Here is a 288,358-nt window from a genome sequence, read left to right as displayed (position 1 = left end):
GCGGAGGCTTCCTGGAAGTTGTTTTTATTGCTCGCACACCGCGGCCGCGTATTCACTACGGATGGCGGGGTTCCACGAAGCCGGACTCCTGTAGCCGTCCTCTCAATTGTAGTTTCATACGTTCTTAGAAATATCAGGTGCTTTTCGCACTCTTCCTCTATCAATGTTGGTTTCCTTAGGCACCACATTTCACTAGATTTTTCGCCACCATGGACGTCTCAGTTGGTTTTATGCGTGTGTGGCGTTTGTGTTCCTCCATATCTTTTCAACAGTCCCCCCCCATTTCGCATACATACACTTTGCCGCAGGCAAAGGTCGTTTCATAGACGCCCGTGGTGTGAAGGTAATCTGGTGCAACTGTTTTCCATCGTAAAAAAACAAAAAAATGTTATTTTGCCTTCACCCACAAGATTTTACTTTAATTATTCTATAACGAGCCACCGGAGACTAAAAGGTTCTTATAGCAAAATATTTTGAAAACATCTCTGAATCACTGCCGAAACTTTCTCTGTGCTACTGTACTGTACTGTACTGTAGACGGAGAAGGAATCCTTCCAACAAATCGCTGAAGCATATGGCACACAATAATCCGTTGGCACTCTACGAGGTCAGTTCAAAAAATTACGGAAAATTTAGTGCCAATAATGTGTTGGAGCGAAATGCGGTTGACATCCCTGCATACGCCTGCGTCTAATGTGTAACTGCTAGAAGTTTCATTGTTGTATGTCTGTTCGTTATTGTTCAGTGCTGTACTGAGTAACACTTTGCGTCGCACAGTTTGCGAATTTTGAGATGGCAGAGTTAGAAGAGCAATGCATCTGCATTAAATTTTGAGTAAAACGTAAGAAAACGTTTACAGAGACCGACCAAATGATGGAGGGAGCCTACGGTGATGAGTGCTTAAGCCGTCCTCGGTGTTACGAATGGTTCAGACGGTTTAAAAATGGGCGGACGGGAGCTAAAGATCACCTTTATTCAGGACGCCCTTCGACATCTACGAAGTTCATCATGAACTAGTGCCACTGTGACAAACTATTAATCAGTGATACTATTGGGACGTGTTGCAACACCTTCGAGGAAATGTGAGAAGGTTCAAATGGCTCTAAGCACTATGGGACTTAACATCTGAGGTCATCAGTCCCCTAGACTTAGAACTACTTAAACCTAACTAACCTAAGGACATCTCACACATTCATGCCCGGGCAGGATTCGAACCTGCGACCGTAGCAGCAGAGCGGTTCCGGACTGAAGCGCGGCCGGCCGAAATGTGAGAAGGAAACGACCTGCAATGCGGCGAGACAATTCATGGCTCTTGCATCACGATAACGCATCCGAACATTCATTCCTGCTGGTGCGTGACTATTGCACAAAAACGAAATAACTGTGCTGGCTCATCCTCCGCACTCCAAAGAATATGCCCCCGCGGACTTCTTTATTTCCGAATTTGAAAGGACGAATATCTGCAACGATAGAAGAGATAAAAGAAAATTCTCAGGCAGTGCCTCACGCGATCCAACAAGATGCATACCAAGACTGCTTCCGGAAGTGGAAACGGTGTTGGGAGTCACGCATCAACTGTGAAGGACGTATTTCGGAGACCAAGCACTGCAAGTAAAAGGTAAGCGCAGAAAAGTTTTGTGGAAAAGTTTAGGAGTTTTTTGAGCTAGCCTTGTATCCACCACAAATTAATACTCACGTCAGTGTGTCTTGGTGGATTTGCGTCTTCATACAATGCTTATACATATATTTTTTGTGACTTTATCAGTGCCGTACGACAAAACTGATAACTTGAACTTTTCATGAGTTTACGCTATCAATTAGGATTTTAATGCTAGCAGCATAGGATACTGCAAATCGTTCTCTTAGGCAATCATAGCTCTCAAGTTTGTATAGAGGCATGGGAGGTAGCCACATGTAAACTTTTATTATACCATCCAATCACTAAATTGTTCTTCCGTTCCCGTAACAGTAAACACACCAGTTGACAAAAAAGTGAAGCAGTCAGAAGACATGTTCGGATGTCAATGTAACTTCGTACATGTACGCTCCATCAACACACATGTTGCAATTCCGTGTGACCGGATGGCCGCCAGAGTAAATTAGTGCCATTTGGCTTTGTATTGGTGCCAGGTCTGTAGGATATATTAGATTAGGGACGTGAACAGCGTCAGATGTCACTACGAAGCACATGGAGCACATGGATGTGCTGTATATCCATGTGATACGGCGTTATCAGCAAATGTTTTAAAGAGACCACTTTGTGGGTTTCCATACTGCTGACTAGTCGAATTGTTTGATGTCCAGATTCTTAGGTCATTTAGATGTGGCAGTGACCCGACGTTGGACAGCGTGGGAACGTGGGAGCAGGCTTACATCAAAGTTCCCCTTGACCACATCTGACTAACACAAGTGAGGATCACTGCACTGTGCACCAAGCACATCCTAACCACTGTACTTCTGCGCCTGCCATCTGCAAACAAGTGATGGGCTCCCTGATTGACTCTCAGCAACATTTCGCGTGGTCCTGAACGACTGGTCAGAGACTAATAAACAGCTGGGTTACGATATTTCAGTCCCAAGCGTAGCTGCCGTTCGCACTGCAACACAAACAGCTGCGTTTGGAGCGGTGCCGTGACCGAAAAGCGAGGAATTCTGCTGAATGGCGTCACACTGTGTCAGGGATAAATCGCGGTTGTGCAATACCTCGGATAAGCATCGTCGGCGAGTATGGCCGGTCCGGGGGCAAGGTCCCGTTCTCATAACGTGAGGTGCAGTCGTCTTACTCCTGGTATCGGGTATGACTTCAGCCCAGGGCTGGAAGTTACTGAGGGAACTCCGACGGACAAGATTACGTCAAGGACATCCCGCGTCCTCGTGTCTTAACTCTCATGCGACAAATTTTCTCCACACATGCTACGTATCTTTATGAACCGTCAGCGTTATGTTAATGTACTCCCGCGGGCAAGAAGATATGTCTCCGATAGAACACATGTGGGATCTACCCGAACGTAAGATCCATGACATCACGCTCCGGTCACAAGAAATGTGATCTGCTTGGCTCGGGAGAGAATACAGTGAATTCATGATATCCTAACCAACAAAATCACTTAATGCAACCAGGGCAAAGCGGGTGCAACGTCTTACTGGTAAGTGGGCTCGTACTGCCAAGTTTTTGTCAACTTCGTTAAGTTTCCTTTTGTTTCCTCCCCCCCCCCCTTTTTAGTGTGTCTCTTTTTTTTGTCAGGCAGTTATGTTTTGCGTTCACCACCGTTAAACTGATAATATAAAAAATCTATGTAAGTTCTTATAATGTAAATAAACTCATACGAGTATTCACGAATAAGTCTGACAACAATGATTGAATGATCCTTAAAACGTATCCCCTTTTGTGGATCGCTGCTCTTCTCCATCTTTCCGTATCTCGTGCTAATCTTTCCATCTCTATGCAACGACGACATCCATTACCTGCAATAACGTGTTGTACATATTGTAGACCCTGTCGACCATTTTTCTTTCTCGTACAATTCACAGCCTTAACTATTCCTACACGTTATGAAGGTAATTACCTAGACCTTCTGTGGTCTCAGAATCCAAATATTCAAGAAAAGAAAAATGAAGTAATCGGTTTGGGTTAAGCACTGAGAATCTGTAGGATACAGCCCGCTCTTTGAATAGCAGTTGATAAATGTTCGCCGTTTTTATTGTTGGCTGAATAGTGGTTCTGGTAAAGACCACTTTCTCATTGTTTTCCTGTTAACTTTCGTTTTAAGCGATTGTAAAGCACTATAAAGAATAGATATGGTTTTTTATTGAACAGAAAGACTTGAGCCGGCCGCAGTGACCGAGCGGTTCTAGGTGCTTCAGTCCGGAACCGCGGGCCTGCTACGGTCGCAGGTTCGAATCCTGCCTCGGGCATGCATGTGTGTGATTTCCTTAGGTTAGTGAGGCTTAAGTAGTTCTAAGTTACAGGGGACTGATGAGCTCAGATGTTAAGTCCCATAGTGCTCAGAGCTTTTTCTTTTTTTTTTTTTTTTTTTTTTTTTTTTTTTTTTTTTTTTTTTTTTTAGTGACTTGTCAGTACTGTGCTGTCACAATCACTATCAGCTTGCACCCGAAGAATATAACTGATGACCAATGCAAGCAGTATAATCTGATGCATGTGGAGCGCATATTGACTGATTTGAATTTTGTTGTAAAGAACGGTAACAGGTACCATGTGTAGCAATGTGGCGATATGTACTTTGACGTTAAATGAGATTTTCACTCTGCAGCGGAGTGTGCGCTGATACGAAACTTCCTGGCAGATTAAAACTGTGTGCCCGACCGAGACTCGAACTCAGGACCATTGCCTTTCGAAATCAAGTGCTCTACCATCTGAGCTACCGAAGCACGACTCACGCCCGATCCTCACAGCTTTACTTCTGCTGTGCGCACCGCGCTCGGCCGTCCACGCCGCTGCGCGCGCGGAGTGTTTTGTTTACTTCCTCGTCACAGCGCTTCTCAGTCGAACACGCTCTAATGGCCAACTCTTACAGGAAGAACGCTCTTAAGTTCACCTTCTCAAATGAATACGCACGACCCAAAGCACTGGCCGTCGAACGCTTCCTACGCGAAGACGTGAAGATCCCGCGTGACGAACTCATCGGCATACACCTATCGATCATTAGCAGCGTCGTTTATGTTAAGATGACATCCGACGCTGCCTGCAACGAGATTATTCAAAGGACGCGACAAGGACTAAAATTTCGGCACTCCGACGGAAACGTCGGGCCTGTGGATGTCGACCATGCAGGACTTGGCCTTCGGACGATTCGTGTATTCGAACTGCCTTTCGAGGTGAATGAAGATGAAGTCATCGCGGCGATAAGCCCGTTCGGAAAAGTCCAGAGCCACGTAGCCGAGACATGGGTACAGTTTACGACGTATCCGGTGCTTAATGGTGTGAGACAAGTCAGAATCGATCTCAAACGGCACGTTCCGTCGTACATTTCTATCGGCGGTTGCCGTGGGGTGGTCATTTACGACGGACAACCTCGAACATGTTCCGGTTGTGGCAAAGAAGGCCACGTCCGTAATGAATCCCAGCAACGCCGCATCACACAACTAAGGCCCGACGATACGAACACCGACAGAGCCGCGACCACCCTTCCAGTCACCTATGCGGCGACACTGCACGTCCAGCCCTCACAAGGCGCCGTTCATGAGCTTCTCTCTGGTCCGATACACCCGGAGGCGTCCCAGCACCTTGACACCGGCGATGCCGCCCGTGAATATGTCCAACAGCCGGACACACCCACGCTAGAAGGTCACAAGGATACCAATGAGAGTGTTCTGGAGAATAAAGACCGCATCATAGCACCCGTGGCTTTTGTACCGGAACGACATGAATCTCTTCCTTCCTCCGACACCGAAACTCATTGCCGAAAGCAGAAGTCGCCCAAAAGACGAAAAAAACGCCGCAAGACATCAGACTCGACCATTGAGCGCCCTCCGCAGGACGAAGAGATGTCACATCACTCCGACGGAGAACACGATAACACTTTCTCCTCTGCCACGGAGACGCGTCATCCACAAGACGGTGAACCGTCCAACAGAGATCGTGTGCAAGCCCCGCGCCCAGAAGCCATGGATCATAGCACGCCTGTTGTCACCGACGCCATTGAGCCGACTCGGCCAGCGCTGCCACCTCTCGCCGATGTCAAACCTGTCGGACACTTTTCATGGGCGGATGACACGGATTTCCCACCTCCATCTGATGCGGAAATAAGATCTGTTTATCCGTTAGACCAAAGCTAAAATGGGGGAAGTTTCTACGGCGACTCTTGCGACTTCTATGGACTTCCAGCATCCACCACAACAATCTTCACCAGCTACGAACCTACCGGCAGCACAGATCTCCCATCAGGCGTACAGAATAGCTACTATCAATACTAATAATATCGGCTCCCACACTAAACTTCAACTGCTCCGTGACACGCTAAGAGCAGCGGACATCGACATCGCCCTGTTACAAGAACTGAGGACAGCGACTTGGACTGGGTGTTATGGATATGAGACGTACGCCGCCCCTGCAGCTATGGAACACACAGGCGCAGCCATCCTCCTCCGAGAAGGAATTGCAGTTTCCGATGTCGCATACCTCCCAACAGCGCGAGGGGTGGCCATAACAGTTGAAGGACTCAAAATCATAAATCTCTACGCCCCATCGGGCACTGATAAACGGAGGGATCGCTCCCAGTTCTACGCAGAAGATATCACGCCTTTATTCCTCGGTCGATACGATCATCTCATCGTAGGTGGAGATTTCAACTGTGTTCTCGAGCGCACAGACCAATACCCCCATTTCACCACAAGTCCCGAACTTCGCTTCCTCGTCCGCCGCCTTCGTCTCCTCGACACTTGGCGAGTGGTACACGGCGACCGTCCGGGGTAAACACACATCACGAGCCACTCCGCCAGCCGACTTGATAGAATATACGTCTCTAACGCTCTAAAATCAGTTCTCCTCGACGCGGAACGTTGGCCGTCTGCCTTTTCGGATCATGACATCTATATCTGTACCACGAACCTACGTCGACAATCTATATGGTGCAGAGCAGGACCTTGGAAACTCAATGTCGCGCTACTGCGGGACCCTGAATGTCGACAACAGGTCACCGACACGTGGCACATCTGTGTTCAACGCATTATGCGTTACGAGACCACACTGCGGTGGTGGTTGCTGTGCGCCAAACCGGCCATCCGACGCACATTGAAACACTATGGCAGAGCCAAAGCCAGGTGGAATCACCATACAACTGATTTCTACTATAGCGCTCCACGTGAACTCATGGATCATCCTCCATCCCCGGATCGCCTCAAAGAAGCTCAACGCATCAAGGCAAAGACTTTATCCTTGAGCAGATGACGTCTAGAGGGAGCCATTGTCCGAGCCCGCAGCCAAGACAGGATTAACGGTGAAGAACCTTCTATGCATCATATTGTCCACAACGTTCGTCGACGCCGACAGGCTTTAATGACAACTTTAGACTTACCTAATGGACGACGGCTGACTTCGCAAGCTACCATTGTGGATGCATTCACAACGCACTATAGACTTTTCTATCAAGAAGTACCTGCCGGTGCAGAGGCCATTGCTGAGGTTGCACGGGAGACACTTGGTACTCTAAACGCAGCAGCTGCAACCCTCCTGACTGCTGAAGTGACCACCGACGACGTCCAAGGCGCTGTGGCCAGGGGGTCTCTGAATCGATCTCCCGGCCCGGATGGTTTACCTCTCGAATTTTACAGAACCTTCCAAGATTTGATGATACCACGATGGAAGGACATGTACTGGGAACTTTCGTCCGGCGCGGCGAACCCGCCACCAATGTTCATGGAAGGCTTACTTGTACCAGTTTCGAAACCCGCAGGAGGAACACGACTCGACAGTTATCGGCCGATCACGTTACTCATTTCGGACTTCAAGATTTTCACACGCCTTCTAGCAGTGCGATTCAAACGTGTCTTACGGGACATTGTTTCCCACGAACAAACATCCTTAGGCGGCGATCGTAATATACAGACAGCCCTCAGTGAAATCGAGATGTGATCGTTGTGGCAACACACTCGCGACTGCATCGATTTCAAACAAGCGTTTGACCGCGTCAATCATGCATTCCTCAACGCAGTGATGGATGAATGACAATTTCCCCGACGTTCACGCAAGTGATTATGCGGCTCCTTCGTGGAGCAACGTCCAGACTTCTCGTCAACGGCAGACTTACAGAACCTATACGGATTGAATGCTCAGTACGGCAGGGTTGCCCTTTGTCGACGGTGCTTTATGCCATTGCGACGGAACCACTCATATGCAGATTACGACGACGTTTGACAGGTATTCCACTCCGGGATCATATGTTCCGCTGCCGAGCTTACGCGGACGACTTGGCCCTCGTCGTACGTTCAGCGGCTGACGTACAAGCTGCGATGCAGTGGATTACCCGTTACAGTGCAGGGGCAGGGAGCGCTATGAACGTGGCAAAATCATGCGCCATGAAGATCGGCCGCGGCCTTCCCGCAGACAGCGTAGTTCCATTTCAACTGGTGGAAACCCTTCATTGTCTCGGATTGGTGTACACGCGAGACATTCGCCGCACCTCGGCGATCAATTTTCGGGCGCTGCTGCAACGCATCCGGGCCAACATACAAAATCACATACTACGCCCGCTGAATATGTGCCAGAGAGTCACCTTCGTCAAAACTCATCTGGCAGCTGGGATACCCCACATAGCGCAGATTCTGCCCATCACTGCGACAATGGCGGCCAGGTTACAGGCGGCATTCGGCTATTTCATTTGTTCTGGACACATCTTCAAAGTCCAGTATGAAGCTCTCACCTTACCGAAGCGGGATGGTGGCCTCGATCTGGTTAATGTGAGAGCCAGGACTACGGCACTTTACACCAATACTATGCTTCGGTTATGGAAAAGCCAAAATGCTAGTTTTACTGGAATGTTGACCACTGAGCTCGCACCTGTTTCGAGACGCCCACCGACGTCTTTGGCACACATCCCACCTCCGATGTCACATATCGGCCGTTTCTTCTTGGAGTACAGCTACATATGCACCGAGCTCCCCAGGACCAGGAAGACGACCAGCCGGGACATCTACCGCCTTCTCCGAAAGTCTCCACCCCGCAACCCCGTCGAAACACGTCACCCCCAGGTTTCATGGCCTACAGTTTGGAAAACGATCCACCAACCATATCACACCACTGACACCACCTCTATGTGGTACCTTCTCGTCAACGGCAAGTGTACTACAAGACAGAAACTGCATCGCATCGCACTGGTGGACTCACCCCTGTGCCTCAAGTGCAATGTCGAAGATACAGATTTACATCGTTTTGAGTGTGGGCCAGCAGCAGCTGTCTGGACCCTCGTACAGAAGATTGTGGCTTTCTACCTCCGAGTACCACCACATCACGTTTCTCCCACTATGATGATATATCCCGACACGACCTACTTTCCATCGGCTAAGTGGCACGCCATCACATGGATCGGTGGCATGGCTGTCAACTACCTCTCGGGACGACATCGTCGATCCGGCGGACTTTTGGACACGCCTCCAAGTACATCACCACACCCTTCGCCGGCATCGACACTATCGGGCCACTTTCGCGAACTATTTACAGAGCATTTTCACCAACCCGCCTCAAAGCTGGAATCTCAACGAACCGTGCCAGCCAAGACTGGACGATCCCACGTTCCCCTTCAATGGTCAATGATAGAATACATTTTGTTCTCCTGGCGCGCCAAAGTGGAGCATGGCGCGGAACGTATTCCTATTTTATTTCACTTCTCTTTTCTTCTCCTCTTCTAAGTTTTTTTTCTCCTTTGACATGTTTATCCTTTTCACACATAGCTCTCTATCTGCAGCCTATTTGTTTTCTTTCTCTTGTGCTCCCAAAAAAAATGCTGCTGATGGTAAGACTGTATACTCATTTATGTTAAAAAAAACATAAAAATACAAAAGAAGGCCGTTGCGGAAATATAGCTACCTTTCATGTTTTACGTTTTCAAAGGATATTGTGTTATTTTATGAAGAACGTCGTCTTTTGTTTTTATACCCAAGAGGTTTTTATTTGTTTTCTTAAAAAAAATTTGTAGAGCACTTATAAAAAAAGCAAAACAAAAAAATAAAAAAAGTCGGTAGAAAAAAATAAAAATAAAAAAAATAAAATAAAATAAAAATAAAAAATAAAGAAAGTTGGTAGAGCACTTGCCCGCAAAAGGCAAAGATCCCGAGTTCGAGTCTCGGCCCGGCATACAGTTTTAATCTGCCAGGAAGTTTCTAGATAAACTAGTTTGACAGTAACTTTAAAGCTCTGCTCACATCATTGGTGCCACATCTATGCTGAAATTTGGGCCTTACATCAATTTCATTGTACCAATTTCAACACATAGCAATAGCCCTTGCAACCTAAATAGTAATAATAATAATAATAATAATGTACAATAATAAGGGAGCCTGAAAGTAGATATAATCTTTTAATACGTAAAACCACCAGCGTTCGACGTAATTAACTGAAGTTTTCTTCGTTTAATTTTAAACAAAGAATTTAATTCACCAACAACAATTTTAAATAGTAAGAAAAGGAGCAAAGAATTAAGTATAATGATAAATTTAATGGCCAGAAGTACCTTGTGCGATACCTGTGCTTTAATCAAAAGTTGCACCGAAAAGCAATAGAAACTGCAAATAACATGTCAGCAATAGCCAATGGATGACACCACACTTTACTATCCACAGTAAACAGGGTTAATGGACAAAACGGAGCAACTGTAACAAGTAGTAAATTAAAATATTTCTATATAGCACCTAAACCACTTGGTGCACTGTCCTGTTTAAAATTAATAAATGGTCGTTTTGTCGCGTTTCTGCGAAAACGCTGAAACAATCACTTATCGGAAAAAAATTGCATCTTGTAACCAGGATTGCTATCCTCACCTAAGAAGACTACAACACGTGTATTTAGAACAAAGCAAATGCTGTCTAACTGTCAAACGCTCACTGCATCCTCCAGTGTTAGTGCAGTTACTCTACTCCCACAGACTGCAACACACATACTTGCCATACAAAGCTGGCCGCGTTCCTCCCAGTAGGGGCAATAACTTCTTTCACAAGCTGCACCTGCAGAGGCGCCTTCAATAGGGAATCACCTGGAATCACATTTACTGAACGCAGCGATTCAGACTTCCAAATAAGCCAAGATAGCCGACAGCGTGTGGCAGACTCGGAGACACTGTGTACTTCGTTCCGCCTGACAGAGCGCAACACCGCATCTACAAGAGGGACTCCTCACTGGACGCAATAAAAAGCTCCACAGCGTTACTGTGAGCGGCTCTTCTCTGCAGGGAAGAGCGTTCAGTAAGCGGTTGCTCCACGCCCACTCCGAGTCCGTGCACTCACTGTTTATCTCCAAGACGCTGGTCTGTCTCTGTCTCCTCTACCTCCTCTAGTAATCAGGGCTCTGGAACTAGTGCGACATTTCGAACAAAGATAACTACACGCACTAAAGAAAAGTCAACTGCGAAACAGCTCAGTCTGTATGCTTCAACTTTCGTTGTTCCGTTACCATGTTGAAACCTGCTAATACCAGTTTAACTAAACTAAAATATCAAATGGAACGATTACCAAATTTGTTGGCCCAAACAATGACAGAGACATTTGTTCGTGATGAACTTAATCAAGCAAGCGGGTGCTTTCCTGCGAACATAACAATGCGTTTTCTGACGCGATACATACAACGCATTTTCTTTTCCTAAATGTAAAGCATGCGTCCTGAAAGTTTTGTTTAAATTTCTGATACATTCTGTACTGTTAAAATTGTATTATAGTTAACATGCCTGTGTTACTGAACTCTCTTAATGCTATAACTTTTTTATTTTACCGCCACGTACAGGATATTGTTTAGTGCATAAATATTCCATTAATAGCCCATTAATAGAAGATCGTTCAGAATGGGAGTGCTACTGTACAATGCCTTACTGAGATGAAGGCGTTCGACATAGTTCCACATTGTCATTTAATGAACAAATCACGGACTTAACGGAGTTATCAGGACAGATTTGTCATCAAATCCAGCGGTTCCTTGCAGATATACCACCGTAGAAGGCTATGCATCATTGTTAATGGAACATGACCGACGTAATTAAAGGACAGACAACGTTCAAATGTGTGAGAAATCGGATGAGACTTAACTGCTAAGGTCATTAGTCCCTTAGCTTACGCAATACTGAACCTAAATCATCCTAAGGACAAACACACGCACCCATGCCCGAGGAGGACTCGAACCTGCGCCGGGACCAGCCGCACAGTCCATGACTGCAGCGCCCAAGACCGCTCGGATAATCCCGCGCGGCCTATTTACAGGACATTTTATAACTACCAGAAGCGAGTGTGACAGAGACATTACTGTTTTCACTATATATTAATGACGTAGTGAATGACGTTGGCCTGCTTGAAGTTTTTCGCTCACGACGTTGCTGTCAATATGATGGTTTCTCTCGAAGATTGCTGTGAAGAGTATGACGGTCTACAAAGGAGCTGCGTTTGGTCGAGGGACTGGCAGTTGAATCTCAAAGCAAATAAGTGGAGCGTATCTTGCTTAGGTTGGTGAAGAGGTTCACCATTCAGTAAACGGCTTCTCCACCTCTCTTTCAGCCTGTTGTACAGTCGTTGTAGATCGTAAGGCTCTATGAATTTGTCTGTGTAGCCGTCTATTTGGAACACCGTCCTCAGATGTTCTAATCCTTCGTAGAGAATCTTTTTGTCAGGAAGGTTGCGAACCCTATGTATCAGTATCTTAATTTTGAGCGCAGGGTGGTGATAGCTATCAACGTGCTGGTATACCACGGTGTGTGTATTTTCGCGTATATGCTGGGGTCCAATGCGTCGTGAGCTCTTCTTTTTTACCCGGTCATACAGAAAGAGAAGCACACCACCATTTCGACCCCCGTGGTAAAACTGATGTTCGGATGTACGGAATTGAAAGGTATTAGGAAATCATTCATTTCATCTCTTCCATATGGTGAAATGACGAAGCTGTTGTCGACATACAAAAAAAACACTTTCCAGGGCTTTTCTCTTGAAATGTTCCACACAGAGGTCGGCGACAAATGGAAAGTGGGTTTTCCTTGGCTACACCTTCCGTCTACTCGTAGGAACCAACGTCAAGACATGCCTAAAAAGATTCATAGCTTCTAGGACCAATTTCTGGGCATAAGCTCCATTACTGTTCAATTACAGTATCGACGATAAATAACTACAAACTGTATTTGTCGTACAATGCTTAGGTGTGACCACATGGAGCGATCTATAGTCACAGTACCCCGTCACATTCGAAACTGTTCATGCTTTTTCTATCCCTATTTCTCTCTTCCTTCGATCTCATCTGCTAATCGCACTCTATTAACTCTCTACCTTCCACTGACGAGTGAACGCCTTCTCCACATAGACTTTTTCTGTATTGCTGACACATATTTTTGTTTGGTTTTCCCGCTCACATTCAAAAACACATATTGCTTAACACAGTGTTAATGAGACTGACATTTCTTAAATTTTGTATATTACCATTTCTATCATTATTATACAGGGTCTAATAATTCGTAACCTGATGTTTTCTACATCTACATTTACATAGACATTCCTCAAGCAATCGCAAGGTGCGTGGCGAAGGGTAACGTGTTCCACTGTTTTCTGCTGTGTCCTAAATGCGCCATAAAATGGACAACTCCTGTCAGTGTAGCCTACCAACTGTCCTTGAGTCCATATTTCGATACCTGACCTGCTGACCAGGGGAAAATAAGTATTAACATCTTGCTGGTACAACTCCACTTGGAGATTCTTAATAAACTAGAAACATACCAGTCGTAGTAACAACTATAATTAGATTGAAAATGAAGTAAATAGTGATTTAATGTTACTCAGCAAACTGGCCTCAGTCATCAATACAAATACCTGCACTTATACTCCTAACATCCACTATACTGCTCATGTACTATACAGATTATAATGTCTGGTTAGATATAAAAGATTGCCTGAAGAAAGTAATCTTGCCAACTGCATAAACAAATAAATAAAGTGTTGTAAACAAAAGAAATATAGGGAAAGGCAGAAACCAGCCCGATATTTTGTAGGAAAATCTCAAGAAAATTTTTTTCATCCACGAAAGAAACTTGCGAAACAAGTTCTTGAGTACTGTTCACCAGACAAAAACTTTGCCAGGCTGGATTAATAGAAGAGTGTAGAAGATCCAACCAAGAGCGACTCGTTTTGCTTATATTCGTTGGGAGAATCACTACGACTTTACTTCATCCGGGAAAGAAATGACTTCTGAAACAAGATCGATCCTTGAGTATTGTTCATCAGCCTGGGACCCTTACGAATTTTGAGAAACAGAAGACATAAGGGAGACCGAACTAAGAATGGCGAGTTTTGCTGAGACTCATTGGGACGATCTGAAGAAAACCTAATTTATTCACGAAAGAAGTAATTTACAAAACAAGTATAGGACCGATTTTTGTGTATTGTTCATCAACCTGAGAGCCCTACGAGTTATGAGTAACAGAAGAACTAAAGAATATCGAACTAAGAACGGCGCCTTTTGCTGAAACTCATTCGGACAATCTGAAGAAAATGTAATTCATTCTTGGGTATTGTTCATGAGTCTGAGAACATTACCAGGTTGGATTAATAGACGGGATAGAGAAGATAAGACCAAGAATGGCTCTTTTTTACACCGGGTTGTGTATTTAACGTGAGACCGATATGAAGCTGCTTTACGAACAGCAGAAGCCGGCGCTACAAGACAGGTGTTTTCCATCGTGGAGAGATTACTGCTGAAATTCCGATATCGTGCTTTCCAGGAAAACCGTGCAAGGTAATAGGGGCTATCTATATGACAACGGTGTGAAAATCAGAGTAAGTAGAGTCCATGCAGAAGTTTACTGATCAATACTCTCCCACGTGCTGTTCGTGAACGTTAGGAAAAAATAGTGAATCTGAAATACCCTCTGCCACAGACCATAATATTGCTTGCAGAATATACTTGCAGAAGATCATAATGGGCTGGGCATTTAATTAGTTGCATGTGAAGTGACGAATAATGCGTAACACTCTGACCAAACATCCATCTTAAGTAATGTTGAGAAACCGAAGCGGCTCTAAATCATGGTGCTTTGGTAGGGTTGTGAACAAATTCTCAGTGCTTCCTCACTCGGTAAACAACCACTGGTTTCCTGCCGCTTGGAGCAGTGTGTTTCCGTTATTTGAGTCCAGCCCCTGCATACTACATAATTGCGAAAGTTTTAATGCCACGCATGTTCGCCTATGATTATGCGTCACGAGTAATTTCCTGTATAAATATTTGTCATGTCTCTGTGGCCGCGAATTGATTTTTGTGCTAATGACGACGCGACGCACCAACATCAAACCTCGTTTCCGTGCGTTTGTTTAGCTTTGCGCTGCAGGTGTAAATGCGTATTTCGTGTCGATGAATAATATGCATGCCCGATACATTCGGTGTGCTTACAAAATCGAATTGCTGGTTAACAGAGAATCAGTGGTTCCAGTACTGTGGACATTTGTTTGGTTGTGGCTCGACACGTATACCTAGATGAGTAAGGAATATCCTTGTGAGTGTATTGCGACATCGATCTTGGAGAGTATGGATAACTTCTGTTCTAGCGGCAGTTGTGAGTAGACATGATATTATTGTCATATAGATTAGCCTCTTATCTCTGCAACGAACAGTATCTAGGGACACTAAATGGAAATCCAAGCCCTTACTCTGTCAGGTACTTTTATTCACAGATCACAGCAATGTGGTAGTCATATTCGTTTGAATTTCACATAATGTAGACACATCACAAGTGAATGTCTTAAATTTAAATTATCCGTCCCTGTACAGACACAGCATGAACGGTGTTCCACTCTCAATTCACAGTACATCTAGTTTTGTAGTTTCGTAGGATTTCTCATCCGGTGTCGATGACTACAAAATTTCTAGGTTGCGCACTGCATAATGTTGCTAAATGGTGCATGAAAGTTAGGGATACTGCGGCAACTGAACTTCGCAGCAGTACTGATACGAGGTAACTTTAAGTATAACAGACTGTCTTCGCTCCTGCCACTACATCCCTACATTTAAGAAAAATTTGCGCAAGTAAAGTTCTTCGTAAGAGTCGATATCGAGAATGGAGAGGAAAGGAGCTGATGCCCTTTTATTAACTCAAATAGTGGTGGCAAAAATTCATCGTCAAGTGTGCATTAAACAGATCTCTCGGAAATACAACAAAATTAGACACATTCTCTTGGTGACAAACTGTATTTTGCGATTTTCGATGACGTTTTTGGTCCTGCTTCAACGACATTTATCACAAGTAACACAGCTCTCATTCGAACCAGCATTTCAGTTCACTAAATAAATACTAAGAGTAATAACGCTCTTCATAAAGATTTTGTCACATATTTTGATACAGAAAAGGTATCCACACTCAAGAACACTTATTTTCAATTAATTGTCACCAAGTATACGAAGTGCAGTTACTAGAATTGTTTAAGAAATCCCTTTGGGATTTATTTTTGTCAAAATCCTCCCGTCCCGTTAACGAATTCCTTAGTTAAATCAGTTATTGTATACGCCAACTCTATCACATTCTACAAATGCGTCTGACGTTATCATAACTGAAGTGCAGTAGTGCGAGTTCTTTCGATTTGATGACGATTGGCTACAACAGTACTTATGCATGTACACTCAAGTCAGGGGTAAGGATCTTAATGTTTAAATTTTCCATACCCGAGAGAAACATTCTACATTCTACATTTATACTCCGCAAACCACCCAACGGTGTGTGGCGGAGGGCACTTTACGTGCCACTGTCATTACCTCCCTTTCCTGTTCCAATCGCGTATGGTTCGCGGGAAGAACGACTGTCTGAAAGCCTCCGTGCGCGCTCTAATCTCTCTAATTTTACATTCGTGATCTCCTCGGGAGGTATACGTAGGGGGAAGCAATATATTCGATACCTCATCCAGAAACGCACCCTCTCGAAACCTGGCGAGCAAGCTACACCGCGATGCAGAGCGCCTGTCTTGCAGAGTCTGCCACTTGAGTTTATTAAACATCTCCGTAACGCTATCACGATTACCAAATAACCCTGTGACGAAACGCACCGCTCTTCTTTGGATCTTCTCTATCTCCTCCGTCAGACCGATCTGGTACGGATCCCACACTGATGAGCAATACTCAAGTCTAGGTCGAACGAGTGTTTTGTAAGCCACCTCGTTTGTTGATGGACTACATTTTCTAAGCACTCTCCCAATGAATCTCAACCTGGTACCCGCCTTACCAACAATTAATTTTATATGATCATTCCACTTCAAATCGTTCCGCACGCATAGTCCCAGATATTTTACAGAAGTAACTGCTACCAGTGTTTGTTCCGCTATCATATAATCATACAATAAAGGATCCTTCTTTCTATGTATTCGCAATACATTACATTTGTCTATGTTAAGGGTCAGTTGCCACTCCCTGCACCAAGTGCCTATCCGCTGCAGATCTTCCTGCATTTCGCTACAATTTTCTAATGCTGCAACTTCTCTGTATACTACAGCATCATCCGCGAAAAGCCGCATGGAACTTCCGACACTATCTACTAGGTCATTTATATATATTGTGAAAAGCAATGGTCCCATAACACTCCCCTGTGGCACGCCAGAGGTTACTTTAACGTCTGTTGACGTCTCAATAGGGTTCTGTGGAGGAAACATTAACAATCAGTCTTTTTTTTTTTAAATCTTCCTTATACTTGGTTATCTCATAGCGACTCTAACAATACACCTAGATACTGACCCTATCGTGACCAAGTAATGAATCACAGCACACACTGTTCTCTGCGTAGTTTGTTGAATTTGCACTCAACTTATAAAAATTATCACAAACTGCAATGTGACAACATGATTATTTGTCATCGGTCTGTGTATCAAAAATGAAAATGTGACTATGAAGAGAATATGAGTTCTGTAAATCTAAAAAGACATTCTGTCGCTCCCCATTGAAATTCTTAGCACACCCATGTTGTCTCTGTATCTGGTGCCGTTATTTAGTCTGTAAGTGCTTGAAGATATTTGCGGCATTAAGTAACCAACAGTGCTGAACGTAAGCGGAAATTATATATGAAACATTGGACGAAACAAGGTGCAAGTCCTCGTCCTTAGCGAATTCATATGGCCCACATCTCGATCGTTGAATCAATATGGAAGATATTTCCGTTGCAAATGGTGCACCCAAAATCCAGTACTAAACTGTGATAAATGACTGATCTCGATCAAACATCTTCTTTTGAACATGAACACGTTCGCTCATGATTTGCTGACACGGCATACGGCGTCTCAATGTGTGTACCGATGTGAAGCTTATATCGCTGTAAAACGAGGGTATCAAATATTCATTTTCAAAATGGCAGATATTTATTAGTAACATTGCATATTTATTTTCCATATTGAGATATAGAAAGTGGTCGTCTCGTAAGGGTTCACATCGTTTGTGTAACGTCAAACATAGAGTCGTTATAAAACGTATTTAGACGAATCATCGTCAACGTCATTTTTTCCGAACATCTAGTTTATAACGATTCAGTCATTTTGAATAATTGGTAGCGTCAAGACCGTCCTGCAATGGTGGTAGACGGTCGTCGATCGAAGCTGTTTGAGACGAGGAACAAAGCAGGAACTTAAAAAAGTGTACTGTGTATTTTTCATTCATTGATTTTCACTTCCGGCAATGATTTGTGTGCGGAAAAATTTCCAATTGCACCGCGGTTCATAGACCACGCCTAACTGTAGATCCACCTGTAAATAACTAGGAATGCCAGTTTGAGGATCAGAGGAAAGGGAGAGAATATCACCTCCATTATAAACTTGGCTAGTAAAACCTTGTGGTGTTCAAATAACCTCCAGAGTGAGGCTTGGTTTGTTTTTATATTTTATGGAAATTTTAGTGACAGATTTGTCTTCCAGTACTTCGTGTTAATTCAAACGAAAATTGTGGCAATTCAGAAAATGAATGCCTGAGGGATATACGTATAGTAAGCATATATCAGTATCTTAAGCCAATACGAACATATAATAGTAATGACCAGTATCAAGTGCCATATTAGATGCCAGTTGGGTAGTGTGGAATTTAGCTGAAAACCACGTTTGTGAGACAATAAATATTAATTTCATTTTTACATTACAAATTATTTCGAAATTGCAATTAGTAATAAATGAAAGTATTAGGTTCGCCAGTTACAGAAATATAAATAGAGTACATTGCATATGTTTCATGTTCGAAAACGTAAATATCTTATCACTTCCATTGAAACAAAAATATCTTAATCTCATTACATTAACGAAGATCTCTGTTTTTTCCCCTAGATTTCTGTTTTGCTATATGACAAACGAAACATTGACAGGTATATTTTGATGGAAGTGCTTAAGTCCATATGAATCGGTCAATACTGAAAGGGCCTCAGTGAAATTGAGTGACTTGTGAATAAAATAACGAAAAGTAGAATTTAATGTCTGCTCCAAGTTTTACAACGCTACCCAATTTTGTAGCCACGAGTGGGCTTAATACTATTTCGTGGCAGTACTTGGCATTCAACCCTTGGCCTAGTTTGGATGATGAAATAAGACAATGGATTCAAAACGTTTCTGGATGACATGTTTTGATACATTTTGTTAACTTTCAGATGTGCTTCCATCACAATAAACAGTTATAAGTCCGAGATCCAGACGCATTGACAGCTATTAGGAAAGAAAACCCAGTGTCATGTATTTCTTATATTTTTTATAATGTCCCAATGCAGCTGACGGCAGTGATCCTCTTCAATTCACATACCATGTATTTGTGATCTTAGGCTTTCCCAGCGAATTAACTGTTTGTACTGTTCTTGGGTCTCCAGACGGGCGCAGTCGTTTTCAAACCATGATATTACGACAGCGTTCCTGGCCGTCATCTGCAGGTGATACCTGCAGACTGTGCGTCTCCGCTTTTTTTTTGTCTTTCTTTTATTGAGTTTCGATTCCCCCCGAAGGGGCGGGCTGGCAGCAGCTCAGTATGCCGCTCTTCGGCCTACAGACATTGTGTTAAAAAGATGAAGATAATAAATAATAAAAACAGGCGATAAAATCGGACACTTAAATGGCAAAATGGCGAAAATATCGTGGAACTTAAAACATAGAACAAAGGGATGATGATGCTAATAAAATACATATGAAGCAGACAGGTAAAATAATAGACAGACAATTAAAAACATACGGCGGCAGCCTGGTTTCTGTTCGCAAAAGACATAAAATTGACACCCAGCGACAGCATGGTTTCTGTTCGCAACACTTTGGAAAGATGAACAACACTGAACATTCACTGGAAACTGTGCTAAAAAGTTGGCAAATATGACGTACCACAGCCGAGAGAAGGTGGAGGTGGGGGAGGGGGGGGGGGAACTGGGCAGATGATGGGAAAATAAAAAGGGGGAAGGAGAGGAAAAGCGAAGAGGGAAGGGGGAGGGAAGGAGCCGATGGAGGATGAGGACCCATAAAAGGGGTGGGGGGTGCAGGGCAGATGCGACAGGGGATGGCAGAGAAGGGGAATACAAAAGGACTCATGGGGGGAGGAAGGTAGGTAGGGAGAGGTTAGGTGGGGGAAAAAACAGGGTGGAAAGGGGGGTTAGAGGGAGCCCAGGGGAAGGCAGAGAAGGGGAATACGAAAGGACTCATGGGGGGGGAGGGAGGTAGGGAGAGGTTAGGTGGGGAAAAAACAGGGTGGAAAAGGGGGGTAGAGGGAGCCCAGGGAAAGGATGGAGGAAAGGGGGGGGATGAGGATTAGAGTTGATAGGAGGGATAAATGGAGGGAGAGAGGGCATCATCCGGGAGGGGGAGTTGATGGAAGCCACCTTGGGAAAGGATATGTAGGGTGTAGAGATGGAGGGTAGGGAGGACACAACAGTGTAGGCGTGGCAGGGGGCGGGGATGGGAGAGGAGAGGAGCAACCAGGGGGTGAGGGGGATCAAGGCGGCGGCAGGTGTAGAGTATGTGGATATGTTCGAGGAATAGGAGCAGATGGGGGACAGGAATGAGGTCATAGAGGATCTGCGTGGGGGATGGAACGTCCTCCCCTTTTTACTCCGATGGCTCCCCACCACTTCCCCCGCGTCATGCCGCACGCGGAGCTGCGTGGAATGGTGGTGGGGAGAGGTGGGCTGGTGGATGCGAACTGTGGACCATCAGATGTCCTGTGGCCTTCGCCAGGCGCGGAAGTCGCTTTGCGTCGGCGCTGTGCTTTTAGTTGGCTGAGTGCTGGGTCCCGGGCTTTGCTGAGGTTGAACCTGGCGTCTCTGTTGATCAGCCCATCAGCTACACATATTTCAATCGCCTCCTTCAGAACACAGTCCCAAAAAGACGAGGACTGCCGTAAAACTTCCGTTTTCGCGTACTCCATAGTATCTCCAGTGCAATGTTCCGCAACCGCAGGTTATGTAGGCTCCTTCAGTTCAGTGTGCCTTCTGCGATCCTGGGCCACGCGGGATTAGCTGAGTGGTCTCCGGCGCTGCAGTCAAGGACAGAATGGCTGGTCACGGTGGAGGTTCGAGTCCTCTCTCGGGCATAGGTGTGTGTGTTTGTCCTTAGGATAATTTAGGTTAAGTAGTGTGTAAGCTTGTTTCACACACATTTGAACATTTTTGTGTTCCTGGCATTTTTCTTCGATTGTCCGTACAGTTTGCCCGATGTATGCCTTACCGCATTTACACGGACTACGGTGAACACCCGGTTTGCGGAGCCCCAGGTCATCATGCAGTCCAAGTTTTCTCACCTCCTGCCTAACCGTCATAGTACTTGCAGTGGATCTTGATGTAGTTTGGAATTCCCGTGTGATGGTCTGGATAGATGTGTGCGTATTACGACCCTCTTCAACTGTCGGCGGTCTCTGTCACTCAACAGACGACGTCGGCGAGTACACTTTTGTGCTGTGCGCTTCCCTTCACGTTTCCACGTAACTATCACATCGGAAACAGTGGACCTATGGATATTTAGGAATGTGAAAACCTCGCGTACAGACGTATGACATAAGTAACACCCACTCACCTAACTACATTCAAAGTGCGTGAGTTCCGCGGAGCTCCCCATTCTGCTTTCTCACTATGTCTAATGAGTACTGAGGTCGCTGATAAGGAGTACCTGGCGGTAGGTGGCAGCACAATACACCTAATACGAGAAACGTATGTTTTTGGGGGTGTCCAGATAGTTTTGATTACATAGTGTACTTTAATTACAGCCCATACTGTTCTTCCGCGTATAGCTGCAATTTAATTATAACTACCCGGTATGTGGAAAAGTGGCAGTATGTAGCTGAAACCGTTCTCTATGTAACCGTGTTATTGTGCTTTCTGAGTCTGTTTCAGCTTCCATTAAAATAAATGGAAAGCATTAGCTTCGTAATTTTTCTAGTAATAAGTATTAATAGAATACCAGGAGGGCAAGACTGCTTTGAAGTGTTGATTAACAAAACTATGGTACCTATGAATTAATATTTCATTACTGCTGTTTATTTTCGCCTGCGTGTTAAAGGCGATGCATATGTACTTTGTTTCCTGATGCTGCCCACGGCATAAATTACGAAACAGATTACTCACTTGTTACACTGGTCAAAACATCGGGATATACCGACCAATAATTGGAATTATGCGAATGTTTGATGTAATAATCAGATGTATACATATGCAGATGTTCTGCATAACTACAGGGTGTATCAAAAAGAATCACCCGCTTTAAAAAAAATCTTAACTATTACGTTATTTGAGATATTTGGGTGAACTACGTACTGTTGGAGAGAGCAAACTCTCCACTTTTACATGGTTCTCGCTAGGTAGCTGCAGTGTGCGCCCACTTCAGTTGTAGTGAAAATAGTGTTGGGACAACACAAAGTATATTGTGTTCTACGTTTTGCTCAGTGCGCGCCAGTAAGAACTGCTCAGCATGACTTTCGTACCAGGTATGGGTATGGTGTGGGTCCTCCCACAACACAGAGCATTAGACAATGGCATGAACAATCCCGAGAAACAGGTTGTTTGCGTAAAAGCAAATCTCTGGGACAGCCACGAATGCCTGACACAGCCGTCGAACGATTCAGCCATAGTTTCACATGGAGTCCGCAGAAATCCGTTCGGAGTGCAGCTCGACAGCTCAACATACCCCCGATGTCTGTCTGGCATGTGTTGCGTAGACGCTTATATATGAAACTACAGCAAGCACATCGTTAAGGCGACACACAACAACCTGTGGAGCTCTGCAGTTTCGTTCGTGGCAAGATGGAGGATGACAGTTTTTTTTTCACGCTTAGTGTTTCTTGAGAGGCAACATTCCATTTAAATCCAAAGGTGAACCGTCGTAGTGTGAGAATATGGGGTATGGAGCAACCACAAAAAGTTGTGCTACAACTCAAGACATGCTCGGTACAGAGTGGGAACAATTTGAGTACCGCATTGACATACGCCGTGCATCTCAAGGGGGGCGTATTAAAAACATATGAAAAGATGTGAAAAATTCTTTTTGAATTTCCCGTTCATTAAGAAACAAAATTCATTGTATATGTTTATTATTCTGAGATATATGGACGTATCAGATCGGGTGATTCTTTTTGATACACCCTGTAATTTATACTTGTGTGTGTGGGGAGGGGGTGGGGGAAGGGAAGGTGTAAACACATTCTGCACCAGTGGAAAAATTCGGAAAGCGGTGACGCGACTGTATTGTCCTTACTATACCACAAACGCTCAACATGTCACAATTCGTGTTGTAGAGCAAGATCGGTCTCTCGTATATTAACTGCACGTACTTCGTTAGTTGAACAGGTCTACCAGCCGAATGTCACACTTTTCTGTAGTGTACAAGCCAATGAATAAGGTATTTGAATGATACTCTCACAAAGCAGCAAGACGTCACTTTCTCTACGCGAATACGTATGTAAATAATTGACAATAACACAAGGCACCAAAGTCTCTGAGCACTGTCAAAGAACATTCTCGAACGTGGTTGTTGTCTTTTGCCCTCACTTCAACTTGGACACACGTTCACGAATGTCGGGTGATTATATATCGTTTAAGAGATTCGAAACAAAGTTGCGAATAACTGAGGGAGCAAAAAAGCACAACCGATGTTACCAAAACGACGCGTCTATTATGCAGAGTGTTTACATAAAGTGTTGTACATTGTTATACACTGAAGCGCCAAAGAAAGTTGTATAGGCATGCGTATTCAAATACAGAAATACGGTTCAAATGGATCTGAGCACTATGGGACTCAACTGCTGAGATCATCAGTCCCCTAGAACCTAGAACTACTTAAACCTAACTAACCTAAGAACATCAGACACATCCATGCCCGAGGCAGGATTCAAACCGGCGACCGTAGCGGTCACGCGGTTCCAGACTGTAGTGCCTAGAACCGCTTAGCCACTCCGGCCGGCACAGAAATATGCAAACAGGCAGAATATGGCGCTGCGCTCGACAACGCCTGTACAAAAGTGTCTGGCGCAGTTGTTAGCATTACTGCTGCTACAATGGCAGGTTATCAAGATGTAAGTGAGTTTTAACGTGGTGCTATAGTCGGCGCACGAGCTATCGGACACAGCATCTCCGAGACAGCGATGAAGTGGGGATTTTCCCGTACGACCATTTCGCGAGAGTACCGTGAATATCAGGAATCCGGTAAAGCATCAAATATCCGACATCGGTGCGGTCGGAAAAGTTCTTGCAAGAACGGGAATAACGACGACTGAAGAGACTCGTTCATCGTGACAGAACTGTAACCCTTCGGCAAATTTCTGCGGATTTCAATGCAGGGCCATCAACAAGTGTCAGCGTGCGAACCGTTCAACGAAACATCACCGATACTGCCTTTTGGAGCCGAAGGCCCACACGCGTATCCTTGATGACTACGCGAAACAAATCTTAACGGCTGGCCTGGACCTGTCAACACCGACATTGGACTCTTGATGACTGGAAACATGTTGCCTGGTCGGAAGAGTCTCGCTTCAAATTGTATAGAGCGGATGAAAGTTTACGGGTATGGAGAATACCTCATGAATCCATGGACCCTGTGAATCAGCAGGGAACTGTTCAAGCTTATGGAGCTCTGTAATGGTGTGGGGCGTGTGCAGTTGGAGTGATACGGGACCCTGATACGTCCAGATACGAATCTGACAGGTGAAACGTACATATGCATCCTGTCTGATCACCTGCATCGATTCACGTCCGTTGGGCACTCCGACGGACTTGGGCAATTCCAGCAGGACATGCGCACCCCATAGGTCCAGGATTGCTATAGAGTGGCTCCAGGAACACTCTTCTGAATTTAAACACTTCCGCTGGCTCCCAGACTCTCGAGACATGAACAATGTTGCGTATATCTGGGATGCTTTGCAACGTTCTTTTCAGAAGAGATCTCCACCACCTCGTACTGTTACGGATCTATGGACAGCCCTGCTGGATTCATGGTGTCAGTTCCCCCCAGCACTACTTCAGACACTTTTTGGTCCATGCCAAGTCCTGTTGCGGCACTTACGCATTCTCTTTTTCCTTACACGATATTAGGCAGGTGCACCAGTTTCTTTGTCTCTTCAATGTAGGTCCTAACAAGCAAAGAATTGTGGTAAACATTTGTCTGGAAAGAAATATTTGTTCAAAAAGGGTATTTTTCTTGTTTCAGGAACTGTCATTATTCGGGTGTGCAGGTTGTCTTCTTGTTGATGTTTATTTCTGTTGATATTTGTATCTGTACGCGCGTTAGTAGCCACGTTGTCCTTACAAAAAAAAGCTATGGATGAGGTACGCCTTGTACTGCTACATCTATGATAATTGTTGATGAGAGATCGACTGCTCATTGAGGTCTACTGTCATGAACTCGAGCCGCGCGGTCTAGTGCGTCTTGTCGCGGTCCGCACGTCTGCCCCGGCAGAGGTTCGAGTCCTCCCTTGGGCATGGATGTATGTGTTGTCCATAGCGTAAGTTAGTTTAAGTTGGATTAAGTAGTGTGTAAGCTTAGGCTCTGAGCACTATGGAACTTCACTGCTGAGGTCAAAAAAATGGTTCAAATGGCTCTGAGCACTATGGGACTCAACTGCTGAGGTCATTAATCCCCTAGAACTTAGAACTACTTAAACCTAACTAACCTAAGGACATCACACACATCCATGCCCGAGGCAGGATTCGAACCTGCGACCGTAGTGGTCTCGCGGTTCCAGACTGCAGCGCCAGAACCGCGCGGCCACTTCGGCCGGCTGCTGAGGTCATCAGTCCCCTTGTAAGCTTATGGACGGATGACCTAAGCAGTTTGGTCCCATGAGATCTTAACACAAATTTACAAATTTTTGACGTAAACTCGACGTTCTCGCGACTTCCTCACCTATTAGATTTCTGGCTACGGAGACGTTTTGTTCTAACCAGTTGTCAGCAAGCATACGTTACAGGCGCGTGTCACCCATGCAGTGATGAAAAGCACGACTTCAAGAATCTTTGAGGAGGGCTGAATAATGTTTGTAAATGAATATTAGCTCCACTTAGGGCCTCAACGGACATGAAGAGTAATTTCAGTTATATAGCAATTAGACCACTCCCTAATGCGTTTAGTTAGCGTGGAAGCGTGCATTGTGTAATCAGACTTACAAGGTATTCGAAACAGTGTCGTGTGGGTATTAATGGCCAAAACTGTATGGCTACCTATGGCTACCACAAGACATAGGCCATATATCAACAAGTATTTCTTTCCGAACAGATCTGTATGGAATCGCCCTAGATACGAGTACTGGTATGTGGATACGCATGCGGTAGCGTAAGCTGTTAATATGTTCCAAACCACCGCGCATAAGAGAGGGATTTTTTCAGGGCTCCTACCTCTTCTGTTGGTGATACAAAAGTATGGGCAAGTGTTTTGGATAGCCCTTGGACTAGGAAACATTTGTATACCCAACAGAAGGATCGTCTTACTGGAACTATCCTACGGTACAGGGTCAGTTTTTGGATGTAACATACGTCCTCCAGATTAGGCAATTTGAGCAAATAGATTCATTCTTTTTGCAGTATATGTAGTCTACGGTAAGCCTTAAGGGGCTTATGGAATCTTCATTTACTTCACGGGAAGGTCCTGAGAAAACCCGAAAAAAAGCGTTTCTCATCCCCATCTTTGCGCCGTCAGCAGTGGGTATCTAAATAACTAACTGCCTGTTCAAATAAGTTCTCAATGAGGTGCAGACTGAGTGTTTACAATATTAAATCCCTTTGAAACACTGTCCCCACTACAGTATTCCTACGGGTATTATCCGTTCTCAATTAAGTGAATGTGTTTTGTTGTAAAGTAAGAAAACTTCGTCTTGTACTACACCTTTTCGTTTTCTTTCGCGCATTTGCGTGACTGGGGTCGCAGACAATTAGGACATATTACACAACACAGCCCTCCATTTTGCGTCTGGTGCTTGGGCACATTGATTACGCTTAGGCATGCTTAAAAACATTGCGAGGCGCGGCCATAGGAGTGTTCTACTCAGAATGTCGGGGACATTCTGCACGACTTAGGTTGAGGCCTTGCATTTGTGCTGGAACTTTTTTCTATAGGTATTACAATACGCCACAGAGCAGTGGCTCACTGTCCGATAAGGGGAAGACGTGACAAAATATGGGCAATTACTGGACAAGACGTCACCGACAAAAGGAAATTAAACAAATGGAGAACTGACACATGGAAGACAGAATGGGACACAACTGACGAGGGAAGAGAGGTCTACTTTTTCTTCCCGTATCCGAGAGCGGATGAATTTGAAGCACATAAACCCAACACGCGGCCTGGTACCCTTTCTCACCTCCCACGGCCACTATCCTGTGCCCCTCCACAGGTTTCGCCTAAAACAGACTCACAGTTGTGACTGTGGTGAGAATGGCGCACATGAACACATCGTGCTCGTCTACGATACCGTAGGACATACAAGACCGAGGTTATGGAACCAACACAAAGGAAAGTTAATACGCAGAGAGGATGAGTGAAACTCTATAAACGATATCGCAGACGAAATATCACAAGAACTGCATGCGGCGTACAAATTCGAGAGACCATGCGGTAGAATAATACAAGCTCCACACCGGACAGATCAGCAGTACATAGTAAACGAGACAGACACGAGCACAGACGATCGGATGCTATACCACTCATAGGAGATGAAGACGAGATACACATACAAACAAAGTGAAAGTAAGCTAAGGTTGTGCCCGCCCGGCTACCAGCGCTGTCTGACGCCCTGCTTCCCCAGCTGGAAGGGTTGCCGGTCCCCGGCACGAATCCGCCCGGCCGATTGTGTCGAGGTCCGGTGTGCCGGCCAGTCTGTGCATGACTTTTAGGCGGCTTTCCATCTGCCTCGGTGAATGTGGGCTGGTTCGCTTTATTCCGCCTCAGTTGCACTAGGTCGGCGATTGCTGCGCAAACACTTTCTCCATGTATGCATAAACCATAATTACTCAACCACGCAAAAATTTGGGGTACATGAGACGCTGCCGTAGGGGAAGGGGGGGGGGAGGGGTTCCATTAGGGGCCGAACCACAAACCACACAATAAGCCTGGGTTCGGTATGGGCGGCGGTGGGGTGGGTGGACTGCGGCCTGTTGTGGGTTGTGAACCATTGAGGGCTAAGGCGGGACGGAGCCTCTCCATTGTTTCTGGGTCCCCGGCTCAATACACAATACACAAGTTAAGGCTTTCCAACACTAAACCGAATCAGTCTGAAAATGTAACTCTCTGTGTAGTTGGATTCATAACACGTAAAAACCATCTGAAGATGTGACATTTCTTCTTCTTTCGCTGCATCAGGTGTAACTGGCTAGAAGTTTTACCGAACCATCGAGCTCGCTGCAGTTATGATATATTAAACCAACTCCCAATTTCCGGTGTTACTTAAGTAACCTAATTGTAACCAAATTAATCAAATACATCATCAGTTATGTATTACCACAGTCAAGACTACATATGTAACACATGTACAGCGAACACATAGAAGGTATAAAGGGAAGAACTGTCACAACGTCTCTAAGTCAAATCAATTGTCATCTCTTAATTCTTCCATTAAATATAATTTTAGTTTTAGCTTAAAATGCATCCACAACCTATTATGTATCTTATTTATTATCATTATATATGTCAGCAATAATGGGAGAAATGATTATCACGATAAAATAAGAGAAATCAGGGCTCTCACAGAAAAAATTAAGTGCTCGTAATTCCCGCGCGCCGTTCGAGAGTGGAACGGTAGAGAGACAGCTTGAAGGTGGTTCATTGAACCCTCTGCCAGGCACTTTATTGTGAATTACAGAGTAATCACGTAGATGTAGATGTAGAAATTTAAAAAATAAATATATACATTTGTACATCTTTCTATACTTCTTTGTTTTTCTTTTGTTTTATCCTTTTGTAGAATTCTAAAAAAAATGTACTAATATAAAACTGAGTTTGTATGATGTAACATATAAAACCAAAAAATGTGCGATCTGCTATATAATAAGAGGCAGCAGGTCTGTTCTTGAGAAATAAATAAATGGGCTCCTACCAGTCGTTTAGGATCACACGGAATGTTACTAGGAGCCCATTACTTGTTGTCAAATGGCAGGCGCAAATGTACAGTTGTTAGGTTGTGGACAGTATAAGATCCTCATTTGTGTTGATCCGAAGTGGTCGACGGGAACTTTGATAACGCGTAAGCTGGCCCTCACGTTTCCATACAATCCATCGTCGGGCAACTGTCACATCTTAATGCCCTAAAAAACTGGACCAGCGACGAAGTCGAAAAGCACAATGAGGCTTCTTTGAAACTCTTCAGTTGATGATAACTCTATGTCACAAGAGTATGGGGCATCTCCGTCTCATTCGCAGTGACCCTTTCCAAGCCCATTAAATAACCAAGCATACCTGGAACCAAGCATCGTCGCTCTACCGTGACCCTCTTTAAGGGGCTCCGGAAACGCTCAAAATCATGAAAAGTTCAATTTTTACTTTTTGCGTTTTCTGAATCTGCAGACTATTACCTTTTAATAGATATATAATTTATTCAATTCCGAAGACTACAACTAGTTTTTAATTTATTTTGAAATGTGTTCTACATGGGCGTGACACACTGTGGCGCTATTAAACTGCTGTCAAATGGTGTTATTATTAACGCCCGTGTTCATCAGGTACATTTTAGTGTTGTGAGATAAAGTATGTGTTGTGGCTAACCTGTGATGGTTCAAATATATATCGCTGGTGTGATTGTCGATTGTTTCATGTTTATTTACTCTGTCGTTATCTCGAAAATATTCGTAATTAATTCTGTTTCTTGAGTCTCTGTTTTGGTTGATTGGTTGATTGGTTTTGGGGAAGGAGACCAGACAGCGTGGTCATCGGTCTCATCGGATTAGGGAAGGATGGGGAAGGAAGTCGGCCGTGCCCTTTCAGAGGAACCATCCCGGCATTTGCCTCGAGTGATTTAGGGAAATCACGGAAAACCTAAATCAGGCTGGCCGGACGCGGGATTGAACCGTCGTCCTCCCGAATGTGAGTCCAGTGTCTAACCACTGCGCCACCTCGCTCGGTGACCCTCTGTTTTGTTGAAGTATAATAATGAGTAAAAGTAAAGTTATTAGAAATCCTCTGAAGGCTTTTAAGAAAAGGAGAAATGTTGGAAAGCCAAAGGTATGTGTTATTACTGTAAACAATAAAGACGATAATCAAGTGAGTGAACCTAACCTCTCAAGTACACCTGCCCATAGCAGTCAAAGTGGGAAAGAAAATACTTCACAGAAGAAGCTTGGTTCAATGAGTGAAAACTATGAATGTTTTATGGGCGAATCGGATGTGAATGAAATATTTGATTTGTCGGTTCTCAAAGGAATTTTTTCAAACTGAGATGTATTCATTGTAGTGAAGTTGGTCTGGAACTCTCCATAATAAAGCACGTAGGACTTGCTAGTGAAATACAACTGAAATGTGATAAGTGTTCATACATGACCACCTTTTGGAACAGTGTTGCAGTAACTGCAACTGAAGAAAATGGTAGCAAAATCTACGAACACAAAAACGAGCGATGCTTGCTTTAGACAAGGAACGCCTTCGGGCTGCAGACAGGGCTGTAAAGAGTCTAGAAATACAAGCAAGAGTAAACAGGAGGAGGAACAAGAGGAAGCTGGAGGAGGAGTTTGCAGAGGATGAAGATAATCCATCCTATGGACCTGGAATGCACTAAAAAGTTAATCCAATCTTTGTCGCTCGATTCCCCAAACTTTTATTTTCTCATACTAATTACATGTTTTCTAAGGATCTTCCAAACATATTTGTTTCAAACTTTCAGTAAATGTTACACAGTACCTTCTGCATAATTTAACACAGCCTTTTTCCAAAAAACTGTATATTTTTGAATATATAAATAAAAAATTGCAAAAAAATGTTGTGAATTTTCATTACAATTGAAAAAAAATCATCTTTAATAACTGAACTAAAATTTTGTAAAATCCCTGTGTTAAGTTGTAGCCCATATCCCAATCAATAACTTCCTACCTCAAATACTTTGTGAAGAAAGATGTAATTTATAAGCGTTATTTTAACATTGCAAGTATAGGGCGTTCCGGTGCCCCTTAACAACAATTGTCGTCCGTCATCCTACAACACCAAAAGCCGCACCGTCCAGCATCAGCTTTGAGGATGAAAGTCGAAACAGAGCTGTTCTCCCTACCAATTCGCTGGGCATATAACTTCGCCACGGTCGACCAGCGTTTGGTGCCAGAGTACACTCGCATGATCCACCGATTGCATCACCTCCCGATGTTGAGGCTGGTATCAAACATGCTCAACTCTCAGGACAGCCATGCCAGTCTGCAATGCCACACCTCTCTTGCAACTGTGCCGCCAGCGGGGCTTGACAACCATGCAAGATAGCTCTTCTCCTGGACCACAATCCGTGGCAACGAATCGCTGACGAGGAGCCCCCTCTACACCGCTCCTCCCCTTCCCCGACCAATACCTGCTGGTGGATGTGCACAAAAGATCTTCATTGTAAACTGAAAGTAAATCAAACTACTGCTCCCAAGCTGAATGTGACTATATTTGTCCTTGACTGCACACTAGAGAACCCAACCCCATTATCTGGAATATAAGAGTTTATTGACAGGAATAAAAAAATTATAGAAAATGTTGATTAAGGATAACTTACTAATTTAGAAACAGTGCGTTTCAATTACGGAATTTAAGGAAATTTACGGGCATGTAGGACGTTGGTGTACAAAAGTTAAGAAAAAAGTAACTTTAGCATGATGTTTCATTGCTAAGTAAGAAAACTTGGACCATACATAGAAAGAAATGCTATATTACACTACAGTACAGCACATCACAGCACAGAAAGTTACTGAAAGAAATGCGCAATGAGACGAACAGAAATTACACTTTTATTCAAGGACGATAATTACATTGATGTGACTGCGATTAATGGTGATCCACTGCACTTTGCACACAGTGGCACATGGTTCTTAATAGTGTGTGTCATCACGATAGATGAAAAGCCATGCCCTGCAGTGATATCCCATGCTAGCTACGAGATTGGTAAGACGTTCTTGTGGTAAGACGTTCCATTCCTCCACCACCATGGTTGACAGCAGGTAGACAGTCATTGTTGCACATGGATTTGCTGCAATATATCCCTTCAACAAATCCCACATGCTATCGATGGGCTTTATGAATAAGTCACTGGAAAGGACAGGCCAGTCTATTCACTAAAATCTACTCATTCGAAGAACTCCACCACTTGGGCTGTTTAATGCGGCCAAAAATTGTCATCCATAACAATGAAGTAAGGGCTGAATGCCACCTTGAATACGTACGTGCGAAACGACTAGAAACTCTAACTGGTGAGTGCATTTTTTTCAAAGAGTTCGATATCAGTACACCCATATAACGTTGTGCCTACCCTTACCCTAACAGTTAGGACACCAGAATTTTCATTTTTGACAGTGTCCCTCGGTGCATTATGTGCTTCCACGTCTCGGATTATGAGGTTAAGCCCAGCATTGTCGACAAGGTGTGACCACAACGAACGAACGGAACGAGATGACAGTCTGCGAATGGGCTAGCCTGCGCATTCCCTCATCCCATTCCCTTTTTTTCCTTTCATTTGTCCACTACTCTCTTTCTCAAAAGCAAGGGTTTATCATGATCTTCCTTGTACACCAGAGCTGCATTAATTTAAAAAAATATCATCTTTTCCAATATTATCTTAAAGTCTATAGTAGGAATATAGAAATGCTCATCATCTTGTAAATTTATGTGCTCAGTGAGCATCAATATCCAACTCAGAACTTCAAAATGCTTATGACTTGTGCTCCAAAACAGATTTAGACAATGTGAGAAGTGGGTGATAAAAGCAGAACACGGGCATAAATCTAAAAATATATCTCCGACACGCAATGCTCATGCTCAGATTAGACCCTTCATTTCAACGAGATTTTTGTGGCAAAAAATGAACTCTACAGGACTGCCAGACAAAATAAGTTAATCACTTCACATGAATATGAAAAATGTTGACGAGACGTAATGCCGCACACCCGCAGGCACCAACGAACGTACAACAGTTCTTAGCTTCACTGGTGGAGGAGTGGAAACCCCTACCACAAGAATTCCTTACTAACCTTGAGGCCAGTTTCGGAAGACATTGCAGAGTGTGCACTGCCGTCTATAGTTAGCAAACACCCTATTAATAACAGAAACCTCACTGGCTTAAATGGGGCACACTGGGTTGGCCAGCAGGAGGTGAGTAGATGGAGTTAGCCATCAGGACATCCTACAGGCTCCAACTGAGTTGAACTTTTTGTGGCTGCTGGTAAATTACTGAAAATTCTTCATCCTGAATATTGGACCTCTAGACCAAAGCAAGTGACTTTAAATCAGTACTAAATTTAATAATATTTTTGATTTTGATTACGTGTCTGTTGGTTTGAAAAACGTGTTTTTAATGACGAATTACATTAAGAAATAAATAAACTGGGAAGCAGCCGTAATAATCTCTAATTCCTCGAATAGACACTGATAGGACGTTCCTGATTTCAAACCGCAAGTTATCCGCATCACATGCTCCTAGACTCGGAAAACTTAAGTTCTGTACACTGTTAGCCCATATGACATCATGTCGTGAAAGCAAGCGAACTACATTGTCTTTATTTTATATCTTTTGAGAATCTGTTTTAAACATCAACGAGACCATAAATGAGAATCGTAATTGTGTGCACACAGAAAACATTTCAAGCAGTCAGAATTCTGGTGCGCGTTTTGCTAACATCACCGCAACGCCGGCCGCGGTGGTCTAGCGGTTCTGGCGCTGCAGTCCGGAACCGCGGGACTGCTACGGTCGCAGGTTCGAATCCTGCCTCGGGCATGGGTGTGTGTGATGTCCTTAGGTTAGTTAGGTTTAAGTAGTTCTAAGTTCTAGGGGACTTATGACCTAAGATGTTGAGTCCCATAGTGCTCAGAGCCATTTGAACCATCACCGCAACATGTGGGGTAAAGCGAATAACAGATTCTTACGGTGAACTGGGTACTAACCGCATTTACCACAGACGAAGTTTTTCTCATTCCTGTTCCGACAGTTGTGGTGCCATCTGCCTCATTTCTCTTCAAATTATCCTAATCGTAAAATCAACTGCCACTTTGTTCAAAGAAGGCGATGCGACAAAATACACAGACATTTGTATAAAAGTTCGTTCGTTCAGGTACCTCATCCTCTTCAGAAGGGTTAGGAAAAACACTGTCTTTGCATGAGCCTAATGTTTTGTATTCTTTGAAGAGCTGCCAATATTCCCGCCTCGTATCTCTTAATTCCACCTCATCGCTTAGTCATATGATCGTTCTCCCTTGAGAGACGGCACTATGCTTCTTACTACATGCGAATCCTCTCTGTTTTCAACTGCCATAGCCAGCTGCAGACGTTGCTCACTGAATGATTCCTGTGCAATTTCAGAAACAAACTTTTCTTCCGGAATTTCCAGCCGATTTAGGGAGAAAATTCCCGTCCCTCTGAATCCTCCTTCGGCGTTCAGGATTGTAGCTGATTTTCCCCTCGCTTCTTTCAAGAGAGAACCAAATTGCGTTATGGTCTCATGTGGGTGCTTAACACTTGTTCATGCCACACGTGAGTGGAGAAGGTGTTCAGTGATTTAAAAACTGCCTTGCCAAAAGGATGGAGTGCATGCATCGTAAGGCTGCGAAAGCAAAAAGCCATAATGTCCACACAAGAACTGACCTATACTGTGTGCGCCAGGTGGCCGTCTTCAAAAGCACTACTGGCTTGAATGTCGAAAAATCTTTATAAAATGCTTCTTCATGCGGAAATCATAACTTGTCAGCATCCACTATATATATCATTTTAGGAAGAATGAACATTAGTGTAGCAATGCAGCAGACCACTATAGTGACATTTTCTCACGTCTCCTCACTCGTTATGCTAATAACGTGCCCTTGCCCTTTAGTAGCAACTCAAGCAAGAGAATAGCTAATGAGAGGAAGGCCAGTCTCATCAACGTAATGCTTTCGCCTTTATCCCACATGTTCTGGTCAACCGACCAATATTGATTACAATATGTCGTACAATACAGAGAGCGTTACCCTTGTCAATCACTGTGAAATACCCGCAGTCGTTCTTAGGAACAGATCCTTGTGTTGACGCTTAACACTCTGCAAAAAGTCTCACCCAGCTATTATCTCTTTTTCGCTGAAACAATTTCGAAGTTTCAGACGTTCTGCGTACTTAAGGCAGAGTGGTTAGAGGAAAACTCCTCTTCGCCACTTCTTGAAGCCTGTGTGCCACAGCACTTTCGTGCTTGTTTGTGAAAACAGATTTTATTTCTATATTTGGCGTCGTTTTGTATTTCTTAGAGCGAAGCACGTGGCGCCGTGGCGTTTCATAAGACGTAGCGCATTGAACACTTACAGTAAGCACGTGGGACATTGGGTCTTTCTCTTACGGCTTCTTCTCCCCTTCAATCCACTCGGGCTCCCATTTGTCTGAGCGAAAACTCTTCTTCTCGTACGTACGTGGCATTTGCAAAAATGGTTGACTTTTATCAGCCACTAATAATTTCTTTGACTTTGCATAACAGTTTTTGTTACCGGCATTACCACATACTGTATTTAAAAAAGAATGTTGTAACCAAGCCGGCGGTGGGGCCGAGTGGTTCTAGGCGCTTCAGTCTTAAACCGCGCGACCGCTACGGCCGCAAGTTCGAATCCTGCCTCGGGCATGGACGTGTATGATTTCCTAAGGTTAGTTAGGTTTAAGTAGTTCTAAGTTCTAGGGGACTGATGTCCTTAGATGTTAAGTCCCATAGTGGTCAGAGCCATTTGAACCAATTTTAACATTTCTTTTTATTTCGTGGAAAATTTGTATTTACAATATGATAGCTACTATAGTGCTAAATTAAAATCCGACATAAGATGAAATATTATTTTCCCTTCCGTAAATTCTACTGTAAATACTCAAAGTAATTGTTTGGTGTTTCCCTTTTTTAAACATCCTTATTTTTATAAAAAGTGTGTGAATGAGCAATGTATTTTTCTTTTTCCAGTTGTTTTTGATGGTTTTGTCTCTTTCTTGGTGCATAATTTGAATTCGGTTACGGATTACCCTTCATCTCTGAAACTTAATTTATAAAGGAATATATAAGCCACGTGATATTCTCACCTTCCAAGCTGGGCACATTATCTTCTTGGTGTTATGTTCAGCCGTTGTTGTCGTTAATATAATTGCACAGTTAGATTTAATCCTCTTTTACAAGCCTAGGATTAGCGTAGAGGCTACTGTTCGGTGCAGCGCTCTGTCAGTCAAGCCACAATGTTCACAGTAAGGGTTTCCCGTGAGTCTCAGGTGGTGTCGCCATGATGCTGTCGGAAACAGATTGTTTAAGTAGTGCAAGCGGCCGAGCACAGTCTTGAACTTGTAGTCGCATCTGAAAAGTTAGATCACACTAGCTTTCTGCTGAGATCTTTGTCTTTTAGCTGGCTGACTGGGGTGTGGACTGATTCTTTCTGTAGTTCTCCCGTAACCTTTATCGTGGTGAAGTTCTTTCATTTGAGAGTTTTTGTACAATTCACCCGTTGTGATTTTAAGATTGTGAGTAATATACGTGGGTGCCCGTCGTTGAGTTCTAATTCTTGTGGTAATTCCCCACAAGGCCTTCCTTAAATCCGACTGACTTGCTGGTTGTTTCAAAATTATAACAGACCTGAGTATTGGTACTACAAACTCTTGTGACTCACCCACTTTGGCATATGTCGTTTCGTATCACAAAATAATCGTTATATTCCCCCCTTGCAGTCTTCAAAGGAGAAAGCAGAATCTCATTCATTCGATGTACATAAAGCCTAAGTTAGTCTCAAATAACAGCCAGCGATCTGTTCACTGGAACGCCCTCTCCCCCACCCCAATACTGACACAGATACATACAGTCCCCGTCGGCTTTTGAGAGAGAGAGAGGGCGGCTGGGGGGTGGAGGGAGAGACGGAGAGAGAGAGAAAGAGAGAGATAGAGAGAGAGAGAGAGAGAGAGAAGAACGACAGGACCATATTGACAGAAGCAATGTCGCATACTGGGACGGAACTCATTTCAGGTAGAGAACTTTACTTCATTCGAAAATGCAACTTTCCGTTATCCTCTAGCAATAAACGGTCCCGTGGAATGGAAACGAGCACAGAGAGACACTGTAAGAGGTCCATAACTAAGGAATGTATTGCTAGCGCACTCGAGCAGATGTAATTTCGATGGATTGCTAACGCACTGCCTGCGATATGTAAGCTATAAGAGAATCTCAGACCAGAGAGCAGTGTTGTATGCAGTAGGAACTGTGTGGCTGTAGGAGTAAGTAGTAGCTAGCAGTCTGGTGTATCGAGTTGGCTGGGCCGGTCGTGGGGAGCGATGTCGGTGCCTGAGTGATGTAGTATAAGGTAAAAGCAGACTCGCGCATATGTACACTCGTTGTATCAAGTCCCATGTAAATGTTTTAAAAAATATCTTAATAATAATTTTTCTTATAAAAATTAACTTTTGACAATCATTCATCTCAATTTAAAGAATTTACTAATTTATCCAATCCATTGTCATCCCGATTTTTGCAAAGAAAAGTCAGTGGTTCCTTTTCATACATGAAAAATCTATCGGCCAACATTGAACTGGGCTGTGCCAGAAAAATTTCTTATAGGAGCAGATATACACGCGTTATCCGGCGACCTTATTGAGGTAAGAATTTTCAGTTTATTCAGTATGATCTTTCAAGGACATGACGCAGCACTGCTGACACCCAAAATTTACCAGTTTAGATTCACAGTCAGTTAATTATTGAAAGGTTATAAGTAACCCACAATTTTATTGTCAGATTAGTCACATTTAGTTATTGATAAGTGACGGAAATTATCTGTTGGTAGGTTACGCTAAATGAGAATTAAATAATTATATTTTACCTGCTGGGAGGTTACACTTGGCGACAACTGGCCAGGATCGTATTTTTGTGAATTTCTGGGAATTAGTCAGTTATTATCTGTTCCTACAAGAAATTTTTCTGGCACAGCCCAGTGCAATGCTGGCCGATAGATTTGTCATGTATAAAAAGGAACCACTGATTCTTCTTTACAAAAATTGGGATGACCATGGATTGGAGAAATTAGTAAATTCTTTAAATTGAGATGAGTGATTGTCAAAAGTTAATTTCTATAAGAAAAAATATTATTAAGATATTTTTAAAACGTTTAAATCGGACTTTATAAAACAATTGTACATATGCGCGAGGGTGCTTTTACCTTATACTACATCGCTCAGGCACCGCCATCGCTCCCCACGACCGGCCCAGCCAACTCGATACACCAGACTGCTAGCTACTACTTACTCCTACAGCCACACAGTTCCTACTGCATACAACAGTGCTCTCTGGTCTTAGATTCTCTTATAGCTTGCATATCCCAGGCAGCGGGTCAGCAATCCATCGAAATTACATCTGCTCGGGTGCTCTAGTAATAAATTCCTTAGTCATGGACCTCTTACAACACATTACATTAGATGGTTTCAGATAAGACTGTAAGACGGTAGCGATATTCCTATACTGCACTTCTGTAGTTTCAATAGCAATATAGTAGTTACCTTTAGAGAACCATCATATACCGACAACGCCGTGACGGAGATGATCGACATAACCTGAGATCTCGTTTTCGCTGACAAATGGACATTCAAAATACATACGACATTTAACTATCGATAAAACATCACTGTACAGCGAACGGAGGGGTAGGTGGCAAACAAGATGCGTGCGCGTTCCGCCTCAGCGAGCCAGCAACAAGCTGTGAGTCAGCAACGGCCGAGGCGCCTAACTGGCAAATCGCCGCCCTGCCACGGGTCGCGTGTTGACTGAGGCCCCCTTGATAACCGGCGGCTCCCGACGCCGCAGAATCGCGCCGATAAACCTCTGACAGGCAAAACGGTGTTTGCGCCTGCGCAATTACAAGGGTCCGGCCGCCTGTGCAAACACGCCGCGTGCCCGGCCGTTCCGAACGACCCCTCCCGCAGCCCCACTGACAAGGGCTGTGGAGTGTTTCCCGAAGAGGAGGCGCGCGCCCCTCCGACTGTGTGCAGATCTATCAGCAACGTCGCGATATGTGGACGGCCCGAATGGCCTTCTGTTTGCTTAATCCTTTGCGTTTCCCCAAAAGAATAACATCGGCCAGAAATTTCACTCTGTCGCCAAACTGCTTTTCTCTCCTTTAACGGCAGAACCTGGCACTACAGAAATGAACAAAATTTTCTGTCGTCTTTTCTGTCATCTCCCTGCCTCAACTAATTTCACACAAGTCGTGACAGTTCTTATCACATCATGGCATGTACACAATCTGATCAAAAATATCGGTACATCCCCATGTAATAAGGAATCTGCCAATATATATTACAAGAGGCGGACCCGCCGACGTACAAGAGGGCTGTGAGTATTTTGTAGTCAGTAGAGAAGCAGTTCGGTGATTTCAAATATGGACTAGGCATTAGATCCCACCTGAGTAATAAATTCATCAGGCAATTTTCAATCCTTCTAATGCTGTCCAAGCTGACTGTTGTTGATGTGACTGTGAAGTGGAAACGTGAAGTAACAATCGCGGCTAAACCGAGACCAGGGAGACGTCATGTACATGGACCGTCCAGCATTGCGTAGGGTAGGCGTAAAAATTCGCTTGAACTCAGTGGAAAGAATCCATTTTGAGTTCGAAAGCACTGCCAGCAGTCTAGCTGGTGCAATGAGTTATACAGAAGAGAATACAGTTTTCGAGTAGCTCCTAACAAGCTACACATTTCCATAGTCTGTGCTAAGCGGCGCTAGGTGGAGTGAGACCCGAGCGACCTGTATCACAGCCTTCTTTGGTTTGTTCTCTTCAGGAAGAAATTGGCTTCCATTCCTCCACAGATATTCGGACACCTCCTTGAAAGTGTCTCCAGCCATCACAAACGTGAAGAGCGGATACACTCTATAATGAAGTCCACTAACAGGTGTCCAGGTTCCTTTAATCAGAAAATGTAGGTATCTAGGTACTAAAATTCCAATTAGAGGAATAAGAAAAAGAGCAAAAGTTTTCAGTGCTGACGTTCGAGCGTGACGTAGCCCTTCTGGCTTCGCGTAAGACTGAGAAGTACTTTTGAGCGAAATACTGAGTTTATTTCGCAAATAATGTGTTGTAAGAATAAAAAAGCGTAGCAGAAGTTCTTGAAAAAGTAGTGGGGACATAGCTTACTTGACATCAGATGTGGGAACGACACAGAATAGGAAAAAATCGAATAATTCTTAGACGAAAAATTGCGCAGAAATTCAGGCGCAAAAAGGTATCATCAGTAGGTGAAACAGCTTTCTTATATCAATGAGTTCTAATGATTACATACTGTATACTGATGTAGAAGAGTGCTCTGAACGTGTGCCTGTTGACCACAGCACTATATAGAGCAGAAAAATCCAACTGCATCTGTTCACGTAGTCCGTAAATCACCACCATAAGGTTCATCAGGTAGGTAGCTTCTACCACTGTTAGTTATTGTCTTTCCTGTTCCACATGCAAAAGGAGCGAGGGAGACGCGACTGTATGTATGCTTCCGTACGAGATCTAACTTCTCTTACCTGTTCCTTACGCGATATGCATGTTATTGGCAGTAGCGAAGTTCTGAAGTATTTCGCAAATACCGATTCCATGAACTTTCTCAACAGTGTTTCGCGAAAAGAACGTCTTCTTCTCTCCAGGGATTCCGTTTTGAGTTCTCGGAGAATTTCCATAGTACTCGCGTGTTGACCAAACGTCCGGTAGCAAATGTAGCAGCAAGTCCCTGAATTGCTTAATTTCAACTGATGGGCATACCAAAGATCCGAGCAGTAATCAAGAATGGGTTGCACAAGTTTTCTCTCCGTCAGCTACACTTTCCAAGAAATCTCCTACTAAACCGAAGTCGAGCTTTCGCCTTCCCTACAAACGACCTTATGCGCTGGTTCTGTTTCATGTTGATTTACTCATTTAATAGTCGTGTATGTTCAAGTAGCACAGTGCTGATGTCGTATTATCACATTAGAGGATTTTTTTTTCTACTTGTCTGCTTTAACTTACATTTTTCCACATTTAGAGCAAACAGTCACTCGTGATACTAAATAGAGAATTTAGCCACGTCATCCTTCATCATCCTTTAATCACCTTAATGTGTCACAGCCCTGTCCACTACAGTGTCATCAGCGAACAATAGCAAATTACAGCTCTTTCTATCCGTCAGATTGTTTAGATATATAAGAACAAGAGCAGACCGATCATACTTTGCTGGATCATTCCCGACGATGCCTTTGTCTCCGATGAACGCTTCCAGGACAATGTTCTAGCTCATACTATTTAAATCTCCGAACCACTCACAAATATGTGAACCTATTCCCTATATTCTCATCTTTGTTAATGGTCTCCAGTGCAGCACTGTGTCACACACTTCTCGTAAACCTAGGAATATCTAATTTGCATGTTTCCCTTCATCTATGGCGTGCAAAACAGAAAGCTGAATATCGAACGAGCTACACCCAATTTTCTTTGCGGATAGAAGTTTTCTCCCTCAAGAAATATATCATATGAGAACTTAAAATATCCTCAAGAACTCTGCAGTATTGGTCTATGATTTGGCAGTCCCGTTCTTTTACCTTTTACCTTACATCCATGCCCGAGGCAGGATTCGAAACTGCAACCGTTGTAGCAGCGCGGTTCCGGACTGAAGCGCCTAGAACCACTCGGCCACAACGGTCGGCTCTGACAATACTGCCGGAGGGATTACATCTGATTTTAACGAAACCAACTTGTAAAGTCAAAATTATCGTATCTTGGCTCTGATACAACGCAGAATATTTTTGCAAGGCATAGAAAACGAATCGTTATGGCAGTCTGCTCAAAAAGAGACTACAAAGCTCTTTTCATCACGTAAGGGATGTCTATTTTAACTTATATACCATGAAAAACAGCCCTCCTACGTCTTATTTTCCTGTCACCATAGTCTTTACAGGACTCTTCCCCTCTCTCCTCTCTATCTTCTGTCAAATGCATGTATTCATTTTGAACCAATATTCCATTTCATACTAAGGAGGAGAACGCGGAAAGTACCGGAAAACGATTTCCCAGAAACTTCGACCGGTGGAAGAGAGGTCTAAATAACCAAGCACATGTCCCAGCTTAATCGTGGATACTCGCCTTATTCTGAGAAAACTACGATCAAAATTTTGGGTGCAGTTTATATGCCATTTAGCGGGCTGTATGTTCCACCGAAGTGGTGGCACGGCGACTAGCGCCGCGGCTTCACGCGTTTGAGGCCCGTGTTCGATACCCGATTATTGCTTTTTTATTTTTTTCGTTTATCTACCCACGTCCGTAGAATATTAGTGCACGAATGTTTCCTGTTAAGTTAGGGAATAGAAGAGCGTTACATTAATTGTAAAATTACAACTTGGTTTCGCAGTAAGTGTCATGCATCTATTAAATACACTATATGGGTGTGGTATTTCAGAAATTACAATATTTTTTAAATTTTCCTATTCTTATATTTTTTCTTATATCATTCGTATGTTAATTCTTATACTTTAGTTTTCTGTTTATTGTTCAGAAATATTTAGTGTATTCATTTACTGTTTCTTCACATTTGTGTAGTAATCTCCTACGGACATAAGTAGATAAACGAAAACAATAACGGGGCGCTAAAGTGGACAACGGCGATGCTAGACACTGTGCCACCACTTCGGTTGAACTTACGGCTCGCTTCTAAGTTACACCTAAAACTTTGGCCGTCTTTTTTTCAGGAACAGTGAATTATTTACGTATAAGCTGAGACATGTATTAGTTTATTTTGACCCCTCTTCCACCAGGTGAAGTTTCTGTGAAATCAGGTTATTGTACTTGCCGTGTTGTCCTCGCAAGTAGAAAACACTTTTCTTACATCCTGTAAAGCATTACGTATTTGGTCACTGTCAGTTTTATGGCTTCTTAGGCAATCGTCGGGTGGGTATTAAATGTCACAAACACAGATAAAATGACGTGCGACTTACACAGACTTAGACAGAAAATACAAAAGACACAAGAAAAGTTGAGACAGCGCGTTTACAAAGGTAAGTAAGTGTTTATTAACATTTCAGATTCATGACGAAAATTACATAAAACTTAAATGTTAATTAAAAAGTGAGAGCCCTCGTGGTAACAAGCAATTCAAAGAAGAGTGAACAAGAATTCGCGAGTCTTGACAGATATGCGAAAATCCCTGAAAAAATTGCATCCAGTACATATTTTCGGTAAAACATGTGTAACAAAGAACGGTTAGCCTGCTATGATGCAATGGCATGCACTTCAAGTATCGTCATTCAGCATCATTTTACTGCGCAGTCCGAGAAATGCAGTGGATAAAGTATTAAGCGACGAGGAGGAGGAGATTTCAGTTCTCGGATGATTAAGTGCTATAGTATGATTATACGGCAGCTGGAGCAGATTTTGTACATTAAAAAAAAAAAAACATTTACGTAATACGAACATAAGAATGATATTACAATCGAATTTTTTCCTTTTTTAATGATGTAGTCTTCCAGCATTAAGTCTGTTTTCGTACGGCATACAGAACTCTTCGATGATTTCTGTTACATTGTCAGAGTCGCTCCCATTCTCAGAATACACAATCCTATCCATGAGACACACCTATCACATATCTCTCGAACCACCTCTTTTATCAAACTCAGATTTTCAAGTTAAGTATACCTTGGTACGACTGATCCCACTAACACTACCCGTCATTCATATCACTTTCATGTCCATTATACTTCCTTACTTAAACTTCAATTGGAAATTGGCAAGCTGCTTGGTTGATGTCGTGTTATCACCATCGTCATATTATAATAAATTATACTTTCCTACATTTATTCTGACAAGAGTAGGCTTTTTGCCGGCCGTTGTGGCCGAGTGATTCTAGGCGCTTCAGTCCGGAACCGCGCTGCTACTACGGTCGCAGGTTCGAATCCTGCCTCGGGCATGGATGTGTGTGATGTCAAAAAAATTGTTCAAATGGCTCTGAGCACTATGGGACTCAACTGCTGAGGTCATTAGTCCCCTTGAACTTAGAACTAGTTGAACCTAACTAACCTAAGGACATGACAAACATCCATGCCCGAGGCAGGATTCGAACCTGCGACCGTAGCGGTCTTGCGGTTCCAGACTGCAGCGCCTTTAACCGCACGGCCACTTCGGCCGGCTGTGTGATGTCCTTAGGTTAGTTAGGTTTAAGTAGTTCTAAGTTCTAGGGGACTAATGACTTCAGCAGTTGAGTCCCATAGTGCTCAGAGCCATTTGAACAATTTTTTTGACATCACACACATCCATGCCCGAGGCAGGATTCGAACCTGCGACCGTAGTAGCAGCGCGGGGGACTGATGACCTCAGATGTTAAGTCCCGTAGTGCTAAGAGCCATTTGAACCATTGAGTCGGCCTTTTCCGCACACATCTCGATGCATTGTCATTACTATTAGTTACGTCACTGGATGTCTGGCAAAATCTCGGCAGTTATTGCTATGAAACCGGCGCACGTAATAGCTGAACCAGTCAGAAGCTGTAGTTTTGGGTAGAATAAGGCAGAATAATAGGAGTTTCTTTGCCTGTCGTACAAGACACATGAAACTGTCCAGTTCTTGACGTCGTTGTCAAGCACATCACACACCTTCGCTGCCGCTATGAGACAACTACGGTCGTTTTGCGTGCGCCTAAAACCACTTGGCCACTGCAGCCGGCCCTACCACTTACAAGTCTTACCTGATAGATGACTGAGCATCAATAACACACTGTTAGAGAGTTATTCTGTCAAGTAGGTTACGCGTGGTAATGTCGACTGTAGACTATAAAATACGAGGGCAGTTCAATAAGTAATGCAACACATTTTTTTTCTCTGCCAATTTTGGTTGAAAAACCGGAAATTTCCTGTGGAATATTTTCAAACATTCCCGCTTCGTCTCGTATAGTTTCATTGACTTCCGACAGGTGGCAGCGCTGTACGAAGCTGTTAAAATGGCGTCTGTAACGGATGTTCGTTGCAAACAACGGGCAGTGATCGAGTTTCTTTTGGCGGAAAACCAGGGCATCTCAGATATTCATAGGCGCTTGCAGAATGTCTACGGTGATCTGGCAGTGGACAAAAGCACGGTGAGTCGTTGGGCAAAGCGTGTGTCATCATCGCCGCAAGGTCAAGCAAGACTATCTGATCTCCCGCGTGCGGGCCGGCCGTGGACAGCTGTGACTCCTGCAATGGCGGAGCGTGCGAATACACTCGTTCGAGATGATCGACGGATCACCATCAAACAACTCAGTGCTCAACTTGACATCTCTGTTGGTAGTGCTGTCACAATTGTTCACCAGTTTGGATATTCAAAGGTTTGTTCCCGCTGGGTCCCTCGTTGTCTAACCGAACCCCATAAAGAGCAAAGGAGAACCATCTGGTCGGAATTGCTTGCTCGTCATGTGGCTGTGGTGACAATTTCTTGTCAAAGATTGTTACTGGCGATGAAACATAGGTTCATCATTTCGAACCTGAGACAAAACGGCAATCAATGGAGTGGCGCCACACCCACTCCCCTACCAAGAAAAAGTTTAAGGCAATACCCTCAGCCGGTAAAGTCATGGTTACAGTCTTCTGGGACGCTGAAGGGGTTATTCTGTTCGATGTCCTTTCCCATGGTCAAACGATCAACTCTGAAGTGTATTGTGCTACTCTTCAGAAATTGAAGAAACGACTTCAGCGTGTTCGTAGGCACAAAAATCTGAACGAACTTCTCCTTCTTCATGACAACACAAGACCTCACACAAGTCTTCGCACCCGAGAGGAGCTCACAAAACTTCAGTGGACGGTTCTTCCTCATGCACCCTACAGCCCCGATCTCGCACCGTCGGATTTCCATATGTTTGGCCCAATGAAGGACGTAATCCGTGGGAGGCACTACGCGGATGATGAAGAAGTTATTGATGCAGTACGACGTTGGCTACGACATCGACCAGTGGAATGGTACCGTGCAGGCATACAGGCCCTCATTTCAAGGTGGCGTAAGGCCGTAGCATTGAATGGAGATTACGTTGAAAAATAGTGTTGTGTAGCTAAAAGATTGGGGAATAACCTGGTGTATTTCAATGCTGCATAAAACAACCCCTGTTTCAGAAAAAAAAATGTGTTGCATTACTTATTGAACTGCCCTCGTATTAATGAAGCACATCTCACCTGGATGCCACTGACATCCCATCAGGCTACTCCCATTTACTTGATTTACTCTAATAAAGCAGCCATTGTCTCCCTCTCAGTGCGCCGAGATAATCTATACCAATCAGTGTTTGCTCATATATCTTTGAACAGGAGTACGCAGCTGCGATATCTAACACACCACCGTCAGAAACGGGATGGTTATATCGGTCAGCGTATTCAGACGGACAACAGACTTCCGTGAATGAAAATTTATCTCTTCAGTTTTAACTAAAACCTGTATGGGAACCTGTCAGGCACCATAAAGGTAAACACTATCTCCCACGTTACAGGATCAAAGGCTATATACTATCTGCATTACTTGCTTAGTGCCATTTTCCATCATGGTTGCTTCAAAACAACACTTCTTGTCAAATGGAAAACATTTGCCACCAAACATTCTGTTTGGTGGCAAATTAAATAAAAAGTTAACAATTAATAAAATGTTCCGGGCTATGATGCAGTGGTCGAATGGATTTAGCTTTAAAACCCAAAGTTCCGTCGTCGACCGCAGAGGGCATTTTCACGGGGGATCGTAGCTTCTTTCAGACCCTGGCTCTCTACTGCCTGCAGCAATAAAAGAAATGGAATTTTACTGCAGTCAATAGCGAGATATGGTATGAAAGAACCTAAGAACCCCGTTGAAAATGTCCGCTGCGGATGGGGAAACCAACTCGACCATGGCATGGGTACCTGAGTGTGTATGTATGTGTGTGTGCGTAAAAGTGAGATATATGGAGAGAGCAAGAGTGCACGAAAGAGAGAGAGAGAGAGAGAGAGAGGGAGAGAGAGAGAGAGAGAGAGAGAGAAAGGAAAGGAAGGTTCGAAACATGGTGATTTATATTCTAATGGAGGTGAGAGTCTCAGAAAAAAAGCATAAGCCTAATGCAGACTGGTCGTTTGATGTTCAGAGGAATATACAGTGCATTCGCTCGCTCTACCTTAAAGTCATCAAATGCTGCACAAGTTTAAATGATACAGCTTAGAATTCACCTCCTGTGACATCATCCAAGAGAACGGGAAAACAATACAACACTCCCTGGAAAACAACCAAGTTGTCAAGACTTTACATCTACATACATACTCTGCAAACCACTGTACGGTGCCTGGCGGAGGGTACCCTGTGCCTCTGCTACTACTCGTCGCCTGTCCTGTTTCTCTCGCAAATAGAACGAGGGAGAAACTATTGTATACAGGGTGAGTCACCTAACGTTACCGCTGGATATATTTCGTAAACCACATCAAATACTGACGAATCGATTCCACAGACCGAACGTGAGGAGAGGGGTTAGTGTAATTGGTTAATACAAACCATTAAAAAAATGCATGGAAGTATGTTTTTTAACACAAACCTACGTTTTTTTAAATGGAACCCCGTTAGTTATGTAAACAAATACGTAATCAGTGCCGTTTGTTGCATTGTAAAATGTTAATTACATCCGGAGATATTGTAACCTAAAGTTGACGCTTGAGTACCACTCCTCCGCTGTTCGATCGTGTGTATCGGAGAGCACCGAATTACGTAGGCATCCAAAGGGAACGGTGATGGACCTTAGGTACAGAAGAGACTGGAACAGCACATTACGTCCACATGCTAACACCTTTTTATTGGTCTTTTTCACTGACCCACATGTACATTACCATGAGGGGTGAGGTAAACGTACACACGTGGTTTCCGTTTTCGATTACGAAGTGGAATAGAGTGTTCGAAATGAGAATATGCTCTCGGGATATTGATGGTCACGTGTGATTCCACAATTGTATATTGGTCCTTAGTCACCCAAATGTCGACAGCTGTGCACATGTATACTGCTTTTCAGTGAAAGGCCTTCATCGCATACACAAGATGTTTCAGACACAACCCGCATTATTTCCCATTTGTAGTAGAAACTTGTAATCGATTCCCATTTAGTCATTTCTGGATATCCGATGGTGTAAGTTGCTGTATTTGTTGAGCTGTAAAGTTCAATCGGGAGAATGGGACTACGCTATCGACACAGAGTATCGTAAAGAGTGTCAGGTTTTTTGGAATGAAGTCGCGATCTGCTGCTCGTAATCTAATGCCGAGTGTAAACTGTCCCACATTGCGGGGCCATGAGTTCGATATCGGTCTGGGATGCAGATTTTCCTCTCTCGGGGACTGAGTGTTTGCGTAGTACTAATTGTTTCATTTCATCTTCATCTCAAAGAGTTCGAAGTCGTCGAAGAGGCATCAGCCAGAAATAGTTGTACCAGGAGGCCGGGAAGGCGCAGATGGGGTCTCTCTGCCAGTAATGCCATAATATTATTTTATTTGGTCCTTAAGGGAGCGTTTACACCTGTGCACCTTGCAGCTAGTCACCGCGCGGCTGTACGTGCCCCACACGCAAGGAGAGGCAGGCACACGGCGGCGGACGCCTTTTCTACTACATGTGCCCACCATTGATTCCATTCACACTTGTGTTCACACTGGGCGCCTCTACTTAACGCGCCGGGCCAGCAAAACCGCACGGCTACTAGACGCAAAGCGCACAGGTGTAAACGCACAAAGTCTTCGTCATATGCAGAACAGCTACTGGTGTCAGAGTTTAGCATGTCTATGAGTCCCCAATTTTTTGCACATGCTTCCGAGCATATATATATATATTTTTAAACAGCTCACCATAGATTTCAGTGACAACGGTAGCATATACTCCGTTTCACGTCGTTCATTTCTGACATTGTAGCTTTAGTCGAGCTTCCTCTCTTGAAGGCAACATATCTTACCGTGAAAGAGAATGTTTCGACAGATAACGCGTACATAAATTTACTCCGCTCGAGGAAAAATCTGACTGCTCAATGTTTGCATTAGCTTTTCTCTAGTAACGCCAACTAGATTACAATAACGATCTGTTCTTCCAAGTATTTCTTTGAAATTGGTTCCATACTACTGGCAACAATTTCCAAGTTACTGTTCCTAAAACGTTTTCAATCTTACTCTTAATTTGTAGCCACTTACTGTTAGGACGTGAAATGTGATATCAGCTTGTAATATCTAACATTACGTAGGTCACACAGACATTTATAATAAAACGTCACAATAAAGCTACAAAATTACAGTATGTGGATGAGGCGCTAACTGCCAAAACTAGTTACGCCAATTTACTTAACTTTCAGTGGCGATACATTACAAACCTACCGATATTATAAGCTTCTGCAAACTATTCAAAAATGTTAGTCAAGTTCCCTGACCGTTTATCTTCCGACTGATGGAATAAATTGACGTCATAGTACAACCAAGTGCATCAACAGTCACGCACTTCCTGAAAACATTGCAAAATTCTAATGAAACATTGGAAAATCGGAATTAATGTAAGTTGGATAAAGGCGTGAACACTTCTACACAAAAATCTAAAATTCGAGAATATTTTTACAATGAGGAACCAACAGTATTTTATATCTATCCACATAATAGTTCTTGAGTGAATGTGAACATATGAAAAGAGCGACAGTAAATTAAGAATTCATTGCACGACACGTCCCATAACTAAACGTTATTAGATAGTGTTGAATCTACGAGTAGAATTTCGGAGCCTGTCATTTGGTTCACAAAACACATACACACACACAGGGAATAAGGATAAAATGTATGAGCCATACTATGTAACAAATTTGATCAAAGGAAGGATTGATGAATTGGACTGTCGAGTAAGACGATATGTCTAACATACATGACATATACGCCTCACTACTATAGCTGTAATTTACGGAGGAGCTATGATTCGAACGGAAATAAAGTTTAATGTAACAAACAAGCAAATTATATTACACACTAGGACATCTGTTTGGAGTAACATACACGCTGAGGTCACAAATGCCATGCGATAGCGGTATGCATCTATACAGATGACGGTAGTACTGCGTACACAAGTTACAAAAGAGCGTGCGTTGATGGAACTCTCTTTTGTACATAGGTATTCATGTGAAAAGGTTTCTGATGTGATTATGGCCGCACGGTAGGAACTAATAAACTTTGAACGCAGAATGATAGTTCGCAGCTAGATGCAATGGACATTCCAATGGAGATTCCATTTCGGGATTCGTTATGGAATCCCAAGTGTCAGATGTGTGCCGAGAATACCACATTTCTGGCACTGCCTCTCATCTTAGACAATGGTGTGGCCAACATACTCCACTTAACGACCGAGAGCAGCGGTGATTGCACAGAGTTGTCAGTGCTAACATACAAGCAGTACAAAGTGAAATAACAGAGAAATCAATATGGGACGTATGACGAATGTATTCGTTACGACACTGCGGCCAAATTTGTGGTTAATGGACTCTGGCAGCAGACGACCTACGCGAGTGCTTTCGCTAACAGCGCAGAATCATCTGCAGTGCCTCTCCAGGAATCGTAACCATATGGGTTGGACGTTATAAAACTGGGAGACTGTAGCCTGGTCAGATGAGTCGAGATTTCAGTTGTTAAGAGCTGATGTTAGGGTTCGAGTGTGGCGCAGACGCCACGAAATCATGTATCCAAGTTTTTAACAAGGCAGATAGCAGCTGGTGGTGGCTCCATAATGATGTAGGCTGTGTTTGCTTGGAATGGACTGCGTCCTCTGGTGCAACTGATCCGGTGACTGTGCTGTGGGATGTGGTTACATGGGATGGACTGGATCCACTGGTCCAACTGCGCATATCGCTGACTGGAAGTGGTTATGTTCGGATATCATTTGCAGCCATTCATGGATTTCATGTTCCCAAACAACAATGTCACGTCGCCGGACAACAATTTTTCGGGAGTGGTCTGAAGAACATTCTGGAAAATTCGTGCTAATGATTTATGGGACACAATCGAGAGAACACTCTGTGTTGAAAATCGTACACTGGCGACGCAGTTATGGACGGCTGTAGATGCAGCTGCGGGGGCACACTGCGGCTTGTTGGGTTTATCCCATGTCGAGTTGCTGTCGCTTTAGTCCTGAACCACGCTGCTGCTACGGTCTGAGGTTCGAATCTTGCCTCGGGCATGGATGTGTGTGATGTCCTTAGGTTAGTTAGGTTTAAGTAGTTATAAGTGTAGGGGGCTGATAACCTGAGATGTTGAGTCCCATAGTGCTTAGAGCCATTTGAGTTGCTGTCCGACGCGATATTAGGAAGTACCTATGACTCTGTTCACTTAATTGTAAAGCACCTACAAGCAAGTAGCAACATATAATGTGTAATTACTCATATACAAACAAAACGTCTTTCGCTTGCTGCAAAATTGGTAATTATTTTTGAAGGTAGATTTCGCCTCTTATGAAATGCATATCCAGTGTTCTAGAACAGTATGTGGTTCTTCAAAATATATCAATCAGAATTAAAAGTGTCTAAAATAAATTTTTTTATGAATAAATTGTGAGTCTACTACTCCAGAAATCATTGTATGGGAAATGGTAAACCAGCATTCCAGCAAACATAAGGCTTTCTGTTCAGAAACGGATATTTATATATTGTAACATTATGTGATTGCCCTACCATTTTAAATCATTCACTAACCGAGCAGTCGCTCGGCAACAGCCACAGTTAGCAAATAACGTCCTGTGACGTCATCTCTTTATTGTGCAAGCGCTTGCAGAGGTACAGTGAGCTATTGACGTTGAAAACCGCTGCGCGGAAGGCGCACAAAAGAAGAACATTTTTTGCACATTCTTTTGATGTACGAGATATTCTCGATGAACAGTTACTCATTCTTCTGTCTCTCGTAATTAGTGTCGGACACGCATTTCGTGCCACCGTATTATTATTGTTTAAAAATATTATTTTAGTGTAATGTGAAAGTGCCATACTGCATAGCAGTAGATTCATGTGAGAAACTATATTGAGCGACGTGTATCTGGAAATGTTAAAAGATGTAAGTTCGTTATATATTGACTGCCATAAATTCAAAGTTAAGTGGAACTTGTGTATGGACTAATTATTTAGTATATGGTAGAACCTATGTCTCACTACTTCATGACCACACGTATTTAATTTTCTTTTATGTCTCTGCAAATTTTGATGGTTCACAGTCACAAATAGTTTCGTCGAAATCGGACGGAAGTTGCATACGGCGGATTAGTTTTTCCGCTCCTTATTCTACTGGTAAATGCGTGATAACCTACGGTCCCCTAGGAAATTCATGTTGATCTATCCAAAAACATTTATGTTTTCAATAGTCATTTAGCCCTGACCAGCAAAAGGTATTCAAAACCACTACAATAACTAGTTATGTCTATTGGCCTAAAATACAATTTATATCATTATGTGCTTTTCTCTGCAAATATATTTCCACCGCCAATTATAAAAATGGTTCAAATGGCTCTGAGCACTATGGGACTTAACTTCTGAGGTCATCAGTTCCCTAGAACTTAGAAGTACTTAAACCTAACTAACCTAAGGACATCACACACATCCATGCCCGAGGCAGGATTCGAACCTGCGACCGTAGCTGTCACGCGGCTCCAGACTGTAGCGCCTAGAACCGCTCGGCCACTCCGGCTATATGTTACCGCACAAAAGTAGATATATTATTATAATATTGACGCTGGAAAATTATGATTTCAATAAAAAAAATTTCTTTTGCGTCTCTGTGTTCTTCGACATAGAAAAAGAATTTTCATGCTTTGGACATTTCAACCAGCCTGGGTCAATTCAGGCCAGCGAGTTTGCGTAATTCCTGAGCATAGTCGAATGTGAATTTGCATTCGGCCTTAAACGGATTCCTTCGAGAGTACGATCACGAAATATCGTTTTCATCGAAACACGGCCGTTTCTCACGATTCGCCCCATCTCCCTGTACGAGAGAACACTATTATCCGCAGCTGCACAGGGGTGCAGACGAGCAAATCCTCGAAGCGACGGATAGAGCCGCCGAGGGAACGGGAAAAGTCAGATACCGGCGAAATATACAGAGCTCAGGAGGCAGCCGAGCAGCGGCGGAGGAAAGGAACGGAAGGATGTTTGCGCGGGGATCAGATCCCCGGGTAATCCTGGTAGCGCGCGGTAAGCGGAAATATGTTATTGGCGGGCCGCGGCTCGCCGTACCGCCTACCGGTATCAGTTGGGATTTGGCGGACCGTGCTCACGGCGCCGGTCTGGCCGGCCGCTGGGGAGGAGTCAGCAGTCAGCGGGAGCAGCAGGCAGCAAAAAAAGTGGCGGCCACACGCAGACTCTGTCAGCCGTCGCTGACCGCGCATGGCGGGCTCTCTGGGGCGGTGGGAGGGAGTGACACGTAACACTCGTCTCAAGCTTCTCATGTGATAAGCTAGTAAACAGACCATACGACATAAACCCTAGGCGGTGCCCTTGGCTTAATTGTTTATGCGTCTATGGATAATTTGCAAAATGTCACGTCAACTTAATTGCAAACGGAAACATTTAAAAAAGATTCATTCAAGCAAACAGTAAAATTAATTTATCCAGATATATTATTAAATTAACAGGTTGTGTGTAAAGAAAATACACTACTGGCCATTAAAATTGCTACACCACGAAGATGACGTGATACAGACGTGAAATGTAACCGACAGGAAGTAGATGCTGTGATATGCAAATGATTAGCTTTTCAGAGCATTCACACAAGACTGGCGCCGGTGGCGACGCCTACAACGTGCTGACATGAGGAAGGTTTCCAACCAATTTCTCATACACAAACAGCCGTTGACCAACGTTGCCTCGTGAAACGTTGTTTTGATGACTCGTGTACGGAGGAGAAATGCGTACCATCACGTTTCCGACTTTGATAAAGGTCGGATTGTAGCGTATCGCGATTGCGGTTTATCGTATCGCGACATTGCTGTTCGTGTTGGTCAAGATCCAATGACTGTTAGCAGAATATGGAATCGGTGGTTTCAGGAGGGTAATAAGGAACGCCGTACTGGATCCCAACGGCCTCGTATCACTAGCAGTCGAGATGACAGGCACCTTGTTCTCATGGCTGTAACGGATCGTGCAGCCATGTCTCGATCCCTGAGTCAACAGATGGGGACGTTTGCAAGACAACAACTATCTAAACGAACAGTTCGACGACGTTTGTAGCAGCATGGACTATCAGCTCGGACACCATGGCTGTGGTTACCCTTGACGCTGCATTACCGAGCGGCCTAGGGCGCTGCAGTCTAGGACTGTGCGGCTGGACCCGGCCGAGTTTCGAGTCCTCCCTCGGGCATGGGTGTGTGTGTTTGTCCTTAGGATAATGTAGGTTAAGTAGAGTGTAAGCTTGGGGACTGCTGGCCTTAGCAGTTAAGTCCCATAAGATTTCACACACATTTGAATTTTTTTGAATTTTTTTATTTCTTATTTTTTATTTTTTGACCCTGCATCACAGACAGGAGCGCCTGCGATGGTGTACTCAACGACGAACCTGGGTGCACGAATGGCAAAACGTCGTTTTTTTCGGATGAATCCAGGTTTTGTTTACAGCATCATGATGGTCGTATCCGTGTTTGGTGACATCGCGGTGAACGCACATTGGAAGCGTGTATTCGTCATCGCCATACCCGACGTGATGGTATGGAGTGCCATTGGTTACACGTCTCGGTCACCTCTTGTTTACATTGACGGCACTTTGAACAGTGGACGTTACATTTCAGATGTGTTACGACCCATGACTCTACCCTTCATTCGATCCCTGCGAAACACTTCATTTCAACAGGATAATACAGGACCGCATGTTGCAGGTCCTGTATGGGCCTTTCTGGATACAGAAAATGTTCGACTGCTGCCCTGGCCAGCACATTCTCCAGATCTCTCCCAATTGAAAACGTCTGGTCATTGGTGGCCGAGCAACTGACTCGTCACAATACGCCAATCACTGATCTTGATGAACTGTGGTTTCATGTTGAAGCTGCAAGGGCAGCTGTACCTGTACACATCATCCAAGCTCTGTTTGACAATGCCCAGCCGTATCAAGGCCGTTATTACGGCCTGAGGTGGTTGTTCTGGGTACTTATTTCTCAGGATCTATGCACCCAAATTGCGTGAAAATGTAATCACATGTCAATTCTAGTATAATATATTTGTCCAATGAATACCCGTTTATCATCTGCATTTCTTCTTGGTGTAGCAATTTTAATGGCCAGTAGTGTACTTTCACACTACTCGTTTTATGATATCACAGGTCACTCCCCATACAATAAGCACAGCCGTTTTCTTACGGCCCTAGGCGTCTCAATAATCAGCATCCACACTCGTCTGCTTTTCTATTCCATCCGCAGCCGACACATTATCCAACCTTATAGAATGATCAGCCAAAAGGGTATGACCACTGCCTATCACGACACTGGATGCCACCTGCTGGCGTTACGGGCACGTCACGCGGTAACGAAAGTGTATAAGCAGAGCAGAGACGGACGGGGGATCACCCTAGCGAACATGTGTGCTGCAAATGGAAAAATCTATCTAGATAAGCGGCTTTTACAAAATGTAGATTATTATTACGCAGAGCCTGTGAACCAGCATGTCGAAAACGGCGAACGTATTTGAAGGACAGTGAAACTACCACTAGGGCTAAATAGTTGGTCGTCCTCGACTCCTCATAAAACGTGAATTTGGGAGGCTTGTACGCTCTGTAAACTAGGATAGATGGTTATTTCTGGCATCTCTGCGGGAAGAGCACAATGTTGGTGCATGCACAAGTGGTTCGGAGCGCACCGTTCAACATGGCGCTCAGCAGCAGACCACTTCTACATGTTCACATGTTGTCCCAACGACGTTGTCAATTACGATTGCAGTGGACACGGGACCGTCGGGATTCTACGGTCGATCAACGGAAACGTGTCGGCTCTTCAGGCGAATCACATTTTTGCTACACTAGGTCGCTGTCCCTCTCCAAAGATGCCGTCATCGACGTGAATAGCGACTCGAAACGTGTAGCGAGCCATAGGCTGGTGGGAGACATTCTCCTGCTCTTGCATAGGACCTGTGATCGGAATGGAAAACAGACAGCCGCGAACCACCTGCATCTCTTTATGCTTTGATGCTTTTCCCGACTGCGATGTCATCTTCTAGCAGTGCAATTGTCCATGTCTCGGAGCCACAACCGTGCTACAGTAATTTAAAGAGCATTATAATGAATTCCTCTTGATGTCTTGGTGGCCAAATTCGCCTGATGTATATCCTATGAGTTCCATCTAGGTCGCTATCGGGCACCTTGTGTACAGATCAGCAACTCGATATTTACGCGAATTGCATGACCTGTGCGTAGACATCTGCGCCTCATACCTCCACAAACCTACCAACAAATTCTCAGGTCCCTGATAAGCAGAATCAGCGACATATTTCGTTTCAAAGACGGAGAAACAAGTTATTAAACAGGTGGTAATAATGTTTCGGGTCACCGGTGTAGATGTTGGGTGGCGTCTCCTTCTGGTGAAAAACAGTATGTTCAACTATTCGTTTGAGCATACTGTCACCTATCACACCCTTCAGGTGCTCCAGCTAATGTTTTCTGTGAGATTTAGAAAATATTATTTCATTTTATCCCTGCATAAGCTGCATTTCATTGTTGTCTCCAACGCTCTGTCTCTCTGCCTCTCTGAGGCCTGTAATTTTCCCATGATTTTACTTCCAAATTCTCTTAGATTGTTTACGTATCTTTCTGTTATCGTCTTCATTTCTGATCCATATGCAACAACATCTACAACAGAATAGCGTACTCTTAACTTCGCTTATCTCGTCATCAGAGAACTCTAAATACAAAAAAAAAAAAAAAAAAAAAAAAAAGGTTCAAATGGCTCTGAGCACTATGGGACTTAACATCTGTGATCATCAGTCCCCTAGAACTTAAGAACTACTTAAACCTAACTAACCTAAGGACATCACACACATCCATGCCCGTGGGAGGATTCGAACCTGCGACCGTAGCAGTCGCGCGGTTCCGAACTGAGCGCCAAGAACCGCTAGACCACCGCGCCCGGCACTCTAAATACATGTGAGTTTGCGTAAGAGACTCTACTTTCTGTTTGAATCCTGTCTCTAATACATTTTATCATATTGTTATCGTTGGTTAAAAGGACACCTGGATAATGGAAACAGCTAACAGCTTCAACAAGGTTACTATACACCTTCAGGTTACGTGGTGTTTTTCTAGCCTTACAACTGAACGTTACACATGTTTTGCCTTTTATTCGTTTAGAGAAATAAAATGAAAATCTTATATGATATGCCCTGTATGTAAGAAAGGAGAAAAGCCTTACAAACCTATAGAAGCACAAATTTCATGAAGACAGTCTACAACACATGTATTTTCAGTGGTGGTTAACGAAAGGATAAACAACTCAAGCGAAAGTATCCTCAAATAACATCAGTGTGGGTTTCGGCCAAAAGGAGGAACGTCTAAACAGTTTCTTGTTATTAGACAAACAGTGGAAAACTTTTATGACTGTGTCATAGATTTCGACTTCCTATGTCCTACAATACTGTGTGAAGCACTAAAATAATTGAGGGCATGTGACAAGCTAAGGAGGTAAGTTGCGTTAACAATGAAGGACAAAAATTCGAAAGTGAGGAGTAACAAAATCACCAAGAGCTGTAACTACGCAGACGGAGTGAAACGGGTTTATGGAATCTCTGCATTCCTGTTTGACTGAACACTAGTCTCATGCAAAGAATAGACAAGAGAAATACAACTGTGAAGAAATCCAGTCCGATATGTGCATATACAAAAGATATTGCAATTGTGGCAAGAGATGTAAACACTGTTAAGCAAATGTACGAAACAATGGAAGCACAAGGAGCAAAAGAATTGGAGATACACTGCACACGTACTACACCACACTGCACTACATTACACATACAAAGACACACACACACACACACACACACACACACACACACACACACACACACACACACTGACGATACTTTTGCCATTTATCGAGTTCATGTTATAACCTTGACCTATCTGAAGAAACGTAAACAGCACGTAACTAGAACTAATGTTAAAGAGGTTATAATCCTGGGCAGATGGTTTTACAGTCAGAATCATTAAAGCATGGCCGTTATCTACAGGGCGATAGTAGTTTATTATTAAATAACCTTAATATTTTGTCATTTTCTACTCTGTTGTATGTAAATATACCTTGACTTTGTACTACGATTAGTGAAGCCTTACGTTGTCAGGATGGAGACAGCGGTGTCAACCTAATTTATCAATTTTAATAACATTCATTTTAATGCCTAAACCGCAATTTTCACTATACAAATAACGTATGCTGATTACCTTAGGTAGCTTTCTACAGCAATCTTATGATGTGCTTCACGTGCCCGTTGCCATCGGCTGTCGTCTCATCACAACAGATATTTTTAAAATTCATAGCAAAATTTATTATGAAGAATATCATTGTAATTCCTGCAATTTTTAGCTACACCACTATTTGTGTAGTTTACCTTGTATCCGTATATCTATATTTTATTTATGATGATTAAATGTCTGGTCGTGTTTTATAATTATTGCCTTGTATTTCAATAGGTACAAACTTACAATTATCTTCATTTTTATTCGTAATTACTATGGTCTTTCGTATAAATATCACATATACGATGCAGTTTATTATTTAATGTGTGTTAACGTGAAGCTGGGACCAGAGGCATGTTGAAGAGACAGAGCCAATTGAACCACTGGGTGACCTTCTTTGGTGTTCAGTGACGACTCTCGCCTCTCTTTGTGGCAGTCAGATCGTTGCCAGTTTCTGTAGACCACGTGATGGTAGGTCACAGGAGCTATCGATTCTTGGGACATACTTCTCTTCAACTCCTTGAAGCACTGTGTGCGGCCCTATAGCATATAACAGCGGGAAGGACTTGGTAGTTTTTGAAGGGAGCCTTACTGCTCGCCAGTATGTGGCTGTAATTGTAAACCCTGTTTCACTCGTTTCATGACCCCGCTGCCAAATGACACACTCCTTAAAGATGATGTGAGACGCCACACCACAACTCCTTGAAGACTGTGCATAACATCTTCTTGTTCTCATGCTGATGGTGATGATGGAAATGAGTTCCGGATGGAAACAAAGACATTTAATCGTTTAATACAAGTTATGAATTGATCAGCTCCAAGATGTTTGAGAAACATCCGACTGGTACTTTACAGCGCAACACTTTCCATTCAAATCAGCGTATATGAAACACATATCACGTGCTTCACACCCTATTATGTTACACATTCCGTAGATCTTTTGCAAGATTTCTGTTGAAATTATGAGGAAAAGCGTCAGTTTGAAGGCTGTTCAGACTTAATTTATTTATATGTATTCAGACACTGACACATTAAAAAATTAGTCATCAACAGAGTGAACATATTAATCTTTGTCTCTACTCGTGTTACGTACGAAATAAAGAAAGTAAACATATTTTTATATTATACGACACATATGACTCACTGTATTTCATTAAATGTTAGTCGACAGAATGCAATGAGTTTTCCTGAGGGAATAATTTCAGGTTAGTTTTAAAATTTCTTTTCATTTGTCATACACTTTGTGTCACCGAGACAGTGATGAAAGATTTCAGCTGCTTCGTAATTAAATGCCTCCTACGGCCACTGACAGCGTCACTGGTTAGTGTCGAAGTGTGTGGTAGTGGGCGATACTATTCTTCTCAGACTGCATAAGGTCATTCATGACTAATATCAATAGCGTATAGAAAGTGTCGTTAGAATATCGGATTACAGAAAACGCACTAGAAGGAAAATTGTATATGCCTTGTATCATTCTCAAAAAAATGGTGAAAATGGCTCTGAGCACTATGAGACTTAACATCTGTGGTCATCAGTCCCCTAGAACTTAGAACTACTTAAACCTAACTAACCTAAGGACATCGCACACATCCATGCCCGAAGCTGGTTTCGAACCTGCGACCGTAGCAGTCGCGCGGTTCCGGACTGAGCGCCTAGAACCGCTAGACCACCGCGGCCGGCGTATCATTCTCACTAATCGTTTTAGTGCTAACAATATTTTCTTCCTAAGTGATGAGTTTTACAGAAAAGATTGCAGTACAACTATAATAAGCGGAAAGATGCAAAATTTATCCATCTTAAATGTTTTAATTAAATTTATGCGTTTTGAAGGGCTGTTATTGTTTGCAATGCCTTGGATATAGATAAGCTCCAGTGTGACTCAAGGAAACGTGACAAGACCACTACTCCAATATTTCACAACGTGTTCAATGTTTCGAAACAATCAACGAAGGGTGTATTTTCATGACGGGTTTGACCTGTCGGAGTTGGATTTGAATACCACCTTTCGTAGATGGTGCACAACCAGTTAGTGCACTTTCTTCGAAAAACGGGGAACCATTTATTGATTCTAGTCCGGATCTCAGATTAAGCTCGATATCTAATATATCAGAATATAATTTGAATAAAGCTAAGGAATACATTCACTTAAAAAGTTTTTGGGAAGTTACAACATGCAAAGAGGCTACTTTGAATCCAGTTCATATCAAAGTACTTTGAAGACCTTTTTCCTTTAATTACAAGCTTTCCCCTCAGCATCAAGAGTCAAAATATAGCAACGATGTACATCCTGTTAATTCTTGATAAGATACGCAGTAAATTTACAATAACACAGCTCTGGTGGTTTTCATTATCATCCAGATTAGTGTCAGATACGGTACTCAAAGTCACCAAGATTGTTTACAGCTGCATTTTCAACAGTGTTTTATTCCAGAGCCAACCAATTTCACCATTGTATTATGCGAACATCAGGCGCTCTATGGTAACGCAGTGGCTGAACTTACATTGCCAGACAATATATCATATTTCGCTTTTGCATGATATTTTGTCTGGCAATACAGGGTGTTACAAAAAGGTATGGCCAAACATTCAGGAAACGTTCCTCACACACAAATAAAGAAAAGATGTTATGTGGACATGTGTCCGGAAACGCTTAATTTCCATGTTCGAGGTCATTTTAGTTTCGTCAGTATGTACTGTACTTCCTCGATTCACCGCCAGTTTGCCCAATTGAAGGAAGGGAATGTTGACTTCGGTGCTTGTGTTGACATGCGACTCATTGCTTTACAGTACTAGCATCGAGCACATCAGTACGTAGCATCAACAGGTTAGTGTTCATGACGAACGTGGTTTTGCAGTCAGTGCAATGTTTACAAATACGGAGTTGGCAGATGCCCATTTAATGTACGGATTAGCACGGGGCAATAGCCGTGGCGCGGTACGTTTGTATCGAGACAGATTTCCAGAACGAAGGTGTCCCGACAGGAAGACGTTCGAAGCAATTGATCGGCGTCTTACGCAGCACGGAACACTCCAGCCTATGACTCGCGATTGGGGAAGACCTAGAACGACGAGGACACCCGCAATGGACGAGGCAACTCTTCGTGCTGTTGGCGGTAACCCTAATGTCATCGTCAGAGAAGTTGTTGCTGTACAAGGTAACGTAGACCACGCCACTGTATGGAGAGTCCTACGGGAGAACCAGTTGTTTCCGTACCATGTACAGCGTGTGCAGGCACTATCAGCAACTGATTGGCCTCCACGGGTACACTTCTGCGAATGGTTCATCCAACACTGTGTCAATCCTCATTTCAGTGCAAATGTTCTCTTTACGGATGAGGCTTCATTCCAACGTGATCAAATTGTAAATTTTCACAATCAACATGTGTGGGCTGACGAGAATCCGCACGGAATTGTGCAATCACGTCATCAACACAGATTTTCTGTTTGGGCAGGCATTGTCGGTGATGTCTTGATTGGACCCATGTTCTTCCACCTACGCTTAATGGAGCACGTTATCATGATTTCATACGGGATACTCTACCTGTGCTGCTAGAACATGTGCCTTTACAAGTACGACACAACATGTGGTTCGTGCGCGATGGATCTCCTGCACATTTCAGTCAAAGTGTTCGTACGCTTCTCAACAACAGATTCGGTGACGGATTGGTAGAGGCAGACCAATTCCGTGGCCTCCACGCTCTCCTGACCTCAACCCTCTCGACTTTCATTTATGGGGGCATTTGAAAGCTCTTGTCTACGCAACCCCGGTACCAAATGTACAGACTCTTCGTGCTCGTATTGTGGACGGCTGTGATACAATACGCCATTCTCCAGGGCTGCATCAGCGCATCAGGGATTCCGTGCGACGGAGGGTGGATGCATGTATCCTCGCTAACGGAGGACATTTTGAATGTTTCCTGTAACAAAGTGTTTGAAGTCACGCTGGTACGTTCTGTTGCTGTGTGTTTCCATTCCATGATTAATGTGATTTGAAGAGATGTAATAAAATGAGCTCTAACACGGAAAGTAAGCGTTTCCGGACACATGTCCACATAACATATTTTCTTTCTTTGTGTGTGAGGAATGTTTCCTGAAAGTTTGGCCGTACCTTTTTCTAACACCCTGTATAAGCTCAGCCACTATGTTAGCACATAGGGTCCGATGATGACATAATGGAATGGCGAAACCGGTGGGCTGTGGAACATAAATAAAGGCTGTCGCTCTGTTGTCCCTGCTAAGAAGGATGGACAAACTGACGATTATTTCTTGCCTTTTTTGTTGAACGAACAAGACTTATACTGACAACGTAAGGATGTTTTACGAACGGAACTAGTCGTAACACAATAAAAGTGTAGTAATACAGCTAAGGTGGTTTTCATTAATCATTAAGTGTATGAAATATTTCGATTGTTTATACGTCACGTAGCTCGTCACATAAAATATTCGTCTCCCCCTTAAATGAGCACACTGAACGCTTTGGAGCGCTGCGTATGGTGTGCAAAAGCAAGGATTTGACCGTCCACAGCGGGCGTAATTCATGGCAATGAAGTACTGTAGTGTGCATGTACCAACTAGTCCGTTGTATGGAATCAGCGTTGTGAGACAGATCGACAAGGAGTCGTGACAGTTTCGCACACAGAAGCTATCGTGTATGGATGTGCCCATGAATACACCGTGAGTGAAATTGCCCGGTTTCATTGGTACGTCAAAGGGAACCGTGCAGCTTGTCTGCAATGAAAGACATACCTCACGCAGCCATGTAAAACGTCTCAAGAACAAAGACACCCTACCCGATACGACTGGAGACGAGTGCTACGTCTTTTCAATGACAGTTTACAATCCTACCTGAACTGGAACTGACCGTGATGAAGCCTCATGTCAAACGGTTTGCGACCTAATATTGCAGAGGGAACTGGAGTCGGGTGCTTTGCAACAGTCCTTTGTTCACGGCGGCGCATAACCATTTACGGTAACGACAAGCTTCCTTTTGCTCTACATCTTCATGATGAGAATACTGTGTAGCCCCGTCTTTCAAAATGTCAACAGGGCTCTATCGCTTGTGGACTTCGTTTCTCGCCAAATTGAGACCATTATCTAGCCTGGAGGTAGGGTTATAGTCGAATATCTCCTATGTGCCTGTGTGAAAGTATTAGTCATGGCATATGGAAAAACAAGTAAGGCTTCCTCCCCTATACAACCCACCTCAGTGAAGCGCGCCCAGCGCCAACGGTGGCGCACAACCTCTTGCGCAATTATTTTAGCTAATCGAAGCAGATTATGCAGTAAATTAAATTTTGTCGATGCAAAGAAAGTACTGAGTAACCATGCAAAGTTGCCTGAAGACTAGACAAATGCTTTTTGGAGGTATTGCTTGTTTTATCTGTACACTGACAAGAAAGAATTGTAACACAAACACATAGGAAAGTTGGAAGCTATGTTTCTATACCTGAAAGACGATGTCTATTCAGATTGCGCATCAGTCGCATAAAAGCGCCGCTAGTAGTGCCGCAATGAGGATAGAAATCAGGTTTGCTTTAAACACGGTCGTGAGCGTCAGTTACGTTTGAAATTGGACGTGGTGAGTTATTGTTAGTCAAGGATGCCTTTCGGTCGTCAAAGACGCCATTATCAACAACTCACTGAGTTTGAACGAGGTTGAGTAACAGGGCTACGAACAGCTGGATGCTCCTTCTGCGATACTGCAGTAAGACTTGGCAGGGATCTAGCCACTGTTCATAATTTATGCAGTGGCGGTCACCAGAACGTATCGTCGCAAGAAGACCGGGCTCCGGACGGCTACGTGATACTACCGAGAGGGAAAACCATCCTGTTCTGCGTAGGGCTCTGACGCATAGCAATGCATTTGCAGCAGCAATTTGATCAGCAGTTGGCACCACAGTGGCACAACGACCTGTCACAAATCGGTTACTTCAAGGATAGCTCCGAGCCAGACGCCCTGTGGCGTACATTCCACTGACTCCTAATCACCGGTATTTACGACTTCAGAGGTAACAAACGAGGGCTCATTGTAGGACAGGGACGAAGTCTCTTGTATTTTCTGATCACTTTTTCAAACCAATAGCCCAATTCATGGAATCAATACTAGAAATAAGAATAATCTTCGCAAGGATTTAAAGTCATTTAGTCTTGTACAAAAAGGTGTGCATTATTCAGGAACACACATTTTCAATAACTTGCCAGCAGCCATAAAAAGCTTAACAACCAATGAAATTCAGTTTAAGAGAAGCCTAAAGGATTTATTGGTGGCCAACTCCTTCTACTCCATTGATGAATTTCTCAGTAGAACCAACTGATTTGTGTCTATATATAAGTACAATCTAATTTCTGCACCAGTTCAGTGCAGTAATGTGTTCATTGCAAATAAGTATTTAGTAGCTGTATTACACGTTCATTATCTTATAAATAGCCGGCCGGGGTGGCCAAGCGGTTCTATGCGCTGCAGTCTGGAACTGCGCGACCGCTACGGTCGCAGGTTCGAATGCTGCCTCGAGCATGGATATGTGTGATGTCCTTAGGTTAGTTAGGTTTAAGTAGTTTTGAGTTCTATGGGACTGATGACCTCGTAAGTTAAGTCCCATAGTGCTCAGAGCCATTTGAACCATTTGAACCTTATAAATAAATAACAATCTTTTTTTATTTTGAATTCAAATGGCTCTGAGCACTATGCGACTAAACTTCTGAGGTCATTAGTCGCCTAGAACTGAGAACTATTTAAACCTAACTAACATAAGGACATCACACACATACATGCCCAATGCAGGATTCGAACCTGCGACCGTAGCGGTCGCTAGGCTCCAGACTGTAGCGCCTAGAACCGCACGGCCACTCCGGCCGGATTTTGAATTCAGTGCATTAGTATTTGTAAAATGATTCTTTCATATAGCGTTCTTTAAGAAATGACGACGATGCCACTTGGGACCCGTGGAATGGTATATTAGCTTATTTGCTTGAGTTGTAAATATTTGTCATGTATTGTTGATTTTTCTGGGATGTTCTACATCCTGGAGGACCTCCTCACTACGGATCAATTGGAATGGAAGTAAATCTAATCTAATCCGATGAAAGCTGGTTCTGCCTCGGTGCACGTGACGGCCGTGTGGTGGTTAGGGACAAGCCAGTGAAGGGTGGTTACACCGGTTATTAATGTACCAGTATTTCGCATTTGCAATGGCGTATCTCGCTCTTGCATTAACGTGTGCAATGTTAGTCATTTAAACATGTTATCTACAAGGTTATATTACCGAAGTGCTATTACTATACATTAATTATTTTTCGGTTTCGCGATTATTTCCCGTAAGTGTATTTATCGTTGGCTGGAAATGGCGTTAGGACACTTTAATTCAGTCGTAGCGTGTAACTATTGTGCGCGAAACCCAGCCTGTGAAAATTTAGACCTGGCTTCCATTTAGACGAAGTTATCTTGTTGTAAATGATTTACATTACCTATTTTAAGAAGCTATATTTTTGAACTCTCCGTTTAGTAACTTTGTATACGTTGTACTGTGTAGATACTCCTGTATGGTTTTGGATTGGCGTAAAATAATGAAGTTGCTTTTGATTCTTTTCGGAGCTGTTAGCAGCCATGTTGACTCTTTAAGATAAATTGTACTGCTATTTACTATTGTCTGAGATTGGTTCAGCCATAGAAAATCAAATGATATAAAATATTGAAACAATAAAGGAGTCCCAGATGGGAACGCTATGAGCAATTAAGTTGATCACGTGGGCAGCAGTTGCTCGTCGTGGAAGCAGCCGCTGGAACACTAAAGGCAAATGTTTTGTCCGCCATCAGCTCTGACAGATGAAGGCTGCACCCCTAGCAGCCAAGTGAGGAGTTGACATGGAAGCAGTCGCTATGTCACACTATTGTCTGGCTTGGTAAATCAAGTCTTACGCGTGCACTTAGAAAATTCATTATCATTCTACTCGTGTTCTGACACTAACTTCTTTTTTGCGTAGCTGAAGCAGTTTCTTGTGCATTATCGACTTGTATTACCGCCTAACGAGTGAACATTTTCCGTATTCAGAAACTTTGTCATTCTTAAAAGGGTTCTATTTTGGACGAGCGTTTTAGGTAATATTGGACACATGACTGTAAATGCTACTTCTCCATCAAATTAAATGAATGTTGGGTACAATACTCGGAGCTGAACAGTCAGGAATGTACGTAGTGTATTACTGCGTATTGAGAACGGATAGCCTCTGTATAGGATCCGCATAACTGAAGCGTTGTTTCAGAATACATCTAGTCTTCTGCAGAGTACCTTCTAGGCATGTTACCCGGTATTTTCCTTTTTTTTATTACATATCTGCATTACAGGAGTTACCTGAAGGAAACTGCTGGTAGATACGCGGAAACGCCACTTTTTTTAACTTATTTCAAGAGACAATATCATCAGTCTAAAATGCCTCTATGGAATGAGATGCAGGAAAGATGTCACATTGTAGAAACGAAGGCCTTAGATATACAACCGCCCATAAACCGCCAGCTGAATTCTCAGAGTTCATCGTAACCCATCTCGTTTCCTTCAGGAAAACAGCCACGGCAGACAGCTATATGAACCAAGAGATATACTTACAAAATACTAAACTAAACCTAGAATAACTCCGAAAGTATGATAGTAGTTGAAACGTTTGTGGGACAAATGTTGCATGGGACAACGGTGACCATGATATGACGTTGGTTTTTTGTTGCTAGGTGGGGTCGCGTCAGAAACATGAAGGTCAACTTAGTTTTTTTTAAGGGGATACTTCAGTTTGGTACTTATTTTCTGATGGCGGCTGTCGAGACGAATCCAATGATGTGTAACAGTAAGGTCTTTGAAGGACAACGAAGGTCAAAAAGGTCGCATGAACGTCCATTTACAGAAGGTGTTGGAAGTGATGACCATTGGTATCAATTGAGTGCTGCAGTCGTCTTATCATGAATTGAGTGGTATTCCTTATCACTTCAGCACTTATCGAAGCAAATGCTCTGACACTTCTATCTTGTATATAGTGCAAAAAAATCGTCGAATCAGGCGAATGTGAATGATGTAGTCCTTCGAAGAACAAGTCCATATCCTTCTCATTTACGGAGAATGCCAACGAAATTCAATGAGAGCTAGAGACTTGTACGCTGAAAGACAGCCTCAACGTACTCACCCTGCACGTCGTACATTTAAATATGTGTATGATAAATTGAGAACAATTGGATCTTTAACGAGTCGGGAATACATCCGGCAGAGGAAAGTTACTAACAAGGAAACGGAAATTGGTGCTCTTGCCACTGTGGTTCGAGATCCTTGTGTTAGTTAGCGTTCGAATCCTGCCTCGGGTATGGATGTGTAGTTAGGTTTAAGTAATTCTAAGTTCTAGGGGACTGATGACCACAGCAGTTAAGTACCAGAGCGCTCAGAGCCATTTGAACCATTTTTTGTTAGTTCGCGTCAAATAGTAAGGGAATCTGGCATGAGCTAGAATAGGGTTGTTCGTGTTCTGAATCGCCATAAATATCATCCTTACCATATCAGTCTCCACCAAGAATTAACTGGTACTGATTGTATGCGTCACTTGAATTCTGCCGATGGGTTCAACTTCGGATTCAGAGGGATGACATATTTATTAATTTGATTTTATTTACTGACGAGGCTACATTTATGAACCAAGGAAATGTTAATTTGTGTAACATGCATTATTGGGCGACTGAAAATCCATTTTGGCTGCTGCTAGTTGCACACCAAAAACATGTGGTGTAGGATTCTGGAGGGCAGAATTATAGCCCCTATTTCATCGAAGGAAACCTTAATGGTAGGAAGTACACCTCATTCCTGCAAGAAACATTAGGTCTGTAATTGGAAAAAATACCTTTAGGAACAAGGAACAGAATGTGGTATCAACGCGATGGGTGTCCGGCACATTTTTCGCTGATGGCTAGAAATGAGTTGCAGAGACAATTTCCAAATCGTTGGATTGGCGCGGAGGAGGCGTGTCGTGGTCGGCGCGTTCGCCAGACTTCAAGCCTCTGGATTTTTTCTTGAGGGGATTCGTAAAAGACATTGTTTGTAAAGGCGTTCCAATTACACCTGAAGATATGCGAGAGAGAATTGTCAGAGCATGTGCTTAGATAAATGCCGATGTGGTAAGGGCCACCACTCAATCCATGAAAAGAAGATTGCAGCACAGCATTGATACCAGTGGTCATTACTTGGAACACCTTCTCTAAATGGACGTTCATGCCACCTTTGTGACCTCCGTCGACGGCGACCTTGAAAGACTTTACTGTCCCACATCAATGGATTCGTCTCGATAGCCGCTATCAGAAAATGAGGACCAAATTACAGCATTCCATTTTTAAAAAAAAGCAAAGTTGACCTTCATATTTTTGAAATACAGGATGTATCTGAAATGAATGCAGAAAATGAGAGGGCTGGTACGGTGGGTGGTGACAAACATTTTTCACGTAGTATGTCGTCATGCCTTAGCGTACGGAACCACACTTTGTTCAACAGGGTCGATCGCTGCCGAGAGGATAAACACACGACATGCCATCCGAGACGTCGTGGTAGCAGGTCTGCGGGCCAACGATTTCCATTTATTTGTGACATGGCTGAAAGAAACATAGCGCTTAAGTTTCATGACCTTCATTGCGCCTCTTAATGGGACGTGTACGCGTTGCTTTTGACTGTGGAAGTGCGTGTTTGATTGGTGTTGCGTAGAGGGCAACAACTGTGTACAGTGTAGAGTCTGGCTCGGCCTGCGTCAGTTTGTCTTCAAACGGGGACATACTTGTGTTTGGTATTGTGCGGAGCGGACAGGAAATAAAGCGCTATTCTTGGGAGAAAAGGAAAGACATGCAGTGTGTATGGGACGGTGGATGGAAATGCTCTTGCTGCCCATCGTTAGTGCAATAGGAAGTTTCCTAGTCGTCGAATACTAGATCAACGCACATGTACTGCCATCCGCAGGTCGTTTCGAAAGACAGGTCCACTTGAGGTAGGTTTTTCAGTGGCACATTCTCGTAGGGAACATGTGCATTTAAGGACTACTTCGAAACCTTATGAATTCACTTCGTGTTACAGGTGCGAAGGCCTGATGGACGCAGTGGTCAACGCACAGCGCATATAATTGGGCTTGAAGACGAGGTGTTAGCACGGGAAATGGGTATAAACCAGTCCACAATTTGTCGTATATGATCTGGATCTGATTTACACCCATACCGCCTTCAGAAGATTCACGATTTTCCATGACGGATTGAAGCCTGCCCGTAGTTTTTACAAAAGTGTGCCAATCGACCGGATATTCCGGACTGTGTACTTTTTACGGATGAGGCATCATTTACACTAGAGGATATGGGCAACAGCAATAATCAACAGGTGTGGTCACCAAGATCGCTTCGCTGCCATCATCTGGGCCGGCATGGAAGGCGATAATCTGGTCGTCCCATGTTTCCCCGCTGACTGAACGCAAATAGGTATTCAGTCTTTTATGAGAAACTCTGCCAGAGTTGTTGGAACATGTTCCACTCAATTTGCGACAGAGAATGTGGTATCATCATGATGGCTCACCTGCGCACTTCTCACGTGCAGTGCGAATGCATTTGCATGAAACCTTTGATAAGAACTGGATAGGGCGCGATGGGCTAGTGGCATGGGCTGCACTTTCTGCGTACTTGAGGCTCACATTCTTTTCTTCTGGGGCCACCTGAAATCAGTTGTGTACGAAACAACCATTGAGACTGATGAACAGCTGATAGCGAGCACTATGGCAGCCTGCGATGTCATTTCCACTATGCCAAGAGTGTTTGAAAGAGAGTGATAGTTACTCCAGCGTCGTTCCAAGACCTGCAGTCAAGTAGGAGGGAGTAATTTCAAACACTTTTTGTAACTGTTTCCAAATAAAAGCTATAAAACTTAAACCCGACTTCTCATTTACCCTGATATCACAAATAGATTGAAAAAGTTGCCCTGCAGACCTGTTACCAAGAGGGCTCGAACGGCATGTTGTGTGCCTACCCTCTAGGCGGCGCGTGACGCTGTTCCACATGGCCTAGCGCTATACGCCAAGGAATGGGGATGGGGGTTGCTATCTGAAATATGCTTTTTGTGAGCCACTCTATCAGCCCTCTTAATTTCTACATTCACTTCGGACACACCTCGTATATATCCCTCCATGTACGAAGTCATACGTGTTGCACGTTTGTATAACATTGCTCCACGCGTTCCAGAGCTATGCTGTACCACACATACAGATATTTACTTCTACAGACAACAAATACCTAAGGAACTCACAGAATCAATACATATCAGAACAAACATCCCAAACCTCGAATTGACGATAGGACTCTCCTGAGGAGATTAGATGAATATTTAGCAATACATTCCTTATTATTGTCCTATGATTGGTGTGAAGTCTGCAGAAGTAGAAATGAGAAATAAACGTGGAAGGCAATTGGTGATAAGGGAAGGAAGGAATTCATTCTGTAGTCTGAATTAGAACTGGTATGAGTGTATTCGCCGGCCGGAGTGGCCGAGTGGTTCTAGGCGCTACAGTCTGGAACCGCGCGACCGCTACGGTCGCAGGTTCGAATCCTGCCTTGTGCATGGATGTGTGTGACGTCCTTAGGTTTAAGTAGTCCTACGTTATAGGGGACTGATGATCTCAGCAGTTAAGTGCCATAGTGCTCAGAGCCATTTGAACCATTTTGAGTGTATTCAACAATCAATCCCCCCCTTCCAAGCACTAAGGGAACTTCAAAGTAGTGAACTTGTTCACTTAGGGGCTGACTGCTCATCCACGTCCTTTGTTGGAATATTTACTCCATCCAACTGTTAGCCGAAGACGACTTGACGTCAGCACTTCGCACACTATGTTAGCATGTTGGCCGGTTTCGGGGTTTATCGACAAAAGTACATCAGCGAAATAACGCAATGTCTCCCAAAAATGGCCTTATTATGCTAATGGCCGATAATGTCCATTGGCTTATTTTGTAAAAATAACATTGTTTGAAGAGACAATAAATACAGGAAATGCTTTACAATAATGTGTAATGTAGCAAACGATTGACGAAATGTCATCTTCATATGACAGTTCTACTTTTGTTAGGTGCAACACTTCTTTCAACTGTTCTATTGTAGCTTGTCATACTTTACTAAATTAGTAATTATTAAATGTGTTTTTCAGAGGGTAGTGCAAGAATTTCAATGTAACGTCACTTCCACAGCTCATTAATATTTAGCTGTTTATTCGTTCAGGTAATCAGTTCCGGATCCCTTCCACTGAAGAGCTGAAAATTCTAGAGCAGGAAACGCATCCTTCTACCTGATGCGGCTGCTGAAATGTGAGATTTCATCGCTTTGAACAGAAAGACAATGTTATTAATATAAGCAGGGCCCCGAAATATCTGTTAACATGCCATAGTCTGTTATGACTATTAAAAGTATAGAAAAATGAAGGAATATAGTGAATGTATATTTGCCTGAGAAGATAAGAAAATTCAGCGGGTTTTATGGAAAGATAGATCGAATACTTTACTTCTTTGTGTTGTTGTACATCATTGATTAGATATCCTGGCAATCGCCAAGGGTGGGCTTATTGGTAGTTGGGAGCTCCAATGTTAGGCGCGTAATGGGGCCCCTTAGGGATATGGTGGCTAAGGAGGGGAAGAAATCCAGTGTGCACTCCGTGTGCATTCCGGGTGGAGTCATTCCTGATGTGGAAAGGGTCCTTCCGGATGCCATGAAGAGCACAGGGTGCAGCCAGCTGCAGGTGGTGGCACATGTCGGCATTAATGACGTGTGTCGCTTTGGATCTGAGGAAATTCTCTCTGGATTCTGATCTGGTGAAGGCTGCCGGTCTTGCTTACGAGATGAAGGCAGAGCTCACCATCTGCAGCATCGTTGACAGAACCGACTGCGGACCTTTGGTGCAGAGCCGAGGTGGAGGGTCTGAATCAGAGGCTCAGACGTTTTTGCGACTGTGTTGGCTGCAGATCCCTTCACTTGCGCCATAGGGTGGTGGGGTTTCGGCTTCCACTGAATAGGTCAGGAGTTCACTACACTCAGCTGGCGGCTACACGGGTAGCGGAGGCTGTGTGGCGTGGACTGGGTGGTTTTTTAGGTTAGAAGGCTTCGGGAAAGTACGAGGTGGGCTGGAATCTCAAAGGGTGCATGGCAAATACACAAAGTGCTTGGATCAAGGAACAGTCGGAATTGTTGTTGTAAATTGTTGTAGTTGTGCTGGGAAAGTCCCTGAGCTTCAAGCGCTAATAGAAAGCACACAAACTGAAATCTTTATAGGTACAGAAAGCTGGCTAAAGCCTGAAATAAGTTCTGCAGAAATTTTTACGAAGTCTCAGACGTTGTTCAGGAAAGATAGATTAGGCAGAGTTTGTGGTGGAGTGTTTGTGTCTGTCAGTAGTGGTTTATCTTGTAGTGAAGTCGAAGTAGATACTCCGTGCGAATTGGTATGGGTGGAGGTTATACTTAACAGCCGATCTAAGTTAATAATTGGCTCCTTCTACCGACCCCAGATTCCGATGATATAGTTGCTGAACAGTTCGGAGAAAATTTGAGTCTCGCAACAAATAAATACCCTACTCATACGTTTGTAGTTGGTGGGGACCTCAACCGTCCCTCGATATGTTGGCAAAAATACTTATTCAAAACCGGTGGTAGGCAGCAAACATCTTCCGAGATTGTCCTAAATGCTTTCTCCGAAAATTATTTCGAGCAGTTAGTCCACAAATCCACGGGAAATGTAAATGGTTGCGAAAACACACTTGACCTCTTAGCCACAAACAATCCAGAGCTAATAGTGAGCATCATGACTGATACAGGGATTAGTGATCACAAGGTAGTTCTAGCTAGGGTCAATACCGTTTCTTCCAAATCCACCAGAAACAAACGCAAAATAATTTTATTTAAAAAAGCGGATAAAGTGTCACTAGAAGCCTTCCTAAGAGACAATCTCCATTCCTTCCGAACTGACTATGCAAATGTAGACGAGATGTGGCTCAAATTCAAAGATATAGTAGCAACAGAAATTGAGAAATTAAAACCTCATAAATTGGTAAGAGATGGAACTGAGCCCCCATGGTACGCAAAACAGGTCCGAACGCTGTTGCAGAGGCAACGGAAAATGCATGCGAAGTTCAGAGGAACTCGAAATTCCGAAGATTGGCTAAAATTTACAGATGCGCGATATTTGGCACGGACTTCAATGCGAGATGTCTTTAATAGGTTCCACAACGAGACATTGTCTAGAAATTTGGTAGAAAATCCGAAGAAATTCTGGTCGTATGTAAAGTACACAAGCGGCAAGACCCAGTCAATACCTTCGCTGCGCAGTGCCGATGGTACCGTTACCGACGACTGTGCCGCTAAAGCGGAATTATTGAACGCAGTTTTCCGAAATTCCTTCACCAGGGAAGACGAATATAATATTCCAGAATTTGAAACACGAACAGCTGCTAGCACGAGTTTCTTAGAAGTAGATACCTTAGGGGTTGCGAAGCAACTCAAATCGCTTGATATGGGCAAGTCTTCAGGTCCAGATTGTATACCGATTAGTTCCCTTTCAGATTACGATGATGCAATAGCTCCCTACTTAGCAATCATATACAACCGCTCGCTCACCGATAGATCTGTACCTACAGATTGGAAAATTGCGCAGGTCGCACCAGTGTTTAAGAAGGGTAGTAGGAGTAATCCATCGAACTACAGACCTATATCATTGACGTCGGTTTGCAGTAGGGTTTTGGAGCATATACTGTATTCAAACATTATGAATCACCTCGAAGGGAACGATCTATTGATACGCAATCAGCATGGTTTCAGAAAACATCGTTCTTGTGCAACGCAGCTAGCTCTTTATTCGCATGAAGTAATGACCGCTATCGAAAGGGGATCTCAAGTTGATTCTGTATTTCTAGATTTCCGGAAAGCTTTTGACACCGGTCCTCACAAGCGACTTCTAATCAAGCTGCGGGCCTATGGGGTATCGTCTCAGTTGTGCGACTGGATTCGTGATTTCCTGTCAGGAAGGTCGCAGTTCGTAGTAATAGACGGCAAATCATCGAGTAAAACTGAAGTGATATCAGGTGTTCCCCAGGGAAGCGTCCTGGGACCTCTGCTGTTCCTGATCTATATAAATGACCTGGGTGACAATCTGAGCAGTTCTCTTAGGTTGTTCGCAGATGATGCTGTAATTTACCGTCTAGTAAGGTCATCCGAAGACCAGTATCAGTTGTAAAGCGATTTAGAAAAGATTGCTGTATGGTGTGGCAGGTGGCAGTAGACGCTAAGTAAAGAGAAATGTGATATGATCTACATGAGTTCCAAAAGAAATCCGTTGGAATCCGATTACTTGATAAATAGTACAATTCTCAAGGCTGTCAATTCAACTAAGTACCTGGGTGTTAAAATTACGAACAACTTCAGTTGGAAAGACCACATAGATAATATTGTGGGGAAGGCGAGCCAAAGTTTGCGTTTCATTGGCAGGACACTTAGAAGATGCAACAAGTCCACTAAAGAGACAGCTTACACTACAGTCGTTCGTCCTCTGTTAGAATATTGCTGCGCGGTGTGGGATCCTTACCAGGTGGGATTGACGGAGGACATCGAAAGGGTGCAAAAAAGGGCAGCTCGGTTTGTATTATCACATAATAGGGGAGAGAGTGTGGCAGATATACGCGAGTTGGGATGGAAGTCATTAAAGCAAAGACTTTTTTCATCGCGGCGAGATCTATTTACGAAGTTTCAGTCACCAACTTTCTCTTCCGAATGCGAAAATATTTTGTCGAGCCCAACCTACATAGGTAGGAATGATCATCAAAATTAAATAAGAGAAATCAGAGCTCGAACAGAAGGTTTAGGTGTTCGTTTTTCCCGTGCGCTGTTAGGAAGTGGAATAGTAGAGAGATAGTATGATTGTGGTTCGATGAACCCTTTGCGAAGCACTTAAATTTGAATTGCAGGGTAATCATGTAGATGTAGAATTTGTGCATAAGACAACCACGTATTAAAACGAAATTGTTGAAATGAAAAATCAAGGAAAACAAGTTCATTCTAAAAGAATCTTGAGGCATGATTCTAAAATATAGTGATACTTTCTTTTTATTCTACTTATTAATTTATTTTATTTTTGAATCATCGGTCTTCTGACTTGCCTGATGCTGTTCGACACGAATTCCTCTCCTGTTCCAACCTCTTCATCTCTGTGTAGCATTTGCACCCTACGTTCCGAATTAGTCGCTGGATGTATTTCAGTCTTTGCCTGCCTCTACTTTTTCACCCTCTGCAGTTTCCTCTAGTACCATAGGACTTACTCCCTCAGGTCTTACTCCATTAGGTCGTATAATTCTTTTCTATACTTTTTCGACACCAATCTTGTTAATTTTATCACTAATCTCATTGCTGTTGCTCCTCATTACTTTCGTCTTTCTCCTGTTTTCTCTCAGTCCATATCCTCATTGCACTGTTTATTGCTTTTAAAACTTCCTGTATTCTTCTTCACTGTCACTGACAGCGGCATTGCGATCAGTGCATCTTACGATCGATATCTTTTCGCCCTGATTTTTTTTCGCTGTCTTGATCCTCTACTTTATTTCCGTCATTACTTCTCAAATTTGTAGATTGTCAATAGCGGACGAAGGACTGCATTCCTGCCTTACACTCTTTATAATCCGAATATTACATTCTTGACTTCTATTCACATTGTTCCCTCTCGCTTCTTGTAAATATATTACGCATCTTTCTCTATAACTTACTCCAGTTTCTCTCTGAATTTTAAACATATAGCTTGGCTTTACATTATTAGCAGTTTTTCTAGGTCGACGAATCCTGTAAAGCTGTCTTGATCCTTCTTAATTCTTGTTTCCATTAATAAATGCAACATTAGAAATTCCTTTTTGGTGCCTTTATCTTTCCTGAAGCCAAACTGATTGGCAGCTGACAAATTCTTAATTTTCTTTTCCGTTCTTTTGTAAATTATTCTTGCCGGAACTTGGATAAACGAGCTGTCAAACTGATCGTACCAGAGTTGTCACACTTACCTGCTGTTGCTGTCTTTGGCCATGTGTGGATGATGTTCTTTGATAAGTTTTATAATATGCCTCCATGATCACAGGTTTTTACTCACCAATATGAATAGTCGTTTGACCGTCACATCCGCCAATGGTTTTACAGCTTCTGTGTTTTTAATCGCAAGTCTTGCAAAGCCTTGTTAAACTCTGATGTTAACACTGATTCCTGATGTCTTCGATGTTGATTCCTTTCTGTTCCTCTATTACCTAACCAGACAAATCCTCCAATCATAGAGGCCTTCAACGTACTCTTTCCATCTATACGCTCTTTCCTCTGAGTGTAACCGTGAAATTCCCATTGTACTCTTAATCTCGCCGCTCTCGCTTCTAATTTAATTTTTTCGAAGGTTATTTGGTATTTCTACATATGCTAAATCAGTCAGGCGAGAGTGCTCTTTTTTATCTTTTCAAATATTTCCCCTCGTCTTATCTGCTTTACCTATATACATTTCTTTCCTAAGTGACTTATTGTACTGTATTCCTGTCTATCCCTAAACTTTTTTGTGTGCTTTTGTTCAAAATGTTCAAATGTGTGTGAATTCCTAAGGGGCCAAACTGCGGAGGTCATCGGTCCCTAGAATTACACACTGCTTAAACTAACTTATGCTAAGAACAAAACAGACACCCTTGCCCGAAGGAGGACTCGAACCTCCGGCGGGAGGGGCCGCGCAATCCGTGACATGACGCCTCAAACCGAGCGGCCACTTCGCGCGGTTATACTTTTGTCTTTCGTAGATCAGTTGAAGTAATTCGTCTATTAGTATTCTTCGCCTTTACCTTCCTTGTAACTACATCTATCTGTCCAACTTCCGTGCTTAATTTATTAGAGATGGCCATTTCTCTTCAACCCTTCGCTATTCACTAACGCAGTATTTATAGCATCAGAACGCATCTCATCATTTTTCAACACAGCAGTATGACACGTCGTTACGTATCAATTCCTCCTCACGGTTCTCTTAAACTTCAACCTACTCTTCATCATTACGAAATTGCGGCCGTAGTCAATCTTCTCCTGAGTACGCCTTAAAATGTAATATCTGGTTTCGAATCTCTATATCAAGATGATCAAAGCCAGCTTGTTAAATCCCACAGAACTGCAAAAGTGCAAATGGATCTTCACGAAAAGTAAAATAAATATTTTTTGTAGAACAGTGGTAAATCTTACTTAAGTTGAATCATATATGGAAAACAATGACAACGTAAATGCTGAATTCTCTGGATTCTTTACATTGTTTACATTAATTTTTGAGGAGATATTTTCAAACAACTGTGACTTTCTAGGTATAGACGATAAATCCATAGATCGTGTAACAAACAGAAACCTTCTAGGAATGAATATCAGTTATCATTTACCGTGGAATGAGCACACAAGGATGCTGGCAAAAAGGTTGTTGTGAGCATGTTATATCTTAGGGATCTACCATCAGTTTGTAACAGCCAATGTCTTGTGGTGACATACCATTCACACATACGCTCAACTCTTAGCTATGGGATATTTTTCTGGGGATCGGAGGCAGGAAACGGATCGAAGGCTTGAAACGTGGATACAATCTTTAAACTACAGGAAAGAACCGTTAGAATAATGACGATAAGCAGTAGTCGGCTCGTTGCAAAAGCCTATTTTACTGCACCAAGAGATTATATCCACCAATTTGTGGTGCATGTCAGGGATAACATTGCTAAGTAATCATTAACAGCTGTATGCATGCTCAAGAATCAAGAGCCAGTATGGACTTAAATTTACCAACGGAAAACAAACAATCTCAAACCGGGGAAAGGGGTATTCTTTCCGGGAATAAAATTGTATAATGAACTGTCCAATCAAATGAAAGACTTCAATAAATCACATATTTTCAAAAATGCAGGTAAATCATGCTTCGTAACAGATGCAAACCACACAATTAAAAATTACATGAAAGATTCAAGAGTTGTGGGTAATAACGAATTAACTGCGAAGCCCTGTCATATTTCAATACATGGTCACGATATACCACTTTTGCAAGAAGGTCGTATGTGATATAATATATGGTGGTAACGTCTTGCTAACGCAATTTCCAGGAATTGGTTGTGTGAACAGACTGGAGCTATGCAAGGGGTATTGCGGCATCTTCATGATCCAGTTATCATCAGCGGGAATGTTTAGTATGTGTGACGAAGAAGAGCAAAATTATGTTTTTATAGTATTAGTTATCAAAAGTTTTTTTGTAAATGAAGAACATTGTACAATAAGATCGAGTCATATGAGGCGGTGCAGCTGTTACAGCACTGACCTCACATTCTGAAGTATGGAGTTCGCACTGTCGGACCATACTGATTTCAGTTTTCCGTTGTTTTTCCTAGACCGCTTCTGGCAAATGCCTGAACTGTTCCTTCATCAAGCTTATGGCCGACCACATGTCTTATCCTTGTACTTAAGTACTCAGTGTATATCTATATTATCAGCTACTGACTTTTACTGTATTAACGTGACCACTTCCTTATCATTGTGAGATTACTCTTGGATGATGTTAAGAAATAAATATTTCCGTGTTTCCAGGCCTTTTATAAGTATATTTTCTCCTCTTGTGATTTTAGAACAGTGTATTCTCCATTACTAGATTAAATTTATTGTAGATCTCAGTTAGCCTTCCGTCTTCTCATTCCTATTATCAAACCCACATTCTGTAGTAACTCTTCCTTCTGTTCCTTCTTCTGCTATAGTATTTCAGTATCCCATACATACTGTATTACCTGTTCATACTCTTTCTCTGTCTTTTCACTCTGCTGATCTTGTCGGCATGTATCCGAGAACTATTAGTGTAGGAGTTGTTTACTGTCGATTCTGATAAAAGCCGCTTCAATGATCTGTTCACAGTAACACGATTCTAGCAAAAGCCGTATTACCGAACTGTTCACTGCAACTCACTCTCTGCCGTCCCCTTCTAGTCATAACGAATTCTGCTGCCGTTATAGCATTTCCTACTGCTGCTGATGCTACTCTATATTCCTCTGACGAGAAGTCATTTTGTTTCCATTAACTTTTCATAACTGGGATTCACAGTCATGTAAATATTTTTGAAAGCATCATGTTTATGCCAGTGACTGTTAAACTTTTTATTTCCACTGTTGCAATTTCGGCCTTAGGCCATTATCACTTGCAGATGTTTTGGCTTTGGCTTTAAGCCAAAACATCTGCAAGTGTAATGGCCTAAGGCCGAAATTTCAATAGTGCATATAAAGTATTTAACAGTCACTGGCGTAAACATGTTGTCTTTCAAAAAATTGTTTCCAGTTCGCTTCACTGACCCCTGCTATATCTACACAGCACGTTTCCCTTTTCATACTTTCTAGTTTCCCTACTACTTCCCTATACGCTCCAATTCGTAGAACGTTACCCTTTCGTTGGTATCTCAATATCCTCCTGAAGTTCACGTCCTTTCTGACAGTCTCTCTCTCTCTCTCTCTCTCTCTCTCTCTCTCTCTCTCTCTCTCTCTTCCGTTCCCTCGGAATCCGATGGGGATAATCCAGAATCTTCTGCAGATGGGGAGATAATCATGACGTATCTTCGATTACAGGTCACATGTCTTGCGGACTCATATTGTCCTTAATGCAGTGATTTTCATTGTAGTCTACCTGCTCATGCATGCTTTTTCTTCTCATTCCACGAGTAAGAGGTTGCCCAGATGCCTCTGCCATCTTTGACATCGACATAATGAGGTTTATTTCTAAAGCCGGAAGTCTTACACATCATAGAAAACTTCGAAAGTGAATGAAAGAGCAAGATGATTCAACGCAAATGCAGCGGTTTGTAGTTGAAACAGCTCTTGTCACTTGAAGTGAGGAAGACATTAAGAAATTGTAAAGTCTGTCGACTGAACACGCCAATCTGAATAGAATTAAAGTCATTTATAAATGTGGACAGTGGGCAGTCTATATATGAAATTGGTAACATTTGAAATTTTACATTAATATATTTTTGGAAAGAATAAATAATAAAACGAAATGAAATGAGGTTAGAATGAATGAGAAGTGAGAACTGTTTGTCACGAGTTCAAAATAGCATGAGATGTGCCTGTTAGTGAGGAACAGATTACAGTTGACATCACTCGTTTTTGAGGAAACTGAGCCAAGTAAGTAGACGAGTAAGAGAGACATCAGCAGAGCAAAGAGTAGAGTTGGTCGATATCGTAAGACAGGTAGCCATAAGAATTTAAATCTAATGAGTCTAATGAATTCTGAAACTTTAGCAGTACCGATAACTGTGTTAACAAAAAATATATTTATTCATATTGTAAGCAATAACAGATGGTTACTTTAGCGTAAGAATGTGTTCTTTACTGTACTGAATCGGAAATTACTTCCGTAATATTATGAAGTTTTCAGGCATATATTGCGTCGAAGTGTTTCTTGTATTTGAAATGCCCAGGTAAGAAGCTGTTGTTCTGGGAAAATAATCCTTCTCTAGGAAATAACAAATCATAAAGCGTTTTTATTTTATTTTGTTTTTTGAATTTATCACTCAGTTGTCTGATTTTTACAAGCAGTAACCTTATAAAATATTGAGATAACTTAACGGTGTCCGGCGGGGCGCGTTTAGTTGGGTGGCGTACTTGTTTGATCACTGACTCTCGTCATACTGTGCACTACCGAAGTTCCACCTACCCCAGTACGGCGTCTGATCACCTGCCCCTTTACCTGCATACGTAGATGCTGTCCAGACGTTGAAGAAAAACACCGTCAATACTTACGTTCGCAAAGTCCGCATAAACTCTGGTAGCAGGCTATCCTGTAATTTCTTATAACAAATTTCGCGTGGAGGACGATTGCTTCATCTCTTTAGAAAATTGTAAAAATCAAGCAAACGAGTTCTTTTATTTTTTTAGGTTCAAAATAAACACTTGCCATCAGTCCGTATTTAATTAACGAATAATATCACTGCCCTCAGCTCACAGTTCAGACAACTCAGTACACACGCAAGGCAGTCAGAGACACACTTCAGTCCGACCCGAATTATTACGCGATTTACAGTGATTACTCTGCTACAATACACGAGTTTCACATTCGGTCCTCTTCAGTGGATTTCTAATAAAGAAACTGCTCGCCAGCTATTCCATAAACTCGTACGGAACATGCCACACGGAATTCTACAAAGGCCGAAAGTTCACACGCGTTTATCTATCCAACAGATCGCTTCACAAAGCTCAGATTTTCCCAATCTGTCCATAAATGCAACTGCTTTCACGGCAATACAATCCGGACGCGAGAAACCAGTAACTTCTTCATTTTACTCATAATTTAGACGGACACGTCCAACATGACCTGCTCGTCCGATAGTTATCCAGCGACACCTGTTCAGTCTGATTCTCTCCCAGTGTAACTACCTAACAGTGCGCGGAAACTGCTTAACTCTGATTGGTGGATCAAAATGATAAGCCAATCAGAACTATCCTTCGAGATTATTCTCGTGCCAAAACTGTCCTACGGCCGTCACCATTCACAGATGCATTTACGTGGCCTCATCATCCAAATATTAATAAAATGTTTTACAAAACCAAACGAAAATAAAACTAATGTTGAAATAAATTTAGAAAACTGTCGCTCTGCAAATGGCTATTCTGGTTCTTTGTTACAAAAGCAAGCACCCTTGGACATACGTCATCAGCACGGTGGGGAAACTACACGTTTCATTTCAACTTGCTTGCTTAACACTTTCCCATGACATAGTTACGTAATATTTAACATGAGATAATACTGAATTTTTACGTATGTCCCACATACACACTCTCACTCACTCTCATTTACTCACACAACAGCATATTAACTAGATAATAATCTTTTCTGAATTTTATATTACTAAAAATGAAAAGTAGTTAACTCTTTTTAATGATGAAAATCTAAATAAATTGTTCTGCCATTTTGTGAACTTGAGTAATGATTCGAAATGGTACTAAAAGACAAACTGTTATTAATCCTAACTGAATTTAACTTCACAAGTGTCAGTTTGGGATGTTTTAAGTAATTTTCTCGAACTCTGAAACAATGACAGATAGACAGGTGAAATTTTTACACAATATTCTTTTTAATAACGAAGGGCAGCTTATCGACTTATAACTAAATTGAATAATATTTAATACAGTTTATTTAGATTCTTAGGGCTTGAATATTCTGTCACTCGAATTGGCACAGGTACTACTTCCACGGCTAGGCTAGCTACAGTTGCGAATGAGTCACACTAAGATACATGTGGCTGTTTCAATCACCGCCAACGGTTCCAAAGCTACGACCCATATTGCAAAGTAATGCAATAAATGCTACTGCGTGTTGACTCGCGTCGTTAAACGTGCCGTATGGAGTGATTCGAAACATGTTGCATAACTATAGAATTATAGTCACTAGGAATAGTAAATTCAACGAAGCAACAATTTCTTGTTCTTAAGTTCGACAGCATAGGAAAACATTCTCGTCCTAACATGTTGGAGATATTAAAGAGGTCACCCAGCAAACGTGAAGCGGTTTTCAATGCCAAACAGAGGTCTTTCGAAAGCACTCTGCATGTAAACCTGAATGCAGTGTCGTAACCACAGCTTATGACGGACTGTGTACGTCTTTTTAGTATCCTTAGTTATAGCATGTAAATACTGAAACGGTTTGCAGAGGAGAGAGAATGATGGTCATTAAGGCTGACTGTCGAATCTTACAGTCAGCTCACTCTTTTTCACTGCGTAAATCAAAAGACCGCGTTCTGAATGCCTGCGGCAGCCATTTTAGCGAGGAGATTATATGAAAGACCAAAGGGCGCCGTTTGTGGCAAACACCTGTGCAGCTCACGCACGGGCTCACGTGTGTGCTTGTTAGTGCTGACTCTTTATGCTACAACGCTTACAGTTGTTACTATCCGCACATGGTGTAACATCCCGTCAAGAAAGAGGTCGTATTTAAGCCTTTAATGAAACAAGCAACCTTAGGTGAATCATGAATAGTTTGTGCTAAAAAGCTGAAACTTTATAACATGAAAAAATTCCTATTAAAGTGTGTTTAAAAGAAATTAAGAAACGCAAAAAAGTAATAGTTATATTATCAACGTAAGAAAATCACGGCCACATGTTGGCATCTGAAGCTTTTTCCAATTTTTATTAGTATTATTTTACCCGTTAAATAAATTCAGACATCGTATTCTTTCAATCAAAGTCGACAACAATCTCCGGAATGAAAGAGAGGTAAGTGAAACTGCATACGTACAAAAGACTCTTGCATGTTCCAGATAAAATTATAGATGTCCCGTGGACTACTATAAATAGTGAAACCGAGTGAAGTGTTTTGATTCGCCCGTGATTTTAGTAAAAAATGACTCTGAGAACTATGACACTTAACATCGGAGGTCATTAGTCCCCTAGACTTAGAACTACTGAAGCCTAACTAACCTAAGGACATCACACACATCAATGCCCGGGGCAGGACTCGAACCTGCGACCGTAGCAGCAACGTGGTTCCCGACTGAAGTGCCTAGAACCGCTCTTCCACAGCGGCCGGTGTGTTTTAGAATTCTTACTGAAACATCGTATTATCGTTACACAATATCCTGGAATTTTTCTATTTCAATGTAGGTAAATATCGTGCTAGATCTAAGAAACGTCATGTGACTAAATAGACAGATCATTGTCAAGGGGGAGATGATTCTGAGGAAAGGACTGAGTAACAAACGAAACAATAACGATGTCAGAGTCGGGGCGTGGAATGTCAGAAGCTTGAACATGGTAGGGAAATTAGAAAATATGGAAAGGGAAATACTAAGTCTCAATCTAGATATAGTGGCCATCAGTGAAGTAAAAGGAAAGAAAACAATGATTTCTGGTCAGACAAGTATAGGGTAATATCAACAGCAGCCGAAATGGTATAATGGGAGTAGCATTTGTTATGAACAAGAAGTTAAGACAGAGACTGAGTTAGTGGAAAGAGTTTCGTGATGGGGTTGTTTTCGTCAGAAACGACAGCAAACCAACACCGGCAACAGTAGTTCAGATATACAAGCCGACGTCGCAGGCAGACGATAAAGATATAGGGAAAGTATATGAGGAAATTGAACGGGTAATTAGATTTGTAAACAGAGGTGAAAATCTAATAGCCATTAAAAAAGGGGACTGGAATGTGGTTATGGAGGAAAAAGTAGAATAAAGTGATACGGAACAATATGGGATTGGTATTAAGCTTGAGAGAGAAGAAAAACCAGTTGAGTTCTGAAATAAATTTTAGATGGTAAAAGCGAATACCCTAATCAGGAATCGTAAGCGGAGGAGTTATATTTGTAAAGGGGATGGGAGACACGGGAAGATTTCAGTCACATTACATCATGGGCAGGTAGAGATTCCGAAATCAGAAGTTGGTTTGTGAGGCGTACCTAGGGGCAGATGTAGATTCAAATCACAGTTTGGTAACGATAAAAAGTAGGATGAAATTTAAGAAATTCTGCAGGAAGAATCAAAGCGCAAAGAAGTGCGATACGGAATTACAACGGGATGAAGAGAGACGCTTCATGTTCTCTCAGGCTATAGATACTGCGACAGTGAATAGCTCAGCAGGCAGTTCAGTGGAAGATGAATGGACGTCTCTAAAAATGGCACACAGACAAGTAGGAGAGAAAAACGTAGATACAAGGAAGGTAACTGCGAGGAAACCCTGGGTAACAGAAGAAATACGAGTATTTCAGCTGATTGACGGAAGAAGGAAGTACAAAAACGTTCAGGGACATTCAGGAATACAGAAATACAAGACAGTTGGGACTGAAATCAACAGAAAGCGCAGGGAAGAAAGGGCGAAATGGCCACATGAAACATGTGAAGAACTCGCAAAAGAAATATTGTCTGGAAGGATGAAAGGCATACAGAAAAGTCCAAATAACCTTCGGTGAAATCTAGAGCAAAGGTGTTAAAATTAAGAGTGCAATATAGATTCCACTATTAAATGCGGAGGAGAGAGTGGATTGGTGAAGGACTTTCTGATGACGAGATAGAAGGGTAAACAGCAGTAGATAGAGAAGAGACAGGGGATCTGGCATTAGAATGAAAACTTAGAATATCTTTAGTACACTTTAAATCAAATAAGGCAGAAAGGATAGATAATATTCCACTGAAACTTCTAAAATCATTGAGGGAAGTGGCAACAAAGCGATTGTTTACGTTGGTGAGTAGAATGTATGCGAGTTGCGATTTATCATTAGACTTTCGGAAAAACTACGTCTACACAAATCCAACGATTGAAAGTGCCAACAAGTGCAAGAATTATTGCACAGCTAGCTTAACACCTCATGCACCCATGTTGCTGACAAGAATAATATGCAGAAGAATGGAAAAGAAAGTTGAGAATCTGTTAGACGACAATTACGAGGGCAGTTCAATAAGTAATGCAACACATTTTTTTTCTCGGCCAATTTTGGTTGAAAAAACCGGAAATTTCTTGTGGAATATTTTCAAACATTCCCGCTTCGTATCGTATAGTTTCATTGACTTCCGACAGGTGGCAGCGCTGTACGGAGCTGTTAAAATGGCGTCTGTAACGGATGTGCGTTGCAAACAACGGGCAGTGATCGAGTATCTTTTGGCGGAAAACCAGGGCATCTCAGATATTCATAGGCGCTTGCAGAATGTCTACGGTGATCTGGCAGTGGACAAAAGCACGGTGAGTCGTTGGGCAAAGCGTGTCTCATCATCGCCGCAAGGTCAAGCAAAACTGTCTGATCTCCCGCGTGCGGGCTGGCCGTGCACAGCTGTGACTCCTGCAATGGCAGAGCATGCGAACACACTCGTTCGAGATGATGGACGGATCACCATCAAACAACTCAGTGCTCAACTTGACATCTCTGTTGGTAGTGCTGTTACAATTGTTCACCAGTTGGATTATTCAAAGGTTTGTTCCCGCTGGGTCCCTCGTTGTCTAACCGAACACCATAAAGAGCAAAGGAGAACCATCTGTGCGGAATTGCTTGCTCGTCATGTGGCTGAGGGTGACAATTTCTTGTCAAAGATTGTTACAGGCGATGAAACATGGGTTCATCACTTCGCACCTGAAACAAAACGGCAATCAATGGAGTGGCGCCACACCCGCTCCCCTACCAAGAAAAAATTTAAAGCCATACCCTCAGCTGGTAAAGTCATGGTTACAGTCTTCTGGGACGCTGAAGGGGTTATTCTGTTCGATGTCCTTCCCCATGGTCAAACGATCAACTCTGAAGTGTATTGTGCTACTCTTCAGAAATTGAAGAAACGACTTCAGCATGTTCGTAGGCACAAAAATCTGAACGAACTTCTCCTTCTTCATGACAACGCAAGACCTCACACAAGTGTTCGCATCCGAGAGGAGCTCACAAAACTTCAGTGGACTGTTCTTCCTCATGCACCCTACAGCCCCGATCTCGCACCGTTGGATTTCCATATGTTTGGCCCAATGAAGGACGCAATCCGTGGGAGGCACTACGCGGATGATGAAGAAGTTATTGATGCAGTACGACGTTGGCTCCGACATCGACCAGTGGAGTGGTACCGTGCAGGCATGTAGGCCCTCATTTCAAGGTGGCGTAAGGCCGTAGCATTGAATGGAGATTACGTTGAAAAATAGTGTTGTGTAGCTAAAAGATTGGGGAATAACCTGGTGTATTTCAATGCTGAATAAAACAACCCCTGTTTCAGAAAAAAAATGTGTTGCATTACTTATTGAACTGCCCTCGTAGTTTGGCTTTAGTAAAGGTCTTAAATGACATCAGCGCAGATAGAACGTTAAGTCCAATTTCCTTTCATATGCCACCGTTTCATCCCGTTAAACAATCACATCTGTTAAGAAATTTAAGCATCTGACGTTTGACACGGTGGAAATTGTTTGCAGACACAGCAAATTACCACCAAATAGAAGTCTTACTTCTCGAAAAATTGAGAAAATGAATTGTAAGAACATTATGTAAGAGGCGAGGTGCACGACAGACGAGTTAGTAAATCACTTATTATTTAAGAATTTCTCTAGACTAAAGAAGGGATTGTTGAGGAGAAAGGTATCCTTATGCTATAAAATTCAATGGAAAATATACCGACCGCTTTCAAGTTAATGTTTTTACTCTGCTTCCGTTTCGATCTGTTATGTCATCATGAGGCTACAAACCATAATCTTGTCAAATAATTTTATACTCTATCATGGTTTCCAAAAACTATAATCTATCTTTAAGATATGTAAGATTATAATGGTCCAAAATTTTTGTCTATAATATTGTGATGTATTATACAAACGCATACTAATTCGTGACCTGATGATAGTTATGCAGGTCGCAGTTGGTAGAAGAATAAAGACATTAGCTCAGTAACTGTCGGCGTTCTCCAACAAAATGGGTCAAATGGCTCTGAGCCCGACTTAACTTCTGAGGTCATCAGTCCCCTAGAACTATTTAAACCTAACTAAACTAAGGACATCACACACATCCATGCCCGAGGCAGGATTCGAACCTGCGACCGTAGCGTAGCGCGGTTCCAGGTTATCCAACATAATTTCCGTAAAATACGTTACAGGTGTGGTGCACCGCATATTGAAAATATCTGAATTTGAAACTACTATTCATGTCACACATTTATTTCGCTGAACAAATTATCAAAGCTTTTTATAACTGTAAATATAACTCTTTACTTGACAAAACTAGATTCGCCTGAGGCTAGGCTAGAATTCCATTTACTATTAATTTTGTGAATACATGCGGATGTCCCTCGCAAGAGTTGTCAAGCACATCTCCTCTACTGTTTCGGCATATATTTGCATTTTCCTTTTAGGAATTTATAGCTAGAATCAGCCCAAACAAATAATGCTCACCACACCCTTCATGTGAAGCCTAGTGTCAACGAAAAGTGTCGATTTATTTCCCATTACAAACAAAATCTTTTTTATAGCTTTATTTTACTTGCCCATTCGATAGAGTTCTCCCAGATTAGCGTTGGGAGATATTAGATTTTATCGATATGTATTAACACGGACAGTAAAACACGAAGTAGTGCAGCAGAATTAACACCGTCTTCATCTGCACTAACTGGTACAGTCATGCAACAGCGCTCCCGATTGTCAGCCGCTGGTGGAGTACAGGTTATTCATATTGTTTTAGTGACCCTGTTAATACATATGGCTAAACCGAACACCGCATTACACTAATCTGAGCCCACCCTATCTAAAGGGCTTTAAAAATTTCGCTTTGAAAATCGTTGTGTTCGTAAGTGGAAGGAAAACAACGTTTTTTGTTGACATTGTGATTAGTAGTATTTCTTTGATCTGAATGCAATTATACATTGCAGAAACGAATTTTCAAATATCTGTTGAAACAAGAGAGAAAGTACGCCTGACCACACTTATGGGGGATATGCTGTGTATTAATCCCAAATTCAAGTACATTGTTGAGTACAAAGTTTCACCTGCGAATAATTTTTCAGTACCAGGTAACATTAACGCTCCTTTAACAGACGTCTTTACGGTGTGAGTGTTTAAAGTCCCTCTCATTTCTTCAGAGAAACTTGTTAGAATCAACCTTCTTTCTTAGAAGAACGGAAAATCAATACGGTTGAATGAATGAGATTTGCAAAAACTCTAGAAAGTCCCCCCTGGCCCAGCTGCCCGTTGTTTAGTGACGTCGCTCTGAGTATACATATACGCACCATAGCAGTAAGCAGTGTTCATTCTATACGCTCCCTTTGTTATAGTGGACCTACGGACATTTTTATTTTAAGTTGCGATATTTTGGGCCTGTTTGACAAGAAGCTACACTAAGTGCTGAAAAAAAAATACTGCACTAACTGGTATTTAATATAATGTTGTCATGTTTTAAATGGCTCGTGAAGTAAGTCGACATAAACATCTCCCTCATATCCAGATACAGTGAAAATAAACTACGGCGGATACATTCTTGTGGTTTCCAGCACCAAGGAAAGCAACTCGAAAAGTTTGATACAAAAAAGTTACTCACTTCTGTGGTGTCACCGCCAGACACCACACTTGCTAGGTGGTAGTTTTAAATCGGCCGCGGTCCATTAGTACATGTCGGACCCGCGTGTCGCCACTGTGTGATCGCAGACCGAGCGCCACCACAAGGCAGGTCTCGAGATACGGACTAGCACTCGACCCAGTTGTACGGACGACGTAGCTAGCGATGCACACTGACGAAGCCTCGCTCATTAGCCGAGCCAATAGTTAGAATAGCCTCCAGCTAAGTCAATGGCTACGACCTAGCAAGGCGCCATTAGTAACATTGCATATATCTAAAGAGTCTCACTTGTATCGCCACAGTCTCCAGATGTACCAAAAGGATGGATTAAAGTTAAGTATTCCAGAAGCTACGTGCTTTTCTTTATAGCATTCATTACGTATCCTGTTTCAGACCTCACGCCATCCTGCTTTAACTTAGCGCAGGCCTTTCGGCTTCCTCTCATTGTGTCTAGGCTGTCTTGTCTAGACACAACAATTTCAACATGGCCTGCTTTCGTAACCCATAAAATGTCTACACACTTCCCCATCTTAATTCACGTGCGTGCAAGCATTTCTGCGATGATGGATGCGTTTGAACCAGAGTTCCTCTACGGTGATCGCTAAGATCACGTACCAGCGAGGATACACAATGTCTTTTACACAATACCGCAGGAAAAATCGGGATGGGCTACGTCAGAGATGTTGGTAGCCACTTCGTTGGTCCATATTGTCATTTCCGTAGCTGTAGAAATGTTCGGTCCAAGAATTCACGACCATGTAAGCTCCAGTAGGATTGCGCACCATCCCGCTGGGATATGACACGCAGTTGAAGGGGAAGAAGCTGAGGGACAGGAAACTGCTCAAACATGTGGTGATAAACGGTTCCTGTTGCTATTTATTCGATGACAAAAACGTGGGCCATGCTGTCTTTCAGCAGCGCACACCGTACGTTCACATTTTCGCTGTCTTTGATACGTTCCTGAAAACGGTACGGGTTTTCCGAAGCACATATGCCGATTAACCTTCACACATATTCGTATGTGAAAGGGTGCTTCGTCAGAGAAAACGACATTTCCTTGATACAGGTGGTTTTGTCCCATTCAGTACAACGTCTGAGTAGCAAATTGTTGGCGAAGCTGCTTTTCGCTTCAATACTTGCGCGGTTTGAACTTTGTAAGCGTCCAAGGGCAGTAGTTAATGTTGCCCCTTGTGAGCTGTTGAGCGCGGGATGTTTGACACTTGCCCCGCACTCTACAGGGGCAATGAAGACGCTCCTGCAGCGTTTTCGATGGGAAGTGTTTGATCACCCACCATAGGGCCCGTAATTGACCATCCCTGAGTTTCATCTCTGCTCACATGAACCGCTGTCTATGAAGACAGTTTTCTGGCGCAGATAACAAGCTGCAGACCAACGTAGAGAATTGGCAGGAAGCGCAGGAGGCGGCCTTTTATAAGGAGAAGATGCTGGAACGTGTAGCTAAATGTTTCAAATAAAACATTTTTGATTTTCACAGTGGTTTCTATTTTGAGACCAACCGAGCAGGCCTCGTCTTTATAAAGGTGATTCAGTAAATGTGTCTATGTGAGTAAAGGCTGTCCTCGGTTACGAGTACGTTATTCTGTGCTAATTTCAGAATATAACTCTTTGTGTTAGTTCCTAATTCTTTTATTTGTGTTGCGATTTCCACCACCTTCACCCCAGCATCAATAACTTGAGATCCCAGTGGCGTATCGGCATATATCTGACCCACTAACTGGGCCAACCTCTTTTCAGTCAGGCCACCAGGGATACGGAAACTATGGCCGTCAGTTTAGGTGTGGTAGCGCAACCGAAAGTTGGCAAACTTATTATTTATAAGTGGGAAGTAATGTTGAAATACATGACGCATAAAAAGTATGGACATAGGGAAGGAGTGCAAAGGTGTATCATTGTGGAACGCAGGCTCTTAAGGAGATTTTTTGCGCATTAATAGTTATAAATGAGCTTCGTCTGGTCCATGCTTAAGTCGCCTGGTCGTTCACCACCAGTAGTCGAATTTAGGATCAACGTCCGTGGAATTTTCATATTCTCAAACGCTGAATCGTCTGCAGTACAGCGGTAGCGCTCCAGCCTGTTGCTGTACTTCCAGAGCAAGGCTGGCTGGTCTTATGAAGAGCGCAGAGAGAGGTTTCGGGCCGCAGTCACTTGACAGTCATTGGCGAACTCTCTCGTCGCGTAAGGAGAACTTTTCAAACAAGAGTTATGAAGGCGAGGAGCGGGGAACGGCTGACAGAGATTAAAGGGGAAGGGCCGAGCCAACTGGCAAAGAGCGCTACTGGCGCGCCCTCTGCGGGCGTCGTCTTGGCTCGCTTCCCGCTAGGAGCGCTACCGGCGGTCGCTCTGCGCACAACTGTCACACGGAGCTTTGTCACGTGAAGCGTCAACAAGTGCGGCAAAACGTTCATGGTGCTAGCTGGAAATGCCTGATATCGTTTCCCTTCTACGAAGTCAAGGGTGAGTGAAACAGGACTTTAGACCTTTGGAATGATATAGAGATTTATTAACTTACAGAATCAGTCGGTAGATAGGTCACTTCGTAGCAAACAGCCTCAACTTTCAGGTAAAAGTGCCAAGTGTCATTTTGGTTAAATGTAACTAACAGTTGTTAAGCGGCATGGATTCCACCGGTAACCAATTTTTTCTTATACTAGTTGCAGCAAATCTACTTGTAGGCAGCATAAATTGGATTTTTCACGTCGCTTAAATTAATGAAGCTCCAGAGAAAGAAATCCAGCGGTGTCAGGTCTGAAGAACGAGGTGGCCATGCGACTGGTCCTTCACGACCAATCAATCTACCTGGAAAGTGATTATCGAGGGAACCTCGAAAATTCTTTGAGGAAATTACGTGGTGCACCGTCTTGGTGGTAGTAAACCATCCCATATCGATCATCTTCATCTATCTGTGGAATTATACTACTGGATATTAAAATTGCTACACTACGAAGATGACGTGCTACAGACGCAAAATTTAACGGACACGAAGAAGATGCTCTGATATGCAAGTGATTAGCTGTTCAGAGCATTCACACAAGGTTGGCGCCGGTGGCGACACCTACAACGTGCTGACATGAGGAAAGTTTCCAACCGATTTCTCATACACAAACAGCAGTTGACCGGCGTTTCCTGGTCAAACGTTTTTGTGATGCCTCGTGTAAGGAGGAGAAATGCTTACCATCACGTTTCCGACTATGATAAAGGTCGGATTGTAGCGAATCGCGATTGCGGTTTATCGTATCGCGACATTGCTGCTTGCGTTGGTCGGGGTCCAGTGACTGTAAGCATAATATAGAATCGGTGGGTTCAGGAGGGTAATACGGAACGCCGTGCTGGATCCCGACGGCCTCCTATCACTAGCAGGTGAGATGACAGGCATCTTATCCGCATGGCTGTAACGGATCGTGCAGCCACTTCTCGATGCCTGAGTCAACAGATGGGACGTTTGCAGGACAACAGCGATCTGTACGAACAGTTCGACGACGTTTGCAGCAGCATAGACTATCTGCTCGGATACCATGGCTGCGGTTACCCTTCACACTGCTTCACGGACAGGAGCGCCTGCGGTGGTGTACTCAACGACGAACCTGGGTGCACGAATGTCAAAACCTCATTTTTTCGGATGAATCCAGGTTCTGTTTACAGCATCATGATGGTCGCATCCGTGTTTGGCGACATCGCGGTGAACGCACATTGGAAGCGTGTATTCGTCATCGCCATACTGGCGTATCACCCGGCGTGATGGTATGGGGTGCCATTGGTTACATCTCGGTCACCTCTTGTTCGCATTGACGGCACTTTGAACAGTTAACGTTACATTTCAGGTGTGTTACGACCCGTGGCTCTACCCTTCATTCGATCCCTGTGAAACCCTACATTTCAGCAGGATAATGCACGGCCACATGTTGTAGGTCCTTTACGGGCCTCTCTGGATACAGAAAATGTTCACCTGCTGCCGTGGCCAGGACATTCTCCAAATCTCTCACCAATTCAAAGTGTCTGGTCAATGGTGGCCGAGCAACTGGCTCTTCACAATACGCCAGTCACTACTCTTGATGAATTGTGGTATCGTGTTGAAGCTGCATGGGCAGCTGTACCTACCTCTACACGCCATCCAAGCTCTGTTTGACTCACTTCCCAGGTATATCAAGGCCGTTACTACGGCCAGAGGTGGTTGTTCTTGGTACTGATTTCTCAGGTTCTATGCAACCAAATTGCATGAAAATGTAATCACATGTCAGTTCTAGTATAATATATTTGTCCAATGAATACCCGTTTATCATCTGCATTTCTTTTTGGCGTAGCAGTCTCAATGACCAGTAGTGTAAAAAGGTTTCAAGAATTCCCAGGTACAGGACAATACCAGTGCCAGTTTTCTCCATGCAGAAGAAAGGGCCACGTATTTTCAATTTGCTAAAGGCACAAAACAAGTCAACTTTGGGCTGTCACGAACGTGTCGCAAGGTTGCATGTGGATTTTCGCCGCCCTTATTCAGCTGTTGTAGCTTTTCACCACGACATTCATGCGAAACGTTTACTCGTCGCTGGGGATTATTGTGTTCAGGTATGTCTCGTTGTCCTCCATCCAATGCAGCATTTCCGCACAGAACTGCCCACGAGCAACCCTATCTGTAACACTAATGTGCTGTGCCCTTGTGAACTCTACGTTTCCTAGTGTAAACGTCAGCGCAGTAATCACCACTCTTTTGTTCAATGCCAGTCTCTCGAGACGCACGTCGCGTGGATTTATGTGGACTACAGGCGAAACTCTCGTGGGCGACCTGGTGATTTATCAAGCCGCAGTGAACAACCCATCTCAACAAAATTCGCGTAGCAAGATTGTAAGCCTGCTTGGAGGTTTTTTTACCGTATTCGGTCCGAAATTACGACGATCAATTGTTGCGGAATTGGTTTCATGAAACCAAAACACACAGCGAGCACGTTCTGCCCCGGTGAAAGTAACCATTTAACTATGCACTTAGCCGGCGCTCCTGGTGGCTGAATCAGCCACTAATAATCTACTTGAATCAGATTTGCAGTTATTTGCTACAAAATAATGCATCTACCGTTTCTGAAAGTTATGTCAACAAATTGCTGATGTATTCCAAAGTTGTAAAGTCCTTATTGATTCAATCTCTATAGCTGTACACAGATTTCCAGATTTTTTACGGTTCATTTGACTATTTTGATGCAGCATTCCATGACTTTCTCTTCTGTGTCAACCACTTTATCTCATAGTAGCACTGGCGCCTTACTTCCTTAACTATATTTCAAAATATGTCTTCCTCTACAGCTTTTATCCTCAATAGTTCCCTCATCTTTCATGCATGTTGTTCTTAGACGTCCTAACATATGTCATATCATTCCGCTCTTCCTTGTCCACAGGTACGCTCCGACAAGTGACGGCAAAGCTTAGCGGTTCCTCTCCTGAAATATTCTGCATAAAATCTGCATTTTTCTGATCAGTCTACCTAAATGTAAACGTCCTTATATTGCACTACATATGAAAGGCTTCGATTCTCTTCCTTCTCGATTTTCCCACTGCTTACGATTCACGTTTATATAATCCGGTGCCCGGTGCATTCTCAGAAATTTCTTCCGATGCCCATATTTGAGACTAGCAGTCTTCAGTCTGGTACACCAGTAACCGTCAGGGATGTGGCATTAAAGTGAAAAAATGAAAAAAAGGTGAGTTGGAACTAAAATAGTGGCAACTATTTATTCACAACCGATACAAAAGAGTTACATGATTGCACCTGTTACTGTCATTCAAAGTAGTCACCAGCGTTGTGTAGAATCCGTAGCCAGCGATGTGGAAGGCGTAGTATACCGTTAGCCTGTTCTGTGGATGGTACGAATGGAGCGGTCTACTGCCTGTCGAATCTCTGGAACAATTCTGAGGTGAATGCCACGAAGCCAAAACTGAAACACCAGTCCAACGAATGGAGTCACTATGGGTCGCCGCAAAAGCAGAAAGTGCGTCAGAGCTCCATTATGGTGATAGTTATCGTGATTCTCGTGTATGACTGTGTTGGTGTTATCCTAACGCATTACGTTCCTCCTCGCCAGACCGTCAATGGACATTATTACTATTCGATTTTGGAGCATCACCTGCGACCAGCTTTGCGACAGAAGCGGCGACACTTTCTGCGCAACCCACACATCATTTTGCACGACAATGTGCGGGCGCATACAGCGCAAGCTGTGGCTGCTCTGTTCGGTCGATGGGACTAGGAAGTATTGTACCATCCTCCATACTCCCTGGACGTAAGTCGTTGTGACTTTGATTTGATTTCGAAGATGAAGGATCCACTTCGTGGCATTCGCTTCAGAACTGTTGCACAGATTCAACAGGCAGTAGACAGCTCCAATCGCACCATCGACAGATCAGGCTTTGCTAACGGTATACTACGCCTTCCACATCGCTGGCAACGAGTTCTACACAACGCTGGTGACTACTTTGAAGGACAGTAGCAGGTGCAGACATGTAACTCTTTTGTATCGGTTGTGAAAAAGTAGTTGCCACTATTTAAGTTCCAAGCCTCGTATTTTGAAGATGAATACAAACAGGTGACCCGTACTATTTGAAACGCCCGGCACGCAGCTGTTCAACTGTCATTTGTAAGAGGGCGTGCTGTAAAATAACGCCATCGAATTTTTTATGTGAAAACTTTCCAAGGTTTTTAAATAAAACAAGCGTTATCAACATTCTACATCCTAGTTATTTGCAAGCCCTCTACCACTACAGTGCTCCGAATTGTAGGATGTAACAAAGCGGTGTGTAACGCATCTATGTCAGTCCGTGAGGAACAACGTACTGTAATTGAGTTTCGAATTCGAAGAGTTCGCCAACGCATAGAACACACTGTCCCACAGCGTGACAATGATAGACCACACACAAGCCTAGCTACATCTGCAACAATCCAACACCTTGAGTTCACTGTCGTCGATCGTCCTCCATACAGTCCCGACTTGTCCCCATCCGATTTTTATTTGTTACCAGAACTTAAGGAACACCTTCGAGGACTTCTCTGTGAGAGTGATGAAGCGATGCAAAGAGAGGTGTAAGTTAAGACTCTTATGAACAAAGTCATTTTACAGTAGCGCTACAAGCAAACTGGTCTCTCGTGTGTTCTCCACCACGGTGACTATGTTAACAGAAGTTAATGCACTACTGGCCATTAAAATTGCTACACCACGGAGATGACGTGCTACAGACGCGAAATTTAACCGACAGGAAGAAGATGCTGTGATATGCAAATGAGTAGCTTTTCAGAGCATTCACACATGGCTGGCGCCGGTGACGACACCTACAACGTGCTGACATGAGGAAAGTTTCCAACCGATTTCTCATACACAAACAGCAGTTGACCAACGTTGCCTGGAGAAAAGTTGTTGTGATGCCTTGTGTAAGGAGGAGAAATGCGTACCATCACGTATCCGACTTTGATAAAGGTCGGATTGTAGCTTATCGCGATTGCGGTTTAACGTATCGCGACATTGCTGCTCGCGTTGGTCGAGATCCAATGACTGTTAGCAGAATATAGAATCGGTGGGTTCAGGAGGGTAATACGCAACGCCGTGCTGGATCCCAACGGCCTCCTATCACTAGCAGTCGAGATGACAGGCATCTTATCCGCATGGCTGTAACGGATCATGCAGCCACGTCTCGATGCCTGATGGGGAAGTTTGCAAGACAACAACCATCTCTACGAACAGTTCGACGACGTTTGCAGCAGCATGGACTATCAGCTCGGAGACCATGGCTTTGGTTACCCTTGACACTGTTTCACAGACAGGAGCGCCTACGATGGTGTACTCAGCGACGAACCTGGGTGCACGAGTGGCAAAACCTCATTTTTTCAGATGAATCCAGGTTCTGTTTACAGGATCATGATGGTCGCATCCGTGTTTGGCGACATCGCGGTGAACGCACATTGGAAGCGTGTATTCGTCATCGCCATACTGGCGTACCACCCGGCGTGATGGTATGGGATGCCATTGGTTACATCTCGGTCACCTCTTGTTCGCATTGACGGCACTTTGAACAGTGGACGTTACATTTCAGATGTGTTACGACCCGTGGCTCTACCCTTCATTCCATCCTGCGAAACCCTACATTTCAGCAGGATAATGCACGATCGCATGTTGCAGGTCCTTCACGGGCCTTTCTGGATACAGAAAATGTTTGACTGCTGCCATGGCCAGCTGAAAACGTCCGGTTAATGGTGGCCGAGCAACTATATCGTCACAATACTCCAGTCACTTCTCTTGATGAACTGTGGTATCGTGTTGAAGCTGCATGGGCAGCTGTACCTGTACACTCCATCCAAGCTCCTCAAAATGGCTCTGAGCACTATGGGACTCAACTGCTGAGGTCATTAGTCCCTTAGAACTTAGAACTAGTTAAACCTAACTAACCTAAGGACATCACACACATCCATGCCCGAGGCAGGATTCGAACCTGGACCGTAGCGGCCTCGCGGTTCCAGACTGCAGCGCCAGAACCGCGCGGCCACTTCGGCCGGCTCATCCAAGCTCTGTTTGTCTCAATTCCCAGGTGTATGAAGGCCGTTATTAAGGCCAGAGGTGGTTGTTCTGGATACTGATTTCTCAGGATGTATGCACCCAAATTGCGTGAAAATGTAATCGCATGTCAGTTCTAGTATAATTTATTTGTCCAATGAATACTCGTTTATCATCTGTATTTCTTCTTGGTGTTGCAATTTTAATGGCCAATAGTGTATGTAGACACGGAGAATGAAGAGTCTCACGTTAACAACGTTTGTTTTATTTGTAAAACATTAAGAGTTTTGCACAGAATATTCGGAGGCATTACTTTTCAGCACGCCCTTACAAAGCTACCTGTTTTGGTTTACATTATCATCATGGTATAAAAGTTCCAATAATTATCACACGTCATAGCATATCGATTCAGTATGGCTACCCATCTTGGTAACTAAATATATACAGAACCAACCATGTCTCCTTGCACAAAAGTGGTGTGTCTGATTTAAAATCACAGTCACGAGTGTGAGCCTTAAATTAAAAACAGGCTGAAACCTGTTAAGCGAAAATGACTGTGCGATGAACTAACAGTAGGCTTGAACAATGTAGGTTAGCTATCTTGAAAGACACAGATTAGCTCAAACCTAAAACACACGCTTACACTCTGCAGTAATCCCTACAATACAGCGGATAACCGCGAATGTTCGCAGTCGACAGACTACTATCCTCACAAAGCCTGTCTACCGGACGTGACGTCAATGACTAAGATCAAATAACTCCAATTTGCTGGTGCATTCCGTAGCCATTAGTAATATATTACAGGAACCTCACCCACCAAATCCGAGCGACGTGCTCCTCGAAACGGGCCGTTGCTTAGCTAGAGACAAAGAGGTTATACCGCGCTTTCGATTACATATCGAAACAGCGTAAAGGGTCAATAAATGTACATGCAATCCATTGATCCTCCTACAGCGACTGTGATGTGCTTTCCATTATGATCGGAGAGAGTACTGTTAATAACTTCCAGAAACAGAGATCATCGTATAGCGCTGAATACCTGTTTGCAGTACTCTGGTATAAGGGAGTACATATAGAAATTGGAAACGAACAGCTCTGAGTGATAATTCCACTTGGGACGTGGGTTCCTCAACAAGCAGATTCTGGAAATCCGTGCGAGATGGCGCTCTGGTAACAAGCTGTCCTCACATTCCCGAGAACGCGGTTTCAGGTCCCAATCATGAATTCCAGACGCTGATTTTCCGTTATTTCCCTAACCCGCTTAAGACAAATGCCGGAAAAGTTCCTTTCAAAAGGACAAGGACCATTTCCATCCGCAGCCAACTTGCCTTTCTTCTCTAACGACGCTGACTTCCATTAAACATTTACCTTTCTGTCGTCTTTTCTTTTGTGCTGTAAAATGAGAATGCAAATCTTGATGTTGTTCAGATTTACATCCGACGAGCGACCTTACGATTTTTTCTATGCTTCCATTCCAGTACTCTCTGTCAACAGTGTCTTAAAAACAGCAAGTTACGAACCTGGGACTGTAACAGACACGAAAAGCTTGTACCGTAATACTATGTTACCGGATTAACTTCATTGTTGTTACCATTATATTCACTACTACCACTGACACTACGAGACCTGCTACTACTACTATTACTAACGCGCAAGATGGGCGCTAAGGTAATAAGCTGTCTTCACATTCGGTAGGACGCTGTTAAATCTGCGTAACAGCAGCATTAATAGTACTGTTATACTAACAGTAGTCGTAGTAACAGCTTACTGACCATTACAATCCTACGTCTCTGTCATATTTGCCTTAAGTAACTGCTATATTGTGATTTTTCTCGTTCAGATAGAGAAATTATTAATGAAACACATAGTACAAATGGTCCAATGGGTCTGAGCACTATAGGACTCAACATCTGAGGTCCCCTAGAAATTAGAACTACTTAAACCTAACTAACCTAAGGACATCACACACATCCATGCCCGAGGCAGGACTCGAACCTGCGAGCGTAGCGCCCGCGAGGTTCCAGACCGTAGCGTCTAGAACAGCTCGGCCACACCGCCCGGCCATAAATGAAACATATGTGACTGTCAAAAGAGCAGTGCATGAAGCCCTCAACGATAATTCTAGTGGGATCTTACTAAAAACCTCCAACAAATCCCAAAGAACTTCTGGACGTATGTCAAGGGTGTCAGTGCCACCAAAGTGCCCCGACACTCTTGGATAACACAATGAATGACATTGAGCGTAGCAAAGTAAAAGCAAAAATGCTGAATTCCTTTTTCAGTTGTTGATTTGCGAAGCAAGATCCAGGATTACCGTCCCAGTTAAATTCTCACACTACTGCAAAGATGTGTGATGTGTGAAAAAGAGCTAAATTCGCTAAAATTTCACAAAGCCTCAGAACCTAACGCAGTTCTTATTAGATTTCATGAATAGGTTCTACTTATTTAGTCGGCATTTTGACTACAGTATCACAGCCGCCTACAGGTGGGTTAGTAGAAACCATATAATGACTGTGCGGCCATTCTGTTTAGATAGTTACATCATATTCTGAGCTCAAACGCAATGAGGCAAAGAACACAATGACGTTCTCCATCTAACGACATCCTCCATGACAGCTAACATGGATCCCGAAAACATTAGTTATCCGAAACCCAAATCGCGCTTTCCTTACATTACATCCTGAAAGTTACAGGAGAAGTCAGTCTGGGGTATTTAGTAATTTGTGACTTTAGAACACCGTTTTACAGGACATCACACCATCGCTTACTAACGAAAGTACGACCACATGGGGTATAAAATGAAATTTACGGATGACTTATGACTTTTTTGTTAAGGTGGAAAAGGATATATGCATATTATCTTAGATGGAAAGTCACCGACACATAAAGATGTACTTCAGATGTGCCACATGGCATATCAGTAGCAACCTCAGACTTTTTGCAGATGATGCAAAAGCACCATACTATGGCCGGCACGTTCACCGGATCTGACGTCCCCAGATTTCTTTCTGTGGGGAAAGTTGAAGGATGTTTACTATCGTGATCCACCGACAAAGCCTGACGACATGCGTCAACGCATTGCCAATGCATATGCGAACATTACGGAAGGCGAACTACTCGCTGTTGAGAGGCATGTCGTTACACGTATTTCCAAATGCATAGAGGTTGACGGACATCATTTTAGCATTTATTGAATTAATGTGGTATTTACAGGTAATCACGCTGTAACAGCGTGTGTTCTCAGAAATGATAACTTCACAAAGGCACATTTATCACATTGGAACAAACGAAATAAAATGGATTGTCTTCCAGCGACATAAGCTGCTTCGGAAGGCTTCGAACTTTTCCTCCGCGAATGATAAAAGATCCGTGCGTACCACTCAGTGGCCAATATCAATATATGTAGGGTATTATCCCTCTCCATCTTAAAATCGTGCTCGTACTATGGGATCGCTCGAGTGGAAGGGAACAGGCGGGAAGCAATATCTCTTCTACGTCAGAGCCATGTATTGCTGTCCTGTTCTCCCCCTCTGCTGGTCCTTTTGAGCGCAACGTGAGCGGAGATGGAAATATCCGTCCTCCATTCAGGTCACCTTCGATACGCTGCCGTCAGAATGGAAGCTCTTCCAGGCAAGTTCACGAGGAGAGAGCTGACTCCCCACCCCTGGCGAGCAGTTACCTGCCCGATTACTTTCCTGGACTGTTGTCAGCTTGGGCTACTGTTACTTTCACTTTCAGATGGCTTCGAAAGTTGTATATTTCGGGATTATCTGTCCTGTATTAAAAGCTGTAACTTCTCATTGTGAGGGACGATCAGTACACGTAGACCATGAAGAGAAAGGCAGCACATAATCAAATGTTCGGGGTATATATTTAATCGGGAAGACAACGACCTCGAAGAAATCTGCGTGACGCAAATTCAGTAACTGTGTGTGTAGTGTTTCGTTGCACATAGCAGACAGACTGTGCTTTTTCTCATCAGCACAATTCGATGCAGTCGGGCGTTGTCGTCCACGAGAATGAAGTCTGTGCCGCACGCGTCCCTGAAAAGACGCACATGTGGAAGGAGTACAGTGTCACAATGACGTTAAAGATTAGAAGGTCATTACAGTCATACAAAATTATGTTTCCCAACATCATAACACGTGCATCACCAGAACGATACACGTTCCAACCTCTCGCCCTCTTACGATGATACGTACAGCATTGTCGAACACGATAGTTTTGGTAGCCAGGTACTATGGTGTGGGGCGACATAATGTTGCGTGTGCGTACTGACCTCCAAACCCTTGAACACGGTTCACTCATCGGCCAACGCTGTTGCGACACTGTATTGAACGTTGTATTTGAAGAACCGGAAAATGAAGAGTGAATCAAGGAAAAGGAGTAGTGGAGACTTGCTATCTTTTAAAAATGAAAAAATGAATGGGAGAATCATTTTTTCTTTGTGCAAAACCGGAAAAATTCGAAATGTTTAATATGTGGCAGTATTCTCGCTGGTCAGCGGAAGTTTGGTATTGAACGCCATTATAATAAATCTCACGAGTACAGTTTATTGTCGGATTCTGAGCGGATGGGGAAATGGACTGAGCTTAAGAAGAGCGATCTGACGATACTAGATGAATCTGACGTAAGTTGCTGTTGTCACGAGAGATCTGCGACTTTCTTTCGTCATGTCTCTCATCTAACTGATTTAACATTTTATGTACCACTGTTTTCAATTTTTCAAGACGACAACAATGATAGCCCAGCGGTACGTGCAAGTTTAAGATTGCGCTTAATATAGCGAGAGCTGGAAAACCATTTGCTGAAGGTGAATTCATAAAGGAGTGCATCAATGACGCTGCTGATTTACTTTGCCCACTGAATGCAAATCAGTTTCGAGCTATCACTCTTTCTCGGCGGACTGTAAGTCGTCGTATAAGTACCACGGCAGGTGACGTTTACCATCATTTAAGGAGTGCAGTGCAGGAGTATATTGCATTTTCCATCGCACTTGATGAGTCCACATATATTTCAGACATCGTACAAACAGAGATTTATGTCCGTGACGTGGACACTGCTCTGCACATAACAGAGGATTTTTTAGATATGATGTCTTTAAAAAGCACGACCGCCGGCGTGAACATCCTAAAAGCGGTTGAAGAAGCTGTCGATTCAGCTGGCTTAAATTGGGAACGTTTGGTGTCAGTGACAGCAAACGGAGCACCTGAAATGAAAGGGAAACAAATGGAATTTGTTGGATTACTAAGAAAAAAGCCTCAGCGTACAGAAGAACCATTGTACAGCGGCCTCTGCATTTTGCACCAAGAAGTACTCTGTGCAAAGCAGCAAAACTGGGGGACGTCATGCAAGTTGTTATTCGGGCAGTTAATTATTAGAGATCCCAAGGGCTTATACATAGTTTCACACGCATTTAGCTGAAATTGGGGAAGAGTACGGTGACATACAATACTACAGTGAAAGCCGCTGGCTTAGTCTCGAATTTTTTGAGCTTAGAATACCAATAAATCAGTTTTTATAGGAACAAGGAAGGTACGATTTCAAGTTAGAAGATCTAGAGTGGGTTGTCGACCTTGCATTTTTAGTGAACATTACCGGACACATGAATGCATTGAACACAAGCTGCAATGAGAAAATTAGCTAATTTGTGAAATGGCTGAAAAGATGCAAGCTTTCACTAGCAAGCTTGAGCTGTGGGAACGACAGCTCTCGTCACGGAACGCACTGTATTTCCATACTCTGTCTACTGTGTGAGAACAGAATTGCAAAGAATGCTTCCGTGTTTAGTGCAATAAAAGAGGAATTTCTCAAGCGACTTGGGGATATATCATATTTATCCCAAGCTTATGAATGGTTCTCGAGACCATTTGCTGTTTCCGTAGATGACATTCATCCCAATTTGCAAATGGAATTAATAGATCTACAGTGTAATTCTCGTCTGAGAGACAAGTTCATTTTGGCAAGACGTGTAATAGACTCTTATCAAGACTTTCCACAGCAAGAGTTTCCTCGTCTCCATTGTGAAGCCGCGAAGATAATGTCAATGTTTGGTTCGACATACGTTTGTGAGAGATTTTCTTCTGTTATGAAAATTAATAAGTCTCCGTTAAGAGCAAACATCAGATATGAAAATTTACGTAACAGTTTGCGTTTGTCTGTATGTAGAAATAATTTTCCAGACATTAAATGTATTGTAAACTCCACCTGTGATAAGTAAATGAAACGTATCGTAGGTAACAGGTACTCTTTCAAAGCATGATTTTTTTAAGCACTCCTACTAAACTTATGCCTTCATTCAGTAAAGCAAGCTAGGAAACAAAACGCATTACAGAGGAAGGAGCGGAGAGACGGTATGGTGGGGAGGGGAGAGAAGCGGGTGGCCAGCTTGCCCCTGTGTGCAAGCAGAACACCTATTAAATGCACACGAGCACGTGCACCGCACACGTGCAGGATTCCTGCCCGCCAATGCTGTACTCTTTCCCAATGTGCGTCTGTTCAGGGGTGAATTACGCCCTGACCTCATTTCTATGGATGACAATGCATGAGCACATCGAACAGCATAGGCGGAGGAGTTCTTGGACCGACATGATATTCGGCGAATGGACTAGCATGTCCTTTTCTCCTACTTAAATCCCACAGGACAAAATCAGAGAAAGGTGTGGGATGCTTTAGCGAGACGTTTTGCAGCACGACCACAAGGACCGAAGGCCATACGACAGTTTTCAAGCACGATGGTGGAGGACTGGAACGTCCTACCAGAATAACTCGTTGCTGACCTTGCGGCCAGCATGGGAGTACATTGCATTGCTGTCCGCACTCATCACGCACCCTATTAAAAACCATGCTCCACCTGATAGCCAAATGACCATCATATATCGAGGTGACTTCACTGTAATTATTGCTCTAATGTTGAAATGTGTGTGAAATCTTACGGGACTAAACTGCTAAGGTCATCAGTCCCTAAGCTTACACACTACTTAACCTAAATTATCCTGAGGACAAACACACACACCCATGCCCGAGGGAGGACACGAACCTCCGCCGGGATCAGCCGCACAGTCCATGACTGCAGCACCTAAGACCGCTCGGCTGATATCGCGCGGCTGTAATTATTGTCTTTCAACAAAAGTCCCATTTCTGATGGTTTCTTTGCATATTACTTTCAGTTACCTTCTGTACTGTACTGTAGCAGTTCTTTCCAAATATTGTCCAAGTTTCATTAAGCTATATTATTTGACTTTAATACATCAAGTGAAACCTGCTTTCATCCTTAAATTTTGTACACCAGTGTATTTGTTTCAGGCTCTTCATCATGAATATTATTTGCGTTAAACAATATCTAGTGTGATATCATATATTAGCAGAACTTAAAAGGTGCCTGATCATATGTAAGATAAAAAATCCTCGCCATAATAACGTCAGATAAAATAAAAAGGCAAATACATTATAGTATCTAAACTGTTGGTCTGTCGTATGTTCATTACCTGGAAGTCATGAATATCTGGTTAGTTATATTACTTGACAAGCTGTCTTGAGCCCGTTGTGCATATTCCGTTTGGGTGTGGTCACGTCACGCTGTCTAGCGAAGTGTTTTTCGTCCTTGCGAACGGATCAATACAGGTCATTGTTGGTCTCACGTAGAAAAGTGCTCGCAATGGGTACATCAGTTCCAGCTAACGAGTGGCAAATACCAGTATCCGCATTAGGGGATTCCCTCCGGGGCAAGGGTAACGCTATCAGGAATGCAGATGGCGTGGCGTCAGCTAGTGCCACCCGCACAGCTGGACAGCCACACAGCGTGCCTCATCTCGGCGCGCCCGCGGGCAATCTGACCGTGGCGTCGCGTGCCCGTGACCAGTTTATCAGGTTGGCACGCCTGGCTGCTCGTTAAAGGTGCAGCCCCGCGGCGCCGGCGCTATCTGCAAGCGGCACGACCAGGCCTGCCACGCCACAGCACCGCAACAACTTCTTCAGTCTTATCGGCTTTCCGTGCGGAACACCGCATTAGTGCTGCCGCTTCTTTTGTTCGGGGCTGGATAAGCTAGCTACCCAGATAGCTATCTCCGATGAAACCAGTATCGATTTTGCAATGTGCACGCTTTCAGTCTATATTCCTCTTTAGTCGTAAGAGAAATCACTTGGTGGTGTCAAATAATGGTAGTGAAATTTTGCACAGTGTAGCGTAATAATTTGTGTCCATCTGGCGCTCGGGAGGCGATTTATTGAATGGTGTTGTAAAAATTTCGTCTAACTTAGCATCTTCCAGATCATGGCCGCTAAAAAGCTTTTAAGTTCGATCCAGGGGTAGGGACGTCAAAAAATCCCCTTACTAAAGCCCGATGGTCAGCTAATTTGTTGGCACTGACTCTCTAAAAGTCAAAATATTTCTCTCTGCACGCGATCTGTGATATTTGCAAATCTCTGCTAATAAGTATCAAGGACGACGGAAAGTTAATGTTTGAGAGTATTCCTACAGCATATATGCCAGTTAGCGAGAGTCCGATGCAGGTATGCTAGCATCGACATGTATGCAAGGTATTGGTGTGGAATTTGTGTCTTTCCGACGCGCGTGTGGTAAATGCGAAAATGTCAGCTGAAGCGACGGTATTACCAAATGCGCCCAATCGGGACCAAGCGCAGTTATATATCGATAGGAAAAGGAAGAACGTGTATATCTGTAGAAAACGACCGTTGTGGAATGGCATTTCAAGTTCCGTGCTGGCCGTTATTCGACACAAGACGCCAGTCGATCTGGGAGGCCAGCCTCATCCATTACGAATGGCAACAAGGTGGGAGGTTGATGATATCATCGGCTGACCAATGCATAGCAATTCGTGAGCTAGCGAAGGATATCGAATCAGCTTCGGTAGCGTGCAACTCATTACTCAGCAAGAGTTAAGCTTCCGTATGGTCTGCAGCAAGTGGACAGCTCAGGCACAGAATATCGAAGAAAAAGCAAGTTTTGAATAAAACAAATAGCGATAGCCAAGTGTGCAAGTCTTTGACCAGTTGCAGTCCGGTTTCACTTGCACAAGATGGAACTAGATAAAAAGCAAAGTGGATGGTTGTTTGCCTGAAGCACCTGATGCATCTCAATGTTGACGGCAAGGCGTTCCTTGAGTGCATTGTTGCCGGCGACGAAAGCTGGCGCCGCCAGTGGAATCTGAAGTCGAAAGCATCGTTAATGCAGTGGTCTGATCCATCGTCCCCTTGTCCCAAGAATTTCATGGTAATCCGGGATTACCATGTCCAATAGCTTATTGAATTCAAGGAACCTATATCTCCACCACTGGGGAACTGTGCTGCGCAATCTGGAGCAATTATGGTTTGCACAAGACGAAACTTCCGGGAAACTGCGACAAAAGGCTTCATGATAACGCACTTCCCCATATAGCACAAAGTCGTACAGCAAATGTTACGCCAACTTAAGTGGGAAACACTCAGGCACCTGCCTAATAGTCCAGATCTCTCCCTATGCGATTCTCACCTCTTCTGTCCGTTAGGAAAGGTCTTGAATGTTGCACAGTTCCTATTGGGCGAGAATGTGCATCAAGCAGTTATGGACTAATTCTCCCAGCGGGACACGGTGTTTTAACATAAGGGTATCTTCAACTTGGTGTGTAGGTGGTATGATTGCCTCAATGGTTGATTGGTTCATTTGGTGGAGGGGACCAAACAGCGAGGTCATCGGTCCCATCGGATTACGGATGGATCGAGAAGGAAGTCGCCCGTGCCCTTTCAGAGGAACCATCCCGGTATTTGCCTGAAGCTACTTAGGGAAATCTCGGGAAACTTAAATCAAGATGGCTGGACTCGGGTTTGAACCGTCGTCCTCCCGAATGCGAGTCCAGTGTGCTAACTGTTGTGACGTGGAAAAACAGCCAAGCCACTAGGAGGTGAAGCCGAAAGGCACGCGTTTAAGCTCACGCAGGCTGGCGTGAGGTCTGGAACAGTTAAAGGAGTTATACTAGCAAGGAAAGTACGTATCTGTTGGAATATTTAACTTTAATCCATAATTGGTGAACATGGGTCTGATGGTACATGCATCACAAGATAAATAGCAAATGATAATGGCGCCTTGCTAGGTCGTAGCAAATGACGTAGCTGAAGGCTATACTAACTATCGTCTCGGCAAATGAGAACGTAATTTGTCAGTGAACCATCGCTAGCAAAGTCGGCTGTACAACTGGGGCGAGTGCTAGGAAGTCTCTCTAGACCTGCCGTATGGCGGCGCTCGGTCTGCAATCACTGATAGTGGCGACACGCGGGTCCGACGTATACTACCGGACCGCGGCCGATTTAAAGGCTACCACCTAGCAAGTGTGGTGTCTGGCGGTGACACCACATTCCTCCCCCGCAAATCGGCGTACGGTTGTGTTATAAGGCTTCCGCCCGCCGTGGGGAGGACCCCATGTTGACGTATGCGACGAGGTGGGGAGCCTAACAACAGGCGAGGCTGTGCCACCCGCACCCTGCCATTCGGTCCGAGGGGACCTAGGAAACGCCTGAAAACCTAGTCCAGGGTGCACGCCAACATGCGGTGTATGCGCCCGTAAAGAGACAGGAGGGGCCGAAGAGTCGACCTCCATCGGGCCGGGGCACCCGACGGGCGAAGACGACATATGGTCCGGAGCGGGCAAGAGTTCCATGGCGGAGGACAACTGGTCACGGGAAGCGGTCGGCGGCGCGTGACCCAGGGAGGCGCCCGGCGGTTGCAGCGACGCGTCCACTGCGGGCGTCGCCGGCGGAAGACAGGCGGCGGCGGCGGCGGCGCGTCGCCATGGGGCAAAATGGAAGGCAGCGTCGGTAACACCTGGGGCTGAGGCGAGCCAGTAGATGGGTCCCCAGGGCGCTGACCGGACGGCACCGTCGCTGAAAGCAGACGGGGAGCGGCAGAACCCGTGCGACGACAGAGACGCAGCTGATTGAGATGACGACGCACCCCACCAGAGGCCCCCAAAACCAGATACACAGCGCGGCCAAGGCAGCGAAGAATGCGCCCTGCGAGCCAACGCCGTGAACCTCGATAGTTACGATAGTATACAACGTCGCCTGGGGCCAAAGCAGGTGTCTGTCGCTGCACAGGAACCTGATGCGTCGGATGTAGCAAAGACATCAAGGTTCGATGAGGACGACCGTGGAGCAACTCAGCCGGCGAGCGACCATCTCGGGGCTGAGAGCGATACGAGGACAAAAAGAGCAACAACGCGTCCTCCCAAGAATGCGACTCTTTTAACTTCAACATCTGGGACTTGAAAGTCCTGACCAATCGTTCGGCGGCACCGTTTGACTGCGGCGAAAAGGCGCGGACGTCAGATGTTGAATACCATTGGCATTGCAGAATGACTGAAATTCTGCGGACATGAATTGTGGGCCATTGTCGGAAACAATAGTCTGTGGAAGACCTTCAATGCAAAAAATAGCGGATAACGCTTGGATGGTGGCAGAAGACGTCGTGGAAGACATCCGGACAACAAAAGGAAAATTACTGAATGAATCGACCACAACCAACCATCGAGCATTCCAGAAAGGACCAGCAAGATCGATGTGTAAGCGTTGCCAAGGGGAAGTGGCTTTTGGCCATGCAAAGAATTTCCGCGGTGGTGCGGATTGGTGTTCGGCACACGCCATGCCAGAAGAGCAGATTTTCGTAATCGCAGTATCGATTCCGAACCAAGTACAGTGCTGACGAGCAAGTTGTTTCGTTCGCACTATACCCCAATGTCCTTGGTGGAGAAGCCGTAAGACAGAGGACTGTAACGAACGTGGGACCACTACCCTGGACTGATCATTATCAGAACACAACAGCAAAACACCACGTCGTACAAAAAGTCTCTCCTTGTGAGCAAAAAATCGGCGAACCAACGGATCCTCGATCCGTGACTTTGACAAGGGCCATGGCGTAGCAGCAGAACGCAAAACGGTAGCAAGGACAGGGTCAGCAGCTGTGGCTGTAGCTACACGACGTAAATCAATCGGAAACGATTCGACCACATCATCGGTTTCCGCATCAATGAACATGCAAGCAAGTTCGGAGGAATCGAATGCTCTATCCTCAGCAACAGGCAAACGGGACAACGCATCTGCGTTTCCGTGCTTAGCAGTGGACCGATACAAGATATCGTAGCGGTACTGCGAGAGGAAAATAGACCAGCGAATGAATTTCTGGGCTGTTCGTGGAGGTACAGGCTTGTTCGGATGAAAAAGCGAAGTCAAAGGTTTGTGGTCTGTGATGATGGTAAAGTGACGACCATACAAGAAATCATGAAACTTAGTAACACCAAATACGAGAGCCAAAGCTTCTTTATCGATCTGTGAATAATTTCTTTGCGCAGACGTGAGCAATTTGGACGCAAAGGCAATAGGGCGATCGTGCGATCCATCTTTGTGCGCAAGCATAGCACCGATCCCGAAATCCGATGCATCTACCATCAACAAAAGGGGTTTCTGGGGATCGAACGGCGTAAGGCAAGTATTGGAAAGCAACGCCGATTTCAACTGGCGAAAGGCGCGTTCGCATTCCGTCGTCCAGACGAACGGAACACCTTTACGGCGTAAGCGATGAAGCGGAGCTGAAATGGAAGAGGCGTGGCAGACATATTTATGATAATAATTTATTTTTCCCAGCACACTCTGTAGCTGCTTCAAATTCTGCGGCGAAAGCAAGCCTTGTATGGCACGGAGGTGCTCTGGACTGGGATGTATGCCTTGGGCATTGATTACATGGCCCAGTTAGGATAAGTCACGAGCAAAAAACACACATTTGTCCTTCCGCAAGCGAAGACCATTTTGTCGCAAGACCTGAAATAATATTCTGAGATTGGCTAAATGTTCTTCTTCCATCTTTCCGGAGATCACAATATCATCCAGATAGTTTGCTGCAGTAGGGACCGACGCACAAACAGTTTGTAGATATCGCTGAAATAATGCAGGGGCAGATGCACACCCGAATGGCAGTCGTTTGAATCGGTACAAACCAAGATGCGTGTTAACCACAAAAACGCGCTGGGATTCTTCGCCCACCGGTATTTGCAAGTACGCATCTGATAGGTCCAACTCCGAAAAATATATACCCGGGCACAGTTTGTCAAAACGATCTTCTGGGCGGGGTAAAGCAAAAGTTGCAGTCATTAGTTGGGGATTCACTGTTGCCTTGAAGTCCACACAAAGTCTCAATTTTCCGGAAGGCTTTTGCAAAATTACTAAGGGTGTTGCACAGAGAGAAGCCTCCACACCTTGTGATTCCAAATCGTGTAATGTTCTTGCGACCTCATCACGCCATGCGTGGGGAATATGGCGCGTTCTGAAAAATTTCGGTTGCGCGTTTGCTTTCAGTCCCAAACGTGCGTTATAGTTCTTAGCGCAACCAAGGCCCGGTGCAAAAATGTCCGAAAAGTCTTCACATAGACGAGAAACACTGTCTGAAGGCACAGTCTGGTTCACTGATAGGACCTGATTGACTATAGACAAGTTTAACAACTGAAATAAATCTAAACCAAACAAGTTCGCTGCAGAAGAAGAACGAAGGACGTACAAAGACACAAGTTTTGTTTGTCCCTTGTATGTTGCAAGAAGGCTGCACTGTCCTAACACATGGATTGCTTGTCCTGAATAACTACTGAGCTTAACATTTGCGGCACACAACGGAGGTGTGCCCAGCTGTTTGTATGTGTCGTGATTGATCAGTGAAACTGCAGCTCCGGTATCGAGCTGGAATGGAATCACCTTGCTGGTAATGTCCAAGTCTACAAAAAGTTTATTGTCCTGCTGACGACAAGAGCGACTTTCCCGTGCAACGTGAACTGACACTGGTACAGAATCACTTGTGACCAACCATAGTGCTCAGAGCCATCACTTGCGACTTGACGGGATTTCCGGCGATGTCGACGCACACTATTTGTGGGACGATCACAGTCACTGTTAGAGAGAGTAGCACCGGGCAGAGTGGCATGAACTACATGAATTTCCATAGGCGAAGTGTCGCGAGCCGGAGTATCCTTGGTTCGATTCCGATTCCGGCGTGAAGCAAAGGGCCTGGAATGGGTGTGAGTGTCCGTTCTGAGCTTTTTCTGGCAAACACTTGAACGTGTCCTTTTTTATTACAGAAAAAGCAAAATGCCTGGCGTGACGGTCAGTTCTCACGCGAATGTCTAGTAGCACACCGCGGGCATGATTTTAGCACTGCATTTGCTCGCTTGCGCAGCACACGTGGCGGAGAGCCTGGTGGCAGCTGCGCGGACAGGCGCGAGGGCTGATTACTGGTCTGCGCAGCTCGCCCGGCGGGGCTGTTGATGTGACACATGGCTGGCGAAGCTTCAAATGATTCCTGAGCAAAGTCAAGTGTGTCCTGCCGATCCAATATAGCTATCACTTGTTGAAGGGAGGGATTGACTAGTTTCAAAATCTGTTCCCGCATACGAACATCAGAAACGTTCTGTGCAATAGCATCACGTACCATAGTATCTGAATAAGGGAGTCCTCATTGACACTCAAAAGCACAATCCCTAGTAAGGCCTTGCAAAGTTGCAACCCACTCCCTATTAGTCTGACCGGCCGTACGTTTTGTACGAAAGAAGGTATACCTTTTTGCAACTACATTGACTGATTCTTTGAAATATGTATCTAATGCAGACAAAATTTCGTCGTAGGACAGAGTTGCTACGTCGCGTCGGGGAAACAATTTGACTATCACACGGTACGTGGTCACTCCGTTGCATGCCAACAAAAAAGGCTGCCGCTCGTTACCTTGAATTCTGTAGGCGGCGAGATGGAATCCTAATTGGAGTGACCACTCCGTCCAGCTTTCCAGTGCCGCATCAAAAGGACGAAAAGGTGGTGCAACTGCGTGTTGCGGCTGCGGTAGCGGTGGAGCGGCGGCTGCCGCATCGTTTTGCAGTGCGCGTTGACCCTGGACGAGCTGTCCAAGGGCATCTAATAAGGCCTGCGTCTGCTGATTCTGTAAGCGATAAAATTGGGACAGTACATCTGGAGATTGTGGCAAAGCCATGACACAAGTAAATCAGTCTGTAGAGATACGAACGCGATTTAGCTCGTCGCCATTTGTTGTGACTTGGCAAGACAGCCAAGCCACTAGGAGGTGAAGCCGAAAGGCACTCGTTTAAGCTCACGCAGGCTGGCGTGAGGTCTGGAACAGTTAAAGGAGTTATACTAGCAAGAAAAGTATCTGTTGGAATACTTAACTTTAATTCATAATTGGTGAACATTGGTCTGACGGTACATGCATCACAAGATAAATAGCAAATGATAATGCCGCCTTGCTAGGTCGTAGCAAATGGCGTAGCTGAAGGCTATGCTAACTATCGTCTCGGCAAATGAGAACGTAATTTGTCAGTGAACCATCGCTAGCAAAGTCGGCTGTACAACTGGGGCGAGTGCTAGGAAGTCTCTCTAGACCTGCCGTGTGGCGGCGCTCGGTCTGCAATCACTGATAGTGGCGACACGCGGGTTCGACGTATACTACCGGACCGCGGCCGATTTAAAGGCTACCACCTAGCAAGTGTGGTGTCTGGCGGTGACACCACACTAACCACAGCGTCATGTTGCTCGGTTTGCCTCAGTGTTCACCGCTATTTTACCTGACTGGCATAAAGACTCGAACGGAAACTTTTTAATTCCTATTATATTAGCTCCAACGGGTAAACATCTGAAACTGTTCGAGTTTGCTTTTAAGTAAAATCAACTGCTTAAGAGTGTATTAACCAATACATTAAAGACACAGTCCTGATTCAACACACAATTACTTTCAACTGCTGGGAAGAAAGAACCAGTTTTGCTCTAACTGAGGATGGTGTATTGTGAATACACGTTCACTGCACTTTGTATTTTCCTAGCCGACTTTAACTATTTCAATTAATTCTTATTCGGTTTTAATAATCAGTAAAACTCTTGGCCTGGCACAAAATAAAATACGTACGTACGTATACACTGGTAAACAACTCTGTATCACATCATCAAAATGTTCAAATGTGTGTGAAATCAGTCCCTAAGCTTACGCACTACTTAACCTAAATTATCCTAAGGACAAACACACACACCCATGCCCGAGGGAGGACTCGAATCTCCGCCGGGACCATCCGTACAGACCATGAGTGCAGCGCCCTAGACCGCTCGGATCAAATCACCATTTCAGCATGTTCGTATAGCAGCATTGACGCCCAACACATATTGACCGCTAAGGTAATCGCATTGTCAGCCAGCTGTCACCGCTCACGCATCGTTGGCTGGATTTCCTCAAGCTCCTCTGAAAACTACGTGACATCGTTACACAAAGTAGCCTTTTGTAACAGTTGTATGCACATATTAGCACTAATAATTTCCCTGCTTATAATTTGCCTGGGCGCTCGGCAGTATTTACGGACAAAATGCCTATCTTTACAATGTATTCGAAGAGTAAAATAATGTACTGACGGTTGTGCTTAGCGATCCATCACTAAATATAGGAACAGGTACAGCTCATATTCATGGTAAGAGGGAGTTTGTGTTGATGGTTACACCACGAAAATAAAACAGCAAATAAAGCAATGGTGTCTTGTTGGATAAGAATACTCAAATTTACGATCAGTCATCAACCTTGGCTCTGGTATTTATTTTTGACGAATTGTGTAATGCGTCCTTCAAGATGAACGTAACCGTTTTCCCGTCTCATCGATGTTCTGTGCTTAAGCTCTGTGAACGAAGTGTTATACCTGGAAATTAAACTGTAACTCTCAATACTTCTTCATATGTTGTATGTCCTCGAGAGGCCCATTGTTTCGAGTTTTTGTGATGGTAACAGTGAAAATGTGAACTAAACGTCGACACACTGCTGTTGTGTGCTCTTTGTTAGTAAAAACATGAACTGGATTACAATTCGATGTGAATAGATAGCTTCAGCCGGACGTGGCTACTGCTCACAGGGATCAATAAATAACTTCCATTCTGTGTTGAATCATGTAATACACAATGAAGCAAACAGTGATCACACCAATAATCCTGGACGCCTTAACTTCGAAACCCTCGCCTCAGTCATAAACAAGACAATTGTCTCAACTTGGCATGGTAACAGCTTCAGGCGGAGACCAAGTGTAGTATGTGTCTGTCCACACGGCGCTGTCGAACTCGAAACTGGGCACCGAGCAACCTGATTGGCTGGTTAGGCTCCACGATAAAATTATAGCTTCAGGACACGCTTTTCACTACTCAGCCAAAGATAAGACTAACCTAACGGACGAATAAAGGAGTACAAAGTGACTCATATGAAAAATTCGCAGCTTGCTTGTAGATAGATAACATGGAAGAAGTTCGTAGCAAAAAAATGGCTCTGAGCACTATGGGACTTAACATCTGAGGTCATCAGTCCCCTACAACTTAGAACTACTGAAACCTAACCAACCTAAGGACATCACACACATCCATGCTCGAGGCAGGATTCGAACATGCGACCGTAGCGGTCACGTGGTTCCAGACTGAAGCGCCTAGAACCGCTCGGCCACATCGGCCGATGAAGTTCGTAGCAGACAGCTTTCAAGTCTCATAAACATGCCTCATTATTTTGGCGTTTCACATTTGCTGAACACGACGACAAGGATAACAAAACCCTTAGCATCAGTAATTTATAGGAGGGAACACTTTATTGGGCATTTAAAGGTTTTTGGACTCTGAAAAGTTTTGCCAGGTAATGAAAGTAGCTACATTGCAGAAGCTGTTCAAATTTCAGGCCTAATGAAGAAGTTTTCCCAATCCCAAAACTTAAGATTTTTCGAGGGTGCAATCAGCACAAAGCTGGGCTGAAGTATGTACAGAAAACCAAAAAGATGAAAAATTCTCTGAGTCCTGTACAATTAAAATGACATCTGTGATATAATTTTGTAAATGATTCATAGATGAAAGAATAACTAATTAACTAACTAAGTACCCCATGAACTAGATTAACTCACCATTTATCCCAGGAAGTACGTAATACATAGTCTTACAGCAAGAGAACGGGACGTCTTGCATTAGTTCAGCAAGACGGTGTTCTTGTGCAACCTCGCGGAAAACGCCAGCAGTATATTGAGAGGTGAAAGAAGCGATTTAGTTATAGATGAACATAACTTTTTTAAGAACACAGATTCACAAGCTCAGTCTTGTATGTTTAGCGTAGAATCTCACGAGTAGCGTTCTGCGACGATTTGGAGAGCTGATCTTACATTGATTCTGAGTTAGTCTAACGAGGTGGATATATTCCGTAAGGACATCTTTCAAAGCGGAAAAACTCTCGTTTACTGACAGGCAGTGAATAGGAAGAATCGTACCACTTGTTTACGTTGTTTACCAGTTCGTGTAGTATGAGGCGATTTAGACTGATCTATTTTTCTTGCTATTGTTCTAGTACTATTGGACGAAATAATTCTTTTTTAACAGGCTAGGCACATTGTCATAGGAAAACACGGTGACGTCTTGTAATTCTTTCTATTATATATTTCAGCCTGAAAAAAAGGTTCAAATGGCTCTAAGCCCTATGGGGCTTAACGTCTGTGGTCATCAGTCCCCCTAGACGTAGAACTACTTAAACCTAACTAACCTAAGGACATCAAACACATCGATGCCCGAGGCAGGATTCGAACCTGCGACTGTAGCAGCGGCGCGGTTCCGGACAGAAGCGCCTAGAACCACTCGGCCACAGCGGCTCGCTTTTTCAATCTCAGGTCACACAAGTGGTTTCGACTTACTACCAGTCACCATAAGATGTCAGTATAAGCTAGTACACGTACTCACCATCTGCAGGTATGTATATGATTAGACTTGCAATTCTGTGTGACAGGTAGAACGGCTACCAGGGAACATTAATGTTGCTAGCGTTTAGTGTTGTTACAAGGACAGATACGGTATGTAAGGGGCGTGAACAGTGTCAAATGTGTGATTATTATGGAGGAAACGGAGATGCCATGTACAAGCGTGAGACAGCGTTGTCAGCACTTCACAGACTTGAACGGGGTCCTCATTGTTGGTCCCGTTTTGGCCGGCTTGTCGAATAGTGCAATATCTAGATTTGTGGAACGTTTGGAAGTATCAGTGGCCTGAAGAAGAATTGTATGGAACTGTGAGGGCCGACTCTCCGCATCTAGCTACCAATCATATCTGCACCTACCAACAAGAAATTAATATTTGACTTCCTGCAACAGTCGGTGTCATCCTTTAGCAGTGGACAGAGACTAACAGCTGCTGGACTAAGGATTCATCGTCCAAAGTGTAGCACCACTACGTCTGGAGTGGTACCGGGAAGCATGGAATGCTGATGAATGGCCTCTTATTGTATTGAGTTATGAGTGGCGTTTCTGCACCATTCTGGATGACCATCGTCGGTGAGTATGGCGGCGATCTGGGTAGTGGGGAGGGGTCCCATTCTTCCGATGCTTTGTAGCGGAAGAGTGATGCTACTGCTGCTGAGGAGAGCCATTGGATATGACTTGAGGTGACGGATGGTAGGGGTGGAGCGAACAGTGAAGCCACAACGGTACGTCACGGATATTCTGCCTCCTCTTGTGTTACCTCTCATGCGACAATATAGTGATACAATTTTTAAACACGACAGTGCACATGGCACTTGTCTCTATCAACTGACAGTCTGATACTGAGGTACATCCTTGGCCATCAAGATCCCCAGCTCTGTCCCTACAGAACATGTGCGGGACCAGCTCGGACTATTTACAGAAGTTCTCTACCAGCCTGCCTCAGGAGATGGTATTACGGCTTACGGCATTATGACACCCTTCCTAACTGTATGTGTGCATACCTCCAGGCTAGATGGGGTGCACCGTTATACTAATGAGTGAGTTCATACTGTCTAATTCTTTGTAACTTTGAAAGGGTTTTGTAGTCATTGAAATAACATTGCATACCCCATCAAGCAGTGAAGTTTCATTTCGTTTCCACCTCCACTTCTGCGTGCTTCACGTTTTTGTCAACCAGTGTACAGACATGCTGTCGATTATGCATTATACATATGTCCGTAAGCATCCGATACAGAAGCCGCCCACTGATATTTTGAAGTTTGGAGAGATCATGAGTAAGTCGACTAGTTACTTTGTGATCGGAATAATTAATCGCAGTTGAGACGCCTATGACAAGCAGTTGCAATGAGCACTCTCGCAAAAGGACGAACAAAGGATGTATCATTATTCGTTTATATTTTCTGTATTATAGAGTTTCTAGCTTATTTCTTAAAATGGCTCAAATGGCTCTGAGCACTATGGGACTTAACATCTATGGTCATCAGTCCCCTAGAACTTAGAACTACTTAAACCTAACTAACCTAAGGACAGCACACAACACCCAGCCGTCACGAGGCAGAGAAAATCCCTGACCCCGCCGGGAATCGAACCCGGGAACCCGGGCGTGGGAAGCGAGAACGCTACCGCACGACCACGAGATGCGGGCGCTTATTTCTTATTAAAGATGCTCGTCCTAGTAGCAGTACTAACTGTTTCCTCTGTATGGAAGGTCACGTGTGTACGTTCTAATTTTCTGTTAACGGACGAAGTAACAGAAGTAGGCCGTACTCATTTTACCCTCAGGAGTCAGTGTAAATGCCATTAATTTATGAGATTACTGGTGCTTACAGTCTGCATCATAAAACATTTACACAGATTATCTCTTGCTTGGTTTTTCACCAGTTTAGAGTGTTTGTATGTTGCGGAAAGAGTGAAACTCACAAAGTAGCAAAAGCGGTGAGTTATCGACAGGTACGTAGAAAGGAATGAAAACTTTTGTAGCTTTTTACGAGCTAGAGTACACGTACACGCACACACATACACTTGTACCTGTACTACTACGTGTATGTATGTGTGTACACACAAACATACACACACACACACACACACACACACACACACACACACATACACACACACACACACACACACACACTCACACACATACATATACATATATACACAATGTACCAACACTGCGTGTGTATGTGTGTGTGTGTGTTTGTGTGTGTGTGTGTGTGCGTGTGTGTCTTTGCTTACTCTAGATCGAAACAGAATTCGGCCGAAAGCTGGCGAATTTTCACTCTCTTTTGTGTACTTGTCGACGATTGAGGGGCTCTTCCACTCTGTGTGTAGTTGCGTCACTGTTGAATTATTTACTTTCTGTCAGAACTTTCCATACCGTATATACCCTCTAAATTGCTGAAATCACGAACAGCCACTAAACTGGAAGACGTTTCTTGGAATTAGATCATACGCAACAGTAATCCCGTAAATCAATGTTACTTACACTGGCTTCTGGTGGTAAAATGAATTATTCTGTTATTTTGTCGGTCAAGAGATAATTAAATTCTTCACACGTGGCATTTCATAAACAACTTTGATAAGAAGTAACCTGGAAACTCTCTTACAAAGACAAGAATACCTTTCCTTGTCCGCTACAAGAGGGCTCATTGCGTCTGCAAGTGATGGACGTCTGAAGTGCGATGAATTATTCAGATCGCAAAGTAACCCGCCGGCTTATTCATGGTCTCATCTCACTTCAGACCTGCTAGGGGCCGGCTTCTGTGCTCCGTACTGGATGCGTATAATCACTTGCATAATGCATAATCGACGGCGCGCCTCAGGCAATGCGAATTGTTAACGGTCACCCGTAATAGATCGTGATTAAGCCGCTGTGTAATTGCGTCGCACGCACATCGGGCCGCGCACGTCCTTGCCGCAGTTAATTAATCGCACGGCCAGGGTCTGGACGCGGCTTATGCAAATTGCTGGCGCCACGCGCGCCGATTAACTTTCATAATGGCGGGCCGCCCTCCGCTCGCGGGCCCGGCGTGTCATTGTCTGCCAAGGAGCCGAGCCAGGCATCCCCAAGAAACAGTGCGCCTCTGAAGCTCATCCGGAATTCCACGTCACGTTTCCTTCGTCGATTCTACGTTAACAGTGACTAGTCCCAAGTGTTCTCTCGCTCACATACTTCCAACAAGATCCGATTAACACAGATCAGACAGATGACAATTGCAGGCGTCAGCTAAAGAATGATGCAATAATCGAGAGCATTACCATAGAAGCAGTTGGAAGTAGTAAGTGCACACATCTACATCTAAATCTACACTTATACTCCGCAAGCCACCCAAACGGTGAGTGGCGCAGGGCACTTTACGTGCCACTGACATTACCTCCATTTCCTGTTCCAGTCGCGTATGGTTCGTGGGAAGAACGACTGCCAGAAAGCTTCTGTGCGCGCTCGAATCTCTCTAATTTTACATTAGTGATCTCCTCGGGAGGTATAAGTAGGGGGAAGCAATGTATTCGATACCTCGTCCAGAAACGCACCCTCACGAAACCTGGACAGCAAGCTACATCGCGATGCAGAGCGCCTCTCTTGCAGAGTCTGCCACTTGAGTTTGCTAAACATCTCCGCAACGCTATCACGCTTAACAAATAACCCTGTGACGAAACGCGCCGCTCTTCTTTGGATCTTCTCTATCTCCTCTGGCAACCCGACCTGGTACGGATCGCACACTGATGAGCAACATTCAAGTATAGGTCGAACGAGTTTATTGTAAGCTACCTCGTTTGTTGATGGACTACATTTTCTAAGGACTCTCCCAATGAATCTCAACCTGGCACCCGCCTCACCAACAATTAATTTTATATGATCATCCCACTTTAAATCGTTCCGTACGTATACTCCCAGATATTTTACAGAAGTAACTGTTACCAGTGTTTGTTCCGCTATCACATAATCATACAACAAAGGATTTTTTTTTTGTGGCTGAACAAAATCTAGTTTACAAAACTAACAACATACTGAACATTTCAGACATTACGTGGACATGCATCAATAATTCTTCTCAAGAAATATTCATTATGTTGATGTGAGCTATTTGAGCAACCTGGTTTGAAGATAATTGAGTCCGGCTTCTACAGAAAGGCAGACAGATGAATTGTTCCATATATTCCTAAAAAGTAGTTTCTCAAGACAGTGGAACTTGCCTTAAAGCCACACATAATGTATATTTACAAAAAAGGAGATGTCCTGCTACTTATTCCACAGATCCTAAGCGAAATAGTCCTCAAGAAAATGTAACAAATGAAATATTTGAAACTTATTTTCGTTTCGATGTGAATACCTAAATTGCCACAAACATTCAAGTGCATGTCAAGTGTAGTGTATCAGATAATTTTACAATCTTAATTGCAGACACCATATTCCTGCAATCAAGATGCGAAGATATCAGCTTGAGTGTAACATATTTTTGTTGCATATTATTAGTAATATATTGCTGCAAAAAAATTAGTACATCCTTTTAGAGGTTTCCAGTTATTTCAAGATTAATTGTTGCAATAGTGCCTCTGGAGTACGCGAAATGATTACATTTAGAGATCAATAGTACGAGGTACCTGTTATCATTCGACTCCCAAACAGCCATATTAGTACGCAGGGGCTAACTCTGGCCTCATGTCGATAGTATAGGTGGCGAGTACTGTCCTGGCATAACTTATGCCAAGACTGCGCCACCTGTTGTTGGTTGACGATTTGCATACGTCACCTCTTGTCCCGTCATACCCCACACGTGCTCGATAGGAGATAAGACAGACAAGTTCGGGTATCGTGATGACCAGGGAAGTTGCTAAAAGTCTTGTAGAGCACATTGAGTTAAGCACGCAGAGTGTTGGAAAGCATTATTCTGCTGGAACAACCACATCTACATCTACATGTCTACATCTACATGGATACTATGCAAATCACGTTTAAGTGCCTGGCGGAGGGCTCATCGAACCACCTTCACAATTTCTTATTATTCCAGTCTCGTATAGCGCGCGGAAAGAACGAACACCTGTAACTTTCCGTAGGAGCTCTGATTTCCCTTATTTTATCATGGTTATCGTTTCTCCCTATGTAGGTCGGTGTCAACAATATATTTTCGCATTCGGTGGAGGAAGTTCGTGACTCGAATTTCGTGACAAGACTCCGGCACATGAAAAACAACTTTGTTTTGATGGTGTCCAACCCACATCCTATAAAATTTCAGTGACACTCTCTCCCCTATTTCGCGATAAAACCTTCTTGTTGGAAGAACACCTAAATAACGGGTGTAATAACATTATGCAAGAACCGAACACTGCTTAGCGTCATCTCTAGAAACACCAAAGAAAAATGAGAGTTATCGCATTTTATCTTGGGCGAATGAACGCAATGAGACACTGCTCACCACATCTACGTGAAAACGACCATCACTTGCAAAGAGAATGTTCTTTCATTGCTGAGGACCACGACGCGCCATTCCATCTTGGTTCAAAATGGTTCAAATGGCTCGAAGCACTATGGAACTTAACATCTGAGGCCATCAGTTCCCTAGACTTAGGACAACTTAAACCTAACTAACCTAAGGGCATCACGTACATCCATGTCCGAGGCAGGATTCGAACCTCCGACCGTAGCAGCAGCGCGGTTCTGGACTGAAGTGCCTAGCAACGCTCGGCCACAGTGGCCAGCTAAAATGATTCAAATGGCTCTAAGCACTATGGGACTTGACATCTGAGGTCATCAGTCCCCTAGACTTAGAGCTACTTAAACCTAACTACAGTACATCACACACATCCATGCCTGAGGCAGGTTTCGAACCTGCGACCGCAGCAGCAGCGCGGTTCTCGATTGAAACGAATAGAACCGCCATTCCATCTTCCAAGTGATCCTCTGATGGCAAATGTCGAGCCTTGCACGTCGACGCTGTGGCGTGATTGAAGCACGGGCTAGAGATGTGCGTGATCGTAGTCCCACTGCTAACAACCGTTTCGCAACAGTTCGTGTTGACACGTCTGAGCTCACAAGCCGTCTTGTCTGTGCTCTGGCAGCTGATCTGTTACTGCTGCTCTTACAGTACGACAATTCTGGCGGGCGTCCATGCTGCGTGGACGTCCAGAACATCGTCTGCGAATGTGAGAATGCTCCCATGACCACTGATACCAGCTTCGTTGCACGACTGACGCAACCCGTCCAACTTGTGTGGCAGTTCCGAAAGGAACATTCTGCCATTCGGAAGGCCACAATTTGGCCCCTTTTACGAGGATTGGAACTTTATTAGTGGACACTATTTATTTACAGCTCTTACAAACTAGATACGTGTTTCAAAGTTTTACTGACCTTCAAAGTAGTCGCCAGCATTGTGTATAAACCGTTGCCAGCGATGTGGAAGTCAAAGGTTACTATTAGCAGTGCCAGCTGTGTTGACAGTTCGAGCTGCCCGGTCTATTGCCCGACGAAATTTGTAGCAGTTCTGAAGCAAATGCCGTGAAGTGTTTCCTTCAGTTTAGAAATCGAGTTGAACTCACGAGGGCCTAAGTCAGAGGAGTGCAGTAGGTGGTACAGCATTTAGCAGCCCCATCAGTCAAACAAGGGTAACAGCTTGCACTGTACGTGCTTGAGCATTGTCCTGCAAAATGATGGTCAGGTGCTGCAGAAAGCGTCATCACTTCTGTCTCTAAGCTGGTCGTAGGTTGTGTTCCAGAATAGAACACCATAGAGACAGAAGTGATGACACTTTCTGCAAGACCTGACCATCATTTTGCAGTACAAGCTCAAGCAAGTACAGTGCAAGCTGTTACTGATTTGTTTGACTTATGGGACTGCTAAGTGCTATACCACCTATTACACTCCCCTGTTTTAAGCCCTCGCTAGTTCAACTCTTCAGAACTGCTACAAATTCGTCGGACAATAAACGGCGCCGCTCGAATGCCAACACAACTGGCACGGCTAAGAGTATCCTACGGCTTCCACATTGCTGGCAACGGGTTATACACAATGCTTGTGACTACTTCGAATGTCAGTAAAACTTTGAAACACGTATGTAATTTGTACTAGCTGTAAATAAATAATTGGCACTATGAAAGTTCCAACCATCGTATATTTGATCAGTTGCCTGCAGGAAGCACAAGCGCGTCTCCGTGGCATGGTTGCCTGCTTGCTTCACACGTATGTACCACACTGAGCCTCCTAGCTGAGAGCATTCCCTAGTAAACGGTAGACACAGATGGCGCTGTGGTAGCTACGCCACTACTCTGTCTGTTGGGGGACGACACTGAAAACATTTTCAGTAAATCTACTATCCCCCAGGTGGGATATGCTATCATGGGATCAAAATCGACGTCGTCATTCCAGGAATACTATTTCTTTCCAGCAGTGCATATACATCAGTTGATTCTACTAACACATTCGTCAATCGAGTAAAGGAGTTTGCCTCTGATAAATCTTTTAAGCTTGCTTCACAATGCATTTTATTGGTATGGTTTCTGGTAAGTTGCTGAATAATGGACGTCATTCTGGACCAAAGGAAGCAATTTTAAACCTGCATGTAGATTATTTTTATTCTACTACTACTTGCAATAGTCGGAGCTGCCCCGATGAGAATAAATTGTACGATTGATCGTAAGAGGACCATTCTCCCTGTCAGATAAATACAGGGTTATGATTGAAGCGATTTCACAGCTCTACAATAACTTTATTATTTGAGATATTTTCACAATGCTTTGCACACACATACAAAAACTCAAAGAGTTTTTTTAGGCATTCACAAATGTTCGATATGTGCCCCTTTAGAGATTCGGCAGACATCAAGCCGATAATCAAGTTCCTCCCACACTCGGCGCAGCATGTCCCCATCAATGAGTTCGAAAGCATCGTTGATGCGAGCTCGCAGTTCTGGCACGTTTCTTGGTAGCGGAGGTTTAAACACTGAATCTTTCACATAGCCCCACAGAAAGAAATCGCATGGGGTTAAGTCAGGAGAGCGTGGAGCCCATGACATGAATTGCTGATCATGATCTCCACCACGACCGATCCATCGGTTTTCCAATCTCCTGTTTAAGAAATGCCGAACATAATGATGGAAGTGCGGTGGAGCACCATCCTGTTGAAAGATGAAGTCGGCGCTGTCGGTCTCCAGTTGTGGCATGAGCCAATTTTCCAGCATGTCCAGATACACATGTCCTGTAACGTTTTCTTCGCAGAAGAAAAAGGGGCCGTAAACTTTAAACGGTGAGATTGCACAAAACACGTAAACTTTTGGTGAATTGCGAATTTGCTGCACAAATGCGTGAGGATTCTCTACCGGCCAGATTCGCACATTGTGTCTGTTCACTTCACCATTAAGAAAAAATGTTGCTTCATCACTGAAAACAAGTTTCGCACTGAAAGCATCGTCTTCCATGAGCTGTTGCAACCGCTCCGAAAATTCAAAGCATTTGACTTTGTCATCGGGTGTCAGGGCTTGTAGTAATTGTAAACGGTAAGGCTTCTGCTTTAGCCTTTTCCGTAAGATTTTCCAAACCGTTGGCTGTGGTACGTTTAGCTCCCTGCTTGCTTTATTCGTCGACTTCCGCGGGCTACGCGTGAAACTTGCCCGCACGCGTTCAACCGTTTCTTCGCTCACAGCAGGCCGACCCGTTGATTTCCCCTTACAGAGGCATCCAGAAGCTTTAAACTGCGCATACCATCGCCGAATGGAGTTAGCAGTTGGTGGATCTTTGTTGAACTTCGTCCTGAAGTGTCGTTGCACTGTTATGACTGACTGATGTGAGTGCATTTCAAGTATGACATACGCTTTCTCGGCTCCTGTCACCATTTTGTCTCACTGCGCTCTCGATCGCTCTGGCGGCAGAAACCTGAAGTGCGGCTTCAGCCGAACAAAACTTCATGAGTTTTTCTACGTATCTGTAGTGTGTCGTGACCATATGTCAATGAATGGAGCTACAGTGAATTTATGAAATCGCTTCAACCATTTGTAGTAGCCCTGTACAGATGTATATTTCATTACGCAAAAGATGTATCTAGCTTACACTAAATTAATTAATCAACAATACAATGAGATATTAGTATCTAAATAAAACTTGTCAAAATCATAATTTACTTAATTTAATAAGGAATATTAATTTTGTTGTATACAGATATAAATATTTACACTATACACTATATTTGCAGTTTTGTATTTCAAACTTGAAATGAACAAATTTTGAGGTGATCCAACTCGTAAGCATGCTGCGTAGAATTGGCCGTGAGAAAAGCATGATTCAGTTTACTTGACGCTAAAATTTTGAAACATTTGGCGCTGTGCTTTGTTGAAGGTAATTCTGCAAGCCCACGTTATTGGAAATTGCTGTCACTTTATTTTGACTAAAGTTCAGTCTTGATCACACCATTTATGTTTTAATGATATAGGTAACCGGTTTCGGTTCTTTTTACAAAACCATCATCAGACCCATGGCTCCGTTAGGATGGTAGGCGGAGCTCTCCTCGCTGCTACGCAGTCAACTGATCATCAGTTGATCATTAAAACATAAATGGTGTGATCAAGACTGAACTTTAGTCAAAATATAATAATTAATTGATCACTGTTTTCCAAAAATGTTTACCAAAGCTGTCACTTTAAATTGAAGGGCAATCCTACTATATTAAATGTATTCGCGGTATAAAATTATCTACCCTTATCTTTATCAGTCGTTATACTGGCTTCGATGATGTTATTCTGCAGTTGTTTGCTGCAGTGTTCTACCATTACACGTTATCTGCGAATTCAGATTCTACAGTAAAATGTCTGCCATCCCAACGTTGAATTTAAGGCAGTGTAATGGCATTCCTGGAACATTCAACGAACTTAAAAATTCAGTACGAAACTTTAAACTTTCATTTTCATCAGTCATGGTATTGATCGACACGTAAATTTTCTCTGTCACCGGAATCATCTCTTGGAAGGTATAGTTGGTGTCGTTGACAAATTTGTGTTTCGTCGCCAGAATAGCTTGCTTACTTAAGCATCCTGAACTGGTATAATTATCGACGGTATCCTCGAATATTTCTCTTATAAGTTGTTCAGATGTTTTAACGATATTACAAAATTCATTTGTCGGTACTATTTGATCAGAATCTTTCTCTACAGGGCAGGTGTCTTCTCCTATTTGTAAAAGGTTTTCGGCAAACTTCTGTCCTCTTTATTCTACCGACATCTGCAATCTCATATTTATGTTTAACTTTATTATTTTTACTTGCTACCATATGAATTACTTTTTTAAGCGCTCGTTTATTTTATTCGCAAGTATCGGTTTCGGAATGACATGTAGCCTTTGACGAAAATCGGCTGACAGTATTAATAGTACAGTTCCCATTAAATCCGCTTTGTATTTTAAGTCCTGTAGAGTTCGATTCAGTGCTTTCAAACATTTTCTGTTGGCCATTGTGCTCTTTTCCCCTTTCACCGTTTCAATATTTGTTCACGCGTGCTGATAATTTTGTGATGTCACATACCGGAAGTTCACGTTCAGCTCCATTTAAAGGAAATTTTAGCGCAGAATGTCCTGTTCGTCCGCAGTCCATAAGTGTGGTCGCTATTCTTAATGATGCCAGGTTGAGTACTATTTATTTGTTTGCGCAAATTTCAGCTACTATTAAATTAATTGAAAACGTTTTACCCGTACCGCCAGGTGCGTCAAGAAATACTGTGCCTTCTTGTTGTTTTTAACAATAATCCGTTATTATGTCGTCTGGCTGTCTTTGATTCTCAATTGCGTTGCTCCATCCAATATCCCACATAATACACCCTTATTATGTTGGATGGGGCAACGCATTCAATCGATATTGTAACTTTTTCCGTTAGTAACTGATAGTTTGTAGCATCAAACTGATATTGTCGATGTGGCTGAATTCCCAGTTGCATTACCAGCAAATAATAAAATTACAGAAGTGTTATATTCACTTGGTAGCCAGTTTTAAGAAAACGAATAAATACAAAAAAAAATGAACTGTTTAATTTTTCCGAATTCACTTTACCGTTTGAATACTCAAAATATTTTTTGTAATTACCATTCGAATAATCAGTTTCCATTTTTTGGTATCTTTCCCTTTGATCCTCTCTCTTGATCGCTGTTAAAATGTGACCGATGAAAACGCACTGAGGAGTGATTTATATCCATTAAAATGTGATATATTCGATTTATATATTCTGTAATATTGGAATATACTCTATTTCTCGAATTGAAGAAATTCTTGATGAATTTAGTCTCATATATCTTCGAGAATGGAAACCTGAATTTTTTTGAACATTTTAGAATTTGCTGAGAGAGTTAATTTTTGAAGTTGCTAGAAAATTCTAAAACGATTTAAACAATTGTGGAAGATTTCAGACACAAATAAAAAAACTGTTAAGGGTGTCTCAAATCTTTAGGGTCAAATTGAAACACGTTACAACTGGTCGACAACTGATTACATTGATGTAGGGAACCAATATTCGGATATGCAAGTTTATTTCTCATGGACCTAGACAGTGTACTTCGAGTAACTACACCGTAGCGCACAGTAATTGTTCAAAGTGACGCCCGCCAGTCCCAATGGCAACGGCACAGAAAGTTCTGCCGCACTCTCTCAAATATCGATGGTGTCCATTGAACCAGGAGACAGGCAGCTTGGACCCTAGCATACAGGTTTTCATCCGTTTCTGCGGGACCTTCATACACAGCAATCTTGACGTAATCCGTGAAGAAAAAAGTTCAGAATTGCGATATCCGGCGATACTGCTGGCCATGGAACAGGACTTCCTTTTCCTCTCCAACAACGAGGATACGTGTTCAGGTGCTCGCGGACGTTAAAGTCGAAGTGAGCTGGTGCACGGTCGTGTTGAAGCCACATCCTTTCGCGGACAGTAAGTGTTACAGTTTCCAAGAACTGTGGCAGCACATCTCGGGCGAACATCAGGTAAAGTGGATCGGTCAAACAGGGAGGCAGCAAATGAGGACCTACTACGTGACCTTAGAGAGTACCCACCCAAATGCTGACAGAGAATCGTCGCTGGTGGACACCTAAGTGGGTGGCGTCGGGACTGTATTCACACCAGACACTGCTGTTGCGGCTGTTGGAAACACGATCACAGGTGAATGAGGCCACATCCGTGAGCAACAAAAACTGTTCGAACTTTGGCACTACATCTCCGCGGTGGATAATCCATTACCGGAAGTGAATGTGGGATTGAAAATCCGCTAGTTCCAGTGCTTGGACACGTTATTTATGATAAAGGTGTAATACATGTTCTAATAGAACTCTCCACGCTGTATCCTTCAAAGTGTGCGTTTCACAGGCAAGTTGACGGGTGCTTATTGCTGGATGGTCGGCCACACGATCCAACTTCATCCCCTTAACGTCTGGTGTTCGGACATGTCTTTCACAGAAACGTTGGCCGACTCTCTGTGGCCTGAACGACCCCATCTCTCCTTAGCTGGTAACCACGGAGATAAATTCCTTCCATTTAGGGTTACACCTTTTGGGAAAGTCCCCTGTACATTCGTGCTGCTTTGCGTGCTCTACATGCTTCCGCACCGTACTTTAAATGGATGTTTGCCTACTGTCGTGACGATTAACGTCCCGTCTTTAAATACGCGCCATGTACCGTACACTCTACCACACTTGACCGTGTACACGTCACAGGCCGTCTGTATAATGGACAAGTGGCAGCAGGGATGTGTAGGCCACACAAGTTCATGAGAAATGGCCATGCATGCAATCGTCACATAACACGTGCTAAAAGCTAAGCTGCATATAGTATGTCTGTTCAGTTGTCAAGTGTGTGCATTGTTTATCAACCACTGCCTATCCCTGTGTAAAACAGGCACCCGGGAACTTCGCGAGAGTGCTGCAGGAGTGCATGTACCGTTGATACAGACGGTAATCGCTTTGAACAGTTACTATGAGCTACGTTATTGTTATGCGGTGTATGCTGCGTACATTCCTAACACAATAAATAGGTGTTCCCATCCTTTGATTCTCTGTCTTAATATAATAATTTATGCGACCATCGCAACCAGCTTCAGTTTGACCTGAAAGGTTTGGGACAACCGATATACCTATATAATCCTATTACTAGCTGTTTTTAACAATTATAATCATTAATAATTATTGTAATTATTGATATTAAAACTGATTTAGACGCTATTCATAAACACATTGCGTGAGGCGCTGTATTCCGTGGGCGGTAGGTGAGCAGTCGGCAGGATACGCGCAGAGTGAGCGGCAGTGGGGAGGGTTACGAGCAAGCACTGTAGCGGAAAAGTCGAGGGGAGGTGCTGTTCTAAACTGAAGCCTACGCCCATGTTTTTTGTAAACAGTAAGTGGAGCCCCTACAAGTCCACGCTTGCACGGTAACCATCCAGAAAGATCTGTCACCTCGCTTTGATTAGTGTCGAAAAAGAACTCCGCTGAAAATCCAGCGATTCCTTTTTTGTTGGCTTGGTAATCATTTGTAACTTCCAGAGAAAAAGTGGTGAATTTTGAGTGAAATCTACACATATCTTTTGCCATGTTCAAATGTACTGCTCTTGCTAAAACACAGCGGAGTTTGCATAGTGTCCGCTCTCTAACATGTTGTACAAACGCAGCTGCAAGAGAGTTCCGAAAGAGTGGTTCACTAAGTTTATTAAGTGAGGAACTGAGAAAAAGTGAGAGCAGCAGCTTATCAGATAAGCACATCCCCGGTACAAAATAAGCGTGCAGTGTCTTCAGTTAATTTGTTCTAAAACGTACAGCATTTTTCAATTCATCACTACGTACGGTTCCTAAAAATTACTTTGTTCCATCGAAAAAGTGGATTAACACTGTAGAAATGAAGTTTTGCATGATAACTGCATGGTAAAATACTCCCTTCTTGGTGTGCTATCGTTTGCCAAAATCTCATTTCGGTGTCTCAGACTGTTTACGGAATATGAAGAATGTTGTGGCTATTTCATTTTGGATTCATCGTCAGCGCGGTGCGATCGGAAATGAGTGTTCTACATCAGATAATTTTCTCAAAGTTGGTAACAGATAGAGAACTCCATCAAACTCCATCGACATGTTAGCTAAATTTCATAATCAGCAACATATTACGTATTTGCACCAAACGCAAAGTCATAGCGACCCCCATTTTTTTACTGGAAACGTTTACGAATTTCGCGCAATGTGTTACTTCCATTTAATTATCACAATAACTATGGCCATCAAAGAAATGATGGGCATACGACATGAACCTGACACATAAAGCTATAAGTAACACAAAAATGATTTATTTTTTTTTACCGAATAGTTCCTGTAAAATCGTTTGAGAAAGATGCAGGGCGTGCACCTCGCTTTTGTCATCGCCGACCGACGTAACACTTGTCGGCCTCCCCTACCGAACAGACGAATAATCTCGCCCAGCGCTTTAGACGAAAATCGGCCAATGCGCATCGGCTACCTTACTCTGCACGAACTATAACTGCAAGAGACCAAGAGCTAGTCTACCACACAACCACTAGTGCACTGCAGTGGGTGATCATCGATAAAAGTGTATTTTTAACTCAAACTCTCTGTGCTGAATAATACTCGCCAGTAGTAGTGTGTAATCCTATAGTTCCTTGAACTGACCTTTGCAGCAGGTGCTTGATTTCACACCAGCAGTAATTCGGATTACACGCTTATGTACGGCAAAGCCTTAGCTGGGCTAGATGAGTTCCCTCGAAATGCTATCCCTTACGTCTTCATAAACGGCCTGCTCGCACGGCGTAATCCACAGCGTGCTACTTCGTGAGAGAGGGCACTGAGCCAGAGTCGCATCGCTTATACGCAACTGATTGTGGACAGTGTGGAGGTAGAGTGCCAATCTGAATGTGGTTTTTGGGTGGTTTCCCTCGCTCGTTTAGGGAAAACCTGAGATGGGGCCGTAATGGCATCTCAGAGAGTACAACATACACAAACAGTTGAAATGCGGTAACGGACAGAACAGTTTAACACGATTTACAGACAGAGGACGCACACAACTCCCCTCCAGGTTACCCCAACGTTGGTTAATCGAATGAAATTTTCCAGATCATGGAAAGGAGGGCCCCGTACTAGACTCGATGAAAGCTAGGAAAAACTAGAAATGACTTTATACAATCAAAATAAGCAAAGTGAACCAAATAGTTTTCTAATTTATGTAATGAAAAATTGTCTAGTAACTCTTTCTCATTAACATCTCTATCTAAAAATTATATTTATCAGCTACCACAGTGTTTATATCACCTGCATACATAAACTTTGCATATGATAATATGAGTGATGTAATGTCCTTCATACACAGGGTGAAAATTTTAAGTTCACAAACCGGAATAACTCGAAAAATAAGCTTTACACAAAAAAAAATAAAAAAAAAAATGTGTAGGATCCAAAGTTGATATTATTTTAGAGGGATACATCTGCTGGTCCTAAAATTAGCCCGCCACCCCAGCGGCCTGGGGGTGGGGTGGGAGGCAACTTTATAATTTCAAATGAGAACCTCCATTTGTTTTTGCAGAATCAGATTCTACATAAAAACCTACGTACATTTTGTCTTAAACATTTGTTTTGATTCAAGAAAATACGTATTCTCAATTTTCCATGGAAAATGGTTACGAATAAATGAAAAATGAGTTCACTCATTATTAAGTAGGATGTTTGGTTTGTTATTTAGCTAGTCGGATGATTTGTTTGATAATTAAAAGTTCTGTGGCCTCATGACCACGGAACAAACAAAACCTATCCGTATCTGCGGAGAAATTTAATACAGTATTTGGGTCAACATCTGTAAAACTCTATTTCCTCTCTCTCAAAAAACCCACCCTACAAGGGCAGGGGTGGAGGGCTAATTTCAGCACCAGCAGATGTACCCCCGAAAATAATCAACTTTGGATTCTACACATTTTTTCGTGTGAAGCTTATTTTTCGAGTTATTCTAGTTAGTCAACTTAAAATTTACACCCTGTATACAAGGAAAAGCGTTCCAAGGTGAAATCTTCTGGGACACCAGCTGTAACTTTTTTCCACTTGGATGATAATTAATACGTTAATACAAACTCTGTTCTATTGACACTTTTTTCTGCTAAATATATATGATTTGAACTTTATCGAAGTTTCTAAGCTAACACAATAGTCGAATTTACTTAAAATACATGTTGAGCTTCGCAGTGGAGAGCCACGGAAAAACAGAGTACACCAGAGGCATGCAAATTGTAGTCGGATGAATCGACTACAAGGCATGACCAATGGAAAAGGCGACCTCTGCTATAGCGGCGTTCTATATAATCCCAGTGGGTCAATATGTTTACTGAAAGAAGGTGTGTGGTATTCCCAGTTGCACGAACGGAGTTAACGGCTTCGTAGCAGTTTCCTCAGTTCTGGACAGATGTTTCCACAGTTCGTTGCATGATGGACTGCTGAAGATCAGCACAACGTGCGGTTATTCAATTTCTTCGCTCAGAAGGGGAGCATGCTTCACAAATTTGTCGCAAGATGCGACAGGTGTACGGAGAGCAGTGTCTCACACGGTGCACAGTATTCCGGGGGTGCAGCGTTATGAGACGAGATGTGCGGCCAAGAAAATCCTCGACTCCTTTAAAAATTTCGATGAGAGGTTCTGGAACATCCTCCCACCGCCCCGATATCTCCCCATGTGAATCGCGTATCTTCGGCACCTTGAAACAATCTCTGAAAGGTCAAAGGTTCACCTGTGACAAGCAAGTGCCGAGCACCGGTAACTGGTTCCATCAGCTGTTTTCACACCGAAGCCAACTACTCCCTTCGTACCTGTACGCGCTGGGATCGGTGTAACAGTATCAATGGCAATTATGTATGATAGCACTGTTCTACATGAATTGTTTTTATAGTGTTGTTAAATTTTCCTTACATATAACTGCAGTCACCTTTTCATTTCTGCGCGCCTTATTCACTCTGCCAAAGGCCTTGCCGCATTAGTATTACCGGCTCCCGGTAGATTACCGAAGTTATGCCATGTCGTGCTTGGTTAGCAGCATCGGGATCTGCCACGCACTCTTGGCGAGAGGGATGAGGGCAAGTGAGGAACTCATGGACTGGGAAGTAGCGGCTCCGGTCACGAAAACTGACGCCGGCCGCTGTGGCCGATCGGTTCTAGGCGCTTCAGTCTGGAACCGCGTGACCGCTACGGTCACAGGTTCGAATCCTGCCTCGGGCATGGATGTGTGTCATGTCCTTAGGTTACTTAGGTTCTAAGTTCTAGGTGACTGATGACCTTAGATGTTAAGTCCCATAGTGCTCAGAGCCATTTGAACCATTGTTTGAACAAAAACTGACAAAGACCGGGAGAACGGTGGGCTGACCACATGCCCATTCGGTGACACCTATGGGCTGAGGATGACACGGCGTTCGGTCGGTCCGTTGGGCCTTCAAGACCTGTTCGAACGGAGAGAGAGTTATGCCTTCCAAATAACTATCCTTCTTCATGTCGAAGAGCTTTACAAATCTCCAAATCTCAACTGTGACTTTGTAGTGGGGAAGCAGCTTGCACATTAACTTTAATTTTTTGAGATTTCTCATAAAAAAGGAATGCGATTGAATTCTGATGCTGGTTCTTTGTCTCTTTTCTTAAATGGTAGCTTAACTTCATATTTCAGCAAAACTGGATTTGCCACAGTGATAAGAACATGATACATTCCCGAACAATGCTCGTTGTTGATATCTTACTTGTCATAAGAACTATTTTTTTTAGTTTATATGTTTTATGATGGACGTTGCTTGATCTGGCATAATGAATGTTAGATTCATGTTACTGAAGCTATTTATAATGGCTGATCAGAGGTATTCCATGGTAGTATTTAATGAGCCTGACAACATCTTCCTAGTAAAAGCTGTAATATGCATGATCAAATACTACAATTTTAGTAACACTACGCATGTATTCTACGAATGTACCATTGAATCTGAAAGATACTTACGCTTCCTCATTTCTGATTCTACCAGTTCTCAGCTTCACTTTTTTGATACTGTCTTTCTCTTGTTGGTTAATGTGTTTATATTTTTCTCATAATCCATCTGCTACGATGAGTATATTACTGTATTAATATTTTACGATGAAGCTTGTAGTGATCTGTAGCGTTAATATCAGAGATATGGCTGACAAACATGCAATTACCGTTTCGTCCCACAAAATACCTGTATTCGTGGAGTAACCCATAAATTTTTGTAGATTTGGGTGTAAGCTTTTGAGGAAACAGTTTTCGAATGCCAGGAATGTGTTAATAAATGCGTTCAATTGCCCATTCATGTTTATGAATAATTTCCTAAAGTAATAAAATTTAGTTTACTGATTACCCTACAGAAATCAGATTTCATAGTTCCTACCGCATTTAACAATGAACGCATGAAACTGCAAGTCATGGTTTCAGAGACCAATGGCTTCGGAATATGTGTCATATTTGTTTAGTAGCTGTTTATAAAGATTTCATTGATTTAAAGCAATTTTACATTATCTGTTATATTGGACAAGAATGTTACTCCCTGACGTAAGACTTATTAAGAAAATTTGCATTCAGTTCAACAGAGTGAACTTCTTTTTAAAAAATTCGTAGTTTCTCAGTTATCTTATGAAATTATAATTCTAATGCTCATGCTTCCGTGTGCTGTTTTAAGAAAGATTCGTTAGTAGCGATTTTTTAACGCTTTGACTGCCACTCCCTTTAATTGACAGGAAGCGAAAATTTCGGTAGACTGTCGATCGCGTATCAATCTTCATTGTGTTGCGAAGGAAATGTAGTTCCTCAAACAACCGGTTTTTATGCAAGACGAGTTCCATCAAATTCTCGTTTACTATCTTTTCTGATGTTTTCTCATTTTCTGAACCATGATATACTTCTTTCTTATTTGTAGTAGGTTCCGAAAATGACCCAGTGATTCTCTAATGAATGTAGAACTACAAACCATCATTCCAGACAACAATGAAAGGAGGCCAACACAAACGGGTACCACTCAAACATGTTATAGAATTTGAAGGAAAGTGTAACAATTTATAATTTATAACTATGGTTCTAGGTTGTGAGTTCTCAGTTACTGAAAGTCTAATGCTGGAATAGAAATGGTAAACAACAATTAATTTGACTTTGATAAACTTTTATATTTGTTCCAAACCCTAACATTCATTAAAAATACTAGGAAAAAAAATTAAGATCCAAGGAAACTGTAAATGTAATCCAGCAGAAGAGGTTTCTACCTTTCATAGTTAAATGTTTGTTCGTCTTCTTAATAAAGAAATATTGACAAATGGCAGAAATCTAAGAAGCAGCAAGGTTTAAGTAACAGACAGTCAGTTTGTTACATATATAGTAATTCGTTATAAATGTGACAGATCCACCTTTACCCGTTTTTGCTCAAAAGAAGTGAGATGCTAATAATGCAGTCAGTCTACTGGTCACCAAACGATGTTATAGGGACCGGTTATGTTTGAGAGCTCTAATCCACTAATGAAAATTAGTCGCTCATTAATTGTGCTCTTCAATCATAGAATATAGAACATTCTGTTGCAGTAACGATAGCCGACATTTTACACTGACCCCAATATAAATTGGTGTAGTAGTAACACCTGGTAACTGCTGACCAATTTCTACAGACAAATGGTTCAAATGGCTCTGACCACTATGGGACTTAACATCTGAGGTCATCAGTCCCCTAGAAGTTAAAACTACTTAAACCTAACTAACCTAAGGACATCACAGACATCCATGCCCGAGTCAGGATTCGAACCTGCGACCGTAGCGGTCGCGCCGTTCCAGACTGAAGCGTCTAGAACTGCTCGGCCTCACCGGCCGGCCTTCTACAACAAACCTTTCCTTTTTCCTCGTCTCTGTCCCGTATCTTCGAGAGTTCGACGTGTTAATTCGGGTTTTTCAATAATAGTGGTATAGGGTCGGCCGATGCCCTTCCTATCATCCCCGCCCCCACCAGAAAGGAAATTATCTACCCCCACCATGTGCGCCTACTTTAATTATGTGAGAGTATGGGAATGTTTTCGAAATGTTTGCGAATCCTATAACAGAGGCGGGTCTCACGTACCAGCCTGCCAGCGCAGGGAGGATTCGATCGGGGCCTGCTCGTCGCCCCAAACCCCCAGAGCAGTGTGTTAGCACGCGCAGCTATCCGGATTGGTTTCAGCGAACAGCTTCTTGTACGTATTCGTTTTATAAATTCAAACTCACTGTTATTGCTGTAATTTATATTTATGTAAGTTCCACATGCGTTTCACTTTTACGTTAAGCTATATTCAGAGATTTAGTAGTTACCTCTTTTACTAGCCGAAATCTGCATTTCCTGTAATCTGAGAATAGTTTAGATGTCGCAGGGTCACTTCATCAGATGAGAGAAACGCAAATTTCGGCCGGAAAAACGAATAACTGTTAAATCCATTAATGTGAAAGCAGAATCTCGTCTTTAACTGAAAAAATGTACACTTCATCAAGGAAATGGCGTTTGAATTTGTAAAACCTATATGTATGTACTTGCTGCGGAGAAAGGCCTCACAAACACATTCGTTAGCTGTATAAAATGTTCTCGGGTTTCTAGTCGCGTCAAGTAATTAAAACTAGACGAGCTTTCGACCTAGCACTCCTTGGACGTTGTCAAGTGATACGTCTGCCAGTGGGCTGCTGGTACCCCTCTTACATACACCAGTTCCGGCTCTGACGTCACTGGTGCCCTCGGCATCGCCATGTACGGGCATATATTGACTCGTTGTTTGAAGCCCACGCTCCAACCGTGGGAACGCTGGATGGCACGCCGTGCAGAGCAGCAGGCCGCCATCTCTAGAGTGTTATCGATGATATTATTTCAATGGCCTCTTTAATTACACAGCCACAGAAGCACTCTGTGCGAGTCAAGACGGATGTTTCGTCGGATTTCATCCAGTGTCTGTATTCCAAAGCAAGCTCAGTTAAAACAGATTTCTCAGTGTAGCGTAGGCGATGAAACCTCTCATGTCCCTTCCTGCATTCTTCCACAGTGCGTACTGCTTTCTGACGGAAGAATGGCCACACTCGCAAGGTATCTTGTAGACCCCAGGTGATTTGAAACCTGCTGCGTGTTTAACTGGTATCAGTAACTGGCGGATTTTTGTCGCAGGCCTTGAACCGTGTTTTATTTTCAAAGAATATTCTTAAGAATCTATTTTATTTACTAGCGATTCATCAAGAACATTAACAGTTATAATCACACTATGTAATCACGGAAGTAGTTGCCAGGTAGTAACTGATGAAATCATAAACAAATTCCTTTTAACAAATGGGAATTTTATTCACTCTAATAGTGCCTAAAAGCATTTTTTAAAAGAAACGGATTTACAATTATAATCAGAAAGAACCCTCTAAATATGAAGTTACAATTTATTCAGAGGCAGAAAGAAACAACTTTGACTGTGTGAGCTTTTGGGTAGAGAACCTTACCGCTCCCTTTTGACACGGCCGTAGTTACGACCGCTCACAACAGCCTCTCTAAGACTACACTGGTGCAAATCTGCAACATACCAGATTACTTTAAACTAAAGGTTTTAGCAATTTACACAAACACACAAACTATGCACCCCCATAGGAGTTAACTTTGCCACCTAAGGTGCAACTTGATTTTAACTTCTAAGAAAAGTCTTACGGTGAAATGGTGGCAACTTTATATACTAAAATGATCATTTAAATAAAAGTCCATGAAATGCAATCTTATATAAAATTCTACAAGGTTGGCCAAACAAGTTAAGATGTTCTACAGTACACAGATACCGCCTCTCAAGATGATAGGGAAGATCAAAACATATTTCAGGAATTAGGCCGTTACACTACAAGCAATAAATTCGTTAACACACCAAATCCGACATACATGACAGAGGCAGCTCCGAACGACAGACAGACACTAACTGCCCAACAAATGCGGACGAGAGACAGACGAGTGAACTTGGGACGAGAGACTGACCAAGAAAACAAGTAGAATTTAACAAGAGTAAATCACACAACATATCACCAATCACTTAACTTCTAATAGACTGCGATTTCTCGAGAAGACCTGGCGAAGCACCCCCAAATCGCTCTCCCGAACCGTTCGCTGCCAGCCGCTTCAACGGACGCAGGAAGGCTCCCCGATCTCCCGTCTCACACCGTTGCACCTCACACCGGCCAGACCGATGTCGTGGGTTTACCCCCGCTGCTCTCGTGTCGACCGCGAAGCTACTGCCCCTCGCTACACGGCGCGGCCCACTGGACTCACATGCGCCGACGCTCAAGACGGACAAGTCATCTTGTGTCCGAGTGCGCGATCGACCAACCGATCGATCCAACCGCCAATGACCATTGCTGAGCAAACTCGAGCAGACTGGCGGCCTACGCGCAGGCCCAGATGCAGGAAGTAAGCCCCGACGGGCGACCACTCGCTGAGTTCTCTTACTGGCGGAGTGGAAAAACTCTCATTTTGCCGGCCTAAAGGTTGATCTGAACGAAAGACATACTAGCACTCCGGACGACAGACAGACACTAACTGCCTCAGAAATGCGGACGAGAGACATACTTGCAAGCTGGGGACGAATGACTGACCCAGACTCACTCACTGACGAGCTCATAGCGCCTCTGAATTGCACGTGAAAAGGCAACCTTTCCCCTTTCCCACCAGAGGGAGACACCAAAGCTGCGACTGCCACAGCGGCGCCACCGTCAGAAACGGGAGGGCGACTGCTTCATACTACGCGCTGCGGAGAGCTCTACAAAACAGCAATTATTACCACGGCTCAGGCCTGAAGGTAGATTTAATCCTGTAACTTTTCAGATGGCTGCTTATCTTGCCTGACACTGAGCCACAGAACGAAGAGAAAACAAGTTTCTTTTCCTGCTCCTCGTCAGTGGGCTTGTTGTGAGTCTTGCTTGAAATCTCTGTATTTATTTGATGGACGTTATAGACTTTGTTGCTGAAGATCTTGCGTAGGTGGCTCAGCTCATGGGACCTCACCAGCGTCTGATATCGAAACTTTGCAAATAAGTACAGTGAGATCCTGTACTCAAATGGTCCACGTTTGGTGCCAATGCACATGCCCAGAGACCCTGCAGTGGCGCTGCAGTCGGTCAGTGGACGCTATTTAAGTGAAGCATAGTGGACGTCATAGACTTGACAGTAGCATCCCAAATCAAGAAGGGCTTTAAAGAGCAGAATGGTAGGTAGATGCGTTACATGTGTCGCAGCTATGCAGGTTTGAGAAGTGCCTAAGCATTGTCACAAAAACCGCAGTCTGGTCAACATGCTGTGTGGCTCGCCAGATTGATCATTCGCAGTGTTCTGTCGATATCGACACGAGATGGTACACCCACGTGCGACGTTCCGCGTGTGGAGCGATTAGGAAGACGACGAGGCGAGAGGATCGAAGAATCGAGCTGCAAGCAATCACGGATCCGACAGTGACTCAAGCAGATGTACGGGTGCCAGTTGTTCCACAAACCATTCCCAACAGCCATGCGAATGCGAATTCGCAGTGCAGGCGCTCTTGTCGTGTATTTCTGTTAACATGACACATCTAAAACTTTGTCTACGGTAGTGCCAAGCCAGAGCGACGTGGACTGGCACAGGCTGTCAGAACGCGGTGTTCAGTGATGAATTCCGATTCATTTTGGAGACGGGTAATAACCGCATGCTGTTGTCGAGATAGTCTGCTGAATTTTACAATTCCGCTCACCCTGTCGCGCGCCACTCTGCCTGCACAGCCGTCGTACTGGTCTGGGGGGATGAGTGGGGAGGAGTGCCCTCCCCCCCCCCCTCAATTGTGGTGCATGGCACCTTGAAGCGTTATGCTGATGACGTTCCTCAAACCGGACATTACCTACATGGTGCCCACAAACAGGTATTCTTCCAGCAAGATAATGCACAGACAGCTCAAGTTACTCCAGACTTTTTACGACATGCTCCGACTCTGCCATGGCCGGCCTGCTCCCCATACTCGTTCCTACAGCACATGTGTGGAACCAGCTGAAACGCCAGATGCGAAATGCCAGATGCTGCTGTGTCACTCTGTGAATGATTCGGAGGCGGCTGTTCAAGATTTGTGGATCAAGTGTCTCAAAACTACATCAGATGTTGAATGAACTTGATACCAGATCGTCTTACTGCATCTATTGCAGCAAAACGAGAACCAACGCGTCGTTGATGTTGTGCTATATTTGTATACTATGTAACCTCCCCATCACTTATCGACCTTAATGACAGTGAAAAATTAAACCGCGTGCACCTATTGGAAATTTGGGAAAAACAATCGTCACCGAAGTTAATCTGTCGGTAAAGAGGGAGGAAAGGGTTACATCTAAATGAAAGGAAAATTGTAAATGAAATTGGTGTAAATTAATTTTGAGGAAAGGGTAAAATTAACAAAGAAAGTAAATGTGCGGCCGTTACGTTTACAATTACTTGGCGTTAATTAGATATCTGAGATATGGCGAAAATTACGGTCGCCAGTCCTCTGGACAACTACTATAATAACTTAAAATGAAAGATTAATGCACATATAATTAGCACTAAAAGCTTGGTAACTGAAGGTTGACACATGTTGTGTGAAAACTGAATATTTGTCATAAGTAATAAATTTCGCTGCACTCTGACTTAATTTAGCAAAAGAATTAATAAAACCGGAAAATTGAAAGTTAATTTAGTGACTGAAATTAATAGTGAGCTTTGTTTCTGAAGCACTACGAAATTCAGTAAAATAAGGTTTGTTTTCAGCTACCTCAACAATCATTTCAAAAGCTACTTGAATCTACGCAATTTAGAAATAAGAGATTTAACTTTGAACTTGAATTAAATGATTCTGAACAATTAACAATAGTAAAATTTAGTACGTACCAAGCTGAGCTGCAGTCACAGGTAATCTAAAATATGGTAACAAAACTCGCACTCTTAATTTATGCTTGTGTAATCTAAATATTGCAGCCAGCTATGAATACCTTAACTGAACTTTGAAATTAAAGCAGTGAAATGGAATGATATTACTTTAATACTGGCGTTTGAATTTCAACGACCCTCGAGTTCATTTCGGAAAAGGAAGGGACCCTGCTTGGTCATGCAATTGGGACAATGAGCAACAAATGTCCATGCTAAGTTACTGTAATTTTGTCAGGCAAATGAAACAATTTTAAAAGCTGAGGTCCGCCATACAATCTAAAACTTTACGCGCTCCCAGTCTTCCTTGTTGGTTGATTGAAGGTTTGAAGTCGTCGGTCGAGGAGGCGGCGACAGTCACTCATTGTCGGCAGTCGCTGCTGCAGAAGCTGGATGTTGGGTCGCCTTCTTCTCGACACTGTCACCAGGCGAAACGGGCTCTTGATGTGCGCCAGCTAATACTTCCCGTCCGCGACACCGTGTCAGAAACTATCATAGCAAGTCGAGTGCAATTACATGCTGCCAAACCCCGAAAGCGCGGCAACTCGCGGGAGCGTCACACAACACACCTGCTCCACCGCCTTACTCCAGCCAGACTCTCCCTGCCCGCGCTCCATGCGACAGAGTTAACACTACCAAAGATCCTAAACACTTTGGTTCTCCACACGACCTATCGATGTAGTCGTTCGATAGCATAGTTTTCCCTAGGAAAGACCCAGCGTAAAAATACAAATAATATTTACAAAAGAAACCCATTATACTCGACATAAATGCATATATGAAACAATTACAATATATAAAGGCACAGAAATTTCATATCTTCAGGTAACTAAATAGGGGAAACATTTATAGTACTATAGATGGAAATATGATATTTCCGGCGTTACAACTTGTCCTCAATATGTCTGTTTACTTGTCTGGATTTTTAGTTAAAGTGAATCTCTCATCTCTATAATTATGTCTAATAAATATGATTTCAGTCTGATGCTCTCCTCTTGGTGTGCTATTTTTCAGTGTTCCTGAGTGCCTTTTTGCGCTGATAGTGTTTCCCACAGAGGTGGTTATCTGACGCGAGTTGTCTGTTGCAGGCAGCGATGTTGGTGGCGGGCGCAGCCCTATTACTGGTGCTGCTCTGCCCGGCTTCTCACGCCAAGATAGGTGAGTGTCTACGCAAGCTCGCTGTAACGGTAGTTCAGACTCTGGTCCTTATTTATATAAATGACGTGCCCTGTAGTATTACAGGTAATTCTAAAATATTTCTGTTTGCTGATGACATTAGCTTGGAGGTAAAGGATTTTTCAATTAGTGCAGTTTATGACATAAGTTCATGGCTTGTAGAAAATAAACTAACGCTACATCACGGTGAGACTCAGTTTTTACAGTTTCTAAGGCACAATTGAACAAAACCCGACGTTTTATTATCACAGAATGGGCATGTGATTAGTGAAACTGAACAGTTCATGTTTCTAGGTGTTCAGGTAGACAGTAAACTGTCGTGGAAAACCCACGTTCAGGATCTTGTTCAAAGATTTAATGATGCCATTTTTACTATTCGAATGGTATCTGAAGTAAGTGATCGTTCGACTCACAAATAAGTCTACTTTACTTATTTTCATTCGCTTACGTCTTATGGCATTATATTTTGGGGTAACTATTCCCATTCTCAGAGAATATTTCGACTCAGAAACGGGCCTGCAACACCTCTGCCACCCTCCTCACACACAGCCGTCAACATGGTCGTAAAATGGCTTAACGATCAGTGAACACAATCGGATACAAGACTCACGAACGAAGAAGTGCTTAGATTGTTATCAAAGGAAAAGTCATTAGGTGCATCCCTCCAGGAAACCCACTTTACAGAGTGCGATAAGCTTAGGCTGTATCAAGTATGGAAGTCTGGAGCTGGTCCTCTCCGTGAATACGGTAAAGGCCCTGGGCGTATGTAAGGTTACTGCAATTCTCGTATCAAAACCATATTTTACGATGTAATAAAAGTTTGAAGATTTATATCCACAGGCTCATCGAAGCAGGGATAAACGTTCTCTCATGATGGTTCGAGGATTAGTATTTCGAAGGAGTTCAATTGACGCAGAGCACCTTGTGCTACTGAAGGCACTGGATCAGAGGAAACGTGATCGAGCAAGGCTATTAATAGCCCAATACCCGTACTTGTATCCAGCATTCCAGTGCATTCAAGATACTTTTCACTAGTTATAAAGGCAAAGTAGTCGAATACATAGGCAGGGAGGAGAGAGGGAAACAAACAGCTGTTGAAGCAATGAATGGTGCTTGTGGCTCACAGCTGACACCCAGAGGACCAAGGAATGAGATGACTGAGATTTTTGAGTCAGTGAGTTTTGTAATGGAACCTATTAAAGGCTTTCTTATAAAGAAGTATGCACTACCCTCCTAATTCAACCAGTTGAACTAGCGATTATGATAATAGAAAAGTAATTGTGTATGTTAGCAATGACTGCATAACATGTCTACATAAAAAGTCAGCCCATTAAAATATAATTAATAACTGACCCACACAAAAGTTAACATCACTTGAACACAGATACAGTAGATGTCATTATGTAAAAACACTATATTCAACTGAAATTATTAATATGAAATACGAATAGTATTGGTCAACTTACGTATTTTGGATCTTCTTAAATAAAAATTACCCAGTGAACCCTATTTATTCACTATTACTGTTTTCACTCACCAATTACGTGTTGTTGTTGTGGTCTTCAGTCCGGAGGCTGGTTTGATGCAGCTCTCCATGCTACCCTATCCTATGCAAGTTTCTTCATCTCCCAGTACTTACTGCAACCTACATCCTTCTGAATCTGCCTAGTGTATTCATCTCTTGGCCTCCCTCTACGATTTTTACACTTGACGATGCCCTCCAATGCTAAATTTGTGATACCTTGATGCCTCAGAACATGTCCTACCAACCGGTCCCTCTTTTTTGTCAAGTTGTGCCACAAACTCCTCTTCTCCCCAATTCTGTTCAATACCTCCTCATTAGTTATGTGATCTACCTATCTAATCTTCAACATTCTTCTGTAGCATCACATTCCGAAAGCTTCTATTCTCTTTTTGTCCAAACTATTTACCGTCCATGTTTCACTTCCATACATGGCTACAATACATACAAATACTTTCAGAAACGACTTCCTGACACTTAAATCTATACTCGATGTTAACAAATTTTTCTTCTTCAGAAACACTTTCCTTGCCATTACCAGCCTACATTTTATATTCTCCCTACTTCGACCATCATCAGTTATTTTGCTCCCCAAATAGCAAAACTCCTTTACTACTTTACGTGTCTCATTTCCTAATCTAATTCCCTCGGCATCACCCGACTTAATTCGACTACATTCCATTATCCTCGTTTTGCTTTTGTTTATGTTCATCTTATATCCTCCTTTCAAGACACTGTCCATTCCGTTCAACTGCTCTTCCAAGTCTTTTGCTGTCTCTGACAGAATTACAATGTCATCGGCGAACCTCAAAGTTTTTATTTCTTCTCCATGGATTATAATACCTACTCTGAATTTTTATTTTGTTTCCTTTACTGCTTCCTCAATATACAGATTCAGTAACATTGGGGAGAGGCTACAACCCTGTCTCACTCCCTTCCCAACCACTGCTTCCCTTTCATGCCCCTCGACTCTTATAACTGCCATCTGGTTTCTGTACAAATTGTAAATAGCCTTTCGCTCCCTGTATTTTACCCTTGCCACCTTTAGAATTTGAAAGAGAGTATTCCAGTCAACATTATCAAAGCTTTCTCTAAGTCTACAAATGCTAGAAACGTAGGTTTGCCTTTCCTTAATCTTTCTTCTAAGATAAGTCGTAAGGTTAGTATTGCCTCACGTGTTCAAACATTTCTACGGAATTCAAATTGATCTTGCCCGAGGTCAGCTTCTACCAGTTTTTCCATTCGTCTGTAAAGAATTCGCGTCAGTATTTTGCAGCTGTGACTTATTAAACTGATAGTTCGGTAATTTTCACATCTGTCAACACCTGCTTTCTTTGGGATTGGAATTATGATATTCTTCTTGAAGTCTGAGGGTATTTCGCCTGTTTCATACATCTTGCTCACCGGATGGTAGAGTTTTGTCAGGACTGGCTCTCCCATGGCTGTCAGTAGTTCTAATGGAGTGTTGTCTACTACCGGGCCCTTGTTTCGACTTAGGTCTTTCAGTGCTCTTCAAACTTTTCGCGCAGTATCGTATCTCCCATTTCATCATCATCTACATTCTCTTCCATTTCCATAATATTGTCCTCAAGTACATCGCCCTTGTATAGACCCTTTATATACTCCTTCCACCTTTCTGCTTTCCCTTTTTTGGTTAGAACTGCGTTCCCATCTGAGCTCCTGATATTCATACAAGTGGTTCTCTTTTCTCCAAAGGTCTGTCTAATATTCCTGTAGGCAGTATGTATCTTATCCCTTGTGATATAACCCTCTACATCGTTACATTTGTCCTCTAGCCATCCCTGCTTAGCCATTTTGCACTTTCTGTCGATCTCATTTTTGAGACGTTTGTATTTCTTTTTGCCTGCTTCATTTACTGCATTTTTATACTTTCTCCTTTCATCAGCTAAATTTAATATTTCTTCTGTTTCCCAAGGAGTTATACTAGCCCTCGTCTTTTTGCCTACTTGATCCTCTGCTGCCTTCACTACTTCATCCCTCAGAGCTACCCATTATTCTTCTACTGTACTTCTTTCCCCCATTGCTGTCAATTCTTCCCTTATGCTCTCCCTGAAACTCTGTACAACCTCTGACTCTTTCAGTTTATCCAGGTCCCATCTCCTTAAATTCCCACATTTTTGCAGTTTCTTCAGTTTTAATCTACAGTTCATAACCAATAGATTGTGGTCAGAGTCCACATCTGCCCCTGGAAATGTCTTACAATTTAAAACCTGGTTCCTAAATCTCTGTCTTACCATTATATAATCTATCTGATACCTTTTAGTATCTCCGGGATTCTTCCATGTATACAACCTTTTTTTATGATTCTTAAACCAAGTGTTAGCTTTGATTATGTTGTGCTCTGTGCAAAATTCTACCAGACGGCTTCCTCTTTCATTTCGTCCCCCAATCCATATTCACCTACTATGTTTCCTTCTCTCCCTTTTCCTACTCTCGAATTCCAGTCACCCATGACTATTAAATTTTCGTCCCCCTTCACTTCCTGAATGATTTCTTTTATCTCATCACACATTTCCCCGATTTCTTCATCATCTGCAGAGCTAGTAGGCATATAAACTTGTACTACTGTAGTAGGCGTGGGCTTCGTGTCTATCTTGGCCACAATAATGCGTTCACTATGCTGTTTGTAGTAGCTTACCCGCACTCCTATTTTTTTATTCATTATGAAACCTACTCCTGCATTACCCTTATTTGATTTTTTATTTATAACCGTGTATTCACCTGACCATAAGTCTGGTTCCTCCTGCCACCGAACTTCACTAATTCCCACTATATCTAACTTTAACCTATCAATTTCCCTTTTTACATTTTCTAACCTACCTGCTCGTTTAAGGGACCTGACATTCCACGCTCCGATCCGTAGAACACCAGTTTTCCTTCTCCTGATAACGACGTCCTCTTGGGTAGTCCCCGCCCGGAGATCCGAATGGGGGACTATTTTACCTCCGTAATATTGTACCCAAGAGGACGCCATCATCATTTAACCATACAGTAAAGCTGCATGCCCTCGGGAAAAATTACGGCTGTAGTTTCCCCTTGCTTTCAGCCGTTCGCAGTACCAGCACAGCAAGGCGGTTTTGGGCATTGTTACAGGAGCAGATCAGTCAATCATCCAGACCGTTGCCCCTGCAACTACTGAAAAGGCTGCTGCCCCTCTTCAGGAACTACACGTTTGCCTGGCCTCTCAACAGATACCCCTCCGTTGTGGTTGCACCTACGGTACGGCCATCTGTATCGCTGAGGCACGCAAGCCTCCCCACCAACGGCAAGGTCCATGGTTCATCGGGGGGAGGACTATTTGCGTAAACACATCTATTTTAAACGATGAACACTGTAATTTTTAATAATTCACGTTATTTACTTATGTATCCAAATGAGAGAAGTGAAGTCAATAGAACTGCCTTTGAAACACGGCCTCTTTGCAACAGAGAATTGTTCTGACAAGTTGACAAATCTGTCTGTCATTTTAATGACCTATTAAATTATGTCACTCCGTGTAAATTAATAACTTTTTTGCACAAATTACGATAACAGATGGATGCCTGACTTATAAACCACATCTCTTCTTAGTAGTTCTTTGACGAGGTTATAAATACAAGCAGCAAGAAGCCTCATCAGCTCAGTCTTGATAGAACTTTTGTAAAGTGTGTATGTTATTGTGTTATGTGGAAAAACAATGCAAAGTTGTTGTAAAAGAGGTGTTACTCTGTACTGTGTCAACGTCTTTGGGTGGTCAGCGGAGTTAAGATGGCTACCATGCCAATAAATAGTTGAAGTTCACTTATGCTGTCGTTCATTATTTATCAACAAGCACATCAACAACACGGGACCTCATGTTTTTACCTCTAGACGAATACATATAGAGCCAACATTAACATCAAGATACAGCAGTGAACCAGCCAGCAGCAGGAGCAACTACTACAAAACAACTTAATGGTGCCAACCCAATTCTCTACATGAAGTGCTAACAAGCTTCGTATATGGGAGTGACATAGTGCGAATATAGGAATATCAACGATTGAGCGTCCATTATAGCTTCAACATGCAAATCCCGAAACAAGATCCAGAGCTTGCTCTACTTGGCCACGAAGAAGAGATTTTCTACTTACTGCCATGCATATTTGTCGTAAGAATCACTGTGGCAGCGTGAGGGACCACTCGTTAGAAAGGACTATGACGTACTCCTATCAGTGAAATATAGTTCAAGCAACTAACAGAGGGGCCTACTCTAAAGTAAATGAGAACTGCTAGCAGTTTAAAATTGCAATAGAATGACTGTAGTACGTGAAATACACAAAATGTGTTAAATAAAATAATGCATCTTTTCTTTAGAGTACGATGGAAAGAGTGTGAGTGCACAGTAGTAGATAGGAGAAATTGAAATGTGGCGGTTTTGTTGATTCATTCTATGCTTTGCGTCATCGGCAGCCACAAATTTGTCTATTCATTTTTTACCTTTTTTTCATTTTTTGCAATGTTTTATGTTTTAGATCAGTTTACCGCATGTGTGTGTGTGTGTGTGTGTGTGTGTGTGTGTGTGTGTGTGTGTGTGTGTGCGTGCGCTTTCAGTTTGTGCGAGAGTTGCCCAGAAAGCTGCTTTGAGATAACAGTTCCTGGTTGGAGAAATGACACCATAATGATGGTTGTAGATGTTTCATTTTCGTACAATAGTAGTCCCCCAAACCTCCAGGCGTAATGATAGATTACCTTTTAATCTCCTTAAGGTAATACACAAGCTCTTAAAATCATAAAATAACAAATAATGGTTGTGGCATTCATAGAGTAAAACGCCAATTGAGCTGCCTCTCCCTATGTCGTTTTATGAAAACAGCAGTTCTGAACCTGGAGTTCGAAAACCACATCCGAGATTTTCATACGTTTTCGCTCACTATGCACGAACTGTTAGTCCTACAGAAAAAATAAACAATGGGTTTTATAGGAAATTTAGTTTACTTAAATTTTGTAAGGGTTTATGTTTTCGCTGGAGGTCATTGCTTTCGATTTGTTGAAGAAAAATGTACAAAGGAAAATATACACTCCTGGAAATGGAAAAAAGAACACATTGACACCGGTGTGTCAGACCCACCATACTTGCTCCGGACACTGCGAGAGGGCTGTACAAGCAATGATCACACGCACGGCACAGCGGACACACCAGGAAACGCGGTGTTGGCCGTCGAATGGCGCTAGCTGCGCAGCATTTGTGCACCGCCGCCGTCAGTGTCAGCCAGTTTGCCGTGGCATACGGAGCTCCATCGCAGTCTTTAACACTGGTAGCATGCCGCGACAGCGTGGACGTGAACCGTATGTGCAGTTGACGGACTTTGAGCGAGGGCGTATAGTGGGCATGTGGGAGGCCGGGTGGACGTACCGCCGAATTGCTCAACACGTGGGGCGTGAGGTCTCCACAGTACATCGATGTTGTCGCCAGTGGTCGGCGGAAGGTGCACGTGCCCGTCGACCTGCGACCGGACCGCAGCGACCCACGGATGCACGCCAAGACCGTAGGATCCTACGCAGTGCCGTAGGGGACCGCACCGCCACTTCCCAGCAAATTAGGGACACTGTTGCTCCTGGGGTATCGGCGAGGACCATTCGCAACCGTCTCCATGAAGCTGGGCTACGGTCCCGCACACCGTTAGGCCGTCTTCCGCTCACGCCCCAACATCGTGCAGCCCGCCTCCAGTGGTGTCGCGACAGGCGTGAATGGAGGGACGAATGGAGACGTGTCGTCTTCAGCGATGAGAGTCGCTTCTGCTTGGTGCCAATGATGGTCGTATGCGTGTTTGGCGCCGTGCAGGTGAGCGCCACAATCAGGACTGCATACGACCGAGGCACACAGGGCCAACACCCGGCATCATGGTGTGGGGAGCGATCTCCTACACTGGCCGTACACCACTGGTGATCGTCGAGGGGACACTGAATAGTGCACGGTACATCCAAACCGTCATCGAACCCATCATTCTACCATTCCTAGACCGGCAAGGGAACTTGCTGTTCCAACAGGACAATGCACGTCCGAATGTATCCCGTGCCACCCAACGTGCTCTAGAAGGTGTAAGTCAACTACCCTGGCCAGCAAGATCTCCGGATCTGTCCCCCATTGAGCATGTTTGGGACTGGATGAAGCGTCGTCTCACGCGGTCTGCACGTCCAGCACGAACGCTGGTCCAACTGAGGCGCCAGGTGGAAATGGCATGGCAAGCCGTTCCACAGGACTACATCCAGCATCTCTACGATCGTCTCCATGGGAGAATAGCAGCCTGCATTGCTGCGAAAGGTGGATATACACTGTACTAGTGCCGACATTGTGCATGCTCTGTTGCCTGTGTCTATGTGCCTGTGGTTCTGTCAGTGTGATCATGTGATGTATCTGACCCCAGGAATGTGTCAATAAAGTTTCCCCTTCCTGGGACAATGAATTCACTGTGTTCTTATTTCTATTTCCAGGAGTGTACATTTCACGTCTTTTTAACTGGGAAACCACTCGCAAGTGGTGGTATTCCTGTATTGTCTTTTTCTTCTCCCACCTTTAAAGTTATCTGTTTGGATTTGTTTTATGTCAATTGTGTTCTTAAGATTAAAATGTCTGTTAGATGGTAACCTTTGGGCTTCCAGTTTTGAATGGTGTGCGCACCGGATTTCAAAGCTGGTAACTTATGTAACGCTAACAATGGTGACAAAATTCAACTGTGAAAATTCATAGAGAATTCTTACTGCGAGAATTCTAGGAAAATCATGGCCTGTCTGAAACTTATTGTTATCGGAAAATCTGACCATGAAATTTGACGAAAAACTGATTACTTTATAACTAAAGTTGGTTGAAACTTAATTAAGGACATAATATGATTTCTAATAACATAGATGCAAAAGCTAACTACTGAGATAAGGAAAGGTGCAATGTACTCTCTAAAAGCATTGATATCATTCTTGGTTCATAATTTTGGATAATGAATTTTAGTAAATTGAAAATTAATTTGCTCTTCGAATGTGGGCAATGATTCTAGGTTAAATAATTCCAACAGCAATCTCATATCATTTGACTTGATAACAGTTCATGAAACTTCAATAATAGTAAAGATTTTTTAAATCGCGTAATATTTCAAGAATTATAAAAATTAAACTTCACATGTGGAATCTTCCCTTAAACATAATGCCAAAATCCACTTCTTAAATCCATTTCTCTCACAATGATTGATAAATCCTAACAAAAAGAATATAAAGTCAAAAAGACTCCCGATATGACGAGCCAAGAATGCTGCATTGTCAAACCGGTGCTGCGAATAAAGCAAACTTAATCATTACGTGCAATCCAGTCATCACAAAGAGTATAATCGTATCAATGTAAAACTCGATTCATTTAGCCTCCACAACGAATCGTCCATTAATCCGTAATATAATTCACAAACCTCCATAGCTTGCTGGATACTGGTACTAAATCAAAACCCGACTGTTCACATCTAACACCAATGCTCGACTGTCTGTTTCATCTCCTCTCCTCGCTATGAACAGATAAATCTGGTGCGCAAATCCCAGACCAAAGATCACCTCTAACGGGTCTCCTTGCAGCGCAGCTTCTCTGCCGATACTGTGCGCGTATGTCTAAGCGATTCAAACCTTACGAACACGATTTCAGACATCAAATACAAGAAAAATTCCAAATGCTGACTAGTCAACCAGTCCAACATACATCAAATCGCTGCTTGGATTGTATTTAAATAGAACAAAAGAAATTCTCACATTGGTCACATACTTATCTCGCAAACAAAAGCGCTAGTGCTAAACTGTGCGGCGATGCCAAGAAAGACTTGTGTAATGATATGAGATGTTTACCAGCGGATTCTGTAATTTTACAGCTCTACTGAGAAAAAAAAAAGCGTATTTCGAGGATCAGTGTTGCGTGCTCTTGTTTTACTGTAATCGATTAAAATTGACTCTTTCAGCCTATTTATGCGTGTTGAAGGATAGCTGCCCAAACTACACCAGGCTAACTAGGATCAGCCTCTGTTCTACTCACATTACGCTACAATTTTCTGTCGGTGTGGCTTCCCTACACACAACAGCTTCATCAACGAAACCGCTTCATTATGCTTTTGATGTTATTCATCAAGTCAATTATACACAGGGGGCGTGAAGGTATTTGTGTGTTCCTGACGCCAGAAGAGCCTGAGCTTATTTTGTGAGCAACTGAATGGGACGTACGCTTGTTCTCTCCCACTAAGATCAACTTCCTTTGGTTGTGGGTTGAGCACTCGTGGAGCAGCATGGCTCCCTGACGTTCAATGCGAATCATGGGGCACCTGCTCACAACCACCCTGAAAAGGGAAAAATACGGTCTGCACTGGATAATTGTCTCCCATTCAGTTGCAATTAATGTTAGTTATGACTGGAAACCGCTGCTAATCCTCCGTTCATATCAGTTTCCTACGAATCCTAGTCGCAATAATCAGGATAGCTGCAAAGCAAGAGTGCGTGTTTGTAAAAAGAAAACCCTTTGAGAATTTGGCTTTAACAAATTCTCGTACTTTATATACGAATATTTTTGGCTAGTTTGTACCGTAATTCTTATTGATATCGAATGAAACAAAGAGTTTACTGTTACCCGTCACTGTCTATCTCCACGGCGCGTTTCGAAATTTTAGAGCTCCATGATGAAGTCGGTTTACATTTGTTAGTGTGACATATGTGTGTGTTGTGTTACAATTTTGGGGGTAATGACACTGTCTACTGTAGAAACAAAACACTACTTGAGAAGATGATTTTGGGTTCATTTTTCACTAGAAACAGAACGTAAATCTACCACCTCCTGTGGTCACAGGTTCCTTTCACTGTCGTAACACATCACATATAAACTGTCATATTTTGTAAGCAAAGATGGCATCTAGAAATTATTTGATGCAAGGATCAAATAGCAAAAGAGAAACACTGTCACAAAATACAAAGAATATACATGATAACATTATTATTTCAGAATTAGATTCAAAGGAATGTAGAGATCTTTGCTTGAGGTGCTGAATACGTGCGTTGACATAAATATTTCGCGTGGTACACAAATCCGATTCTGCCAAGTTTATGTAGCTTAAATTTCAAAATCGTTTACATAAACAGTAAACATGTTGCAGACTTTAAGTGCAGTAGTTATATTGGCAACCGCGGTAAAAATCATACATAAATAACAATTTTGTTTGGGATTCAGAGATGGGAATAAAAGACTGGAGGTGGAGGGCGAGAAAGAGAAAAAGAGAGAGACAGTGGAAGGAGTAATTGGATGAGAGCAAACGTTACAAAGCAGGGGATTCTTAAGATTTTATCTGTTATATAATATTATATAATTAAAGTTTGCGTTAATAATTTGGTTAATGCTTTAAAATATGCAGATAGATGTACAGTTTGTGCTGTTAGTTGATGTACTTATAGTTTCAAGCTGATAGGGGGTTCAAGCTTTTGGTTTGATGGTATATTTATAAATGAGGCCAATCCATTGGACATTTGGGGAATCTCATGGTTACATAACTAAATATTTATGGCAAATATTAAGATTGGTGGATAGAATGTAAATAGGGGGACATGTCGATACCAGGGCATAAAGTCTTTGCGAATTTCATTCCGTGTGCTCAGTTGCACAGTATACCTCGCAGACAAGCGCAGGAAAAATATACGCAGATGTCAGCGTTTGACACAGGACGTGTAGTTGGGCTCAAAGAAGCCGGTGGGAGTGCTCGGCGAATTACTCGGTATTTCAATAGGAGCGATGTGACTACTAGACGATGTTGGCGGCAATGGTGGAATCACGGACGAACACAGCCACAAGCAGGAAGCGGTTGATCTGGGGAGACGACAGAACTCGACGACAGAGCAGTCGTCAGAGAGGCACTCAGAGACCCGGATTCATCATTATCATTGATCCGAAGTGCAACTGGTGCTTCAGTGAACACAAGGACCACTAATAGGCGGTTCACAGACAAGGAACTACGTTCACAGCACTCCTTGCACCATCGTTGACCTCAGTACATCAATAAGCCCGATTGCGATAGCGTCAGGCACTTTCAGCCTGGAATCTCATTGGGTGGAACGGAGTTACCTTCAGTGACGAGCGCCGCTTCTAACAGAGCCCCGATAAGCAGCTAATTCGTGCCTGGAGACGCCATGGACAGCGGTGGGTAATCAGCCAGACGGTCGCTTGTCATACCAAGAGCGATGGTCTAGAGTTCCATTTTATTTCATATCAGAACCCCTTTGGTTGCCATCCGGGCGTCCTTACAGTGTAGCGGTATGTCAAAGATATTCTACGCCCGCTTTCCTTGCCCTTCATGGCAAGCCATCCTGGGCTACTATTTCAGCAAGATAATGTCCACCCGCACAAGGCGAGAGTTTCTAGTGCTTGCTTAGTGCTTGGCAAACCCTACCTTGGCCAGCAAGGTCGCCGGATCTTTACCCAGTTAAAACTGTTTGAGCATTATGGGCAGAGCCTTCCAACAAGCTCCAGGGTTTGACGATCTAACGTTCCAGTCGGACAGTCTTCGGCACAATATCTCTTAGGAGGACTTCCAACAACTCTGTCAATCAATCCCAAGCCGAATAACTGCTTCCATAATGGCCAGGGGTGCGGCAACATGTTACTGAGTTGCTGAATTTGTGAATCTCTTTCTTGAATAAATCATCCAGTTTTTATGAAACTGTAATTATTTGTTTCTTTGTATATGTGAGTGTGCATAGCATCTACAGACTTCCGACCCATTCGGATAATTCCTTCGTGGTGCGTCGTTTTATGTGTGTGTGTATGTGTGTGAGTGTGTGTCTGTGTGTGTGTGTGTGTGTGTGTGTGTGTGTGCAGGCGTGTGTGTAAGAGTGTATTACCGCACCTTTGCAACGACGTCCTCATTTACCGAAGGATCAGGGAGTTCAACAGCACAGTGCTATTTAGACCTCTGCGTTGTGATGTAGGAGTTTTTATTATTTTGTGTCGTCACACAAACAAACAACAAAGGGAACTGTCAGAGACATGAAAAGCGACGCTCGCTGCGTTGATTTAAAAAATGATGCAGATGTAGAGAATTTTTAATAATAAATAATAACGAATTCCTTACCGTTTAACTATTTTCACTTGTAAAGACAGTAAATAAAAAAAATCAATAAAAAGGCCCCATGTTTCCTGCTTTTATTACAAAGCTAAATTTTCCAGAGATGAATATGAGCATGGCAAGTGGTTCGAGACCCATTTGCAAGACACGCTTTGTACATGAAGGGTGATTCTGCTAAAATGAAGTACCTGAGGGCTGTATTGCTAGATATGAAATGGAAGGGATGGGGGTTATAGAGCTTAGAAGTGGAGGGGAGGGCTATAGAAGGATAAAAATTTCTGCTGCCGGTATGGGTTGTTCAGTGCACCACTGCAATTATTTGCGATTCATTTATTAGTTGCGTTGACATGTACGCAAGTGTAATTACATTACAGTTCCCTTTTAAGTGCAGATTCAAATTAGTTCTATGACATCGAGTGTCAGCCGGCCGAAGTGGCCGTGCGGTTAAAGGCGCTGCAGTCTGGAACCGCAAGACCGCTACGGTCGCAGGTTCGAATCCTGCCTCGGGCATGGATGTTTGTGCTGTCCTTAGGTTAGTTAGGTTTAACTAGTTCTAAGTTCTAGGGGACTAATGACCTCAGCAGTTGAGTCCCATAGTGCTCAGAGCCATTTGAACCATTTTTTGAACATCGAGTGTCCTCGCGTGACAGAGGGCTATTTTGTCGCTTGTAATAACTTTTCGAAGTTACAGACAAACACGGATAAATTGGAGATTGTGGGAAAATATTTTGTTGCGACTTCATGTATTTAGAATGTCAGTAAAGGCGTTTATAATTCTTGTTAGAAGGCATATCAGAAACCTAAGTCTTCAAATTTGTCCATAGGGAAGCGTATCCTGTTGTGAATCAACTATCATGATATGCTGAGTTACGTGAGACACAAACGCAGTAGACGGACAATAGATCAGAAAGGTGAATGTATTTCCAAATACAGTCCGGACTGGCTCGATTTCGCCATTGTTTCATAAGTATGGCTGTAACGAAGAATTTCTGCAAGTCAAGCATATTTATGAATACACCAGACTCACATGTAGTAAGAATGGGACAGATTTAAGTGCGGAATGCTCTCAGCATATAAAATATTTCGTAAGAAGATAATATTTAAACCATACAACAATACAGATATGGTAAATGACATAAAATTGGTAACTGTCAGTAAAATCATACATGACCCAGCACACTATACGCCACTAAGGGCTGTAAGAGGAAACAGGCGCTGGAAGTGACGTCAGACTAAGAGGATTACAGGCCGAAGTTGCCACAACGTGTACACTAGTTAAGCCGTGCCATCTGTTGACACTCTAAAGTAAATCAACTGCTTAATTACAAAAACGTTCTAAAAAGTGTAACTGTTCATCTTTATACGCATCTTGTCTGAAAACGATTAAAGTGTAAGAAATAAAAACGAAAGAGGAAGACGATATTTTATAGTCTGCTCTGAGAAAAACAAGGAGACAGTTTTTGGACTTTATACCACTGAAGAAATTTTTATCACGCAACTGCATTTGTTCATTCAGAGTGAAACCGTCGTTAAGAGAAAGATGTTTGAAGATTTCTAATTCTTCAAGGATATTAATTCTGAACCCTTTCTTTCTGTGTGTAGGACACTGATGTAAAGCAATTCTTTAGGCATGTAATTAGTAAATAACCAGCAAAGGATGATATACATATATATTTGTACCTTTTTCCCTAAGAGGTGTTCTTTATATCTAACAGCAAATGTTCGTCCTGTTTGTCCTACATAATACACAGATCATATTCTTGTACTGTTGTTGGTTCACAACCATGTTTAAAACTGTAAGATTTTTACCAGACTAACTCATTTGTTTCTTCGCTTCTAATGGACTGGAAGTCGACGAGAGTTGAAATCGCTGTTTCTTCTAGCCTTATGAAATTCACGTGAGTGTGATTTCCAGAGAGGATCAAGAATGAATTTGACTGACCGTGATGTACTCTGAGGTAAAGTAAACTGCAGTAAAGTGACAGAAGTACCTGCTTACATATGAACGGCTTATTGTAACAGCACGTGGTGAGATATTATTAACATAGATTTCAACATTGCTACGAGTACTTATTGTTCCATCGTTTTGCCTCTCTAATACAAGTAAAGAGTGCTGATTTGTGAAAATTCATTCACATATTGTCAGTTGATAAAATATGGCCAGTTTTGTTACATACCAATAGACATATCAGAACAATAAATTAACTGAAATAAATGTACTTAAAAGAGAGATAATGTAGTCATCGAGAGGGGATTTCCTATTGATGAGATATAACAGAACAGTACAGTAGCGGATTACTAGTAGATTGGATTTCAGCGTGCGTTAGAATTTCACCGCTCTTTTAGAAGCGCTCTAGCAAACGTTAAAGCCATTACTATTGAAATTCTAGCTCTAAAACAGCTTAAATGCAACAATTCTGCTGCAAATGGATTCGTGTAACACATCTCTCTAAAAGGAGCTTACCTAGCTGCGGTCATATTGCTGTATTATTGCACGTATCAGCAGGTCGCATTAATTACAATGTGTCTCTCCAATGCTGGTTATTCAACGAAATCAATCTGTTTCTTGTGGCTGCAAAAAGCCGATGTATTTTTTGTTTTATTTGTTCAAGTGCCATCATAATACAAAATGAAGTAAATTATCTAAAGTTTTAAGCTTTTGAGTTCTGCAAAATAATAACTATTAAAAGTTCATATACTTTACTTCATTCAGTATTTCGCGAACTACCTGTTTTCACTATTCTTTTAATGGTTAATTTTTGCCGTACTATTTCTATAGGTTCAACAGGTGAAAACAAATGTAGAATAGAAATCGATGTTACACACGACGACACTTGCACCAGGATGATAATATTAGTCTCCCTTCTATCTTGACAGTGCGCTGTAAAGCAAACCTGCGGTGGCTACTGCAAATATCATCGTGTAAGAATGTTTTTTGTATGAAGTAGCAGGGAGAGTTGTACCAAATCGGTCTTAGACCATAAAAAACATCAATGATGTATACTTGGCAAAGTAAGGAGATGTAGCAGAATTGTGCCTCAATGTTAGATTTCATGCCTGTTTTGTAGATAAAATTCCCGACCTCTCTACAGTATTCAGTGCAGTTAGGTCTTAGGATGAGGACGTTGTTTTTTGTGAGATATACTGCTATTACAGTGCTCCTCTTTGGCACTCAGGTGTAGAAGTTGTCACAATAGCAGCTAGTTCCTAAATCTGTGCACTTACAAGTAAGTCTGTATAACTCATTCCAAGCCTTATCACGTGTGGCAGATAAATGCTTCGAAAATCTTAGTTCCAAGACTTAACATAAGATTTAAACATGCTTTATGTGTGAATTGTATCTAACCACGTGACGAATCGTCATTATGGTGTACTTTCGTACGCTGAGTACCACGAAATGCGCATTTTGTGCTACACAGTTGGTTGTAACTTCTGATCACGTTACAATGTCCTGTATACATTTCGGAAATAGTATCCTTCTTTTCTTAAGAATCACCTGTTCCAAATTTATGTGTAGCTACGTGAATAACCGTATAGTGTGGGCAATTTTCCAAAGCAGCGAATATTATGCATAAAATATGTCATTGTAAATAGCTGTTTATAAGCTACAGTTACTGAAAAATATATTACCTAACATCGCGTGACACTTAGTTATCTTTTTCTACGGAAATGTGTATGATCTACATTTATCTTTAAGTTTTTATGTGAGTATAACCACAGAAAAATTGTGTGTTTACTGTTCTGTGAAACACTGCACTAGTCACAGTAGTCCCCCACTCTGAATGCTGTTTTCAGGCACAAATAAGTAATTACTGTTGGTAAGGAGCTGGGACAGACATCCAAAGTCATCTCACGTACTATCTTCTTCTGTTGATCCTTTTTACAAGAAATACAGGATCTATTACCAGTCGTCCACTTAGCACTGAGCAGCACGTCAGTGGCATAACAAGGCGTCCTATACAGAAGAGGAGACAAGCCGTTACATTCATCCCACAACCAACAAGACCGAGGTGGTGTTTTCCACTAGTGACGAAACTGATCCAGTAAGACTCGCTGAACATGTTGGAAAACTTATTATTTACAATGTCAAGAGGGAGAAAACGCAAACCTGTAGGGGTTCGTTAATAGCTGGCATATGTGTCACAATTTCAATGAGTAGGTTGTACAGGAGCATTTTATAACCAAGAACGTAGAGAACTACAACAGAACTGGGAGAAGAATGTAGCTTTCGAAAAGACAAGTCTTGTGTAGATAACATCTCTAGCATAAGACAGAACGCGGAGAATAGATTTTGAAACACAACTGAACAGCCATTTGCTCTACGTAGATCTTGAGAAAGTGTATGACACAATGTAACTAGCGCTATTGTTCGAGTTCCTGTGGCCAGGGAAATTGTCAAAATATTATGACGTATCAAAAACATCTACAAATAGCCTAAGTGTGTTATTAAAGCTGGTAAATAAATTTCTAGACAGGCATTCAGAATAGCTACAGGACTGAAACAAAGATGCTTTCTGCCTCCCACACTTCTCATGATGTATGTGCAGAAGACACTGGATCTCTACTGTAGAAAATGCGTGGACATCGGGGTTGAAGTAGGGAAATAGTGTATGTACTCTCTTTTCCATGTTGATGATTAGGACGTTGCATCAATTGATGAGGAGGCTATATCTTACATGCTTAGGAAGTTGTTGAAAGAAAAGGAAACTGGGTCTGAAAGTTAATGTCTAAGTCGCGGATAGGGCGGGAATAACTTTGACATCGAAGGAAACCAGATTAAAATGCGTAAAGCGTTTAAGTGTCTAGGAAGTATACCGTCACGTGATGAAATATGTGACAGAGGTAAACAACAAGTAATAAGATTGGGTAGGCTGCTATGAAGTCATCTACCTTTTTGTCCAAGATGTTTAAAGGTTAAAATATTATTACATAAATCCATCTTGGAAACAATAACAAGTTATGGCAGTGAGTGTTAGGAATTCTTAAGGGAAGTAAAGTGGGAGTTAGAGCTGTAGAAATGGGCCACTTAGAAAGAGGCTGTAGAACTTCCCTACTTCACGTCGTAAGAAATGAGGAAATAAGAGAACGACCCATTGTAGCAATATGAATTGAATAGAAAGAAAGACAGCTGGGATGGTTAAGGTATTTAAAAGGAATGGAAGCAGACAGATGGCCGAAAAGATCAACCATCTGGAAGCAGAGGAAGAGAAAGACTAAGGGGTATTCAAGAAGCGATGGAGCGGAATAGGAAAAGAAGAATAAGAACGTCGAGCTCGAGGCGCCTGGCGACAGAGATGCCGGATGGAATGACAACTGTAGTCTCCTAGAAGAAAAAGAAGTTCAAGTGCACACCAGCAGTGGTGTCCAATAGGAAAATGGCAGCAAGGGAAGGGAAAGAATACCAATGTGTAAGCCTGGAAGCCTCGTTCAATACGTTAAAGAGTTTGTTCCGGCAGCCATTGACATAACATGGTACAACCAACTGCAAATTGCACTGCACGTTGGGAAAAATAATGCATAACGTCTGAGCATCGATGCTATACTTCTATCATTCCAGCATATGAGGTTGACGAGACCAACGTGCTTCATTGGATTTCAACGAAGCTCACAATTTGCAACACTGTCTCCGTAACTGTTCATGGCACTGCCAATATGAGTCGAATGGTAGGATTGAACCACAGACATCGAAAATTATGTGACAAGCTAGTGTGCGACTTTGTAGAGTTGCGTCATAGGTATGAGAACTGTGTGGTCCACGTAAATGAGTCAGATGTCTACTACACATCACAGGCTGCTACCCAGGTAGCTGGTTTACTAGCTTTGTGTGGGATGCATACACTTTTTTTAAAGATTTGGTGACTCTACTCAGTCCAAATAATGATAGCTGGCGAATAATGGAAAGCATCATTGCAAGAACCAAAGAAATGCCCGCTACAGCTGATGGTATTAAAGTCCTAGTGATTAACTGTCATAAAATTCCCAACCAAGTTTCAGAGCTTCACGCGCTCCTGTAATACTGTGGCGCTTTCATAATACCAGGTGTAGAATGCTGGCTAAAACCAGAATTTGATACGAGCGAGATATATCTGGGAGTAGGTGTATATTGAAGGGATAGACTAATGTGAATAGAAGTCGTATATACGTCGCAGTAGGCTAGAAACTCAAATAGACGGAGATACAAATGAAGCTGAATGAGAGATTGTTTCGGTAACACTCAGTATTAAGCAGGACATGCACTTCTATCGATCTCCAGACCCACGGCCAAGTGTGACTGAAAACCTTACATCACACCTCAGTCTTCTACCACGTAAGTTTCCAAACCATTCTGTGATTATCGGACGAGACTTCAGTTATCCGACAATAACCTGGGGATGTTATTATTTTGTGTGTGGTGGGCGTGACAAGACGTCTTCTATGACAAATAGCTTCTTGGTTCACGACCCAAAATCTATTGAATTTAATGGCAATAAATAGACCTGATACGATTGAGGGTGTCCACACTTGAACTGGCATCAGTTACCATGAGACAGTAGAAGCAACCATGAAACAATTATTATCAAAGTACAAAGGGTATCTAAAATATGTAGGGCTGATATGATTAGCGTACTAGATTGAGAAGCAGTGGTGTCATATCTCAGTAAGGAATTCTCTAAGCCGGGCGTGGTGGCCGAGCGGTTCTAGGCGCTTTAGTCCGGAACCGCGCGACTGCTACGGTCGCACGTTCGAATCCTGCCTCGGGCATGGAAGTGTGTGATTTCCTTAGGTTGGTTAGGTTTAAGTAGTTCTAGGGGACTGATGACCTTAGATGTTAAGTCCCATAGTGCTCAGAGCCAATACCGCGCAGCAGTATTCTAAAAGAGGACGGAGAAGCGTAGTGCAGGCAGTCTCCTTAGTAGGTCTTTTACATTTTCTAAGTGTGCTGCCAATAACACGCAGTCTTTGGTTAGCCTTCCTCACAACATTTTCTATGTGTCCCTTCCAATTTAAGTTGTTGTAATTGTAGCTCCTAGGTATTTAGTTGAATTGATGGTCTTTCGATTTGACTGGTTTATCGTGTAACTGAAGTTTAACAGACATCTTTTAGCACTCATATGGATGACTTCACCGTTTTCATTATTTAGGGTCAATTGTCAATTTCAGCACATTACAGATATCATTTCTAAATCGTTTTGCAATTTGTCTTGATTTTCTGATGACTTTACTAGACGATAAACGACAGCACCATCTGCAAGCAGCCTACGATGGCTACTCAGATTGCCTCCAATACCGTTTATATAGATACGAAACAGCAGAAGGCCTACAACACTACCTTGGAAAACCCCAGAAATCACATCAGTTTCACTCGATGACTTCCCATCAATTACTACGAACTGTGAACTCTCTGACAGAAAGTCATGAATCCAGTCACATTACTGAGACGATATTCGGTAAGCACGCAGTTTCACTACTAGCTGTTTGTGTGGTACAGTGTCAAAAGCCTTCTTGACGTCTAAAATACCGAATCTATTTGCAATCCCTTGTCAACAGCACTCAACACTTCGTGTGTGCAAAAACTAGTTAGTTATGTTTCACAACATATTCTTCATTCGTGTTGACTGTGTTTCAGTAGATCATTCTCTGGGAGGTAAGAATAATAATAATGGCGTGTGACGAGGGCCTCCCGTCGGGCAGACCGCTCGCCTGGTGCAAGGCTTTCGATTTGACGCCACTTCGGCGACTTGCGCGTCGAAGGGGATGAAATGATGATCATTAGGACAACACAACACACCGTCCAAGAGCGGAGAAAATCTCCGACCCCGCCGCGAATCGAACCCGGCCCCGTAGGATTGACAGCCCGTCGCGCTGACCAGTCAGCTACCGGGGGCGGACTCTGGGAAGTAATTCGTAATGTTCGAAAACAATGCATGTTCCAGAATCCTGCATCATATCGACGTTCATAATATGGGCCTGTAATGAGTGGCTTATTCCTACTAACCTTAAATACTGGTGAGACCTGTGCAACTTTTCAGTCTTGGGTACGGATCTTTCGTCTAGCGAACGGTTCTATGCGATTGCTAAGTATGGAGTTATTGCGTCAGAAAACTATGAGAGGAACCTAACTGGAATAAGTCTGGATCGTAAGACTGACTGTGATTAAGCGGCTAAGTGTATCGCTCCAGTGCTGATCGAGAGGAAAAGATTAGTCTAATCACATAGTGCACAGAGGCTTTCAAGCAATTGTATCTCCAGTTTTCCAAACGTGAGTGGAACTGCAGGAAGTAGTAACAAGTTGTACAATGGGAACTACCCTCTGTCATGTACTTCACAGTGCTTCGCCGATTATGGATGTACATATATATATATATATATATATATATATATATATATATATGTAGATAGATAGATAGATGTAAATGTAATGATTGGTGACTCCGGCAACGATTTCCCAGAGTTGTGGGCAGCTGTACGTAATCATTTGCATTCATTTCTGTAATTCTCAGCCACGCGGGATTAGACGAGTGGTCTAGGGCGCTGTAGTCCATGGACTGTGCGGCTGATCCCGGCGGAGGTTCGAGTCCTCCCTCGGGCATGGGTGTGTGTGTTTGTCCTTAAGATTATGTAGGTGAAGTAGTGTGTAAGTTTAGTGACTGATGACCTTAGCAGTTAAGTCCCATACCGAGAGAGGTGGCGCAGTGGTTAGCACACTGGACTCGCATTCGGGAGGACGACGGTTCAATCCCGCGTCCAGCCATCCCGATTTAGGTTTTCCGTGATTTCCCTAAATCGCCCCAAGCAAATGCCGCGATGGTTCCTTTGAAAGGGCACGGCCGACTTCCTTCCCTGTCCTTCCCTAATCCGATGAGACCGATGACCTCGCTGTTTGGTCCTCCTCCCCCCCCCCCCCCCCCAAAAAAAAAGTTAAGTCCCATAAGATTTCACACGCAATTGAACATTTGTAATTCTCAATTTTATATGCAACAAGTCAAGCTCTATTTACTCTTTCAAAGTACTCACCATGCTCCACTTTAGTAAGAAGACTGGTCAGCGCGTCTGATTTCCATATGAACGAACTGGTTTCAGTTCCCGAAACTGCTAGGTACATTTGCTTCTCGGATCGGAGACCACACAGCACTGTGAAGCCAACTGAGAAGCCACCTGAATTACAAGAAGCATTTCCGAGAACCGGAAGCCGACAGCGGCCGGGAGGACGGTGTGCTGACCTCAAGAACCTCCACGCAACAAGTGGCTGGCAGAGGATGACACGGCGTCCGTACGGCGCCTCACAGTCGTTTTGGCCTCATCCCGTGGAGTTCTTGTTTCCGTTATTATTTTTTAGGTACTGACGATGCTCAAACACTCTGTAAACATATTGTACGTGACTAAGGTAAACGAAGGTCAGGAAGGTGGCATGAACGTCCATTTACAGAAGGTGTTCGAAGCGACGATCATTTGTATCAGTGCAGTGCTGCAATATTCTTAGCATGGACTGAGTGGTATTCCTTATCGCTTCGGCACTTAACAAAGCACGTGCTCTGACAATTACCTCTCGTATTTGGTGCAAATAGTAAATATTCGCCGAATACGGCGTATCCATCTAACGTGTCATTGACATGTAAATACCAGTCGACAATTTCGCAATACGACACCAACAGGAACGATAAAACGAGTTTCCTCAAATCGGGCGAATGTGAATGATGTGTTCCTTCGAAGAACAGGTCGATATGCTTCTCATTTACAGAGATTGCCGCCGAAATTCAGTGAGGGTTCGAGACTTATACGCAGGAAGATATCTTCAACGTACTCACCCTACACGTCGTACATTTAAATATGTGTAAGTTAAATTAAGAACAACTGGATCTTTAACGCATCGAAACATATCCGGCAAAGGAAAGATACTAATGAGGAAACGGAAATTGGCACTCTTGCCACTGTGGTTCGAGATCTTTGTGTTAGTTCGCCTCAAATAGCAAGGTAATCTGGCATGAGCCAGTGTAGTGTTGTTCGTGTTCTGCATCGCCATAAATATCATCCTTACCAAATCAGTCTCCACCAAGAATTGGCTGGTACGGATTGTATGCGTCGCATTGAATCCTGCCGATGGGCTCACCTTCAGATTCAGAGGGATGAAACATTTATTAATTTTATTTTATTTACTGACGAGGCTACATTCACGAATCATGGAAATATTAATTTCCATAACATGCATTATTGGGCAACTGAAAATCAATGTAGGCTGCAGCAAGTTGCACACCAATAACCGTGGTCGGTGGTTGTATGGTGTGGGATTTTGGAGGACAGAATTATAGGCCCCGATCTAATCGAAGGAAATCTTAATGTTAGGAAGTGCACCACATTCCTGCAAGAAACATTAGGTATGTTGTTGGAAGAAATACCTTTAGGAACTAGGAACAGAATTTAATTTCAATACGATGGGTGTCCGGCACATTTATCACTGATGGCTAGAAATGAGTTGCAGAGGCAATTAATTCCCAAATAGTTGGATTGGACGAGGAGGAGATGTGTCGTGGCCGCCTCGTTCGCCAGACTTCACGCCTCTGGAGTTTTTATTGTGGGGATTCGTAAAAGACATTGCTTATAAAGACGTTCCAACTGCAACTGAAGATATAAGAAAGAGAATTGTCAGAGCGTGTGCTTCGATAAGTGCCGATGTGACAAGGAATACCACTCAATCCATGATCAGTAGATTCCGGCACAACATTAGTACCAATGGTCATCATTTCGAACCCCTTCTGTAAATGGACGTTCATGCCACCTTTGTGACCTTGGTTGACCTTCAATGGCCTTACTATTACACATCATGGGATTCACCTCGATATCCGCTATCACAAAATAAGTACCAAAATTTAACACCACACGTAAAGAAACAAAGTTAACCTGGATATCTCTTATGAGACACCACCTAGCAATAAAGGACCACCGTCATACTGTGGCCCCCGTTGTCCCATGCAACTTTTGAGCTACTATCATACTTTCGGAGTTACTCTTGGTGGCAACAGTTAGTGACTCACCCTGTATACGTAAAGTTATATTAATATTTACTATTCTTGACATTAATATAGAACAAAATACATTATTTAAAATGATGTAATGAGATAAATGTAACAGAAAGTAAAAATTTATTTAAAGTTCTTATTTAACAACTTTCAGTTTATATTACTAGATTTCTCAAGGGCAGCGTCGGATGAGTTCGCAGTTTGCCTACCAACTACAAACACACAAAGAGTTAGAGCTACTGTTGTTACACTGTTCTACATTGGCCCACTGGTGTAAGTGCCTCGGCAATCCTCGAGTCTACGCGTACTCGTGCAGATGGATATGATGTTTTTAATTTTTTTTAATTTTATTATTTAATTTATTGTCTACCTTCACCTAATTATATTTTATTGGTGGCTATCGTTCGCTATGACGAAGGCTGATCTGTTGACCTTATTTTGACGTTCAGAGTGTCCACTTCATCTAAAATACTAAAAGTTGAGCACCTGCTTTTTAGAGACTCCATATGCAATTGTACTAACTGTAGTCAACACGTTTTGGTAATTTTCACTTATTCATAGATCGCAGATACGAATTCTTACCGTCAGCCGTTCTTATAGGGCAGCATTTGCGCATGGAATAGACAAGAGGAAGAGCGATATTGGTGGTATAAGTACCCTCCGCCATACATTGTAGCAACTCTGCTGTAGAAACAACATAGAATTTCCTTGCTACGGAATTAAGTCATTTATTACATGAGATCCCTGCTGCATCTGTAATTCGAAAAGCGGCATGTTGGATCCTGTGATCAGTTCATAATTAATTGTATGCATTTCTTTCATCTTTTGTTTTCGGTATGAGACAAAAAATCGGCACAAAACAAATATAAAAACAATCTTGGGCTTCATAGACGTAAGACAAGTAGAAGCATGTAAGAAAATGGCAAAGATGAATGCAACATAAAGGAAAATTAAAGAGAGAAAGTGTATAGAAAGAGGAAGATTTGAATATAGTAAGCGAGTTTAAATTGATGTAGGCTGCAGTAGTTAGGCAGAGATGAACAGGCTTGCGCTGGATAGAGTAGCGGGGAGAGATGCAGCAAAGCAGCCTTGGACTAAAGACCATAACGACATCAATTATTCAGCTGGTCTGCAAAGAATTTACGTAGCACAGAACATTACATATGGCAATATTTGTGCAGGTCTTGCGACTGTTTGAATGGCACGCTATCCGAGAGTTTACTCAATCTCACGGGAATCTGCACCGCTAGTAGAGCAATACGTAATGTTTACCTTGCTGCCGACGAAAAAATGCATCAGCGACACGAAAAATACTTTCTCGGTTGTGTACCGCCCTAAGAAAGAGTTGATAGAAATTTAATGAACCAGTTTCTACGTACTTCAGCTTTGGTATGTGACCGCATAACTTTCTGTTTGGATCTGGTGGCTTCTATTTTCAAAGACAGTGGTGTGAACTTCGGGCCTTTCAAGCACGACGCAAGCGCACTCTAGTACTGAGCAAACGAATAGAGCTTGCGGCAGGTCCCGATCACTGTAGTAGCTGTGCCATTTATAACAGTCAGTAAATCAGACCAGTTACTGGCGGCTTTGCGAATAAGCCCGCGAAAATCGTCGCGTTGTTTGGTAGATCAGACGGTCGGAACAGCTGAATCTCGACAGAGAGCTCTGTACAGATCCATACAAACTACTACCGTACAGCAGTGCATCGGCTGTCCAATTGAGATACTGTTCCCAGAATGAGATTTTCACTCTGCAGCGGAGTGTGCGCTGATATGAAACTTCCTGGCAGATTAAAACTGTGTGCCCGACCGAGACTCGAATTCGGGACCTTTGCCTTTCGCGGGCAAGTGCTCTACCATCTGAGCTACCGAAGCACGACTCACGCCCGGTACTCACAGCTTTACTTCCGCCAGTATCTCGTCTCCTACCTTCCAAACATTACAGAAGTACTGCAACTGGCTGTGCAGTACGTGCGTGATGTAAAGCATGGCTGTATTTATCGCCAAATGTGAACTCACAGAACAGTCAGCGCTGTAATTCGGAAACTACTGTCAGTTACGCCAGAGGCCTCTTCATGATTTGAAAACAGGTGTGTGGTGTGCAGTTAATGCTACTGGAATCAGCGAATTGACCTGAGTGATCCGACACCAGCCTGCCACAGTGAATCATACCTCCATCTACATGACTGCTCTGCAATTCACACTTAAGATTTTTTACATGTGACTATCGAATTCATCCACGTTTAAGGTACGCTACCGTTCAGACTCAGCATGTAATAAAAGAGACGTCTTGCAGCAGGCAATTTACAAAGAGGTGACAAAAGTCGTACCACAGCGATATGCGCGTATGCAGACGGCGTTAGTATCGCGTAAATAACTATGCAAGGACAGTACTTTGGTGATGCTGTCATTTGTACTCAGATGATTCATGTTAAGAGATTTCCGACGTGATTATGGTCGCAAGACGGGAATGAAAGGACTTAGAACGCGGAATGGTAGTTGGAGCCAGACGCAAGGAACGTTACATTTCGGAAATCGTTAAGGAATTCAATATTCCGTGATCTACAGTGTAAAAAGTGTGGCGCGAATACTAGATTTCAGGCATCACCTCTTGGCAACAAATAATCCTGAGTTAATAACGAGCATCAAAAGCGATTCACGGATTAGTGAACACAGTGTTGTCGTAGCGAGATTGAATACTGTTATCCCCAAATCCTCGAAAAATAAGCGAAAAATATACGTATTCAAAAAAAGCATATAAAAATTCACTTGACGCCTTCCTGAGAGACAATCTCCACTCATTCAAAATTAATAATAGAAGTGTACCCCAGACGTGGCTTAGATTCAAAGAAATAGTGTCGGCATCAATTGAGAGATTTATACCAAATAAATTAACAAACAATGGAGCTGATCCTCCTTGGTACACAAAACGGGTTAGGAAACTGTTGCAGAAACAACGAAACTAAATGCCAAATTTAAACAGACGCAAAATCCCTAAGATTGGCGATCTCTTACAGAAGCTCCAAATTTAGCGCGGACTTCAATGCGAGATGCCTATAACAGTTTCCACAAAGAGACTTTGTCTCGAAACCTGGCAGAAAATCCAAAGAGATTCTGGTCGTATGTGAAGTTTGTTAGCGGCAAGAAACAATCAATGCCTTCTCTGCGCGGTAGCAATGGAGATACTATCGAAACACTGCTGCCAAAGCAGAGTTACTAAACACAGCCTTCCGAAATGCCTTCGCAAAAGAAGACGAAGTGAATATTCCAGAATTCGAATCGAGAACAGCTGCCATCATGAGTAACGTAGAACTAAATATCCTCGGAGTAGTGAAGCAACTTAAATCACTTAATAAAAGCAAGCCTTCTTGTCCGGACTGTACACCGATTGGGTTCCTTTCGTAGCATGCTGATGCATTTGCTCCATACTTAACAATCATATACAACCGTTCGCTCGACGAAAGATACGTACCCAAAGACTGGAAACTTACACAGGTCACACCAATATTCAAGAAAGGTAGCAGGAGTAATCCACTAAGTTACAGGCCCATATCGCTAAGGTCGATATGCAGCAGGATTTTGGAACATATATTGTGTTCAAACATTATGAATTACCTAGAAGAAAACGGTCTATTGACACACATTCAACACGGGTTCAGAAAACATCGTTCCTGTGAAACACAACTAGCTCTTTATTCACATGAAGTGTTGACTGCTATTGACAAGAGATTTCAGATGGATTCCGTGTTTCTGGATTTCCGGAAGGCTTTTGAAACTGTACCACACAACCGACTTGTGGTGAAATTGCGTGCTTATGGAATATCGTCAAGTTATGTGACTGGATTTGTGATTTCCTGTCAGAGAGGTCACAGTTCGTAGTAATTGACGGAAAGTCACCAGTAAAACAGAAGTGATATCTGGCGTCCCCTAAAGTATTGTTACAGGCCCCTTGCTGCTCCTTATCTATATATAAACGATTTTGGAGACAATCTGAGCAGCCGTCTTCGGTTGTTTTCAGATGACTCTGTTGTTTATCGGCTAATAAAGTCATCAGAAGACCAAAACAAACTGCAAAACGATTTAGAAAAAATATCTGAATGGTGCGACAATTGGCAGTTGATCCAAAATAACGAAAGGTGTGACGCCATCCACATGAGTTAAACTTCGGTTACAAGATAAATCAGTCTAATCTAAAAGCCGTAAATTCAACTAAATACCTAGGTATTACGATTACGAACAACTTAAATTGGAAGGAACACATATAAAATGTTGTGGGGAGAGCCAACCAAAGACTGCGTTTTATTGGCCGGACACTTAGAAAATCTAACAGACCTACTAAGGAGACTGCCTATATTACGCTTCTTCGTGCTCTTTTAGAATACTGCTGCGCGGTGTGGGATCCTTACCAGCTATGACCGACGGAGTACATCGAAAAAGTTCAAAGAAAGGAAGCACGTTTTGTATTATCGCGAAATATGGGAGAGAGTGTCACAGAAATGATACAGGATTTTGGCTGGACATCATTAAAAGACAGGCGGATTTCGTTCCGACGGAATCTCCTCAGAAATTCCAATCACCAACTTTCTCCATCGAATGCGAAAATATTTTGTTGACACCGACCTACATAGGGAGGAACGAACACCACGATAAAATAAGGGAAATCAGAGCTCGTGCGAAAAGATATAGGTGTTCATTCTTTCCGCGCCCTATACGAGATTGGAATAATAGCGAATTGTGAAGGTGTTTCGATGAACCCTCTGCCAGGCACTTAAATGTGATTTGCAGAGTATCCATGTAGATGTAGATGTACAACGCAGTCGCCGAAGGCCTTCGTTTAACGACCGAGAGAAGCGACGTTTGAGTAGAGTTATGAGTGCTAATAGACAAACAACACAACGTGAAATATCCAGAGAAACCAATGTGGGACGTATGACAAATGTATTCGTCAGGATAGTGCACCGATATTTGGCGTTTATGGGCAATGGCAGCAGACTACCGGCGCAATTGCCTATGTTAACAGCACGACGATGACTGTGGCGGCTCTCCTGGGCTCGTGACCATGTCGGTCGTGCCTCAGACGACTGGAAAACTGATGCCTGGTCAGATGAGTCACGATTTCGGTTGGTAACAGATAAAGACAGGGTGCGGGTGTGACACAGAACGTACAAAGCCATGGGCGCAATTTATCAAAAAGGTACTTTGAAAGCTGGTAGTGGCTCCATAATGGTCAGGGCTGTGTTTACATGAAATGAATTGGATTCGGGCTATACTTAGAGACCATTTGCGGGCATTCATGGATTTCCTATTCCCAAACAACGCACCATGTCACCAGGCCACAATTGTTCGCGGTTGCTTTGCTGAACGTTCTGTACAATTCGAGCAAATGATTTGATCATCCAAACCGTCCGACATCAGTCCGATTGAACATTAACGAGACATAATGAAGACGTCAGTTCGTGCACAAAATACTGCATCAGGAACACCTTTGCAGTTATGGACGGCTATAGAGGCAGTTTGTCTCGATATTTCTGCTAGGGTCTTTTACCAACTTGAGTCCACGTCACGTCGAGTTGCTACAATACGCCCGGCAAAGGAGGTCCGGTACGATATTAGGCGACATCTAATGACTTTTGTCACCTCAGGGCACTCTAACGCTTTTCGAAACATCTTTTTCAAAAACTGTGGCAATAAAAAAGCAGTACAAACGTCATAAGTAGATAATTTTAGAATACATGACAAAGAAAATTCTATTAGCAGCAAAAACGATACACATTCTGAAAAATTAGTACTTACAAATTTGTCGAAAATGCTCACACTAGGAAGCAGTACAAGTAAAATGTAGACACTTATGTGAGACGTAAATTAAGTACAGTTTCAAACGTTGTTTATCATGAAACATCCCATACCAAACTGCCGCTGGCAGCAATGTCGTGAACCTGGTAGACTCAAGAAAGCGCCAGATGGCATTGATATCAAAGTCAGAAATCATAACATACCGACACAACAAAGTTTACAGTTTGTGAAATATAATCGTAAAAATATTTTGCAATGTACACATCTATTTTTTCCAGAGAGCATTTCCAAAGTTACACCAATTTTTACAAGCATCGGCCGGCCTGGGTGGCCGAGTGGTTCTAGGCCCTACAGTCTGGAACCGCGCACCCCTACGGTTGCAGGTTCGAATCCTGCCCCGGGCATGGATGTGTGTGATGTCCTTAGGTTAGTTAGGTTTAAGTAGTTCTAAGTTCTAGGGGACTGATGACCTCAGTAGTTAAGTCCCATAGTGCTCAGAGCCATTTTAACCAATTATTTTACAAGCATCACTTATGAACATAGCTTGTTACCCGGCATAAAGACATCGTAAAGTGTAAAAATACTAAAAAAAGAACATCGAATAACTCGAATGAAATATCGTAATAGATACTGAATTCTAGGAGAAATGACATTCGAAGAAAATTGTGATCATTTCATAAAAATAAGCAAATATTAACTACGTATCTGTACAAATGGGCTGCGTCACGAATAAAGCAAACAAAACTTTACTACGGATAACAGCACCATAAACGAAAAAACATACCGTATGCAGTGAAACAGGAAGAGTTCGCTAGGATGATGTCTGTCAGCATATAATATTGTGTCTGTTACCAATAATAAAGTTTTGTTTGTTTTTAAGTGTAAAGACACTGTAAGCAATGAAACAAATAGTTCAATTGACTGTATCATGACATATATGCTAACAGCTACCATCTTAGCGAACTATCACTGTTTCATAGCTTACAGTGTATTTATACGTTTATGGTGTCTGTTATCCATAATAAAGTCTTGGCTGTTTTCTTCGTGGCATATCCCATTTGTACAAGCAGTGGGTTAATATTTGCTCATTTTTTGTAAGCAATTACAACTTTATTGCAATTTGGTTTCCCCAGAAGAGTGGTCGTCAAACTGTGGCCTGCCGGCCGCATACGTCCCGAGTCAACTATTCGTGCCGCCTCCGGTTGTCGTATTTTATAATATGCATCTAGCAACTAACAGCCAAATTCAAAAACACCAACTAACGTTTACAGCTTCTTACGAGTGTAGATTTCATGCCGAGTAACAAACAAAACTACTTACAGAGACAGTAATATTTCAAGATGTGTTTAGTTTTAATTGATGTTGGTACATTCTGCCGTGAGCTGATTAATGTTGGTCGCTTGCCACAGGGTGGAAGGATAAGTGTCACAGCTTCTGCAGATGCAGAGGATTTAAGAGAGGGAATCTTTTGTTGGTTCACCTCCAGTAATACCAATATTGGCAACTCAAGGGCGTGTGCGTACGTGCCCAGCACCTGCTAAGATGTAAATTTTGACATGGAAGTAACTATGGTCCGTGAATACGCATTAAGGAGACTCTCATCTTTAATATTCGGTTCGTGTTTGTAGCAAGGTGTAAGACTGTTGTATTACACTGCAATGAGTAAAAAGAAAAATGACAACCAAAACATTTAGTAAACAGCAGCGATCGTCTCTCATACTGCATAAAGCATTCAAATGTAGCAGAGAACAGTCGATACAAAGTCTTTCGCATGGTTGCGACTTTCAACGATCAGCACTAAGGGGCCCCTAGTCAACTTACCGTATCCTTACTGAAGCTAGTCTGTTGACGGTTCGTAACATACTAATTTATGTAGGTTACCATTTAATCGCAAGAGAGGAACGTATACGGTCCAAGGTACCAGCCCAAATGTCAGTATAGTCTTTTGAGCAAAGTCATCAGACGACCACTGTTCTATACGCGCCTGTCAGGCACAATAGTACAGTACTCTGAGCTCGCCGAAGAGTCCGTGCTATATTTACCTTTCCGGATCTACGAGCCACGCATTCGACCGGTAGCTTATAACAAAGACTAAGATTTCGTTGTGGTACGTTCTTACCGCACTTAGCGGTAGCTGAATGCTTCTTCGCCCAGTTGTTAATCTTTCATTCCAGATCTTTATACCTCTGTGACAAAGTATCTCTATGTGTGCAAGATCTGATTTTCGTCGATGTTTGTAGTGAGGTAGTTACTTGTATTCGATTCACAGGTTGACCATTTCTTTTAGTTTTGCGGTTTCTCGATCTTCGTACCTTTCCGTATAGTAACATATAAACTGTTTTGTTTGCTACTATCGTTAATTTATTTTCTACGCACCAATTACTACGGCAAAAACGCAGTCAGGTCATGGTTGGCATGCTACCTGTAGTCTGTGTGTGAGAGGGCACTAACACTAACGACAAATGTTTTCGTAATGAAACCTAACGGTAAAATTACAAATATTCCGCCTCGTTAGTACAAAACTAGCTGCAGGCAGACTAGGGAGTTGTTATCCCACGCCTACACTATCGTTAACACCACAACACAAACAAAAAAATTGTTCAAATGGCTCTGAGCACTATGGGACTCAACTGCTGAGGTCATTAGTCCCCTAGAACTTAGAACTACTTAAACCTAACTAACCTGAGGACATCACAAACATCCATGCCCGAGGCAGGATTCGAACCTGCGACCGTAGCGGTCTTGCGGTTCCAGACTGCAGCGCCCTTAACCGCACGGGCACTTGGCCAGCCAAACACAAACAAGATGTAAAACATATGAAATCGAACAAGAAAGTAAGGACGGTAAAAGGGAAGTAGAACGATCGATTTCGGTTCACTGAAAGAGATTTAGGGAAGTGTAGCTCATGTACGAAGGAGACCGCATATAGAATACTTTTGGTACCCTTTCCTGAGTACTGCTGAAGTGTTTAGGCTCCCCACCACGTCGGATTAAAGGAAGACATAGAAGAAATTCAGAAGCGTGCTGCTAAATTTGCTGCCGGTAGGTTGTTTAACACACGACTGTTACAGAGATGCTTCGTGAACTCAAATGGGAATGAATACCTTGAGAGTAGACTACGTCCCTTCCGCGAAACACTGCTGAGGAACATTAGAGAACAAACATTTGCAGTTGACTGTAGAACAATTCCACTGCAGCCAAAATAGATTTCGCGTAAGTCCCGCGAAGAGTAGATAAGAGAAGTAAGGGCTCGTACGGAGGGATGTTAACAGTCTTTTTCCGTCGTTCTATTTACGAGTTGGACGGGAAAGGAAATGGTTGTTATTGTTACGAGATGCACTCCAATAGGCACCATACTGTGACTAGCGGAGTATGTATCTAGATGGAGATGTACAGTAAAACCACTGTGTCTATCCCATTGAAGGAATGGCACTACAATTGTGCGCAGTGCAGAACGTTGGTTCATCACTGGTCACAATACGACACCGTTCGTCGGCAGTTCATTCTTCCCAGTCACAGCACCAGTCTACACGCATGTGTTTGTGTTGTGGTGTTATCGGTAGGTTACGCGTGGAACGATAATGCTCTAGCTGCCCCCTGCCTGTTTCCCACCCAATGGTTTGGGGTGACAAAGAATGTTTCTGGAAGCCCGTAACTTGTTCTCGGGTAGGCGGCGTATGTCCGAAGCTGTTACGATACGGTTGGAGCAAAATACGATAATCCTCCACTGTGGTGGTCGCCCGTGATCGACTGGAACGTTGACGAAAAGTATGACCGCTCTCACCTTCCCATGTAGTCCAACATCGAGCCACAGTCAAATCCGAATGCTCCACAAATCGAGATGAAGCACAATTCGAAGAGCTAGCGGAATGGAGGCCCACTAAGAAGCCATTTGAGACTATTGCTAATAACACTGTTTCACACGAGTACACGGCATCTCCGTGTTCTTCATAGCAATTACTCAATATTTGAAACTGTTCACACTACTTATATAGCCAACCAGACCTCGTAAAAGAACTAAAAACTAATAATACTAATGCACTCTTGTGGTTGTTATAAATCACAGAGAACTGCAACTCTAATCATTTACATCCCCGGCGAAGGAGTACACTCGTACGAAGTTACACTCAAATCCGACCATGTCTTCAAGGTGCTTTACTTTTTTTCAGTCAGTTTACTTTGTTTTGGCTCTTGTTAAAATTACTCGCAAGGCCATACACCAATTCCTTCCCCGTCACAGTTAACCGCGAGAGCAAGGACGCAGGCCTAAAAGCCAGGTGAGATCTGTCTTCACAAAGTGAAGTCTATAGCTTCATCGTCTGATAGCACATTGGAACAGCGACCGGCTGTAGCTCCTTTCTCTGCGTAAGCAGCCTCAGAATGTGATTACGGCAAGAACGACACGTAGCTCTGCAGCTCTTTCCAGCCTGCGTTAATAGTTTTCCAGTAAGTTGTATCGAACCAGAGTCCTCCGCTTAGCAATGTCATACGTTGCCTACTACGTAAATGATTCAAACTACCTTATATAGGGGGAGAGATACCGGTTTTCCGGCTGGCCTTATGTGGTCCGCCATATATAATAAGGCACTTTTCTTTTAGATACACATTATGTGTGTTTAATGCTGTGGTGTCCATTCCCTCCTGCATCGTCAAAACGATGATTGTTGTTAGTTAATCCCCGTTTTAGGGATAGTTCCCCATCCAATGGACAAGAAAGTCCACTGAAACTCTTTCACGTCCTCCGCCCGCTTTGACAGGGATGCAGGCAGAATAACGCTGATTTCTTGTAATGAAAGTCTAGCTTTGTAACATACAGTCATAATTAAGTAACAGGAAGCTTAAAATTCCGTGTCTCTTTGCCAGAAATGTCACAAGATCCTCAGACTGAAAAAGGTTGAGGGCTGTTCGGGCTTGTTGAGCTGTGAAAAGAAACCTCGAAATAATACTATACAGGAGACTGTCCGGTGAGTTGAAATTTGTACCACTCGGATACTACTCTGATGAAATAAGGAAAAATTCATCTCCCTCAATAATATTGAAAAGTTCCTAATATTGTGCATCGTACTCTTACGCATCCTTATTATAACTGAGGAACAAATTGGTACAAATCCAGACAGCATAACGAGATTAAAAGCACAATGTACGCGATAGTGTCTGCGAAGTATGTAAAAAATATTTGGGGACTAAAACCACTAAATTTTCAATCTATATATCCAGCATAGAAGCAGTGAGTAAGCCAGACTATATTTCCTCGCTTCATATTTCACGAATTGTTGTGTAGTATCGATACATGCGTGAGGAACTGTAATGAACAATGGGTACAGGAATGACGTCACAGCACATTTCCACGGAAACCACGCTTAGCATTGTCGTACAGCTATATAAGGAAAGACGCTGGGAGTTTTAGGCAGAGTGTCAGAGACAGGTCGCTGAGAGCGGACAGCATGCTGCAGAAGGCGAACGAATTTAGACGACGCCGCCGCCGTGTACAAGTCGCTGGAGCAGCAAAGGCCGAGGATGTGGCGGCGTCGATGCTGTTTGCGAACGTTACAAAGGTATGCCGTGGTGTTTGAGCACGTACGAGCTCCCACGACTCGCAGTGATCTCTTGCTCATGTATTCTGTCTGGTTTTTCAGAGACTTGCATGTGTTTGAGTATTACGATGACGACGCTGTGACAAGTTGCCGGAAGCGCAAAAGCAAAGGAAATGGCGGCGTCGATGCTGTTTGCGAACGATACGAAGGTATGCGTGGTGTATGAGCACGTACGAGCTCCCACGATTCAGTAAGCTTTTGCTCACGTACTCCAATTTATCTTGAGTACGACGAAGAAATCATCGCAGTGCAAGCCGCTGGAAGTGCAAAAGCTGAGGAGGTGGCGACGTCGACGTTATTTTCGAACGGTTGTAAGGTATGCCATGGTGTCTTGAGTACAGAAAAGCTCCCCCGACTCAGTTGACTCTTTTTCACGCTCTGGTTTCTCTTTTTTCCAGAGCACTGCAGTTATTTGAGGACGATGACAACGCGGCGTGTTCCAGTCACTATAAGCGCAAAAGCTGAGCTGGCGGTGACGAAACTGCGAACGATACCATGGAGTCTTAGCACTCAGGAGCTCCACAATTCCCAAGAAACTTTTGCTCATATATTCACTTTCTTTTTCAGAGTCTTGGATTTATCTGAGTTTGACGACGACGACGCTGCCGTGTACAGGTCGCTGGAAGCACAAAAGCTCAAGAAGTGGCGGCGACGAAGCTGTCTGCAAACGATACGAAAGTACATCGTGGCGTCTGACGGCTTTGACCTTTAGAAGACTCGAGACACGTGGGGACGGCGGAGAAGCACTCTGTACCTGACGAGCTTTGAAGATGGCGTGTGCGCTCTAAATTTCTGGATTCAATATTATTGCAGTCGTAAATAAAATGAAGTTGATATAACCAAAATGATTTTCTTCTAACTGTTGTAGTGATAGACATGTGAACGGCATTGTGGTTTGCCTCACCAGGGACGCAAAAGTATTTCCTCACTCGCTCATAAATACCTAGAGCTGGTACAAAAAATAAGTTGAAATAAGAAAATTGCACTTATTCTGTCTGCAGCACCGGTAGACGAATGGGAAGTATATCGGTCCAAAGCTAATAATTTTTGTTGGCCCATATAGAGCCTGTGAATTCTGCTGCAGTTCCTGTATACGCTACGCCACACTAACCTATTACCCAACGTGACACAGAGCTATGGGAAGTTTACCGGTCCAAGTCTAATAATTTTTTCTAGCTCGTATAGAGCCTGTGAATTCTGCTGCAGCTCCTGTATACGCTACGCCACACTAACCTATTATCCAATGTGACAGAGCTAATGCGAATTTGTGCTTCTTCACAACGAATGATCCCTAACACACAATACTTGTGAACACTGAACTGTTGAGCGTTTCATGTGGATGAGAACAGACGTGCCGCTCCTCCTACTCGTAGATCAAGTAGTAACTGCCTTTGACAACGCATGCATCGGAGAAAAGACCAAATAGTCGTCAAATGCAAGTTACGAAAGATACATTGAATGGAGCTCACTGTCTCACACCGAATCGTGCAGCCAGTAGCACTAACAGAACACTGTCACAGCAAGAGTGTTGTAATGATATGGGTGATGAAACGCTATAGTACCACCAGACTAACCACCAAGACACAAAAACGTGTGACGATCTTCCGTAAACATATCTTCCTAAAGAGGATTATGGTAAATCAGGCGCATGAAATAACAGCACATACCATACATACCAGCGTAGGAGAAGACATTTATACAGTGTAGCACATCCCTGTACAGCAAAGATACGGCTTTCTGATGCATCACAGAAAAATCCTCGTTACTATTTTTCGGCTTCGCTTTGATCGAGGTAGATTCATGCGGCACCTCTGTCGTCTACGACGGACAATCGTTGTTGCAGAAGCAACGACAAAAGCATGCAAATTTAAAAGAACGCAAGATCTCCAAGACTGGTAAAGTTTTACAGATGTTCGAAATACGGCACGTACTTCAATACGAGATGCTTTTAATAACTTCCACAACGAAATTCTGTCTTGAAATCTGGCAGAAAAACCAGTGGCAAGACGCAATCAATACCTTCACTGAGCGATAACAACGGTGAAGTCACTGATGACAGTACTACTAAAGCAGAGTTATTAAACACGGCTTTCCGAAACTCCTTCACCAAATAAGATGAAGTAAATACTCCTGAATTCCAATCAAGAACAACTGCCAAGATGAGGAACATAGAAGTAGATATCCTTGGAGTAATGAAGCAGCTTAAATCACTTAATAAAGGCAAGGCCTCTGGTCCAGATTGTATACCAGTCAGGTTCCTCTCAGTGTATGCTGATAAAATAGCTCCATATTTAGCAATTATATACAACCACTCGCTCACAGACAGATCCGTACCTTAAGACTGGAAAATAGCTCAAGTCACACCAATACCCAAAAAGGGAAGTAGGAGTAATCCGCTGAATTACAGGCCTATATCACTAACGTCGATTTGCAGTAGGGTTTGGAACATATACTGTTTTCGAACATTATGAGGTACTTCGAAGAAAACGATTTATTGACACATAGTCAGCACGGTTTCAGAAAATACCGTTCTTTTGAAACACAACTAGCTCCTTATACTCATGAAGTAATAAGTGCCATCGACAGGGGATGTCAAATTGATTCCATATTTTTAGATTTACAAAAGGCTTTCGACACCGTTCTTTAAAGGCGCATTTGCACGCTGAGCAGTCATTTAGGAAAAGGTCGTGGTTATAAGTTGAAAAATAAAGATACAGCAAAAAACCAGAGCTGAAATCCAGTGCAAGCATTGCCTGCAGCCGCTGCAAAACAGAGGAAGAATTACGATCGTCAGATGACGAAAGAATAGGTTACTTTTTGTTTGATAGGTCCTGTACAGATCGGATGTGTGTGGCACACCGCCATAAACATTGTATTATTTCAATATTTTATTCACGAGTTGCAATCATCGGCACTCGTAATCACATGATGTGTGTTTTTAAACTATGTTTCTATCTCAGAATATAATTATTACTAATCCATGTATGTTTTATTTTGTGTCACTAGTTATTTGTAGGATTGTTGAGTGTCTTGGCTTGGCAAAGAAAGGATCCGTAAATTGAAAACATAGTTGTCCAGCACCAACCATCGACGTCTTCGGGTGCTGATCTCAAATACGAAGTCCGATATAAAGATAAAAAGTGAATCTGCAAGAGCGCGGCAATAATTAACATAACGGACAAAGATACTTTGCCCAAGCACAAAAAAAGCAAAGTTTGTAAAATGTCAAACATAATTAATATTGCTTACTGTTATCTCTCTTCTGTGTGTGTAAAGTTCAGGTTTCAGAAAATATCGTTCTTGTGACACACAGCTAGCTCTTTATACTCATGAAGTAACAGTGCCATCGACAGGGGATGTCAAATTGATTCCATATTTTTAGATTTCGAGAAGGCTTTCGACACTGTTCCTCACAAGCGTCTTCTAACCAAACTGCGTGCCTACGGAGTATCGCCTCAGTTAAGCGACTGGATTCGTGATGTCCTTTCAGAAAGGTCACAGTTCGTAGTAATAGACGGAAAGTCAACGAGTAAAACAGAAGTAATATCCGGCGTTCCCCAAGTAAATGTTATATGCCCTCTATTGCTTCTGGTCTATATTAACGGCATAGGAGACAATCTGAGTAGCCGTCTTAGATTGTTTGCAGATGATGCTGTCATTTTAGATTGTTTGCAGATGGTGCTGTCATTTACCGTTTGTAAAGTCATCAGATGATAAAACGACTTGCAAAATGGTTTAGATATCTGTATGGTGTGAAAAGTGACAGTTGACTGTGAATAAGGAAAAGTGTGAAGTTATTCACGTGAGTACAAAAGAAATCAGCTAAATTTCGATTACGCGATAAGTCACACAAATCTGAAGGCTCTAAATTCAACTAAATACTTAGGGTTTACAATTAAAAATAACCTAAATTGGAACGATCACATAGATAATATTTTGGGTAGAGTGGAAGAACACTTAGAAGGTGCAACAAGTCTACTAAAGACACTGCTTACATCACGCTTGTTCGCACTATCCTGGAGTACTGCTGTGCGGTGTGGGATCCGCATCAGGTGGGACTGACGGATGACATTGAAAAAGTACAAAGTAGGGCAGCTCGTTTTGTATTATGGCGAAATAGGGGAGATAGTGTCACAGACACGATACGTGAATTGGAGTAGCAGTCATTAAAACAAAGGCGTTTTTCGTTGCGACAGGATCTTCTCATGAAATCTCAATCACTAGTTTTCTCCTCCGATTGCGAAAACATTCTGTTGCCACCCACCTACACAGGGAGAAATGATCAGCATGATAAAGTAATAGAAATTAGGGCTCGCACTGAAAAATTTAATTGCTTGTTTTTCCCCCGTGCCGTTCGAGAGTGTAACGGTAGAGAGACAGGTTGAAGGTGGTTCATTGATCCCTCTGCCAGGCACTTTATTGTAAATAGCAGAGTAATCACGTAGATTTAGATGTAGACAAACACCTGTATGACCGCACTGCGGAAGAGAACACCGAACGTATCATTTTCAGCTGCCACTGCAGTGTCGTGCGGCAATCAGTTTACATACGTCAGCCACATGTAATTTAAAATCGAGAGTGCCTATATGTAGGCAAAGCATTCTTATTAGCTGGGTTTAGTTTGTAAGGGGAGAGTTGTGGGTTTCTATCCATATACATATACTCACGAATTTTAATTGCATCTGGCTGACGTATTACCCTGAGAGCAATAATCCACTCTGCCGTCAAAATGACCAAAAGTTACTTCCTAAACAAAGCGTGTTTGTAGATTACAAGAGTTTGTACTATGTGTTGACATCTGCCCTTCCTATTAAACGAAAGCAACCACATAAATCCAATACTAATCGGCAGATAATATCTGCACACCATCTATTGATATTTAGTGAAAACTCTCCCCTCGAGTTCACTCGAACTACAAAGGTGAATTTGTTGCCTAAACACAAGCGCTTATGACCTTTCCTTTCCGAGCCGTCATGCAAAGAACACTGTTGACAGACACAAACTTACCTCCTTTCCCTCCCTCCCTCCCCCTCTCCCTCCCTCCACTGTGTATGGTGGTTGTTACTTCGTAGCATAGCAGGTTACTGCATTTTGAAGCGGGTAGAGAAAAGATGAAAGCTTGTATTAGGGAAACTCAGTTTAAATTAGTGATTCTTAAAAGCGTGAGTAATATTATCAAATTTCCTTATCACATCATATTACAATGAACCACGAGAGGTAGTACTTTACATCACATAGATATAGATGTTGAAAATGAAACATCTTATTTTGTGAAAAATACAGATGTGATAGATAAAAATGAAAATAATTTTCGGAATTGTGTTGCTCCTAGAACACTTGTTTTTGGGAAATCATTTGCAGAAAATTTTCAAAACGGAGGCTTATGTAATCTACCTCGCGCAACACGAAGGACCACTTCTTCGAAAACCCGTAACTGAGTCCCATTGAAACGCATAAGTTTAAAATTTGGCTCGAAGGTGCCTACATCATTTTTGTGTAGGAGTGAAAAAGCATGTCGACCTGTGACGTCACCCGAGGCCTCGATGACGCTTTAAATGGCAAGGTATCGCGACATGCGAAAGAAGGCCACAACTCAGAGGTTCACGTTACGTGTAAGGTGGGTTGATGATATCACACTGGCACAGCCCCCGGACCTGCCTGCTACGTGACCTTTTTCAGTTTCCCAAGGATCGTACCTCCTTCTCTCAATTATCGTCGGGTATTTGCTGCTCTTCCCTGTACTTGGACCTCTTCCTCCCGAACTCGTCGTCGTCACAACCCCCTGTTAACCACAGCGCACCCCTTGTGTTGACGGCACAGCTGGAGGACAGAATGTCGACACTCAGCGTTGAAAGCACGCAGTTTTCTGATGAGTGGTGGAGGAAAATATTTCAGACACACCGCCGATTAAGACAAACGTGAGAAGGCCTCAGGCAGTGGCATAAAGAGCGTCAATGAAACCATTTCTTTTCTATGGGCGTTGATTCCTGCATGTTTCACGGTCGAAAACGACAGTTCGTAGTGTGATGAGCAACAGGACGACGAACTTGACAATATTGGACGCTGCTGATATTCCTGGATGTTTCAACCCCTCTCTAAGGACATGTCTCTAAGGACATTGTGCAGCTGCATTCCCAGTGAATGGGATCGTACCCCTTTGGAGTGAAACATGACTACAATTTTTGAAGTCGTGTAAAGGTTGGAACCAGTAGGAACCGTTCTAAATTATTCGAGAAGTTTGAGCGTTATCCGAAGCAGGCAATCGGTGCTCATTTCACTCAGGGCTGTGGCATGACCGCGGACGGATGCATCATTGACAGGTGTATGAATACAATGGCAAAGGATACGTCTAAGAGTACATCTTCCCCACCACCACCGACGCTCCACGTTTGGCAATGCCATTCGTGGCATACACCCAACATGCCTGCGAATTAGCCCTGGATCTCTGCAGGGAGGTAACAGGCTTTACAAGGATGTAAAGTGGTTGGCTGCCTGCAGGCGCTTGGGGCTGCTTTCTCTGTGAAGACACATTTCAAAAATTATCAATGAATATGTGAGGGTGCAGCTACAAAGTCTGGTAAACTATATGGTCTTAGAGGAACCCTTTACTATTATATTAATGCACGAGTCAATGTTAGACCCCACTGTGATCACGCCATAGAAGGGGGCGAAACAGGAAGGCTGAAAAAGCATTACCACACTTTGCGGTTTCGGATCAGGTTCAAATTTCGTCAAATGATTTTGAACGGTTCTTATTGGTACCAACTTGTACATCAACGCAGAAATAGCGGTGCACTGCGTTCCAAGGAGGTGTGACCGTATTCTGTCGCGACACAGTCCCATATTCCGCTTAGAGAGGGATTGTAAGTCTGTGGATGTCAGCAGCATCAAAAGTTATCAATAACTCTTTTAAAGGACACCATATTCGCCGTTGGCTTTGGAAATTATTTACTTCACAATAGTAATTTCGGCCTTCGGGATATTTTCAAGTGGTACTGAAAAAGCTAAAGAAATGTAAAAATGAAGCACAGACTGTATATACAGATCTCCACAAACATGTCATGAACACATTAGTACACTACAAAAATGGTGAAAATAAAATACATCACTTAGCACGTAAGTCAGACATTAAATCCTCTGGCACACATACATGTCATCGTCAAGAATAAGTCTTTCCTCTGTATAAAAACAGTAACACCAAACGAGTGTGAAGCTCTGTCCATTGTGAAATAGTGTAAATTACGTGAATTGTTACCTATGTTAACATTCTTCACATAAATTGTCACAAATTAATGTTCTAACGTACTGCTTACGTGTGAACGAAGGTCATTGGCGTGAAAATTCATTCATAAGTCAGACTATCAGTGCCCGTATCACAGAGAGTATATTTGGGTGATAATAATTATTGTGAGCTTTGTATCATAACATCTTTTTACACCTATTGAAGACATACAGACTTGCAGGTGACGTTATAGGTGCGGGGAGACAAGATAGGAAAATTTATTTATCAGAGAGTAGTGTAAAAATATTTATGTTATCTCTTCAAAACGTCTCACGCTCATACAGAAACATGGAAACAGAAATCTTACATGTTACTTTGTTTGCCTTTACATTACCATTACCCTTGAATGCCACAGCTCCAGGAGACCCTTATACCTTGAAGTCTACAACAACTCATCTCTTCATGTTTCAAAATGTTTAGTCTTATGTAGCTAAAGACCGGATAATTGTACCCCCCCGCCCATGTGGGGCACGAGATATGAAATAACAATAAAGAAAAAAAATACAAATTTAGTCTGATGAACAATATAGAAGACACAAAATTCTCGTCAATGATACAACCGTAAGTGGAAGACAACAAATTTGAACAATACGTCACAAGACGCTACCTCCTAAATATGTATTTTCCAAATCTGTTACGCTGCCCTGTTGGCTGCATCATTGGCGGGGGTTTTGTGCCTTCTTCGTTTTTTCACGAGGTCAAAGTGTATGCAAACAAAGTAATACGTAACATTTCTGTTGCCATGTTATGTATGAGTATCCACGTCAGTGTGACAAGTCTGACAGAACAGAAATCACATATCAGTACAAACGGGAAGACGGCACTAGGTACTTTCTGCGCGTATGCACCATACCATCCGAACTCATGCAGCATTTATCGAAAGCTATGAGCAGTGGGATAATGGTTGGGGCGCCACTTGCGCGTGACAGGTTGAGAATTTGGGGGGACGGGAAGCGTGTCCCGATGGCCGAGTAAGTGAAATCTACAGTTATAGAGAAGAGGAGCGAGTTAATATCGGACATACCTACAGTTATTAAGAAGAGGAGCGAGTCACGGTCGGACATAAATTTTTAACGTTTACCATTGAGTTATTTTGTTTCCTATAGGTGGCTGAATTCGATTTCTCGTAATATTGTACTCCTTACGGCAGCTGTATGAAATGGATGTCAGTGTCTCAGAATGTTGTAAGTGGATGCTCTGATGTAGAGCATCTCGTTGTCATGTTGTATGGCCTCTCCTTAGTTGTCTCCCGGCCATGTAGGGTTGCAGGTCGTAAGCATACAATACTTGAGTGTAGTTTTGTTCTATCGGAACACGGAACACAACGTCTTTTAGGTAGCCCCACAGCCAAAAGTCTCATGGATCAAGGTCAGGTGATCGGGACGGCCAGGCTGTAGGGAAATGGTGGCTGATAATTCTAGCATTTCCGAAATGGCGCTTCAGCAGCAGCTTAACTGGATTTGCAATGTGCAGAGGTGCACCATCTTTCATCAAAATGATTCCATGCACATATCCACGGTATTGGAGAGCTGCAATGACGTGATTGCGCAAAAGAGTCTCATAGCGCATACCAGAGACGGTACAGGGAACAGGACCGGAAGCACCTGTCTCTTCGAAAAAAATAAGGCCATATGATAAATGATGCCGTAAATCCTCACCACACAGTGATCTTTTCAGGATGAAGCGCTACTGGTAGGTTTACTTGTGGATTTAAAATGCGGTTCGTGTTTGTCGCAAGGTGTAAGGCTGTTGTATTACAATGCAATGAGTATAACAAAAATGGCATCCAAAATATTTAGTAAACAGCTGCGATCGTGTCTTATACTACATAAAGCATTTAAAAGTAGCAGAGAACAGTCGATACAACGTTTTTCGCATGGTATCGACTTTCAACGATCAGTACCAAGGGGCCCCTAGTCAACTTACCGTACCCTGAATGTAGCTAGTCTACTGGCGGCTCGTAACACACGAATTGATGTAGGTTACCATTTAATCGCAAGAGAGGCACATTTACGGTCCAAGGTGCCGACCCAAATGTCAGTAGAGGCTTTAGAGCAGAATCATCTGACCACCACCGTCCTATACACGCCTGTCAGACACAATAGTACACTTTTCTGTGCTCGCCGAAGAGCATGTGCAATATTACCTTTCTGGATCTACGAGCCATGTATTCGACCGGCAGCTTATAACAAAGACTAAGATTTCGTTGTGGTACGTTCTTACCGCACTTAGCGGTAGCTGAATGCTTGTTTACTCTGTTGTTAATCTTTCATTCCAGATCTTTATACCTCTGTGACAAAGATTCTCTATGTGTGCAACAACTGATTTTCGTCGATGTATGTAGTGAAGTAGTTACTTATATTCGATTCACAGGTTGACCATTTCTTTTAATTTTGCGGTTTCTCGATCTTCGTAGCGTTCCGTATAGTAACATATGAGTTGTTTTGTGTGCTACTGTCGTTAATTTACATTCTACGGACCAATTACTACGGCAGAAACACAGTCAGGTCATGGTTAACATGCTACCTTTAGTCCGTGTGAGTCGGGCACTCACATTAACGACAAATGCTTTCGTAATGGAAGCTAAGCGTACAATTACAAATATTCCGCACCGTTAGTAGAAAACTAGCTGCAGGCACACTAGGGAACTGTTGTCGCACGTCTACGCTGCCGTGAACACCACGGCACAAACAGCTGTTTATATGAATGCAACGAGCATGTTCTTCCGGAGACGTACGAAACAACAGACATCATTTAGTTCATTATCTTAACCATGCAAATTGTTGTTTGTGGAAGTAGTTGCTTAAGTAGTGTCCCTTAATATTGTACATTTGTTTGTCGTATAGTTTTGTACGGCTTCTGCCCCAGTAAATAGCCAAAAGGCAACAGTTGTGGGCCAGCTCGCCTCAGGAGAGAATACAACGGCTTTATGATCCTTTTCGAACCGAACCAGACCATGCGTGGAACTCAGAGCAGGTCATCGTCTTACTGTCAAGTTGATTATAAATTCTGCTCTATTTTGCAATCACTGAAATAACATCATATACTCCCTCATCCCATGAAATTTCCGCTTCGCCTCCTGGGTGCTTACCCCCCTTTTATTTTGCTCAGGCAGTCTATAATTTGCTCGTACTGATTGATCTCAATAGAGTTATCATAACTATCTTTTCCAAGCGTTATGGTCTTAGGCTGTACGCACCCTTCTTTCCTAATGTCATAGCTTCGGTCTTTTCATACTACCTAATAAAAAACTTCCTACTTCCAACTGCCATCCATTCGTCGGGCTACATGTTCTCTTCAACCTCTTCTCACTTTCATTACGGAAATAAGTACTCCTACCACTCGAGCCCACTATCTGATGCATTTGTTAGATTTCTTCTCTCTCTCTCTCATCTGTATCTCTGTTTATTGCTCTCCAGTACGTGGTCCGAAAATAGCAGGCTAATATCCTTAAACACCGGTTTGCTGCAGAATTCTTGAGCGTATTCTAAGCTCGAATGGATAAATGTTCCTTGAGATAGAATATTTTTTGTCAACAGATAAGCACGGGCTTAAAAAGGATAGCTGGTGCGAAATTCCGTTTGTCCTGTGAACCGTGGTTGAAGGGTACAGCCAAATTCCATATATCGTATTTTTCAGAGATGCGTTTGACACGGTCATCCACTCCAGATTATTAACGAAAGTCTCCAGAGCATCAGTTAGTTGCCATGGACGGCGAGTGTTCAGCAGAAGCCAACGGACCAACGTATACTCAGTACTGTCCCGTGGATCTGTGATAGGAACGCTCTTGTTCTTAATGTAAATAAACTGTCGTGTAGGACAAACAACCAACGCCGGCTGTTCACCGATGACCCTACACTTTATGGGAAAGCTTCGTCGTTGACTGCTGTAGGAGGACAGAGGATGACTTAGATAATTTTCTGTTTGGCGTCATGAGGTTTGCCCTAAACGTATAAAAATGTAAATTAATACAGATGAGTAACTAGAACAACCATGTAAAATTCGAATACATTACTAATGGTGTGCAGTTGTACAAAGTTACGTCGATTAACTATCTCAGCGCAACGATGTAAAACGATATGAAATCGAACGAAAAAGTAAGGACGGTAAAAGGGAAGTAGAATGATCGATTTCGGTTCACTGAGAGTGATTTAGGAAAGTGTAGCCCATGTACGAAGAAGACCGCATGTAGAATACTTGTGGTACCCATTCTTGAGTACCGCTGAAGTGTTTAGGCTCCCCACCGCGTCGGATTAAAGGAAGACGTAGAAGCAATTCAGAAGGGTGCTGCTAAATTTGTTACTGGCAGGTTGTTTAACAAACAAGTGTTACAGAGATACTTCGCGAACTGAAATGGGAATGAATACCTTGAGAGCAGACAACGTCCCATCCGCGAAACACAGCTAAGGAACATTAGAGAACAATCATTTGCAGCTGACTGTAGAACGATTCAGCTGCAACCATAGTAGATTTCGCATAAATCTCGTGAAGAGTAGATAAGAGAAGTAAGGGCTAGGACGGAGGCGCTTTAACAGTCTGTTTCGGCCGTTCTATTTGCGAGTTTGACTTGAAAGGAAATGACTGTTATTTGTCGAGGTGCACTACAATGTGCACCATATCGTGGCTAGCGGAGTTTGTATCTAGATGGAGATGTACAGTAAAACCACTGTGCCTATCCCATTGGAAGAATGGGACTACACCCCTGGTCGCCGTCATGCTTGTCGGCGATGGTCATAGTGCGCAGTGCAGAACATTGGTTCATCACTGGTCACAATACGACACCGTTCGTCGGCAGTTCATTCTTCCAAGTCACAACACCAGTCCACACGCATGTGTTTGTGTTGTGGTGTTAACGGTAGGTTACGCGTGTAACGAAAACGCTCTAGCTGCATCCTGCCTATTTTCCACCCAATGGTTTGGGATAACACAGAATGTTTGTGGAAGCCCATTACTTGTTCTCGGATAGGCGGCGCATGTTCGAAGCTGTTGTGATACGGCTGTAGCAAAATACGATAATCCTCCACTGTGGTGGTCGCACGTGATCGACAGGAACCTTGACGAAGAGGATGACCGCTCTCACTTTCCCATGTAGTCCAACATCGGGCCACAGTAAAACCCGAATGCTCCAAAAATCGAGATAATGCACATTTCGATCAGCCAGTGGAATGGAGACCCACTACGAAGCCACTTGACATAATTGCTAATAACACTGTTTCACACGAGTACACGGCATCTCCGAGTTCTTTATAGAAACTACTCAACATCCGATATTGTTCAAACTACTTATATAGCCTACCAGACCTTGCAAAAACACTAAACACTAATAATACTAATGCACTCTGGTGGTTGTTATAAATCACAGAGAATTGCAACTCTAATCATTTACATCCCCAGCGAAGGAGTACACACGTACGAAGTTACACTCAAATCCGACCACGTCTTCAAGGTACTTTACTTTTTTTCAGTCAGTTTACTTTGTTTAGCTTGTTGTTAAAATTATTAGCAAGTCCATGCACCAGTTCCTTCCCCGTCACAGTGGCACGCGAGCGTAAGGACGCGGGCCTAAGACCGACGCAAGAACTGTCTTCATAAAGTGAAGTCTATAGCTCCATCGTCTGATAGCACATTGGAATAGCGACCGACTGTAGCTTCATTCTCTGAGTAAGCAGCCTCAGAGTATGATTACGGCAAGGACGACACGTAGCTCTGCAGCTCTTTACAACCTGCGTTAATAGTTTTCCTGTAAGTTGTATCGAACCAGAGTCCTCCGCTTAGCAATTTCATACGTCGCCTATTACGTAAATGATTCAAACTGCCTTATATAGGGGGAGAGATACCGGTTTTCCGGCTGGCTTTATGTGGTCCGCCATATACACTCCTGGAAATGGAAAAAAAACACATTGACACCGGTGTGTCAGACCCACCATACTTGCTCCGGACACTGCGAGAGGGCAGTACAAGTAATGATCACACGCACGGCACAGCGGACACACCAGGAACCGTCGAATGGCGCTAGCTGCGCAGCATTTGTGCACCGCCGCCGTCAGTGTCAGCTAGTTTGCCGTGGCATACGGAGCTCCATCGCAGTCTTTAACACTGGTAGCATGCCGCGACAGCGTGGACGTGAACCGTATGTGCAGTGGACGGACTTTGAGCGAGGGCGTATAGTGGGCATGCGGGAGGCCGGGTGGACGTACCGCCAAATTGCTCAACACGTGGGGCGTGAGGTCTCCACAGTACATCGATGTTGTCGCCAGTGGTCGGCGGAAGGTGCACGTGCCCGTCGACCTGGGAGGGGACCGCACCGCCACTTCCCAGGAAATTAGGGACACTGTTGCTCCTGGGGTATCGGCGAGGACCATTCGCAACCGTCTCCATGAAGCTGGGCTACGGTCCCGCACACCGTTAGGCCGTCTTCCGCTCACGCCCCAACATCGTGCAGCCCGCCTCCAGTGGTGTCGCGACAGGCGTAAATGGAGGGACGAATGGAGACGTGTCGTCTTCAGCGATGAGAGTAGCTTCTGCCTTGGTGCCAATGATGGTCGTATGCGTGTTTGGCGCCGTGCAGGTGAGCGCCACAATCAGGACTGCATACGACCGAGGCACACAGGGCCAACACCCGGCATCATGGTGTGGGGAGCGATCTCCTACACTGGCCGTACACCACTGGTGATCGTCGAGGGGACACTGAATTGTGCACGGTACATCCAAACCGTCATCGAACCCATCGTTCTACCATTCCTAGACCGGCAAGGGAACTTGCTGTTCCAACAGGACAATGCACGTCCGCATGTATCCCGTGCCACCCAACGTGCTCTAGAAGGTGTAAGTCAACTACCCTGGCCAGCAAGATCTCCGGATCTGTCCCCCATTGAGCATGTTTGGGACTGGATGAAGCGTCGTCTCAGGCGGTCTGCACGTCCAGCACGAACGCTGGTCCAACTGAGGCGCCAGGTGGAAATGGCATGGCAAGCCGTTCCACAGGACTAAATCCAGCATCTCTACGATCGTCTCCATGGGAGAATAGCAGCCTGCATTGCTGTGAAAGGTGGATATACACTGTACTAGTGCCGACATTGTGCATGCTCTGTTGCCTGTGTCTATGTGCCTGTGGTTCTGTCAGTGTGATCATGTGATGTATCTGACCCCAGGAATGTGTCAATAGAGTTTCCCCTTCCTGGGACAATGAATTCACGGTGTTCTTATTTCAATTTCCAGGAGTGTATAATAAGGCACTTCTCTTTTAGATACACATTATGTGTGTTTAATGCTATGGTATCCATTCCCTCCTGCATCGTCATAACGATGACTGTTGTTAGTTAATCCCCGATTTAGGGATAGTTCCCCATCCAAAGGACAAGAAAGTCCACTGAAACTCTTTCATGTCCTACGCCCGTTTTGACAAGGATTCTGGCAGAATAACGATGATTTCTTGTACTGAAAGTCTAGCTTTGTAATATATAGTCAAAATTAAGAAACAGGAAGCTTGGAAATCCGTGTCTCTTTGCCAGCCAAGTCACAAGACCCTAAGCCTGAAAGGGGGTTGAGGGCTATTTGGTCTTGTTGAGCTGTGAAAAGAAACCACGGAATAAGAATATACAGGAGACTGTCCGGAGACTTGAACTTATTAGTACCACTCGGATACCACTCTGATGAAATAAGAAAAAATTCATCTCCCTCAATAATATTGAAAAGTTCATAATATTGAGCATGGTACTCGCACGCATCCTTATTATAACTGAGGAACAAATTGTTACAAGTCCACTATTTGTGGACTAAAATCACTAAATTTTCAATCCATATATCCAGCATAGAAGCAGTGAGTAAGCCAGACTATATTCCCCCGCTTCATATTTTACGAATTATTGTGTAGTATCGATACATGCATGAGGAAATGTAATGAACAATGGGTAGAGGAATGACGTCACAGCACATTTCCACGGAAACCACGCTTAGTATTGTCGTACATCTATATAAGGAAAGACGCTGGGGAGCTTAGGCAGAGAGTCAGAGACAGGTCACTGAGAGCGGACAGCATGCTGCAGAAGGGGAACGAATTTTGACGACGCCGCCGCCGTGTACAAGTCGCTGGAGGAGTAAAGGCCGAGGATTTGGCGGCGTCGATGTTGTTTGCGAACGTTACAAAGGTATGCCGTGGTGTGTGAGCACGTACGAGCTCCCACCACTCGCAGTGATCTCTTGCTCATGTATTCTCTCTTGTTTTTCAGAGACTTGCATGTGTTAACGACGCCGTGTACAAGTCGCCGGAAGCGCAAAAGCATAGGAAATGGCGGCGTCGAAGCAGTTACGAACGATACGAAGGTATGCGTGGTTTATGAGCATGTACGAGCTCCCACCATTCGGTAAGCTTTTGCTCATGTACTCTTCTTTTCTCAGAGCCTTGGATTTATCTGAGTATGACGAAGAAATCATCGCAGTGCAAGCCGCTGGAAGTGCAAAAGCTGAGGAGGTGGCGACGTCGACGTTATTTTCGAACGAGTGTAAGGTACGCCATGGTGTCTTGAGTACAGAAAAGCTCCCCCGACTCAGTTAACTCTTCTTCACGATTGGTTTCTTTTTTTTCCAGAGCACTGCAGTTATTTGAGGACTATATCAACGCGGCTTGTACCAGTCGCTATAAGCGCAAACGCAGAGCTGGCGGTGACGAAACTGCGAACGATACCATGGAGTCTTAGCACTCAGGAGATCCACGATTCCCGAGAAACTTTTGCTCATATATTCACTTTCTTTTTCAGAGTTTTGGATTTATCTGAATTCGACGACGACGACGCTGTTGCGTACAGGTCGCTGGAAGCACAAAAGCTCAAGAAGTGGCGGCGCCGAAGCTGTCTGCAAACGACACGAAAGTACATCGTAGCATCTGACAGCTCTGACCTTTAGAAGACTCGAAAAACGTGGGGACGACGGAGGAGCACTCTGTACCTGACGAGCTTTGAAGATGGCGTGTGCGCTCTGAATCTGTGGATTCAATATTAATTCAGTCATAAATAAAATAAAACTGATATAAGCAAAATGATTTTGTTCTAACTGCTATAGTGATAGACATGTGAAAGACATAGTTTGTCTCACCATATAGTGATACATGCACCAGGGACGCAAAAGTATTTCCTCACGCTCAAATACATAGAGATCGTACAAAAAATAAGTTGATATAAGGAAATTGCATTGGTTCTGTCTGCATTAGCGGTAGACGGATGGAAAGTATACCGGTACAAGGCTAGCTAGCCCATATAGAGCCTGTGAATTCTACTGCAGTTCCTGTATCCGCTACGCCACACTAACCTATTATCCAACGAGACAGAGCTAATGCAAATTTCTGCTTCACAACGAATGATCCCTGACACACAATACTTGGAATATGTGAACACTGAACTGTCGAGCGTTTCATGTGGATGAGTACAGGCGTGCCGCCTCTCCTAACATGGATCAAGTAGTAACTACCTTTGACAACGCATGCGTCGAAGAAAATAGGCACAATTGTCGGCAAATACAAGTTACGAAAGGCACATAGAGTGGAGCTCACTCATCTACATCTACATCTACATGGTTACTCTGCAATTCAAATTTACGTGCCTGGCAGAGGGTTCATCGAGCCATTTTCATACTGCTACTCTACCAATCCACTCTCGAATGGTGCGTGGGAAAATGGAACACCTAAATATTTCCGTCCAAGCTCTGATTTATTTTATTGTATTCTTCTTTTCCTACGTATTTGGGTGTCAACAAAATATTTACGCATTCTGAAGAGAATGTTGGTGATTCAAATTTCGTAAATCGATCTCGGCACAAAGAAAACCGCCTTTGTTTCAGTGGCTGCCACCCCAACTCGCGTATCGTATCAGTGACACACTTACCCCTATTGCGCGATAACACGAAACGAGCTGCCCTTCTTTGCTCTTTTTCGGTGTCCTCCGTCAATCGTAGAGGACGGACAAGTGTAATGTAGGCTGTCTCTTTAGCCACTCAGTGCTGCTGCTCACACAGAATCGTGGAGTCAGTAGCACTAACTAGCAGAGCGCCGTCACGACAAGAGAGTTGTATTGATAGGGGTGATAAGGCACTATGGTATCACAAGAATAACCACCAAGTAAACAAATCTTCCTAAAGAGGATTATGGTAAATCAGGCGTATGGAATAACAGCACCTACTGTACGCTTAGGAGAAGGCATTATGCTGACACAGTGCAGCACATCCCTGCACAGCAAAGATACAGCTTTCGGATGCATCACAGAAAATTCCTCGCTACAGTTTTTCGGTTCCGCTTTGATCAAGGTAGATTCATGCAGCACCTCCGTCGTCTACGATGGACAAACACCAGTACTTACACGCTGCGGAAGAGAACAGCGAACACATCATTTTCAGGTGCCACTGCAGTGCCATGCGGCAATCAGTTTACTGTATATCACCCAGATGTAATTAAAAATTGTGAATGCCTATATATTGGCAAACCAGAACTCTCCCCTCAAAATCTAAACCCAGCTTAGTTCAATGCGTTGCCCATACAGAGGCACTCACGATTCTTAATTACATCTGCACCACGTATTGCCCTAAGAGCAATAGTCCACTCTGCCGTCAAAGTGACCAAACGTTAATTCGTAAACAAAGCGTGTTTGTAGATTACGGGAGCTTGTACCATGTGATGGCGTCTGCCCTTCCTATTAAACCGAAAGTAACCAGATAAATAGATCTAATACTAATTGGCAGATAATATCTGCACACAACAATATAATGTCCAAATACAGTTATTTCTGATTTACTACACCATCTACCGATATTTAATGCAAACTCTCCCCTCGAGGCCGGCCGGAGTGGCCGTGCGGTTCTAGGCGCTACAGTCTGGAGCCGAGCGACCGCTACGGCCGCAGGTTCGAATCCTGTCTGGGGCATGGATGTGTGTGATGTCCTTAGGTTAGTTAGGTTTAATTATTTCTAAGTTCTAGGCGACTGATGACCTCAGAAGTTAAGTCGCATAGTGCTCAGAGCCATTTGAACCATTTTCTCCCCTCGAGTTGGTTGCCTAAACAAAGGCGCTTATGGCCTTTTCATCCCGATCCGTCATGCGAAGAACATCGGCGACAGACACAAATTTACCTCCTTTCCCTGCCTCCCTCACCCCCTCTCCCACCCACCACTGTGTATGGTGGTTGTTACTTCGTAGGGTAGCAGGTTATGGCATTAGGAAGCGGGTAGAGAAAGGATTAAAGCTTCTATTAGGGAGACTCAGATTAAATTAGTGATCTTTAAAAGCGCCAGTAATATTATTAAAGGCCGGCCGGAGGGGCCTAGCGGCTCTAGGCGCTTCAGTCCGGAACCGCGCGACCACTACGGTCGCAGGTTCGAATCCTGCCTCGGGCATGGATGTGTGTGATGTCCTTAGGTTATTTAGGTTTAAGTTCTAGGGGACTGATGACCTCACCTGTTAAGTCCCATAATGCTCAGAGCCATTTGAACCATTTGAATATTATTACATTTCCTTATCACATCATATTACAAGGAACCACGAGAGGTAGTACTTTTACAGAACATAGATATAGGTGTTTAAAATGAAACATCTTATTTTGTGAAAAATACTGATGTGATAGAACAAAATGAAAATAATTTTCGGAATTGTGTTTATCCTATGACATACGTTTTTGGGAAATCATTTGTAGATAATTTTCAAAACGCAGGCTTGTGTAATCTACCTCGCGCAACACAAAGGACCTAACAGAGTCTCATTGCAATGCGTAAGCTTAAAATTGAGCTCGAAAATACCTACATCATTTGTGTGTAGGGGTGAAAGAGCATGTCGCCCTGTGACGTCACCCACGGCCTCGATGACGCTTCGAACAGCAAGGCCACAGCTCTGAAGTTCAGGTTACATGTAAGGTGCTTTAATGATGTCACACTGGCACCGCCCCCGGACCTGTTTGCTACGTGACCTATGTCAGTTTCCCAAGGATGGTACCCCTTCTCTCGTTTATCGTCGGGCATTTTCTGCTCTATACGCACAAGTGAAGGATACCACATTTATTTACACTTACGGCTCAAAAACATCATTTGGTGTTGGGAGTGCCTATATTGTTGGCGACACCCCTAATCGATTTCGGCTTCCCGAGCAGTGTTCAGCTTTTACTGCGCAGCTTTACGCTGTTCTCTAGGCTGTCCAATAAATCCGTCGCCATCAGCGGATAAGTATATTGTATGTTCAGATTCGCTCAGCTCTCTCCTCAGTCTCCAAGCTCTCTACCCTGTCCACCCTCTGGTCCACCGGATTCAGGACTGCCTCCACTCGCTCCACTTGGGGGGCGTCTCTGTGGCGTTCCTCTGGATCCCAGGACACGATGGTATCCGTGGAAACGAGACGGCCGATATAGCGGCCAAGGCTGCAGTCTCTCTTCTTCCACCTGCTGTTTGCATGTTTCACTTCGCCCATCTACAGAATGTTATATGTAGTCGTGTTGCTCTTTTATGGGACGCACATTGATTTACACTTCCCAGTAATAAATTGCGGGACGTGAAAGCTCTTCCCTGTGCTTGGATCTCTTCCTCCCGAACTCGTCGTCGGGAGGAGGTACTTAAACCAGACTCCGGATACGGCACTGTCTTTTTAGCCATCGACATCTTTTAAGTGGCGATCCTCCCCCGCTTTGTCCCAATTGCTCTCAACTGTGGACGGTGAGACACCTTTTACTTGAATGCCCCTATTTTACTCCGTTACGCGCCCGTCTACAGCTGTCGCCTGATATATCTTCCATTTTAGCAGATGACACACGCTCAGGCAATCGCGTTTTTTAACCTTCCCCTCTGTTTTTTAGTTACCACACTTTTTTGAGTTTCGCTCTCATTGCTGCTGATTTCCAATTTGGTTTTTTTCCCTTTTACTAGGCTACAGACCGGGAGCTAATGACTGTAGCAGTTTTGCGCCCTAAAACCATAACAAACAAAAACTGACACCAAATATGACTGCGATTTGGCTCAATGCCACCATGGACGTGACACACGATGGGAATGTCGTCACAACCCCCTGCTAACCACAATGCATCCTTGTGTTGACGCCACAGCAGGAGGACAGAATGACGACACTCAGCGTTGAAAGCACGCAGTTTTCTGATGAGTGGTGGAGGAAAACATTTCAGATACACCGTCGATTAAGACAAACGTGGAAAAGGCCTCAGGCAGTAGCATAAAGAGCGTCAATGAAGCCACTTCTTTTATATGGGCGTTGATTCCTGCGTATTTCACGGTCGAAAACGACAGTTCGTTGTGTGATGAGCAACAGGACGACGGTCTTGACAGTACTGGACGCTGGTGATACTCCTAGACGTTTCAACCACTCTCTAAGGACATGTCTCCAAGGACTTTGTGGGGCTGCATTCCCACTGAACGTGATTGCAATTTTTGATCTCGTATAAAGGTTGGAGCCACTAGGAACCGTTTAAAATTATTCGGGAAGTTTGAACGTTATCCGAAACAGGCAAAAATGTGCTCATTTCACTCATGGATGTGGCATGACCACGGACGGATGCATCATTGACAGATGTATAAATACAATAGCAAAGGGTGGGTCTAAGAGTACATCCCCGCCACTCCCCCACCGCCACCCCAGGTTTGACAATGTCCTTCGTGGCATGCACCCAACATGCGCGTGAATCAGCCCCAGATCCCTGCAGGGAGGTAAGTGGCATTGCAAGGGTGTAAATTAGTTGGCTGCCTGCAGGCGCCTTGGGCTACTTTCTCTGTGACGGCACATTTCAAAAATTATCAATGAATGTGTGAGAGTCCCCTGAAAAGATTGGTAAACTATATGGTCTTAGAGGAACCCTTTACCATTGTATTCAAGCATGTGTTAGTGTTAGACCCCACTGTGACCACGCCATAGGAGAGGGTGAAACAGGAAGGCTGAAAAAGCATTACCACACTTCGCTGCTTCGGATCAGGTTGAAATTACGTCAAATGATTTTGAAGAGTTCTTATTGGTTCCAACTTGTGCACGATAGCAAAAATACATCACAGACATTTTGCTTCAGCACATATGTCAGACAGTAAATCCTCAAGCACGTATACATGTCATTGTAAGGATAAGTCCTTTCTCTGTATAAATGCAGTAACACCATACGAGTGTGGAGCTCTGTGCATTGTGAAATAGTGTACATTATGTGAATTGTTACTAATGTTAACATTCGTCACATAAATTGTCACAAATTAATGTTCTAACATGCTGTTTACATGCGAACTAATGTCGTTGGCGCGAAAATACATTCACAAGTCAGAATATCTGTGCATGTATCACAGAGAGTATATTTGGGCGACAACAATTATGAGCTTCATATCATACCATCTTTTTACACCTATGGACAACATACAGCAGTGTAGGTGGCGATATAGGTGAAGGGAGCTATGATAGGAAAATTTATCTATCAGAGAGTAGCGAAAAATTATTTATGTTATCTCTTTAAAAGGTCTCACACTCATACAGAAACATGGCAACAGAAATCTTACGTATTACTTCGTTTGTCTTTACATTACCATTACCCTTGAACGCCGCAGTTCCAGGAGACACTTATCCCTAGCGGTCTACAACCACTCACCTCTTCATGTTTAAAAATGTTTAGTCTGATGTGGCTAAAGAGCGGCAAATTGTATCCATTGATAGCTCACACCCCTGTCCATGTGGGGAACGAGGTATGAAATAACAATAAAGAAAAAAATTCAAATTTAAACTGATGAACAATACAGAGGACACAAAATTCCCGTCAATCATACAACCAAAAATTGGACCACAACAAATTTGAGCAATTCGTCACAAGACGCTACCTCCTAAATATGTATTTTCCAAATTTGTTACGCTGCCCTGTTGGCTGTATCATTGGCGAGTGTTTTGTGCCTTCTTTCTTTTTTCACGAGGTGCAAAGTATATACAAACAAAGTAATACGTAACATTTCTGTTGCCATGTTATGTATGAGTATCCACGTCAGTGTGACAAGTCCGTCGGAGCAGAACTCACATATCAATATAAACCGGAAGGCGGATCTAGGTACTTTCCGCGCGTGTGCACCATATCATCAGAACTCATGCAGCACTTATCGAAAGCTATGAGCAGTGGGATAATGGATGGGGTGCCACTTGCGCGTGACAGGTTGAGAATTTAGGGGGACAGGAAGCGTGTCCAGATGGCCGAGTCGGTGAAATTTACAGGTATAAAGAAGAGGAGCGAGTCACGGTCGGACATAATTTTTTAACGTTTACCAGTGAGTTATTTTGTTTCCTATAGGTGGCTGAATTCGATTTCTCGTAATATTGTACTCCTTACGGCAGCTGTATGAAATGGATGTCAGTGTCTCAGAATGTTGTAAGTGGATGCTCTGATGTAGAGCATCTCGTTGTTATGTTGTATGGCCTCTCCTTAGTTGTCTCCCGGCCATGTAGGGTTGCAGGTCTTAAGCATATAATTCTTGAGGGTAGTTTTGTTCTGTCGTTGAAACTACAAAAATGCGTGATTTTTTTCGCCAGACGTGGACGCTTTATTGAAGCAAAGCATTATCAGTGGCCTGTAATTATTTAGATTTTGATTTTCTTTTTGATCGAAAAACAGTATGTTAAGAATAGGATGATTTGTACTTACGGTGATTTTGGGTTGATTTCTCGCTTACAGAGGGAAATGCTGTCTACTAGCACATGGTTGTTTTTCTGCGTTAGACACTGATAATTTTGGTAAATTTTTAGTTGTTCTGCAGCACTATGCATTTATTATGTTTTTCACAACACATTTTTATGTGCACGAGCGTACTGTGTTTATTGTTGTACTTCTAAGTATGTGTTGTGGTTTATGTTTTGTAGTGTTGCCAGCATAACCTTTCCACTGCTTTGCATTTGGCTTACAACTTTTCTTAATTACCAGACTATTGAATGTGTGTAATTTTATGTAATTATGTTTCAGTGTATTTATGTACTGTGTAAGAGTAGGGAAGGAATATCTATCGAGGGTTTTCTGTGTAGGAGAGGGAGAACCCATGATGAGTGGTTAAAAAAAAATGGCTCTGAGCACTATGGGACTGAACTGCTGAGGTCATTAGTCCCCTAGAACTTAGAACTAGTTAAACCTAACTAACCTAAGGACATCACAAACATCCATGCCCGAGGCAGGATTCGAACCTGCGACCGTAGCGGTCTTGCGGTTCCAGACTGCAGCGCCTTTAACCGCACGGCCACTTCGGCCGGCTGACGAGTGGTCATAAGTGTATAGCAGTGTGATGGAATGCGAGCTGGAGGAGAAGGTGAGGAGCGAGAAGTGAAATGAAATGGGTGGTGGTCGGGGGGCGGGGGGGGGGGGGGGAGGATTAGTCTAAAGGGCTGGCGGCCGCCGTACCGCGCCCTTACTGAAGATATCCTATTGAGACTCATAATATACTTATTTGTATAGGTTGTCAATTAATAACAAGATCGGTACATATGTGGCTCTAAGTGCGGCCCACAGTCTCATTATTGGCTACCAGAGCCCTAGTTTGTTGCTCTACAGTATACGTTTAATGTTTCATTGGAGTACTTAGATATCGTTTGGCATGCGACGTCTCGTGGTTAAATTTTTTTTTTTATTGTACTTAACATGTGCATTTCACATGAGAGAGTGTAATTTACTTGCACTGATTGGAGGTGTGAACATTTTTGACCAATTTATAAATACTTACATTTCAGCAAGAACTTCGTTCCAGCTGCTACTTGATTTTTCTTTGTCTTATATCCTAGCTTGTTCTATTTATGACTTTTGTATCGTCCTTTATTGCCGCGGTATTCTGAAAATAATATATCGAAACGCATCACAATATATAAATTTGTTTGCGACCATGACGTCTCCAAGAAGCTATTACATGTCTTAAATGTCTGACAGGGGGTTTCTACTCACGAACAGCTTTTGTGGGAAAAACGTACACTTAAATATTTCCATGCGACCTCTGAGTTCTCTTATTTTGTTACGATGATCAATTATCCCTACGTACATGAGAGTCAACGGAATGTCTTAGCATTTAAAGAAATAAGCAGGAGATGAAAATTTCGTGAGAATATCTTATAGCAACTAAGAAAAAGACCTTTAATGACTACCACCACAATTCACGCGGCATATCTGTGACACTCTTTCCCCTTTTCCCCTGTTACTACACAACTTTCACCTTTCTCTATGGTCTCAGTCAATTATCTTTGGTAACGACCCGATAACGAACAGCAGTATTCTATTATAGAACGGACAAGCTTAGTGCAGGCAGTTTCTTTAGAGAGTTTGTTGCATCTCTGGTTCGCCTGCCCCGAAACATGACCTATGTGGTCGTTCCAATTTAGGTTTTTCGTAATTGTATTACCTAGGGAATACAGTTGCGAAGAGCTAGATATTTTTTTCAACTGACAGCTTTAGATTTGTGACATTTATCGTATAACCGAAATTTAGCAGATTCCTTTCAGTACTCTTCTAGATGGCTTCACAATTTTCAATATTTAGAGTCATTTGCCTCTATTGACACCATACTGATTCTTTTCTAACTCATTTTATAATTGGTTTTGGTCTTATGATTACCTTAGAAACAAATTAAGAGAGCTGCTCAGATTGTCTCCTAAACTATTTAAATAAATTAGTAACAGCAGAGAGTCAATAACATTTTCTCGGACTACGCCAGATATCACTTCCGTTTTACTCGATGACTTTCCGCCAATTAATACGAACTGTGTCATTTCTAACATGAAATGGCGAAGGAAATTCCGGAGCAGGGATGATAATCCCTAGGTAAGTAGTCTGATTAGAAGACGCTTGTGAGGAGCAGTATCAAAAACTACCTGGAAATTTTGAAATATTGGGTCGGTTTGATATACCCTGCAAAAGTATTCATTACTTAGAGCGAATAAAGAACTACTTGCGTTTCAAAAGAACTGTATTTTATGAATCCATGCGATGTATCACAGTTTGCTTCAAGTTAGATCATAATGTTCGAACATAGTATATTATTCAGACTCCTACTGCTAATTTACGACTATGTACGGGTCTATAATTCACTGGATAACTATTGTTTCCCTTCTTGAGAACTGGTGTCCTTTGTACAACTTCCCAGTCCTTTGGTACGAATCATTTATCGAGCGAGCAGTTGTATGTGACTGGTAAGTATGGGCCTATTACATCAGCATATTCCGAAATACCCTGTTTGGTACACAGTCATGAGCGGGAGACTGGCCTTTATTAAGTGATATAAGCTGTTCCGCTATGATGAGGATATCTGCTTCTAAGTTACTCATTGCCGATTGCTCTTGATCTGTATTTGAGAACATTAACTTCGTCTTCTTCGGAGAAAGTACAGGGTGATTATAATTGAAATTAAACTTCAAACCACTGTAGAAATAACGTCACTGGTTAGATGGCGTCAAATTGTGACGGAATATTATCGGAGAAGGAGGAAAACGTATGGCAGAAGGAAAATAAACAGTTAAAAAATGTAGCAATAGATGGAGCTGTAAGCATCATAATTTAATAGTGGTCGGCTACAGATGACAGATGAATCATGCAACAATGCCTAAGGCGTACGTTTGACGCTAAGCAAACTGTGCTACTCAGTGTGCATGGGGTACAGGTGTGCTACTGTTACTTACGTAACACCATCTACCACGCCAAGGTCATATCACATCGGTTGGGAAAAATCTGTTTTTAATTGTCCTGAGCCCAACATCAACATAAAAAGCATCAACCACATCGGTTTTTGACTGTCCTGAGGCCAAAACCCGCATAAAAATCATCAATCAAAATCAAATCGAATTATTAATTTCCGTGTGACGAGCAAACATGTTCAATATGCTGTCCACCGTTTTCTGCAACAAGCTGAAATCGAGTAACAGTATGTTCCACAACTGTTTCCGGGGTCACGTTCAGAATGTGTTGCGTAATGCGTGCCTTCAATTCAACTAAGTTTGCAATCGGAACATTGAACACAATGTTTTTCAGATAGCCCCACAGCCAGAAGTCTCACGGATCAAGGCCAGGTGATCGGGACGGCCAGGCTGTAGGGAAATGGCGGCTGATAATTCAGCAGTTACTTAACTGGACTTTCAATGTGCGGAGGTGCCCCATCTTGCATAAAAATTATCCCATCCACATATTCACGGTGTTGGAAAGCTGGAATGACGTCGTTGCGCAAAGGACTCTCTTAGCGCATACCAGTGACGGTACAGGTAACAGGACCGGAAGCACCGGTCTCTTCGAAAAAATATGGCCCTATGTTAAATTATGCCGTAAATCCGCACCACACACTGACCTCTTCAGGATGAAGTGCTACTGGTAGATCTGCTTCTGGATTTTCCTTTGCCAATACTCGACAATTTGTGTATTGACATATTCTGTCAGGTGGAAATGGGCTTCATCGGTAAACAAAATCGTGCACCATTGATCATTGTCCATTTCCACGCGAGCAAGAAATTCTGAAGCAGAGATGTCTCTTGCTGGAAGGTCAACAGGAAGCAACTCGTGCACATGGGTAATTTTGAATGGATAGCAAAGAAGGATGTTTCGTAGAATTTTACGCACCGTGCTCACGGATATTTCCAATGTTTGAGCAATTCTCTGTGCACTACACGTTTGCACACAACTACTCGTCTGCTCCTGCACTGCTGTGGCCACTTCTTCCACTGAAGTCGAATCAAGTCGTGTCCTCCCTCTTCCAGGTTGCACACCAAATGAACCCGTATTTTCGAATTTCCGAATCATTTTCTCCAGACCCACGGCAGTCATCGGACCAACGCCTTTTTTAAAACCCTTCAGTGTCCGGAACTTCTGTAGAGCAACGTTTACACCGCCATCATTCTTGTAGCACAGCTTTACAAGCAGAGCGCAATCCTGCATTGAGACAGTCATGGCGAACGTGTCAGACGCGAAGGGAGGTAAAGCCGTGTACCCGGCGTGTTTATAGCAACTTAAATGGGTCGTGCTCATGACAGGTGGTATCATTTAATTATTATGACACATACAACACCATCTGTTGATCAGTTTTCACACTATTTTTTTTCTTCTGCCATGCGCTTTTCCCATTCTCCGATAATATTCCGCTCCAATTTGATGTCATTCTCATCAGTGGTGTTATTTCTACAGCGTTCTCAAAGTTTAAATTTAATTATTATCGCCCTGTATTTCAGAAAGCGTACTTAGTAACTCTGCTTCAGTGACACCCTCATCGGTAACATAGCCCATCGCTATACCACAGTGAAGTTGCGGATTTTATTTTATCACCGGTAAGCTTTATATACTGCTAGAATATCTCTGGATTTTCCGTCAGTTTTCGGAAACACAGTTTCGTTACGCAAACTGTTAAATGGACTGAAGTCTGCACAAAATTTCGAGATTCTGCAGAACTTCGCCAATCATGGGGATTTTGCGTTCTTTTAAATTTGGCACTTTTTTCCGTATCTTCTGCAACAGTGTTTTGTATACCATGGGGGACCAGTTCCGTCTATTATTAATATCTATTAAAATCACCCCAAAGAAACTGTCTTCATAGGATGAAATTGGTGTTTATCGTTCCGTTGACAACACTATTATTAGAGGCGGAGGACAGCCTCTGACCGTGCCCTTTCGAAGGAACGACCCTAAGCGATTTCGAAAATCACGGCAAACCTAAATCAAGATGGACGAATGTAGGTTTCAACCGTCGTCCTGAGGCGTGCGAGTCCAGTGTGCTAACCACTACGTTACCTCGCTCGTTATTATAAATAAAACAGTCTTGATTACGTGTACGTTTTAGGGGCCTATATGCTTCGTTTTGTGAGCGGTTTTGGTCTTTTATCGATCCATTTCTTTACTCCTTTTTATCAGCAGGATGCGGTGACGTGGAGGTGTGTGGAACACTGAAGAGCCTTTTAATATAATTTTATCTCTAGCTGTTTCTCCGAAGGACAATGTTCCAAAAATTTCTCTAATTATTATTAATTTTTTTGTATAAATCTCCCGGTATCTGTCGACATTATTTCGTCTAATTCAAGCCACATCAGGTCTACGCTCTGAAGGAATGGAGACTGTCTCTAAGGAAGTGATCACGCAAATTTTTACCTGCTCCTCTGTTTTAAATAGATACACTTTCCGCTTATTTTTCTGCGGTGTGGGTGTCTCGGTACACTGATCTTTTGATCACTAACCACCAGGAGAGTGGCGAGTTACTTTATATCTTGCATAATTTCATAGTTTAGTTCTTAAATTCCTTGAGTGTTTGTGTATTTAAGAGAGATAGTATCGCGTTTTAGTAACTCTGTAGTGCCGCTGCCGCTTGTCTAGAACAACCAGTGACCGTTGTAGATAACTGAATTAGGTGCCAGGCTCCAATCATGAACCAACAGGAGAGTAGAGAGTTATTTATTTAGCTGTTTTCCTTTGTGCTTTTGTAGTTTAGTTAGTTGAATAACCAACGTTCCAGTCTTCTATTAGTCCATCTCACCTCCACCCCAGCTCTCAGTCCAACTCGTCCACACCTCCACACTTATTACAGCGATTCCTGCCACTCCTTATGTCCATCACCTCCTTCCGTCTCTCCATCTGCTCCTCCCTTCTCTGTGCATCTGCTGCTTCCCCCTCTGCCCATCTCCTTCTTCCTCCCTCTCTTAGTCCTTCTTCTCTCCTTTCTGTGCCCATCTTCTCCTCTCTCCTCTGGACCACTCCCTCTCTCTATGCATTTCCTCCTGCCCCTTTCTATGTCCATCTTCTGCTCCCCCCTCCTCTCTCTCTATGTTATCACGCTCATCCTAATAGGGGGCCGGTGGTTCTTATCCCCGCAGTATTTCTTTGTAGATCATAACGAATATGTGTACCAAATTTGGTTGAAATCATTGTAGGGGTTTAGGATGAGTCACTTCAATCGTGGCTTTGCCCGTGTACACACATCTCAAATATATTTCATATGCATTTAAAGTATTTCACTCATATTTGTACACGTATTTCGCCTGAATTTCTAGTGAATTTCACCCCGCTGTTTGATTTCCGCGCGGCTCCATGCTTATGACATACCTGCTGAACTATGTGTTCTAGAATGATATAATTTTGCAGGCACATCCAGTGGTAAATGCGACTTCTGCCGTGTTGTGAATAGAGTTATAGGTAATGTAATAATTTAAACGTCATGCATGATCTGATATTTTTTCATGCATCTCGTTGTTTATAACGTCATATCACCTGAACTATGTGTCGTATAAAGATATAATTTGGCTGAATATACGTAGCAGTAAAGAAGTAATAAATTGAATGTCATTCTTCATCCGGCAGATTTACTGCATCGGCAGCGAAAATTTAGTAATCGACAGACTTTCTTCTCTCGTTACTTTATGGGGATCGTCAGTGAGAAGAAGTTTGCTAAAGGTTTGAAACTATAAGTTCACTGGAAGTCATAAAGTGATCTTACTCCTACCCCCTTTGATATATGATTCTTACCCCCCTCCCCCAACCATCCATGATTATCGCCGGACATTAAGTGATATGGGTACATCTTTTGAGTGGAAATTGGTCCAATGATTTAGTGGGAGATGTGGAACGTAACTATTACATATACACGTACATCCGGTTTAATTAAAATGCGTGGACTCTTAAATCATTATTAACAGTATGACATTGCGATCCTGAGTAAAAGTAAAGAAGAATTACAAGATCTGCTGAATGGAATGAACAGTCCAATGAGTACAGAATAGGCACTGAGAGTAAATCGAAGACAGACTAAGGTACTGAGAAGATGCAAGAAATGGGAACAGGAGAAACGTAAGAACAGGATTAATGACCACGTAGCAGATGAGGGCTGCTACGTAGGCAGCAAAATAACTTATGACGGTTGGATGAAGGAGGGCATCAAAAGCCGCCTAGCATTAGCAAAAAGGTCATTCCTGGCCAAGGGAAGTCTACTAGTATCAAACTCTCCTCACGAACAGACCATGAAGAGATCCAACGGTACTGACCGGCCGCCGTGTCATCCTCAGTTCATAGGCGTCACTGTATGCGGATATGGAGGGGCATGTGGTCAGCACACCGCTCTCCCAGCCGTATGTCAGTTTACGAGACCGGAGCCGCTACTTCTCAATCAAGTAGCTCCTCAGTTTGCCTCACGAGGGCTGAGTGCACCCCGCTTGCCAACAGCGCTCGTCAGACTGGATCGTCACCCACCCAAGTGCTAGCCCAGCCCGCCAACGCTTAACTTCGGTAATCTGACGGGAACCGGTGTTACCACATGCGGCAAGGCCGTTGGCTACTAGTATCAAAAGTAGACCTTAATTACAGGAAGAAATTTCTGAGGATGTACGTTTGGAGCACAGCATTGATGGTAGTGAAACATGGACTGTTGGAAAACCTGAATGGAAGGGAAACAAGGCATTTGAGACGTGGAGCTATAGATGAATGTGGAAAATTAGGTGGACGGATAAGGTGAGGAATGAGGAGGTTCTGCGCAGAGTCGGAAAGGAGAGGAATATATGGAAAATACTGGCAAGAAAAAGCGACAGAATCATAGGACATCTATTAACACATCGGGGAATGACTTGATGGTACTAGAGGGAGGTATAGAGGGCAAAAACTGTAGGGGAAGACAGAGATATGAATACATCCAGCAAGTAATTGAGGACGCATATTGCAAGTGCTACTATGAGATGAAGAGGTTGGCACAGGAGAGGAATTCGTAGCAGGCCACATCAAACCAATCTGATGACTCATAAACGTAAGATGGATAGGGGATGTAGTTGCTGTGTGCAGATGCCGGAGAGGTAGACCGCAGTTCGCAAACAGCTGAAGACGTGTTCGTTGCTGTCATATGGCTGTGACTGGTGCCTCAGGGTGTACCGGTGGTGGAGGAAGTGGGGCAGTCAGAGCAGGTGGGTGGCGGCTACTAACGCTTTCGCTTCGCTCGAAGCGGGGGAGTCAATCTCGGGACTGGCTGTCAGGCTTCGCTCATTCACCCTGTGACTGGATAGGTGGTCGCATCTTCGGTAGGGTCCGAACAGGTGCACGGGATGTTGCGGCATTGCTAGTTAACTGGAGCTCCAGTGTTAGAGGCATTATGGAGCTCCTTAGGGAGATAGTGTCCAGGTGTGGAAAGACGTCCACTGTGTACACGTTGCTTCCGCCGAGGGGAAGAGAGATTCATCCGAATATGGGAAGGCCCTATCCGTTGCTGTCGAGGATGTACTCATCCTCAAGTTTTGGCCCACGCCGATACCATTGACGCCCGTTGCTATGATTGTAAGACCATTCTCAGTCGGTACGGATGGCTCGCGGAAATGGAGAGGGGCAGGGCTGAGCGTTCCACATCTCATTAAATATTTCGGACATACACTACTGGCCATTAAAATTTCTACACCAAGAAGAAATGCAGATGGTAAACGGGTCTTCATTGGACAAACATATTATACTAGAACTGACATGTGATTACATCTTCACGCAATTTGGGGGCATAGATACTGACAAATCAGTACCCAGAACAACCACCTCTGGCCTTAATAACGGCCTTTATACGTCTGGGCATTGAGTCAAACAGAGCTTGGATGGCGTGTACGGGTACAACTGCCCATGCAGCTTCAACACGATACCATAGTTCATCAAGACTAGTGACTGGCGTATTGTGACGTGGCAGTTGCTCGGCCACCATTGACCAGACGTTTTCAATTGGTGAGAGATCTGAAGAATATCTTCTGTATGCAGAAAGACCCATACAGGACCTGCAACATGCGGTCGTGCATTATCCTGCTGAAATGTAGGGTTTCGCAGGGATCGAATGAAGGGTAGAGGAAATGGTCATAACACATCTGAAATGTAACGTTCACTGTTCAAAGTGCCGTCAATGCGAACAAGAGGTGACCGAGACGTTTAACCAATGGCATCACATACCATCACGCCGGGTGATAGGCCAGCATGGCGATGACAAATACACTCTTCCAATGTGCGTTCAGTGATGTCGCCAAACACGGATGCGACCATCATGATGCTATAAACATAACATGGATTCATCCGAAAAAATGACGTTTTGCTATTCGTGCACCCAGGTTAGTCGTTGAGTGTACATCGCAGGCGCTCCTGTCTGTGATGCAGCGTCAAGGGTAACCGCAGCCATGGTCTCCGAGCTGATAGTCCATGCTGCTGCAAACGTCGTCGAACTGTTCGTGCAGATGGTTGTTGTCTTGCAAACGTCCCCATCTGTTGACTCAGGGATCGAGACGTGGCTGCACGATCCGATACAGCCATGCGGATAAGATGCCTGTCATCTCGACTGCTAGTGATACGAGGCCGTTGGGATCCAGCACGGCGTAACGTATTACCCTCCTCAACCCACCGATTCCATATTCTGGTAACAGTCATTGGATCTCGACCAACGCGAGCAGCAATGTCGCGATACAATAAACCGCAACCGCGATAGGCTACAATCCGACCTTTATCAAAGTCGGAAACGTGATGCTACACATTTCTCCTCCTTACACGAGGCATCACAACAACGTTTCACCAGGCAACGCCGGTCAACTGCTGTTTGTGTATGAGAAATCGGTTGGAAACCTTCCTCATGTCAGCACGTTGTAGGTATCGCCACCGGCGCCAGTCTTGTGTGAATGCTCTGTAAAGCTAGTCATTTGCATATCACAGCATCTTCTTCCTGTCGGTTAAATTTCACTTCTGTGACACGTCATTTTCGTGGTGTAGCAATTTCAATGGCCAGAAGTGTACTTCCCTCTCATCCAGCTCTCGGTTCCGAGCATAATGTGATCGTGACAGCTGTTGGGTGGACAGTAAACGTGGGAAATTCGTTACGAATCCTTTGGCAGTTTACAGTCAGAATTCGGATATTCGAAGAGTGTTCACTGTCTACGCAATCTGTTTTCGCTCTCCGAGTAGAGACTAGCGAGCATTCATCAGAGGACTTCAAGCAATCGGCTAGCCTAAAAAAAAAAAAAAAAAAAAAAAAAAATATATATATATATATATATATATATATATATATATATATATATATATATATAAAATTATCTGTGTAATTTGATTAGGAGCAGAGTAGAGAATCTCAGTCATAGATCGTGTTGATTCTTTGCCCATCTTGGCAGCGGATTTCAAGACCTTCATTATGGGGTTAAGAACTGTGGGACTCAACTTGTAAGGAGCCTCTTACGTGGGGAAGACATTTTTACCAGTTTTAATAAATTATTGTCTCTTATTAATGTATTCGCGACAGTTAGGAAGTGCTGTAGTCCGTAGCTGGCCATGAGTCGAAGAGTATTTCCCACGCTGGCTGGCTAGGTGACGAAGCGACCATATGTCGCGCGTAGTGGTGTGGGGCTCGGCGCTGGACCGTAGCAACAAGCGTCAGCCTGGGAAATATACATGACGGGAAGTACCGCCATCTTGGCGCCAAAGTCACCGATTTATTTTATCTATATTTAATAATTAAAGACATTTATGACAACATGTATACTAGGAGGAGCCTCTGGGTGGTTATCATAATTTTGCCTCGTTAAAATTCACACTCGTTCATTAAAAAATGCATATCTTAGTAATTTCGAACTTGATCGGAAATCCACGAACTGTGCCGAAACTAGTAAGAGATACGGACTGCGCGCCAAAGTCGGTAGTCGGCGTTAAGAGCTCTTCCTGCCTTGTTCGATGGTAGCCATGCTCTCGGTTACGAATAGTTAGTGACATGAATGTTTCATTATTGATCTAATAGAAATAAAAGTGATATTACGGCATTCTGAATGTTAATTTCGAGTAAACAGATACCCCAAAGTTGATCGAAAGCAATTTCAGATAAGTACCTTCCACCGACAGAGACATACAATGCGCCAATGAAGAATCTGCACGAGACGACATTCACGAGAGCTGCACCGCGCACAGGTAGGGGGAAATCCGACGACACGACCCACCAAGGCGGATCAAGTAAAGTCCGACTTACACACGCAAATTACGGGTGGAAATGCTGACCAGTCATACTGTAAGTCACATATGCCACCCTCTACGGACTCGCGGATAAGCTGAGTAATAACAGTATCAGTTTAGAAGCGAGGGGATCTTGCAACCTTGATAGGTAGAGGTGCACAACACAGAAGAAGTTACTTGGGTAGCAGAGTACTAGTGGAGTGCACAAGGGGGTTTTGAGGCTAGCGGATAGTTTGAGGTCGCGTGAAGAATGCTCGCTAATCTGTACTCAGAGAGTGAAATCAGACTGCGTTGACAAAAAACACTCTTCGAATATAAAAATTCTGACAATAAACTGCCGAAGGATTCGTAACAAGTTGCCCACATTTACCGCCCACCCAACAGTCGTCACGATCACATTATGCTCGTAACCTAGAGTTGGGCGACATCGAAGTAGCTCCGTAATATTAAACAAGCAGTGGAATGCTTATCGATAAGAGAGGATAGGCGTCATTGGTAGGGGAGTGTTCATTGCAGTCAACAAAAGTATTGTGTCTTTCGAGGTCAAAATCGAGTCTGACAGTAAAGTTTCCCTGGCGCGAGTAATCGGCCAACGTGAAGTTACTCATCAGATTTCTGCTGACCACATGATTCCGCCGCAACGGATGTACTATCTTTCAAAGAAAGTCTACGCTTACTAACGGCAATGTACCCAGATCATACAACATTTGTCGGAGGTGACTTAAGCATACCGAGTATAGAAAGGGGCGTCTATCGATTCATTGTAGATGGAGAGGACAGACAGTTTCGAAAAATAGTTCTTGACTGTTTTTTCGGAAGCTGTCTTGAGCAGTCATTTGACAACCCATAAGCAGTGGGAACAATTTAGGTCTTGTAACTACAAACTGGCTTGACCTGGTTGAGCCGGCCAGAGTGGCCGAGCGGTTCTAGGCGCTTCAGTCTGGAACCGCGCGACCGCTGCGGTCGCCATTTCGAATCCAGCCTCGGGCATGGATGTGTGTGATGTCCTTAGGTTAGATAGGTTTCAGTAGTTCTATGTTGTAGGGGACTGTTGACCTCAGAAGTGAAGTCCCATAGTGCTCAGAGCCATTTGACCTGGTTCATAGTTCCTGTATAGAGACCGGGAAAAGTGATCATGACGCATAATACAGACTACTGTTACTACAATAGAATCCTTCAAAAAGGCTAGTAGAGCTTTTATGCTAGCTAGAGCAGATTGAAGATGTTACCATGCGTCATAGACAGTGAATGAGCACCATTTATTTCCAATATGATGGACATAGAAGAACCATGGACCTAGTTTAAACTCTAAAAATCGTGCTCTGGGGAAATATGTAGTAAATAATTGGATTAAGGACGGAAAGGACCCTCTGAATTTCGGGTCTCCACCAGATCTGATTAAAGGAAGATGTCGAAGAAGTTCAGTAGCTTTCTGGCAGATTTAATAATACACTCCTGGAAATTGAAATAAGAACACCGTGAATTCATTGTCCCAGGAAGGGGAAACTTTATTGACACATTCCTGGGGTCAGATACATCACATGATCACACTGACAGAACCACAGGCACATAGACACAGGCAACAGAGCATACACAATGTCGGCACTAGTACAGTATATATCCACCTTTCGCTGCAATGCAGGCTGCTATTCTCCCATGGAGACGATCGTAGAGATGCTGGATGTAGTCCTGTGGAACGGCTTGCCATGCCATTTCCACCTGGCGCCTCAGTTGGACCAGCGTTCGTGCTGGACGTGCAGACCGCGTGAGACGACGCTTCATCCAGTCCCAAACATGCTCAATGGGGGACAGATCCGGAGATCTTGCTGGCCAGGGTAGTTGACTTACACCTTCTAGAGCACGTTGGGTGGCACGGGAGACATGCGGACGTGCATTGTCCTGTTGGAACAGCAAGTTCCCTTGCCGGTCTAGGAATGGTAGAACGATGGGTTCGATGACGGTTTGGATGTACCGTGCACTATTCAGTGTCCCCTCGAAGATCACCAGTGGTGTACGGCCAGTGTAGGAGATCGCTCCCCACACCATGATGCCGGGTGTTGGCCCTGTGTGCCTCGGTCGTATGCAGTCCTGATTGTGGCGCTCACCTGCACGGCGCCAAACACGCATACGACCATCATTGGCACCAAGGCAGAAGCGACTCTCATCGCTGAAGACGACACGTCTCCATTCGTCCCTCCATTCACGCCTGTCGCGACACCACTGGAGGCGGGCTGCACGATGTTGGGGTGTGAGCGGAAGACGGCCTAACGGTGTGCGGGACCGTAGCCCAGCTTCATGGAGACGGTTGCGAATGGTCCTCGCCGATACCCCAGGAGCAACAGTGTCCCTAATTTGCTGGGAAGTGGCGGTGCGGTCCCCTACGGCACTGCGTAGGATCCTACGGTCTTGGCGTGCGTCCGTGCGTCGCTGCGGTCCGGTCCCAGGTCGACGGGCACGTGCACCTTACGCCGACCACTGGCGACAACATCGATGTACTGTGGAGACCTCACGCCCCACGTGTTGAGCAATTCGGCGGTACGTCCACCCGGCCTCCCGCATGCCGACTATACGCCCTCGCTCAAAGTCCGTCAACTGCCCATACGGTTCACGTCCACGTTGTCGCGGCATGCTACCAGTGTTAAAGACTGCGATGGAGCTCCGTATGCCACGGCAAACTGGCTGACACTGACGGCGACGGTGCACAAATGCTGCGCACAACTAGCGCCATTCGACGGCCAACACCGCGGTTCCTGGTGTGTCCGCTGTGCCGTGCGTGTGATCATTGCTTGTACAGCCCTCTCGCAGTGTCCGGAGCAAGTATGGTGGGTCTGACACACCGGTGTCAATGTGTTCTTTTTTCCATTTCCAGGAGTGTAGTACGTGAATATTACGGAGCACCAAGACAAAAAACGTTTTGCCACGCCGTATAGACATGATAATATATTTTTATTTCGTGTTTCATGCTCAGTGAACTAAAGCGGTAGAAATAGGAGGGAAGACGACGCCCTTTTCGCAGAATAGTACTGACGAAATTTGGAGAACTGGCATTCGAGGCTGGCAGTAGATCGATTCTATTGCCGCCAACGTACACTGCGATGTTTCCACAAACCCATGACGTATAATAGTCGTGTAGGGAGTAAACTGCAAATTTTTTTCGGTGAACTAACGACTGACTAAAAGATCTATAGTAATTTAATGCAGGACAGTGTAAGAATACTCTTCACCACCAATTTGTCTATGACAATATTATGAACTGTTTTATTTTATTATTCCAATCTCAGTACCATGACAAAAGAATATTTCCACTCCAGGTAGAAATGAACATATAACTTTTATTTCTTGTTTCATATACGGAGAGCTTTCTCCTATCATCGCTGTCGATGGAAGTAGGACCATTTTGGGCAATTACTGTAACTGTGCCAGGAACTGCTAACCCTAATGGAAAAACTACTCCTGAGTCCGTTATTGCATATTTGTGGTTTTATTTCATAATTTTTGCTGAATTGATACGTATGTTATATACGAAGATAATTACGGCATTATACTAACTCTTTTGACGTAAAGTCGACTTTAATAGACCATTATGTAGTAGTATTCCCGACGGTCAGTAATCAATTTAGAAAACTTGCATTTTACAATATTTAATTTGGTTCAATGAAATAAAGTAGCCTGTTTATATGTTTGTATATTGGCGGCGCTACAGAATGCATTAATATAAAAAAAAATGGTTCAAATGGCTCTGAGCACTATGGGACTTAACATCTGTGGTCATCAGTCCCCTAGAACTTAGAACTACTTAAACCTAACTAACCTAAGGACATCACACACATCCATGCCCGAGGCAGGATTCGAACCTGCGACCGTAGCAGCCGCGCGGTTCCGGACTGCGCGCCTAGAACCGCTAGACCACCGCGGCCGGCCATTAATATCACTGACAGCGCTCTGCGCTCTCGCTAAGAGACTCTGTGGCTGGTCAGACTCGCAGTTAGAAGTTAATAGCACTGGAAGTGTCATGTGAGCGCGAGCGGACGATTTGCACGTGTGTTCGTCATAAAGATTTAGTATTCGTTGGACATGAATTGTAAAATGATGATTGATGTATCTGCTGATGTTCATAATATGGAATTATTGACGATTATATAATTTTTAGAACTGAATGTCTCATGTTTAAGGTAAAATATGATAAATACATTGTTTGCTCTGCAATAAAATCTTTCCTTTGCTAACCATATGCGCATTAGTAGCTAGAGACTTTCGTAGTTAGAATCTTTTTATTTAGCTGGCTGTATTTGCTGCTTGCTGAATTTGCTGTAGATAGTGTCACGAAGACTCTCTGTGAAGTAAGTGTAGGAAATTGTTCAGGGCCATTCTTTTGTGTTGACTATTTGAGCAGTCAGATTGCGATATCCTTGTATATTGCTGGCTATAAATGAATTGAATAAATTTGAGCTGTATTTGTCAGGGAAAATTCTGCCGGCCATTGTTGAAATGATAAAAACAAATAAAGAGACAGTACGTTCAGTTCCACTCAGCAGTTTAAGAAGGTTCAGTAAGCATTCAGCAATTTAAGTTTCACGTTTTCAGTTATTTCAGTATAAGTAAAACGAGAACAATATGTAAGTTTTATTGGCGCTGCATGACATTTGTCGCGGTACTTGCATTGTCTGCACCATTCACTTTCGTACGTCGCTTTATTTCAGTGGTACTTTACTGTCTCCATCCTCCCTGATCAGCACCTTCCTTCAAAAATTGGGCTCAAACAGGTGCGCAATCTTCTTTGCAAAACTTGGTACTAGTTCGTCAATGAAGATAGCACGCGCATATGATTCTATATTCATTCCTTGCTGCTGTTTCCCCGCCTACCACGTCGCTGTTTTTGTGTGTATTACCAATTACTACTGAATTAAATTAGAATTATATTAACACCTTCAGCTGCTGACGGGCGTTGATATATATCAACGGGGGACAGGTGAATATGTGTGCCCCGACCGGGACTCGAACCCGGGATATGTGTGCATCACCACAGGTCATGGCCAGTATTGCAAAAACTATACCGGCCATGACCTTCTTCTTCTGTGCGGATGCAAATATATTCCCCAAACTCTTACGGGACTTGGTGAGAATGTTTTCCACTAGTAATGAGTGTGTTGGGGTGGGACACTACGAATGTAGTGTGAGGACATACAAGGTGAGAATGTGGATCTCGTGGGAGGCGTGCGCGAGATAGTCCCTGCAGTCACACTGCGCTCTGTGCCCTCGGTGGCTCAGTTGGATAGAGCGTCTGCCATATAAGCAGGAGATCCCGAGTTCGAGTCTCGGTCGGGGCACACATTTTCACTTGTCCCCGTTGATATATATCAAAGCCCGTCAGCAGCTGGAGGTACTAACATAATTCCAATTTCGTTGTAGACTTCTGCAGGTCATCAATGGTGTCCGAAAGAACAGACAGCATATACATATAAATATATAATTACTACTGATGTCGAATAATTCATTTATTCATACCGCTACTCGCTGTCACGATTTTTATTGCAAATACTGTTTACATCCACACTGCCTTTCAGTCCACATTGTGCGAGCTACATCTACATCTACATTTATACTCCGCAAGCCACCCAACGGTGTGTGGCGAAGGGCACTTTACGTGCCACTGTCATTACCTCCATTTCCCGTTCCAGTCGTGTATGGTTCGCGGGAAGAACGACTGCCGTAAAGCCTCCGTTCGCGCTCGAATCTCTCTAATTTTACATTCGTAATCTCCTCGGGAGGTATAAGTAGGGGGAAGCAATATATTCGATACCTCATCCAGAAACGCACCCTCTCGAAACCTGGACAGCAAGCTACACTGCGATGCAGAGGGCCTCTCTTGCAGAGTCTGCCACTTGAGTTTGCTAAACATCTCCGTAACGCTAACACGATTACCAAATAACCCTGTGACGAAACGCGCCGCTCAACTTTGGATCTTCTCTATCTCCTCTGTCAACCCGAACTGGTACGGATCCCACACTGATGAGCAGTACACAAGTATAGGTCGAACGAGTGTTTTGTAAGTCACCTCCTATGTTGATGGACTACATTTTCTAAGGACTCTCCCAATGAATCTCAACCTCTCACCCGCCTTGCCAACAATTGATTTTGTATGATCATTCCACTTTAAATCGTTCCGCACGCATACTCCCAGATATTTTACAGAAGTAACTGCTTCCAGTGTTTGTTCCGCTATCGTTGTCTAATAATTACTGATACCCTGCCAGTAGAGGAAGACCAAGAGATGAATACACTAAGCAGATTCAGAAGGATGTAGGCTGCAGTAGGTACTGGGAGATGAAGAAGCTTGCACAGAATAGAGTAACATGGAGAGCTGCATCAAACCAGTCTCAGGGCTGAAGACCACAACAACAACATCCCTGCCAGTTAGAATTGCCTTCTGCAGTTTCTCGGTCATCGTACACGACTGTTATTTCTTTTTTGTTTGAGTTACTCCACTACTTATTTACTGTCTCTTACTCTCTGGGCACCAGCGTGAACTGTTTGATCTCTTACGGCTTTTTCTTTTTCTAGTTATTCCTCTCTGTTCAATGGTTTCCGATGAGTTCCTGACGTGCACTCGGTTCACGAAAAATGTGACTTCATTCCCAGGCCTGTTTCCTTCGTAACAGTTCATACTTCACTACAGTAATCGAACTTCTTTTCCATATTCGCCTTCCTCAGTTTTGCCTCTCTGTCTGCCTCTTCTCTGGTACACTTTTTTGTCTTTCTCAGTTCTATATTTCTCGTTCTTCGAAAACGAAACTGTCATAAAATTCGGTTCAATGAAAAGATGGTTTTCTCCAGTTGATCTTTACTTGCATTTACGTATCACTTAAAGGTACGTGCAATGTCGCTGATGAAGGGATTAGAATGTATGTAATAAATATTAGGTCTAGGAACACTTAGATACAAATCTTGAACTATAATGATTGATTTCAGCATTTGTCTCAGGAAGATAAAACTTAGTGCCAAATTCCAAAAAAATATGTTTCTTAGAACTAAAGTCCGTATAAACTCATCGGTCTCAATAATTCAGAAACTAACTTCGTCTTTCTCTGGCAGACAACAAATTAATTGGTAAAATTCCTGTGGAAATGGAAATGAGCGTTTGGCGTCATTGGCCGGGAGGCCGCCTTGGTGCAGGTCTTATTACATTTGACGCCACATTGGGCGACCTGCGCCCCATATGGGGATGAAATGATGATGAAGAGATGATGAAGACAACACAACACCAAGACCCTGAGCGGAGAAAAACTCCGACACAGTCGGGAATCGAACCCGGGCCCGTAGGACGGCAATCCGTCACGCTGACCACTTTTATTTTTCTTTCTTTTTTTCATTCTGTTCGATACAGTTCGTTGCGTTTGGTCTAGGCGGACGTCACAAGACATCCGTTCAAGTTGCTCTCCGTTATCGGGGCAGACGGTTAAATTCCTGTAATTTTGATGAGAAAGAGAAAAAAAGTTATTGAGCTACAGTGTCACTTAAAACTCAGTATCAGTGATAAAGCTCTTAGTTCCAGAGGCTTAAGTTAGTACAACCCTAATAATTTATTCAAATAAGAAGGTGAAGTTAATCAAACTCTTGCCCGATTTGTGATAAAAACAGTGTAATTTACGGCATGTGTTTGGTCTCAGTACATTACTTGTATAATTGGTGACTTCAGAAACAGAGAAAACAATTGCAGTACTATTCTCGGTATTGAGAACCAGCCTTGTCATGTAAGTTAATTAATGTCAACGAAATACTTCAAAAAAGCGTAAAATAAATCGTTTGGTGATTCGGCTTTATCCCTTAAACCACAATCAACGTGGTCTGCTTCAGCAAACAGCCTATAAAATAATGCAAAACGAAGGTTGAAACAAGCACTTCATCACGTCTTTTAGCACATTGGTACAGGAACATTTTTAAACACATACATGTCATCCACATTGCTTCACGCCCACTCAAAAGGAAAAACAAAACAGAAACAGGATCTGAAATTATTGCTACAATTGTAAATTCATTGCCTGATGCATCTGTAAGAGGATTACTTAGGTCCCGTGTTTGCGATGGTCATCTATAGACTGATTTGTTTCAGAGGACATTTAGGGCTGAATAATCCTATATTTTTACTCCGAGATTAAAAGTTCGTGACATGATAGCAGTAAAACATTTAATAAGCACTTGTGTAAACTGCGCGAGACTGTAGCCAATGGTAATCCGATTTACAAGCATCAGATGGAGACAGAAAAGGAAGACAAAAGCCTTTATTTGCACTGTTGTATAACAGTGTTATTAAATTTAGTTCTGCGATAGGCAGGTGATCTACGATATTGAAATATTCGTCGCTGAAGTGTATTTTTGTAGCGCATAGAGAAATGTAAGCATTAGTAAACTGTCAATAAACTAACTCGTACTGTAATAAAGGAGAAATGCAGTTTAATTAATTTTGGAATTTCATAACTAGAGTGATGCACGTATTTTGATTTTAATCCCAAATATGTTTCTTTTGACGAGACATCCTTAATCCCTAAAAAATGCAGCACATTTTGATGAAACTTCAGAAATCTTTATTTAGAGTTAATGTGAATGAATTAAGGTGGAAGCTATCAAACACTCTTCTTCAGTTTTCTTCATTAGTACTTAAATGTTTCCTGTATCCATTCTTGCTCAAAAGAACTATTCCGCCTGTACTAATTATCTCGAACTTGAATGGATGTTGACTCAATAACTTCTTTCATTCGTTTCTGATATGAAGAGAGTTCGCGAATTTATTCTCTTCCAAGTCCAAGTTTTCGTTTACAAAGGCTTTATCCGTTACATCAAGTGATTTAGTGAAGTTTAAATTACTTAACACCAAATAAACTGTTTTTGTCTCTTAGAAACGTGTGCTGGAGTCTATGTTTCGGACTGTACTTAATAAAAATATCTTGTAAATCGATGTAAACATTCAGGCTGCTCATACCTCATTCTGCCCAATTGATTTCTACTAGCATTAGGCTGCTAAATATGCTGTTATCGTTCTCCTGGGGAATATGGTGGATAGTGACTTAGGCAGAGGTTCAGGGTTGCTTTCAGGATGAATTCTTTTATTTGTCGTAAGATAAACTACTAGCTTACAGCGATGGTTGGTTCCAGCAGACACTACACCATAGAGCAAGACTTCCCAACAAATACTAGGAACCCGTTATTTGTGTGGTTGTAGTCCAACTGGTCTTCATCTAATGTGGTATTTGGAATGAACATGTAAAAGCATTATTAATCGTCATCCTTTTCAGTATGGAAAACAAGCTAAAAATTCGGCAGGCCCATCTGATATGTCGTCGTTCTTCTAATCTAAAGTGTTCAAATGGCTCTGAGCACTATCGGACTGAGGTCATCAGTCCCCTAGACTTAAAACAACGTAAACCTGACTAACCTAAGGACATCAAACACATCCATGCCCGAGGCAGGATTCGAACCTGCGACCGTAGCAGCAGCGCGGTTCCGGACTTAAGCGCCTAGAACCGCTCGGTCACAGCGGCCTGCTCTTCTAATCTGCCAGGTTGGATTAGAAATGAATAATTTCATTTTTTATACATCTTAAATCGTTTTATGTGTATGCTAGGTATGGTACACGTAATTTGATGGGTAGAAAGGAGTCCGTGTCTATTCGTTGTTAAGACATGGTAACAGGACCTGTAGGTGAAAGATGTAGTGTGACTCGAAATGAGAAACAGAGAGAGACGGCGAGAGAGATGGAGGGAGAGAGAGACAAAATGAGAAACAGTTTGTTGACAAAACATGTAACACTTGCAGAGGTGAACGTACAGTGTGTGTCAGGAAAATTGTATCAATTATGAGAGTGAGTTCCTAGCTCAAAAACGATAATAAAAATCTGATAAAATTATAACTCAGAATTCTATTCTTAAGTGATTAATGTAGGTGTCTATTCACTGCAGCCCGAGATATGACCGAGGAATTAAGTTGTATCGGTTAACAACATTTGTGAATGTATAACCATCCCTATAGTATAACACAAGGTAGGATCTGCATAAGCTGTATATTAGTATTTGGAATGGATTTGCAGATCACTATTTGGGAGATCTATATGTTTTCGCAGTACGACTTATACAGTAGGTGCTGTCCGATAGAAAGTTATTGAGAACACAATCCGACTTGCTTCATTAAATTCCCCTACAAACAGCACGTAGCATATTGTCAATGTGCAGTTGCGCAGCAGGATGATTTTAATGCACAAATTTCAGTTTTTTTAAGTTCTAGCAGGAGGGCTTAGTACAGACAAGGTTAGCTCATGGCTAGTGTTACTACCTTTCTTCAACAAGGCACACCTCCAGTGTAACAGATGTCCGGACAAGGGCGGGCATTGCCACACAAACTCAGAGCGAGGCAGGTAGGAAAGTAAACATTTCCATGCTAAATAACAAGGCACTAAGTGGTAACACTGAATAGCTTTAGCGTCTGACGACCACTGTAAAATCGTAAGCTGAAAGAATAGAGCTTGGCAACCCGGAATAATTACTCAGTTATTACAACGGGCAAGGAATTCTTACGTGTCTAATAAATAAGGGGAAATACGATCATACACCCGCTGCCATCAGATCATAAACGTGGACTGGGCCCTATAAACAACGAAGGTGTCAGAGCTAAAAGACACATTCACTCGTGCTGCAGTTCTGTCCGAATCGCTAGAACAAGAGTGAGAGAACGACAAACTTGAGTTTCAATGAATCCACAAATAGCTGACTGATGACGGTTTGCCTGCTACCCGCCTGCTGATCTCAACACTGAGATGCAGCCAGCTTGATGTGTACCACAGCCGCAGTCTATCGTTGCCGCCTATTGGAACGTCATGGATGAGGAGACTAGTACGTGACCAGCCCTCCCGTACTACCAGTCATTCTAGATGGTCTGCAAGCTGTCATCTCCACATTGAGCGAATGTGGTGCATTCACGCAATGTCCTGGCCAACTTGTGATCACCTGCTGGAGTCGTGGTCGATCCATGCTGGATGGCCAAGGGCTATTCTTCACGGCAACCGACGTCCTCGACCACCATCAGTAGTCTTCACCTGAACACACAACAAGCTGTCGTTGAGAGCACTGAAGTGGAAGCCGTACTGTACCGCCTAATGACTGGGCAGGTGATATCTCCTCATTCCCCTGCCCCCTTCCCCTCTTCCACCCCAGACCGTTGGCGCCAGCGCAGCAAGCAGCCGCGCTTAGACCCGGTCGCCGACCGCCGCTCTGATGACACATAACTTGGTACCCTTTGCACGATAAATGAATATTATTGCAGATAACACTGTATCACTTACACCTCCGGGGCCACTCACCCAGACTCTGTACTAGGCCTCCCGTTCTCGAGCCCAGCTGCCTGGGGTCGCAATAGTGCTTTGGGAATCCATCATATTTCATTTTTAGATATGCAGTGGATGTTTTCCACCATGTACAGGTAGCAGAGACATAGTTATGCACTCCTATTCCCAATCCATTGGATTATATTACCTGTGTGATGGTCCAAAACAACTGGTTCTGCAGAAGACATACCTAATACAAAGACGTTCACACAAAATGCCAAGGAAATCTGCTAAAAACTTGGATGCCATATAGAAGGGTATTAAAGTGTGTGTGGCACTCCATAATAGAACGTGTGTATGCACGTGTACAAGCTATCCCCCCTTTCTATGTGATCTTGTTGACCTTCTCTCCATCTCCTAATGCCCCTCTCCCTATCTCCTCTTCTAGGTCTATTTCCTGCCACCTCTTTGTCCATTTCCACTTCCCCACTCTCTCTGACTTACTGCCTTGCTTATTGTCGTTGCAAATTAGGCACTGCAGTAGTGCTCTAAACATAATCTGATAACCCATAAATTCAAATTTCCTGTTTTCTAATCCTAACAAGGTTACACACACACACACACACACACACACACACATACATACATACATATATATATATATATATATATATATATATATATATATTTATTTATGTAAATGTCGTGTGACTAGGGCCTCCCGTCGGGTAGACCGACCGCTGGGTGCAAGTCTTTCGATTTGACGCCACTTCTGCAACTTGCTTGTCGATGAGGCTGAAATGATGATGATTAAGACAACACAACACCCAGTCCCTGAGCGGGGAGAATCTCCGACCCAGCCGGGAATCGAACCCGGAACCTTAGGATTGACAATGTGCCACGCTGACCACTCAGCTACCGAGGCCGGAATATATATAAGTGAAAGTAATATATATATTGGGTATATATAGGGTAATTATGTTACGTATATCATACACATCAGATATAGTATATAGTCTACGAGTGTCCAAATGTTAATTACAGTATCGTGCAAAGCTGTGAAGTAAATCTGTCAACAATGTTTCGATATTTTTGGTAATAACATTTCTAATTAAGATTTACATATAATATATACTATATACATATATATTAAGTGCTGTCGGGCTGGGCTAGTACTTGGATGGGTGACCATCCGGTCTGCCGAGCGCTGTTGGCAAGCACGGTATACTCAGCCCTTGTGAAGCAAACTGAAGAGCTACTTGATTAAGAAGTGGCGGCTCCGGTCTCGTAAACTGAAATACGCCCAGGAGAGCAGTGTGCTGATCACATGCTCCTCCACATCCGCATCCAGTGACACCTGTGGGCTGAGGATGACACGGCGGAAGGCCGGTACCTTGGTCCTTCCAAGGCCTGCTCGGACGAAGTTTAGTTTAGTTTATACATGTATTGAAAGTAGGTACATGAGAACATAACTATTCAAATGCAGCGTCGTGACAAAATTTCGAAGCAGTCGGTGAAGAACTTCTGGAGATTTAATATTCTGAACAGACGAATATGATGTTTCTGCTGACAACGTGTCCCCTGCATACAGTTAAAATTTCAGAACGCTGCAGAAGGAGAACCACTGCTCAGAATGACGTCAGATTTCAACAGCATATTACTGAGACAGGGGAAACGCCATGAAACAAACAAAAAATTGTAAATTTTATCAATACAATGTAAGTGTCTTAACGTAAATCGGGTCAGCTACAAACGACAGATCAATCACTATTCGACGGCTATGATTTGACTTGCACATTACACCATCCGCACTGTTCAATGTGCATGAGTCCACAAATTCAGCAGTCAACTGTTGTGTTTCTGTTAATGTGGTAAGTACATCCACCACGGTAAGATCGTACCACGTCACCCAGAGAGGTAGCGCAATGGTAGACATGTTATGTTATGTTAACCGGGAACCTAGAAACGACGGAGAGGCTCCGTCCCCGCCGCAGCCCACCACGCGACGACTACCGCAGTCCACTGCACCCCACCGCCGCCCCACACCGAACCCAGGGTTATTGTACGGTGCGGTCGCTGGTAGACCCCCCAGGGAACGTCTCACACCAGACGAGTGTAACCGCTATGTTTGCGTGGTAGAGTAATGGTGGTGTACGCGTACGTGGAGAACTTGTTCGCGCAGCAATCTCCGACATAGTGTAACTGAGGCGGAATAAGGGGAACCAGCCCGCATTTGCCGAGGCAGATGGAAAACCGCCTAAAAACCATCCACAGACTGACCAGCTCACCGGACCTCGACGCAAATCCGCCGGGCCGCCGGGCTCTCCTTCCCGCCTGGAAAGCCGTGCGTTAGACTGCGCGGCCAACCGGGCAGGCCATGGTTGACATACTCGACCCGCGTTCCCGAAAACGACGGTTCAAAACTAGGTATGGCTGTCCTGATTCGGGTTTACTGTGATTTCCCTAAATCGTTCCAACAAATGTCGGGGCGATTCCTTTGGAAGAGCACGGTTGATTTGCTTCCCCATCCTTGAAACAATCCGAACTTATGCTCCGTCTCTAATGACCTCGATTTCGACGGGAAGTTAAACCCAGAACTTCCTTTCGTACTACGTAGAATGGGAAACTCCTATTTTTAAACATCCTGAGACTACAGATAAAATGAAAAGGAAAATGACATCGTTTCTCCTGTGATCGAAACGGCATAAAAGGCAAAAATACAACGGATTTTAATTGTCCTTGCACCAGAAACCGCATAAAAATCAAAATGATTCCTGTTTATAATTACCGTGAGACTAGCGAAAGACAAGTTCAGTATGTTGTCCACCAAATCCTGCCACAAGCTGAAATCGAGAAATAGCTTTTTCCGCAACAGATCTGAGTGTCTCGGGGGTCATGTTCAGAATACGTTGCACTATGTATACCTTCAGTTCAGCTACATTCGTAAATGGAACACTGAACTCAAAGCATTTATGATAACACCACATTGAGAAGCTACACGGGTTAAGATCATGTGGTCTGGATGGCCTGGCTGTAGGGAAATGACGGCTGATAACGGTAGCATTTGCGAAGTGCCTCTGAGCAGCCGCTTCACTAGCTGTGCAATGTGATGAGGAGCACAATCTCCCATAAAAATGATCCTACCCTCACGTCCACACTGTCGAATGGCTGTAATGGCATTGGTGCGCCAAAGAATCACACGGCGTTTGACAGTGACGGTACAGCTAAGAGGATCTGCAGGACTCATCTCCTCGAAAAGATACAGTCCTACGATAAACGATACCGTCGGCCAGCAACACACAGTCACCTATGCAGAATGAAGTGGTACCGGATGATATGCGTGCGGATTTTACGTTTCCTATTGCGTATTGATATGTCTTTGGGGATGGAAATGGGCTTCGTCTGTCCACGGCATGTTCCACGGCCATTCATTGTCTGTTTCCAAGCGAGCAAGAAACTCGAGAGTGAATCTTTGCTGTGCTGGGAGGTCAACATTTTATGCACCCTGCTGACGGGCATCTCCAACATTCAGGTAATTCCCCGTGCACTGCTTATTTGCACACCACCGCTCTACTCTCGACTTACCTCTCTCTCTCCCACATGCCACACTGCGCTTCAAAAGAACCTGTCTTATCGAATTTTATAATCATTCTCTTCAGATCCTCAGCAGCTATCGGACCAATGTCTTTTTTCATACCCTTGAGCGTTCGTAACTTCTGCAGGGTTACTGGCACACAGTCACCGTTCTTGTGAAGTTGCTTTACCAGCAGCGCCCGATCCTTCATAGGCACATGGACACAAACAGAGAAACAGTCGTGTATTGTGCGCCTTTTAATAATATGCTGTTCAAATTTGACGTCTCTCCGTGGAATGGTTCTCTTTCTACAGCGTTTTGTTGTGAAACTGGACCTTTAATTATGGACACGCTGTGTATGTATTTATATACCGTATGGTGCTCCAGTAGGTACGTAAAAACACGCTCTTATTCGAATGCAAAGTTGCGTCATAATTTCAAAGCAATCAGTGAAGTACACTACTGGCGATTAAAACTGCTACACCAAGAAGAAATGCAGATGATAAACGGGTATTCATTGGACAAATATATTATACTAGAACTGACATGTGATTACATTTTCTCGCAATTTGGGTGCATATATCGTGAGGAATCAGCCGAAAAATGACGTTTTGCCATTCGTGCACCCAGGTTCGTCGTTGAGTACACCATCGCAGGCTCTCCTGTCTGTGATGCAGCGTCAAGGGTAACCGCAGCCACGGTCTCCGAGCCGATAGTCGTCGCTGCACGATCCGTTACAGCCATGCGGATAAGATGCCTGTCATCTCGACTGCTAGTGATACGTGGCCATTGGGATCCAGTACGGCGTTCCGTATTACCCTCCTGAACGCACCAATTCCATATTCTGCTAACAGTCATTAGATCTCGACCAACGCGAACAGCAGTGTCGCGATACGATAAACCGCAATCGTGATAGGCTACAATCCGACCTTTATCAAAGTCGGAAACGTGATGGTACGCATTTTTCCTCCTTGCACGGGCATAACAACAACGTTTCACCACGCAACGCCGGTCAACTGCTGTTTGTGTATGAGAAAACGGTTGGAAACTTTCCTCTTGTCAGCACGTTGTAGGTGTCGCCACCGGCGCCAACCTTGTGTGAATGATCTGAAAAGCTAATCATTTGCATATCACGGCATCTTCTTCCTGTCGGTTAAATTTCGCGTCTGTAGCACGATATCTTCGTGGTGTAGCAATTTTAATCGCCGGTAGTGTACTTTCGGAGATATACGATTTTGAACAAACGAACATTTACATTTTTATTTACGTGGAATACCTACTATTTGATGCTCAATTACATAAGCTATACACGTCCACTTTCCGTTGCGCTGATGTACATAAGCGTGTGTGTTCCTTTGATAAATTCATTTACCTACTTGTGGGGAGACACGCATGATATCATATTAGTTCTCAACACGGTAGAGGGTGCTTGTACTTGACACCTCCCAAGATCTGCGTTCTTACCTTTCTGATTAATAATTTATTCCTAATTCTGTCCCTCACATAATGTTTCCCATGTTTATCAGTTTATCATAGTACTTCCTTGTTCTGTTGTGTCTCTCTTAGTGCAAATAGCACATCTGATTTTCTTGGTAATGACAGTGAGGCACTTTGCAAGGGATATTACTATTACATTACTCAGCTCTACCGCTTGTTGAAGGGTATAGTATAGTGTGAAGTTCATGCTACGTTCTTTGCTAGTAGAATAGTGCTTTAATGGTCTGATACATTCTGTGTACAACATCTTTGATTACATGACATGAACAAGACTTACATCTGTTTAGATATTCTTGAACTTTGTCAGTGGAGAATTAAAGGTTTTGTGTGGGAACTTACAGTAATTTGTTTAGGATCCTATTGTACTTGTATGAATATTTAATTATTCTTGAAGGCTTCAATGAAATGATCATTACTGTCACCAGTTAGCTTGTGCGAAGTACATTCTTTCGGTGTAGGTTATACGTTTGACCGAAGAGTAACTCCATGTTGGGGTTTGTACGAATACACAGATGTAATTTACTATTGCAATTACTGGGTGCATTTTCAGTAACTCTTGGTGCTAAAGGCTACACGTAGCGTATACGAGAAAGAGGCAATTAAAAACTTTCCGTTCGAGGGTGTTGCTGCAGCGTGTAGGCACCCCTATGTGACTCCGATGTGTGTATATAAGCACTGACATGCAGGTAAGGACTTAGTGTGATCTTCCAAAGGAAATATTTTTATAGCCCCTTATAATCGACGTATATTTCTTCGAATATGTCAGTTTGATCTGAAACGTTGGGGTCATAGTACTGGATGTACATGATGATTTTTGAGAAATTAATGTTATGAGTAAGAAGTGATTGTGGTTAAACCATTATTTTCCTGGTCCTCTTATGAGGACTGAAGATTTCTTGTATTGTGGAAGCATATACTATTTGTAAAGAACAAATTCTGCCTTTGCAACTGAGATGATTTTGTTTGTCACACAGCGCGTAGGATTTGTGTCTTATCCAGTATGTGAATGAAGTTGTGTCTTCCTATGGCGTAGTTTTGTTGGTTGGAGTTTTCCACTGCTTGTGGGTAGTTATATGGCTCCGAATTGAAAATCAGCAAGTTTTTCGAAATTTAGTGGCAGAGTGAACAGTCTTTTTCGTGATATCATGCTTTTGTGTGATACTTTTTGAGAGTAGGAGATTAGTGTCAGGCTATTTTAGAAAGCCATTGGAGATTGCAGATGCAGGCCTCTACGTATACACTATATCGATGTAAATCAGAAAATTAATTTCTTAGAATATTAAACGAAATGTATATTCCGCACTGTGATTGGATGTGTTATATAAATTCTACCTTTGTATGAAACTACTAGCCCATTCCCAGACATTGAAAAACTAACATGATATTTCTTACTCCTTTGCAGGATACTTCTGGCATATTACGGACATCCATTACGACCCAAAGTACGATCGCAACGGTGACCCTAAATCCAGTAAGTACTGACGAATAAAATCTTTGCTGCTTCCAACTTCTCTACCAGAAAATACCTTACATTCCATCTGGACGTCCAGCCGTATAAACTTTAATCAGATTACTTCAAATTTTGACTTCATTTCATAAATTTAACTTACTGTCAACATCACTCATTAACACTTTTGCATAATAAAATCGAAATTAGGGCTAGAAAGACATAATCAAACGTTAATCCACGTGTAAAAGTGACGTGAATGAAGAATTGGTACGCTCCTTCTACAGAGGAATCTTCTAGAATCTACAGATTTCAGCGACTTATGCCTGCACTTCTGTTGAGGCTAACATCACATATAGACAAAGAAGCTGAAGTATAGAAACGATTTTGCTGCTTATTCTAAACGGCGAACGATATTTTGACACATAACTAACAATTTTAGTACTACAAAAGACTTCATCTGCAGTTGACAAGAATAATCTCTCATTCTGGAAGAATGTATACATTGTATACTTCTGACAACGATTCCAAATGAACACCTGACTGCGAGCTACGGTTCTTGTGAGAAATCTCCTTGTGGTTTTGTAGGTGCAAGTGGCCGCCAGAAAAGTGACCACGAATGAATTTTTGGCAGGCCTGACCATGATTTATGACCAGAACATCGGGACTGATTCTTAACGCCATAGCATGTCGCCACCCTTACTATTCAAATAAGACGAATGTGCCTTTGCCCTCTGAAACATCATCCAGTAGCAGTGGTTCAGACGTACGATAGACATTCGTCTTCAACGTAATCCGAAACACATATACGGCCGCTCTAGTACATTTCGGTGATAAATTTTTCTCTCTAAATTCAAGTACCGGTATTCGATATCTTGGTACGGTTTTCGTTCATTCACTGACGCTTTCCATAAATACGTATTTAACTACATTTCTAATTCCCTCCTCTTTTATTATCATTGCCACCTCACTCTGACAGATATAATTCCTATATTTTTCATTAAATTTCGACGTAGTGTTTTCTCTCTCTCTCTCTCTCTCTCTCTTATGTTCAGACGATTCACTCGCTTTCAATTTGAGCCATATTTTCCTGGTTCATATCAGGTGATAAATAAACAGTCACACATTTTAAGTCACAACGAGAAGTACGAGCAACGCTACCTTGAAACAACTGAAATTGGAGAAGAGTTGATAAAGCAACTTAAACATGTCCACTGGTAAGAACAAAATGGTGTCCTTCTTTGACGTAAAATCATAGAGTCACTGCTCGTATTAATGAGGTTGGAAAACTACAGTTCAGCCAAATGCACCACAACGTTACTGATTTTGTGCACTTCGAAAAACAATCAACGTTCATTAAAATTTATAATTCTCACTATTGGCATCATTGGTATCATCTGTACAATGCTGTACTCCAAACGTATATTCCTTGAAATTTCTTCCTCAAATGAAAGCCGATATTTGACACATCATTGGACCAGAAATGCTTCCTTCGCCAGTGTTAACATGCTTTTTGTCTCCTTCGTCCATCATGTGTCATTTTTCTTGCAAGATGGCAGAATTCGTTAACTTAATCTACGTTGCGCTACCCAGTTTTGATGTAAAGATTATCATTAATCTCATATCTGACATTGTTAATTACTTTTGCCTTTCTTCGCTTTGTACCTAATCCGTGTTCTTTGTTCGGTAGACTGTTCAACCCATTCAACACAATACAGTTCTTACTCACTTTCACTGGCAATAGCAATGTGATCTGCCACTCATAACTGACATCGTTTCACCTTGAATTAGAATCAAATTCCATGACTAATCCTTGTCTGTTCGATGTGCAGATTGAACAGTAGAAGCGGAAGACTGCGTTCCTGTCTGACAGCCTTTTCAATGGAAGCATTTCGCTCTTATTCTTCCACTGTTATAGTTCCTTCTTGCTTATTGTACACATATACATCTACATCCACATCCATATTTTGCAAACCGCTGTGACATGCATGAAAGAAAGTCCTTCCCATTCTACCAGTTATTAGGGCTTCTTCCCATTCTATTCACTTATGAGGCTTTGGAAGGCATCATAGCCTGACGTGGGATTCTCTCTGCACTCATTATTTCTAGGTGTTGTTACCAGAATGTTTCAATTTCTTCAATCTTTTCATTATTATTATAAAAATTTAGTTCATTTCTAGTATTTTCATTTCTTGTACGGTAGTACCTCGTAAAACCTCTCACTTTCCCAAGGCACCTCATTTCTGCTACTTATAGTATACTTTTACCGCGTTCTTTAGGGATCCATGAATCACTTCTATCTAGCAACATGGTCGTAGCCATTCCTCTTGTATCATTCCTCATACTGCATGATATTTGTTAACCTTATTTTATGTGTCGCTTTCCATATCACAGCTTACGTCGCATCCTAAATATTGAAGCTAGAGACGTGCTCAGGTTCCGTATTATCAATCAATATTTTTCAGCGGGCACAAGGGGAACGTTTCTCCCAGATTTCGATTTTCTTTGCTTACATTCGAAGGTTATATTCTCATTTCCTAATTGATATAGTTTATACACTGCTATTGTAGCTCATCTGCACTTTCTTCCAAAATTGTAACATCAACTGCATACAGGAGGATATTAACACACTCATTTCTGTTAATCTGTACAACCGTATTTAAGTTCTATCTTTAGTTCTAAATCAGATCATTTATATATACATTCAATAAGGTTGGTGACAGGCAGCAGCCTTATTTAAGCTTCTTTTTCATTTTTAGTCCTCGTACTTCTGACTGACACGATGCGGCCCGCCAATAATTCCTGTCCTGCAGCAAGCTTTGCATTTCAGAGTAGTATTGCAACCTACGTCCTCAGTTTGCCTGATGTATTACAGCCTCTGTCTTCCTCTGCACTTTTTACCTTGTGCAACTTCCACTAGTACTACGACAGTCATCTTCGTGATCCGTAATTCTGATGTTAAGTTTCTCGCTGATCTCATTTCTGCTACTTCTCGTTACTTTCTTCGGTTTAGTCTCAGTCCACATTCTGTACTCATTAGACAGTTCATTCTGTTCAAAAGAATCTGCAGTACTACTTCACTTTCACTGAAGAGAACAATGGCATCATCGAAACTTGATAGCCTTTAAATTTGAATTTTAATCCCGATCTTGAACCTTCCTTTTATTCCCATCATAGCTTCTTCGGTGAATAGATTAAACAGTAGAGACTAAACAATAAATCCCTGTTTTAGGCCCTTTTTAATCCAAGATCTTCGCCCTTGGTCTTCCGCTTTTATTGTTCCGTCTTGGATCTTGTACATATTGTATGTTAGCCATCTGCTTATAATTTGCCCATATTTTTCTCAGAATTTCGGAGATCTTGCATCATTTTACATTACTGAACGCTTTTACTATGTCAACAAATCATATGAACATGTCCTGATTTCTCTTCAGTTTGGCTTCAATTTTCAACCGCAACGGGCGAACTCCCTCTGTGATGCCTTTACCTTTCCTAAAGCCAAGCTTACCGTCATCCAACTGATCCTCAATTTTCTTTTCAATCCATATTTATATCATTTTGTCAGCGACTTGTATGCATGAGCTGTTAAGCTGATTCAACGATTATCCTCGCACTTGTCGGCTTTTGCTGTCTTCGGAAATGTGTGGATGATGTTTCTTCGAAAGTCTCATGTTATATGGCCGGTCTCACACAGTCTATAGATTAACGTGAATAATCGATTTGTTGCCACTCTCCCCAATGATTTCGAAATTATCCATCCCTCCTGCCTTATCTAAAGTCATCCAACGATCTTTTGGATTCTACTCTAATATTGGATCCCTTATCTCTTCCCTGTGGACTCTCGTTTCTTCTTCTATAACGTCATCAGACAAGTCCTACCTCTCAAAGAGGCTTTCCACATATCTGCTCTCTCCTCTGTATTCCACAGTGGAATTGCAATTACGCTCTTAATGTTATTGCCATTATTTTAAATTTCATCGAAGGCTGTTTTGACCTTTCTGTTTGCTGAGTCAGTCCTTCGGACAAACATTTCTCTCTCAGTTTCTTCACATTCTTCATGCTGCCTTTTCTCCTTAATTTCCCTGTTCTTCCTATGTCTTTCATTCCTAAGTGACTTGTATTTCTGTATTCCTGAAATTGTTTGGACATTTTTGTGCTTACTTCTTTCATCAATAATTTGGAGTATTTCTTGTGTTACACCGGGTTTCTTCCCACTTCCCTTCCTTGCATATGTTTTCCTTTCCAGACTTTAATGGTTGCCCTTTTTGGAGATGTTCATTCCTATTCAAGTGAACTTCAAACTGAGCCATTCGTTATTGCTGTATCTATAGCTTCAGAGAACTTCAAAAGTGTCCTTTCATACTTTAGTACTTCCGTATCCAACTTCTTTTTCTTCCTGACTAGTCTCGTAAGCTTCAGCCTTCTCATCATCTCTACTAAATGGTGATCTGAGTCGATATCTACCCCTGGGAAAGCCTTACAATACGAAACCTGATTTTGGAATCTCTGCCTGACCATGATGTAATCTAACTGGAATGTTTCCGTATCTTCGGCCTTTTCCTAGTATACCTCCTCCTCTTGTAATTATTGAGCAGAGTATTCGCTGTCACCAGCTGAAATTCATTGCAGTACACAATTAGTGTTTCTCTCCTCTCATTCTACTACCAAACCCATACTCGCCTGTAAAACTTTCTTCTTCGTTTTCCCCTATAATCGCATTCTAGTAGCTCATGACTATTAGATTTTCATGACCCGTTACGAAGTACCTGTCCAGTGAATTGGGTGGGTAAGGGGGGGGGGGGGGGGGGGGGGGGCGGAGGGAGCTGAATATACGAAAGTAGTCTTTGCCGCTTCAGATCGCGTTCAAATTTCATCGAATGGTTTTGGGCGGCCGGAGTAGCCGTGCGGTTCTAGGCGCTACAGTCTGGATCCGAGCGACCGCTACGGTCGCAGGTTCGAATCCTGCCTCGGGCATGGATGTGTGTGATGTCCTTAGGTTAGTTAGGTTTAATTAGTTCTAAGTTCTAGGCGACTGATGACCTCAGAAGTCGCATAGTGCTCAGAGCAGAGCCATTTGAACCAATTTTGAATGGTTTTGAACGGTCCCTAGGGTTTCCAACCAGTTCTTTACTGACGCCCTTGCACATGGCTCGTCTGGAGCGGCAGCTTGACGTTCTCGTCTCATCGATTCGCATTCAACAAGCAAAATCACCTTACCCGTAACGTTACAGAATTACCGCATGTGTTGACACCTTGGAATCTGAAGCGTCGTCGACCCCTGATGTCGCAGGGAACGAAGTTTTTGCACCATTACAGGGGAAGATTCAAGGCACTTAGTATTTCTGTTATAATAATTATAGCATTTTGTCTACCTCTTAATTTGCGAACGAGCTCCATATATTTGTTTCCAACCCCTCGTTGCTTCCATGTAGCTATTTTCAGCCTATCTATGATACCTAATCATTCATCCTTGATTTGTGGAGGTCATTTCCATGATCCAACCTTTTTTGCCATACGCAGTAAATCGTGAAGAGAGTCAGTATATATAAGGTCTCCTGGCCGCGCTACGAGAGCTGCGCAAGTTAAGCTTGGGGATAGGGCTGCCACCTCACTGCTTCCAAGCCTGCTGCTAAATATTTCGGACTCCTTCTCCTAGGCCGACTGCCATTCCCAGCCTTCGATTTCGTCTGCCCCGAAGAGATGTCTTCCGCCTCTTCTACCGTTGGATGTCGTATACCACTGTCTTCGGCCGTCTGAGGCGTTGATATCTTCCTCAGACGAAAGACACCATCGAGCCTCGCAACCTAATTCTGTAGGGGTCGAAAAAGCAAGAGTTGGCCAACAGAGGCTGATGGAAAAGAGAACATAAGCTATCTGACACAATTAAGTGGAAGCATAGCTCAGGGCCCATCTGGTTGCCGCCCACATGTACCCATGAAGAGGGGAACTCTTTGGCGGACTACTCTTTGTCTGGTCTCTCTCCGGCAGATCAATCTGACTCCGATTTCCCTACCAGAAGTATAGCTTCTCCCAGCATGCCTCTGTGCGCGCAATAATTAATATAATCTTGTTATCACGATGCTTATGGGAGATGTATGTCGAGGCTATATTTAATCGCAGATTCATCATTTATAGCTGGTTACTGAAACTTTGTAATTTGTCTGCGGGTAGTTTGCGTCTTTCTTCAGGTTTTTTTCTTCCTCTATAGCATTCTATCACGGGTTAGAGAAGCCTGTGAACGTTAGTGCTGTCCTTCCATGTATACATTCAAAATCTCTTGTTGGTACAGGTTCCATGAAATTTAGAAATACTGTAGGACGTGTCGCACGAGTGATTTCTAAGCAGTCTTCTTTATAGATTGATGTACATTTGCTTATTATTCTACCAATAAACGAAAGCCTGTCATCTGCTTCATATAAGGCTAAGTCTATGTGGTGGTCTCATTTCTTATACCTACAAAGCGTTACACCCAGGTACTCTTATTTGTATGAGCTGACTGATTGTTGTTGTGACTCACTGGTACTTTAGTCATACGATACTCAGTTTTTTAGTTTTGAGATTGCACAGTTTTTGTACTTATGAACTTTTAAAGAAAGTGACCAATTTTCACAAGACTTTGAAATCGTATCAAGATTCGACTGAATACCTGTGCACTTGTTTTCCGGCAGTGCTTCATAGATAACGGCATAATCCGCGAGAAATTTCAGGTTACTATTAATATTATGCAAGATCGTTATTATGCAACATGAACAGGAAGGGTCCCAACACACTTGCCTTGGCCACTCCCAAAGTTACTTCTACATCTGTCGATGTCTCTCTATCCTAGATGACATGCTGTGTTCTACCTACCGAGAAATGCTCACATATATCACTTGATACCTCATATAATCGTACTTTTGGCTATTAGCATGGGTATAGTACAAATACTTTTGGAAAATAGAGATAGGGCGTCCACGTGACTGTCTTGATCCATGGCTTCAGGATGTCGTATGAGAAGAACGCGAGTTGGATTTCACATGATTTATACGTACGGAACCCTTGCTGGTGGCACGGAGGAGGTCGTGCTATTCGAAATACCTATGCACGTTTGAACTTGGAATGTGTTTTACGATTCTACAACAAGTAGATGTCAAGGATATTGGATGGCAGTTTTCCGGATCATCTACACTTTTCTTGTAGACGGTTGTGACCAGTAATTGCTTCCAACTAATGTGCATCATTTTCCATTCGAGAAATTTGTGGTAGGTTAGGGTTAAAACAAGGGCTAATTTTCACAAACCTGAAGTAGAGACTGATAGGGATTCCGCCTGGCCCTGTAGCTTTGTTTAATTTTAGCGATTTCAGCTGTCTTTCAGCACCATTAATATCTACGTCGTTCATCTTTCCAGTTGTGTGGAAATTAAACTGGGGAAATTCCCCTGGATTTTCATTTGTAAAGTAACGCATGAAAACCGTTTCTGGTTTTCCTTTGCTGTCCTTAATTTAAGTTACTGTCACGCCCATGAGTGTCTTGACACTAACTTTGGTACCAATAACGGTTTTTACATACAACCAAATTTATTTAGGATTTGTGAGGGGTCCTTCGACGATATTGTGATATATTTTTGGTTCAAGGTTTTATGCATTGCCCTGTTGATAGCCAAATGCGTATTACATAGGATCTCGAGATGACTGGATGTTGTTGTGTCGTCATCACTATCATCATTCATCCCCATCACGGTCGGAGGAAGGCAATGGCAAACCACCTCCGCTAGGATCTTGCTCAGTACAGCAGTCCGGGTTTCCCGCATCGTCCCCTACGCTCCTCGAAGTATGGGATCTCATCATCCCTATATTTAGCTCTAGGCTTTGTTTTACATCTACTGTGTTGTAGTATCTGTTCCTTTGCAAGTTTCTTTACAGTAAATATTTACCACGGAGGGTTTATTCCATCGTAAATTCTTTTGCTGGGTGCATATTTATCAAGCTCATGGTCAAACATTCTTTATACCTGAGCCACAGTTCTTCTACCTGCTCCTCTCCACATATAGACGTTTGGAGTTACTTACTGAGAAACGACACCACTGCCTCTTCATTTACTCTGCTGAAATCATAAATCCTTATCCTCAAGTTGCCCTATCTGACATTCATTGTTGCTACAACTGCCTTATGGTCAGCGAGAACTGTTCCAGAACCGCCATCCTCGAAGAAATCTGGTCAATTTGTTGATTTCAGATCTATTATATTTGCACCGTGAGTGGGATTCCGAACATATCCTGTATACCTGACACCTACTGTTGTGAGAATTTATAATGCCTTGCACCATTTTACATTGTCAAACAATGATTTAGATCGACAGATCTTATTGAGGCGTTTTTTGTTTTAAGTCTTATCTCTACCATCAAGAGCAACGTCACATCTGCCCTCTGGTGTCGTTGCTTGTGCAATTGTTCTCTCACTCTCTGATCCTGCTGTCTTCGGATTGTGTGGATAAAAATTTTTCTGAAACCTGATGTATGTCTCCAGATCGATACATTTTACAAACCTGTTTGGTTGCCAATCCCTCAGTGATTTTAGTACTTCCGAAGGAATGGTATCTGTGCGTTCTGTCTTATTTGATCGCAACATTTCCAATCCTCATTTAATCTCTGACTTTAATTTTGCATCCTTCTTCTCTTCTAAATCTACCCACACTTCTTTTTCAATCACATCGTTAGACAGTCCTTCCCCCCCCCCCCCCCCCCCCCCATAGAGATTTTCAGTCTACTCTTTCTATCTATCCGCTCCCTCCTCAGCATTTTACTAGAATTCTGCTGGCCTTATTAATGTTGACTGTTATGCTTTTAGCTTCACAGAAACTTGTTCTGAGTTTCGTGTATGCTGAATCAGTCTTTCTGACTACCACTCCTTCTTTAATATCTTCCTGCTGTCATTTGGCCTTAGCTTCCCTGCACTTCATATTTATATTATTCCTATGTGCCTCGCCGGCCGCTGTGGCCGAGCAGTTCTAGGCGCTTCAGTCTGGAACCGCGCCGCCTCGGGCATGGATGTGTGTGGTACCCTTAGGTTAGTTAGGTTTCAGTAGCTCTAAGTCTAGGGGACTGATGACTTCAGATGTTACGTCCCCTAGTGCTTAGAGCCATTTGAACTATTCCTATGTGATTTATATTGCCTTACTCAATTCTTTTCTTAAACATATGTATTTCTTTCGTCCGTCGATCATTGGGTATTTCTTTTTTTCCTCTAGATTCTTTTGCCATTACATTCGTTGTTTCAGTATCTGTCTGTCCACTTTTGGAAATGTCCATTCCTCTTCAGCTAAACTGTCTATTATGCAGTCCATTATCGCAACGTCTATACTCATACAGCGATTTAAATACACCTCATCATTCCTCCCATCTGTCTTCTCATTGACTCTTCCAGACGATTCTCTTCGATGCACTCTTAATCATTACAAAACCGTGAACTGACAGGTTATATCTCCTCCAATATTAGTAGCTGAAATATACTGCAAGACTGAATTAGTCCCAGCCCTCTCTAACTCCTACTACCGTAGCCGTGTTGTCTGGTAACTCTTCTGTTTCTTCCCTTGCTACTGCTTTCCAATCACCTCTGACTATGTTTTCAAACCTCTTTATGTAGTGAATTACACATTCAATGTCCTCATTCATTATCTGCATCTTTTAATCTTCACCAACAATTCTAGACAGTAAGAAAGTGAATCCGAATCACTATTTCAGAGACATACCTGAGAGCCACATTTCGTACTGTCACAGACTGCTGGCGATCGGACACTGGTCGAGCAGGAGGTGTAGGTGGCGCCTCTCCTGGCCAGTTGGGAGACTACCGTTGCGACGCTCCGTGGGACCTGGTCGAGTCTGCTGTGCGTGCTATGAAGAGCAAGCACGGCGACAACATAGACTTCATCCTCTGGACGGGGTGAGTGTGCGTCAGCCTTCCGACTGACATCGAAATTAATGTCTTTAGTGAATTCTGCAAAAGTATCATCTACCCTACTACGGTCGCAGTTCCGAATCGTGCCTCGGGCATGGATGTGTGTGATGTCTTTAGGTTAGTTAGGTTTCAGTAGTTCTAAGTTTAGGGGACTGATGACATCAGAAGTTAAGTCTCATAGTGCTTAGAGCCATTGTTTTATGATCTACCCTGAAGTTACGTATGATATTCCTCACCTGAAAAAATAACAAATAAAAAATAAAAAAGATGCTAAAAATTAGGTGCACTAGACATGTCAACGTAGAATGTTCCTCGGCTAAAAAAAAAACGCTAAAAAATTAGCTGCACTAGACACGTCAACCGGGTGCTCAGATTAATTTAACTGACTTATGCTGAGATAGTTCGTTTATGTCACGAGACCTGCTGAAACTAAAAATTGAAGAAATATGTATACATTCAATATTTGTTCCGTATTGTTGTTTTTCATACACAGCATGGCTACCAAATCCGACCGAGCTTACAATCGCGCAATTAAATAATGAAATTAAGCACAGGTTTAGGTACTCCTATTACACTTGGAGCACAAGCTCGTAACCATGTGCCAGAATTTGCCGCCCTCCAGGGAAGCTGTCACGCTCATGCTCGAACAAAGAGCTGAATGAAACCCGAATTAGAAAACTCTAAAATATTTAACGATGTGTGGAACGTATATCCAAAAGACAGGTTAGATGTCATAGAAGGGAGAGTGTTCATTGCAACAACATAAAATATTATGTCTGCCAAGGTCGAAATAGTGTCCAACTGCCGACTTATATCGATGGCAGTAACTGATCCAGGTACATTCAGTCATCGGATGACTGCTAGCCACTTGATTCGGGTGCAACTGCTGTAGAATCATTCAAAGAAAGTCTACGCTCAGTAGTGTGGAACTAGACAAGTAATGCAATAGTGTTTGGAGGCAACTTTTATCTACTGAGTGTACACCGGGGCTTCTGTGGATTCGTTTCAGGTGCTCGTATGACAGACAGCAGCAGTATGGCTACAGCGACTCAGTGCAACACTCAACCCTGAGTTTGGATCTAGAGATCCTTGTCTCAGGACCTGGTGAGGCAGCTTCACCAGTAACTGCCAGTTGCCTAGATGCATGGGTAAGGCAACGATATCTCAAACCAAAATAATCGATACAAGAGGCTTTGGTAGCAAATTCCAAAAATACAAGATCTTGCTGACAGAAAATCAAAAAAATCCAAAATAGTGACAGTGGGAAATCTAACCAAATGCAAAGTGAACTTTGTATGAAATTAAAAAAGTGAAGATCAATGTGGCAGGATATTTCAAAAATTCAAAAAGTTAAATAATGCCAGAAGGAGAAACTAGCCTAATTTTGCATTCCAGCCCACTGATGCTATAAGCTAAGATGGCGTCATGTTCAAATGTATCAATACGACCTGAACTGTATATAGAAAACAATACGGGAAGGTTTTCCACATAAAACACACACACACACACACACACACAGTAAGTAATGTTCCACATCTCTCCGTTTAATTTGTTTATCGTTCTCAGGTCTTCCGGATGCTATATTGCTGGTTGTAAAAAGATCGAACTATCGTCACCTGACGTTTCCGGAGGTTTTTCAGTAGTGCCTTACCTCCCCCAATATCATTTTAGGAGGTAAGGAGATAATGCATGGAGTTCTATACTAGAAGAATATAATCGCTGTTACTGTCTGGCTAATTTTGTTTTTGATAGATTTCATATGGAACTTTTTCCGACACTAAAGAGCAACAAACCATACTAAAGTTGTTATGTTTTGCAGAGATCTTTAACTGAGTGCATCACTTATATCGCATATTTTTGTAGCTAAAAATAAGATCCTACCCAAGCAGTTGACACTTCATTTTAATTCTAAATGAAGCTATGTATAATCCTAATATGACCAACCATATAACTGAAAAAGCACATGTTGGCTAAAATACTGTGCTAAGCTGGTTAGCAGTGATAGCTGACACAAATAGGCAGTTTAAATTACTGTTCTATGTCTGTCAGCTACCGGACGAGTCCAATTAACCTGTAAGTTACATTCGAAGTGTAAAAGAATGAGTGTGGATTTTAATTGACGGCCATAATGATATTTCCAAGTATAATTATATAATTATACAGAAAAACATGTGAGCTGGTAACATAACAGTCCAAGCACGCAGTTGACAGTTAGTCCTACGCTAAAATGAGACTTTACATAAAAATGGGTTGATAAAGAACATTTTAGGGGAGTCAAGAGTATTCTGTGTGTCGGAAAAATGCAATGTTTGTCGATAAACATGCCACCAAGGGTAGTTTCCAGATAAAATGTAATAAAAACCAAACAACGATTAAACTTTTCTGTGGCACATGCAGTATCTTCTTCCCCTTAAAATACTTCCTGGTGAGATGAAGCATTACTGAAAACCAAAATATGTTCTTTGTACTAGCAGTAACATTGCTTCAAGTTGATCTACTAATAGTAACATTGCTTCAAGTGTACCTAAGATGGAAACGCCATCCAGTAATAGAAAAAGAGTTTGAAACCGTGTCCTCTCTCTCCATATTTATTTGATGTGTCCATTGAGGAAGCTATTTAGATCACGAATAAGAAAACAAAGGGAATTAAAACAACTGTAAATGGATCCAATTTATCAAAATTACTGATGACATCGTGATAGTTACTGACAATGACACAGAAATGAATAGAACGTTGCAATCCCAGACATTCTTATACCATGGAATTTGAAAGTGAACAGACCGAAAACTAAAATAAATACTTTATTAAATCATATTTATGGAGGACACTTCTCTATGAAAGTGAAAGTTGAACTTTGAGTAAATTTGAAAGGATTTGACATAAAGCTGCTGAAATGTGGATATGGTGGAAAATGACAAGAAGGGGCTGAAAAAAAAACTAGCCCAGAAGTCCTTAGACAAGTCAACGAAGAGATTAAGAGTATTAAAAGAAATGGAGAAACAGAAAAATAAAATTTATTGGATAAGTCATCAGACACCACACTTCCTTCTTTCACTTTCTTCAGGGGAAAGCACTGGGACAGAAAAGAAGAAGACGGCCGATGATGAATTTTCTGGGAGACATCGAGAAGAGGATAAAATATAAAATATAAGAACTACATGAAAGGGAAAGGAACAGGTAGTGACAGAAAAAAGTGGTGGCAGCGACTTGGCATTAGTTCAAGTTTCACTTACCATTTTGTAGACACTGTTCTGTCTCATTTTAATTTTATTCCCCTGCTTCGATTGCTTCCAAGACCTTTGTCCAGCGTAGAATGCCCTTCCCAAACTGAGGTGGAAATCAAAACATCATCTCCATACACATGATCCCATAATCCACCACCCAACATTTGGGACATGTCTCATATAAACACACAAAATCTTATATTCAACCTGAAAGGCAGGACTTTATAAAACTATCTTTTTCAGGGCTGTGACGTACAATACTAACCTACCTCACCCATCGTGATTAGGCATCCCAATTAGCGGAACATGAATCCAATTTGAGCATGTTACGAATGAGATCCCTGATTTCTTCCTTATAATGTTCTGTTGTTGGCATAGTTTTTACAAACAATTGTGAATGTTCTTTAATGACAAAAAAGTATTTCTAGTCACTTATTAATCTTTTCTGATTCTCCTTTTCGTGTAAGGCTTCTGATTAACAGTAATAGTAATTACAGTGATATGCACTTAAAGAATATTTATCACAGGTAGTGTATTGAAACATCCAATTTCTCGGTGGCATATAAAGATTTCACGAACTACTATATAAAGGAAAGAGCCATGTCATCTATCTCTTATCGCTTGTCTTTTTGATCTTGTTGCTTAGCTTTTGTCTTCTCTTGCGCTCCTGACTCTGTATGCAATTCGATGTATTGAGGCTTGCTGCCTATTAATGTAAGTTGAATTAGTGTTAAACATAATTACCAGTGTTGAATTTTAAAAATTTGTTCTTGCTTTGAAATGGAAGCCTTTTAGTTTCGATTGTCGAAAATTTACCTCTCCATAAAAATGACACTTGCAGAAGCTTGCATTAACCCTGTCTGAAGACTGACTAAGTAATATTTCAGAATTAAGAGAATTTTTGAATTTATTTTGACTCAGAAGGAAGTATTTTTAATATTCGTACCAGAGATAATGTTTCGTTGCAGTAAAATATATCTATGATTTCAGAATAATAATTCCTAGCATCATGATATTCGGAGTGCAGTTTTAATTATTAAATGTAGTAAGAGAAGTTCCTAATAATAAAAGGCATTTATTCCTGCTTTCCCAGTAATTTTTAGAGATTGCTCCTGATTCCACTGGATCCATGCCAAGTTCTTTCCATTTTTATTTCGTCCTTCAATTAATTCCTTTATTCTACAGCTTACGCTTACGCTTTCTGATCCCTTCCTGTGGCGTTGGTGCCCTTCTCCCAGGAATTGTGTTCTTAATTTCGTCCCATCTACTCAATATTTAAAATACTCCTGTCAGCATGTCGACAGTCGAACACGGAATACAAGAAATTTACCATACAGCTGGACTTGGTTTATTTTTATAGAGAACATTATTTCAGTCTAAAGAGATTTCATCTAGAAAAATTATTCACTTAGTAGCAATTGTCAATGAACTTAGTTTGATTTCTGTAAGGCAAAGTGGATTCAGAAATTCAGTGTTTTAGCCTCTAAATTATCTGTTATTTATCAGAAATACGTAAGCAAACACATGGTTATGTCAATTCTCTTTGAGTCATAAGTCTTTTCAATGATTTGATGCAGCCCATCATGAATCCCTCTCTTGTACTAACCTCTTCATCTCGGAGTAACACTAGCACCCTATGTCGTCTATTATCTGTTGCATAAATTCCACTCTCTGTCTCCTCTACAGTATTTACCTTCTGCAGCTCCCTCTAATACCATGCAGGTTATTCCCTGTTGTCTTAACACATGTCCTATCATCCTCTCCATTTTCCTTCTTCTTCTGAGTGTTTTCTATACGTTCCTTTCTACGTCGATTATGGAGACAACCGTTTCATTCCGTATCTTACCAGTCCAACTAACTTGCAACATTCTTCTGTAGCACCACATCTCAATCGCTTCTAGTCTCTTCTGGCTCTGAGTACTATGGGACTTAACATCTATGGTCATCAGTCCCCTAGAACTTAGAACTACTTAAACCTAACTAACCTAAGGACAGCACACAACACCCAGCCATCACGAGGCAGAGAAAATCCCTGACCCCGCCGGGAATCGAACCCGGGAACCCGGGCGTGGGAAGCGAGAACGCTACCGCACGACCACGAGATGCGGGCTAGTCTCTTCTATTCTGGTTATATCACTGTCCGCGTTCACAATGAAACAGTGCTATACTCCCCAAACGCATATTCTCGAAAATATTTCCCTCAAATTAAGGCCTGCCTTTGATACCAGTACACTCTTATTGACCAGGAATTCCATCTCTAGTTGTGCTAATCTGTTGTTTATTTCCTCCTTGCTTTATCCATCATGGTTTGCTTCCAAGGTAGTGGAATTCCTTAGCATCACCTAATTCATGCTCACAAATTTAGATGTGAAGCTTCCGCTATTCGCATTTCTACTTTTCCTCATTACATATCACATTTGTAGGTTTATATTTTATTCACATTCTTTCCTTATTAGACAGTTCATTCTTTCACCGTGAATTTTAATCCCACTCTTGAAGCTTTCTTTTATTTGTGTAATTACTCTTTCCATGTAGAGATTAAACATCAGGGATGAGAAACTGCATTCCTGTCTTAAATCCTTTTAATAAGAACATTTCGATCTCGTTCTTCCAACCATATCGTTCCCTCTTGACTCTTGTACTAGTATATAGTGTATTTTACCGTTTTTCTTTTCTGTAGCCTACTCCGACTTTTCTCAGACTTCAGAACATCTTGCACCAATTTATATTGTCGAACGCTTTTTATGAATCAAGAAATCATATGAGTGTCTCTTGATTTCCCTTCAGTGTTGCCTTCGTTATCAAGCGCAAGATCAAGAATGCCCCTCTGGCGTCTTTACCTTTCCTTAAGCCAAACTTAGCGTCATCTAAAATATCGTCAATTTTCTTTTTCATTCCTCTGTACATTTTTCTTGTCAGCAGCTTGGATGCAGGAGCTGTTAAGCTGATTGTCAGATGATTCTCGCACTCTTCTGCTATTGCATTCTTTGGGATTGTGTGGATGATATTTCTCCGGAAGTCTGATGATACGTCGCTAGTCTTGTAGATGCTATAGATGGACTTCAATAGTCGGAGGTTGTTAACGGTCGCTTTTGACATATTTGTTCTTAAGCTTTCCATAGATTTTTTTAAATTCCGAATGTAATTGTAAATTCCATGTGTTTTCTATATCGACTCCTCTTTCATTCCACACCATCAGACAATCCTCCTCTCAGAGTCCTTCAACGTAGTCTTTCACCCTCACGCTATCTGCTCTGCGTTTATCAGTGGAATTTCCGTTGCATTCTTAACGTTATCATCCTTGCTTTTAATTTCACCAGAAGTTTTACTGAGTTTCCTTTACAGTGAGCCATTCCTCGCGATGCACGTTTGTTTTTCAATTTTCTTCTTTCTGTCCTCCAACCACTTCGCCGTAGCTACCCAGAATTTCTTATTTCCATCAGTACCCCACTTCCTACTACACTACTTCTTCCGGACGATTCTTTTAAACTTCAGCTTCTCATTATCATTACTATATTGCGATCTGAGTCTATATCTGCACGTGGGTTCGTCTTATATTCCAATACCTGATTTCTGAATCTCTTTGTGCCTATAATGTAATCGAGCAGGAACTCACCTTGTCTCCAGGTCTTTTGTCAATAATGCCTCTTCCTCTTGTGATTCTTGAACATCTGAAATGTATTGCAGAACTGTATTAGTCTGCTACAAAGCATAGCCTCCAGTTATCCTTTCATCTATTCCTTCCCCAACAACCGCGTTCCGATTGCCCAAGACGATTAGATTTTCATCTAATTTTACATAGTGAATTACTCGGTAAATATCTTCACATACTTTCTCGTCTCTTCGTGTTTTGCTTGCGACATCGGCATGTATCCCTGGACTGTAGTTCACGGCGGTTCTTTGCCTGTGATATCTGTAGAGTACAACCCTATCTCTGATCTATTACTATAGATTGGTCTTTGATGTACTTTACTGTTCACAACGGATCCTGCTCCCGTTATACCAGTTTCTGCTAATGTTAGCATTGCCCTATATCCGTCTTATCAGATATCTTTATCTTCTTTCCACTGACTCTCACTACCGTTGTCTTGATTGAGGCTTCGAATTTCTGTTTTCGTATTTTCTAGCGTCCATACTGCGCTCAAGCATCTGAGTTCCAACTCGTAAATGTTATTTCGCTGGTGGCCAAATTTTTTTTATCTTCTCCCCACCTAAATTCATTTAAAGCAGGCAGCTAAAAATTCCTGGTAACTCAAATGACCGAACGAGGTGGTTACAAAGCTGAATTCGCGTTTCGGAGGACGATAGTTCAAATCTGTATCTGGCCATCGAGATTTACATGTTCTATTATTTCCCTAAACTGGTGCAAGTAAATTCCGAGATGATTGCTTCTAAAGAGCACAGCCGATTTACTGCCACATGTTTGCAAGAGTTCGAGCTGATGCGCCGTCTATAATTACATCTATGTCGACGGGACATTGAAATATAATCTTCCTTCGTTGGCGTGAATAAGACTGGTAATACATCAAAAAATGTAAGCACACACACAATGGTTATCTCCCTGTTACTACCAGGTCTAAATTGTTCTGTAATATTCATGGTTAGCTTAAATGCGATGTCGACTATTGTAAACGTGCAAACGTTGTGTAACTTATAACTGATGTGTGAAATGTGACTCCGTTCTCCCAAATTATGCGCCATATTGGTACTTCCACGTGAAAAAAAAGTTACCAAAGAAGATCGTCAAACAGCCGTATGATTTGAGAAGTTATTTTGTTTTGTTTTGACGACCAGTTTCGGCATTTCAATATGCGATCTTCATGCCCAATGGGAACTTAATGTACAGACATTCATACGCACCGATACTTGCATGCTGGAGCCATCAGTATCTGGATACCGTGAATTCGTTATTCAAGTGCTTAGAACTAACGAATTCACGGTATCCTAATAATGATGGCTCCAATATACCGATATCGATATATCTGAATGACTATGTAAGAAGTGCATATGGGGCACGAAGACAATATACTGAAATCCCGAAACTGGTTTAAAAACAAAATAAAGTATCTCCTCAAAACGTACTGCTGTTTGGCGATCTGCTCTGATAAATGTTGGACCAGCCGTTCTCCCGCGTCAACGATGTATCAACAGAATGAAAAAAATATATATGTGACAAAGGTAACACGCTTAGTAGGCAGCAGATGGTTCGTCACAGGCCTATATGACATGCACAAAAACTATTTGACCAAGCATCATTTTAGGGAAGATGAAGACGGTTTGACGAGATCGTTAGTGCACCATATCACTTAAACTTCACCTTTTCGTAGTACATAAATATAACCTTGTAATGTTACAAATACGAAAATGTAAACAAGTTGAATGGCCGAAGAAAATTATGGACAAGGTTTCACACACAGAAAGGAGAGAATAGTAACTGGAAAACACAGCTGTTGCCCAAACACAAAATTATTTATCAAAATATCTAAAGTTTTTGAGTACAAATCGCACGTGGAATTACTGCTATAACTTAATTGCCCCATAACATTTAAAAATATACATATAGCTCGCATGTTGACACCGTTAATCTAAATAAAAGTTTAAGCTACGCATGTTGAGAACACTATTTCCATTATTGCACCACAATATGCAAGGCGTGAAGAACCATGAAATAAATATTTACACATCCGGAGCGTCTGCATTACTTGTCGAAATAAAAAAAGCAAATTTATTGTCACTACCGGTATATACTGGTGTGCAAAACTTAAGGACGAAAGTAACTCTCTCATAGGGAGTCTCTGCCAATTAATATAGCTTCGCGAATCTTATACCACACGTAGTTAGTACTCCTACGACGTAGTACAGAATCTAAGTGACAGAAATGATCAATGAGGAGAACAGAAATGATACTTCTGTTTCAAGTTAATAATTACGCAGAAGTCACCACGGTTCATGATGGTCCCCACGTCGTTACCAAAGAGAGGACAAGGTTCTTAATAGCGTGAGTGACCGCCACAGCTGGCAGTGCGTGCTCAGCAACGTGTTCCCACGCTGGCCACAAGGATGGTCAAGAGTTATTGCGGTAGAAGGTTCCGTTCCCCAACCACGGGGTTTGACAGCTGCTCGGTGGTCTTTGGTGCATGTGGGTGCTGCGGTGGGGCGGGTTGCTCTCTCCCTATCCCTTAAACAATCTGTCCACCTACCTGGATAGGCTTCAGATTATCTGCCTCTTCACTCTGCGATGGCAGATACTGGCTTACCCGACAAAAGCAGGGTTGACAGAAGTTCGACTAAATCCCTGCCTCGCAAAGGCCACATAACTCCAATCCATAGGCAGCAGCTGAGTGTTCGCGATTCTTGCACGACTCATTTAGAAAAAAAATCTAAAATTTCCTTTTAGTTGATTTATTGTCTCTGAAACATGGGAAGCGGCTATGAAGTCCGTATTTAATATCCGACAGTAACTATGCAATGTTACTGACTGTCTCTGTAACAAGTTCACACCCAAAAGCAACCGGAAGATATTTAGTCCGACTCGATATTTTATACGTACTAAAAAGTCACCAACTCACGACTATTTGCGAGTTAACACAGTTGTTCAGCAGTTTTCTTCTACAGAAGTGCTGGTCATGTTGTTGTCGATGTGGTCTTCAGTCCTGAGACAGGTTTGATGCAGCTCTCCATGCTACTCTATCCTGTGCAAGCTTCTTCATCTCCCAGTACCTACTGCAACCTACATCCTTCTGTATCTGTTTAGTGTATTCATCTCTTGGTCTCCATCTACGATTTTTACCCTCCACGCTGCCCTCCAATGCTAAATTTGTGACCCTTGATGCCTCAGAACATGTCCTACCAACCGACCCCTTCTTCTAGTCAAGTTGTGCCACAAGCTCCTCTTCTCCCCGATTCTATTCAATACCTCCACATTAGTTATGTGATCTACCCATATAATCTTCAGCATTCTTCTGTAGCACCACATTTCGAAAGCTTCTATTCTCCTCTTGTCTAAACTATTTATCGTCCACGGTTCACTTCCATATATGGCTACACTCCATACAAATACTTTCAGAAACGACTTCCTGACATTTGAATCTATACTCGATGTTTACAAATTTTTCTTCTTCAGAAACGCTCTCCTTGCCATTGCCAGTCTAATTTTATATCCTCTCTACTTCGACCTTCATCAGTTATTTTGCTCCCCAAATAGCAAAACCCCTTTACTACTTAAAGTGTCTCATTTCCTAATCTAATTCCCTCAGCATCACCCGACTTAATTCGACTACATTCCATTATCCTCGTTTTGCTTTTGTTGATTTTCATCTTATACCCTCCTTTCAAGACACTGTCCATTCCGTTCAACTGCTCTTCTAGGTCCTTTGCTGTCTCTGACAGAATTACAATGTCATCGGCGAACCTCAAAGTTTTTATTTCTTCTCCATGGATTTTAATACCTACTCCGAACTTTTCTTTACTGCTTGCTCAATATACAGATTGAATAACATCGGGGATAGGCTCCAACCCTGTCTCACTCCCTTCCCAACCACTGCTTCCCTTTCATACCCCTCGACTCTTATAACTGCCATCTGGTTTCTGTACAAATTGTAAATAGCCTTTCGCTCCCTGTATTTTACCCCTGACACATTCAGAATTTGAAAGAGAGTATTCCAATCAACATTATCAAAAGTTTTCTCTAAGTCTACAAATGCTAGAAACGTAGGTTTGCCTTTCCTTAATCTTTCTTCTTAGATAAGTCGTAGGGTCAGTATTGCCTCACGTGTTCCAACATTTCTACGGAATCCAAACTGATCTTCCCCGAGGTCGGCTTCTATCAGTTTTTCCATTTATCTGTAAGGAATGCGCGTTAGTATTTTGCAGCTGTGACTTATTAAACTGATAGTTCGGTAATTTTCACACCTGCTTTCTTTGGGATTGGAATTATTATATTCTTCTTGAAGTCTGAGGGTATTTAGCCTGTCTCATACATCTTGCTCACCAGATGGTAGAGTTTTGTCAGGACTGGCTCTCCCAAGCTTGTCAGTAGTTCTAATGGAATGTTGTCCACTCCGGGGGGCTTGTTTCGACTCAGGTCTTTCACCGCTCTGTCAGACTCTTCACGCAGTATCCTGTCTCCCACCTCATCTTCATCTACATCCTCTTCCATTTCCATAATATTGTTCTGAAGTACATCGTCCTTGTATGGACCCTCTATATACTCCTTCCACCTTTCTGCTTTTCCTTCTTTGCTTAGAACTGGGTTTCCATCAAAGCCCTTGATATTTATGCAAGTGGTCCTCCTTTCTCCAAAGGTCTCTTTAATTTTCCTGTAGGCAGTATCTATCTTACACCTAGTGAGATAAGCCTCTAGATCCTTACATTTGTCCTCTAGCCATCCCTGCTTAGCCATTTGGCACTTCCTGTCGATCTCATTTTTGAGACGTTTGTATTCCTTTTTGCCTGCTTCATTCACAGCATTTTTATATTTTCTCCTTTCATCAATTAAATTCAATATTTCTTCTGTTACCCAAGGGTTTCTACTAGCCCCTGTCTTTTCACCTATTTGATCCTCTGCTGCCTGCTGGTCATAATATCTCGCAATTTGTACGAAACACGCCACGCGGAGTTTATTTACGACTTGAAAGGTTCACATGCGAAATTTCCTAAAATAAATCACTCACAAAGCTCAAACTTTCTCAAAATACTCAACCATGTAGTCGCTTTTCATCAACTACACGAGAACCGATCACACGCGCGGATTTCTTCACTTTGGTACAAATTTGATTAGTGCCATTTAACATGGGCGTTTACCATAAACGGCTCCCGAGCGACTACCTCGACTCACAGAGTAGAGGCAGCAACTCCCACTCAGACGCGCGGGAAATGCTGAATTACTATTGGCTAGTATGTTAAGCAGCCAGTCAGATTATCTCTCGCACTTCTATACTCGTGTGACAACTCGCAATAATTTGCTACATTACAACGCGCTGCAGTACGTTTGCCCAACGCGTCCCACTTGTTGCCGATGGGATTTCAGTCGGGGGAACGGGCACCAGGCCAGTCCATTCACCGAATATCCACTCGTTCTCCTCTTTACTCTTTAGCTGATCGATGCGATCGAGCATTGTCATCCATAAAAATGAGGCCATGGCCGACTGCACTCTTGAAAAGATGCACATGATGAAGGAGCACAGTATCATCACAACAGTCAATCGAGAACATGAACACTCCCAACATTTCATTCAGTAAAAAAATTTTATTTAATACTTTTTACGTTATACTGACAGTATACACATTATTTTGAAACTGTCACAGTCCGCTACGCTACTGGTGCCTAGATTCGAAATATCCATTTGCATTTCATGGAACGTAATTCCTCGGTGAGCCATCGGTAATAAAACAAATGCTTCAGGGTATTAGCACTTGAATTCGATTTGAACATCGCAGTGAAAGTGGAGCGTAATCATTAAAAACAATGTTAAGGTCGGATGTTCATATGAATTATTAGAGACTTGTAATAAATTAAAGTAACTTTATTTATAAGTAAATAATGACCACAGTTGGTCAATGAGGTATTGTGGTGCTACAAATACATAGAAATATCTGCTTTCACTTCACTTGATTTTGTCTCGTCTCGCTTGCGCACAAAGGTATACAAACGAGTAATGGTACGTATTTTTCACAAACAGTATTTCGGAATTCGCTTGGATGTCCACCTATTTGTTTTACATCACAGATAGTACAGAACGAACAAAGAATTTTCAGGGCTTTGGTTACCATTATCTCTAGCTGTAATTGTCCAAACAATGACACTAACTTCTCGAGTGTGTCGTAAACAGTGGTGCGACCAGGAGACTACAAGTACACTAGACACGGAAGCATATGGCAGAGATGTTGGCAGCACTCTAAAACAATTAACGTTTCTCTTAAACCATAAAAAAAAAGTTTCGCATCACCTCGGTTCCGAGAGTTTTGGAACCTGTACATACAATTGGAATAGAGGTCAGCATAAACATCATTAACGTCCTTTTTATTGCTCATGAAAACCACACACCGCATGTTGTACCACCATACAGCGAGACTCTCAGAGGTGGTGGTCCTGATTGCTGTACACACCGGTACGTCTAATACTCAGTAGAACGAAAAAAAATGGTTCAAATGGCTCTGAGCACTATGGGACTCAACTGCTGGGGTCATAAGTCCCCTAGAACTTAGAACTACTTAAACCTAACTAACCTAAGGACAGCACACAACACCCAGCCATCACGAGGCAGAGAAAATCCCTGACCCCGCCGGGAATCGAACCCGGGAACCCGGGCGTGGGAAGCGAGAACGCTACTGCACGACCACGAGATGCGGGCACTCAGTAGAACGTCCTCTTGCATTGATGCATACCTTTATTCGTCTTGGCATACTATCCATAAATTTATCAAGGCACTGTTGGTCCAGATTGTCCCACTCCTCAACGGCGATTCGGCGTACATCTACATTTATACTCTGCAAGTCACCCAACGGTGTGTAGCGGAGGGCACTTTACGTGCCACTGTCATTACCTCCCTTTCCTGTTCCGGTCGCGTATGGTTCGCGGGAAGAACGACTGCCGGAAAACCTCAGTGCGCGCTCAAATCTCTGTAATTTTACATTCGTGATCTCCTCGGGAGGTATAAGTAGGGGGAAGCAATATATTCGATACCTCATCCAGAAATGCACCCTCTCTAAACCTGGACAGCAAGCTACACCGCGATGCAGAGCGCCTCTCTTGCAGAGTCTTCCACTTGAGTTTGCTAAACATCACTTTGGTTAACTCCGAGGGGCCTGGACACTTCCCTTTTTGAGAGCCCTTCCTGGCACAAAGTAACAATGCAGACGCGATCTACCCGCGATATTGCCGTCTAGGCATGGTTGAACTATAGACCACACGAGCCGTGTATCCCCTTCCCAGTGGAATGACTGGAACTGATCGACTGTCGGACCCCCTCCTCTAATAGGCGATGCTCATGCGTGGTTGTTTACATCTTTGGGCGGGTTTAGTGACATCTCTGAACAGTTAAAGGGAACGTGTCTGTGATACAATATCCACAGTGAACGTCTGTCTTCAGGAGTTCTGACAACTGGGTTGATGCTAAACGTTTTTTGATGTGTTTATGAACGTCACTTTGGTATGATGCAAATTCCAAATTCCCGACGTTCATCATTAAGTAGATAATGTTGCATTTTATGACCACCAAATCTTTGAACACGGTACGTTTACCACTTAACGTTATTGTAACTCTATAGTATTTTGCCACGTTCGTCTTTTTCAGGGTGCACTGGGCTATGACTTCAGGTTTGTGGATGACAGTACGTGACCGCATTAATCAGCGCAGATGGAGAACCTCTTGAAAAGAGAGAATTCAGCATATGTTCTAACCTGCCCCGACATAAGTCCAAACGAGCACGTTTGTATGCGCTGAAGAGACGTACTGCAGCATGAGCACAGGCATCAACGTCCATCCAGCATAAGTCAACCACAGTGGTGCAGGAATGGAACGCCCTAACACAAGAACTCCTGTCCAACCCCGTCGCCAGTGTGGGAGCACGTTGCACAGCGTACGTTGCCGTCAGAGTGATCACATCCTACTAAGCTACCGAGAACCATTTCCCGCTGTGTCTAATGTCCAGGGGAAGGTAATAATTTGTGGTGACTTCAGTATAAATGTTGTCCGCCTGCTTAGCTCAGTGGTAACGTGCTTGTCTACCACGCAGTGGACCCAGGTTAAATACCTGGCAGGGTTGCAGATTTTTTCTCTACTAGTGGACTGGGTGTTGTGTTGTTTTCCTCGTCATTTCATCCTGGGTGCAAGTCGCCCAGTGTGGCGTTCATTGGACGGCCGAACTTCCGCGAATGGGACTTCCCTGCCAACAATGCCACACGATTATTTCAATTTTTGTTCGTTGTCTTCGAATAAAATAGTTATTTATGTTTGTCTAACTGCATATTTCTTTCTGTAACCTTCTGTATTATACTGTACCAGTTCCTTCTACGTACGGTCCAAGTTTCGTCGAGCTATCTGACGTGGCACTGACACATCACGCGAAAGTTAGATTCGTTCTTAAGTTTTGTACGCCGCTGTACATTAGAGTTTAATCTCCAAGCTCAATTCCATCCCTCTGAGAAGCCAAAAACTGTACGTATTATTTATTAGAATATGTGAAGGCTTGTTCTGTAGCATTACACTACACGTATAGGCTTTACAGTCGATATAATGTACAAGAAAATATGCAGTTTTCAAAAGAGGATAATTCGATCACTGTGCTAGACTTGAAAGATTTGGGGTGCTATTTTCGCTTGCTACGACACTGAAATGCATCATTTATTCTCTCCACCATCACTCCCTTCCGTATTGACCATTATTTTAACACCAGAAAGTACCAAACGAAATAAATTGGACCTATCTTTCGTTGTCTGCAGCAGACGCGCGGTGTATACACGTGTGGGAAGGGCTGAGGGGGGAGGTGCGGAGTTTGCAAACACTGCGCCCCCCGGTCTCAGAACGCCGGCTCCCGCCCACTACACAAGCTGTCAGCTGTCGATCCAGTCAGTCGGCCGGTCATCTGCAGGGTCTGCCACTCCAGCCGTCTGATGCCACGTAGCTTCCCTCGTATGATTGAAGCATGCCAGCCGCACCGTGTTGTAGCGAACCAATTTCGCCAAATGGATCTTACTTTCCTTTTATTTCCCCACTCCACTTCACATTTTCTCCAAACAATCACTTTCTTCCTACAGTTCTGACTTCTGACAGATTTTTGTCAGTTCCAAATTTGGCGTAATTTCACGTCCACGCATAAGAGGCATCACATGCGGCATCACCTGCCTCTCTGCTATACCCAGAGTAGTGGGTTTTGCTGAAATATGGCCTACCTTGAAACAACATGTAACGTTCCTCATCTGCGAAAAGCTGCAAATAAATTAGTAACACTATACCCGTGGACAGCTCACCTGCCCGGATAAACGAGTGCGTTAAAGCTCCCACTTCCGGGACATGGGAAAGTGTAGGGCCCCCGGCTCAAATTCGGCCGACGGGTTAACGGCGCGGAGAGGTAACCGACAACCGTGAATATGGCTTCTAGGCAGTTTCTCACTTCCAAGTTCGTAAATACTGACTCCAATACGTGCTACGCAAATATCTGGAAATGTTGTCAGACACAGACAGATGGGGTACACGGATTTCTTTCTTGGTGTGCGTGTGTGTTGGTAGCGGCGGAGGGTTGGGGGGGGGGGGTGAGGTGGGGGAGTCAGCTAGGGCATTTGTCCACTAACACTGTTGTTTTTTTAAAAGATTATTTTTATTTTTGTTTCTCAGTGGAACCTTTAGACTTAACTAGACGCTGTACGTTGTGCAATTTTGTGCTTGCTAGCATCTGTATGTAAACATTACATGCACTGCATCTGAAACTTCTGTGTTTAAAATACCTACGTGCATTATTACACACATTACATGTAACCCTTATGAACACAATGCATTTGAACGTTCACATCTGAATAAACTCAATATTTTGAACTAAATTAAATGCGAATTTACGTCATACCAATTAGTGTTTCAATGAATGTAATCTGAATAGATAATCACGTTTCCAAGGAGCACAAAGTAGTCTTCAATTTCCAGCCATAATAATCGCTTTGGCTTGCTTGTGTACTAAAGGCTAATCAGGCTGCCGCTAAGCAACTGCATCCCACTGCTACAACCTGAAATAAATCACTCTGCTTTGTCAATACTTAAATAAATCTTGTCATATGCAGTGCAAGAGCGCACATGCCTACATAATAAACAGTTAACGGTCGGATCTAGCGAGTTGCAATTTGAGTCCGAATTAGTTTTCTATTAGTAGCTTTTGAATACCACGAGGGATGTGGAAACCTAGTGTCGAACAATTTGAAAATTAATTGCACTTCAACTTTATATTCATTAGCAAAAGTTAGGAGGTATGAACATACCCACATCATAGGACACTGTTAATAACAAACAATTAAAATTTGTAAATAAACAGTAAGTTAACAAAAGTAACACATTAGAAAACGTTCTCATGAAAATTAATTCTTTAAACGAAATTCACATTCAGTATTTGAAAACGTATAGGAGTAAAGAGTGATGTGATTCTTTTCTGCTTGTATGCATTTACGAGTTGTTGAAACAAACACACCATTATAGTCGAAAATTCCAATTTACGAAATTTACAAACCAAAATTAACGAGTCAGCCCTATTTCTGCAAAGCTATCGCACGAGACAAATTCTTCTACCAATGCCAGGCTGTAGTAACAGTAATCCAAAATCAGGATTTCACACCAGTACACACGACTACCTTAGGTAAGGCTGGACACCGAACTCTCTGCTCATGCGGGCCGGCTACTTGAGAACAGTATCAACTCTGGAATCCAGAGATTCCCCTTTGTACATGCATTCACGTGGAGATATAATGAAGGGAGTTGTCATGACGTCACAAATGTGAAGCTAGATCCTGCCGTGTTAGATGTCTCAAATATTAGCTTCTGATGAAAGTGTTTTGCTCGAAACCGCCAGCTTCCGTCATTTACAGTTATGCACCAATCAATCTGATTAAAGTGCGAAGGAGTCACGTTTTATTCATAGGTAGTTTCATTCAAGTGAAATTTTCATTTATTTACATGAATTTCGGTTGTGCTGTTCACTTTTACTTTAGTAGCTTTACTTCTGTAATTTGACTGTATATTTTCGATCATCTAGGAAAGTCTCTGAGTGAACGCCGTGAGAAGGACAGGATGGTAACCGACCAAGCATAGAAAAATATTTTCTCAGTATTTTTGGGAAGAGAACATAGACCAAACATCAGCTTCGTCAGTCCGAATGCAAAACATATAGCAAAAACAGTTACATTATCGATCCGAATTTCGTCGTATTACTGGATGAAATATGCAATGAAATCGGAAAAGTCTGAAAATGCTATCCTGAACCTGTATTATTCAAGAAAGAACTTTAACATCTTATATTTAAAACAACTGCTGCTTGCACACAACAGAAATAAGGAAGAAGGAGCAATCCAAACAGTAGTCTGGTAATGTTTTGGTTCATCTATAACGACGACGCCGCCTTCAAAGCACCGTACAGCGTAGGTGTGTAGCGCCATCTCCCCTTATTATATATTCATGTGTACTAGGGAAAAGTGTTTACTCTAGCCAATATCACAGATAAAACTGCCACTTCTCATAATGTAACAATCTTTCAACATTCCGGTCCTATAATGATAACGGAAAAGGCAAAATATGAAGAAAACAGAATGTTAACGACGGTGTGTGGATTTATTTAACTGTTGTATGCTGAGGAAGTTGGTTTCATCAGATCTTCTGCAACTACTAAACGTAGAAAAGCCCTTACATTAGAATATCTGTTCTGTATTGTCACTTTTCGTGCACAGTAGAAAGTCATACTCATATTTTTTCTTCACTTAAACTGGTACTCTCACTGTTTTGAGCATTTCTGGTTCAGAAATAAATTTACATGGTATTACAAAATAGCACATTCCCAAAAAAGCAAAATTATGATCATAAACTGTTATCATTAAATCGTATTAAATCATGTTTAGGGTAGAGAAACTCTCCTTTGGGATCAAAGACGATTTGCTTGATAAACGCGACACAGTGTCTTCAGAGAATGTTGCACCTCGCAAAGCAGAGATAGAAAAGGTTAATATGATTTTAATAAACTGCAAGAGCATCCAAGGAAAGGTCCCAGAATTAGTATCGATTACTGAAGGTTGTAATGCACAGATAGCATTAGTGACAAAAAGCTGTTTGAAACCGGACGAAATTATAAGTACAGATCAGAATATTTATCGTAAGGATAGATCAGTCGCCATTGGTGGTGGCATGTTAATTGCAGTAAAGAATTCGTTAAATTCTAGCAAGGTTATCACGGATTCCTATTGTGAATTAATCTAGGTCTTGTCTGTCTAGTAGGCTCTCAGAGACCAGTGTGGCCTGAGCTCCCAGTTGGTGCACATCGACAGTGCAGAAAGATACGTGTATAGCTTCTTTTCTGTGTTTACTTCGTAGATTCTTACTTAAATTGCATGTGAGTTTCGTATAGGTGTAATTTCGAGTTTTAGTTGCTGTAATCGTAAATTCTGGCAGATTGTAGCGCAGTCGTTAGGCATTTGTACAGGTTAGTTCATACATTCTTTGCGTGTTTCCCTGGCATTATCTAGGCACGGACTCATGTTTCAGTAACTGTTGTTCAACATCGATTAGAATGGACAGCGACCGTGACTGCTGTGTTCGGATGAGGGTTGAGTTGGCACCCTCCGCTAACAGCTGCAGGCGGCGCTGACATCGGTTGCGCAGCTTGAGGCTGTTGCCAATGGGCACCACTGTTGGGAGCCGGACTTGGGTATCACGGGGATGTCAACCCGTCCCGTCTGTCCCCAGATTGGTCTGCCGCTGTGGTTACCCCGGTTGCTGCCCGCAGTGGGGCTGAGCCCTCGCCTGTGGTTGATTGGGAGGTCGTTCCAAGGCGTGGCAGGCAGCGAAAGACGTCCCCGGAGGCAGATCAGAAAGCCTCCCCGGTGCGTCTGACAAATAGGTTTCAGGTACTGTCTCTGGCTGAGCCAGATGCAACTGCCTGCCCTGCTTCTGAGGATGATTCTCAGCCTTCAAGGTCCGGGCAATCACAGAGGGTGAGCTAATTGGTAGTTGGGAGATCCAATGTTAGGCGCGTAATGGGTCCCCTTAGGGACATGGCGGTTAAGGAGGGGAAGAAATCCAGTGTGGACTCCGTGTGCATTCCGGGTGGAGTCATTCCTGACGTGGAAATGGTCCTTCCGGGTGCCATGAAGAGCAGAGGGTGCATGCAGCTGCAGGTGGTGGCATATGTCGGCACTAATGACGTGTGTCGCTTTGTATCTGAGGAAATTCTCTCTGGATTCCAGCGGCTATCTGACTTCGTGAAGACTGCCGGTCTTGCTTACGAGATGAAGGCAGAGCTCACCATCTGCAGCATCGTTGACAGAACCGACTGCGGACCTTTGGTGCAGAGACGGGTGGTCTGAATCAGAGGCTCAGACGATTTTGCGACTGTGTTGGCTGCAAATTCCTTGACTTGCGCCATAGGTTGGTGGGGTTTCGGGTTCCGCTGAATAGGTCAAGAGTTCACTACACTCAGCTGGCGTCTACTCTGGTAGCGGAGGCTGTGTGGCGTGGACTGGGCGGTTTTTTTAGGTTAGAAGGCCTCAGGAAAGTACGGGGGTGCTGTAATCTCAAAGGGTGCATGGAAAATTCAGGACGTGCTTGGATCAAGGAGCAGTCGGAATTGTAGTTGTAAATTGTTGTAGTTGAGCTGGGAAAGTCCCTGAGCTTCAAGCGCTAATAGAAAGCACAGAAGCTGAAATAGTTATAGGTACAGAAAGCTGGCTAAGGCCTGAAATGAGTTCTGCAGAAATTGTTAGGAAGTCTCAGACGGTGTTAAGGAAAGATAGATTAGGCAGAATTGGTGGTGGAGTGTTTGTGTCTGTTAGTAGTGGTTTATCTTGTAGTGAAGTTGAAGTAGATACTCTGTGCGAATTGGTATGGGTGGAGGTTATACTTAACAGCCGAACTAAGTTAATAATTGGCTCCTTCTGCCGACCCCCAGACTCCGAGGATATAGTTGCTGAACAGTTCAGAGAAAATTTGAGTCTCTTAACAAATAAATACCCCACTTATACGGTTATAGTTGGTGGGGACTTCAACCTTCCCTCGATATGTTGGCTAAAATACTTGTTCAAAACCGGTGGTAGGCAGAAAACATCTTCCGAGATTGTCCTAAACGCTTTCTCCGAAAATTATTTCGAGCAGTTAGTCCACAAACCTACGGGAATTGTAAATGGTTGCTAAAACACACTTGATCTCTTAGCCACAAACAGTCCAGAGCTAATAGAGAGCATCATGACTGATACAGGGATTAGTGATTACAAGGTCGTTGTAGCTATGATCAATACCGTTTCTTCCAAATCCACCAGAAACAAACTCAAAATAATTAAATTTAAAAAAGCGGATAAAGTGTCACTAGAAGCCTTCCTAAGAGACAATCTCCATTCCCTCCGAACTGACTATGGAAATGTAGACGAGATGTGGCTCAAATTCAAAGATATAGTAGCAACAGCAATTGAGAGATTCATACCTCATGAATTGGTAAGAGATGGAACTGATTCCCTATGGTACACAAAACAGGTCCGAACGCTGTTGCGGAGGCAACGGAAAAAGTATGCGAAGTTCAGAAGAACGCGAAATCCCGAAGATTGACTAAAATTTACAGACGCGCGAAATTTGGCACGGACTTCAATGCGAGATGCCTTTAATAGGTTCCACAACGAAACATTGTCTCGAAATTTGGTAGAAAATCCGAAGAAATTCCGATCGTATGTAAAGTACACAAGCGGCAAGACGCAGTCAATACCTTCGCCGCGCAGTGCCGATGGTACCGTTACCGACGACTGTGCCGCTAAAGCGGAGTTATTGAACGCAGTTTTCCGAAATTTCTTCACCAGGGAAGACGAATGGAATATTCCAGAATTTGAAACACGAACAGCAGCTAGCATGAGTTTCATAGAAGTAGATACCTTAGGGGTTGCGAAGCAACTCAAATCGCTTCATACGGGCAAGTCTTCAGGTCCAGATTGTATACCGATTAGGTTCCTTTCAGATTACGCTGATACGATAGCTCCCTACTTAGCAAACATATACAACCGCTCGCTCACCGATAGATCTGTACCTACAGATTGGAAAATTGCGCAGGTCGGACCAGTGTTTAAGAAGGGTAGTAGGAGTAATTCATCGAACTACAGACCTATATCATTGACGTCGGTTTGCAGTACAGTTTTGGACCATATATTGTATTCAGACATTATGAATCACCTCGAAGGGAACGATCGATTGATACGTAATCAGCATGTTTTCAGAAAACATCGTTCCTGTGCAACGCAGCTAGCTCTTTATTCGCACGAAGTAATGGCCGCTATCGATAGGGGATCTCAAGTTGATTCTGTATTTCTAGATTTCCGGAAAGCTTTTGACACCGTTCCTCACAAGCGACTTCTAATCAAGCTTGCGGGCCTGTGAGGTATCGTCTCAGTTGTGCGACTGGATTCGTGATTTACTGTCTGGAAGGTCGCAGTTCGTAGTAATAGACGGCAAATCATCGAGTAAAACTCAAGTGATATCAGGTGTTCCCCAGGGAAGCTTCCTGGGATCTCTGCTGTTCCTGATCTATATAAAGACCTGGGTGACAATCTGAGCAGTTCTCTTAGGTTCTTCGCAGATGATGCTGTAATTTACCGTCTAGTAAGGTCATCCGAAGACCAGTATCAGTTGCAAAGCGATTTAGAAAAGATTGCTGGATGGTGTGGCAGGTGGCAGTTGACGCTAAATAATGAAAAGTGTGAGGTGATCCACATGAGTTCCAAAAGAAATCCGTTGGAATTCGATTACTTGATAAGTAGTACAATTCTCAAGGCTGTCAATTCAACTAAGTACCTGGGTGTGAAAATCACGAACAACTTCAGTTGGAAAGACCACATAGATAATATTGTGGGGAAGGCGAGCCAAAGGTTGCGTTCCATTGGCAGGACACTTAGAAGATGCAACAAGTCCACTAAAGGGACAGCTTACACTACACTCGTTCATCCTCTGTTGGAATATTGCTGCGCGGTGTGGGATCCTTACCAGGTGGGATTGACGGAGGACATCGAAAGGGTGCAAAAAAGGGCAGCTCGTTTTGTATTATCACGTAATAGGGGAGAGAGTGTGGCGGATATGATACGCGAGTTGGGATGAAAGTAATTAAAGCAAAGACGTTTTTCGTCGCGGCGAGATCTATTTACGAAATTTCAGTCACCAACTCTCTCTTCTGAATGCGAAAATATTTTGTTGAGCCCAACCTACATAGGTAGGAATGATCATCAAAATAAAATAAGAGAAATCAGAGCTCGAACAGAAAGGTTTAGGTGTTTGTTTTTCCCGCACGCTGTTAGGGAGTGGAATCGGAGAGAGATAGTACGATTGTGGTTCGATGAAACCTCCGCCAAGCACTTAAATGTGAATTGCAGAGTAATCGTTTAGATGTAGGTGAAGTACAGCATCAAATATCGGTCAAAATTGGTAATCTGATGCTTTTTTAGACCATCTGGGCCAGGAGTTCCAGTGGTAGAGCGCTTCCGGCAGAATTTGCAGAATATCGTTAATAATTTTCCTGATCATGCTGTTGTAATAGGGGGTGACGTCAAATTGTCAAGTATAGATTGGGAGTGTCATGCTATCAAAAGTAGTACCATAGACAGGAATTTGTGTGACATGTTCTGAATGTCTTGTCCGAAACATTCTTTCAGCAGATAATTACAGAACCAACTCGTGAAGGTAGCTTCTTAGACCTTCTGGCAGCGAACAGCCCTGAAATTATAGAATCAGTTAATGTAGAGGTAGGTATCAGTCATCATAAGGCTGAAATAGCATCTATGACAACGCGCCTTACCAAGAATGTTAAGAATGTTAAGAAAGGTAGGAAGATATTTTTGCTTGGTAAGAGTGACCGGATACCAATTTTAGAGTAGCTGAGAAGTCAACATCAACTATTCGGCGAGAAAGACGAAGATGTGGAGAACAAATAGAAAAATTCAACGGCATCTTGCAGTATGCCTCGAACATGTATGTTCCGAGTAAGGTCTTAAAACCCATAGCCATGTTATGAATCTGCTATGTAAACAAAGAGAACTTCGTCTCAAATTCAATAGAATCAAAAACGTAGCTGACATACAAAAGCTGAACGAAGCAAAAATGAGTGTAAGGAGGGCAATGAGAAAAGTAAAACTTGGTCAAACGATGTGAGCGAAAACCATAAGAGGTTTTGGTCGTTAGTTAAATCAGTAAGTGGGTCAAAATCATCTACTCAATCACTCAGTCAACATACTGGCGGCGAAACGGATGTAACAGAGAGAAGGCCCAAATACTGAATTCGGGCTTCAGAAACTGTTTCACTGCGGAAGATCGTAACACGGTCCCTCCTTTCAATCGCCGTGCAAAAATGGCAGATCTTGAGTCAACCGATCGCAGAATAGAAAAACAACTACAGTCGCTTAGTAGTAGAAAGAAGTCCGGACCAGATGTGATATCTACACTCCTGGAAATTGAAATAAGAACACCGTGAATTCATTGTCCCAGGAAGGGGAAACTTTATTGACACATTCCTGGGGTCAGATACATCACATGATCACACTGACAGAACCACAGGCACATAGACACAGGCAACAGAGCATGCACAATGTCGGCACTAGTACAGTGTATATCCACCTTTCGCAGCAATGCAGGCTGCTATTCTCCCATGGAGACGATCGTAGAGATGCTGGATGTAGTCCTGTGGAACGGCTTGCCATGCCATTTCCACCTGGCGCCTCAGTTGGACCAGCGTTCGTGCTGGACGTGCAGACCGCGTGAGACGACGCTTCATCCAGTCCCAAACATGCTCAATGGGGGACAGATCCGGAGATCTTGCTGGCCAGGGTAGTTGACTTACACCGTGTAGAGCACGTTGGGTGGCACGGGATACATGCGGACGTGCATTGTCCTGTTGGAACAGCAAGTTTCCTTGCCGGTCTAGGAATGGTAGAACGATGGGTTCGATGACGGTTTGGATGTACCGTGCACTATTCAGTGTCCCCTCGACGATCACCAGTGGTGTACGGCCAGTGTAGGAGATCGCTCCCCACACCATGATGCCGGGTGTTGGCCCTGTGTGCCTCGGTCGTATGCAGTCCTGATTGTGGCGCTCACCTGCACGGCGCCAAACACGCATACGACCATCATTGGCACCAAGGCAGAAGCGACTCTCATCGCTGAAGACGACACGTCTCCATTCGTCCCTCCATTCACGCCTGTCGCGACACCACTGGAGGCGGGCTGCACGATGTTGGGGCGTGAGCGGAAGACGGCCTAACGGTGTGCGGGACCGTAGCCCAGCTTCAGGGAGACGGTTGCGAATGGTCCTCGCCGATACCCCAGGAGCAACAGTGTCCCTAATTTGCTGGGAAGTGGCGGTGCGGTCCCCTACGGCACTGCGTAGGATCCTACGGTCTTGGCGTGCATCCGTGCGTCGCTGCGGTCCGGTCCCAGGTCGACGGGCACGTGCACCTTCCGCCGACCACTGGCGACATCGATGTACTGTGGAGACCTCACGCCCCACGTGTTGGGCAATTCGGCGGTACGTCCACCCGGCCTCCCGCGTGCCCACTATACGCCCTCGCTCAAAGTCCGTCAACTGCACATACGGTTCACGTCCACGCTGTCGCGGCATGCTACCAGTGTTAAAGACTGCGATGGAGCTCCGTATGCCACGGCAAACCGGCTGACACTGACGGCGGCGGTGCACAAATGCTGCGCAGCTAGCGCCATTCGACGGCCAACACCGCGGTTCCTGGTGTGTCCGCTGTGCCGTGCGTGTGATCATTGCTTGTACAGCCCTCTCGCAGTGTCCGGAGCAAGTATGGTGGGTCTGACACACCGGTGTCAATGTGTTCTTTTTTCCATTTCCAGGATTGTATAAGATTCTAGAAAGATTATGCGAAATAATTTGCTCCCCTTCTGACAGTAACTTATCGCAGATGGTTTGAGCAATAAAGGATACCTAGCGATTGGAAGAAAGCGTACGTCATTCCCCCATTTTGAGAAGGGCTGCAGGACAGATGTACACAATTATAGACCTTTATCGTCGATGCCAGTCATTTGTAGAATTATGAACATATTTTATGCTTAAGAATTATGATGTTTATGGAGAATGAAAATCTCCTCTATAAAAAAGGCAACATGGATTCCGCAAACAGAGATCCTGCGAAACAGCTCGCTCTGATCCTTCCTGAGGTGCACAGCGCCGGCCCTCATGTTGATGCTGTGCCCTTGGCTTCAGGAAGGCATTTGACACCCTCCCTCACTGCCGTTTAATGAAAAATATACGAGCTTATCGAATATCGGAGCTGATCTGCCACTGGATTCAAGACATCATTACAGAGAGAACTCAACACATCCCTCTTAACAGAACTAAATAGGCAGATGTGAAGGTAATGTCCAGTGTAACCCAAGGAAGAGTGATAGAAGCGTTACTGTTTACTACATCTACATCTACATTTATACTCGCCAAGCCACCCAACGGTGTGTGGCGGAGGGCACTTTACGTGCCACTGTCACTACCTCCCTTTCCTGTTCCAGTCGCGTATGGTTCGCGGGAAGAACGACTGCCGGAAAGCTTCCGTGCGCGCTCGAATCTAATTTTACATTCGTGATCTCCTCGGGAGGTATAAGCAGGGGGAAGCAATACATTCGATACCTCATCCAGAAACGCATCCTCTCGAAACCTGGACCGCAAGCTACAAGCTATACCGCGATGCAGAGTCTGCCACTTGAGTTTGCTAAACATCTCCGTAACGCTATCACGCTTACCAAATAACCCTGGGACGAAACGTGCCGCTCTTCTTTGGATCTTCTCTATCTCCTCCGTCAAACCGACGTGGTACGGATCCCACACTAATGAGCAATACTCAAGTATAGGTCGAACGAGTGTTTTGTAAGTCACCTCCTTTGTTGATGGACTACATTTTCTAAGGACTCTCCCAATGAATCTCAACCTGGTACCCGCCTTACCAACAATTAGTTTTATATGATCACTCCACTTCAAATCGTTCCGCACGCATACTCCCAGATATTATACAGAAGTAACTGATACCATTGTTTGTTCCGCTATCATATAATCATACTATATACATAAAAGGTCTAATACGAAGCGTTGGATGCTTTTTAAGAATGTTCGCAGGTGATGCGGTTGTCTATAACAAAGTAGCAACGCCAGAAGGTAGCAACGATTTTCAGAATGACTTCCAGAGAACTGATAAATGGTGCAGGCTCTGGCAGTTGACTGAACGAAAACAAATGTAACGCATTGCGCATACATAAGAAAAGAAATCCACTACTGTACAGGTATACTATTGATGACAAAGAGCCGGAAAATATCTAGGAGTAACTATCCAGAGTGACCTAAAGTGGAGGGACCATATAAAAGAAATAGTGGGAAAATAAAATGCCAGAATCAGCTTAATGGGAAGAAGCTGAAGGAAATGTGACTCATCCTCGAAGGAAGTGGTTTATAAGCAATTGTTCGACTGATGCTTGAATACTGTTCATCTGTCGTGGATCCCTACCATGTAAGACCGATAGAAGAGATAGGAGAGATGCAACGAAGAGCGGTGCGTTTCGTCACGGGATCGTTTAGTCGGCACGAAAGCGTTACGTAGATGCTCTACAAACTCCATTGGCAGAGAGAGGCTTTGTGTATCACGTAGAGATCTGCTGTTGAAATGTCGACAGAGCACTTTCTGAGAAGAGTCGGACAACATATTATCCCCCCCCCCCCCCACACACACACACAATTTATCCTTGTCAACCTCGTAGCCAGCATGGTAAGACGGCACAGAGCATGAACTCCAGTCCGTGGTGACCACACACCCCGTAAAAAACCGTGTCCCGCCATCTATAATGTCCCTGGGACCATCATCAATCTCTATGAATTTAGTTTAGTTATTGTCTTTGAATAAAAGTTCTACTGCTGTTTATCTCATTACGTATTTCTTTCAGTTACCTTCGGTTTTATACTGTAGCAATTCTTTCTATGTGTGGTCTAAGATTCATCGAGTTACGTAAATTGGCAGTGAGACCATGCGAAAGTTACTTTCATCCTTAAGTAATGCACGCGAGTTTATTATCATTAAATGCATGTTTCTTCTAAACAGAGAGTTGTATCGAAAACTTTAGGTAAACCAATACTTCCATTCTGGATTCTTAGATATACACTACTGGCCATTAAAATTGCTACACCAAGAAGATATGCAGATGATAAACAGGTGTTCATTGGACAAATATATTATACTATAACTGACATGTAATTACATTTTCACGCAATTTGATTGTATAGATCCTGACAAATCAGTACCCAGACAACCACCTCTGGCCCTAATAACAGCCTTGATACGCCTGGGCATTGAGTAAAACAGAGCTTGGATGGCGTGTACAGGTACAGCTGCCCATGCAGCTTCAACACGATGCCACAGTTCATCAAGAGTAGTGACTGGCGTATTGTGAAGAGCCAGTTGCTCGGCCACCATTGGCCAGACGGTTTCAATTGGTGAGAGATCTGGAGAATGTGCTGGATAGGGCAGCAGTCAAACATTTTCTGTATCCAGAAAGACCCGTACACGACCTGCAACATGTGGTCGTGCATTATCCTGCTGAAATGTAGGGTTTCGCAGGGATCGAATGAAGGGTAGTGCCACGGGTCGTAACACATCTGAAATGTAACGTCTACAATTGGAAGTGCCTTCAATGCGAACAAGAGGTGACCGAGACGTGTAACCAGTTTCACTCCATACCATCACGCCGGGTGATACAGCAGTATGGCGATGACGAATACACGCCCCCCTTGTGCGTTCGCCTCAATGTCACCAAACGCAGATGCGACCATCATGATACTGTAAAAAGGACATGGATTCAGCCGAAATAATTACGTTTTGCCATTCGTGCACCGAGGTTCCTCGTTGAGCACACCATCGCAGGCGCTCCTGTCTGTGACGCAGCGTCAAGGTTAACCGCAGCCGTGATCTCCGACCTGATAGTCCATGCTGCTGCAAACGTCGTCGTGCAGATGCTTGTTGCCTTGTCAACGTCCCCATCTGTTGACTTAGGGATCGAGACGCGGCTGCACGATGCGTTACAGCCATACGGATAAGATGCCTGTCATCTCGACTGCTAGTAATACGAGGCCGTTGTGATCCAGCACGGCGTTCCGTGTTACCATCCTGAACCCACCGATTCCATATTCTGCCAACACTCATTGGATCTCGACCAACGCGAGCAGCAATGTCGCGATACGATAAACCGCAATCGCGATAGTCTGCAATCCGACCTTTATCAAAGTCGGAAACGTGATGGTACGCATTTCTCCTCCTTACACGAGGCATCACAACAACGTTTCACCAGGCAACGCCGGTCAACTGCTGTTTGCGTATGAGAAATTGGTTGGAAACTTTCCTCATGTGAGCACGTTGTAGGTGTCGCCAAAGGCGCCAACCTTTTGTGAATGCTCTGAAAAGCTAATCATTTGCATATCACAGCATCTTCTTCCTGTCGGTTAAATTTCGCGTCTGTAGCACGTCATCTTCGTGGTTTAGCAATTATAATGACCAGTAGTGTAGTTTAATTATTGTCTTTGAATAAAAAGTTTACTGCTGTTCGTGTCATTACGTATTTCTTTTAGTTACTTCTGTTTTATACTGTAGCAATTCTTTCTATGTATGGTCCAAGATTCAACGAGCAACGTGAATTAGCAGTGACACCGTGCGAAAGTTTCTTTCATCCTTAAGTAATGCACGTGACTTTATTACCAATAAATGCATGTTTCTTCTAATCAGAGACTCGTATCGAAAACTTTAGGTAAAGCAATACTTCTATTCTGGATTTTTAGATATATGATACCTGGGTATCAAGAAACTGTTGCTTGGCGTGGAACCTGCTTGCCTGCAAGTAAGGTTTATTTCAGTTTAGTAGAGTCTTTAATTAAGTTAAGTTAGAAATTTCAGCAGCTCCACGGTACTGGCTGTTTGGACCACAGAAACGACGCTCAAGGCCGTTACAGTGGCGTATGCAGTAGCCAGTTTTCAGGATCCGACATTGTCTTCAACACTACATAGCATTCTTTTTATTTCTATCGACAGGAATGAAATTCGGCGAATGCCAGGATTCAGTGAAAGTGAGCCAGCGTTGTTACGGTAAGAGATGTTTCGATTTCCTCTTTTATTTCTCGGTCTCGATACTTTAAAAAGACGTTGTTAACTTTTTTCCGCAACGGCCGCTTTATTTATCGATTGGGTGTCACATTCCATTGGAAAATCTGACAACTTGAAAGCGGTATGGCCAGATTCCTCAACACGGAATTCCTTCGTAAAAATGGCAAAAATCTCTACACCTGCAGACACAGGTCACTGCGCGCAGATACTCTGTACAGACCAAGAGTGCCTCTGCCATTCTAACAAACGTCTCAGGAAAAGTAGCTCAGTCTTCCATGTTCTCGCATGTAGTTTAGATTGTGATGGATTGAGTTCAGCTGTTCGCGAAAATTAAGCAGTTTCATACCGCATGGTCATATCACGCCCTTTAGTCGGTTGGAACTTCTCGGCTTGTACTGAGTGGGTGCATCATCCGTTAGTTCGGAAAACAGCGAAATAGTGTGAGTTTGACGGAATTCTGGTGCGGACGACTGTGACAAATGAGCATCACAGAGTGTAGCTGGCAACCTGTAGATCTCGCGTATGGCACTGATGTTGGAAATGATGCAGCGAACCACGACGAATCGTCAACAGGAGGACCGGAGGAAAACGGTTAACTCAGTTTCCCCACTACAGACCTTAAAAATGGAATTCTCTTTTGGACCAGTACCCGAGCGTACATCGGTTTGCTTTTACTCCTCTTATTTATCTGTGCTCTCACCTTAAAATGGAGTGCGTCGAGAGATTACGATCCACCTTCATGGATCATCTAGAAATACCGAAGTGTTGTTTATTTCTTCCTCATTGAGTCGTGTCAATGTCATCGCTTTGCTTTCTTGTCATTCGACGAACGATTAACCGCTCAGTCTCGCACTGTCATTAACAAAAACTTCGTGATGTCTTCTAGCTAACCGACTAGGGATGGCGAAATATTTTTCAGTACTATATCTTCGAGGCGAATTCCATCACAATTACGTATACTAGCCACTTCACCAACAGAGGCAGTTTCTAAAAAAAAAATTGACATTTTATAGTCATGATGAATGGGCTGTAGGGACACTAGACGAGCTACAGATCTTCGCACACGGATTTTTGTCTGCCTGTCTGAGAGTTTGTGCGCTGGCACTTGCATCACAATAACTTTATTGAAGCAAATTTGATTGACTCTGAATGACGCCACTACCTCCTATGAATACTGTTTCCGATTTTAATATCCTGAAAATATTCCCCTTTTTGTGAAACTAGGTTTTTATGAGGGAACAACAACAAGATCTGACTACGGTTCATGAAATATGAGGTGGTGGAGCAACTTTCATAGAGAGACCCAATAATAAAGATGCCTTTAGCATAACTGAAATCAAGATTAAATTTGCAAACAAGATCTAATTGTTCTGACAAAATCTGTTCTTCGTTCAACGAAAAATATTTGCATTGCAGATTTCACACGAATGTTCTAATAATTAACGAATGGGAAAAATTATTTGAAAACAAGATCTCGAAGCTTTTCTCGTTGCGGGAAGTTCCTCGAAGAGCACTGCGGCTTTCGTTAGCCCCAAAGCTGAAGACTGCATATAAATGGAAAAGAGTATGGCTGATGAAAGCAGTTTCTAGAAATGTTTTGTCTGCTGTAGGCAGCCCAGTTAAAATACGTTTGAAATGGGTTGCACATTAACGTCTTACATTCAAGAACAAAGCTGCAATGAGTACATGTAAAACAAAGCATTAAAGATCGAAGAACTGAAATGTGTATTCTTGGGAAAATTAAATCAGGAGAGGCTTGAATTTAAACTCAGTTATTATAGAGGAAGCAGACATTAATGCTCATGAATAACATTTACAAACGTCTGCTGGGAGATAACGTGACTCTACGTAACAATACATTTACGCAATATGGAAAGATAGCCAATTATTAATGAAAACTACCCACAATATTATTTATGGTAATTACCAGCAGTATTATTTAAAAAGTGGGAAAACAATGTACAAAACGACCAATCGGCTCACATGACCAGAAGAGAAGTAGACATTGCTTCTACAGTATTCTAACACAGATGTGAATCGAATATACAGCTATCATATCCCATGTGAATTAATCCCGTAAATGATCCTGAAGAATCACCTGAAGTAGAATTACGTCAGTGCAGTGCGAACAAGAAACTGTCTCATCAATAATCCAGGAAGACATAACTTCAAAACGTCCATCTCGCAGTCAGTATCACAAGACAAATGTCTCTATTTTCCAAGTTGGAGCAGGCAGAACGATTTTCAAAGCATTTGGCGGATGTTGAGAGAAGTAGGTCCGGCTGACTGCACTGCCCAACCAAGCTCAAAGCCTCGGCTCCAGGTAATATGATTGGCTGGTTAGACACCACGTTCAAAATGCTGACTAAACACATGGCTGGCACTACTCAGTCAAAGGCATGTTTACTAGTAGACGGAGACACTGACTACAGAGTCCTAGTCATAGAAAAGCTTCGCAACAAACTACTTATAACAGATGACTTTCAAATTTTTGATTGTGAATTGAGTGTGACTTTAGGCAAACCATAGAATTAGTTCCATACAAATTGATTCATATTAATAACGGCATTGTTTAGTTGAATTAAATGTGGACAAAGCTAAAAGGCGACATAAAACTCCGTCCGAACAGGCCATGAAGGCCCAACGGTACCGACCGGTCGCCGTGTCATTCTCAGCCCACAGGCGTCACTAGATGTGGATATAGAGGGGCATGTGGTCAGCACACCGCTCTACTGGCCGTATGTCAGTTTACGAGACATCACTACTTCTCAATCAATAGCTCCTCAGTTTGCCTCACGAGGGCTGAGTGCACCCCACTTACCAACAGCGCTCGGCAGACTGGATGGTCATCTATCCCAGCCCGACAGCGCTTAACTTCGGTGACCTCACGGGAACCGATGTTAAAAATTTGACGTCGGATGTATTTTTCACAACACGCCACCGAGTGATGCGCTCTTTGTGTTCGCATATTATTATTATTATTATTATTATTATTGTTATTGGTGTTTTGCCCTTAAAGAGCGCATTTGGACTAAACTACATGGCCAGTTCCTTTTGCTGCCTTCCTTGCTGCCCAAACTTCCCTCATTCGCTCGCTGTGTTTCTGTTTCCGGATATCTGTCCATGCTTCTTGTCGACTTTGTGTCTTCGGCTTCATCTTGATTGCCTTTTTGGTTGCCCATATTTCTTTCATCTTCCGGCTGTGATCTTGCTTGCGTTCTTCGGTCCATTTTACGCCTGTTCGTTTGTCACATTGTATCTCATATAGTCTACTTTCCTTAATGATGTTTCAGAATTATATTCTGTCGTTTATTGTGTCTGCTGTTATGTTGAGTTGGTTCCGGTTGTTTTCTACCTGTGCCACCAATTTGTTGTTTCTAGTGGTTACCCAGTCAAAGATCTGTTTGGTCAGCCTGTGTGAAGGCATTCTGTATAGGTGTCCATAGAATTGTAGTCTGCGTTTTCTAATCTTTTCTGTGACTGTCTCCGTATGTTTGTATAGTTCCTCTGTAGGTTTTTTGATCCATATTCCATTGTTGTTAGTTGCGCCAAATATTTTCCTAAGTATTTTCCGTTCTACTTTTTCTAATTGTCTGATACGTGTATGCCCTAGGATTAGTGTGGTCTCTGCTGCATATAGTGCCTCGGGGAGCACCACCGTGTCGTAATGGCGTAATTTGGCTTTTTGTGAGATAGACTTCTTGTTGTAATGATTCCACACTGCTTTGTATGCCTTGTCCAGTTTAGTCTTTCTTTCTTCGTTTGAGTCTATGTTATGTCCACTCATTTTTGTTGGTATATATATGTTTCTTACTCGGGGCCTTTGTCCCACTCCAACGTGGGTTGGTCTCTGTTAATACAGATTTGGCAGTGTTAATTGCAGAGGGTGGCCAGATGCCCTTCCTGACGCCACCCCGAACCCCCCGGGACAGAAGTAGTGTACCCCAGGTGTCTGCGTCTAGTGTAAGTCATGCAAGAGCGCGAACGTTTTCAAATCTCTGTGAGTCGTGTAGCTGAGGCGGAACTTGCGGACCAGTGGGATGTGGAAGACCGCCTAAAAACCACATCCAGGCTGGCCGGCATACCGGCCCTCGTCGTTAATCAGCCAGGCGCATTCGATCCGGGGCCGGCGTGCCTACCCGAGTCCAGGAAGCAGCGCATTAGCGCTCTCGGCTACCCTGGAGGATATATATATATATATATATATATATATATATATATATATATATGTGTGTGTGTGTGTGTGTGTGTGTGTGTGTGCGCGCCAATAGTGGCAACTGCAAATTTTGTAATGAATCCGTGATCTGAGAGACTTCAATAAACAAATACGTTTTCGAATTCTTATTTTTCTCTAAGACTATTTATTATTTCTTACTGTCAATCACACCCAACCCTGTATCTTATATTCGTCAGTCTAGTAGGACAGTAACATCGACTTCCTTCTTGGTCTCCATCCCAACTGTTCCATTTCAAGTCCCTTTATATTCTCTGACAGGATGACGGGAACCAATCTTTTCAAAACTTATGAAACAGTAACGGAACGAATCTCACACGACTGTCACCTTATGTTGATATACTTAACTGTACCCAAAGCCGATGGATGACTGTACCATTTCGATAACATTTTATGCAATTTACAAATTTCTTGATCCCTGACAAGATAGCAACTTAATTAATTGGTATATAATTGGTCTCTAACGTCTTTCTCTGGGCCCTCTCGGTCTCCCCTCCCGCTCTTCCCCACAGCTCACCCCTGATCTAGTGTTTGGGGTTCCAATAGCGTTTGAGTAACAACGCATTTCGGCCAAGGGCTTCTCAGCCTGGGAACTCCAATTGGAGCAGTGTATCATACTACCAAATGTCTGAGCAGCACCGGGGCCACTTGCGTCCAGTACTTTAAGCAGTAATCACGACGCAGCGCATTCACCAGCAGCAAGTAGCCAGATAAAAAGACTGCAGCAGTCTGCATTAGAGCTCCCAGACGTTCTGGCGTTCGATCGACCCCAGCCAGTAGCAGCAGCGTGGGAACTGCACTCGAGGACTACTACTAGCAGAATGCTGCCAGACAGGGACTCTGAGATCGTTATCGACATCCAGAATGTGTAGCAAAGCTGTAGTGAAGTGCGCTATACGTGGATAGGATCAGACTACTTGTGCAGCATGTCTGAATACATTAAAATAAGAATTACTGATGACTACTGTTCTCTGCTTCCGCCAATTAACGTCGAAATGATACAAGGTAAAGCACTAGCAGTGAACATGTATCGAGAGGTAACACTCCAGTTATGGTGCAGCCATATACATCAGACATACAAGTGCAGTGCATTTATGCGACCTGTAACACGCATTAATGACTGTGTCAGATAAACTGTGTAGCTAGCTACAATGTGTTAGAGACACGTTTGATGACTTTATTAGGCATTTGCACAAGAGGAAAGTGAATCTGGAGCACAAGAGGGAAATGAATCAGCTAGGTCTGTATATCAAAACGTGTATTTCTCATGTGCCACAATCCATAAAAGCCGATCCTTTGAGTGTGGATGTGGAATATACTGAGGTGATCTGAGTGTATGTAATTGCCCTGGTAGGATTGAATGCAACCGAAATTGAATGCAATGGACGTGAAGGTGAACTGTTTAGGCAATTATATATATATATATATATATATATATATATATATATATATATATATATATTTGTGTGTGTGTGAAATAATAATAATAATATTAAACGTTATGTTCAGGAAATATTTCTTTAAATTTTTCTGAATCCCGTCTTCATTAATATATATAAGAAACGTATAGGCTTGTAGAGAGGGTATTTCATAAGCAAACAAAGAGAAGAAGGAGAAGAACGGTTTTTATTATTCATACACATATATTTTTTGTTTGATATATACAATAAACATTTCCGAAACACTCTTTGTTATTTCTTTCAGTTACAATATATTTTCAAAGAAATACTTTTGGGAATTTCATTTCATAATTACACCATAGATTTACAAATCATCCTTTAGTAATTTTTATTTACATTATGTATGCAGGGATAAACACTCATTACTTGTAGAGAGAGGGAGGTGAAATTTCTTATGTGTGTTATATTTAAAGAAGCAACAGCAGCAGCAGCAGTAGGGAACCACCCACCCACCCACACACACACACACACACACACACACACACACACAAACACACACACAAATGCTTACGACAACCAGACTCACACTACCACTCCTCGGCATGCAAACATGTCCATCACTGTTTCACAAATTAACACCTCATCCACACACAACACGAATTGGGTTCAAATGGCTCTGAGCACTATGGGACTCAACTGCTGAGCTCATAAGTCCCCTAGAACTTAGAACTACTTAAACCTAACTAACCTAAGGACATCACACACATCCATGCCCGAGGCAGGATTCGAACCTGAGACCGTAGAGGTCGCGCGGTTCCAGACTGTACAACACGAATTCAATCACATTATGGTGAATAGTGTGAGAATGGCAGAGCGCCATCTCGTCTTCATAGATGAATAGCTTGTTCTCGTGCCGTGAGAAAAAGACTTTCGGTTGCGAGTGGTGTGGATCACATGATCTCGCGATCGGAAGACTACTTTGCGCTCCATGTATACTGGCTTAGGTGCAGCACAAGACTGAGGCCGCCTGCTGCACACCCTTATCCCGCCTTTGCGTGAGATAAGTACAGGGTCATAATTATTGGACTATATGAAATGAAATCATCATAACTTCTGAACGGTTTGCGCTATGACGTTCGAACTGCACGGTTGGCCGCAGGACATGATGAGAATTAGTACGCGCATTGTTGTTTGGTTTAGCTACAAACCCCACTTTCATTTGGATGGGTTCGTCAATAAGCAAAATTGGCGCATTTAGTGGAACTGAGAATCTGCATTTCGCGATGGATAAGTCTCTTCACTCTCAATAGCTGACTATTTGGTGTGCTATGTCCAGTCACGGAATGATCGGTGCGATATCCCTTGGGGGCACGGTGACTACCCAACAGTACGTGTAGGTTTTGGAAAACAATTTCGTCCCCATTATCGAAAGTGACTCTGGTTTCGACAATATGTGGTTCATGCCAGACGAAGCTCGACCTCATCGAAGCGAGGGATTGTTTGATGTCCTGTAGGAGCACTTTGGGGACCTCATTCTGGCTCTGGGGTACCCAGTGGCCACTAGCATGGGCTTCGACTAGCCACCATACTCTCTGGATCCGAACACATGAGACTCCTCCTTGTGGGGCTATATTGAAGACAACGTGTACAGTAATAGCTCCAAAACTATTGCTGAGCAGAAAATAACCATTCAGGCGGTCATCGACAGCCTCGGTGTTCAGCGGGTCATGCAGAATTTCGCTGTTCGTCTGAGCCAGATCATCGACAATGATGGCAGGCGCTATCGAAAGTAACATAACTAAATCAGAATATCTGTAGTGACATTTACGTGTTGCATTCCGTAATTTGTAACTAATTTACGTTTCTTTCATATAGTCCAATAATTGTCAACCTGTATATGTAGGATATTCATACGATTTACAATAGAGAAAACAGACTTCACATACGCGCGAGGCGTTCGCCTCGTCTTTCCTCAGTCGATAACCTTATTATTTCGAGATGATACACCATAAGAATTATCGGCTGCGTATCCGGACTTGCTGAATTCCTCGGGACGGTGCCTATTTACTTCCTATAGACAACGGCCACGCACCCAGGAGATGGAACTGTCTGTATTCATGTAAAGTAACTTTGGATTAGCAAAGTGCTGCTTAGCGAACTTTCAAAGAAAGCGGTACACGTGAAGTTTAGAGAGGTCCAACTCACACATACCGACATAGACATACTTCGTAAATCGCAATATCATGCATACAGAGCTGCTCCACGGAATTTCCCCGTTAGATGGTCCTGAGCACTATGGGACTTAACATCTGTGGTCATCAGTCCCCTAGAACTTAGAACTACTTAAACCTAACTAACCTAAGGACATGACACACATCCATGCCCGAGGCAGGATTCGAGCCTGCGACCGTAGCGGTCACGCGGTTCCAGAATCAAGCGCCTAGAACCGCACGGCCAAACAGGCCGGCTCCCCGTTAGATGACAGTGATCGCTATGAGGAGTCTCTGTATCTTTATCCAGCGAAAGCCCTCAGACACAACAATCAATGGCTTTCTCGTAAAATTCCCTGCTTTTCTGCAAGTCGGTTACTGGAACGTTGTTGCTGTAATGGTGATCAACCTCCCATGCGAGATTTTGCGCTGAGTGAGCAATCATCTCGCAGGATTACCCAATACGCACGATCTGAAATGACTGAGCTGAATAGTACGTGCACACAACCTGGAGTACAGCCACATATCGTACATGTCATTCTGAGAAGGCTGTACACTGAGGCTAAGGGATAACCTTCACAACGTGCCAAAGTAGCTAGGAGGCACTCGAAGTCTGTGTAAACAACAAAGGGACATCTCTCCTAGTGGTTGGTGCTCTTAAAATCCAAGAACTTGCTTGCCCCACTCGGCATTTCTACGTGCGTAGGTTCCAGGGTTTATCAATCAATTAAGTATTAGCTTAATACTAGCGTGAAGTATACAAGTGGAGGCACATTTGACAAAAATGTCGTTTGTTTCTGTCTTTACTCATTTAGGAGGAAAGTAGGTCGGAAATGCTCTTGATCGAGACATATTGCTGTCTATTACCTTGGAAACTAACAGGAAATCTATGTGAGTTATACTGTATAGGGAACGATGAACCGTTGAAATTACAGTGCTCACTGACATTATTACTTTTGACTGAGTATAACGGTGAACATTATGCTCATAACTTATATCACTAGCCAGAAGCAGCTATGCGAAGCAAAACACTTCGCCTTTAGCATATTTTGAACAGTGATGCAGTCATTTTCTGCGGCAATTTGATGCGAAAGATGTATCAAGTTGGACCCACCATTTACTGGGTAATAGGCATACGAGGGCACATCGAGGAGGAGTACACTACTAAGCACCTTACCGAACCCTCTGTTCTGCATTTCGGAAAACTGGCCCAGTATAGCACTCCAGACAAAAGTGATGAACCACTCTGCGATTAAATTACCCTCCTACATCATACCATTCCCCCACAAATGTAGACATTCATGGTTTCACCAACACTATCAGTGCTGTCTTCTTTTGTGAGGGTGGAAGTGAGTTCATAGCACAGAACTGCACCACTTTTGATAATGGGATACCGGCGGCTACTAACAATTCTTGGAATTACTCTTTGCAAAATGGGCATACATGCAGCGAGGAATGAGATGACTCCCTACACGTAGCAGTAGAGTTATCTACGCAGGTATAGAAGTTCCTGTTCCTGAAGGCGCCAGCAATCACTGAGAAAGTTAAAAACTGACTAACCTGACAGTCCATATTAACAGGACGGGATGGTGGCAAACTGCTGCATAGAGTGTATGATGGGAAATGCACTTGTTGCGTCTTTGCTGTATAGCCAGACCGTGGAGAGGGTGGTGGTGGTGTTGAAGTGGCAGCACGGGTTGGCCGCCAATTTGGGGGACCTGGTTGTGGCAATGTGGACGGTCACCAGTGAGATTCTCAGGTCTGTTGTCAGCTTGGTAGAGAGGGTGGCCAGCTGCTGTGGCCGTGCGGTTCTAGGCGCTTCAGTTCGGAACCGTGGTTTACGGTAGGATGTGGAAGTTAAGTGACAGTGGGAAGATACAAGACGTTTTCGTCAAAATTTCCAGTTGGCCTGATGAATGACAGCCAGCACTAATTGTGGAAAAATGTAAGTGAATGGGGATGACTAGGGGCGATCCAACTTTTAATGTTCGGATACGGTATCACTAGTGCCTCGCTTAACACAATCAAGTCATTTAAGTATCTGGACGTAACGCTTCAAAGCGATATGAGGTGGAACGAGCATGTGAGAACTGTGGCAGGGAAGGTGAGTAATCGACTTGAGTTTGCTGGAGAATTTTAGGAAAGTGTGATCCACCTCTAAAGGACACCACATATTGGACGCTGGCGCGACCCATTCTTGAATACTGCTCGCCTGGGTTGAAGGAAGACATGAAGCAATTCAGAGGCGGGCTGCTAGATTTGTTGCTTGTAGGTTCGAACAATATGTAAGCGATACGGAGATGCTTCGGGAACTCATATGGGAATCCCTGGAGGGAAGGCGATGTGCTTTTCGAAAATTCAGAAAACCGGCATTTTAAGCCGACTGCCGAACGATTCTACAGCCGCTATCTTTTTTTTTATGGTCATCAGTCTTCTGACTGGTTTTATGCGGCCTGCCAAGAATTCCTCTCGTGTGCCAACGTCACCGCTCAAAGTAGCACTTGCAACCTACGTCCTCAATTATTTATTGGATGTATTCCAGTTCCTGCCTTCCACTACAGTTTTTGCCCTCTGCAGCTCCCTCTGGTATCATGGAAGTCATTCCCTCATGTCTTAACACATGTCTTATCTCCTGTCCCTCCTCCTTACCACTGTTTTCCTCATATCCCTTTCCTCTCCGATTCTGCGCAGAACCTCCTTATTCCTTACCTTATCAGTCAACGTAATTTCAACATTCGTCTGTAGTACCACATCTCAAATGCATAGATTTTCTTCTCTTCCAGTTTTCCCACAGTCCAAGTTTCACTACCATACGATGTTGTACTCCAGACGTACAGTCTCAGAAATGTCTTCCTTACATTAAGGCCTATTTTTAATACTAGTAGACTCTCCGTTGGCCAGGAATGCCCTTTTTGCCATTTCTAGACTGCTTTTGATGTCCTACTTGCTCCGTCCATTATTGGTTACTTTACTGCCTAGGTAGCAGGATTCCTTAACTTCATCTACTTCGTGACCAACAATAATGAAGTTACGTTTCTCGCTGTTCTTATTTCTGCTTCTTCTCATTACTTTCATCTTTGTTCGATGTACTCTCAATCCATATTCTATACTCATTAGATTGTTCATTCCTTTCAGCAGACCATGTGTCTTCTTCACTTTCACTGATGGTTATGTCATCAGCGAATCGTATCATTCATATCATTTCACTTTGAATTTTAATTCCACCCCCGAACCTTCCTTTTCTTTCCATCATTGCTTCTTCGATAAATAGATTGAACAATAGGAGCGAAAAACTACATCCCTCTCTTACACCTACACTCCTGGAAATGGAAAAAAGAACACATTGACACCGGTGTGTCAGACCCACCATACTTGCTCCGGACACTGCGAGAGGGCTGTACAAGCAATGATCACACGCACGGCACAGCGGACACACCAGGACCCGCGGTGTTGGCCGTCGAATGGCGCTAGCTGCGCAGCATTTGTGCACCGCCGCCGTCAGTGTCAGCCAGTTTGCCGTGGCATACGGAGCTCCATCGCAGTCTTTAACACTGGTAGCATGCCGCGACAGCGTGGACGTGAACCGTATGTGCAGTTGTCGGACTTTGAGCGAGGGCGTATAGTGGGCATGCGGGAGGCCGGGTGGACGTACCGCCGAATTGCTCAACACGTGGGGCGTGAGGTCTCCACAGTACATCGATGTTGTCGCCAGTGGTCGGCGGAAGGTGCACGTGCCCGTCGACCTGGGACCGGACTGCAGCGACGCACGGATGCACGCCAAGACCGTAGGATCCTACGCAGTGCCGTAGGGGACCGCACCGCCACTTCCCAGCAAATTAGGGACACTGTTGCTCCTGGGGTATCGGCGAGGACCATTCGCAACCGTCTCCATGAAGCTGGGCTACGGTCCCGCACACCGTTAGGCCGTCTTCCGCTCACGCCCCAACATCGTGCAGCCCGCCTCCAGTGGTGTCGCGACAGGCGTGAATGGAGGGACGAATGGAGACGTGTCGTCTTCAGCGATGAGAGACGCTTCTGCCTTGGTGCCAATGATGGTCGTATGCGTGTTTGGCGACGTGCAGGTGAGCGCCACAATCAGGACTGCATACGACCGAGGCACACAGGGTGTAGGGAGCGATCTCCTACACTGGCCGTACACCACTGGTGATCGTCGAGGGGACACTGAATAGTGCACGGTACATCCAAACCGTCATCGAACCCATCGTTCTACCATTCCTAGACCGGCAAGGAAACTTGCTGTTCCAACAGGACAATGCACGTCCGCATGTATCCCGTGCCACCCAACGTGCTCTACACGGTGTAAGTCAACTACCCTGGCCAGCAAGATCTCCGGATCTGTCCCCCATTGAGCATGTTTGGGACTGGATGAAGCGTCGTCTCACGCGGTCTGCACGTCCAGCACGAACGCTGGTCCAACTGAGGCGCCAGGTGGAAATGGCATGGCAAGCCGTTCCACAGGACTACATCCAGCATCTCTACGATCGTCTCCATGGGAGAATAGCAGCCTGCATTGCTGCGAAAGGTGGATATACACTGTACTAGTGCCGACATTGTGCATGCTCTGTTGCCTGTGTCTATGTGCCTGTGGTTCTGTCAGTGTGATCATGTGATGTATCTGACCCCAGGAATGTGTCAATAAAGTTTCCCCTTCCTGGGACAATGAATTCACGGTGTTCTTATTTCAATTTCCAGGAGTGTATTTTAAGACGAACACTTCGTTCTTGATCATCCACTCTTATTATACCCTCTTGGCTCTTGTACATAAAGTACATTACCCGTCTCTCCCTATAGCTTAGCCCTATTTTTCTTAGAATTTTGAACATCTTGCACCATTTTACAATGACGAACGCTTTAGTCTTGCTTCCACTATCAACCGCAAAGTCAGAGTTGCCTATCTCGTGGCTTTCCCTTTTCTCGAACGAAACTGATCATCATCTAGTGCCTCCTTAATTTTCTTTTCCATTCATATGTATATTATTCTTGTTAACAACATGGATGCATAAACTGTTAAGCTGTCGACAGATTCATACAGTCTACACACCAACGTAAATATTCGTTTTCTTCCCACTTCCCCCAATGACTTTAGAAATTCTGATGGAATGTTATCTATCCCTTCTGCCTTATTTGATCTTAAATCCTCCAAAGCTCTTTTAAATTCAGATTCTTATACTGATGTTGTGTCACATCAGACAAATCTTCCCCCTCAAACAGGCTTTCAATTTATTCTTTCCACCTATCTGCTCTTTCCTCTGCATTTAACAGTGGAATTCCCGTTGCACTCTTAATGTTACCACCCTTGCATTTAATGTCACCGAAGATTGTTTTGACTTTCCTGTGTGCTGAATCTGTCCTTCCAATCATTTATTTTTCATATTCTTCACATTTTTCGTGCGACCATTTCATATTTGCTTCCCCGCACTTCCTATTTATTTCATTCTTCAGCGGCTAGTATTTCTCTATTCCTGAGTTTCCCGGAACATCAGACCATGATGTAATCTAACTGAAATCTTCCCGTATCAGCAGGCCTTTTCCCACTATACCTCCTCTTCTTGTGATTCTTGAACAGAGTATTCCCTATCACTACCTTAAATTTATTACAAAACTCAATTAGTCTTTCTCCTCTCTCATTTCTTATACACAGCCCATATTCTCCCGCAACCTTTTCTTCTACTCCCTCCCCTACAACTGCATTCAGGGCCTCATGATTATTAGACATTCATCTCCCTGTACGTACTGTATTACCCTTTCAATAACCTCATATGCTTTCTCTATCTCTTTATCTTCAGCTTGCGACATCGGCAAGCTGTCGGTGTTGGTTTGCTGTCGGTTCTGATAATACCAACCCTGTCACTGAACTTTTCACGCCGGCCGTTGTGGCCGTGCGGTTCTAGGCGCTTCAGTCTGGAACCGCGTGATCGCTACGGTCGCAGGTTCAAATCCTGCCTCGGGCATGGATGTGTGTGATGTCCTTAGGTTCGTTAGGTTTAAGTAGTTCTAAGTTCTAGGGGACTGATTACCTCAGATGTTAAGTCCCATAGTGCTCAGAGCCATTTGACCCAATTTTGAACTTTTTCACAGTTGACCCTGAATAAAGAAAAGTGTAAGTTATTCACCTGAATAATAAAAGAAATCCACTAAATTTCTATTACGCGATAAGTCACACGAATATGAAGGCTGTAAATTCAACTAAATATTTAGGAATTACAATTACAAATAGCCTATATTGGAACGATCACATAGATAATGTTGTGGGTAGAGCAAACCAAAGACTGTGATTCATTTGCAGAACACTTAGAAGGTGCAACAGGTCTACTAAGGAGACTGCTTAAACCACGCTTGTCTTCACTATTCTGAAGTACTGATGTGCGGTGTGGAATCCGCATTAGGTGGGACTGACGGATGACATCGAAAAAGTACAAATAAGGGCGGCTCGTTTTGTATTATCGCGAAATAGGCGAGATAGTACCACAGACATGAGACATGAATTGGAGTGGCAATCATGAAAACAATGGCGCTTTCCGTTGCGATGGGATTATCAAATGAAATTTCAATGACCAGTTTTCTCCTCCGACTGCGAAAACATTCTCTTGGAACCCACCTACATAAGGAGAAATTATAATCACGATAAAATAAGAGAAATCAGGGTTCGCACAGGAAAATTTAAGAGTTCGTTTTTCCCGCATGCCGTTCGGGAATGGAACGGGAGAGACACAGCATGAAGGTGGTTCATTGAAACCTCTGCCAGGCACTTTATTGTGAATTCCAGAGTAATCACTTAGATGTAGATGTAGAACACACTCTTTGCCCTACCTTCCTATTCACAACGAATCCTATTCTCGTTGAACCATTTTCTGCTGCTTTTATTATTACCCTGTACTCATCTGACAAGAAATCTTTGTCTTCTTGCCATTTCGCTTCACTGAGCCCTCTACATCTACATCGAACCTATGCATTTCCCTTTCCCGATTTTCTACTTTCCCTACCAGATTCAAGTTCCTGACATTCCACTCCCCGATTCGTAGAACGTTATTCTTTCGTTGATTATTCAGTCTTTTTCTCGTGGTTACCTCCCCCTTGGCAGTCCCCGCACGAAGATAGGAACGGGGGCTATTCTGGAATCTTTTGCCAATGGAGAGATCATCGTGAAACTTTTTCAGTTACATGTGACACGTCCTGTGGATAAACTCAGATGTCTTTAATCCAGTGGTTTCCATCGCCTTCTGCATCCTCATGCCGTTGATCATTGCTGATTCTTCCGCTTTTAGGAGGAGTTTTCCACCCCAAGGGCAAGGCCGTTGGCAGAATGATGGTGACTTCTTTTTCTGGAAGTCTTCAGCCATTAATGCTCATTATTAATCAAAATTTAAGCAGTGGCTGGTTTCAAATTCGGGGCCGAGGAAGTTTTGATTACTAATCAAATACACTAAACCTAGATCACGGGTAAACGCCATCAAATACCGCGCATCTGGACAACGAAGATAGACACAAGAAATTAGTGCTCACACGGAGGCATATAGAGATTATTTTTTACCTCTGTTTGCGAGTGGAAGAGTAAAGCAAGTAACTATTAGTGTTACATGGTGCCCTCCGCCACTCATCGTTCCGTGGCTTGGCAATATCTATGTAGACGTAGAGCAGACAACTCTGAGGGTTGTGGCAGATGAGGCTGGCTGCACAAGCAATGGTGGCGATGTCAGTGCGAACCTTCCAGCATCCGTTAATTCGGGCTTAGAAAAAGAGTGAATGAAACTGATAAATATCTAATACTTCAGTATTAAAAATTAATAATATGAGTTGACTCATAATATAAATAATTTCCGAATATTATGCATAAAATTACTGCCGACCACATTGTTGAAATATGCTTATAGCAACTTGTCGTCAACTGGGGGATCATCATCAGCTGCTAGAAGAATATCAAGCAACATTGGCATTGTTAGTGATGTAGGAAGCGAAGGAGGTGTACGGTGCCAGTTGGAGAATGCGTCCGAGAGAATCCTGTTGGTGACAAATGATTGGTGGCCTTGCGGTTCTAGGCGCTTCACTCCTGAACCGCGAGACTGCTACGGTCGCAGGTTCGAATCCTGCCTCGGGCATGGATGTGTGTGATGTCCTTAGGTTAGTTAGGTTTAGGTAGTTGTAAGTTCTAGGGGACTGATGACATCAGATGTTAAGTCCCATAGTTCTCAGAACCATTTGAACCATTTTTTGACAAATGATTGCATTTGTGCTACTGCACAAACGGCTGGGTGTGGTGGTGGTGATGATGATGCTGGTGGAACGCCAATATTCTCACCTACAAGACATCAACCTCTTCTTACAAGAAATAATTTATTGTAGTATAATGGGTGAATTACTGCCACTACTCACGCATCTGCATTACCGAGGGATCATCATCATTGACAGGATTTACTTCCCACAGCAAAGCTAGAGCATCTAGAAAGTAAGGATAGAGCACAGAAGAAAATAAATGGCTCTGGGCACTATGGGACTTAACATCTATGGTCGTCAGTCCCCTAGAACTTAGAACTACTTAAACCTAACTAACCTAAGGACAGCACACAACACCCAGCCATCACGAGGCAGAGAAAATCCCTGACCCCGCCGGGAGTCGAACCCGGGAACCCGGGCGTGGGAAGCGATAACGCTACCGCACGACCACGAGATGCGGGCAGCACAGAAGAATCATGAATAAACGTCAAAACACGAATACTTCTTCATGCCTACATTCATCCACATTCCCTGCAATGTCGTTTCAGATGTACGCCATCACACTATCGTTTATAAATAATGATAATTGTGTGGTGTTGTTATCATGAGACTGTATGGCTACTTACTGCGGTCATTATAGCGATCACGACTAACACAACTGGCTAAACGTTTCGTTTTTCAGACGTCAGTACTAGGCGGTGATCTGAGATAGAATGCGGCTGGAATTACGCTCCTCAGAGCTATTTATAATCCCGAACACGGCAGCCGTGCGGCAAGCACCGATAAGGATTTAAAACCGCTGCCCCCTGTTGCTGCTTCTCGTGCACAGTACAGCCAGCGAAACGCAATTACCCGTAAAATTCTGCGGCAGGTTGCAGTGTGTTTAAATGTGCTCGGTATTACTACTACTACTCTACTACTACTATTACGCAAACCTAATATCATTATGTCGTCTGCCGACAGCAACCTTTTTTTTTCTTTTTTGAGTCATGTATTGCCTCTAGGTGGTACAAATACTTACATATAGCGTATTGCAAAAAGCCCCAGCGAGTTGGTACACAGTACTACTTACCAAACATGGAGAAGAAGCAGGAGCGGGGTAATTTCTCAAAAGAGGTAGTTCTCTTGGTAAACGGCCAGGATTACTCTGCGTACAGAGAAGAATGAGATGGTGCATCTGGCTACAAGCAGCTGCTGACCACCGGCGTTTTGAGCAGTGTGTTGCACAGACTTCGAAAATTCTTTCACCAACTACCGACGAAGCGCATGGACATCATGTGTTGGAAACTTACCTGGGAAACAAATCAGCGAAGAAAAAAAAATGATGTCGAGATTTCTATATAAATACACGAGGTATTTATTGTTGTGGCGTAGCAAGACAGCCACGCCACGGAAGTAGCCGAAAGGCACGCGTTTAGTTCACGCAGGCAAGAGATAGGTCTGTAACAGGATACGTAATGAATGCTATAAAGAAAAGTACGTAGCTTCTGGAATACTTAACTTTAATCCATCCTTGGTACATCGCTATTGACGATATAAGTGAGACTCCATAGATACATGCAATGTTACTAATGGCGCCTTGCTAGGTCATAGCCATTGACTTAGCTGAAGGCTATTCTATCTGCTCTGCGAGGCTTCGACAGTGTGCATCGCTAGCTACGTCGTCCGTACAACTGGGGCGAGTGCTAGTCCGTATCTCGAGACCTGCCTTGTGGTGGCGCTCGGTCTGCGATCACACAGTGGCGACACGCGGGTCGGACATGTACTAATGGACCGCGGCCGATTTGAAACTACCACCTAGCAAGTGTGGTGTCTGGCGGTGACACCACATTCCTCCCCCGCAAATCGGCGAACGGTCGTATTATAAGGCATCCGCCCGCCGTGGGGAGGACCCCATGTTGACGTATGTGATGAGGTGGGGAGCCTAACAACAGGCGAGGCTGTGCCACCCGCACCCGGCCATTCGGTCCGAGGAGAGCTAGGAAACGCCTGAAAACCTAGTCCAGGGTGCACGTGAACATGCGGTGTATGCGCCCGTAAAGAGACCGGAGGGGCCGAAGGGTCGACCTCCATTGCGTCGGGGTACCCGACGCGCGAAGACGCCATGTGGTCCGGAGCGGGCAAGAGTTCCATGGCGGAGGACTGCTGGTCACGGGAAG

At 43.2% G+C, this 288,358-nt stretch overlaps 1 protein-coding gene and 1 non-coding gene across 2 annotated transcripts; both read left to right on the top strand.

Moving 5' to 3' along the window:
• The first annotated feature begins 92,092 nt into the window (after positions 1-92,092).
• LOC124596589 (acid sphingomyelinase-like phosphodiesterase 3b) lies at positions 92,093-256,618 on the top strand. Its single transcript, XM_047135786.1, has 6 exons — positions 92,093-92,175; positions 143,009-143,078; positions 230,070-230,138; positions 239,870-240,032; positions 241,057-241,195; positions 256,607-256,618. The coding sequence occupies exons 2-6, from the start codon at positions 143,015-143,017 to the stop codon at positions 256,616-256,618; spliced, it is 447 nt and encodes a 148-aa protein (XP_046991742.1). The 5' UTR covers positions 92,093-92,175; positions 143,009-143,014.
• Trnai-uau lies at positions 217,538-217,612 on the top strand. Its single transcript has one exon. It is a non-coding gene; the product is annotated as a tRNA-Ile (tRNA).
• Positions 256,619-288,358: the final 31,740 nt, after the last annotated feature.

This window comes from Schistocerca americana, chromosome 1 (genome assembly GCF_021461395.2).
Source record: "Schistocerca americana isolate TAMUIC-IGC-003095 chromosome 1, iqSchAmer2.1, whole genome shotgun sequence".
Taxonomy (NCBI): domain Eukaryota; kingdom Metazoa; phylum Arthropoda; class Insecta; order Orthoptera; family Acrididae; genus Schistocerca; species Schistocerca americana.
Note: the sequence above shows the minus strand (reverse complement) of the source record. Positions and strands in the feature narration are given on the sequence as shown.

Excerpts from the sequence above, each read along its gene's own strand:
- LOC124596589 (XM_047135786.1), top strand. The coding sequence starts at position 143,015 with ATGTTGGTGGCGGGCGCAGCCCTATTACTGGTGCTGCTCTGCCCGGCT. Across the intron at positions 230,139-239,869 it reads CAACGGTGACCCTAAATCCA|ACTGCTGGCGATCGGACACT; the intron begins GTAAGTACTGAC and ends GTACTGTCACAG. Across the intron at positions 240,033-241,056 it reads GACTTCATCCTCTGGACGGG|GTGCTCGTATGACAGACAGC; the intron begins GTGAGTGTGCGT and ends GATTCGTTTCAG.